The following is a 288,358-nucleotide window of genomic DNA, read 5'->3' as shown; positions in this document are numbered from 1 at the left end:
CTCTGACGCTCTAATCCAAAATTTAACACAGAACTGTCATTTAACCAGAAGATCACAACTAAATTCCGTTTATTTAAATTGTTGCATTTTTGAGTGATTTACTGCGAAACTACAAACCAATCAACAGCCAATCCTTTTCATGAATTTAATTCCAAATTTGACAAGGATCTAGAATTTAGATTCTAAAATGTGTAACAAATTCATTTATCTAAATGGTTGCTTTTTTCAGTTTTGCTTCGACATGCATGCGAAAGTACAGACAGATAAACGATTCATTTTTCGACAGATTTATTTCTGTATTTGATTAAGACCTATACTTTTAACTCAAACAATGTTTGCACACTTTCATTTATCCAAGCTGCTGTGTTTTTGAGCTATCGGCTCTAGATGCATGCAAAAGGACAAACATAGCGGACGATCGACACCCCATCGAAATACCTTCGAAATTTTATACAGATCTACGATTAAAATGTTTAATACGTCTCTCCAAATTGCATCTTTCTAGCATCTAAATATTTTGTAGTGATCGCGTTCATTTATTTGTACTCGGATAGCCAGCCAAAGAGACAGTCCGTCAATGACTGTGGTTCAAGAGGACGAGGTGCATCACAAATGGCAATGCTTTTAAAAGGAATGTCATCCTAAACCAACGAAATGAACTGAATTCGCATGTGCATATTTTAAAATTATAAAAGTATTATACTTTTCTTTCGAATTTTAACTACTCATTTAGATTCCATGAACGGCAGAAACTGAAAGTTTTATCTGAACATAGCAAAACCCGTCTATTGAATGATATCAACTTTCCTCATTTTCTTTCGCAGTGCGCACAAAATAGGGCTCTTTCGTTTTCATTTCAACCTATGACTAAAGAGACATTCTTTTTAAACCCTTTACTTTTCTTTTACTGTGAAGCGTCACCTGACTGTTAATAGACGCATTTTTTATGCACCTACGGCTGCTTATACCGTACGTGTAATCATAGAATCTTTATTTGAAAAATTTTGAATGATATAATGAGATGTTGTGTTAAGAAAACAGTAAAATATGTTATTGCAGTCGAGAATATACAAATGTTAGAACTTTTCGCTCCCCTCATGAAGACAGAAGACTCAATGACAAAATGTCATCTTGACAAGCACGAAACAAATTAAATAAAGATATTTCCAACAATGTTATCAGGTACCTTTTCTTCATTTCGTTGTTCCATTTAAAAGTGTGCTTCATTCATAACCTTTCAAAAAATATTGGAATGATATTTTGTTCATTTAATAGCTTTTTAATTATTTCTTAGCATGAAGTGCGTTTTTTAAATCATTGCTGTGAATCTTCAAACGAGTCTTTAACAAGTTAGTGGAAAATAATGTTTTACTCAAACTTTGTGTTTATTGATAGATGATTTATTAAGTTTTCTGAATACAGAGGCCTATACACACCTAACTTACGCAATATGGAATTAACAGATTTTTTTCAAAACGAAAGATTAAATGAAATGAAAATACTGAAAGAACTGATTAACTATTACTTTCAATTGCATAACAATTTCAAAAAAAAAGCTAGGAGGAAATGGGTGCATGATATTGGGACATGATACCATTCAGGTCAATTTGCATCCATTCAGGTCAATTTGCATCACAATGCCGTATTGTTCACGTCCACGGACATGCCAAGCTCTAGAATTCTAATGATTACGAGTCTTCAGAAGAAAACGTGCCTGGTTGTCCAAAAGCGCCACTCACCCTTTGCACTCCTGAATGACATAACATACCTTATTAGGACAGATACATGCGAGTTCAAGGATTTCTTTTGATGCTTAGAAATCTCAGAAGTAGTTGCATGTTATAATTCCCAAAATTTAATGAGAAAGTTTTTGCTTTCTCATTGCTGATAATCATCCAACAAGGATGTGAAAGCGATGCATCCTCCACAATGGAGTCCGACTGGGAACAGAAGTGAAAAAGGTTAAATTTTGTTACTGGAAATAAGTTTATGGTGGATCATGAATTCAAACATTCTTCCTATTCTAATGAAGGAAATCTGAAGATAACTTTCAGAAAACAATACTGTGTAAGTCGGAGTAAGTATTTAATCCTGAATGGATTAAACTTTATAATTAAGCACACCCTGTTTCTAATGTCATGTTTATTTTTCAATTGAGTTGGAACCACTTCTTTCTTTCACATAAATAATGGATATATTTCAGCGAAAAATGGCAACCGCTTACAAAATAGCAATTCAGAATGTTTTTCGCCAAACTGCGACATTAAAGCAATAGTGAAGACGTATCTTCTAAGAAGCATTCTCATCGCCTGACAAGATAAACAGTTTCGGGGAAATCTATTGAAAGAGAAGGGAGGCCTCATGGTTGGCTTTCACCAAGGATTTGTCATATATGCAGTTACGTCATGCTCATTGTTTTGTTCAAACATCATCGAGTTGGCTAGTAGCGAATATTGTAAGTAAGTGTTATTATTATTATCCTACTAGACATGAAATTTCGGCCATAATAATCTTCATGCATTTCAAAATACAGTAGGATCTTTCTGAGTCGACATCAAAATAATGGTACCTTTCAAGTTCTAAGTTTAAATTCGAAATTTATATTACTGAAAATCGCTTTTAAAAACTTATAGTGAATAATGAAAGCAAAATTAATTTTGATTTTATAGTCTTTAAATTTATAACTGCTTTTTATAAATATTATGGAATTATAATATAATGAAACCAAATCTCTAAATTTTTTAAATCACTGCATGATGATTGTACACTTTCGTAATTAAAATTTAATGAATCGACTAACCGATAATGAAGCATTCAAAAATATTAAAACGGCGTACATTCCCGCGTATGACCGATCCATTGGCAGCGAACCTCACGGTTGTGAGTTCTGCGGCGAAAAGTTCAGACAAATGTGCAAAGCCCATCAAGAATTGGGTGGGAAAAGTGACAACTAAATACTTTTTTTTATGAATATGAAGCGAGTCAGATTGAATAAAACTGCATGAATATGCGACGGAGATATGGACCATTCTGCATCCTTCGCACACATTATTTTAATGACTCTCTTCCTGGGAACGAATAAGAATGTACACAATGATGTTGACGATGGATGGTTGAAACTCACAAAACCTTGTTTATCTGTACCATGTTATGAATATATAAAATTCCGGAGACTACCTTGTAAAAATCAGTCAGGTACTCGAATGATATGTATTGGAATTGGAAGTGCGTCATTTTAATGTGATATGGTAATTTTAAAATTTTGTTTGATTTTTAAATGTAACGTGATTCAACCTTAAACAATCGATTCGATTTTTAATATTATTTATTTTGTCACTGATAGATCTAGAAACACGACATGCGGAAACGGAGGCTTCAAGTTTAACAGAAGGCGACATGATAAGGTGAGCTTTAGAAATCGTTATTATTTTGACCACTAAATACGTTTTCTGGCATGAATGATGTTTATTTGAAACAATTTGTTGGCATAACTACATATTTGATCGAATGTCAAGGAACAGAAATCAGTTATGATGTTTTTTCGGAACAGTAACAGATGCATTTCCATATAAGAGCTAGTTGATTCTGAAGTCTTATTGCCAGGCGGTGATCTCTATATGCTCGGATCATTTACTAAACATTTCTAGTCATTATTCGTTTCGGATGGAAGAAGTGAGACAACGTTTAATTTACTGTTCTTTATCATGTCACTACTTCATGTGTAAAGCAATAACTTGTATAATAATGATTGAATAAACTTGTTTTCCATCGGATGTATCGCCAAAACTCCACGAAATTATTTCAAATAATTAATTTTATCGGGTAAAACCCTAATTCAGCCAATTAATATTAATAATCTCGCAGGCAATGTACCAAAATCCGCCGAAACGTGTCACTCACTGAGAAGAATGGCCCCGAAACAAAAAAGACAAACAAGAATTTCCAGAGATAATGTGACGAAAAGAATCAAGAAGTTAAACTTTAAAATAGTTAGTGGGCAAAACTTTAATATAAATTTTATTTTCTTCTATCATTTATTTTTGCCTTGTAATTAATTCGTTTAATTGGAGCAGCCATTTAATGGATCTAGAGCAAATTCAGCCGAATCGGCTGCAGTGCATGAATAAATCTCACGTGTTCAAACATGTCAGATCTTCATTCGGTTTGGATTTCTGCCAGCCGTCATTATTGGGGATGCCGGAACGTGAGTTAATGAATGTTTCCGGATTTTGGTCGGCTGGCGTCTCAAGACAAGTTGAGATGTTTCGGGATTATGACCACTTTGGAGAAATTTAGAATAATTTTATTGACTAGGGTTCGCGATCTGCCACGGAACTTGCAGTTCACGGTGGAGAGGGTTCCGAGCACAGACAGGAGGCTTCGGCTTGAATTGTTTTCGGAAAACTGAAATCGCGCTCCCGGCAACGGAGCGGAAAAGGTTCCCCTTGAAATCCCAGCGGAATGCCATTTTTGATCCCCATCAGATTCGATTTGCATTGAGACATCTCTTCCATCTGGAGGGCACTGGTTTGTTTGTAAATTAAACTAGTCTCGTTTCCTTCGATTAAAATATGACACCAAGAATAAATCCAGGATTTGATTTCCTTTATCTCTCAATAACCGGTGGTAAGTTGATTGAAAAGTAAGGATAAATCTATTAGAATACAGGAAATTAAAGAGTCACATTCCTTGTATATGGGCCAGATGTCTACAGTTTAATGTTCTCACATTTTTAAACGGTTCTATTCAGCGTGTATAAGGGTCCTATTCATGTCCTTTTCAAAGAAAAGGAGAGAGATCTCGGAAGAAAATGAAAAGACTATGCAGTCTTTTCTGTCAGGCTCACAAATATCAAAAGGAAAAAAAAGTGGTATTTCGAGTAATGATTGGAAAAACAAAGCAGATGGATAAAAATGCATAAATACATTTAATTGTTACACAATGAAAATCCGAAATACTGAATAGATATTTTTTTCTAATTTTGCTCACAAGCTCCATGACAAAAGAAAGATTTTTGAGACAATAACCTTAATAATTATTTTTATGTATATATAGGTGAATCTTATTTTTTTCTTCGGTTTTGTCAATAATATTGATTGATAATATTATATATATTTTAAATCACCCTATTTCTTTGCTTCCGAATCGGCCTTTGTAATGTTTCATTAAATTATTCTTTAATCACCTATTGAACTAGATCTGTCGGTTGGTTCGTTCTTTTTTAAAAGAAAAAGTCTCGGCCTAAACTTTTATTGCTAAATATATTTAAATATGTATATGTAAATATTTTTTTATGTATTGCAACAATCTTGGATTAAATAAATCAGTATTATGGAACAAAGTAGCCTTAAATCTTTAAAAAAATTATCAATGGTACTGATCATAGAATGTTAAAATAACTCTATATTGGAAGTAACTGACTTCATCTGGAACAAAGCAACTGTTGTATATATGTTTCAAAGGAATAAAAACAGAAACAATAAAAAAATATCAAACTGAACAGAAAAATATTTGCTTGGACTCATTGTTTTCGCTAGTAATTCCGTTTTGGCACTAAGTTTTGTATTTCACGTTATTTTCTAATATACATACTACAGAAGAAAATAGTAAAATTTCTTGAGCTTTACCTTCCTATGGAACATTTTCTCGTATGAGCAAGTAGAGCCACCTTTTCAGTCTCGATACGACGAAAAATAGTAAACTAATATTTTGTTTCTGATATATTTGTAGGTGCTGTACTATAAATACAGGAGTGGCCAAAATTGTGGATACTTTTGAAAATTTTTATGTTTTCTAACTTTGTATGCTTGTAGAAAATGTAACGTTTCAGAAAATATACAAACTATCACATATCATTTTAAAGAGAATTTACTGCTGATTTCAATACAAAAAGCAAAATTCAAATATTAGTAGTACAAAAAAAATGGCAATAATTATACATTAAATGCTGATGACTGCAGTGAGTTATCAGTATTTAGAAGGGTAGCCTTTATTTTTTATTACAGCTTCATACTGATGCCTTATTGAGCTGACGAGAGTTTTAAGCTCTTTTTTCGTTATTGCATGATGCCAGGAAATAATCATAGCCTCAATTAATTCTCTTTTATTTGATGAACGTACAAGAGTTTTCAAACAGTGCCGTAAGTTCCCAATAATTTTGAGGTCAGGACTATTTCCTGGCCATGATAACAATTCAATGCTCTTTGTAATAAACCACTCTTTGTTGCTGTGTGGCAAGGGGTTGAATCCTGCTGATAAATAAATGATGAGTTGTTGGAAAATCGATCACTGATGGAAGGTATAAGTTTTGGCTCTAGAATAGTGTCAATGTATTTTCTTGCATGTAATGTCCCATCGATAACATGAAGGAGACCAATATCGTCTGCTGACATGCATGACCAAATCATAAAATTAACTGAGCTCTTCATAGTTTCCTGAATGCAGTCAGGATGTGCCTCTTCGCCTATTCTATCCTTTCCCTATTTTCGCTACCAAATAACAATATGTTTATTTCATCACTCCATATAATTTGTGACCACTGATCATCTGTCCAATTAATGCGTTCCTTTGCCCACTGTAATCTTTTTATACGCTGCTATGAATTGAGATCAGGATTTTTTGGCTCAATTCTATCTCTTAGTTCAACATCTAATAAACTTCTCCTGGTTGTTCTTGAACTGACATAAATACCAGCATCATTCAATTCACTTCTGGTGGCCGCTGATGACATTCTTCTGTCTTGGAGACATAGTCTTTTTATTTTTCTGTTATCAACAGATGTGATGCACCTTCTTCAGCCATTTCCTGCTTTGTTTTTTTTTTATTGAATTTGTCTCTTGATATCGTAAACAAAATTTTCGGACTTCAGATGTAGTCACTGAACCACCCATCTGTCTGGCAATTTCAGCATAGGAAAGACCACATTCATGTAACACAATAATTTTAATTTTCTTTTTAGGTGCCCAATATATTCTTTTATTTGATGTCATTGGGTCTTCACTAAATATTAGAAATATTTACAAAAATTCAAACTATATATTAAAAAATTTAACGAAACTTTTAACTTGCAATTTAATTACATAAAAAAACAGTCTTCCTCCTACAAAGAAATGCACAATAATTTGTCCCAACTTTAAACATGATGTCAGCTTCTGCTAGTAGTAATTGACATTTGAGTGGTTCCCAGAACAAGAACAATGATTTGTCAGGAAAGTTAGAAATTATAATCCACTTCATCACTGTGTTTGATATTCAGATTAAAGTAGTAATAACTTTTTTTTATATTGCAAATATTTGAATTTTGCTTTTTGTATTGAAATCAGAATTAAATTCTGTTTAAAATGATTGTAAGAGTTCGTATATTTTCGGAAACGTTACATTTTCTATAAGCATACAAAGTTAGAAAACAAAAATTTTCAAAAGTATCCACAATTTTGGCCACCCCTGTAAATGAAAGAATTGGCAAAGGGAAGCACGTATCTTTTATTTTCTACTAGCCGTCTATGGCGATCAGCTGGTTCACCAGGAATTTTGATTGTTTACTTTCAATTAAATCTGTAATACAAAACTTAATATTCATGATTCTCTCAAGAAAATATTTATCAAATTATTGAGATAAGATTAAAAAGATTTTTTTTGAAAATTTTTAAATGGTTAACTCATTTTTGTGTAATTACATTTTCAAAAGTTATTGCGGAAAATCGCCAAAATTTTTAATTGGAATTCTAATTTTTTTTTTTTTTTTTTAGAATTGTTCTGAAGTGCACAGTAAATATTAGTTTGTTCCGGAAGTGTTCAGCGATGCTTAAAGGAAGATTGTATTTCAATATCGCAATGGATAGATACAACAGCTTTGGGCAGAATCACATGCAGAGTTTCTGATTATCCTTTTTCCGCTTCACAATTACATCGATTTCAGATAACTATTCATAAATTTCTGAAGAAATTATCTTTGCAGTTAAATGCAGCTTTTATTATGCAACTACGACAGTATGGAACTTGACATATGTTAATAAAAAAATAAATTGAAAAAAACACTGTTGCTTTAGACTCGATAATCTGATACATCGGAACTTGATAATAGACATCTGCTGACGAAATTTAATTAATCCCCACTTAACTAAAAACCAGTGAAAGTAGTTAAAAAGATTCTACAAAATATCTTTAACTAATTTTGCGAACAAATTCAAAATATATCCACGCAGTCTGACAGATAGCGAGGGCATAATGATGGGTTAAAAATAATAACTTATATGGTGGAAACTTAACTTCAGGCAGTTCATAAAAATTATGATCAAATTGAAGTTCTTAATTAAATTAAAAAATAGAATTTTGCGTTTGATATTTTATTTTTCAAAAAATATGCATTATAAATAGTAAACATGAAAATATTTGCTTCTCATGCAAGGCCTCGTATATCCATGGAGTTGAGATATAAATGGAAGGAATTAGTCGCTTGTTTCTTGTCAAAACGCGTACCCAACATGAAGCACGTGACTTGGGGTGAATCTGAGAGTAAGAATACCTTTTTAGGCGCCATATCGCAAATCTTGGCGTACTCAAAAATGTCGCGCAATCTTTTGCTTCCCAACATTGGGTCCGGTCGGCATAACATTTACTGAAAAAGTCTTTTTCTTTTCGTTACTTGTTTTGAGATTATCACTCTTTGAAAACTAAACACACTGGTTTTGAAAATAATAGTTTCTTTTTCATAATTTCTGTAGCTGAGTTTGTTGATTTAAATCATACTTACTTTTCTTTTGCATTAATTAAAAGTGATTATTTTACTTTTTAAGTAAACATTTTAATTCCTTTATTTTCCTACAAATGTCTTTTAATTTTATATTGCATGTTCAGATACTTTCTATTATTCTCTAAGATTATAAAAGTCACTTAAGTCTTTTTAGATTTTTAATGTAAATTTTTCTTTTGATGGATCATCCATCGTTAAAGAAAATTTTCCTATATGGCCGTACCATGCTTTTCAAAAGTACCGTACAAAAATTGCTTTGCAAACTTTGGAGATTGATTATAGTGTAAATAAGGTAAACTGGAGTAATATTTTGACAATTCTTTAGCATAACAACTCAAACTGCTGTTTACACACATTTATAATATTTCAAATTTTCAGTTTTAAAAGTTTCAATTCTGATGTATGATTTTGCCAGTCATTTTGCTTCTCATTAATGCAGAAACAAATATAAATCATTTTTGGAATCTTAAATGTGTTGTTTTCAATACAAAATAAAAAAGAAATTCGAAACACGAGGCGGCGAGTTGCTTCTTTGGGCGATTTGCTTTCCAAAACTCTTCGCGTTAACCTTTTTAAAATTGGTTTTTATAATCATATAACGTTGGCCACGCTTTTTAGTATTGTTCCATACTTTACATCTTTGTTGCACTTTTTCACGACTCGCATTTTTGCACTTTTAGACATTTGAATTCTGTAGACATTCCATATTTCGATTTTATTTTGAATGGATACAAATATTTTAATTCCATGAGAGTGGCGCAGCTTAGCCAAAAATGGCTTTTGTGCCATAAAACACAAACAAACCCAAGCTCTATTTTTAATTCATTTTTAAATATATATATACTAAGATTATTTTACAACTAATTAAAGTTTCGCATTATTTTCCTCTTTAAATCATTCTATCCCTTTTTCTCTCTCATTTCCCTCGCTTATATAATATCTGTTCAATTATAAGCTATCCAGTTTTGATAATTACCACATGATTGATTTTAAACTAGATAACTGAGTATGCATGTTTCTCAAGTTCCAGTCATAAGGCTTGCCTAGCCAACGGTTTTAAAGGACAAACCCTATTTTGCTGAAGATCCATTGACACCGTGGCCCGAAAGCATCTGGCCACTTCCTTCATTGCAATCATTTTCATCCTTAAATTATCGCAATGGATATGAATATTCTACAAAATGCTCACCATGTGATTATGTCATCCTTCTTCGTGCTCGTTATTTCATCCTTTATAATTGTTATTATAGATTGCTTGTGTATTTATCAGATATTGCCACTAATGCAATGTTACAAGTTTCAAGATTTACTTCTGATGTGGCCCTCGAATAGCTTCAGAACCGGAAACTTAAATCTAACAAATCAAGTATTAAATTCATGTTTTGATCGAACTTTACTGAAACAGGGTTAAAGTTTCTGTTGTATTCATCATCAAGATTGTATTATTCATGTGCATTTTTTGAGAACTGACACCACTTTTCTCGGATGCAAAGAGAAAATATTCCAAGTTTTGATAAATTGCTACGTATAAGACCTTAGGTTGCAAAAATTGTTTTGCAACCCGCTCGATCTGTTAACAAGACGACTCAAAAATTGCGAAAAACCAGAAGATAAAAGTAGTCTTTGCATAAAAATTTTATATTTTTGGTTAGATTTTGAACAAAATCCATTTACGGAAGACTTCCTTGTATTATTCATGTGGATTTAAGTACGATAATTCAAAGACGCAACAATACATATATCTAAAATTTTACCATTTGAATTTCAGATTTCAATTCAGATTTTTCAATTTTGAATCAACTTTAATCGTATACAAGTGAATGCAATAAATACTAAGATGCAATAAGCTACATAAATGAAATTCGTTATGTGGTGTTGCCACCAATATTGTAAGATCTATATTTGGTCGTCTTTGGTGAAGCGAAAGGCCTTTTGATAATTGTGTGTTGCTTTGCAGTAGTTGAAAGTAAGAAATAAGTAGTATCAAGTAATTTGGTCACAAGTTCTCTATAATTGCAGTGTTCTGGAAGGTATTTTGATAATTGTGGTAAAATTCAATGAATATAATACAGCTTGATTTTAAAATTACATTCTTATATTTACGACATATTTATGATTTTTTTTGAGAAACACAGCTTTAATGAACGCTTAACTACGCTTAAAGTTTTAAAAGTGTGGTTTTAAAGTATACAAAAGTCGTTAAAAAATAAACATAATTTGCGCATTGCAAGAGTACAATAATTAAAAAAAAGTTCGAAAACTCCAAACGATATTCTTAGGATTCTTTTTGCCGCGAGATTAGTTAAAATACCAAACAATAAATAAGCTGAATAAATCTGAAAATGTTGCGTCATTAAAACGTCGAAGAGCATGAATATGCCTGTTTTGTCTTCTTCACTGCACTGTGAAACATAACACAAAACGTGTTATAATACAAAGTACTAGAGGGAAGAATGCTCTCTGTAGTTTGTTTTGCCCAACAGCATTTCCTGACATGCTACGAGTGGTAACTTACAAAGTTTTCATCTAATATTCATTTTTCTTTCGACCTTTATATTTTATTTTCTAACTTGGAGACTTTTATTTATTTTTTCATCAAAAGGTAGCAAAAAAAAAGAATCGAAGTTAATTTCCATATTTCCTGATTGCCTTCGCCTGCGAAGGGAGCATTTATTATCAATTATTGTTGCTTTATCATTCGAAAGAACAAAACGAGAAAAAACTCTCGACAACTTTTACACTCCAATACATTACAAACACCTGTGATAATTCCATAATATATCAAACTGTTTCTCTTTTTCACGTTATGAAGTTTGCCATCTAAAAGTTGAGTTACGACCAGCTATTCGATTTTTCTCACTGAAAGAATGAAAATAAACGCAACGGATATAAATTATAAGAAGAATGATGAGTTTTTCTACGAAAAACTGCCCGAGAACTTTTGTGGGGGAAAAAAACTAAGTTTCTATAATCGATAAATTTCTAAATTTAGTATTAAATCTCTTGACCCCCCCCCCTTAAAGAATAAGTTTTAATTAATGTACCTCAAAAAATAAGTATAGGTATAAGTATTAGATGCATAATAAATTTTTTAAATTTATTTTTGATTAGACCATAAACTTTTTAAACCTTATATTGTTCTCAAGTAAGAGAAAAAAAGCTCAAAAGATAGTTTTTTTAATTACTTTTATTTAATATTTTCTATGTATGTAATGAAAAAAAATCATAGCCTATTTTTCATTAAATTGTAAAAACATGAAATTTTCTACATTTGTGTGCTTACGATGACAGTCAAATCTTAAACTTATTGATAGATAATTATCTATGAATAGATTAATTTTAATACGTTTTGATTCCATATGAAGGAGGTCATCCATTGACGATATATTGATTGTGAAATTCAACAGCATTTATACCAATGAATAATGAAATTTATTAAAGGATAAAATGTAAAAATAACTCTTAACAAACACGGGTTTCTTTATTTATCGAGAAGTAGAAAAGAACTTTTAAATCAAGAGTTCAAAATTGAAAATTAAAATTAAAATCGCTAAAAACAATATGAAAAAAAAAAAATCATAAGCTACATAATATAAGCAACCATAAAAAAATCGCAGAAAGTAGAAAATGATCCAATTTAAACAGCTGATGTTTAAATATTTTTGTTGTTGTTGTACAAAAAGTAATGGTTGAATCATTTTGTACCCATACTCACCGGTTTTGATTTTGAAAGAAAAACAACAATTTATATTTCGTCCGATAAGGGAAATAACGTTTCGGTGCTGTATACGCTTGTGTAAGAGTGTGTGTGCGCCTACCATCTGATCAATGGGTACCAAATTTGATTACTTGGTGAGATGGAAATATGCACCCCAGTACTTTTTTTTAAAATTTTAATTAAGAATTGAGCAAAATGTTCGTATTTTTTTTCTCAATAACTCTTTGCAACATTATTAGGCAAAACTGATTTTACTTCATTTTAAAATTTAAAAGAAAAATAAATAGCATTACTTTAATAGTCGTGCGATTTTTTCCAGTTTTTTGGGAGGTGTGTGTGTGTGTGGGGGGGGTGTCAATGTTTTTTAAGAAAAGTATTTGCCATATTTCGAACAATAGATTACATTGTTGCTCTGAACTACAAACCATTTCCATTGTTTAATCAAATATTTCATCGCATCAATTTCTTACATTGCGGAAGACTGAAGAAAGATTCTATCTAAAATCTGTGTGGTCTCACATGAAGAATAAGAAATTGAAGTTACAATAACATGAAAGTTAGAAAATAGATGAACCGGATATTTACCTTTTTTACAGTACTATGATTCTTACTGGATTTATGACTAGGATTGATCTGTTTTATGAAGGTTCATGTACCCGATGAACAGAATGTACGCAAGACCATTAAAAAATCACGGCTTTGATGTTTGATTGTTTAATGGAATCATGAGCATGAAGTTATATCTAAACAATATAAAGGAAATTAAACATTACATCTCCTTCATACCAGCTGATAGCCACAGGAAACTTGTAAGTAAACAAGATGACTGTGTGAGTTTGTGTCTGTCCGAATTCGTGCCCACTATCCATCTGCCTTAGAGTATCAAACTTCGTATTTATATGGACGGTGGGAAAATGTACATCTGAGCCATATAAAAAAAATTAATTGAAATTTTAATAATCAATTAAATTAAGGTGAAACTTAGAATTTTTTTCAATGTAATTTTTGAAAACATTATAGCATAAAAATGATTTTTATATTATCTGAAATGCATGGCATAAAATTCCTTATTAGTAATGCCAATAATTCCTCAATAATTTTTTTTACCATATTTTACAGCGATCATTATCTTCCATTGTTGAAAAAAAGTTGAAATTTTCTTCACTGTTGCTAGCTACATAGTAATATATATATATATATATATATATATATATATATATATATATATATATATATATATATATATATATATATATATATATATATATATATATATATATATATATATATTTGTGATCAAGTTAAGAAGATTCCGCTTAGTTTTCTATGTTGAAAGCTTTCGATAAAAGATTTGGTTTTTGACAAAAGCTTTGGAATTTTGTTGTAGCTAAAATTATGTCGTTGTTGCTTATGGAACTTGTCATAGACAAGCCCTTAACGGAATCAGCGATTTTAAGCCGGGTTTTAGCGTCCCTTGTTTCAGTAGCGCCCTCTAGGGCCAAGAGTACATCTTAGCTACTCATGCGTCATAGACCTTTTCACAGGTCGTAATTTAGACCTGAATCAGAGAACGATCACCTCTGATCAAGTACCCAAAGTGGTATAGTCTCGATTTGGTGGACATTGTGGCTACGACAAATTTATACGTGTACCAATCACCATGAACACGGACGGTCTTCGAACTCGCAACCCAAGGGATGCGAATCCAACGCCCTACCAACCAGGCTATCCTGGCCAGTTAAAATTGTGGTTTAACTTTAAAATCCTTCAATGATGTAAAATTTTTAAGGGCACTCATTTTTAACTCTGCTGTTCCTGTAATGCAACTGGAATACATAAAGACATTCACAGAAAATTAGAAAACTGCATAACACAATGAACAGAACGGTGTAAGATTTCTAGAAGAGTAAGCTATTAAAAACTTAAAATTAAAAATGTTTTGTTGAAGAAACTATTAAAAGACCAAGATACTTAACCCTTTAAAGGGCCATTTTTTTCTAGTCATATTATGTTAAAATATTTTTAGGCTTGAAATTAGAATAAGAAAAGGGATTCATTTAGCTTATTAGATAAATTTAATTTGATTCATTAATTAATTTGGTTAATTAATAATTAAGTAACAAATCAAGACACATCCTTTTTTGTGAAATAAAGAACTAAAGCATCTAAATTTCTGTCTTTCTAAAAAAACTTGTCAGAACTTATGCCAACCTACATTAATTCATACAAACATTGATAAATTTGGTGAGAAGCATACTTCCCACGGCCCTAGAAAGAGTTAAAATATTTAATAGAATTTTTTAGCAATCATTAATCCTGTCGAGACAGCTGATCGTCCATGTGCGGCTTGTACCATGAAACAATTTCTTATTCAACTACCATTTTAATGATTGTGAAAATAACTCTGCTGGATCGTCAAATTTTTCTTGTCAGAAAGCAGTATTCCTTCTGCTGCGCTCAAGGCATTTTAACTAGTTAAAGGTCTGCGCTCTTAGTATTGCAAACATTTTGAAAAAGAATGGAATTTTCGCTCTAATACTCGAAAGGTGCCGTAAATCAAGTGGAATGCACAAAGCTGGAGAAATAGCGAAAAAACAACAGATGCACATGATGGCAGTTATGCATATGCAATAAACCGAGAGTTAGATATTCCTTATTCAATAGTGGGGAAAGTCCTGGACAATGTTTTGGGGCCGCGGTGAAGCTCGAGTTTGAGCACCATCTGAAGTTACTTCCTTACTATATGAGTTTGAAATTATTTTAGAGACCTTGACAAAAGACACATCCGACCACATAGGAAATTTGAAAAATTTGCTAAAAATTACATACAAATGTGTTGTTCCTAACGAATCTAAGAATAGGTGGTTTACTTAGTTTAGTAATTTACTTGCCGGCGTCCTGGCATAGGGGTAGCGCGTCATCTCCGTGATTTGGGCGTCCTGGGTTCGAGCATGGTTGTTCTTTCTGTGAGATGTGTGAATGTGCCCCTCTGTAAAAAGGGGCTATGCAAACGAATGTGATGCGTGAGTAACTAAGACGTACGCTTGGCCCTAGTTGGCGCTACTAAAAACAAGAGACACACCCTCGGCTTAAAATCGCTGTCTATGGCAAGTGCCATTTGAAGCAACAACAATTTACTTATTTATTGTTTACTCAAGAAGCCATGATATTCCAACAAAGAAATCAGGTTAGAAAGCTATTTTTTCTTGTTTAGTTACGAATTAATTTGAAGATTTCGTAAAGAAAACTTTTTTTAATAATTTCCGCAATGAAACTGAAATGATAAATCATAATATAAACTGCAGTATCAATCGAAACAAATTCGTTTATTATTTTGATCTTGTATTTGAGAACATTAACCAATTATTTCGCAGCAGTAATAGGAGAGCATTCCTAGAGAGGCCGGTGTGAGAGTGGAAGTAACCTACTCTACATTAAGAATTAAATGAAATGAAACTGAGGAAGCATTCACACCAGTCTATGAAAGGAAAAACTCAACAACTCTTGACTTACCACAGCTCTATGATAAAAAATGAACTACTCATGAACATAATTCCGCCCAAATATTCATTCTTATTTAAAGAAAACGAGACCAGTCATTATGAAGAAAATCGTTGTCTTCAAAGAATCCATTTTAAATTCCGAGTCGAAAATGTTAGGGACATAGATAAGATTTTTTTCGGGGGGGGGGGCACAGTTGAGGATCACAGAAAAGTAACTCAATAACCAAGGGAACAACCACGCCAATATTTTTTCATTTCTAACTCTGCAAGAAACTAGCAAAAATAGCCGTTAAAGGTCTTCCAATCTATATTCTCTGTAAACAAATAAAAGACAAACCGAAAAAATATTTTCGATTGACAGAGAAAACTTAAATGAATGGAAGAGCAAAACTTTGATTATTTTTCATTTCTCACCTTTAAAAAAAAGTGATGTCAATGCTCTACTTTTAAAGATCGTAAGAATAGAAAATTTTGTTAGAAGTCGCCAGCGCTGTCATTTCGTTATGCCTGGCAACGCAACCAAAAGATGTAAATCTGAAGCCAAATGGATCATCAGTACAGGTTCTCGCAGCATTAGAGATTGTGAACATAAAAAAAGAAAACTTTGCAGCTATAGAGGATGTCCTGAATGCACAAAGTTCGAAAATTCAAATAAATAAAAACTTTGTATCCTTCCTATAATAAAAGAAAAAAACAAATCAAATCTTTAAAAAAACGAGATTGGCCTAGTTAGTATGGTACCAACAAAGACAGTTCTCAGAAGCGCATATTTCGAAATATCCCAGTTAAGAAATATTTCAGATTTTCTAGAAAGAAATCCAAAACTTCTTCGCAGGTATAAATGGATTTGGCAGACCACTCTATTGCCCTCAGGTGCTGTTCAAGAATCTCTTCATCCTTATGGAAGTCCTCAGACGAAATGAGATAAATAAACTTTGGCAATCGGTCTTTTTCGGTCATGTTTCTGAGATTTGCTCTTCCATTGTAAACTAAAACTGCTAATAAAGTATAGTAAGCTAGAAATTCTCTTTATGAAATTATTACATCTGTTGATGAAATTTTAGTTAATGATTTTAGTCATATATTTTTGCAGTGTCCAAATCTTTCATTATAATTTGTTATTTGTAATTATAATCCTAATTTTGATATTGTTAAGTCACTTTTTAACAGCATTTGAATAAGCAGGGATTCAAAATGACCGGGACAACGACCATATTTATTTCAATGACTTTATACTTTTCAATCTAAAGAACAGTTTTTTTCGAATTGTCTAATAAATGACACCTTTATTACGGAATTCAAATTCCTTTATTGATTATTATTAATCAAGTTCTGAAAATATAAAAATAATGTATTTCATTAAATATACGAAATGAAATGTGTAAAAATGTTCACATTCTGAGTTTATAAATATTGAATATATTATGCCAGATAATGTTTTAAATTGCGTTTTTCGAATTCCAGGTCTGAAACGCAAGGAATCATCCAAAATCTTCCGGCATTTAAAACGCTTTCCCTTTCTATTATACTTCGTAAGCGAGAAAGTTAAAACACCAGCGGAATCGGCTGCAGGAAGGTAAGTAATGTCCTCATTTGTCAGGAATTACAAGCATCCAACCGCTTCCCAGAGATAATTCATGCATTTCGATCCCCGTGAAACTTTCAACATATCTCTCTCCGCCGATCTGTTTTACTGTTTACTTAACAGACGATATTCTAATGAATACATTTAATTCGAATCTCCCGTCCCGCATTCGTCGGGCGAGAGTGGATAAAAGCGGAGAAGAAGGTAACATCATGCCGAAAGAATTGGTAATCAAAGCCGCATAATCAAACGCGAGGCACTTAATAGTTAAGTAGGGGGAAAGTGATGAAGTTACATGTGTTAATGCAGTTGACTTTCAGCATTCTGGTAAAAGGCAGGGAAATGGAGAACCCAAACATGCTGATTCGATTCAATTATGCAAATGCAGTCTGCATTCCACCGTCTCTTGTTGCAGCCGCAGAACATGCTAATGGGCGCATCGATTTTAATGGATCCATAATAAATGCTTCGTCGGCCGACGTTTAGCCCCGCAGATTAATAGCGCCGGAGACAGTTACGTAATCGCATTAGGCGACAGGCAAGAAGCTCGAGCCGGATTAGGCAGAGGAGCCTTCCATCGCAGAGGGATGAAAGGCTCGGCCAGGTAACATCAGCAGTCGTCGGGGTTGTAACTGAAAACATTTTAAAATATATGAGAAGAGTTAGAGTTAAAACAACCCATCAGCAATATTCTCTCCCTCAATATTTTTATAAACGTGTCTCGCTTTCTGCTTGGGGTATAGTGGGAAAAAAATCTGAACTTTTAATTTGGGCCTCTTCTTTGACCAGTTTGATCCAAAAATTGATAGAAAATCTACAGCAGTGGTGACAAGACCGTATACAAGCATTTCATTTAATTGACTTGCTGCATATGCATGAAGAGAGTCATAGATTTCGCCCAAACCTTGACACATTATACGGATTCTGGTGCGCTAAACTAAATTTGCGCTTCAAGTTTATTTTGCAATTTTGAATTAAGTTGGATTTGGACGGGGGGAGGGTAGACTTCCCACAGATGGATTCTGTTGAAAATTTTCAATCCAGATGTAAAGATAGCATATCGTTATCCATATAACAACTCCTTCTGCTTTTAAATTGTGGTGTTCATGGATAAAACCAAAGAAAAAAAAAACAAATCTTTTTTTAGAACTAAATTAATTTAAATTCTCCAAAATCTCGAAGTCGAATATTTGAACTATCATAATATTTTCTCTTCTTGTACGGAAAAAAAAAGTAAGCTTCTTTAAGTTTTCAAATTTAGTTTTGCATCCCCTGATAATGGCACCCATGGCAATTGGCCTTCTTTTAAACCGTATCTATGCGTTGAATTAAACGGATGATCTTTGGAATTGCGTATTTTCAACTCATGGTGAAGCAAAATGGTCTAAGCGAACAAAAGCCGATCCTAATCAGAAATTGATGAGAAATTTATCCAAATTTTCTTCTTGGATTGACTAACCCTCGAAAATAAACCTACTAAGGCACAGAAGACATAATAAATTGTAGTTTTTTTATATTAAAAAATAATTCTAACAACATATATCAACGTGCAAAAGCTATGCATTGTACAAAATAATGGAAATACCTGTGTTTAAAAGTAACCTGTAAGAATACGCTACGTAAGCATTAAAATATAATCCTAGCTATAAGTTTTTTTTTTAATATAAAATATCATGGTAGTATGATGTAACTATATTATGGTAGTATGAGGTAACATTACAAAGAAAACTTAAAAAAGGCATTTTGTAAGCTCGTATTTCAAAGAGGCCAAATTGTAGGCTGGCTGGAACAACTGTGATTGAAACATTCCAGTTTTTAGATGTTTCTTAAGGTATATTGTCGGTAAGCTGAACAGACATCAAAGAGCCCCGGAAAACCACAATAGAGGAGAAAATATGCCAGACTCAAAGCCGGTCGTCGGAAACGCGGCTTTTGGTGGACACCTTCACAAGCGTATTATCATGATTATCTCCTTTCAACTATCTTTCTTGGTATGGGAAGCCTTGCCATTGTTTTCTTCTGGCACACTCATAACACGGAAAGGAAGAATCAGTGGGAAGAAATTTAGAGAAATTTTTAATCACAAGGTATAATACAAATTGCTATGATGCCGATTTTGTTTCCTGAATGATAATGCTCCTATTCAAGAAGCTAGGTGTGTTCATTCATTGTTTAATGATTATAAGGATGAAGTGAAACACCTACCTAGAACCACATCTCAATATTGCTGCATTGAAAAGAGGCAGTCAACTCTCCATGACCGAATGGTCATAGCACTAATATCTTAATCAAGAGATCGGAAATTCGAATCCCGTTGGAGACAATGCGATTCATAGTTTGTGTAAATATTTAATTCCTTGATTTTATGTTTTCCTTTATTTCATGTTCCAGAAGATTTCTTTAGTTTACCAGATAAGTGTTCTGGACTCATCTTACTGTCTCCAGAAAAGTATTCTGTAACTTTCCCTGCTAATATAAAAGCAGAAGATCTGTCAGTCACTGTGTTCTCAGTTCAGAGTTGAGTTAATAAATTAGTTTAGCTCTATTTCTTGTGTGTGTCATTGAGTTCCACACTAAAGTACCTACGTGACAATATAATCGAACCATTATGACCTATTTTAAAGCTTTTAATTTAGAATTGATATATTTCGTCGGCATCTCTCTCCGAACATTTAAGCCCTCAGGGGCATATCTTCTTTAGGTGTGACGGGCCTCACGACCCCGAGGTTCCCTAGTGATCTGGGATCTCCCCCCTCCCCCCCAGTCCGCTGCTGTCTGCTTTGTTTATTCCTTCCCTCGACGGCAAGCGAGGGAGCTCTCAATGAGAAGCTGTCACCCCTCTGTTTGCTTCTTGATTCTCATGGACAGCCAAAAACACCACGCGTTGGCCGTGCGTGGCAACCCATTAGAAGGGCGGTGCACTGTGATCCTCTGTGTATCAATCGGCCGGTAGCTAGCCATCTGACTGGTTATTCTGCTAGGGATCAAGCTAAGGAGTTATTTCTTGAGCTTGACGTTAAGGGTGGTTACTGTCCCCGGGGCATATAGGTTCCGGCTAGTACTAAGGTAAGCGCCGAGGCTCGGAATGACCAGAGCCAGTGGCTGCCTTCCCCTGTTGGGCTCCATGGTGGACGGTGCCGTCGGGCCTGAATTTCTCTCTATATCACATAGACTCCTCTAAGAAATCTGCCTTTAGTGGGCATTTCAATTTGTCACCAAAGTTCACCATTTTGATTCCTTTTTTGTCTTAAAGTGTGTGTCAAAAAAAAAAAAAAAATGAAACATTTAACAACATCTCTCCTTTTCTGGCACAAAAAGTTATTACAGTAACTGTAGAAAAATGCGTTCAGGTGATTTGCTGGTGGAAGTCTGTTCTAAAAAGCAATCACAGCAAATCATTAAAATAAAAACACTGGCTACATTTCCTGTGACAGTCTGTCCTCACATTTCCTTAAACTATACTAAGGGAGTAATTACATGCGGGAGGGGAGATCGTTCAATGTTTCTCTTGAGGAAATAGCAAAAGAACTTAAACCCCAAGGAGTAATGCATGTACGTCAAATCAACATTAGACGGGATGGTCAAATTCAATCAACAAAACACTATATTCTAATCTTAGATAGTACCAAATTAACTGAATTCATATAAGCAGGATAAATAAAACTACCTGTTAGACAATATATACCTAATCCGTTGGGACCCTAAGCTGAGCTCGCTGTGCTGAAAGAGGCCACGAAAGCCAGCAGTGCAACGCAGAAGAAAAATGCGTGAACTGAGGTGGGAATCATGGTTCTTTTCTTCAATCCGCTGGCAACTCGAAAAGCAAATTACAACCATTAATATAAAAGAGAATATATCTTTTCCTGAAGCCAGACGAAAAATTTTAGCATTAACACCAAAACCTGGTTTTAAGTTATGCATCCGCTGTGTGACTCTTTTTTGTGAAAACTTCTCTTGCCCAAACTGTACAAAAAAAAAAAAAAAAGACATCAAAACAAAATCCCAGGAAAAACTGTCCGATTTCGACACTGAGACTTCCCTGACTAGTACTCCTGACAATAGTAAAACTGCCACACTTAAACCAAAACAGACACCAAATAAATCCCTCAGGTTAAAGCTCTCGAAAAGTGGCCTGGTAAAGCTCCTGAAAAGTGGCCTGGTAGCTAAAGATCTTTCTAGCAAACTTAAAAAAACAACTTTAAGCAGTTCTGTTGCTCTGGGACTTGCGAATAAAGGTGCCACTCATAAGGTTTTAACGTCCATTTTTGGTGGCGCACCAAAAAGTCACAAAATTATCTCACATCATCCGTCTGAGGAGGAGGATGAATTTAAAATGAAGTGCGATGTGACACCACTTCCGAACACTGTCCCCACATCTTCCATTGCAAAAAAGAATTTCTTAATGGGTACCTTCCTCTTGGAATTTTCGTGGCATTCGGTACAAATTGAATGACATGAAGACCATTATCAACAAATTTCATCCTGCATGCATTGGTATTCAAGAAACATTCCCATTAAATTGCGTGGTTATAGCTGTGTTCGGAAAGATACAGACACACGATCTCACAGTTCTGGAAGTGTCTGTATCTTCACTTAAAATCAATATCCGAATTCATCTCTAAATTTACATACCTCTCTACAGGCTGTGGCTGTGCAAGTTCACATACGAACCTATGTGATTTATGTTTTTGTCACAGTCTGCTGCATTTACTTACCGACTCATAATGTCATCCATCAAGATCTAGACAATCTAGGGGACCAGCTTCTTTCGTCTTTTATTATACGTGGCGATTTAAATGGACATAGTACTTTGTGGGGTTCGAATAGTACAAACTCTCGTGGGAGACATATTGAGTAGTTTATTGCCAATAACTGTCTCAGTTTACTGAACAACGAAAAGAAAACATACTTACACGAATCCACACGTAGCTTCCATACACTTGATCTGGCCATATGTTCTCCTGAGCTTCTGACACTGCTAACCTTTGCAGTGAGCAGAAATCTTTATAATAGTGATCATCCTCTATTATTGTCTCCCATGCTGATAGCGGCGATGTGACTCATTGTCCTCCACGTTTCCTATTCCAGCGGGCAGACTGGGGTGCTTTCATGCAATCCGCATATGTCACAGAGACTATGATCAGTACTTGCGACATCACAGAAGCAGTGCAACATGTCGTTGTACTGCTTCATAAGTGCCTCATATGCCACCATCCCGAAGACTTCAACAAATATAAGAAAATTTCGTAGACCATGGCGGAACGAAGCATACCTCGAAAATCATAAGAATCAAAAACGACTTTGGAATATTTTTAGAAGACACCCGAGAACAAAAAGTCTAGTTGCTTTTAAGCGTGCCAAAGCCCTTGCTCGTCGCATTCACCGACGTAGTCAGAGGGAAACTTGGATTAAATTCGTGTCATTCATCACATTCTCCACTTTCAGTAAACATTTATGGAAAAAAGTAAAGGCTGCTAATGGGATATATAGTGAAGCCTCCATTCCTGTTTTAAATACAGGAAATAGGGCTCATTCCATCCCATCCCATTAGATGTTGCCAATATTCTCGGCCAAGCATTCGCAAAAGTGTCCGCAATAGATTCTTATAGTCCTACGTTTCTGGCAATTAAGAGTCGCGTGGAACGGTTGCCTTTGCGCTGTAATTACCGATGTGCTTTTCCATATAACTTGAATTCAAGATGTCTGAACTGGAAACAGCCTTATCTAAAGCCCATGATACAAGCCTGGGCCAGATGGAATCACATATAATATGTTCCGCCATTTGAATGTAACTTCTCTTTCGAATCTGTTACTATTATATAACATATTATGGATTGAACAGAAATAACCTTCACAATGGCGCGAAGCTATTGTGATCCCAATCCCAAAACCTGGTAAGGAAGCGTCCAACGATTTGAACTACCGACCAATTGCTTTGACGAATTGTTTGCGCAAAACCTTTGAGAGAATGGTCAATGCACGTCTCCTACATGAATTGCTGAAAAGATAATGCATCCCCCCCCCCGTTGCAGAGTGGTTTCCATAGAGGTAGATTTACTTTTGATAACCTCGTCTTACTGGAAACCCAGATACGCAACACATTTGTTAGAAGGAATCACCTTGTCTCCATATTTTTCGACATTGAGAAGGCATACGACCAGGCATGGCCTATGGCATACTTTCGACACTTTATAACTTTGGTTTTAGGATAAACATGCCCATACTTTTACAGAACTTTTTATCGCATTGGACTTTTAGAGTTCGTGTAGGCAACTTTTATTCTGATACTTTTATGCAAGCTGAGGGAGTTCCGCAAGGAAGTGTCCTCAATATTGCACTTTTTATTGCTCATATTAGTCAAATTTTAACTAATTTATCTTCATCTGTTCAGGGATCACTTTATGTAACATCTTGCGGGATCGCTTGAACAGATCGGGCATCTCTGCTCCACATTTACGAAGTAGTCATCCTCTCTCGCATTGATTACGGGTGTAGGTGTATCTTTCCTGCGACGCTTGGACACTATTCACCATTCAACATTAAGGATCTGTTCCGGAGCGTTTCGTACTTTTCCCATTGAGGGCCTCTACACTATTTGCTACCAGCTACCTCTTGATTTAAGGCGAAAAACATTTTCTGCCTCTTATTATTTCTGCACAAAATCTTTGTCCAATTATCCCATTTCTAATATAACGCTACCAGTTAGTCTTCGCAGGCTATATAATGCCCGTCCCTCTCACATTCTTCCTTTAGTAAGAGAGCGAAAGTACTTTTGCATGACTAGGGCCTTTTAAACGCTATCATTAAGACTGTAGATTTATTTTGTTTTCCTCTCTGGGGCGTCCCACGATTTTTTTAATATGAATCCTTTCACAGGATTTGATAAATCTTCAAATGATCCAGTTATTTTTAAACACCTGTTTTTGCATCATCGCGATCGGCATTCTTCTTTTTTACCAATTTTTACGAATGGTTCAAAATCAGAAGGAAATGTCGGTTGTGAGATAATTCTTCCTTTTGATATACTCAAAAGGAAGAATCAGAAGGAAAGGTTCAAAATCAGAAGGAAATGTCGGTTGTGAGATAATTCTTCCTTTTGATATACTGAGCTATCGTTTACACAATTGCTGTTCAGTATTTACTGCTAAGTTTACTGTAATTTTCTATGCTCTTCAGAAAATTTCGACTTCTCCTCAACGTAACTTCATCATTTATACCGATAATATGAGTGCTTTGGAGACACTTCCGCACCACAGCAATCGGATGTATCCAATTGCGATTAGAATTCTATTCACTTTGCGTCTCCTGCAAAATCATAGTTTTTATGTAATTTTTAGTTGATCCCGAGTCCTATAGTCATTTATGGGAATGAAAAGGCTGATTCATCCGCAAAATCTACAAATTCTTTTTTTCTTTTTTGTCCGAAGGCCTTCTATTAATGTCACATTAAGAGATTTTTCGCTAAACATATTCGTTCAGCATGGCAATTGGCATGGGATCTGCAGATCCTGAATAAACTTCTTTCCGTCAAGCCCAATATTGGTTTGTGACCCTATACGAGAGGTTGATGTCAAATTGACTCGTCTCCGTATAGGACACACCCGCTATCACCTTCATCCAATTTTTGTGAAAGGATACCAATGTGTCCCACTTGTCATATTTTAATGTCGTGATTTTAATGTTCATCATCGTAACTTTTTCTACTCGTCTTCTCTTAACTTGCAAAACCTGGTGGGTGAAAAATACCACCCAAATATTTTTAAAAGCTATTGGTTTCATCAACTGCATTTAACACCTTTTTCGCCTGTTTTTCCTTTTGTATTAAAAGCGTCTTCTTTACACGATTATTTTGCATTTACTTTAATCATTGTCTAACTTAAAAATAGTTTAATATTTGTATCGACACATTTTATATGGTTTTAACTAATAACACTTGCTTTCAAAATCGTGTTATTTTAAGCCTGCTCCGATTTTACCGTATTAGTGGAGCAGTGGAGCCAGTTATGGCTCTTGCGCCAGAAAACCAAAACCCAACCCGGAACTTACACAATCGCAACATTTTTCTAAACACTATTCAGCACTTGTATCATTCGATTCCCAACTGCATCCAAGCTATATTACAAATGTTGCCCAATGCCTTATTAATAAAGTTTCTTCTATTTGTTTCTGGTGTTTTCTTTATTTTGATAACCACCTGTATATTGAATTCCTTACAATGTCTCAACAAAGAATGAAGATGAAAAGATAAACCCATTCATTTTCGTCTTTCTTCTTCTTCTTTTTTTTTTTTTAATGAAATAAACAATTTTTTCTGACAAAAGATAATTCGCATTTAGATATTCTTATTGTTTTTCTTCATTGGAAATTGGTAAATAAGATTCACCAAACCACAAAAAGCTTATATTTACTGGTTCCTCCCTCAAAATTGTGATCAGAACAGAACGGCATTGAACATCAATTATATGTAGAAGGAATTATACCCTAGGTAATCCACTTTAAAGTATAGCGTTCCAAGAAAGTCTTCTGACTTTAAAATCTTAACCAAAACAAAAGAATCAGTTTTTGCTTCAGATTCAGAGCTTTTGTGGCACTCATGCCTCTAAATGGAAGGATCAGTACTCAAGTACTTTATTATCAAAATTATTCGGATATTTTCGGATTTGCATTTCTTTAAAGAATTTCTTCAACGAACTGCCTTTGATCATGCAAAAAATATGCTTGAATTCGCATTTAATAATTAATATTCAATCACAGGGTATTTAAGGAAGAAGCCAAAAATTGAGAATCTGGACTCGCCCAATTTCACAGAAACCAGATAATAATCCGCATTTATCAATGGCTTTGATGCACTCAATACTTTCATGTCTTTATAGAAACTGTATATGAGAAAATATGTTTTTAATTTTCCACATTATTTTTTGTTCCTGACGGGCAGAGTTCTCTACCAAGTTAATTTATAAAATGATAATAAGTACGCATTGCATCGTTTAAAAACTTCAAGAAAACAATTTGAAAAATCGAGGAAACATGAGTATTGTAGTAAATAATTGCAGTTGCATATTGAGAAGCATAGCGTATTTTTTTCATAATTTCATATAGATAGCAGTTATATAAATATACCAGTTGAATACCATTATGATTTTTAAAAAAGTACCGGAATTATAATAAGTTGATTTTCAACGGCATTCTAAGAGATAAGAGACTTTCCATAAATCTATATTTTTAAATCTTTAATCTTGTAAATAGTTGTTTTGTGCAAAGGCTCAAAATATGCTAAATATTTAAGCATACTTATGAGAACGTAATTTCAGTTGCAGTTAATTAGGCATTATAAATAACAGAACAGACATTTTTCACATTACTTACTGCTTCAAGCATTTTTCTCTGTATTTACTTCTGAAATAACTACCATTTATCTTGCCTTTAAATATGTATAAAATAAGGATTTCAAAAAACTCTTGAAATTCTCTACCAGCTGTCACCAACTCATACCCACTCATTTTTAAAATTTAATTCCTATACCATATTCTACACCAGAAATGGCTTTAATATTTTATTCTCTTGAATTCCTTGCCATGTTGGTATCAAGGGAAATGAGAATGCCGGAGCTGCTGCAAAATATGCACTTGAACTTCTTACGCAGCCTCTTCCTTTTGCTAAAGTGCAGACAACATTCGGTTTTTCAAAATTAAAATGTACTGAATTTATGTAGAGAAAATAAATTGTACAATGTAAAGCCTTTGATTACACCACGAATTTCCTCTCTAAGCCGCAGATATGATGTTAAACCTAACCCGGTTAAGCAGTGGTCATTCAGTACTTACCACAAGCATTTACTTTTCACACAACCTTCCCCAATGTGCAGTCGTTGACGGAAAATTTTAACTATAAGTCATTTTTTTAACAGGTTGTTAGACCTGATTTCACTGATATTCAAACAGTTTAGTTTCGACATTTGTGATTTGCCCATTTTTAATGAGACAAAAATCACATATCAACATCTTTGTTTTAAAACAAAAAATAATTTTAAATCATTAATACATTATTTTTTTGCTTCTATCCATTTCTAGTTTTATCCATTGTACTTGTTGCTTTATTATTTCTTATACTTTGAACTTGTTTTTTTAGAATATAAGAACAACTGTTGACTGAACCTTAAGCTTCGGTGCAGTGTATTTTACAAAAGGATCTTGCGCCAGAATATTACCCTCATCATCATCACATTACTTACAGAAACATTAGTATTGTATGGTATCAAGATCCGGATTCTCACCAAGTCAGTTTAATTCCCGAGATAATAGGAACATCGAATTCAACATAGACAACGGCGCTCCATATTAGTGGCAAGGCTTTTAGTATTTTTATTTTACAAGAATAGAATGCATTTCCAGTAGAAATATTTCAAAAACGAGAGGGCAAATCCTATTGTAGCAAAAGTTTGCTCCGCTTCATATGAGCAACTGATGAATCTGCAGGGTGTCTGGATTTTTTAAAAATTATACAGTGTATGCCAAATGACATACAAAGCGACATCACGGCAAATCCATAGACGGGTTCGGTTCAAAATCTGCAATGGATTTAATACTAAAATTGTGCACCAAATTTTATCTACATAACTCTGTTTTGTGATTATATGATTCTCTAGATTCAGAGAGAGAAACAAATTTTCTGAGAGGAGTTTCCTTTCAAAATTTGATAGCTATCTATGGATTAGACGAAATTCGGTATGTGATCTTTACACCTATCTATAGTTTAGAGAATTTTTAAGTTATCGTATTCAGGGCTCATCCCTAAAACTGTATTTTAAGATGATCTGGAACATGGAAATTCTTCAATATCTCGAGAGAGAATTTTTTTTAAAAACCATTGCAATATTTTCTATTTCGTATATGAGAAAGAAAAAACTACAATTTGTAGAAGATTTCTTTTCATTTAACTTCAGTCAAGAGCAACATGATGGGGGATCGATTCCCACAACAAAAGTAATATTGCTTAACACCTAATATAATACATAACTGTTGTGCTCAAGATCTCAATAGATTATATATATATACAGGGTGTTTCATAAATGATGGGAGTAACTTTAAGGGGTGATAGTAGACATCAAGACGAGTAATAGTAAATAGGAAACCAAGTGTCCCAAACGTCTTCCGAAGGAGATAGGCGCCATCAAAGTTTAGGGCCCTAAATTTCAAATGATGATAAAAAACGGAAAAATGGATCGATTCATTTGCGGTTTTCGCTAAAATCATTCTTTAAATTAGTATTTTCTTAAAAAATTTTTTTGTTTAGGATAAAGTTTAAAAAATGCCGATAGAGGGCGCTCTAGACTTTGGAGTACCGAACAACTACTTTTTACCAGGATTTTTTTTTATTTTGTTAAATGTTTACTAAAGCTTAGACTTTAACTTAAATTTTGAGCGCAAAATTGAACCCATCGGGAGCGGTTAAGTGGCGCAAATTTAACCGCGTTCAGGGGGTTAAATTTTAAACACTTGTATCTAATGAGCAAAATAATAAATGATGAAGCAAACTTTAATAGGTGATAGTAAAACACCAAAACAAACAACATTCATCAAATAAATCATAGTCGTAATTTTAACCCGAAGGTGATAAAGGGCGCTGAAAGAGATTCCGTTTTAAGAGACAAAAAAGAAAACAAAGAACATTTACGTTATAAAAAAAAGTTTAATTATAAATTATTACAATAGCTGTTCGAAACACTGACCATTAGAGGCGATGCATGCGGTACGGCGAAGAAGGGATTCACGAACCCTCTGAAACACGCCAGGAGTATCGCGCACCTCCCCTGCAGCGGAAGAAAGTCTGGCAACGAGTTCTTCTGCAGATTCGATAGGAGTCTCATACATAAGACTCTTCAGATGCCCCCACAAAAAGAAATCCAGGCATGAAAGATCGGGCGATCGCGCTGGCCAAGGGACAGGACCACCTCGCCCAATCCATTGATTTGAAAAGGTTGCGTTTAGATAATTTCGTAACTCTGGCGCATAATGAGCTGGTGCTCCATCCTGCTGCAACCACATTACTCGCCGGATACGAGGGGGAACATCTGTCATCATTTCTGGCAGCCACTGTTGCAGAAAGTGAAGATATTTTTTTCCATCCAGGCGTTCTGGCAGAAGATAAGATCCAAGTAGATGGTCATTAGAGACAAGCGTTTAAAATTTAACCCCCTGAACGCGGTTAAATTTGCGCCACTTAACCGCTCCCGATGGTTTCAATTTTGTGCTCAAAATTTAAGTTAAAGTCTAAGCTTTAGTAAACATTCAACAAAAATAAAAAAATACTGGTAAAAAGTAGTTGTTCGGTACTGCAAAGTCTAGAGCGCCCTCTATCGGCATTTTTTAAACTTTGTCTTAAAAAAAAATTTTTTTTAAAGAAAATACTAATTTAAAGAATGATTTTAGCGAAAACCGCAAATGAATCGACCCATTTTTCCGTTTTTTATCATCATTTGAAATTTAGGGCCCTAAACATTGATGGCGCCTATCTCCTTCGGAAGACGTTTGGGACACTTGGTTTCCTATTTACTATTACTCGTCTTGATGTGTACTATCACCCCTTAAAGTTACTCCCATCATTTATGAAACACCTGTATACACACACAAACAGGTGGTTATCAAAATAATGGAAACATTCTGTGAATAAAAGTGACATTTTTGAATGTGCTTCGTAAGCATTAAAATATAATAGCCACCAGTTGTTTTTTTTTTATAAATAGCAATGTATATATTCTGGTAGTATGTGTTAGTTTTATTAAAGTTCTGTAATTCATGGATTTTTTTCAAAAGCGTAAATGTCGGACCTCTCAGATATTCAGATGCCAAATTGTAGGGGCCCCGTCTAGCTGGAGCAAGTGTGACCATCTCAAATTTTAAGCATTTATGGAGGTACGGTGTTTTAAGTCCTGACATCATACGCACAGCACGGCAAATTAAAATAGTAGGCGGAAAGAGAAGCTCAATGAAAAGAGACCGATGGGTATTGAAGCGGATTGTAATTAGGGATTGCAATACCGGACCAAAATTTCAATACCGGTATTCGGTATTTTTTAAATCTTAATACCGGAATACCGGTTTTAATACCCGTATTAGAAATTTTAGGAAAAGAAAGAAAACACAGGTGTTTCTTTGTTTTATTTGCCAGTTTTGTTAGAGTGTAAATATCACAAAAATAATTCGTAATTTATAAATTATAACAGTATATAATCACAAAAAAATAAAGAAACATCTTATTTATTTAAATCACAAAAAAAGTATAAATATCACTATTCAGTCTGTGGTACTATTACAAATTTTTGAAATGTGATCTTAAAAAACATAATGCATCAATTGTACCGTCATTAAGGCTGAAAAGTAATTTTGTGTAAAAATTACCAGCTGTCGAAAACGCTCTTTCGGAATCTACGCTAGTTGGTGGTACTGTTAGCAATGCGCGATGTACTTTTTCCAAGTATTTACCTCTAAACCCCTCATCTTCAAATAAATCGATTTCCCGTCGGATGGTTTTGGATATAACTGATTTCTGTATTGTATTTTTGGTTCGTTGAAATTTTATTTGTCGCTAATTCTAATTTTTGTTCAAGAGACAATTCCTTTTCACTATCGACAGCAATGACATCATAATCTTCGATAATTGAACCGAATTCTTCCGAATGTGGATAGGTTTGTAATTGTAGGTAAACAATTTTAAGAAAATTTACTCTAAACTTAATCAGATTTGAATTGGTTATTTTCTTTTCTTCTTTTTCATTTTTAAAATCATTATAATTATGTAAATACCATAAGACATTTTCTATTTCGGTATGCCTTTCTTCTGTGAGATTTTTCAATGTAATATATAATTCTTCAGACAGTGATGTGTGCTGTTCTTTCAGTGACTGCAACATGAAATTTATTGTTGCATTAGCTGTTAATAAATTAAAATCTCTCCGACATAATGCCTCAACAGTCAGTTTTATTGGAAGTAGAGCTGATACAGTTCTGGATATTAAGTCGAATTCACTATCTGAAAAATTAATTTGCAGGTTTAAGTCGATTATTGCTTTTTGGATTGGATTTCCTACTTTCAAAAATCGTTCCATCATTAGGAGTAAACTGTTCCAACGTGTTTTAGAATCTAATATTAACATATATTCTGTTTTATTTTCAGTTAGTATATATTTTAGTAATATATCCTTTTTATAGGGGAACGTTTAAATATCTTAACAATTTTTCGAACTTTATAAATTATAATAAGCAATTCTTGATAGGTTAATATTTCATCCTCATTAGCAATATCTTCTTCAACAATTACATTGTCATTATCTTCATTGTCAATACCACTCTCACTCTTACTCTTTTCAAAGTTGGAATCCGAAATTTCTATATCCACAGTATTTGGATTCTTCTGTTCTTTATTTTTTCGGTATAACAAATCTATTACTCCTAATTGAATTCCATGTGCATATCACAACTGCTGATTTGCACCAATCAACTTTCCAACTTTTTTCATAATTGTCGCCCCATCAGTCGTTATGGATACAATATTTTCTTTCAGGGATAATCCATGTTTCGCTAATTTAGATTTAAGCAGTTAATTAAGCCATTAATTAGCTAATTAATTTCGCCCGTTATGGAGACATAAAAACAAAAACGTATACTATTTTGCTATGTTCGCGATACCTGAACATATAGTGGAGACAATTTAAAAAATTTCTAGTAAATACCGAAAAACCGGTATTTAAACTTGTGAATACCGGTATTACGAAATTGTACAAATGGCTCAAAATACCGGTATTCGGTATCCCGGTATTGCAATCCCTAATTGTAATGTCTAAAAAGCGCACTGCAGCAAAAGTGACTGAAGAGTTCAATGCCCATCTAGATATTCCAGTGTCAGTGATTGCAGTTAGAAGTCACCTTCATAAACAGAGCATTTATAGCAGAGCAGCAATTCCCAAGCCATTTCTAATAGATGTTAATAGTACACGTCGTCTACAGTGGTGTCGTACTCACAAAACCTGGTCGATTAATAAGTGGAAGAAAGTGATATGGTCTGACGAATCGTGTTTCACGCTTTTCCCTACAACAGGACGGGCGCACGTTTGGAGGACACCTGCACAAGTATATGATCGTGATTTTCTCCTTCCAACTGTCGAGCATGGAGGTGGATCTGTAAGGATATGGGCAGCCATTTCGTGGTTTTCTGCTGGACGAATCGTAAGTCTTTCACTGGGAGGATCACGGGGAGAAGTATAGAAAAATACCTGACCAGGCCCATTCCATCCTATGATGCAACAATTCCTGCAAAAGAATGAATTTTCCAGGATGATAATGCACCTATCCATGGAGCGATATCTATCCACTCATGGTTTGATGAACATGAGGATGAAGTTAAACATCTGCCTTGGTCAGTACAGTCACCCGACCTCAATATAATTGAACTGTTACTTTAGAGCGTTCAATACGGAATCTACCATATCGCTCCCGGAACTTTCACAATATCTTCAGGAAGAATGGTACAATATTCCACTAAACACTATTCAACACTTGCATGAATCGATTCCTAGGCGAATTCACGCTACATTTCATGCCAAAGACGGTCCTACATCATACTAATAAAGGATTTTAAGAAATTTAAATGTTAAGAAAGAAATTAAGGTGAAGAAATCTAAGGTGTTTCCATTAATTTGATAACCACCTGTATATATATATATTGAAATTAATTATTACATATGCAATATTTGATTTCATTGAATTCATAAATAATTTAACATATTAATTTTTAAAAAACAATTTTTGGAAATACACTTTTACTATGTCCTGAAAAACAGTTTGAAATTTTTTTTCCACTTTTTAATCTTTTGTTTATAATTCCTTAATAAATATTGAATAATATAATTTAATGCCAAAATAACCCTCTCAAACTCACTACCAAATGATACCATTCGTAAAGAATCAAAGTTTAACTAAATTAATAATTATAACATTGTAATCCTAAAAATATTACATCAGTGTGTTGTCATCCAGAACAAACAAATATTAAAACTTTAAAACTTCTGCAAGTTAGGAAGTGTGTCAACATGATTTCAAAATTTAATCTTTGAAATTCTGAAACAAGTCTCTATAAAAAGGGGGGGGGGGAACCGAAGCAGAAATAAAACGATTCAAACATTTTTAAATATTTTATTCACTTTTCAAAATTCTAAAAAATATGATTCATTCACAATGTCACAACTTTTACCAGAACATAAAATGCAATATTTCACTCAGCACGCAAAACAAATGTGAATAAAACAAAATGAAAGAAAGCATGATGCTAAGATTACAACAAACATTACGGTGGCAGATCCCCTTTACACCGGCAAATTAGACAGAAACGGAAATGGAAGATTGGGACATTCCTTAAACAAAATAATAGCTTTTACAAACACATCTCATTTCCTAACATTGGGAAAGAAATTAAGCAGAAGACTATGGATTTATTTAACAGTAGTGTTGCTCAAACAACACTATAGGCGAACTTTTAAAGCGATAACTTGCAAAGTTTACCTTTCAAAAAATAAAACAAATGCAAATGAACGGCAACTGATAAGGGTTGGTGAAAATGATAGGGATAGTATCATGTTCTCAAGTCAAAGCAGAATTATGAAATAAGTACATAAAAGTAAATTTAATTTGTACTCTATTACAGTGACATTTAAAGTCAAATAAAAAGGCAATGAACAATAAGAGAAGAAATTCTTTCAGTTAAATCTGTGGTTTATATAAAAATTACAAACTTTTAATTCATAAACTGAATGATGGATGGGAAAGTCTTACGCCAGTTGAGTGTTAAACAAATAGCAAATTAAATCTTTATTTATTTCAAAAAGGTATTAAATTTTTATAAAAATATTGCTTCCCTTCCAAGAAATTTTGCTTTATTCACTGAAGCAATAACAAAAATCATAAATTCAACACATAACATCAAATAAAGCGAGATCGTAATGATAAAGATTTAATATTTAACTACGTGGTCCAAACTTTTAATACATAAATTAACAAAAGAAAAAATAACAAGACATAAGAATTACAAAATTTTTCAGATAGTTCACAGACCAAAGGAAAGATGCAAAAGCCTTGAAAGACTTTAAGCATATCAGTGAATCTAAATATAATAAAAATAATAATCATAAAAAACTAAGCAATGCTCAAACAAGTTCTGAAATTTTAAACGCCCTAATACAACGACCAGTACCAATTACAACACATACGCATGTAAAAAAGAAAGATTGATTCAAACAGTAATACGCATGGAAGAAGCAATTTTGTAGCGAAACAGGTGATTTATTTATTACTGGAGAAATTTTTAATGAAAGCAAGCCAGTATAGAAAAAAATATATCTTTTACACTTTTTTTAACAATGACAAACCCAGAGATTAAATATCTTTTAGCTGAGACGCTAGACAACATTAGGAACATAGAAGCGCTTGATATGTTCAAAAAGAAAGAAAAAGTTACAATGGAACACTGGTTTTATTCAAGACAAGCAACTGGCTTGTAATGTGAAAACAGCTTGTATCACAATAAATTATCTTCACATAAAAAAGTTAATATTTGGCATGTAAAAATAGAGCCTTCCATACTTTATTTAAAAACTAGTTTCACGTACCAAAGTGTTAGACTTAAGAAGATGGTAGAGAGGTCAAGGAATAATTCGCCCAATTCTTAGGTTTAAGACATAATGGTTGTTGAAGTTACCACCACGAACTACGTCTAGAGCAATACCGTATTCTTAAGTCTAACCATATCAAAATTGTCTTAGACAGCAACAGGTCTCTCCTGTCACACATTCTTGAAAATTAAAACAACAATTAAAAGTTTCGATTGACTTTAGAATAGATAAATAATAGCAATACAAATTTCTTAACGACATATCAGCATATTTAAATAAAAAGAGAATTTCGAACAGAATTAAATGAAACGATCCGTAAAGTTTTAGTAACGTTCCGAAATCAATTTACAGATGATTAGAATAAGAATGAAGCTTTCAACTGATGCTAATAAAAATAATTTAGAGGAAAATAAAGAATTTGTTTCAAAAATTCTCTCATGTATCCACACTTTGCGACAACCTAATCTGACAGTGAAGGCAATACAAGCTAGAGATTTCATAGTTAATAGATTAAATTTCAATACACAAATTTGGCAATCCAGAAAAAAGTTGAATACATTTAAACGGTTTGTGAAATGTTCAGCATCGTTTTCTTAATTCTCATTAATAATGAGACTTAAGAAAGACTTATTCTCATTAATATTTCATTCCAACGGAACCGCATCGTCTTCTTAAGTTTCATTAATTAAAGTAATAGCCGATGCCAAATTAGTGTAGCAAAGTGTAGTTACTTATAATGCATAAAAATGGATAATAAATCAGATTTAGTTGATAGGCGAAATTATAAAAAAAAGAAAAGAAACAAAATTAGCATAAAAAAGACAGTCTAACTTCACATATAAAACTGAAGGCAGTGAAGCACTGCTCTGTCCAAGACAAAAGGGAAAAAGTACTATCTAAAGCAGGTTTCTGCTGTCCGATACATTCAAGAACTGAACTTCATGCATGCAAATGAAGCATCTTTTTCAATTCACTCATCAAATGCCAGTCTGTCTCATCCAGCTCATCACGATAATATTCTTTGCACACTTCGATGGATTGGCGAGTCACACGGCTTATGAGGTAATCTTCGTTATCGAAATGGGTGCCGTATACTTTCGGAAGATCGCCGTCTTTGGCTTCAACGGTGATGCGGGCCTGCTGCCCCTCTTTGGCACAAGCGACGTAATCTCCATCGATTTCGATCACAGAGACGCTGCCCAATTCAAGATTGCTTTTCGTGGAAACGCAGAGTGGAGTGTACTGCCTCAAACTACCGGCTTCCACCAGCACGTCCAAAATAAGAGGGCAATCAGATTCCCCCGCATCACCAGACAAGACTTTAAGGATGCACGGAAAAACGGCCTGGTGCCTCGCCTCGTCTCGTTTTTTATCGAATTCTTCTCTGTATTTCACAAACATGTCGAAAAGATGGTAGATAATATTTGCCGAGAAGATCTTAACTCCCAGAGAATCGGCAAGTTCTTGGGCGTCCCTATCGATTTTCACATCGAAAGCGAGAATAGTCGCGTACAGCTTGTCATGCTCCAGCATGATGGAAGCTTTCATGACATCCCTTTTGACGACAGGTCCTACTTTGACGCCGACATAAGGAATGGATGCACTGGCTAGGTAGTCTAAAAGAGCTTCCAAAGAACCAAGAGTCGAAGCAAGGACATACACACCGCGCTCTGAAGTCTTGATATTGTTGACGGTTTGGTTCAATAATTCTGCCACTTCAGATTTAAGATGCTCTATCTCACTTTGATTCTTAGCGACAAAAAGAGGCATACCAGCAATTGTTTTATCGAGATCTTTTCCTATGAGTTTGACTCCTTGAGCTCCTTCAACAGTTTTGTACTCTAAGTAAGGGTTTTTAACCCTCAATTCTTTGAGAGGACGGGGCATCAAAAGAGAACGTATTTGAGTAACGATGGGTCCTTCATGCCCAACGAGTACAATTGTGTCGCCTTCTTGGAGATGCCCGTTGACTAGAATGACGTCAATCGTGGTCCCTAACCCTGAAATGGCTTTTACTTCCAAAACAGTTGCCTGCAACTCCTGGGAGAAAGTTAAGCGCTTACGCATGAATGACTGAGTAAGTTGCGTAATCAAGCTCAAAAGGTTTCCCATTCCATCTCCAGTAATGGCAGAAGTCGGGATCATTGAAACAAATGTTCGAGGATCTGGATTCTCATAAAATAAAGCAGCATTTAAACACTGTTGTGCAAATTGAAGTACAGTATCCTGGCAACGCTTTTTGAACTCCAGTAGAGTAGTTATGTTTTGTTTATTAATTACATTTTCAATATCCTCATCTTTGCCGCTTTTCCACCCATAAATCCTATCTATTTTATTTAATGCAACCACAAAGGGAATTTTGCTGTTCTTCAGAAGATTAATAGATTCTAAGGTTTGAGGTTCCAAGCCATGCATGATATCTACCACTAAAATCGCCATATCACAGACAGACGTTCCTCTAGAACGTAAATTACGAAACGATTCATGACCAGGAGTGTCTATCACAAGCAAACCAGGCACTTTCAATTGAAACGAAGCAAAATTTTTCACCATTTTACATTTTTCTTTCAAAGCGTCTTGGGGTATCATAGTTGCTCCAATCTGCTGCGTGATTCCCCCAGCTTCAGAATCCTGAACATGAGTTTTACGAATGAAATCCAGAATTTTAGTTTTCCCAGTGTCAACATGCCCCAACACACAAATTACCGGTGATCTCAACTTAACTGAGTTCTCTTTTTCTTCAGAAGTGGAGATGATGTGGGTATCGCTTTTAGGCTTTACAAGATTCGATTTTTCAAAGGAATCTTTGAATCCGGTAGCAGATATATCCTTTGACTTAAGCAAAGCGTGCATAGCTGCATGATGGTCTTCATCTATAGCATCGGATTCTTCGGAACAGCTGAAGTGACCAGCATCGGATTCAGTGGTCATACCTTCGGTCGCCCGAAAATCGTTGATATCCCAGGATTCCTTCGAATCAAAGCTACTAGGTAAATCTGAAAGACTCTCCTTACCAGATTCTTGAGAAGAGAGAGATTCTGATTTATGTCTTTCCGATTTACTAACAATACCTGAATCAGACCGGCTCGAATCCAATCTCTTCCGATTTGTTTTGTCCATCGACAAACCTCCCGGCCTCTTTTCGCCTAATTGAGGTACATCAACACCTTGTTGTCGAAAGGCCTCGAGAGTAGCTGCTAGACGAGCTCTGGATTGTTTCTGAGATTTTGACAAAAGCCGTCCTTCCGCTTTAAGCCTTTCGCGCTTCTGTTTCTCTTTCAACTTCTTTTTCTCCTTTTTTTCTTGCTCTAATCTCTGCCTTTCCAGGGCCTGTTTTTCGGCCTCTTCGGCAAGTTTTCGCTGAATTTCATCTTCCTGCTTACGCCTTTCCTCCTCTTCTTTGGCCTTCATCAAGGCATCATGAATAGCTGCAAGTTGTTTCTTACTTGGACGTTTTCTGTCCTTCTTTTCACTGTCTTTCTCCTTCAACTCGTGCTCATCATTACTGGCTGCATGAACTTCAGAAAAGTCGGAAGATGAACTGTTTGTCAGTACTTTTGCAGCCTTTTGGGACACCGAAGTACTATCACTCTTCTGCTTATCACGGGCTTTTTTTTCCTTTTTCTTTTTAATGCTGTTTTTCTCGGTATGGCACTCTACTCTGGAAATTTCAGATGCATTTACATCTTCATTTCCGAGTGAGGAATTTTCTGGTGCATTCGCATCGACACTAGCAATCTCATCAATCTTCAGGGATAAAGATAGATCTTTTTCTTCACATTTAAGTGTTTCTGAAAATTCATTTTCTTTGGATAATACGTTTTGATTTAAGTCACAGGAGTTCGTTTCTTTTTCAGCAGTTTTAAAACTATCTTCTGGATGAGGCCATTCAAAATTGAAAACGCTTTCAGAATTCTCGTCATTGGTTTCTCTTCCTTTTTCTACTGCTCCACCATTCATGCATAATTGCTGCAAACCATTACAAATCTCAGGTAGATAATCACCGCCGCCATGTTCATTTTCTTTGCACGATGTAAAGTTCTTTGCTATATCATCCGTTCTACAATTGTCTTCAGAGGCATATTCTTGCGATTTTACACCCCAAAATCCTGAATGGCAACCGATGGCATCTTTCGCATCAGTGAAACGACTGGAACTTGTTCTCGATCTGGGTACAAAATCCCTCTCTTCGTGATCATCGGGAGATTTCTTTGAATGATGCCTTTTCTTTTGCACGACTTGAAAATCATCAGAAGTCAGAAATTCGACTGGAGCATTCGGATCAGTAGTAGCATGGTCTTCGGATTCAACGTTAGTCTGATTCACCACCTGCTTGACCTTCCTATTCTTTCCCATTGGAAATTTCTCTCATGAGTGGCACACCTGCAGAGAAATGAAAATGAAATAAATATATATGAATATAGAATGAAATTGCTATATGACATAGTTTATACGCTAAAGAAATTCAAACTATTCAATTGATTCCCGTCTCACTTTGCTCAAATACTATATGTTTCAAATTTGGTAACTATAGGTTAAGCAGTCTGGTCTGAAAGGCCAACAAACATAGACATGTAACATTCATCTTTATTATTATTATTATAGAATAGACACATTTGATGACTAGCTGGTTCACCTAGAATAATACTTTCTAAAATTTTCAATGAAATATTTTATGTCATTAGATATGTTAGATATATTATAGATTAGATACTTCCTTCAGTAAAATATTTTTAAATTTCAAATTTTGACAGTCAAATAACTTGTACTACTATTAAACCTTACACAATTTTGCACCATGTACTATGTATTTCTCTAATTTTCAGTCATCTCCCGTAAAATTTGAACTTTAAATAAATAAATTTCCATTAACAAGAGAACTTTTTTTGCTGAAACTAAATATGACTTTTTAAAAGTGTAAGTACAGAAGATAGAATCGTTCAACATTAAATCTTATGTGAGCTACAGATCTTTTTTTTTTTTTTTTTTTTAAATAATTTATACAATACCTCAAAGAATTATTTCATACATTTTCTCTGGTTCATCGTGAAATTATGTTTTTAGCATTACTTTCAAAAGTATTTAATGACGTAAATAATATTTTATTCAATACAATGTACTTCCGAAAAAAATTGTGAAATCTAAATTTTTTTCATAATTTGACATAAGAATTATAATTCAAAACAATTAATTATCGGACTTTTTTGTTTTCAAAATTTCATTCTAATTGTTTCTTTGCTATCACAGCATACTCTTTACACGGCTTCTTGGATACCCTTTAAAAATCTAATTCCATTAATCTTTTTTAATCAATGAATCTTTTTTTTTTTTTTCGTCTACCCTACTTATATGCAGACTGTATCACGTTCCGCTATTTTCTGAACTGACCGTTCATGAGTCGCAGAGGCCCCGTATCGGCACGTCCCTGTTTTACGAGGAGGGTTATGAATTTTTTACTTTCTGCCTACGAGCACGTCTCCTTTTTATGCGAGTTTAATAAATAAGGAATCAAACACGAGACGCGCCATATTTATATGAGCGTAACCATTAAGAGAAAACAGCGACTCTGGTAAATATCCACAACATCCTTTGGGTATGAAAAAAACATTCCTGAGATTTACAGCCAATGGCGGTATTTAGTTCGGTTAGTTATTTTATCTTTATCTAGTCGTTCGCATCGCGTTTTCTGAAACGCTGCAAGAAATATATTTATTTACACTCGGAATTTTTACGTTTATTTGCTTTTCAGAGAGTCAATTTTTAGCTAAAACTACAAGGAAAAGAAATGGAAACAGCATTAATCATAATGAAAAGGTAATTATGTGTGTTTAAAATTTACAATTAACACGGGGTGCTCGTTATATATCATAGTATGCAAGCGTCAAAGAAAAAAAAAGATATTTATTAACGCATTTTACGGTGTACTTTAAAACACATTACGGCTAATTCCATTTAAATAAATAAACAAATAAATTTTATATATTTACGAGCTAAATTAAATTTATGCACATAAGATAAACTTGGTTTTTCTTCATTTAACGAACTTAACTTATTTGCGCTTAAAACTACTCTCGATAGTAAAACATCTTTTATTTTTTCAAAGCCATTACCGTTAAATTTGCACCAAAAAACTGCTGAAAACTACAGCATTCAGTCATTCCCCGTTCCATCAAAAAATCTACTTCACTTCAACAATCTTCTGTCTAACTCAGAATCGAAACATTCTAATCAGTCGCCTCGCTTCCGGCTCGGCTTTACACGATCCACGTACACTCTAAAATGCAATGAGGGATCAGCACCCCGCTACAAATGCACATGTGCACAGCACTTGCTTTTGGCTCAGCGGTCGAATGAAGAGAACGATTTTTCAAACAACATATTGCGTCCAACTCGGATATACAGGTTTCCCTCACAACATATTACCATTTACATAACCAGCAAATACTGGGTGGAGAGATCAGTGATCAGTATTCCTCTCGTGCTTCAAGGAGGAAGCAGTGTTGTTTCGGGAAATAAATTCGCCAAGAATAAAAACACATAAACAAATCATGAAAAAAATATTTTTTTAGAAAAGATGAGAGCAAATCAGAACTTGCATATATATGCCTTAAAATTTTAAAACCCTACCATATTAATATCTTTTATTTCAATGCAATCCAATAATAATGCATCATAAAAAAATTGGGACAAGAATCTAATTTACTTTCTGAAGAATTACATATTTTCTATCCAACCTATTTTATCACTAATAAACTAAACCAACATAAAAAAAAAAAATCTAAATTATGACACTTCTCTAAAAAGCAATCATCGTTAAAAACTTTAGCAATAACTACCCAACTAAACTCCGCCATTTCGAACTTAGAATTTCTAGCATATAGCTTTTCATCCAATCGTTAGAATAGCAAAATGAAGCGTTCTCTTTCAAACATTCGATTTGTAAAGGAACGACTGAATAAACAATATTATACATTGCATTTTACAAATTTTCCTATTTAAGACTTTCTGCACATGTTTGGCATTCCTTTGTACATATAGCCGTAAGTCTGAATTTGTGTGTGGGGGGGAGGGGATAGGGAATAAAAAATATTACTGTAACAATTGAGGTACAAATCTGAACTTTTCCGCATTGTCCATCGCACATATACACAGCAACAAATACGCATTAAAAACCAGTAATAACTCATGTTTAACATGCACAGTCGTACATTTTCACAATATGAATGAATTCACATTCAATGAAGTTCAATCGAATTTTCAAGAGAAGTATCAAAATGCAGCAATTTTTATAGGTCCAACCAGTAACTGGAGACGGAAGTCAAGATGATTCCGCGCTGTTCATTAGCTGATTATCACGGGGTATTTTGTCTTTGAATACAATCATCTCCTCGGTATCCTCAATTTGTTCTTTCAGCAGTATGTTGGCAAAATTCTAAATATGAACACATGCGTATAATCTTCTTTTTCAAAGTTTTAATTGTTATTTATTTAGTCATTCACTCTATGTTTCTGAAACTGCTTTTAATTTCAATAATGCAAAAAGGATAAAGAAATATTCTTAAAATAACATTTTAAAATATTGTATTCTTTATTTTTATCTAAAAGTTATTAACATTAGTGTCATTCCGTAATATTTAAATGTAGTAAATACTCATTAAACGATTGTTTAGATTTTTCTTATAACATTTTTTTCAACATTTAATATTATAACATTTTGACATTTTTAATATTAATATTTTTGGTAATTACATGATTTTCAGAATGTATTGTGATTTCAAAATAAATTCCAAAGCTGCTTACAAAAGACAAAAAAGAAAAATAATAATGGAGTTATTTTGATTCCATGTCTCTAGTCGCGTGAGAAAATCCATGTCTCCATTGACGGGTTGGCTTTCAAGTTTGCACTCGGACATGTTACTAGATACGGATGGGAGGGCGAAGTGGAAGATAGAAAAGAGTATTTACAATAAGCAAAATATTACACATGCCACCGCAAGCTTATGCTAAAAACAGCTTTTAAAAAAGACATATGATATGCTAAAAGAGTGCATATTAAATTTAAAAGTATAAAAATATGAAACAAAATTAGCAACAATTTAAAAACAGCATTTAAAGGCAAATTAATCTGCATACAAATTAAAAGGGTGTATTCCAGTAATAAAAACAGAATTTAAAAAAAATAAAACATGTTCCAAATGAACATCGAAAAACTGATCAAAAATGGAAGGATATCTATATGAAAACGGGACTAGGTATCACTAAAAATAAATTTTTCTTAATTTTAAGACGGTGCAAAAATAATTTTTGTATAATGACATACGTTCCGAAGATATGATGGAAAGTAGAATAGTTACCTCTTCTTGATGTTAAGAAATAAGTGCACCAAATGTTGTCCGAATCGTTTTTAGGAGTAAACAGACAAATAGCTTTCATTTAAAAATACATAAATTATCCTCATTTTTAAAATTTTGTTCTCAGATTTTAGGCTCGCTAAGAAATTTTCTGTAGTGGAAAAACTTTTGAAACAAGTATCTAATAATACTGGAACTTTCATTTATTTAATTTCTTTCGATTCGCTTTCTTCCCTTCACAAACCATGCAGTAGAAACAATGAGGTTTGTTAATTCGTGTATGGAAGATCAATATATCTATGCCAAGTTAAAAAGGCAGTCCTTTGCCATTTTTTTCGAAAAGGACAAACCGTTTATTCCTGCATTTGTCCTAAAGACTAGTAGCTACTCTTCCTTGCCAAATGTCTTCCTATATCAAAATAAATAAAATATAATAATTGTGAAGAATCTATGGTATCAGCAGCATCAGAGGTCCACTTGCGTCTTAAGACGGTTGTCTTGCAGGGGACAACAAAACGAATACGCCAAATGGTGGAATGGTACGGCACACAAAGATCATTGATCTTCAAGAGAAATGCTGATTGTAGGTACAGCGAATATTATTAGGGTGCCACTCATTGACACAAATAAGATCATTCTAACATCACTTCCCATAAAACCTGGTCTAAAGAACAATTCGCTGAGGCACTCAATAAAGTTGGCGATTGCTTCCAAAATATTTCTAAAATGTTTCTTGGGATTAGCAATGAAAATCTAAGAGAAAGGAATTTTGAAGGCCCTCAAATTTGCAAATTAATTAACGATTAAAATCTTTTCAACATATAAGGCTACTTTTCGGTCTCCGGCTTGATCAAATTTCATAATAATTATTAAGAATGTTTTCAGTAACCACAAAGCAAAGAGCTATGAAGAATCTACGCAAGATATATTTAAAAGTTGAGATAAGTTAGGGACTAATATGAGCACAAAAGTGCATTTCCGACTTAATTACTTGATCAAATTTTCAGAAGATCTGGGTCATAATAGAGAGGAGTAAGAACCGAGGTTCCACCACGATATCAAAGTAATGGAAGCAGTATCCAGGTTGACAGAACACACATACGGTGGGAAACTATCGTTGGAACTTCCAACGCGAAACATCCATTGCACATAAAAAAGAAGTGATTTTCAATGAATTAATTGATCCTATTTATTTTTCATTTTATTGGACTCAATGCAACATCGCCTTGTATGTTTAGCATATCATTTAATTGTTTTAGAATATCGCTCATTGCTACTGGTCGCATTTGATTTATTGATATTTATTTCTTTATCTCACTCATTAATATTGCCTAAATTTTTTTTAAACTTCCATTTAACATAGATTTTAAGTGATTTCTGTTCTGACTGCCATCTGTTTATTTTATCAGTTACTCTTTAAGATGTCAGTTCATCGCATTGATTTAATAATATAATTGATTTGCATTTGTTACAGTTACAATGTGATTTGTGTGCTGCACACATATTGTTGCTGAAATACAATTTTCACTTTATCTCGAAAATTTACAGCCTAACTAACAAAAACACAGCCAGATTTGGAACCAGTATCAAAAAATTTCCTTAAAATCCGTGAAATATTATTGGCAATACAATCTTAATTGAGCAATGATGTTATAAGCATTTTCTTAAAACAATCACCAAATGGACATTTAAACTTGTTGGAGCATTCTACTTGCGATGAGCACAAAAAAGGAAAATCCAGGTTCAATTTCTTTGCAGAATCGAATATATATATATATATATTTTTAGAATAGTACATTTTTCCGTAGAGTGCGGCAAAATTTCGCAACAAAATCAGCGTTCAGACCTGACATTGAAAAAAAAAAATCTATCTGTCTAGATCGTTGCGTTTTAAAGTTTACAGAACTTGCATACAAAAGAAGAAAAAAAAAAAAAAATAAAAAATAAAAAAAAAAAATATCGAAAAACTGATTTTTTTTTTTTTTTTTACTTAAGAAGATTTTAAAGGGAAAGATTCATGAAAACCTCGAGGTCTTTTTTTGACAATCAAAATTATTATTTTGTATACTTTGTATGTGATAATGTAAAAAGTAGTGTTTTCACATTCTATAATCGCAAATTCACTTTATTCTGTCTCCTCCCCCCCATCTTTCATTTATTTTGGCCGGTGTTCTCCCCAAGCTATTTCATTTCTCGTCCGATTCCAAACGCCGGCGAGGTAAGACTCGAAATATTCCCCACTCCAACCAAAAATGTACCCGAAACGAAAAGGGCATTCGGGGAAAAGAGATTGAGAACCCTTTACATTTACACGCCTCTTGCTGATTTATTTCTTTTTCCCATCCGGTTGATAGCTGCAGTGAAGCACTTCTCCCGAAAGGAAACCTATTTTGAGAAGTCGGAAGGGAGGAGCTGTCGAATATTCTGTTACCTCCTCTTCACTTTACATCAGTAAATAGCTATCTGAATAAAGAGGGGGGGGGGGGGATTTAAGAGTAGAAATGATAGCGATGAAATCGTAAGGAAGATATGGGGCACAAACAGTCTTCCTGTAAAATTTATAAGAACCACAAAATTATTTTGAGGATAAAGGAATTCACATATTCCCCACTTGACTTTTTTCTCTCAAGACTTCAAATTATCTAGAATACCAGAATAGTAGATGAAGAAAAAGACAGGAGGAAAATGAATGATACATATTTACTGTGATAGTAAAAAATTCTGTAAAATGTCTTCGCAAAGGATGAAATGGCAGCTGATATACATAAACAGGTCATTTTATGATCATTAAAAAAATTCAACCTCGATTTTTCACTCATTTCCGCGGTTTGATCTTCCCTGAATCCGAAAGGATTCGCTTATCTATCGGCGTGTCTGTGAATATAACTCAACAATGCAATAAGCTAGATTGATGTGCAGTTTTTAAACCGAAATAAATTGCAATCCAATTTGAATGAAATTCATCAGCGAAAAGATTTTTTGTCAGTCCGAGACTGAACGAGATAACTCTCTAGACGCAATCACTTAGATGAATTAAATTAAACTTTGAAATAAATATTAAAATGTAGAATATATTCTCATGTGTATCAGAAGCAATCTCTTACATAAATGAAATTTGGTATGCACCATAGTTATACTTATCAAATGCTGAGTTCCGTCAATCTAAATAAAGGCGTCCGCAATACATAAGCCGTTTTTAAGAAGCACAAAAACTGCCCCATTGTCTTAATATATCAAAAAGCACATTCCCAAAGATTTAAAAAAAAAATGATTTGAAAGCATGATCGAAGACCCAAAATATAGGTCTGCAATCATACTGATATCCAAGTTTTAATGATCTAGCTTGTTGTTGTTTTGAGCTATTCTGCTTTCTGTACTTTGACGGACAGATTGTCAGAAACATTTACAGATTATGTTAAAAATATGATAAAAAGTTCGGCGTAAAGACTATTCGCCGAATTTCTTCCCGCTAGCCTAACTTTTTAATTATCATATTTACAGATTGCCTTTATTCCATGCACGAGCTTTTTCGATCATTGCAGGGCAGGACGCACTGGTTGAAGCAATTAAGCTAGAAGACGTGGGGATTCATCAAAATCTCGAGACCATATTCTTACATTTGCTAACTTTCTCTCGGTATATTTCAGTATGAAAAGCAAAAAAGTTGAATTTTCGTCTATAATTTAGATCTAAATCTTAATGGAGGATTCCTCATTAAAGTCCGAAATAGTCACGTCAGAACTTTCCTCAGTCACTACACAGTTTGCCACCGCGAGTAACTCTTGAGGGTTAGGCATCATTTTTGTTAGAACTAAAGGGGGGGGGGGAGAAATCCAGCATATAAAACTGCTTCATCGAAATTCCCAGAGGAAAAAATGGGGCATGTCTAATGTCCGAAACTCATCTTAGCAGAGAAGAAGAATTCCCATTTTTGAGCAAGCATCTGAGTCCATTTTTCCTTCCCACTCACTCTGGGAATCCCTTGACACAAGAATGTCTTCAGATGAGAGAAGAGCCCTCCTTTACCAACCAGGATCCATTTTCTAGAGTTGAATGGTGACATTAGGCGATAATGGCCATTTCGAACGTTACCTTCTCTTTATACCTCTATTCCGGTTTAACATCCCCCCCCCCCAAAAAAAAAACTTTTCGAAAGTGATCAATATTACAAAAAAAAAAAAAAAAAAGAAAAAAAAAAGAAAAGGGAGGCAAAAATTCACGGGGTTTGGAACAACATAATCTTTCCAATTGCAGCTCTGAACTTCCATTTAGAGAAATAATAATAATAATAACGCCCTCAAAATCAGCTGAAAATAGTACGATCCGTATTCACTTAAGACAGCAAAGAGCGAGAGCATTCTTCAGTCATATGCCAGCACAACGTGACGCGTTGAATGCATTAAAATATGAGGACGTCTTTTCTTTCACTACATGTGACCAAAATATGACAGAAATCTACAGTTTAAAGATCAGACTTTATACCAAATTTCGTGAATTTAGCTTATTGTTTTTGAGTAACAGTCTACTCCACGAACGGAGAGATTGTCAACAGTCCTTTCAAAGACCGACTTTGATTAAGCATAACAAGGTTGGTGATAAAATTATATGCTAAATATAAAGTTTCCTAGCTAGCTTCATTTTTACTTCCTCGTATGCGTAGCATAGAGAAAATATAGTAACCGTCAAAAAATTCGAACTCGAGATTTTGACGAAACTTCACGTTTTAGACTTCCCTGCGTTCGAAAAACACATTTTTGGAAAATGTCTGCGACAAAGGTAACAAAAATGCTTTGAGCTAGGCGGTTGAAACTCGGTATGCGGTCTTGACACCAAATTTGCAGATTTCTATCACATTTTGAGTAAAATCAGTTCAAAGGAAATCCAACTGTTCAAATATAAGTTAATACGAAAAAAAGAAGAGAGCTAGATATAAAATTCGGTACACATATTTAAAATCTATCTAGTAGACACCTATCCACTTTTGAACCACGTCCAACAACTGCTTGGCTGTCTGTCGGTCTATACTTTCAGAAACAAATAAATGCGATGTTTGAAAAACGCAAAGATTTAAATATATCAAATTTGGTATGGGATTTTCTGACTATAAGTGTAGTTTTCTGTCAAAATTTTGTTTCAATCGGTTGAAAAAAACACACAACACAAATTCAAATTTTGGATACTATTAACGCATACCAGGGATGAATCGCCAAGGATAACACGATAGATTCAGTAAAAATGGTAAATTCACGGCAAAAGTTAATATTTCGTAAATATTGTACGCCCATGCCATGTAGTTTTCTCTGGCATTACAAGAGAAGGTGCGAGAAAGTTTTGGGAAGACCACTCTCGCTGCTTTGTGCTGGTCATGCACACATTCTCACACAGATTTCGTTAAAAATCGAGAGAAATCTACAATTCTGAAATTAAAATTACTATTAAGCTTCTGTGTAAAATAGTGTTCGGAAGCTTACTGGTCGATTGCGCCCTATTTTGTTTGAAGGGGCAGTACAAATAGCTATTTCCATTTTATATGCATATATTCATATAAAGTCTTTCCCTTTATGTTTGTTGATACTGCACAGAGTTTGATTCACTCAATAGAACGCAAATGATGTACACTATATTAAAAGGGGAGTGGATTCGAAAATCTAACAATTTACATTTACGATCATTGCAATTTTAGCAAAAATGTTAAGTGTGTGTGCATTCAATATTCTAAGGACTCTATGCTATATTCAGCGTTTATTTTTCATTATAATGTTCATGAAGTATATAAAAAAATTCTGAGAATTACAAAATATTATAATAAGCGTTAAAGGCTAAAATTCCAAAAAGGAAATCTATGATTACTTCGATTTTTATATAAGCCTCTTGTTTTCTGCAAAATATTAAATTGCAACATAAACGCAACAATCCCTAACATCCAACGATGGAGACAAAAATAGAAGAAAACACGATAATATTCTACTTAGATGAAACGAAGGACAGAATTCTGACAGAGAAAAAAAAAAAAGACATATCTTCCGAAATAAAATAAAACTCTAACGTAAAACGTTCTAAACTTGTAAGACGGAATTTTTCAGAATAAGCGCGTCAAAATTTCTGAATAAAATAGATGGAAATAAAAATGTGCAAGAGAAGGGAAAAAACGAGTTAATTTAGTTTAAAACAAACTCGAAGAACGCCAACTCGCGTGACGCAAAATTAATTTCACTGGTTCTGAAAAGCAATCCGGTCACGGCACCGGTCGCAAAATAGGAGGGGAGGGAGCACAAGAAGCATTCTCCTGAAAAACACTCGAAGCGATGAAAAGTTGAATGAAGACGAGTGAAATAAAAGAACAAGAGACGGAAGTAGTTATTAAAGTTCGGATGGGAAAAATTGGGGAGGCGTTCCATTTTCTCCCGAAGTGACATCTCCGAAGTGAGAAATTGTTTTTTGCGGAATGGCAACGGACTCAAAGAAAAGGCATCAGAAAATAAAGAAAAAAGAACGCGAAGCGATTGAAAAGGATAAAAAGTATAAGGCCAGTCATTAAATTTATAGCGAAACGTAAAATTATGAAATGACAAAAATTGAAATTAAAATAGCGAAAATTAAATGTTTTTAACAAATTCGTAGCTGCGTCTGTATCTTGGTTCCTTCAACTTTATATACGCACGTGGAAAATATGTAGACATAAAATACAAACACTATTGTTTTTATCAACATCTCTGGAAAAATGAATTTTTCTGTGTACTATCAAATATTATATCTAAGCACTACTAGAAAATTTGACAAGCATATACTGAGGGCAAAAAAAAAAAAAAAAAAAAAAAAAATACGGTAGGAAGTTTCATATTAAAATGCTCAAAATATTATTCCAATGCGCGATATTATTAATTTTGAAATGGAATAAAATTCGCATTTCACATTATTTAAAATGTATGGCCCCTTGAAGCCATTATCTCCACGACCACTCGTGTACGAAATATGGATAATTAGAGCGGGACTACAAAAACAAATAAATGATCTCTAACATCCATTTTTTGCAGCCCGCATAAATCTCAAAATGGATTGTAACCTTAGTTTCCGTTCATTGACACTGCGTCGGGGAAAACAATGCTAAGTGTTCAGAAGGAGCACCGTTATCGCTTGAAATCTGAATTGAAACTTCGGAAATTCGTGTACAATTTGCTTATTAGCTGTAGCAACAAGCGTTCCGAACGCAATTTTTCTTCCAGTTGAAACGAATTAAACAGAAGGATGACAGATACCAACATCTTAACGAACCTGCCAACTTTCTGAAAAGTTATGCACGCTTAATGGATGCAAAAAGGTCAAACCAACAATATTACAGTGTTGTAGTAACTCAGCGTCAACGAATTCGGCATAATCACCCGATCTTTAGGAAAACAAATGATGAACTCTTCACCAGGATTCACAGTTTAGTGCATGTCAAAACGGTTTCGGTTAAAAGCTGGATCTATTCACCTGATTTCTATGGTTAAAATGAATTAGATCCGACACTGTAGACAAAGTAAAAGTTAATGTAGGTGTAAGAGGTTTCAAGAAATGATTAGAATCATAGCTTCAAATAGGGGAGGGGAGCCAAGGAAAGGGTAGCATTGAAGTGATAATATAAAAATAGTGGAAAATCAGACATGATTATTTTCAAGTGATACTTCAACCTATCTTGCGTAGCCCGCTGTAGAAAATCGATAGTACATGCAGCGTCTCTTCTTTTCGAGTAATTGTTTCAAAAATTCTATTTACATCCACAACTACGTTTTCCAGACCACATGCTAAATTTCACTTACGTAGATTGCGAAGTTTCTGTGTTATCCCGTTTACACGCGCACAAACTGGCCGCGAGATTGGCAGATTTGATAAACAAGTACAAATCTAGTGATAAAATTACATTTGAAATTTTATCTCTCAAGATAGTAAAGTTCTTAAACCATCATGGTTCATATGAACGCGACAGACATCTAAAATGTGGATGAAAACTATCATTTTTGTGAAGAGAAATCATTACCAATTTTAATTCACTGGATTTCTAAATTATTGTTCATAAATAGACATAACTGCAAAAGAAAAAAAAATGTTTAATTTAAGATGTGGAGATTTATAAAAAAATCTCAAGATCAAATCTTTGACGGTTATTATAAATTCTATTTCTATACTTCGTAGCAGTAAAGAAGTAAAACGAACTCTGCCACAAACCGAAACGAAACAACTTTTCAGAGTATACTAGATTTTTCTGCGTATAGTTACGCTCCATGATAAGACTATTTTTTCGATTAAAAAAAACAACACCCACATACGAATCCGATCTTGAACACTAACTCGATAAGCGAACACGGAACAAAATTTCACATTTCGCCAACGCGCAGTAAATGTCTCCCGTCATTAACAAAACAGGCCTCTATAAAATAAACATGGGGGCCAAGGAGCCAGTGCAAGGCAGCTTTAAAAAATACGATGGCCGATATAAAAGTACGGACTGCAGTCCATAAAACGCGCATAAAAGTAACGCACTCGGGCACAGAAAAACCGGTGTTATTGGATTAAATCGGAGGAGGGCGCACCTTTAAAAAGTTCCAGAAAATTCCTGCACAGGAGAACGCTCGTAAAATGGAGGCTCACGAGCTTTTTATACCCTTTACCTTTTCCCCATATAACTATCGGGAATTTTGTAATGCATTATGCGCCACTAAAACGAATCGCATAACCATACCAGGCGGAGGGCCGCAATCAGGCCAGGTGCTAACTAAGGTCATCAAAATTATGGATGATGAGCACGTAAAGAATTTGGCGGGGTCATCGTAGAAATAGAAAGCCGAGACTTGATTCAACTATTGCGTCACTGATAAAATAGGATCAATTATTTTTAAAGGATCCTTTTTCAAACATACAATGTTCTGCCAAGATGGATAAGACTGGCCACATAATCATCTGGAGTGGAAGGGCAGTGTGAACGATGATGGTCAAAAGTTCAAAATTGCGAATGAATATTAAGATGCAAATAGAGGAGGATTAAAAAGCAGTAACAAAGTTTCAAAGCGGGCCATTTTTAACCGATCGAGAAACAGGAAGCAACACATTCGAATATCGCTATGTTTTGATAGGATTGTCGTCGCAACAGCAAAGGGATGCTATCTAGGTAAATGCATCCATACATTTAAATGAATCATTTTCACAAACTCGTACACTTCAAACACTTACCTACTCATATCGACTTCAAATATCTACCCAAGACATAGAAAAACAAGAAAACATAATTTGGAACTATGTCTGTCTGTCTATGAAAACACTTATTCAAAACCGGAACGAGCTGGTAGGAAGAAATTTCATTTGAAGAATTTACATTAAAATTTTAGAAAGGTATCACATTTTAAACAAATTTCATGCACCTTCCTATCCAAATGAAGTGAAGTCTCGAATTTGTGGCACATGGGTGCAAGGTTAGAAACTTGATTGCCCCAATGAACTATCGTGTAAGTGAACCATGATGTTTGTTAAATATGACATCAAGAACCATATACTTATTCGTTGATGTGGTGAAACAGTATATGAAAATCAGGCTTAGGTGTCATCCTCATCTTTCGATCATTGCTCAAAATTATGAGATTTATTCCCAACGGTTCAGAGCATCAAAAAGAAAAATTAATGTCTATATCGTTTTGTACACATGTGAACGCGATAACTTAAAAGTACCAAAGGCTAAAAAGCTCAAACTTAGCATAGGATTTTATCATTAAATAAATTATGTTTCAAAATGAGGACAAAATGCGTTCATGCTTTAGAATTCTGTCGCTCTGTATGATACTTCAACCGAAAATTAAAATAATTATTTGAAGAATATACAAATATACATAATGCTTTAAATTTAGATTTATGTTGCATTTCAACACACAAAAGCAATGCACAATATATATGATATCTTAAAAACTAAAAGTCTGAACGAAAGAAGAAAGTCTTAAAACGTAGTAATAGAAGACAACCATTTTTATACCTTTAATATTTAATATTTTAAACAATTTATGCATTATAACTTTTAATTGATATAGTTCTATAAAAAACACAGCAATCGTATCAACAAATTAAATAACAGCAATTAGAATTTTTTTTTAAATTATACTTTCAAAACAATTTTAATATATAAGAAATTTTAAAAAATAAACAATATATAATACTTTGCATACGATAATCATACAGTTAAAATTGAAATGAAATTCATATATAAAGAGTTCAAATTTTAAAAAATGACACATTTCATATTTTTTGTTTGATTTAATGCATTGTACATAAATCTAGTGAACTAAGTGCCTTAAAGAAATGATTCACAGATCCCCAGTGAAAGAGAGCATAAGGTAGGTATAAACGCCGTCAGTTAACAAAAATATTTTATAAATAAATGTTTTATAATTGTTAATTTTAAAGTCGAAATCGCCACAATAAACTCATTTTATTACAACCGATCATACATGTTAATAGGAAATTCAAGGGATCAAAGAATCATTTCGAAATGGCCCAACTCCACTATAACAGAGTAGAATATAAATACACTGCACACACGCGAAATAAAATAAGTTTTAACGGAGTAAGTTCCACCGTGACAACATAACCATTTTCTATGAAAATTTTATTCCAATCCTTACCAGCGACCTACTTTGGATATTCTCAAAGTACAAAGTTGCAGTAACTCGAAAGAGCTTTTGTGTAGATAAAATACAGAAAAATGCTAATCTATGCAAATATTTTTTTAATTTCAGATACAAGAATATGCCTTCTTTTCCGAAAACTTTCAAATAAAAAGTTAAAGAATACCATCATAAGAAAAGCGGAGTCGGGGAAACTTAAAATGTTAGCAATTAAATCCAAAAAAGCTGCAACAGTTAATTATAATTCAAGTTATTAAGAATGTAACGGATACCATTGACATAAGAAAAAAAATTTATGGGAATTAAAATAACTTGAAGGATTATAATTCGAAACCTGAGACTGTTTTAAAACAATCAGCAACTAATGATAATCAGCAATCGATTTAAAAAAAGATTACATAAAAAAAAAAAAAAGTAAGAATGTTACATTTTAAATCCAAACTAAGGTAAGTGAAAATTTAAATAACCTTATCATTTAAAAGGATTAAATAAATAATAATTTGCATCTCTAAAAGTTAAAAAAAAATCATTACCAAAGAAAATTTATAAGGATGAAAATAGTGGAGACAATCTGAAAAGCGTTCAAAAGGTGAAAACATACGTGTTCGTTAAAAACTTAAACTCACAGTTTTGATACATTGTATCTATCATCTACTCCTAGCACAATATTCAGTTTTCTTCGCTCCAAGGCATGGTGTGCCATCTAGTGAGTCCAGTGCAAAATAAATGGTTTCCCCACAAAGATCTAGAAATTGCTACAGCCTTGGATTGAACATTAAAACATTTATACAATAATTAAAAATTGATTCAATTTAAAATTTACAACCGATGCCGAAAAGCAATAGCAAATTACAAACATTTTGTGACAAAAATAAACTTCAAGGTCTTCGTGTGAACCGTGATTTAATTCTACCGAAATCATTTTATGTTCAGCGTTGCTCATAAATGGTGCAATACGCACATAAATGTCGATTTCATTTTAATATATTTTTAAAGACAAATAAATAAATTACAGGCAGTAGAATGCAATCGATTTTATTCAAATCTCGATCCTATTCCACTAAAATTGATAAGAAAAATATAAAAATATTGAAGAAAAGAAATTTTTAACAAATATTCAAACATTTAGATATTTTAACAATAAGTTAAGAGAATATTCATGGGACTTGAAAGAAGAAAAAAATAATTCAAATAAAAAAATAATCCATTCAATAATTCGAAGAAGCCACAGTCCATTGCAACTGAAAGCGAAAGAAAATAAATATTTTGTTCTGCATTGTAGCAAATGAAACGATAAGTATATAGGAACACATGCAGGAAATTTATTTATTCGAAATGTTTAGAAATGCATTTCAAGGGGGACAAAAATGCGTGCATATCTTTGAGATATCCTTTGTATTGAAAGAACTTAAAAGGGACATTACGCAACCCAACAGGAGTGTTATCTCATCCACTTTCTCTTACATAAGAGTGGGCGTCTTGTGTTAAACTTAGCAGAATAGTGAAGAAAATATATTTGGCAACCTACCCTTTGAGCAAAGAGGTCCAAAACTGAAACTGATTAAAATGTCAACGTCAAAATCAAAAACCACATTTCGTTCACCATTCTGAATTATCTCATTCAATTATGAACGAATAGACACACCGATGAGTTCAAAGTTCGACATAAACCTACCATCTGGGTGATAAAGCAACTTCATCTATCTACTTATTGCCTGCTTTCACATAGGGAAGGTCCTGCGCTTTCGCGCACACACCTGTGGGGTTTTATTTGACCAAAAGAGGATGATATAGCAGATGTTTATTTTTCTATTAAACAATACGTATAGAGAGACATTAACAGTTTCGAATCGACGTAAAATAGAACAAGAACAAAATGAAAATCTGCATCGGAGTACAATAATTGAAAGAAAAACGCGCTAAAATACAGTAGAAAAGTAATCTTTTTATTCACTGTGTATCGTGCTTTTGGGGAGCAAAATCGTCCCAATGTGATAGACACAGGATTCTGAAAAAGAACAGCAATTGCATTCTTGTCACGTTCACATGCATGGGGATGGACCCTTTTCCCAAACGGATTTCGTACAAAATTTGATTTTTAAAAAATCCACACGTTTGGTGTTAACACTTTGTTGACCGGCAATTTCATACAAAAATTTATTTTGTTGACCGGCCATTTCGCACAAAAATGTATGCATGGCACCCGCTATTTGATATAGAAAATATCTCATGTCACCGGGGCAAAAAATGTAATTGAATAAAATTCGAAGTGATTTTCAAAACATTTTATTTGCACAAAACAATAGTAAAACTAATAATAACAATAACAATAATAATAATAATAACTAATAATTTTTTTTTGTATGGTAAAAATATATCAAAGTGCAAAGACGAGTTATCTCGTCACCGGTCAACAACGTTCGGGCATGAAAAGACGAGTTATCTCGTCACCGGTCAACAACGTTCGGGCATGAAAAGACGAGTTATCTCGTCATCGGTCAACAAAGTATTAAGAGCGCCTGTTCAATTTCATCGATCCAATAAGTTGCGTATTTTGAATGATCGCGTTGACTAATCGGCCGACATCATTTCAAAGAAAGAAAAATTTGACTGCCATTTACAATATTTTATAATTCTAGGGAATAAATATATAAAAAGGACACTTTTTAAAATAAAAAAAAATCATTTTGGCACAAAAACAATGCCAACTACAACAGGCAAAAGAGAAATGAATAATACTGCTTGCAGATACCGTCAAAGCGCGTTCACCTTCTCAGTGACACGAAAACAACTTTCTATGGCCATGACCCAATACATTTCGACGTCCTTTTCAGTTTACTTCATCATCTTGAGGTTGCTTCTTATGCGGCAGAGAGTTTTTGAAACAGAACAAAGTTAAGTTTCTAATGAGAGAGTCCATTCGCACAGACGCCTTAAAATCCCTTAAACATTAAGTTACAAAAATAAAAGCTATGAAATTTAGAATCAAATTATTATTGCATATTTGTGATCTCGTCCACTTGCTTCATTCCTACAAAATACAGCCTGAGTAAAAACTTTAAGGCCAGTAAAAATTTTTGAGAAAATGGAAACATATAAACTGAAGAATTAAAATATCATTTGATTAATAATTATTAAGCTTAAATAAAAGTAAAAAAAAGTAGAAAAATTAATTTGCAAATATTTTATTATTAGAAAATATTACAGAACACACAGATGAATATTTGGGCCTGAGTAAAAACTTTAAGGCCAACATGGAAAATAACATATAAGAAAAAAAATTACAAATACTTAGAAGGTTGTGTAGGAGCCATTTCTTCGAATTACTTCAAATATTCTTGTTTTCATGGATGAAACGAGTTTTTGACAAAGGGTGGGGTCGGTTTTATACCATTCATCTTCGATAGTAGATTTCAGCTCTGTTATTGATGTAAAATGTCTCCCATTTGCATAAACTCTTCTTGCTAGGTCACCCTAAAGGTTCTCGATTGGGTTGAGGTCAGGTTATCTAGCTGCTATTTCACAGTTTCAACATTGTTGACTTGGAACCAATTTTTTGTGCTGTTACTCGAATGGATTGATGCATTTGTCTTGCTGATATTTCCAATTTTCTCCAGCAAGACATTCAGCATTTGGCAAAAGATGATTTGTTAGGACATTTTGGTATCCTTGTGAATTCATTCTACCTGAAACGAATGCAATTGAGCCCACACCATTGTAAGCAAAACAGCCGCAAGTCATGACAGACCCTCCACCTAATTGGCGTTTGGAGAATATTTCTTTTTCCTTTCTTATATCATGCCAGTAGAAATTCCAGCCATCTGGTCCATCCAAATTCCATTTTTTTTTTTCCGTCAGAAAAAGTAATTTCTATCCATTTGTTGTGCCAGGTCATGACTTTCTGGCCAAAGTTCAAACGCTCTATTTGTGTCTCTGCAGTAACTGAGGCTTAGTCAATTTTGCTGTATAAGTGAACCTTCCAGACCTTCTAATTGTGTTATAAATCGTTTTTTGACAAACTTTTAAACCTGTTCAGTTTCCTGGTTGAGTACTTTCCAGTAGATGCAAGTTGGCAAACTCTTCTTTCATCACGCGGGGACAAAGCTTTAGGTCTTCCCCCAGTATTCTTTTTACCATAATTGTCTTTCAATTTAAAAAATTTGTTGACTACAGTCTTTGACCTTCCTATCTTTATCACAATAGCACGACTACTCATTCCTGTTGAAGACAAAGCTTCGATCTGTCCTCTTTCACGATCAGTTAACTTCCTACCCTTCGCCATCTTCACAAAGATCACCAATACTTCGAAGAAACGTAAGACAAATATGAAAATTGCAGCGTTGTCACAAGCTAGTAGTTGCAATGGTAATTACACGATTATATTATATTTATTTTTAAAAAATGACTGGTGGCCTTAACGTTTTTACTCAGGCAGAAATACTAACTTTTTAAATAACCACATGTTTCTCATAATTATGTATTTACAAATTATGTTTATGGCATTTATTTTTTATCAATGAACTTTAATAATTAATATTATTTGAATCCCTTTTATTTCATTTTACATTTTCTCAAAATTTTTTACTGGCCTTAAAGTTTTTACTCAGGCTGTATTAGTATTTCGTCGACACCATTTCTTCACCCATCTCATAGGAGGGTACACCGCTTTGGAATGTCTATTCATTTCGATTCAATTATAATCCCACAGTGATTAAAGTAACTCATCATAAATGAAGCATTAAAGAGCAAGTAAGCGAAAATTTACTTTAGAATAAATGTATTTACTGTATCAATATATTTCGTTAACCATGGCTTTAACAAAGGAAAACTGTGATTAACTAGCTATGCTAGACTGAGTTTCACTGAAACATTCAAAATGACTATTGCAAATTATATAATATATATAATTCGGAGGGAAATTTTTAGGCAGTAAAACTATTATCATTAAAAACGTAGTATTTTAAGATGGCGCAGTAAACATTTTTGTGAGATAATATTTTCCGAAGATCTTACGGGCTAATGCCAAAATCTTACCTCAGCTTAATGTTTTTGATTTATAATAAACTTTGAAAAAGATGGCAGTGATATTCCTTTCGTTTACAGGAGCACACATGCCAAATGTCATCATGATTAAACAAAGAGATATATGCTAACATCGCTTCATTTTGTGTTTAAATAATACAAGACAGAGAGAGAAAGACTAGTAATATCTTGGAGGAAAAAAATCGGCGTACTATCGGATTGATATATTTGATTTAATAAAAAATTTATTTTGCATCACAAGTTGCGTTTCTTAAAGAAAAATAGATGCTGTGAGTCACTGTGGCATGTAGAGCAACTTTCGACACACCAACAGGTGCATAAAAAACAACGTGCCTGAAAGTCATCATGTTATTCGAAGTAGTAAATTTCAGAAATTTCGAAGACAGCAGTAAAGAAATCAGAAATTCAGTAAGCTGAGAAATACAAAACTTGCTTTCATATTGATGGGAAATAAATTGTACTATGACGCAAATTAATTTAACAGAAGAAGCATCTTTTGCACACTTTGTTTAAATCGATTTGTATCACTCTTTAGAGAAGGGATTTTTCACTTTATTTTTTAAGTAGCTAATTTTAAAACTTCGTACACTAATGAAATTCTTCATTTTAATAATATCAGATAATCATTTAATAGGTTAATTGAAATTAAATTTCGTTCCAAACAAACGGCTCCTAAAGAAATGAAAAAACTTCATTTCAAGATTTCATAATATTTACAAGAATAATGCATAGCAAATGAAAGATTGAAAATAAAAAAATAATTAAGATAACAAAATTTCTACTTTTCTATTCACAAATAAAAACGTTCCTTTATATAATTTCATTCTTTTATGTGCATAAAAAGATGAAATATGGTAATTGATTTTTTCATTTACTTCTTCAAGTGCTAGAAAGGCTGAAAGTTTGTAAACTTGTGTATTTCAGACGGCACTGCTAAAATATTTTAAGAACTTAATTGTTGGCAAATCAGTGAAATTAATTAGCTGTTGAAAAATATAAATAATTTTTTAAAGCTTCTATTTTTAGCATATTAATAAAATATATCTCTAAAAACGTCCTTTATTTGATTTGTTAAAAACTTATTCAATTTATTAAACGAGAATTCAACATGAAAAATTTAACAAAATCATTTGGCTAAAAGAAAATTCAAAATATATTTCAATAAATGTTTCTTGATAGGAAATTTATTCTAATTTTGTTTGGGAAATAACTGTATTTGATATCAAAATGTTATTTTTTGTTTCAATGTCAAAAATTTCGATTTTTTTTTTTCAAACTACACTAAGTAAAATAAGTAATAATACGTATGAAACATCACATTTAAAAAAATTCCCCACTGGAAAAATTTCGATGGCAAATATAACAAAGTCAACAGATATCCCAACTTTTCACCACTCTAAAAAAAGAGCCAATAAAAGTAAAGAAATGTATTCGTTTATAAATGTAATATTAAATATACATTTATTTGATCATGAAAATAACAAACGTGCAAATAACAAATTCGCTTTCTTATATTCTAATGAAAGGTGGAAATAGAAAAGAAAAAAACTGAGGATGCATTTTTGGTGCAAGATTCATAAAATGTTTGAAAACATTTTTTTTTTTTTTTTATGAGTACATAATTTTCCTTAATGCCATAGAGGAAAACTTTTTTTACTTTAATTCTTTGTCAAATATGAATATAATTGTAGAAGATTACTAAATATATAAGTAACAATTAAATACACCATACTTTCCAAATAATCCATTATTCCTCTGAATTGCATCTATTGCTTAAAAAATTGAAATGAGCTAACATGAGAATTATGTACTAATAGCCTGGATTTTTGAAAAAAAGTTTCATTAATCTTTTTTCCCATGTTTAAAAAAGGGAGAAGATATTCAAAATATGCATGAGTATGCTTCAGCTGAAAGAACGTTTGCAAGCAAACATGCTTGTAAAAATACAAAGCAAATGAAATGTTTCATAAAAATACAATTATTACCTTCTTTATTTACAATTATTAGAAAGAAGAGATATCCCTCTAGAAAGGGAAAATTCTTTGCACATCATATGACTAAACTATCTTAATATTTCTGGTGGGAAAAATGCATAAATAGTAACGTATGCAATGTATATCAAATGTACAAACAGACGAGCATATGCATAGTTATTATTTCAAATAATATTCAATTCCAATTTTGACATTTTAAAATCCCTTAGATTCTCATATTAGTGATGAAAAGAAGTAATTTAATATGTATATGATCCATGTATAATGTAAACATGATATGCATATATCAAAGCTAACTCATGCATTTTCAAATTTTATAACCAAGCAGTACCATATTATTCAAATAAAATTTAATTAATTGATTAATTGATACTTAAGCTAAAAAAAACATCAAAATATAATCTTCTCATAGAAAACGTGAATAATTAGAAGATGTAAAAATAGAGTATTTCAGGTGGTGAGTTGAAAACCAATTACAAAATTCCATTTTTACAAATATAAAACTAATCGCATTAAATAAAAGTTTTTCAATCATTTTTTTTTCTTTTAAAAATAATTATTATATTGAATGTGATTGTCCGTTAAATTTTAAAATGAAAATCTAACTTTTTGAATAATAAAAACTTAGTATTTTGAAGTTTACTTTAATATAGCATAATCATGAATTTGTGATCCAAGTACTACAATTATTTACATAATTGTAATTAATCACCCAATAAAAAAAGTAAATGATGTTTACATTAATTTTTATTTTTCCTACAAAGAAAAAAATGTAATACTTATCAAAAAATTGATTTTCAAAAATTCAGTAATCTCCCCAAGATCAGATAAATAAAAATACAAAGAAAACTGCCTAAAAGCTTTATAACTCTGGGAAGCCCATCAATTTTTGGGGAGAGGACAAGGGAGTGCATTTTGAGATAAATTTAATTTACAAGCATTATACACTTGAATCTGTTCAATTGAAATCAAGTATTCTTTAAATTTAGGAATATTATCCCAATAGAATTCCCAATTATTGCTTGCAAATTTCACATCACATTTTTTAATATAATTTTAACAAGATGGGTTGCTTTATAATTTAAAAGTTGTCCAATCATGTAATAAAAATGCATTTAGTTTTGTAATAAAAAGGTTTTTTTTTCTTTTCTTTTTTTGCTATTTGGTTTTAAATTACTTTACAATTCAATTTTTTTTTTTAATTGATGAAATACTGAAATAAATTTTCTTGAAAATAAATCAGAAATCAAATCATTCAGTACATTTGAATTCACAATTTAAAACAGTTTATATATAGACCAAAATTAAAATCAATAAAAAAAAATTATTTTGGATATTAGAAAGAGCGAAAATCAACTCCATGGTTTGTATTGCATAAGGATGCCCTAGAGGATTTAATTTGGAACAGATCTCCTTGAGTCTGAAAAATATATTTTTAGAATTCTGACTCTGTTTTACATGCAAGAAGAATGAAATTTAGTATGTGATTTTTACACTATAATAGCACTCTCTATCAAAAGCAAGTCTCTACTTCCATATGCATGAGTATATGAAAATTCAAAAATACAATGAGTTGGATTCATGAAATTTGGCATATTTCTTTTCCAGAACAGTACATATGGGCAGAATTTTGGTAAAAATATATACTACAAATTACATAGGCAGATATAGATTCACTCACTATCATTTTAACTATTTGTGGATATGTAATACAATAACTCAAAAGTATAACATAAATGTATGAATTTTAATTATGATTAGCATTATTATTGCATATAACTGTCATCTTTTGGACAAATCAATTCATGGAAAGCAATACAGTTCCAAAAGATTCAGGTGATTCTAGTTTGCAACTGAGAAAGACTAAGTATAAAATGCTACATATTTTGGAATAATGCAAAAAAGTTCAAAAAATATCAATGCCTATTTTAAATGAATTAACCAAATTTCTACACAAGATTTATTCATAATTATATTTATACCAAACTTATACTATATACCTACACTTACTTATACCAAATATATATTCAGAGAAAACTAATAATAAACATTCAAGTAATTTTTCAATAGCAAAATAATGAAAATTTATACTTTAAGCAAAATGATAAATATGAGGATGATAGTGCATTACACAAAGCTGTGTGTGTGTATGAATAGGTATAATAATTAAATTTTTTACACTAAGCTTAAACACTTCTAAGTATATTAGTAAATTCAAAAATTTAAAGTATTTTTAAAAATTCATCTCAGTAGACTTACATTCAAAGTCACTTAATTTTTGTCATATTAAAAAACTTCATGTATCTAAATACAAGTAATAATTCATAAAAAGTTCGTTTAAAATTCTAAACTACAGAAGAAAAAAAATCTCCACATTTCATTCACAATTACCATGAAGCACCAGGAAGGATTTACTGAGTGTCCTTGTTAAATAGAGAATTTTTTATGCACTAAATGCCACACATTAAAGTTTCCATATACAGAAAATATTGTTTGATCTTCAATGTTACCATTCCTACTGACTGCATATATTACAGATATTTCATTTTATTTATTTTCATTCTTTTCATTTCAAATTTATTTTATTCAGATTATTTATTTCATTTCAAATCATTTTATTTATTTGGTTCTAAGTTGTTATCCATAGTATACTTCAGTAAATTTTACATCATTTTCAATAATTATGGAAAATTAAAATTAAAAGCTGATAGAAAGCTAAGATGGGTCTTGGTGAAGATTTCATGACAAAATTAAATAGTTACTTCTTGATTAATAATAAGAAGTGAGAAAAAAATAACTACAGTTCTAAATATATATATATATATATATTTAAACAATTTTAATATTTAATATTTTTATTCTTAATTTAATCTTATATTTTAAATTTTTATCTCAATTTGAATATACAGTGAGCATGTATCGTTGCAACACAATATATTTTATGCTGAGCAATGCTCAGTATATCAATGGCCATCAAATAAAATAATTTCTTCTAACAACTCTGAAATCCTTCTTTATAGATTTAGTTTTTTTTTGTGTGTGTGTGTGTGTATGAATGATAAGCCAAATAAAATGAAGTATTTGTAATTTTTAAAAGCACACATAATAAAGATTGCATATCTCCCCCCCCCCTTCTTTTAATTACAAATTGTAAATACATATGCAATAATAATAATAATATAATCATACCAGCAAAATATAATGCTTATATATAAAAAGAAGAAGCTCTGTTTTCAGTTAAAACAGATTACATTAAATAAAATAATACCTTCAGTTTTGAATTTTTAATATTTTACAATATTTATACCAAACAATTTTCATTAATTTTGACAACATTATTCAATCTCACAAAATGTTTGCACAAAATTTAAATTTTATACGCAAGTTATTATTTGAATTTAAAGCCAAAAATGTGCTTTATTATTATTATTCCTTTAGTAAAACTTTCAGCACTGCAAGCTTGAATGTTTATTCTCTTAAAAGCAAAATGCATCATTAAGAGTTAGTGGCTTCAACTGGACCTTAACTAATAGAATCATATGCATTTTTTTTCATTTAATTTTTACTATACTTATTAAACATATTTACATAAAAAAAAAACTCGATATGCAAAATAATTTAATTTGAAAACATCATTACTTTCAAAGATAGCAAAAATAATTATAAAAATCAAATTAAAAGATTTGATCAAATGCATAATTCCAAAATAGTTCTTCTACCTCCAAAATTTTGAATCAGAGGCACATAGAGAGATCCAAATTATTAAAGAAGTAAAAGAGACAATTGTTTAAAGATACCTTTGAAAACGATTTTTATTTTCAGTGTTCATTTGATTCATAAAAGCTATTTCTTGAGTTTAAACAAATTAAAATAAAGTTTTGTTTAGATGTTAGAACATTATGATACAGATTTTTTTTCTTCATTTTTTTTTCATATTAAAAAGTAATTTAATTTTTTTTATTAGCTGACTACTTTATAAATCAACACTGGCAGACTTAGCATTAGGAAATTTTAAATTACATATATATATATATATATATATATATAGAATTTTTAAACTTGAAATTTATTTCATCTCAGAAGGCTTAATTAATGTACAAGAAGCGAGGACGAAACTAGCGTCTGTTCACAAACGATACAAGAGCAGAGGAGCGAAAGGGACAAATATTTTTCTTTTGGTGGTTTTATGTTATGAGATTCTGGCAGGGATTTCTTTACACGTGTTAATTCTGGTTAAGGAATTTAAGTATCTCTTAAAAGAATTTGTTTAGCTTGACAGATTTTTATCTCTTTACTTGACGCATGTGAAAGTGCTGATTAAAGCAGTTTTGCAGAGCTCATGTAGCATTAATTAAATAAAAGAGGTGGAACTGGAGCAGGAAATAAGAGAACATTTTAGATTTAAATTAATATGGGTTAAATTAAGATAAAAATTTGGAAATTAATGAAGATTTAAATTAGATTAAGAGATGTCATCACACACACTTACATACACATATTAAAATTGTCATATGATATACCTTTTTAATGACGTTTTAAAATTAAAAGTTTATTTTATAGCCACAATATTTGTTCAGAATTTCTATTCAAGTCTGGAAAAAAAAAAATCCCTGCATTTTCCTTGTACATATATGCAATATAAGAGGAAATATGTTAACAGCACTTCATGTTAGTTATAATGGAATAACAATATCCTACAGTTTTAATGAGTGGACAAAGCAAGATTCTTCAATAAATGTGGATTTAAACAACATGCTATTTTTAAAACAGTAAAACTTTTTGTATATATATTCAAATATTTTCGTAGAATTCTTCACAAACATAAAAAAACTCTGCTAGAAAGCCTCTCTTTTTCTGTTTTAGTAATTCAACTAGAAATCAAGTAACTTGCAATCATTATTCCAATATTGGTATTTTTTCTTAATCTTTCTAAATCTTAGGAACATATATGCAATATATACAAGCTCTATCAAAAATAAGTATCTCATGTTTTTGCTTCTTTGATAATGTTTCTTTTGACAATGTTTTTCATAAACCGTTTAATAAAACTGAAAACATTTTGATATAAGAAATGACCATTGTTTTTTATGTCTGAATTTTTTAAAGAAATGGCTAAAGAATATTAGCAGCATAAAAGAAGTTAATTTTAGTCAGAATCTATTTATTCTAATAACCATTTATACTTTATCACTTGTGGCAGATCAAAAAAAAAAAAAAAAAAAAAAATTAAATCTATGTATTTCTTAATGTAGTCAAAAACTTTTAGAGTACTTTCACAAACACTGATGTTTTCTACCCAGAAGAAAGAAAAAAATTTCAATGAAAATTCAGAAAAACCAGCAACTTCAGGAAATTGGCATGTCTAGCTGGACCATTTTTAAATATTCTATACATTGCTCTAAGAATACTATCTTCTTTTTATTCAGTATATACTGAAATCCACATGCAAATTATATCTAAAATTTTAATCATTTTCAATGCAAGTTCTTTGACATATCTTACATTTGGTCCATTCATATTTATTTGTAAAATTGAATTTACTACCTTAAAGATTCTCAAACACAAAGCAGTAGTATGTCTAATGGAAGCAGTGTTATACCTTAAAAATACTGAATTCCAATATCTTGAGGAGATTATATTGGATGACTCACACCAATATCTTACAATAAGATACATTTAGTATTTTTGTGAAATGCAATTCTGAGCTTTGCCAAAGCTTATTACAAATTTTTTATTGCTACAAGATTTCTTAAAAGATTGTTGAAAAAATGGAATTAATCTGTAACAAATAATGTACGACATTTTTATACTATCTAAAGAACATTTTTTGGCTATTTCGCTATAAGTGAACATATGTGAAAATATTTCCGTCATTGGCATTAAAGGACAAAGTGATACAACAAGTTTTAATGCCCTTAAAAGTTCAAATGGCTATTCTTGAACTAAAAGGCTTATTTTCGACATCGAATTCAATATTTTTAGACTTGAAATGTCATCTCCTGTATTCCATTCAAATGAAAAGTCTAATATCAATGATGACTTTTTTTTAACTGGTATGCAATTTTATATGCCTTGCTCTAATGAAATGACTAATAAGTGTCTATTTTCCCATACTACTTAAACCAATTATCCTCTTATAAAATGAATTGTACGCAGCAATTGGATTTTGTGAAACTTCTCTAACCCATTCAGCAAAATCAAGATTGATATTTTTATCCATCCAATACATGTTAAAAAAGCATGCTGAGCAACACATTGTTTAAAAAAATTTTCTAATCTACTTCGATTACAGTTTCTCAAATACGAAACAAACTATTCAATAAACAATGTGAACAACTAAACATCACAGCAATGCTTCTGCAAATTGAACGTTGCTATTCTCACTACAGAAAGTTATTGTATTTTCTCACACAGTTAAAGTAGTTTCGCATATTCATTAGCTGAAATCTGGGATTCTCATGGAACAAGAACAACTGTCTTTGATATTGAAATTAGACTGATCTATGCAGAAAAAGAAAAAAAAAAAAAAGAAAAAAAAAGGAGCAAGTAGAAAATTGGCGAGTTTACACAAATGTTTCAGTTTTAATGCCATAGCCATGATTGCTGTTCTTGTAATATTCAGAGATCAGCATTTTTTAGATTAAAAATAAAAAAGAACTTAAAATTCCCAGTTTTTATGGAAATATTCAATTTTTCTTGTTTTTTAGATGATTTTTAAATTTTCTGTATTTTTCTGGTTCTCCTGGTGCCAGCAACCTGTTTTTTACTTGAAAATTGCTTACATAGAGATTAAATTAAAATTTCAAAAAATAAACTGGCTTCAAAAAAGTAATCCTACAGATCCGTACAGGCTTGTTAAGATCTTGTCATGTAGGAAAAATATACTGGCTGTTACAATCATTGAAAGCATATAATCTGAGTCATTTTGTAATTCCGCAAAACAACCAAAGAAAAGCACTGAAGTCAGTTTTGCTTAAAATATATCATTTGATATTTCTAAATGATTTTATTTTAATTAAATATCCTTGTAGTTTATTAATGCTTCATTAGATTCTTTTATTGCAATGTTTATACATAATATTTAAGTAACAAAGACTTTTCCACCAAATCAACACTAAATTTGAAAGTCCAACATTTCTACTTAAATCCAACATTTATCCTAAAGTGAGAAATTAATAGTTGTTTGTCTAAGATTGACAATAATAATAATAATTTTCTTTTGTGTTTGTGGATCTTGGGGGGGGGCATTCCATCTGGAAAGAACTGTTAATAAGTAAATATATAAATAATGATTTCAAATACATTTTGAAAAAAGTTTTCCTTTCTTTTTTAAATTGCAATTAATATACAATACCAACAATTAAATGTATGCTCAATAATTGGTTCAATTACATTTATAAACAACATACTAAATTTTACTTATGGCAATATTTACACAAATAAAAACAACAGAACCGATAAAAAAAAGCATTACAAACTGGTACTTAATACATTTTAACATATATAGTAAAACATAATACTGAAATTACACTTTTGTTTTAAAGAAACACTTTTAAATTTTATAAAGTAAAAAAAAAAAAAAAATTCTTTGTAATCAAAATCGAATCCTTTCTAAAATTTAAAACTGAATAACAATAATAATATAAATAACATAGAAGAAACACTGCATTTTACTGCAAAATTAATTTTACTTTCTAGGTGAAATCTGAGTTAAAATATAGTTAAGTACTCATATTATAATAAATATAGAACCATTTTTTTACATACATTTTACCAATTAGCTCAAAGTTAAAAAAATTATATAATATTCCATTCTTCTTAAGAACTACATATGAATAATGACCAGAATATAATTTTTATGAAATATATTCTCTAAAATAATGCTAATAAATACCAAAATTAAATAATGCAAGTAGTATATAATTTAATGACAACTGTAAATACAATGTATAAACATAAGATTTTAAAATAAGTATCAAGGCAATTTTAGTGTAAAACGGAAAACCGTTGCATCATTTTTCTATGTTTAAAATTTAAGAGCTGACATATTCCTACGTCGCAAAAAATACACAATATAAACAACTGGGTTTTCTATAAAAAATACTCCAGACAACATTTCTAATTTCAAACAGTGATTTGAAAGAAATTTTAATATCTTTAATATGGTGGTTATTGAAGATGAATGTTCACTCAGTTCCCATGATGATTTAATACACGCTAAAAAGAAAGTAAAATCTAATATCAATTTTGTGAAACTTACCCTTATATTTGCAAAGTTATTCCACAGATTAATTATTAGAACGCAGTAATATCTCAACAAATTACAGACAACAGCGATAAGTTTTTAGATCCGCAACGTCTAGGTTCAAAAACTAAAATAAATAAAACACAGTTGGCAAAAACACACTTTTGGCAAACACGAACACGTATTCTGAATTCCGGGGTCACTCAGTAAACTGAGATTATATTGTATCTAATGTAGATAAAATTTTCAAAATATAAAAGAATTAATTAAAGATGCACAGTAATTGTCTAATAATGGATAAATTAATTCTGGGAGTCTTGAGATTTCAGTCTAAAGGAGCAACTAAAGGAAATGTAAAATATATTATTGCATTTCATACGAAAGGTTTTTAGATAAATTTAATATAATATAGCAATGTATTTTATGAAATTATTTCATTTCAATTAAATTATTTTACATTTAAAAAAATCGTTAGTTTCGTTTTCGATCTTCGGTATTTAACAAGATGCAAAATGAAACTGGAAAATAGTTCGAAAAACATTGGCAACGCTACTAAGCTGTTGTTTTGTTGTGTATGTATGTAATGGATAACAGTGGACAAGCGAAAGTTATGGGGTGATGATTGTCATGCAAACATGATTGTGAAAGCCATGAGAAAAAGAGAAAGATTGCAATTTATATTTTTGAATTATCCTTCTCATTTAATGAAAAATTATGAATACATTTTCTTTACGAAGAAGTTTAATTCATTATTTAAGCACTCACTAAATCAACCATAATATAATGCTTCACAGGAAAATAGAAATTTTCTTTGCTTTTGAGCGTGAATATAAATCAGTTTTCAAGAACTTGATGTATTTTATTAAATTTATGCTTCGTAGCATCCCTCCATAATATTTGGGTAAGGAACTGTTGTTTTCCTGTCTTCCAGATGCATGTTTGAATAATTTCCTTTTTTTACTTAAAAATGTACTTATATTTAGCTTTATTTAAGGCAAAATCATATGTTTTTTTTTTAAAGCAAAATAAGTGTTGTATTTTTGATATTCAAGAGAATGCATTATAATTACATTGACAATACACATTTACTTTATAAATATTTTTCAATCCCTCCTTGGGGACTGTCCACTTTATTTTTTATTCATTTTAATTACCCATTAATAAAATTTTTAAAAATACATTAGAAAATGATAATTTATATTTTATAAAGATGATCGGATTCTATACTCTACATTTTTTTACATTATGTTTATTTTTCTGATAAATTATAATTGTTTTTATTATTTGAAAAAAAAACAGTAAATTAAAAAAAAAATTTACTACCATGAAAAAATTTTCTAAGTTGATATGTACTTTCTTCATTATATCCGAGTCTGGCAACTTCTATATTTTCTAATTCCTTCATAAAAATTTTAAAAATAGAAAGATTTTTTTCGGTTATTTCATTATTTAATTCGCAATAATTATATTCTGCTAGTTGATAAACCTGACATCAAACAAGATAAAAAAATTTTATGTCTTTTATTAATGAAAAATTAATAATTAATCAATCTAAAAAATATTCATTGCAGCCTTCCTTTTACTTCAATAATAATGAGATAATATGATATTGCCATAATTAAAAAAATTAAATTGCATACTTAAATTGTAAACCAAATGCCAGTATATGGAAATATAAATGCATTTTTAAGTGTATATATTTTATTTTTAATGTAATAACATTTTTATTCAAAACATTATAATACTGTTATTAACTGCTTTTTTTATTTTTAATGAAATTATTTTTAAATTTCAGTGTATTTAAAATTGTATGAAACAGTTTTCCAAAACTTATTTTTTATAGTAAGTTACTATTTTTAAAAGAATAATTTATAAAGAATAGAAAAAAAATTTACAAAGTTATTCCAGTGGCAATGAAAAGGCAAATAATTAAAAATAATATAAAATATTTACTATTTCTCTTGTAAAGCAAAATACTGACGGTAAAGATAAAATAATCTTCTCTATTCATGAAAACTTTATTTATAATAAATTAATGATTTATTAAATGTATTGTTATGAAATTTATCATAAGCTCTTCCTTCTGCTCTGGAATATTTATGGGCAGAAATCTGAAGAAAATCTATATAAATTTCCAATTTCTATAGCATAGAAACTTCATGTATATTCTCTTTTATTAATGTTGACATTCAAAATGATACATTATCACCAGGGTGCGTAGCATCATGAAAAGTGTCCAAATTTGAAAATCATTTTTAAGCACCTTAAATGTGCTTTATTTTTAATAAATGTCCTTAAAATGTGCTTAATTTTATCGAGAAGTGCAAAGAAAACTTTTTGAAGTGTGCCAACAAGCATTAAAATAAAACTAAATGTCTTTTTCTCACACTCCTCTTTCTTCAACAATGTGCATTGTTGTTTATTGAAATATTGGGAACTTTATCCCAAAGGGGCAATAGAAAATGCGTACTATGTCATATTTTTTTGACTTCGAAAAATGTTTGTTGTTCAGTAGAATACAAAGACGATGAAGAATTGCTTTAGTTATGCCTAATAACTGTATGCTTAACCTTTTTATGTATTATTAAAGAAAAATACACAGATTTGTACAACAGGCAGAAAATATGAATACAGCATGATGAATTTGGTGCCCCCAGAAGATCTAAAAACGCTTACAATGACGCCTTTTAGTTCGTTACACATTTGATCGTTGTTCTCGTTAATATTTCATTTTGGAGCAATGTCTTGTATAACTTATTAAAAGGATTTGCCATACAATGCTAATTGAATTCTTACTCATTGCATTAGTTATTGCGTAAAATCCAAATATGATGAGATTTTAACTTGAAGCCACAGATTTCCAATGATTGTGATTTATTGGACCAATCTTGAAAAGTTTAGTTCTTGTATGCATAAAGAAATCTACTGGATCTGGTACTTAAAATTTCAAAAAAGAATTTACAAGAAAAAAGATTTTCAGAATTTTTATTCTTTAAGGTTTGACAATTTTTACTTTTCCTCTTTTTGTAACTCATACATATATATTGTTTCCCAATGAAATCTCTCTACTCTTAGAGGTTTGTCATGATTGACAAATCATTGAAGTTAGAAAAGTGAAATGTGGCAGAAAGCTCCTTCTGTGATATTTGAAATGCACTATGAATGTATTTTTTGAAATTTTAATTAGAAGTTTAATTAAAAAATAAAAATTTATTTCTGCCTAATTATCAAAACATATTATTGAATAAAAAAATATTTTTACACCATTTTAAAGATTTAAAAAGATTGTTTGAATTCTAATTTCGTTTGAATGAATACTTTTCTTTCTTACTTTCTTTCTTTTTTTTAGTTTTAATAATTTTTGGAATTTTAATCTTAAACTCAGTTTATAACAATGATTTTTTTAAAAATAAAATTCAAAATAATGTCATTTCTTCATTGAATTGTTGAGTCACGTTAAACGTGCTATGATTTAAAAAGAAAGGCCTTTTATTACTTTTCAAATTCAATTCAAAATTTTCAAATAAAATTCAAAACTTTAAAGCAATACATTGAATAAGGTTCTTCACTTGATAAGTGTTGTGAAATTTTAAGGCAGTGCAGCATTTAGTGTTACACTAGCTTCAAAAATTACTATTTAAAAAAAATGCATTTACTGTCATTTTTTAAAATTTTCATTATATTTGTAACTGCAGAGCTGTTTTTTTTTTTATCTTCGTGAATTTGTTTCTATTATTTATGAAAAATAAGAAATGCAAAATCATTTTCATTTCTTCCTAAAATATATAATTACCTCTTTCTTATTTCTTAAAGTTAAAATACTAAAATTTTATTTATTTTTGCATAGAGGTTAAAAAGCAGGTTTTTCTTAAATTTTCAAAATATGAAACCTTTAAAAAAGTCTTTACTAAACATCAGAAATAAGAAGTGATAAAACAATTTTTTATTATTAGTTGCTATTAAATTTCTATTATTGTTTCTACTATTTCTATTATTTTATTAGTGTTTTTCTATTAAAAAATTTCATCTGAAAATTCATTTAAAACATTGCAGTGTTATATCTAGGTAGCCTTCCTTTAGCTCTTAGCTTTATAAAGCAGCAAATAAAATGTTTTAAACTGCTAAATATGGTGAGTTAGAGCAGGAGGAAATTTTAATTTACATCCCAACCATACCAAACTTCATTTGTTGCAGTATGTATAAAAATCAAATTCAAAATTTTCAGTCATGCTATGCATCTTTATTAATGCCAATGTAAATTCAGAAATGATGTATCTATCCAAATTAACTGATAATTTGTTAATTAAAAAAATGTTGAAAAAGAAGCCTGATTTTTATTGTTAATCTTATATAAAAATAAAAAATTTAACTGATTGATTAAATCTGATTTAATTTTTTGTTAATGATAAAACTATGATCATTTTTGTTTTTGTCAAAACCAAATATATTTTACATTAGACGCTTCTGCAGTATTGCACAAATAATTATAAAAATTACTATGTTATTGCAGAAATAACTTAAAATTTCAAAAATATGCATTTAAAATTAATTAAAAAAATTTCAATAAAAACAAAACTTTATTATAAGACGGAAAATATCCTATGCTTAGAAAGTAAGCAGGCTTGTGTATGCATGGATGTAAAAAAGTGCCTAATTTTTTTGGGTAAGGAGCGTAAAAAGTACTTAAAAAGGCTTAATTTTTGAAACATTTTCTCACTACGCACCCTGATCACTCTAAGAAATGTGTAACTTTCTTATGATAATATACTTGGTAATTTTAAGATATCTTTTCATTTTGTTTTCTAAAATGTAAAATTGCATGTATTTTAATTTATAATTATCAATATGATTTCAAGTATTTTTCACTTAATTGTGACTAACAGATTAAAAAGCATAAATGATGGGCCTTGCATGCAGCAATTTCTATAGCATAAATATATTCAAGCATATATTCATTATCCTGAGAATCTCTTTTCAGGCATTAAAGAAGCTCCATAAGCTTTAGATAAGATAAATTTTATGATTTTTTGATTAATTTACATTAAATAACATTACATTTGATTAATTAACATTAAATAACATTACATTTGATTAATTAACATTAAATAACTTAATGAATATTAATCAAGTGATTATTGATAAGATGTGAATAATCACTTACATTAAATTTTATAGTTTATTTTATCATTCAGCTGCTAACTATTATTAAGTAGACAATTATTAAACAATATTTATTTACTTAAAAGATATTACAAAAAAGGCAAGCTATGTTCGAACAGATCATATTATTTGAAAGAAAAGAAGTAATAGGAATGTTATAGTTAAATATAAACAGATTATGTTTATGAGCACACTTTGAAAAGTAAGTTGAAACAACTTTTAAATCTTTTGAAAGTTAAAATAGGTTTCATTTACTGGAAACATTTTAATTACATTAATCATTTCCTGAAATGGGGGGCGGGGAATCTGATTGGTGAAAATGGCTGATTCTGCTCACCCACTCCTCTGTTTGCTTAAAATAAAAACCTTGAAAAATTTTAAAATCCAATGCAGTTTGGGAAAAAAAAAAATGCAAAGTAAATGAAATTTATACTTAAGTGGTTATTTAGATAAGTAAAAGTGAAAATTCATAAATAGTTCATTTGCAGAAGAAATCCTAACTACTAAATAGATTTTCTTCAAATTTTACTTTTAAATACTATAAAGGTTTAAAAAAAAGATTTAGTGTCGATTCATTAAATATCTATTTTTGTTAGTTAAAAACTATATTTCTAAATAAAGAAACTATTTCATCTTTACTGTCCCCATCCCTGTTGAATGAAAATATTATTTATTTTAAACCAATGGGATTAGCTTCTCCAAAGCTTTCTTGCATTCTCTCTAGTAAAGATGTTATCTGCCACTTTTGAAGGCCATGAGTAAGGTTGAGAATGCCCTACAAGCTATCGACATACACTAGTTATGAGATATTAACCTTTAGTGTGAATTTATCATTTCTTCTTAATCTTGAGTGTGATGCTTTGCAAGATTTTTGTGGATTTATTTTTGGATTGTAGTTAATAGTATTCAAAATTCGAATTTGTGTTGTAGATGCATTTTCCCCGACCCATTGAAAGCACAATGTGAAAAGAACTTGTAGTCAGAAAATCTTGTGTCAGATTTGATATATTTAAGTTGCAGTATTTTTAAATCATCACATTTACATGCTTCTGAAAGTACAGGCTTGCAGATATTCAACCTCTTATTAGAATTAGCTCTGCAATAGAAGTGTTAATCTTATCCACCCAGCTCTCTTTGTTTCATAATTATTCTATTAAGTGATATTCAAACAGCTGAATGGATTTTCTGTGAATAAATTTTGCTCAAAATGCAACAGAATGCAAATTTGGTGTAAAAACCGTGTACAAGATTTGAAACATCTAGTCCAAAGCATTTTTAAGTCATCTTTGTCACAGACAGACATTTTTTTAAAATGTATTCTTCAAACTCACGAAGGTCTAAAACATAGGGATTAGTCAAAATCTGGAGTTTGAATTTTTCGATAATTAGAATACTTTATCTATGCTTTATATACAAGAAAATAAAGTTGCATTTATTTTTATATATATATTGATATTCTGTGAAGTGTTAATATTAAGTATACTTTTATTTTCTTTGATATAATACTTACACCATATAATTATCACCAATTGTTAGCTATATGATATTTGTTACCTTTTTTTATAACTGCTTCAAATTTTGCTCTGAGGTTATTTTAATGGAGATTTCATAATAATTAATTCAGTGGTATATTTTTTGTAAATAAAAGACAAGAAAATATTTTCATCTCAAATAACAAAAGTTAGTACTTAGCTTATAATGGAAGAAGAATCTAGAAAAATGTTTTTTCTTCTTGCTAGTGATGTACAAAGTTATTTTGTATTTGACAAAGCCTTTCTCATTTGAAATATCAAGATAAAATAAGAAGATTTATAAACTAATAAATTTTAATTCTTATACTACTTTCAGGCCCATTCTCTGAGACTCGAGTGGCTGCTTGAAGGTTTTTTTTTTTTTCATGCTTCCCTATATAATTTTAGAATACATAAGATGTATATGTGCAAAACTTTATTTATTGATGCTAGACAAAATAAAGAGCAATATTTGCAATACACAAAACAAGCAATAAAAACTAAAACCCAATATTCTAAAAAATATATTAGTTTTAGAGTTACGCAAAATATACAGAAAGAAAAACAATAAAAACAAAATCACTAACTTTCATAAAAATAAAAATATTTATTATTAAACGTACACAAAATAAACAAGAGGTATTAGCAGTACAACAAAATAAGCAATAAAAAAAATATACAGAATATGAACCTAGTTTGGTGCTCTTAAATTTTGCTGCTTACATGCGCAGCATTCGCTACTACCCATCAGTAGGGTGAAACAAAAATGGCCTTTTTTTTTTTTTTTAATTTTTTTTTTTAGATTTAGTTTGGTAATAGTGCGGGAAAGTTTAGGTTTAATAAGAATATTAAAAAGTTTTGTTGCAATATTACGTTATCTCGTGATGCCGCAAAGGGCTTGAAACCTGTAAAAAAATTTAAGGAATGGAAATTTTTAAAAAGGGCCTTTGAAAATTTTTCTGTGATTTTACTTTGGTAATAGTGCGGAAAAATTGCCTTTTAGGTTCAAAAACGTATTTAAAAATTTGGTTGCAATATTACATTATCTTACAGTGCCGCAAAGAAAAAATTGTGAAAAAAATTGAAAAAAAAAAATGTAAATTGTTAAAGTCTTTTAAAAAATTTTCTTAGATTTTAGTTTGACAATAGTGGTGAAAAAGTAGCTCTTAGGTTCAAAAAGAATTTTAAAAAAATCTTGGTTGCAAAACAAGAATATTTCAAGATGTCTAAAAGACCTGAAAGGTTGTAAAAAATTTGAAAAATTATAGACTTTGAAAAAAAATTTATGAATTTTTCGTGCATATAATGTTACAAAAGATTATTTTAAATACATATATAAGCGTTACAATTGAAAAAATTATTAATTACAAAGTATAATAATAAAAAAAATATTTTTTATGTCCAATTTTGCGTTTTTTACTTCTGTATCCTTAATGATTACACATGTTACAGCTGCAAAGTGTTTGTTTCTACTTCACTGCCACATGAAACAGTTTTTTTAATTACATTTTAGCAAATTTACACGTGAGTCAATTTTTGCTTTTATGTATCCTTCTCTTGCGATTGAACCACAGACATTTTGGGCCGATTCGGCCGCCAGTCTCACAGCTCTTTCCACTGCCTGCATGTGACAACGAAGCCAGAGAAAGTCGATAACCGAGTCCCCTATACTATTTGGTTCAGCTTCAGATGCCTTCTGTATAAAGTTTTAACTTAATATTAAACCGCACAGGATCTTGATAGTTTTATCGCTTCTTATCTATTTGATGGATCTGGTTGGCTTGCCTCTTTTTGTAAAGAACACTGTTGTTCTTCAGCGTTGTCAGTTCTTTTTTCTTTCTTGCTTCTTTCTTCCACAAAGCACTTGTGGTAGCAATATCAATATTACATATAACCATTTTCCTGTTGTTCCTGTATTGATCGTTTAGAACCTTTTATTACATAACTGGCATTTTTTTTTATACAAATCAGCAATATCAAATAAACGTCTAGCTTCTTCTCTAAATTCTTAGGTTGAAATTAAATTTATTTGTACATTTTTTGCTTTTATACTTTAATAAATTCCTGTATTTAGCATGATAAGCTTTTATCATTTGTGAAATTCTTTTGCTAGAAGCAACGGGGAAAGAAGCTCTTGACCCATATTCTGTTATGTTATGAGAACTAAAGTGTCACATATTTCGCTTACAGAAGGATCCTTCTCCGAAGCGATTTTGATGTTATGTCTAATATAACTGTAGTACTAAATTCGTCAGTAGTGTATTCAATTTCAAACAAATCATTAAATTTCCCCAAAATAGAACACTCCGATATTTGTCTTGTCTTTACTAATTTAGACTGAGCCATTTTTAATCACAGCAAAGCACAAACTAACAAATCAATTACGTTAATCACTTACACAATAGACGGAGGGGAGACGCCTACTCAACTGAATTCGGTAGAGCTTACTGATTTGAAATCAGCTTTGTTCTTGTCACCGGACACGGACAAATCTCCGCCTTACCTCAATAACAACCGCTCATGGCTCAATGCCATGCCAGTGCAATAGTAAAACTGTTTTTATACTTTTAATGTCTAATGAAAGGTTTTTATTTCATAATCGAAGCACGCAAAAATTCTTAAAAAGTTGTAAAAAGTGTATTTTTATGAAATTTTAACGGCCTTGCGGCACCTCAAGATGTACTCCAATATTTTTCATATTTATAATTTATTTTATCAACACTAAAAGACAACTTTTCCGCGCTATTACAAGTTAAAAATCAAAAGTTAACTATTTCGTAAAAATACTTTAAAATGTAGCAAAAATTTTAATTTTAGGAAACTTTAACGTCCTTGCGGCACCTCAAGATCTACTCCAATATTTTTCATGTTTATAATTTATTTTATCTACACCAAAAGGCAACTTTTCCGCGCTATTAAAAATCAAAAAATGATTTTTTCGTTCCATCATACCTATCAGTAATGCATCTGATTACTTCTTATTGTGATAATTTTTGTCGGTAATAATAAGCACCAGCAGAAACATTTTAACTTTTTTACATCAGATGAAGAAGAAATTATACCTCTATTATTCCATATCATTTTGAAAGTCTCGCTGTTATGATATAGCATATAAATAATAATTTGATATGCCAATTGTTATTTTAAATAAAATAAAAAGTTTTTTTCAATTCCTAATTTTGCTTTTTCGCTTTCCCTCTCTTTTACTTGTTATTTTAAATTGTACGTGCATTAATTTTAGTTTGTTTTATTCTTAGAAATGAAAAACATTCATATTCATAAAATTGACGTTCATATTCTGAAATGAATTTTTCAAGTTTGGAAGTCAGAGTGATTGAGATCCATTGACATAATCCTGTTTAAAAGCGAACATCAGAAATATATGGCGTTTTTTTTTTTTTTTTTTTTTTTCATTATAAAAATATATGGGAGCACTAGCACATCAATAAGCATTAAAACTAATTGCACATAAATAGTCATTAAACTAATGAGCCATTTTATACAAAAGAATATGAAAATTTAGCGAACGGGTGAAGGGAAATATTTTGTTAATGTGTCAAGAAGTCAAATCTAACTTTATTGTGCTATAATAATCTTGTTGAGTTAAAAGTTACTGATTGTTTTGTTATATTAACGTCCCGCTTTGGAGAACACTAGGCCCGTTTCCGAAGGGATCTTTTACTAATTTTGAATTACGAGGGTGACACTGGAATTGGTTCCTACCCACCCTCCCTCTTTCCTCCATACCCAACTAGATGGAAAAAATTTGGATCCGACAGATTTAAAATGAACCAGAGATCCATTTACAAAGCAGAAGCAGGTACAATAAACTTCTGGCTCCGAAGTCAGGACTTTACCAGCAAGCCACTGCGGCTTGCAAATTAAGAATTAGTGGTTATAGTAAAACTGTATAAATGTATAGAAATTGTAATGTAATGTTACATGGTTAAAAACGTTCGAAATTGTAAAAATATTTGAGCTATTAACGTTTTGAATTGGATATGAATAATTTCCTGAAAAAAAGAATTACTAAACAAAGTTTTAAAACAGGAGCTTTTAGTAAAATATTTGTATGGTATCAGTTTAGATGTGTGTGTGTGCTTTATTTATTATGTGCAAGATATAACCCACTAATCATTGTGTATTTATTTGGCCTTTTTGTGATTGCAATTTAAAAAAGTCAATTTTTATTTAAAAATTACAATGATTAAATATTTTACAAACTATTATATCTTATAATGTATCATTTTACTATCCAATATAAAAAAGGGTATTGCAAATGTGTAGCAAACAATGTTGCAGACCAATTCAATCAGCTTTTCGTATTTCTTTTAGTTAAAAAATCTAATTAATTAATCCGTCTGTTTGTAATCACAGTATTTCAAAAATACAAAGGCTTAGCTGGGGAAATTTGATGTCAATTTGCCTTAACTTCGGATATTAAACTAAAGTTCGTTTCAGTATTCTGAGACGATCACTTTTCGATGATTCTATCTCATTAAGGGTTCATTTCCGGAAGCTTCGCCATTCTTTGACCTTGATCATCGTCCTATTAGATACTTTTTCGTTCAATTTTTTTTTTTTCACGTATATATGAGTATCGTGTCGTTTCTGACTGTAGAAAATATTCAATAATTACCATGGATATAATATGAGAGAGCACTTTAATTGCGAATATTTACATAAAGAAATTTTTTTGAAAGCATATTTACATCGAAAAAACGAAATCTGAATGAATTACAGCATGTGGAGTTGAGTTGCAACTGGTATGATACTTACATAATCTCCCACCTTGCAATTTTATGGAGTACCTGAAATTGCGTCTATTGGGAATTTTAATACGTCGACCAGCTTTAGTGACAACATCAGGAGCTACTTTGGTTATATAATCATAGTCTTCACTGGAATCTTGATCTGAAACACCTGGAGTTGCAGGAAGTTGAGTGTTTGTATTTTTGTCCTTTTGCTGAGCAATGAATGGTAATTTTCCAGAACTATTGATTTCCAAGGAATAAAATCTCTGGAATGATTTCACTTTCCCCCCTTGAGCTGTTCTTAATTTGACGACTCTTTAATGTCCATTTGCTTCAGAGAGGACTCCAGTTACAATTCCTAATGGCAATGAAGACATTATTCATCAGTTTCAAGGAGAATTATGTCTCCAACATTCAAAGATTCCTCTCGGTTGTGACCTTTATGCACTAACATTGCTAAGTATTCATTTCGAAATCCCATTCTGAAACTATGCCGTTGTTTTTGAATAAAACGTAATCTTCTATTTAGGCTTTTACTGCCAATTTCGTCTAAATCATTTGTTTCACCTCTAAAAATGCCTTTCAAGAAACAAGCAGGTGTCAATGGCCTTAGACCTTCTGAATTATCTTAAGTTTATGTGAGTGGCCTGGAATTTATTGTAGCTTCACAATAACAAATAAGAGTTTCCAATTCTTCCTATTCAATACTCTTTCGGTCTAAAATTATCCTTAGCATTTCTTTTAGCTTGCGAATCATCCACACCCACCATGCAGCAGTTGGAGGGTTGAAACTCCATTTAATTTTCTTGATAGTGGAAACGACATGATCTTCGCCTTGAATCAACGAAGTTTGTGCCGTTGTCAGTGTAGATAATGTTAACTCCTAGCAAAAAAATCTTCTTAAAGCCATTATAAAGGTTTCTGTGGACAAGGAATTGACTAACTCAAGATGAACAGCCCTATATATAGCACAGGTAAAAAGGACAATCCATGTCTTTTCTCCAGAACGCAAAAACAATGGGCCTGCCAAATCAATCCCTGTGACTTCAAATGTTGCAGCAACTTTTATTCTATTTTTAGGAAGAGGTGCTAAAGGTGGCTCCGTAAGTTTGCTTTAAATCTTGTACAAGTAATACAATGAGAGATTACTTGTTTTTCTATTTTATTGACAGAAATAATCAATAATTTTCCCTCAAATTGGAAATGAGAGTTCGAAGTCCGGCATGCTGAAACTTATAATGTTTCTATTGTATCAATCGACGAAGGATTCATGGTTACTCGGCAACAATATTAGGCACTTAAAATTCTCATCTTCATCTCCCAGAACGCAAAAAATGAGCTTAATTCTAACTTTAAGAACGTCGGTATCATCTTTGAAAGTTTGTATATTTTTCAATGCTTTCATTTTGCATCCTGCAAAACTTTCCGTTTGAATTAACTTTAGCAAACAGTTTTCATCTGATTGGACTTCGTAAAGTAAATAAAATAAAGTAAATTGTCAGTCAAGTTAACTGATTCATGCTCCACATTACTGACTATTGTTTTCCTTTTCTCTGATTCAACTGAATTTTCATCAATAATTTGTTTCTTATTCAAAGACCAGAATTCTTGTGACTTTGATAATCATTCTGAACTTTCCCATCAATTGCTCTTCAATAAAATCTTTGCATCACAACCTGTGGAAGGAAGGTCTGCCGGATTCATACGACCGGGTACGAAATGTCAATAATCAGAGTTGGTATTTTTTCTTATTTCTGTTACCCTGTTTCTTTCGAATGTATTCCAAGAACTATTCCGTTTAATCCAAGTAAGACCAAGTTAAGACAAGTGATCAATTCCTCTCGTCTTAAAAAATCTTTCCACCATAAAAACTTAAAATAATCTCTATCCTTTGGGTTCAAGTTGATTTATAAAAAGGCATTTTTAATATTTGATGTTGTTCCAATAGCATTTTTACGAATTTGCATTATCAATTTTGGCACCAATTCTAATGAATTTGGATCCTTTTCTAAGCAATTATTCAAGCAATTTCCTTTAGAGTCTTTTGCTGAGGCATCGAAAACTGGGCGAATCTTTGTAGTTGTATTTCTAGTCTTTATTACAGGATGATGAGGTAAATAGTGTCCTTTATTCTTATCTTTATTTACAATTTCGATAATTCACTCTCGAATCCACTCATTAACAAAGTCATCATATTAGCTGAAATGTCCTGATCGAATACGATTTTTTGTAGTTGACATCAAACGCTTAGTGGCTAAATTTTTGTTGATTTCTAACTCTGGATATTGACTTTTCCACGGTTAACATACTTCATATCTCTTGTCTTCATTTCTTTTAATAGTTTTACGGAAAAATTCAACTGTTTCTTCATCGGCTACCTACCTTGACGTAATTTCTACAGGATTTTGTGTACCGATTGCATCTAGATTCCATAATTCCGTCAAATCTAAATTGGTAGCATAAATAATATTCTCCAAAGATTTTGACTGTTCGTTTGTTTTCCTTGAAATGTCCATCCGAGTTTTGTTTTTGTAAGGCTACTAAATTTTTATCAGTATTTTCAATTGATCCTGTCAGTAATGTACCAAGATAATCTGCGCCTATTAATAAACCTTTTTCAGGAATGTCTTGCGCTGTATCACTTAATTCTTTATTTTTTCTCTTCAAAATGGGAACATTTCAGGATTACTTACACAAGGAATAGCACCACGTATTTTCTTTTAATCTAAAACGAAATGTTGTGCCGGAAATTCGAACACAAGCTTTGCAATGTAATATTATAAACATTATGGGACTTGTGTTTAGTTTCACTGCCCCCATTAAGTTCATGACTTAACATTTCTTGATTTACTGGTTCCATTCCCAGTTTATCCACAATATTTTTTTTTTATGAAAGATCTCTGAGCAGCGGTATCGAATAGTTCTCAGATAATTAAATATCTGTCTTTATTGATGATTTTTACCAATACCGTTAACAATAATGTAGATAAATTCCTTGGTGACAAGAAAATCTTGGCATCTGATTCAGGCGATGGATTTTGTTTTGTGTCATTTATATTTGGACACATAATACTATGATGTTTTTTCTTGAATATAATACACTTCAAAAATGTCCTATAAATCTTCGAATTAAGACTTGGTTACAAACAAATAAAGCACCCACCTTTCTTCTTTAATATTTATCTTTCTTCTTCCAGTGACATATCAGGAGCTTTAAAGCATTCTGTTGTATTATGAAATGACTTAGTACAAAATATGCATTACTTTTTATTTTTATCAGCTTTTTCTTTTCACTATATACAATGCAAACTGCCGAAGGAATTTTATCTTTCTTCTTTGTTTAATTCTTTGTAACTCTTGATCCTTCGCAAAACCAGATCGAGTAAGTTGTAATCTCTCATCACTTTCGACTTCCGATCGAAGAAATTCTAACAAGTTTCCCAAAATATTCGACTTGTCTTTATTTTCAATGCTGCTACGTGTTCGTTCCCTCTCATATGAGATCTTCTGGAAGAGCTGGCTCTACTAATGGATACAGCATTGCTTCGTACTTTTCAGATGTCACTCCTAATGTATCAAATGCTTTTAACTAGGTTTCTGATTTATCACACAGAGCACGTAAGTTAAATTTTCTGCATTCTTTGCTTGCATTAAAACAAGATTCAAAAGTTCACGAACATAAATTTGGATCAACAACTCACCTTTAGCAAAACGCGATTTCAATTGTTCAGTGGCTTTATTATTATTTGCGCCCTACGGCGGAAATTTTCTACTAAATCTCTTGCCGATGAACCACTTTCTGTCGCTTGCAAAAGATATTGAAATTTATCATCCGAATCAATACTATCATCGTGAATTTTTTTAATTGTCCCCAGAATCCGAGCCAGTTTTTTTATATCGCAGTCAAAACGTTTTAATTCAAACATGGGAAGGCGAAGGATTTCGTTTTGTTTCATTTAATACATCAGAAGTATCACTATTTTCTTTTTTCGTTGCTAAAATAAAATGAACTTTCGTTTTCATAACAATACACTGATGGCGATAATTTTCCGTTAAATCAATGTCATTGGAAAATTCTTCTTCAATATTTTCCATTTCGGACCATATTACTCTAATTTTTTTCATCTAATTCAAATAACTTTTCAGCTTTATCATTTAAAATATTAAATACCAGTATCAATTCAATCTTACTTGCCGGTTCCATTTTCACATCATTTTCAATTTCTTTCAGCGAATTCTTAAATAATCGCCTGAATTGTGTTCTCTCCCGTTTTAGATAATCCATAATGCTGTCGCGGACGCCAATTTGTAAGAAATCTTCCATAATTACCATGGATGTGATACGAGAGAACACTTTAAATGCAAATATTTACATAAATAATTTCAAAAGCATATTTACTTCAAGAAAACGAAATCTGAATAAATTACACCATGTTGCAACTGGTATGATGCTTACACTGCCGTATTATTTTAATGCAGTCCGCGAGTAATCCCAGTTTATTTTATTGTTAAATATAAACATCTCCTCCTTTCATCCTTCCTCTCACCCCTATTTTGACTTTAAACACATCCTAAAGCATGCGCAAAAGCGCGAAGGGTTTTAGAATCCGTTGTCAAACAATAGGCATTGCGTTAAGTTGCGTTCAAATGTCATTCAAAAAGTCCTGAAACTAAAACTCAAAAATCCTAATGAATGTGGTGGAAAAACCTAATTATCACTCTAGTAAGTATAAAAAGAGTATTTGATGGCCTTCAATTCTCAACCATCGGATCAGCAATAAACAACCTCACTGAAAAATTCATGTATTAAAATATTTTATCAAGTAGGAATATTATTTAGGCCTAACGAGGCTGATTTATTTGGAAACAAATGAAGAAATGTCAGAGGTGTGTGCGGTTGGCTAATCTTCTGAAATCTCATATCGAAAGATATCCAGCAGTTCAGCTGACCAGAAAACGTACATCTACAAATCTTTACAGATGGTTGTGTCTTTGTAATTATAAAACATATGTAAGGCTCTGCAAACAAGCCAAATAAGAATTCAATAAATGTGTAGCAAAAATCAAATCTATCGAAAAAAGTAGTTTTGGAAAATTACGATTTCTACTAAAGATGAAATGAAATAACAGAACAATAGTGAGGGAAAGGATAATTCTGTAATTTGGTGTAACAACAAACGATAAATTTTAATTGCACACTTGATGGAAGAAAACATCAAAACATTAAGCAAGAATCTCTAGTAAATAACGAGTGAAAATTGTGTTCTAATAATAATACTCTGTAATAATAGAAAATTGAATCTATAAAATGGTCATTGAAAGAACGCTTCCCCATGGACCAATAGTATAAGCATGAAATATCACTGTGAGGCTGTGAGAGAAGCTGTCCTCAGTGCAATTGGAATTAATTCTCAATGTCAAGCAAGTTTATCACACCACTCCAATAAATTGTCACAGGAATACCTCCTCTTGTTCTAACTGCGTATTAAGAAGCTCTTTGCTATAAGAAAATAAAATTAAAACAACTAATAATACAATCAGAAACCTCATATTAGCCTGAAAAATGTTTTAAAAAAACATCAAAGATCAGGCAATATATTCAGTCCTTCTCAATTTAGAAAATCAAGTAAGTCTTGATAAAGATCAAAAAATTCTAAACAAGAAATGCCACTTTCACAAGCAGATTAAAGACGGACAGAAGAACTGATGACAGCATTTTATGATATGAATGAGGAAAGAAATAAATATGATATAGAATGGATGAAAAAAATTTCGAAACGAAACATGTAGCTCTTATTGAAATAATCCGTCACTGTAATCAAAGTCTGACCCGACAGCTATTCCGACCTTCGAGCTTATCATAACCCTCTCGCTCATCTTCTTATGGCATTACAAATTCAAAAACAATTATACCAGAATAAATATATCATTTAGATTGGATAAATGCACATGGTGGCCACCTAACTAATGAGCATGCAAATGCTCTTGCAAAATGAGTAACAAAAGAAAATATATCTGTAGATATGAAATTATCTCTTAGCCAACTAAAACATTCAATAGCCAAAATTAAAAAAAGAAATGGCAAGCACAAAAGTAGATTGATATATTTCATAATCCTGAAAACTTCTTTCAGAAATGACAAAAGGAACAAGAAAGAAGCATTGCTTTTCGCAGGTTCCCATATATCTTTAACATTTAGCTTAAGAAACACAGAACTAGTGCAGTTTTGTAGAGCAACAAAAAGGTTGGCAACTCCATGACTTTTACAAATCAAGACAATGAAAATAGGGATTCTAGGAAATAACTTCTCCAGGAAAAGACAAAATTCTCTTGAATTTCATAATGAACAGGGACCCGCTTTGAAATTTGCCACCAATAGCTGCAAAAATTTGAATTCATAAACGTTACATTTATATACGCTAATTTTCATATATTCCTTATTTAATTTCTCTCTTTCTCCCTACGTTTCATCTATATAATTTGTTTTTGATCGACAAACTGTATATAGTTTTTTTATTTTTCATTCACTGTCTTTGGCAACCAGCTAATTTGCCCAAATATTGATAATGATTAATATAAAATCTCTTATGCATAACTTGTTCATGAGTCACAGTATTTTTTTTTTTTTTTAGTATTAAATTGTGACTAAAGTAAAGTTGTGTATTTCAGGCCAGATTGACAAAGTTTGTAGCTCTAGATCAAATAACGATATCATTTGGAAAGGTGTGTGTGTGTGTGCGTGCGTGCGTTCGTGTGTGTGCGTGCGTGCGTACGTTTGTGTGTGTGTGTGTGTGTGTGTGTGCGTGCGTGCGTGCGTGCGTGTGTGCGTGCGTGTGTGTGTGTGTGTGTGTGTGTGTGTGTGTGTGTGTGTGTGTGTGTGTGTGTGTGTGTGTGTGTGTTAAGAGGAAAGCTTGAAAATTCATACTAGATATTTTTTTTTGTCAGAGCTTTAAAACACTTTTTGTTAAGACATGAAAATCAAAAGGCTGCTACTTTAAACATATTACGTTCATCCCCAAAATATAACATGTTATATTCTGGAGCTTATGCGACTTCTTATTTTCTCCTCTCACTTCCCAATAAACATTTTCCAGTCTTAAAGTATAATACGAAAGCAAAATTCAGAAATAAATTAGTTACTAGAAATAAATAGGAAATCTGTTCCATTCTTTTTGAAAAATGAGTCTGAAGTTCCTGTATTTAATAGAAGTCATGAAGCAGCAATACAGTTTGAAAGTTGGTGCCAAAGACCTGTGGAAATGCTAGGGAAGTCGAAACTTTGGACCCAGATCAGGCAGAAAAGCGAATGACAACCGGAAGTTTCGCTGGAGGATTCGATTCAGTTGTAAATGGTTTACAGAGTTCGAAGCAAATTTTATATATATATTAATTTACTATTCAGAAAAAAACTTTCTTAAGATTTTTATCGAAGTTGATTGCATTTAAATCACTCACTACGTGTAACCGTGACATTTTAATGTGTACTGTGTATGGAAAGCTACATTTTTTTTTTTTTTTTTGCTATTTACTTTTATTTCATTTTTTTTTTTCGATTATTTTGAATCAATTAAAATTCCCATGTTAAGTTAGACCGCCTCGCCCCCCCCCGAATGTCAAACTTTTCGTTCAGTCCCACCTGTCAGGATATTCAGGATATCAATATATATATGTAAAATATCAGAGAGCTGTTGTTTTAAAAATAATATTGATATTAAGTATTATTTTTGCATGTAGATACTTTTTATTTTATTTATGCATTTTTATTTCATTTTTTACTTTGATACTTTAGAACAAAATAGTTAGGCTGTTAGAGTGAGACTAATTAAAAATTTAATAACGGAAATGATACATTCAAAAATTTATAAAAAACAGTTTATTTATTATACACAACAGATTATCTTTTGTAAAAAAAATTTCAATGATGTATAAATAAAGCAGGTTGTTTATTATTTCCAATGGAATGCAGATGTAAGCACAAAAACTATATATTGTATAAGTAACAAAACCTTTGTAACAGTTGCCTTTTCACTTTTAAAATGCATTCTGTTTTTACAGGAAGTATGCTATGATGAGTCATGTTACTTATTTTTGCTGTGGGATGAGAGTGGCTGCCTGCGTGTTCAAGTATATTTCTGCTCCTTCTAACCACATGTAATCCTATGCATTGCTTTGTTTATCCAGTCAGATGGGTAAGAAAAAGAAATGGAATCGACCCCTCTGTGATAACACTAACCAGTGCTTCCCTCAGGGGGAGTTCTGTATTAATGTAGAACACCCGGATTCCAATAACTTTCAGACTTTCGAGCCACGTCTAGGAGTGACAGTGCCCAACTGGTCAAGACCTTCTATACAGTCTCAGCTGCGGTGCGAAATATGCGAGCGCGTATTCCAGTATCCTAGTCAACTGCGCGATCATATGCTAATTCATACTCGTGTGCGGCGATTTGTTTGTCAAGTATGTGGAATGAAGTTTATGAAAGAGCATCATCTTAAAGCTCATCAAGCTACTCATAGCTCGGTGAAGCCTTTCGCTTGTCCCATATGTGGACGCACATTTACATTAAAAGCAAACATGGAAAGACATACATACATACATAACACAGAACGACGTTTCACTTGCGATCAGTGTGGGAAAAAGTTCTCTCAGCCACAAACATTAAAAATGCACATGATTTCACACTCTGATGTGAAGCCATTTGCCTGCAACATCTGCGGGAAAGGTTTGTCCAGGGCACATAATCTCAGAGCGCACATGGCGATCCATCGGAATAACAAACCTTTCAAATGCCATCTTTGTAATAGCTCTTTCACACTGAAAGGAAACATGCAAAGGCATCTTAAAGAAAAACATGGTGTGACGGAAGCCGAGATACCTCAACATCAAGAACCGGCCCCAAGTTTGTCCAGCGAAAGTTTCATCTTGTCACTAGATCCAGCCGATGCAGTAGGTTCGCCTACAGGATCCAGAATTAGTGAGGAGGACATGTCTCAGAACTGTAACCACAACCAAGCTGCTGATCTACCTCAAAACAATAAACGCAGGAAAAATCCCCCCAAAAGAGTGAAATGCGAAACTCCAAACAGCGAACATGAGAACATTAGTAAAAGTTCACCCAGTGATCAGGATCACCATCGCCAACCAGAATACCAGGGTGTTCCAGTGTCAACTGTGAACAATGTGATGCCCGCTCCAAATAATTTCCAGCAAGTTCAGTCAAACACACTAGTGCCAGTGAACAACTCTTTTCCTTCCAGTTCACAGTTACAGCTGTGTAATCCTCCTCTAAATGTGGGAAATCCGTCAGATCATAAACCATTTACTCCATGTGCTTTGCCTTTACAAGCGAGTTTAGGGCATTCCAGCTTTGGACCTGTGTCAGTGGCTAGTTTCTTGCCCAGGCCTCCTGGGTTCTATGCAGACAGTGGCATGCTGACAGTTCCGCCAAATCCATTCCCAAATGAAAATGTAGAATCCAAGCTTCAGACGATTCATTCAGCTATTGATGATTTAGCGGGTAAACTATCTTCTCCACATGAGAAGGTTATGGCGATACATGAAGCTCTGGACGAACTCATACATTTGCGTCCAGAAAATCCAGCAAATAACTTTAGATGTGTCAAAAATGAAAGAATGGGAAATTAAACGATTTTTTAGGGGAAAGATTATAGTTTTTATTAATTTTCTTGTTGATGCCTGCTATTAACAAAACATTCCAAAATGACACCTTTATTTTCGGGACTAAGTAAAAATGCTGTTAAATAATAAAAATTTCCTTGTGACTTTATCCAGTTGCTTGTTTTATATTTAAATTTTCAATCTTACCCATCTTAATATTAAAAATACCTGTTACAGCAAATGGATCATAATAATTTCATTGCTCTCTACATAGATATTCAAACTCCAAGCATATTTTTATAAATCATTTTAAATCATTCCAGTTCAATCTTTAAAATCTAATAAGCTGAAAATGGTTTTCATTATGTAAAACTTCTATTTTAATTTTTTTTTTTTTTTTTTTTTTTTATGAAATAAGTAAACTTTGATAATTGTATTTTTTAATTATTTGTATACATTTTGACAATTATTGCACCGTTTGGATACTAAGAATTTTTTTTAAAGTTTACTTTGAAAATCTATTTCATTCTGTACTTTCTCTCTTTTGTTTTTAAATACCATCACTACTACAAAATACATTAAACTAAAATTATTTTAGAGTAAAAGAATTAAGTAGATTAAAAGTTAGTTGACATATTTGATTATATATATTTTTAAATGGATGAATTTTTTATTATATTTATACTTTTCATATTGTGCATTAAACTAAACTATATACTTTATATTCAATATTATGTTTCATAAATTTTGCAAATATATATTAGTCGCATTAAAATAAATATATTAATATATTAGATGAGTTAATTTTTTTAATGAAATTAAATTTTTTTTCAATGAAAAATTTAATTATTACCAAATTTTCAGATGAATTAATTACATTTAGTTGGCAGCTTTGATTAAAAACTATTTTCAATTCCCATGTGTATAATGTATTAAAAATTGAAATAACAAACACTGTTATATATATATATATATCTTTATGTTTGAAATTGCAGCTGTTATGTAATATTTGATAATTCTTCTGGGGAATTTTTTATGAGTGTAATCAATTCAAAAATTATCAATTTTATATTTTTCAGTCCAAATGAAACAATTTTACGCTTTTAAAAATGAATTTTTAAGACATTGTTGTTTGTATATGCTATGATTGAATTTAATAATTATTTATAAAGTTTTCTTTTGGAATTACTTTTTTATTTCTTTTTCTTTTTATATTAGTTACTATTTTATTAAAATGAATGTTCTTGACTATTATAGAAAATTGTTTCATATAATTTGCTCAAAAAAATCTAAGTCATATTTTTATTTCCTATGTGATAGGTTTGATGTGTGATGTCCATATTTCCTGAATAACAACATGTATCTGATTAAAACAAGGCAGTCTATGCAAATAATAGTTTTGTATTAAGAAACTAGAAATAATATTATAGAATACATAAATATTACTTCTTAGATACACTGTATCTGTCTGATTTGCCTTATTGCAAATCTTAAAAAAGAGCAAATTTAGTAAAACTGGTTGATAATTTTCCATGCACATTTCAGTATATGTACGAGAGGTGATTGCAAATTTAACTTAAAATGAATATATATACAGATTTCCTAACTAAAAACAACAAATTAGATTGACATATTCGATTTTGTTTATCTATATAAATGAAGCACTTAAAAATTTTTTTATTTGAATAAATTATGGCAAATGTAAGAGCAAAGTAAACAATGAAAACTGATGGAAATATTATCATAGATTATCAAACAAACAAAAACTGCTTTTGAAAGAAATTATCAACTACTTATAGCAATTTAAAATCCAAATTAAAGTATCAAAATTAAAGTAAAGAAATATACAACTTCCATTATCAGATATATTTAATTATCATGCTTAGTATTCAATTTCAAAACCATAATTTTCCACACATTTTGAAATAAATTAGAAATGTCTAAATTTTCTGAAAACCAGATTTCTAATTTCATACAGGAAAAAATGGTGAATCTGACAGTTGCAATTGAATGGAAGGAGCATTTATTAAAAAGTGCATGTTGCAATTCAGGAATTATGATAGCTGTCTTAAATAATACAAAAATCATGTTCTTGTACTATGTTGCTCAGTGTATAGAGCAGTGTTTCGAAGAAACGGTGCTCAGCAGATAAATGCATTGTGACAACTTGATATTCATATTCATTTATCAGCAACCTGTACAAATGAATGTAACGTTTTTATGTGTCTGCATGGTTATGATAGTCATATTAAAGAGAAACAAACTGGATATTTTTCTCGACTATTTTAATTTCGGAAATTTGTCATTTGAAAGCCTTTGATCAATATTTAAGAATACTAAACTGAAGTTAAATGGTTTGAGAATCATATTTTGCTACTTCTTGCATAAATAATTTGTTAATAGTGTTCTAAATTATATTTGGTTCCTGAGTAACAAAAGGTTTGACTAGATCTTTTAATGTTATTAACTATTTTTTATTGAAAAGATAAAAATGTAGTATAAGACTTATAAAATACATTTTAATGGTATAAAGTTGGTATTATCAACTTACTAAAATATTTCTAAACGAGCAGCTAAGTCTATTGCAAATCTTGTCTAGTAATCAGTATAATTCTCAATAACTCTCTTCAGCAAGACTCTGTTTTAAGTACAAATTCAATTTATCAAACATTAATTATTAAATGGAGATATTGTTCTAATCAAGTATTTTTAATCAAGTAGTAGTACAAACATCATCAAAAGCGTTTTTTCCTACCTTGTTTATCACATGTATTTGGTTTCCCAGATAAATTTAGCATAAAGAACTAACTACAAGAACCAATGTTATTTTACAGCCAACATTCAGGGTATATAGTGAGAAACTGCTGCAAAAAATAAGTACTTTTAAACACCTAGGCCAAAAAAATTAAGAATCTTTGTATAAGTATGCATATGTAAATTATACATTTTCTAAGCGTAAGATTTTTTTTTTCTGTTTTATAATAATGCACAGTTTTTACTCAAAAATTTTTTAATTAATTTTAAATGCCTATTCTTTACATTTTAATATTTATTTCTGTATTTGCACAACGTCTTCTGTTGAGAAATTTTGGATTTGGCAAAAACATAGAAATGATCATACAAATGAAGCGGGGGGGGGGAACTATCAATAGCCAAAAATTAAGTTAACTTTTAAAATTAATAAGTTTCCATATTCTTTTAAATAGACATTGATTTCTGAAATTGTCAATAGTTATTAGCACAGCATGACCAAAAATTTTGTATTTGATTTTTATATAAGCAACAACAAATAAGATTCAACATGGCTTGCATGGAAAAAGTAAATTTCTTCCTGCACCAACTTTTAATTATTTTATTTGCAGTCATAAAGCGAAGAGCTAAAGCATTCCTATGTTTATCATCATATGACTGCAAAAATGTTATGAAATTGATGATAGAAGAATGCCATGTTCTAAATGAGTTTTTTTTTATCGTTTTTAATAGAAAATAATAGCAGCTTTCACAAATAATCAGACTAAAAAGAAATTTCTTATCGCCTCTCACTTCTAAGGTTTAGTAAAGGCCTTTTTTGAACACTTAACGTCCCTGTTGTTGTTTCTAATGGTACTTGTCATAAACAAGCCCACTGACTTTAGAAGTCAGTGATTTTAAGCCAAGGGGGCGTCTCTTGTTTTTCAGTAGCGCCATCTAGGGCCAAGTGTACGACTTAGCTACATACACGTAACAACCCTTTTTACGGGGCGGACTTCATTTATGCATTTCATTCACTCATCCACAGATCGTAATTTAGAACTCAATCAGAGAACGATCATCCCTGATCCAGTACCCCCAGTGGTATTACTCTCGACAGGGAGAACTTTGTGACCACAACATATTTATACGTGCGCCAGCCACCATACACACGAGGAGTCTTCGGCCGGTGGGGTTTGAACTCGCAACCCAAGGGACGCGAATCCAACGCCCTACTAGCCAGGCTATCCCTAACGTTCCTAAAATTTAATGAAAACCTACTTTTTAACCTATTAGTAAAAATTCTTAGTTAAAAAAAATTACAGAAGAAATTTTTATATATTTTACGAAGAAATGGAAATGCTTTAACAAGTCCTAGTTTTCATAAATAATGGAAACAGCCCCCCCCCCAAATCAGTTCTGTAAGAAATAAAATCAGCGGGGGGCGTCTCCCCAAAAATTTCTGGCATACTGACAAAAAATCCATTGTATGGCATTGGCATACATAGCTACGAAATATCAACCTCTGAAGTGATTTTAGAATTTTTACTGGATCTGTCGTGTACTCTTTGACGAGTGTTTTGATGATTAATCTCTGGTATGCGATTAATAGTATTCGAAAATCGAGTTTGCATTTTAGATACGTCTTTCCAAACCGATTGAAACAAAACATTGATCCAAAACTATATTTGCAGTCACGAAATCCCATATCAAATTTGATCTTTTTAAGTCACTGCGTTTTTGAGCTATCGCGTTTGCCTGTTTCTGAAAGTACATATGGTGAGCTCTTCGAATTTGGCTCAAAATTTGACAGATGTCTATGTTGTAGATGTTAAATCTGTGTGCCGAATTTTATCCATCTAGCTCTCTTCGTTTTGTGGTTATCGTGCTAACTTATATTCGAACAGTCGGATGGACAAAAAAATTTCCTCTGAACGGATGTTGCTGAAAATTTTATCGAAATCTGCAAGTTCGGTGTGAAGACCAAATTTCATCCATCTAGTTCAAATTGTTTTTGTGTTACTTTTGACAAAGACAGACATTTTCCGAATTCCGAGGTTTGAAACACGGAGACTCGTCAAAATCTCGAGTTCGAAATTTTTGACGAATGCAATTCTCTTCCTTCTCTAAATTTTATATATGAGAGAGTAAAAATGCCAATTGAAGTATCTTTTGGATAAAGCATTTCTTGAAACCAGCCCGTGACAATATACCACAATGCTTCAAAATTTAATAAAACTCACCAAAGAATTTTATTCAGTGAACTGCTTTAATTTTTTTAAAAGTTTAAATAAAAGCAAAGAAAGCATTTATTTCCCCTTTTATTACAACTTTAACAGCTTCAAAATAATGTGATTTAATGATTCGAAAAATCATTGATATTATTTTGAATTTCATTATGACAATAATCATTGTTAACGGTCCAAAACTGATTTCTCAAAAATTATTAAAACTAAAGAAAGCAATGCATACATTCAAAGAAAATCGTTGAAAAGCCTTTTTTTTTTTTTTTTAACTTTTAATACAGTGTTAAAATAATTTATGTGCTATAGTATGCTTTGATGTTATGATGAAAACACGTTAAAATTCTGTGTTTATTTTTTAATTAGACTCTGAATTAAAAGTTTGAGAAATCCGTTCTTAATGCCCCAAAAATAACTTCCAAAATTTTTATGCTCATAACTTCATGCCTTTATGTTGGACGTTGCTCAGGAAAAAACCTTTATAATTAAGAGAGGTTTGATTGGGGAAACAAATTCTATAAAAAATATTAAAATAAAAAAAAAATCGTTATAAAATTATAGAAAACCTGAAAAATAATTATTATAAAAATTGGAAAACTTTTTTTTTTTATTTCTTTAAAAATTTTAAATGCTAGATCCAGCAGCCCCCCCCCCCGAGTCAAAACAAATTTGGCGAGATTGGTCCAATAAATAAATTTTTCTAAATGGATGGGAGCATTCAAAAAATACCACGAAAGATGACCATTGAAAATTAAAGGCTTCAAGTTAAAAGTTCATCAGACTAGATTTTACTCGATTGACTGACATAATTACATACCGCAATCAATGACAATTTCATGTAGTATAGTTGAATACCTGTAAAGCCTTTAATATATCAAAGAGAATAATTATCGAATACATTTCTGTTTTTAGAGCAGCTTTTACCATGGTGCTGTGGCGGATTTCCGCACAAGCGTTGGAGGCGGTGGCCTCGTGACTTGATATCTGGGGGGCTCAAAATCTATATCGTAATGCTGCATCGGCAGCAATTTTTTTTCATTGAAGATTTGTTCAGAATTTTCCCCCCCTTTTACTCAGAAGAAGAAGAAGAAGAAGAAAAAAAAAAAAAAAAAAAAAAAAAAGGAAAGAAACTGAATTAAAAGGAAAAGAGTAAACCAAACATAGAAAAACTAAAAATAAATAATTTCAAAAGTGGTGGTGATATTCAAGAAATTTCTCAGATATAAAAAATTATAAGATCTTGAAAAAAACCCGAAATATTAAAGCCATTTGTTCCAAATAAATTGCAATAATATTAACAAAATCATATTACTTTAATACTTTTATTAACTGTGGGAGATATGACATACCGGGACGTGGGATGATCTAAATGCTTTCTATTTTTTTTTTTTTTTCAGGAGCAAAGAAGACATTGTGTTTTATTTATTTGATTTACAAGGATAGTATAATGTCTTGATCCAGACTGATCAAATAACGAAGCAAAATTTCCAGACAATTCTTTATTTTACAGCCCTATATATATAAAAGAACAACTTGTTCTAATCTTGGTTAAATGAATAGTTATTTACACCTGTAGTAGGAAACACAACAGTCGAAGTCGAAGGTTTATCTTGAAACTCGGTTCTCCATCAATACGGAGAAACAATACCGCAGGGAACTACCAGGTTGTTAGTCAACCCGACCACTCCAGGGGTAGATCTCGGACTCCGAACTCGTTTGCGTAGTCCAACAGTCTGCCTGCAATTCGTTTCTTCTCCTCTCCCTAAAAAAAAAAAAAAAAAAAAAAATCTCCGCACTTTATTTTGGCGACAATCTCCGCCTTTTAATTTACATTAGTCATTTTAGCTCTCTTTCGGCCGATCGGGGTTCAGCAATATGCTCCCTTAGCGGCGCCAGCCGGCCGTGGGAAGTTCCTTTTAATGATGCACCTTTCATAACTGATTATTCTGGAACACGGAGTTATCATAGTCCTTTCACAATGAGAAACATTTAGCATCCAGATGTTTGGACACCCCTTTCTCTTTGAAGGTAATCTCAATATCTCTTGGACGAGGAATTCCCACATGTGGTCTTTCACTGTAGTCGCTAATGCACAGATGCGAGACCACCCAGGTGAAAAGATCCACCATCTGGCTATCTCGAGGAGTTTAGTAATTAACAGCGACGACACAGCTGACTGTAAATGTCTTATCAGTACTGGGAAACGGGGAATGTTACAGTAGTGTACTCAAATGTGTTATAATTAAAATGAACTTTCTGTCAAATTTCAGAATATTTCTCTCATGATTTATTTCAAATTTGTTTGCACATCCATGAGATCCATTTTTCGTTGGCTAACCGATTCACAAAACATTTCTCAGCTAACATAAGATAAAGGAAGGGAAAAAATGCCCCGTTTTACAAGAAATGTCAATGCCATTCCCTGCACCGACAAAAGGGTGTGACATTGACCTCACTTTTGACATAAGGCGGAGGGAATGATATTATTTTGTAGATACTTTTGTTTATTTCCGTTTACTGTCGTCTACATTTCCATTAATGTATTTTATTCTAGCGAGATTTTCTTTTTGCTGACTTTTTGAAGATGCCAGCTTCTATACACATTTTTCAAGTATCGAAACAAACAAATGCCGTCTTTTTAGAATTAAAAATATAGTTTTTCTCAGCTATCATAATTATTTATTCAGTGCCATTTTTTAATGATTTAAAGAGAATTCATTCTATAGTTTTGTAAATGTTTTAATTTTTTAAAAAAAATGGTCGTATTGATAACAAAAAAAATAATAAAGAATGGAAAGATAATTTTAATTTTATTGCTTGCCATTTTCTTATTTTTAAATAAAAGAAAACATTTTTGATTTCTTATTTTAAAAATTTCCATAATAAATAAAGAATATATAACTATTTAAATTTACCCAGTTGAAATTTTCTGAAAACATACTTAAAAAAAATGAAGCGTTATTCTTAGGATTTATTTCCAACATAGGAAAAAAAGCAATTAAAAATACACTTCACTTCAGTTTTTATTAAAGTGAACTCAGTTATAGGAATGCTAACATTTATTAAAACCGAAGAATTGATAATTAGTCACTGATTTAACCTCTTCTCTGCTGTGCTTTTTTCTTTAATTCGTTAGTTTCCCCCCTCCCCTCTTTCATGTCAGATTATGAAATTTTTTACTTCCTCTTTTTTTCCTCAAATGCTATTTAGATTCGGGGCGGGGGAGGATTTGACATGTATTTATCTAATCGAATTACATATTAATTCTGGAAATTTTGAAGTATTAGTATCTTCAAATGCATGTTGTGTATCACATGTTACGAATTACGCATTTACATTTACAATATTCAAATCATAAATTGTTTCAGGAAATTTAAGAACTGTCAGTCTTATGATTTAACGCGAACACTTCATTCCTCGAACAAAACAAACAAATAAAAAACTTGTGTTTTTTTTTATCTGTTTTTTTATGTCGTTGAAAGTATGCTTTTTATTTTTGCTGGTTTTAAATATTTTGGAAACCATGCCGAATGTTTCAGAAAAACCACATCTTTAAATACGAAGGCTAAGTATTTTTTTAAAATTATATATTTAATCATTCTGTACTAAAAGTTTAATGCTTTATTATAATTACTTTTTTAATTTTAATTCAATGTTATATAACTCTAGAAAAAATATCTAGTTCCGACTCTCTTGTGTGTTTGTCCTTCTAAGTAAACCTGTGCACACTTGGCGAATAAAATCTTTTTAATAATATTCAGAAGCATTGACAGTAAACATTTTTTTAAAACTCTTTTATTGAAAAATATTTAAGTTACTCAATAATATTTAAATAATTTTTAGCGATAATAAATTTAATAATATATTTAAAATATTATTTAAATTAGTACTAGTAATTTAATTATTTTTAACTTGCACTTTTACTAAAAATGAACAAGGTGCAACTGCGATTTCCCGAACATCAAATAGAAAGGTGGGGGGGGGGGGAAATATTTAAATAAGCAATTTTCCTTCAACCAGATAATATTTTCTCTAAGTATTATTTTTAAAAAATTTTAGAAGAGAAAATTTTATATATTTTCTTCTTTAATTATTATCTGGATTGTTAATAGAAAATACCACTCAATCCTTCGGTCAAAGGATGTAGATACTTTTATACATATTCAAAGTTTGGAAAGAATGTAAATAATAATATTTTCACCTAACAGTTACTTTATGCCATTTTATCCATTTATGTTAATATTTTTTTATATAAAAATGGTGCACTTTTTTTATTTGATATATACATATAATGTAGAAATTGCTAGAAAGTAAGCGCAAAGTTAAAATTAAAAGTTTAATTCTTATTACTTTCTCGTTATAAATAGAATTTACCTAGAAGGGGGCCTCAAAATAATTTAGCGCCTGTGACCTCATGTAAAAATCCGATACTGCCATGCTCGATAATCTTTTTGATGCACCAAATTTATCCTACCTTTTCTTATTTTCCGTTGATCGGATAAATCTGCATATTCTCCTTTAAAAAAACACATAAAAGTCTAACGATAACTTACCAGGCATAACTTAAATAAATTCTTCGACATCTAAAACATTGAAAATTGAAGTTCGGAGTTTTTCTATTCGCAATAAGTATGGCACAGTACGCAATTCGTATTCGTTTGCAATTCCTCTTCCAGATAACTATACCAGTATTTTAATAAATGGCAATGCACATTGTTGAAGAAAATGGGGACAAGAAAAGAAAATGAATCACTAAGCATTATCTTAATATATGCTGGAACCCTTGGATTCCTTTTTCGAATTCTCCCCTTTGGTTGATTTTCTTTTTTTATACATTCGGTAAACAAGCCTTTACGACCATGATTTTGAACTATCATATTCAACTTATATGGGAACAAAACAAAGCGAAAAACTTTCTTAGCTCTTCACAAGAAAATCAAGCACTTTTTAAAGACCTTTTCTGAAAATTAAGTGCTTTCAAGGTACTTAAAAGTGGTCTTCAAATTTAAATACTTTTCATGATGATGACAAAGGCAATTGAAGTACAAAAGTAAAAAGATCATTTTGAACCCATACCAATTTTCAAATAAGAAATTCTTCGACTTCTATTGTAGTAACACAGGGTCGTACATTTTACGATTTGTAGAATAATGAAGGAAGGCATCTATGTCTGATATGGAAATCTTTCTTCCACACCCAAATTCGATACACAGTTTTGGTATTAAAAAGGGCCAAATTTTATTAATCTATTGTGTTTGAAATTTATCACATGCATGCAAATGACAAGTGGCAAACCATTAGATGGATTTGGCTCAAAATTTGAAACATTTTAATATTCTAGTGATAAAACTATTTGTAAAATTTCATCATTGTAGTTAGTTATGTTTCTAAGTTACCATATACACATTCTAATGGACAACCTTCAGCAGACAAAATTTGGAAGAGACTTCATCCACTTAGCCCATCTTTGAGTTATGTTCTTGGACAGATATTATTTCATAATTGATTTTTATCAACTCAGAGACATTTGACTTTTTTTTAAAAAATTATTGCCATACATTATTTTTGTATACGAGACAGCAAAACCATAAGTAGCCTCATTTACTTTTATGTAACAATATATATAAATTGTGAATATCTGAAATCCAATTTTTTAAAATTTTAGCTGATTATTGAATGCTTATTAAATTAAAATTAGATCATTCACCTTCAAATTAGGTATTTTGATGTGGATTAAAAGCCAAACAATTATGTGCCTCCCTCTTAACTGTTTTATTTCCTTTACTATCTAATAAAATGACACCTATTTTGGGAATGCTTTCTTATTTGGATTCAAATGAAAATCCATTGAATACTTGACTTATCTATGTATTCGAAGTAATTATAGTATTGGATTATAATCGTTATGAATGGTTTATTTTTGGCTTACAACTATCAAAATTCGCTAAATCGATGCACGAATGGCATACGGGCAAAACAGTTAAGGGGTTAAAGGTATATTAATATCTGCTTTAAAGAACCAATCCACGCTTTTTCTGTAATACAACAAACTGAAACAAGCATTTAATTTGATAATTATCTTACTCAAATGCCAAGAAAAATTCTTGTATTACCTCCTCCCCTCCCCTCAGACTACTCATGCCACCCCCACCCCCAAAATGAAATAAAGTCAATCTAGATTCAGTTAATGAATAGAAATTTAGGATTTTCTAACTTGCAAGACAATATGTAGTATTTGTCATTTGTCCACTGCATACTAAACAAAATGGTTTAGAGAAAACATGTTATTAGTCATACAATTAAGCAATAATAGTTTCTGTCGAATATTGAAGGTGGAATGAAAAACTGTAATGGGGGCTATCATTAATAAAAATACTTCCTTTTAACTCACATTTGATAATTCGGGAACACCTAAACTTAACAGTTCCATTCGGATTGACAAGCCTGCTGCTCATAAGCCAGCACACTATATTCATTCAAATCTAATACATAAAAATGATTTTCTTGTTTGTTCGTCTTTTATGTGCTGCCATACCGTTTATCCGATTGTGATAAAACTTTGCCAATTTATTGCTTGCATTTGCATGAAAGTTATAGACATAGTTTCAGCATTTATTTTGAACACAATGAAATTTAGAAACAAATCATTTCTATGTTCATCCAACTGGAATAAAACTTTAGCAATTTACTGCTTACACTTGTACACAGGTTATAGGCATAGTACATTAATTATATTATGTCTATTATATAAAAATGAATTTTTGTTTTTATCTGCTGCCATACCATTGGCAGCAATAAAACTTTGCCAACTGATTGCATGCACTTCTGTGAAAGTCATAGGCACAGTATAATTATTAGCATTTATTTTGAACACAATGAAATTTGCAAACATATCGTTTCATAAGTTTCTATGATTTAACAATATTTTAAAATTGACAAAAGACAAACAGTAAATGGCACATGTCATTTGGAGTTAATTGCACATATATCAAATAAAATAAAATAAATCAATTATTATCACTGAATGTGAGAAATGAAATCGAAAATATTTAGTGAAAGTGCTATTTCTTTTTTCTTTTCTTCAATAAATAGTCATCAACACAACATGTATTCATTCAGCATATTTTGGCTGTGGAGAACCACACATATTATTCAGTTTATTTCACACATACGAAATAGAATTATTGTCGATGCCGAGCAAGGTAAACCACATATAATGGAAATTTTCCAGTGCAAACAATAATTTTTCTATTCAGTAAATTGACAAATGATATGTCAGTTATACAAGCATATATTGTGTTAATTGCTTCATCAAAAAATAAACCTCCCAAATGCTCATCATTTAGTAGATCTATCAGCACAGCACATAGAAATAAGCAAATTTGAGCTCCTCAAACAAACAAGAAACAACAAGCAAGCAATGAAGCAGATTGTTTACAAATTGCAAATTCACTTGCTTAGGAATCTCAAGATCAACATGCAGCAAGAAGTGAAAGATATTTAAGTACAACCCGATCACGCATATTCAAATTAAAACACCAACATGCAATAAGAATCGAGACAACTATTCTTAAAGGAAAGTCAAAAGGAAGATGTCCTCATTCCACACATTCCCACTGATAGGCCTTTTGGTTTCTCATTCACTTGCATTCTCTGTGACTATTGTGTCCTCAACAAGGCGCAAAGTCAATCAGTTCAAGTGTGTGGATTGAACCTAGAAAATCCATGTTTTTCGCATGGCCAGTTGAGTCGAACAACCAAGAAATGTAATTGCTTTTGCTGAAGACGGAAAAACAAAAAACACTGTCTACACTAAAGCACTTCAATAATAAAGTTAAAATAAATAAATATTATTTATACTTCTCCTTTATATATCATTAAATTTCAATAAATGTATTCATTGTCAATAAGAAAACATAATTCTATCATTCCTAATTAAATAGGATAGCTATTTCAAACGATATTTCCAAAATTATTTATCCTGCGGCAGCATAATGCCAGGTACCAGCTAGTGGGTTTTAAAAATTGTATGCAAAACATAGATTCAATATGTGTACATATAATTTCTAAACATAATGTGAAAAATACAAGTTGAAAATACATTATATTTTGAAATTCATTTTTGTGGTTTTAAGTTGAGAAAGAAATATTAGTAATTGATTTCAACTATTTTATAATTTAGAAGAGTGCAGAAATAATTCAGTATTTACATACATACTTTATTCAACACTTTTAGAATTTACATTTCTTTTTTTATTATTATTTTGAGCTTTCATTTTAATAAAAATATCCATTATTTCAAAACCTCTGTTTGTACCAAAAGAATTTAAATTAGCAGTATTACTAAGTTACAAAAACATTTCTTTCCAAAGAATTTTCTAGTCAAATTTATCATTTCTAAAAATGTAAGTTCAGAATAGTTATGATATGAATAATTAAAAATAATACCAAAGCAATGAACACTTCAAGAAAGTTTAATGATGCCAAGTGAATTTTTTTAAATACTTAATAGACTTGCAAGTTCCTTAACAGTGAAAAAGTCTACCCCCCCCCCACACAATTTTAGCTTTGAAAAAAATATTGAAAATTGAGAAACTTTTCTTTAGTCTTGAGGGCTACATAGTGAAAGTATCTATACAGTTACATAACCGTAACATGAAACAAAGCTCTTTAAGAATGTGTCCCTAGCATTTTATCAATCCTGTCGCCCTTTAGTTACATTAGTGATGTTTAATGAACATAGAGCAATTAGCATCCAATAAAAACATTTCATTGATAGTAAAAACTTTTTTAAAAAATGAAGAAAATACTGAAAATGCTAATTTTATTTTTGAATATATTTATTACATAAAAATGAAAACACATACTTAATACACATTGGAAATCAACATACAGACAAGAAATATTCTTTAAGAAAATACTATCTGTGCCGCCTTCTATCTGGAGATCTGTTTCGATGTCCACGTTTTCTAGAATAAAAGGCAAAAATATAAAAAGCAAATCAATTTTTTTAAGTTATTATTACAAGGAAAAAAAAATTAATTGTTTTCGGATATCAATCTATACTCAATAAAATGGAAAACATCAATAATGTTTTTTTAAAACGTGATTTTTACAGCAGAATTTAAACAGCAGAACTAGGTTAATTCCGAACTAAAAGGACTATATTAATTTGATTTATTCAAAAATTCAAATTTAAAAAAATAATTACATCTAGAGGAGGAAAAAACTTTTAAATTAAAAATAGTTTCAAAAATGTATTTTGTATTTAACAATGTTAAGATATAAAATAATAATTATTATATAGGAAAAAATAATAATTTATATTTATTATTTAAAAAATAAAACACTTTGAATACAACAATTATCGAATAACACCTCAAAATAAATTAAAATTTAATTGTGACTGACTGCATTGCCATATGAATTAAAGCAAATACAATATATACATATTTAACTAACAATTCAAAATTAAACTTTTCCTCCCTTGCAATTTTTAGTTTTGATTTCAAATTGAGAAAAATAAATTTGAATTTAAATGATATTTCAAAATAATAGGAAATCAAAAGAATTAGAAAAAGAATCTGAATTATCCAAATTGCACTGTATAATTGAAAATATTAAATATGCATGATTTTCTGAGTGATAAAAGCTGTTAAGTACTTTAAATTTACAAAAGTTATTAAGTTACATGTTGAAAACAGATCTTTTAATTGTTAAACAAAATTTCTGATATAAATCAATCTACTGGAATAGCTTACATAGACAGCAAAATACACCTTAAGGACAATTCAAAATAATTTCATTCTTGAAATTATAAATTTAAATCTGGAATTAAGATCCAAGAGAGTTAATAAAATAAAAATAAGTGTAATGGCACAAGCGTTTATACTTAGAAAAGACACATAGCTAAAACAAAACGCAGCATTCAGACTTCTCTTAAAATTATCTCTTCAAAATCAAAGCAAAACCACAAACATCCTACTCCCTCTGTTACAACACGCTCTCTTGCGAGAACCAGAGTTTAGTGAAGTGTAGTTGCTCATTTGAATTTTAAAAATAATGTTTAAGAACATTAGAAAAGAAGATTTACTGAATGAAATTGGAGAAGAACTTGTGTAGCAGAGGGAGAAGGATGTGTGCTTTAGCTTTGATTTTGAATTTTAGTTATGTGTCTTTTTTAAGAAGTATAAACACTCGTGTCATTACAATAGGTACATGAAGAGGATGTACACGCCTAGGTTCAACTATTTTATCCTCATCATACTCTCACATGAGAATAACAAAATAATCAGACATGTATTGAGGAAGAGAAATATGATAGTAGGGGAAAGTTATCTTAAGTTTTGGTATTTTACTACATTTCAAAATTTTTCTTTGTCTAAAAAAGCTTTTTTAAATGATCTTTCATTGATTTTTCAAAAAAAATTTCTAAACAATTAGATCAATAAAAATATTTTTTTTCTTACTTCACAGTTAATTCATGTGCTTTTAACATTAAATTAATAGAAATTTATGCTCTAAACGAAGACAGAGGATTAAGCCAGGTTCTTTAGTACATAACAGAAAATCAAAACTTTGCTGATAAAGAATCAACTTGTGCAATCAATACAACTTTCCACAACACTAATATTAAAAGGTTTCACTCACCAGTTCAATGATACATAATACTGTATGAATATATATATACATACTTTAATGTCTGCATATTAAAGTTCATAAGTCTTTCTATAAAGTGCACTCATTTAGATTTCTATTTTTCATTTTAAGATTGGATGATGGGAAATAAAGACATTTTAGTCATTTTAAGGCATTATTTCTTATTAGGTCTGAAGCTGCTTGTAGACTTCATACTGCCAAAGGACATGACTGGTTTAGATAGCTTAAAACTAATTCAAATGAAAGGAGTCAAAGAACACAGAAGTGGTAGAAAACAACTGTAAAACTTGAAACTAAAGCTGCTGTAAAAAAAAAATCTACGATTTTTATTTATTTTGAAAAGTCAATGATAAATTATATACTTATAAAGAAAAGCAAATAATAGTTTTAAATAAAATATTTTCACCATTGATGTGCAAATGCATGATTAATTTCATATTTACTACTTCTAAATGCTTAAAGGAATAACATTAAGAACACCTGTTATTTATATTAAAAATGTTAAAACTTGCATCTAAGAATGGGTTTTGATGTCACAATGCAAGTGCCTTTACCATTAGCCACATCATAGCGATTAACAGATTCTAATTCTACATAAACTACTAAAAGGCACCAAGTTTGCAAACATATTCACATATAGTCAAAACAATATTCATTACAAGATGTTAATTCCATAAAAATTGTCTTTACTTTTGACCGTGCTTTGCAAAATGAAAAGTAAACACAAGAAAAAGGTACAAATTAAGAAATCTTATTTATATTAAAATAAATGAACTAGAAATAGTAAGACATTATTTTGTATTACTTTGTTAAAGTTGTAATCCCTAAAACATTTTTATTCTGCTAAGCATTGAAAATTTCAATTCTCTTCTTTCTTTTCCACTACAATCAAACCTTGCTTTACGAGCGAGCCCCTTGCATAACAAGCAAAACAAAATGTAAAAAAGTGATTTGCTTAACAAGCAATATTTCACAAAACAATTAGCGAGGGGACTTCATGAATGTCACATACCAGATTGGCTGGTATCAGTCTGCATAGAGTACTTGTTTGAAGAAAGCCTGTGTTGTTGTTGTTTCTAATGGCACTTGTCTTAGACAAGCCCGCTGACAAAGTCAGAATGAAGAAAGCCTTCATATCTACATAGAAAAATTTTGATCTGATAGCAATAGACTGTGTGGGTTTGAGCAAGTATTTACCTTAATTAATGAGATTTAGTCTGGCCAAGATTATGGGGTGGATGAATCTACTGGCTGTTGTAGAACTTCCAAAAAACTCATGAAACTACATTCTGGATTGCAGCAAAAAGTTCTGGATGAGATTTGATCAGAAACAGAAGAAATAAAAAACAAAACTAATCAACAACCTTCCAGTGAAATAAAGAGATTTTGAAAGAATGGGAAATTACTGCATCACATGGTGAGAAACATCACTTGATTAGATAGTAGCTATGCACACTACAAATTCATTTGACAATATTGTGCCTTATTTCCTCCTTATTTTGAAGCACAGACAAAGAAATATTTTTTTTTAACAATTTTCTTATTAAAAAAAAACATGTATTATCTATACTTATATATAAAGCTCAATGTGTGTGTGTTGGCCCTCTACAGAAAAGATGATTTGACCTACAGCTACCAAATTTGGTATGTGCATACCTTGGAGGTCGGGAATGTGCACCTAGGGTCCCTTTTTTTGAAATTTTAATTATTAATTAAAAACTAACTTTCCTACCAAAATAATCTTTTCATTTTCCCCACTGCCAAATGAGTAAGGCTTCAGTTTTTTCCCCCCCAACAGGAATGAGGCTAGGGCTAACATTTTTCGACCGATTATTTCAAACGATTCTGTTTATTTTCTTAATGTTTTATGCATTTAAAATTAAACATTGTTAATTAATCGATCTTTCAGATTCATTCTGAAGTGCTTTTGAATTAAAATAAAACAGATTAAAAAAAATTAAAAATTTCTAATCTACATAGCGTTACCCCAACTGGCGTAGAAAAATTCATGCATTTGCGTTACCGTAACTGGTGTTGAAAATTCACGCATGCGCATTGTATTCTGATTATTTACATTTGAACGGAAGCGGACTCGATTTAAATTATTTTTAGGTTAGTTGTATACTTTTGTAATTAAATTGTATTTATGTTAGTTTAAGTTCATAGTTTTTTTTAAACCTGTTTTCGACCGATTATTTTAAACGATTCTGTTTATTTTCTTAGTGTTTGATGCATTTAAAATTAAACATTGTTAATTAACATACCTGCTCAAGATGAATCCGAAAAAATTTTGTTGACAAATTCTTGAGATATTATATAAATTAAGAAAGATATTCTTTAGTGCCCATAAGGTTTAAATGCTCAGTGACTCTGTTTTCAGTAATCATATTACAAAAAAAAAAAAAAAAAAAAAAGCTTTGTTTTAGTAAAAAATATTATTATATTAATTGCAGATTAATCATTTCCACTTTAATTTTAAAAATAAATTCTACGGGAGCTAACAGAACATTGGAGAGATACAGATAACGTTATGACTGAAGGCCTTTATAATATTCTGAGTGAATTGAAATTTGAAGTTTTTAAATATTTTAATGAAGAAGCTATTAAAGTAGGAATTACATAAAATAGTTAATTATTAAAATTTTAACGAGCATTAAGATTGGCGAACCGGCTGATCGCCAAAGGCAGCTAGTAAATAATAAATTATGTAATTCTAAATTTGTTTGAATATTTTTTTTTTTCTTCCCAGGATGGAAGGCATTATCATATTTTACATAGATTCTTATTGAAAAAGTTATTTTGCTTAATGATTATTTCACATTATGAGCATTATTTGGGAATGAATTATAAGTTCCAATGTAGTTAGTTAGCAGATTTCTGCAATTTCCATTTTTGATTTTAAATCAGAAAAGTTTTCTTTGTCTTATGCTTGTTTGATGTTTAGCTATGCTTCTTATGACTTTCACTATTTTGAGATTACTAAATGTTATATATCCATTTTTTAAATATATTTAAAGGGTGTTTTTGTGCTTATATAAGTTTATTTTTTTAGTTGAAAATTCTCAATTCCACAACATTTTTTTATTCAATTCAGTTGAAATCAAATGTTTTGAAACATGTTTCTTCACAAAATTTTTTCAACTTCAATTCTAACAACAACTAAGATCAAAATAGGAATCTTAATTACTTCACACAATTTTTTATAAGACTTGACCATTTCAAATTTTGATGAAAATATGTCAATTCAATTTTTGGATACTTCAAACTCTTCAACTCTCACCAATTTCCAAGTGTAACAGTAATTACAAAATGCATTCAGAGTACATAATTGAGGGAAGATGTTAATTTCACATTTAATTTCCACTTTTTTTAGAAAATTGTTTATTACACTGCCATCTAAAATTATAGAATAATATTTTTTTCAATTTCCAGATGGAAAAAAAATGGATGCAAAGTTTTGGTCATTTTTTAAATACACAAAGGAAAATCAAGAAATTCTTAGGGATCTCGAGTACATCAAAATAAAATTCCAGGATTTTTCATGCACCACGGAAAGAGATCAAGAGAAAAATCTAACCATTAACACCCAAAAATTAGCAGAAAATCTTGAAAACCTCAAAAGCACCAGAATTTAAACATAACATATGCTGTAAAAAACATATAAGAAATTTCAGGAATTTCTTTATAAAATTTTTTATACATAATCCTACATGTTGTTACATAGCATGAAAAATGCTGTAAAATGACCTCTCCCAACTCTATAATTCAAGTAGGAAAGTTTTTGGATAAATTTTTGAAACTTTACATAGCTGTAATTCAAAACCTTAACATATTTAGTATTTTTCCAAGTCTATATAAATAGTACATTTTATAAAAATATCAGATGGGGGAGGTAAATTTTGCTTTAAAAGTGTGTTGATTTGGTCTAGAGCAACTCAGCTGATTATATCAAAGTCAAAACAAAAACAGTATAATTATGATCAGAATTTGGTGGAAATCTGAACAGATCATTTAGTTCAAGATTCTACCAGACAGAAGGTTTGTCTACCTTTCATTCCAATGAAACCAAACATAAAAACCAGCAGAATGGCATTATCAAAGAATCATTCAGATGGAATAAAAAGATATCAAGAAACCATCACTTTTCACTAAAAATATACTATTACGAAAAAACCATTTGATGAATTTAGAGTGAGAAGTCCAAGATGGATGACATTATTTTATTTCTGAAGAAAGCATGAAAACACAAATATCAAAACAAAGTTGAAGCCATATTAAAGCCTACAGAAAGACAGTACTCGCAGAAATAAACAATGCATTTGCAGATGTGGCTTTAAAAAAATCCAAAAAATTATTTTGATATAAATTAATTATATATATAAAAAAATCATGACAAAGTAGGATTAATTTCATACTTAATGTTTAAGTTGCACTTCAAGCGTTTAGAATTCAGAAATAGTAAGAAAGCAACTTTCAAACATGTAAAGACAAATGTTTAATATTTCATACATTTTGTTTGAACACAATACACAAAATTATTTCATATAAACTTACTTCTTTGTGGGGCCTTTTACAAAGGCCCAATCGACACTGATTTGTTGACCAAGCATATTTGTGCCGTTCAGGTTCTCCAGTGCAGATAAAGCTTCTTTATATGTTTCATATTCAACCAGAGCGTAACCCTATAGAATAAAAAATACAGATTTTGTATAGATTTTTTGGGGGGGAGGGGGCTGATTTTACATTTTCAACATTTTTTAAAATCCATCATAAAAAGCACCCATTCAAACCAGCAAATGTCTACTTTCATTCAATTGTTTTTGCAAATTAAACATTTTTATCTGAAAAACATGTGGCGAGTTAGGACCAAGAGAATGTCCAAGACCATAGCTAGATCATAAGCAAGAAGATTTGACAGTTCAAAATATTTTTAATTTAAATATATATTCCTGTTATACTATTTTTTGGTTTTGACAATTGTTGAAATTTTATTTTCTTATTTTATATAAAACAAAAATGATTTGATGTCTGTAGCTCAGAGATGAGATGGTAAATAATTTCTTTATGTTTGGTTAACGAGTTTTGTCTGTATCACACCATCTTTATTACAATTGGCTGACTGGTAATCCAATTGTCCATGATTTGACTATATACTGATTATCATCAGTATCTTCTATTTTTGAAAAAATAATTCCGTAGATGCTAATGGCAATCAACAAAGCAAATTAATTTCATCTATTACATTGAAAAGATGATAGAGAAAGAAAACAACACAGATAATATTAAAATACAGTATTAAATGAAGAAAAATTTACTTGAAAGAATAAAGAGAAAGAAAATTATCACAAATAATACTGGAGTGAAATTTATTTTTTATTTCAATTGCAGCAAGTTAGTGATATTTTAACCAGGATACAAATGATGAATCTTGTTTGACCAGTTTCTACTGATCAAGTAAGATTAATTGCTTGTTCATAAAAGATTCAGCATAATAGACTATAGCAAACAAGTAAAATGCCAACCTTTTTTTACTGACATTAGTATCTACAAAATTATTTTTGGGACAAATCAAACTGCAGTGGACTAACTGAGGAAACTGACTGCATGTCAAAAGTAAGATTGTAAAAAGTGCTTGGAGTTGTGAAGACACTTGAATTATGTCACTACAAACAGCTGTTAAATTTCCCACATTTTGGGATAAATGATTATAAGCTCTTTTTCATGTAGCTTCAGAATTGGAGTTAAGGCTATTATTCTTTGAACTGCAATAAGCATTTGAAATAAATTTTAGTTCTAAAGGTTTTTTTTTTTTTTTTTTGCTTGTTTAAATACACAAATAGGTATATACAACATTGCATCTTTTCCATATACCTAAAAAGGTACTACCACTGCCAACTTTCACACTTTTGTGCACCAATTCCAGATTTCTATGGACTTCATCAACATGATGGAATTCAATGAAGTGCACTATGGGTTCAACCTAACTAATTTAGAAACCATTATATTTTGAATAGCAGTTCAACTTGGTGGTTGCTATGAACAGAAGTCAAACCTCTATCAAATGCAAAATTAAGAGTAACTGAACAAAATTCAGTATTGCCCCTCTTTCCTGCCAATTTGCTATGCGCTTCTGAGCTGATACTCAAAAATAGCTAGAACATGAGATAGTAAGCATTTCATCCAAATGTTCTCTGAAAAAGCTTCATACATGTGGTTCTCAATCAAATCATGCCTTTGGCTAAACAGTAATGATGAGATTCATCACTTAAAGCTAAACCTTAAATTAAAATTTCTAATGTTACAGTTATATAGTTTGTGGATATTTATAGCAATGCAAAATTGGGATTCTTAACTTATCCCCACCCCCACCTCAAGAAAATATTTTTAAGCATTAAATTATGATAGACATTAAAGTTTCATTATTTTAATAGCCCTATGCCTGCTTGTTCATTATATTCATGAACTATCGAAATAAGTTCAAACCCTAATCGATAACATCCTATAACGTCAGAGAGCTAAAAAAAAATATTAAACATCATTTTCATATACTGAATTTCAGATAAATTTCAATTATACAAAACCCTACTCTCTCTCTCACACACACACTTTTTTTTTTTTTTTTTTTTTTTTTGCAAATATATTAACCAATACTAGAATATTAGTGATTATTAGATAAGACTTTTAGCCAACCAATCATATCTCAGAATTGTTTGTCAAATTTAGTCACGAAAAATGCATTATAAAATTTACAGTTGCTGGAGCGCTTAAGAATGAAACGATTTATTTTCTTCCACTGGGTTCTCCCCTATCCATACTGTTTACCAATATGACAAACAGAAATGAACAGTAATTTTACTAAGAGAAAAAAAAATTCATTTATAAATACAAAATGAAATCTCTGCATGAAAATAAAAAGAATTCTTCAATGATGCCAAAACTGCATTGACTTATAGCTCACCAAATATAATAAAACTAATCACTGGCACGCTGGCTCAGTGCTTGATTTGTAAAATAGAGAAAAAAGTGGAAAATTGGCTCTTATCATTTTTTTTCTTTATTGCATAAAAAGAGAAATGTTTTGGAGGTATAGATTTCAGAAAAAGATAGTATGAATGAATTTTTTAAATTTTTGTGGCAAACAGATTCATATACATCAAACCATATAAGAAAAATGCTGCCTGAATCTTTTTTTTTTTTTAAATTTGCAAGATGCATGTGTACCTTTAATGTACCAACAAATTAATTTCTTGTGTTTAATATAATTTTAAAATTATAGAACATTTTGTTGAATGTATGGAGAATTTTAAACAATCACAAAATTAAAAAAAATATGTTAAAAGACAATATTAGCAATAATGTCCATTTCATGTCGTCCATAGCATCCATTTATATGAAAAATTTAGTAATCCATGTTCATAATATTTAAAAATAACAAAATAAAATGTTTTACGGAAATAATAGCAATAACATCCGATACTTCATATTTGAAAAAAATGATCTCCAAGAAGGGGGAGGGGGAATAATTATTGTAAAGTATTTAATTAATTAAAATAAATTGCTTTGGAATTATAATAATGAGTCAATATTTTACAACCAATTTTGAATACCTAAAATTCATATTTTTGCTCTTGTAATATCTCATGATCGTTTTGACATTCAAAGGCAGAAAAAAGAAGGGGGGGGGGGGGTATAGCTCCATATATATCTTTTTAGGTAAAAGAGACCCATTAAAGCTTATAATCATAACAGTGAGAGGAGCTGGGCTTTACTTAGGCTGCTTTTCACATAATGTGCAAAACCATTTTCTTTAATTATGTGGATAACTTGCCATTCTGAAAAAAAGGACGCAGAAACTTTTAGCGAAAATATTATATATTTTTACATATATGTAATAAATTAGATATGATTTTTAATCTTTCTCTTTCATAGTATGTTTTAGACTATTAGTAAAAGTTTGATTTTCATTAGTTGCCAAAGATGTTTCATTCTACTTATGAAAATATACCAGCAAATTATCATGTTTAATAAAAATTAACGTTTATAAAAAATTTTCCAATTTTATAATAAATTTCCCTGATTTTTCTACATTTTCTGGAATTTCCTGATGATTCCTGGTTTTCCTAGTCGGCTGGCCACCCAGAATATTTTCCAGAATTATTCTAGAAAAATACAGAAATTCTACAAATTTTTTTAAAAATGAAATATAATTAAATATTTTTAAAAAAATCACTCCAAAATATATATTTCTAGTCTAAAGTATATTTATATCAAATTTGGTGACTTAATTCAAAACATTATTTCAGCCAACAAATAATTTTCTTTAATGTAATTGGGAAAAATATTAAAACAGGAATGAAATAAAGAAAGAAAAAATAGTTGAGAATTTGAAATTAATTACCTTTAAAAAGCCAGTTCGCCTGTCTAGATTCAGGTGAATATTTTTTATATCTCCATGCTCAGAGAATTTTTCATAAATATCATCTTCCTGGGCTTCTTCGTGAACTCCAGTGATGAACAAAATCCATCCTTCAATTGCTAAAATATAAATATGTTATTTAATTTTATTACAATTATTTCGTATCATATAAATATAATTAATACAAAATATGCTGATTTTTAAATATACATCTGAATATTAAACTATATTCCTGAAAGATGAATAATGAAGATTCAAAATAAAGTGAATTACTTTATTATTTGATGATTAAATTTTATTGACTTCATTTTTACTTAAAGGATATTTAAAAGAAGCATCATTGTCAGGTTTTGTATTTAACAGAAAGGCCATGAAAAGCTTACAATATATTTCTGCATGCTTATCAATTGTAGAAATAAAGGAAAATGCAAACAAAAATAGCATGCTATTTTTAATAGGTAAGCTAATATTTTAAAATTAAAAAACATAATTTTTTGGAATCACAAGGTTGTTAATTTTTTTTAACAGTTAAATATAAATCCCATCCCTGAATGATTGTACAACAGTAAAATGACTTTTTCTATCCCAAATTAATTATTACTAGGCACTATTTATACATTTGATAGTGAGCAATAACACAAAGATTTAAAATATTTCTATCTTGATTTAAAAGGAATTTTTGTTGAATATGGAATCCTGTACAAGGTGAGATACACCTGTAATAATTTTTAAATCTGAATCATTATATATACAAAATATCTCAAAAATATAAAAATAAATTTATAATTCAAACAGTTAAGATTTAAAGGAATAATAATTGTAAACTACTCTTAAACAGAGACATCAATGGAAGTCAATTTGCTTTGGCACTCTTCATGTATTAGAGAGGAAATTTTTGATATTTCTATTCAAACAAGAACTGGTTTATTGAAGAGGAAGAAACCCCAAAAATCTTTAAAAGATTGTTTGGGTTAACTAATAAAAGTTTTGAAAAATAATTTATCTATAATTTCAAAAACATAATATTAAATAATAATTTTTAAAAACTTACATCGTTGTGGCCCTGGTTCATCAGTACCATCATGATCCATTGCTTCATAGTCTTGGAGTTCTTCACGAGCTGTACCATCTATGATATTTGTTTATTTGTTATTTAACCATAAAGGAAATAGTGACAGACTAATCCCCCCCCCAAAAAAATAGAAGAAGTTTATATTTCCCTATATATTCAATCTAGGAATACTTCCAAATACAAAGCTTCATCAAATGAAGCAGATAATTTTACAAATATACCTTAGCTTCTTCTGTAGAGAGTGATAATAATGATACAAGCTACAAAATGAAATAAACTATTTATTACAAAATAATAAATTTCTTCAATAAATTACAAAAATTAAAATTTTATACAGCTTCTTAGCAAAGAAGTGAATAAAATGCTTCTCTTATATTCTACTCACAAAGTTTCACGTTTCTATCTATGAAATTTGAAGAGATATGCTACTACACTTTTTTATTTTGAAACATCACTACAAAATTGTTACATTCAGAGTGCTGTATACAACTTACTTATAAAAATTAGTTATTCATTGGGAACTTATCAATTTTAATGGCAACAAAAAAGGGCCAAGAAATTTTCTGTCAATTTAGCAAATTTCAATTGTCAAACTATATAGCATGCGACTCTAGCGTGATTTGATATATGTTTATGCACATATTTATTATATATATATATGCACTTGTAAAAATTTCTTGGAGCTTTTTAGTTACTAATAAAATTAACAAATACCAATCATTGAAATTTCATCAAAATAATCTGAGCAATTACTGCCATTACTTATTAAAATTACTTCCTGTTTATTTATTAGATTTTTACTTGTATTATAATGATTAAAAGTTCAAAATAAATCTTTGCTATCACTTTTACCTTGGGAATTGATGTTTTCTTTCTACTACATTCATTTTTAGAGGAAGTTTTTCATAACATGAATTTCAGGATAACTCAACCATTTTTTTTTTTTTTTTTGTATGATCTTTAAAACACCCAAATTCTACTACATGTAAAATTACATTGTCTTCTTTAGTTTTTTAATAGTTTAATTTAAAGGGCAAAGTTTTAATATCTATTTTCTTTATTTATAACAATATATTTTCAATTAAATTATAAAAATTTTGCTTTTCCTTTTAAAATTTTACCTTTTGCAGTAAAAGTTTAAAAAAAATTATATAAATATTAACATTTTCTCAATAACAACATAAGAATAATTATCTCAGAATTCTGATTACTTTTAAAATCTGCATGAAGTACATTTTTGTAACTGAAATCATTAAAAGCTATTACAAAATTGTATAAGTCTTCTTTTATTATTATTAAATGTTATCAATGAAACTCATATAACACTACAAAATAATCTGAGCAATGGTTATTATTTCAAAATTTAAAAAATAAAGCTTACCTCCTCCAAATCCTCTGCCTTTGCGTTTTTTTACTTTGTCTTTAAGCTTCTGCACACTTTCTAATGAAAGAAATCAAAGTAATCAGCAAGTAGCATAATTTCTTACTTTAATTCCATAAGCAATATTCTACAATATTACCCTGCTTTTATACTTTTCAAAAACTTTTTGAAATTGTTTGTCTTTATTTCATAATTCCTCATCTTCATACAATGTATTTAAATGGAATTCTTATAACTTTTTTTCACTTAATTTTATGATTCCCTTAATATTTTAGCATATCATTGATGCAAGAAATAGAAGGAAAATTAATGAAATTTTTAAAAAGAAATTGATAGTGTCAAGGTTCACATTCCTTCTTTTCATATCTGTTCTTTTTTATTTTCTTCAAAATTTTTATTTTAAATGTCTAATGAAGCTTCTAGGTACCTGTTCCTGTAAGCAAAGTATGAGTTGTAAAAAAAAAAAAAAATGAAATACTTAAGGTTTTGTATGCATGATTTAGCCTACAACATTTGTATTATTTGAAAAATGCAAATTCTTTATAGTCAATGTGCCAGCAATGCAACACACTTCCTGCATCCACATTTAGCAAAACTAGGAGATGCTTTTAACCAGAAAAAAATTATACACATGTATTAACTGCATACAAATGAAATCACCAAAGATTTTATGGCCATCAGCAAATGATTGTCAAAGGTGTCACGCTAATCTTAACTAAAATTGGATGAAATTTGCGAAACAGCATGCGATTAAGCCTAAAGTACACCAATGTCAAGTAAATAATTCAAAACACCATTGACATACAGTGAATACATAAGTACCAAAAATTCTACTTTTAAGTTGTAGCTGGTGCAATGCAAGGTCTGTTAAATTTTTCTATTTCAAAGAATTCAATGGAATTCTTAAAGAGAATTCAAAGGAGATGGAACAATTATTACTCGTAATGATTCAAACGATTTTCGAAGGTCCTGTCAAAGATATGATTTCAAACCACGAGGTATTAACAATGAAAGGTCCATTTATTTAGTATTTCAATTCTGAATTGTGTATAAAATTTGTCATTCGCTTCACATCATTTATACAAATATCGACAGATATATTGATTATACATAAAATTTCATTAATTAAAAAGTTATCGAATCAAAAAAGATATCAACAATCCTTAACAGACTAAATATATATTTACTAACATAAAAGTAATTATTTTACACTTACGATCGCCTTCTTCATCGACCTGAAATTCCTCTCCTCCATCATCAATATCCAAAACATCCGACATATTTACTAAAGTTTTTCAATAAAATATTACACAGATTTTACCGCTTATTTCAATAAATTTAACAGTAGAAAAAAAATTAACGATAGTAAAAGTTGAAGTTAAGCTCTCAGTAGTAATGCCATTCTGTAACATTTTCTTTCTAATTGATTAGAGCAACAAGGAATATGTGGCTTCCTCTTTCCAGCCTCAGTTATAAATGTCTACCTCTAATTCGTTACGTGCATGAGATTGAAATCCCGTTCTTAAGAAAAATTATCTACATTTTGGTCATTTAAAAGTCAAACAAATGAAGTTATATGTAAAGAAAAAATTCAATTGTGCAAGATATTTCGAATATCATATAGAAACTTGTTTTCATTATTAACTGTGACTTTCACTCTATGTCAAAAAGCGGCTGTGATTTTGTATGTTTTGATTTTTTATTATCGTGGGTTTGGAAATTAATAAGTGAACGATTTTTGCTCAGTCAGCTATCGAATTGTTTAAAAAAAAACTAAAATAACAATGGCTGGTACTATATTAGAAAATTTAAGCGGTCGAAAATTAGCTTATCTTGTAAGCGGTCTTCTGATTTGTCAAGTGGTGTGTTTTCTTGTTGGTGGTTTGATTGGTAAGTATAATATCATTAGTTTTTATGTGGAGATAGTACAGATGAAATTCTATGTCATTTCTTGTTTTACTCTATTTATAATGTTCCTTTTAATTTTAATGTTTTAAATGGTAATCATTTTGTGAAGTTGTCATTTTCTTGCCACTACGCCAAAGTCATATTACGAGATTTACAACATGACAATTGCTCTTACTTTAAAATTGGATTTTATTTGTATAAATTACTGTGTCAGTCCTTCAACCTATGAGATTTGTGCATGATAAATGTTACAAGATATTAGAAGCATTTGATATTTTGTTATTATTTATTTGTTTTTCCACAATATAAAGGCTTTAAAAAAATAATTTCTATTTTTGAAAGGCTTTTAAAGTATAATTTCGTCGATTTTCAAATAGTTAAGTATTTATTTTGTATTGTTCAAGAAAATTGGCTTCAAATTGGTGTTACAAATTGATGAAGAATTGTCTTTATTTACTGAAAATAGAGCACATGAAAGAAGATTAATGTGATTATATATTAATATAATTTAATTCTTTTCTAATTAAAATAGTTTAATTTAAAATAGTAATGTCTAATAGTTAATAGTAAAATAGTAATGTCTAATTCTTTGAAATTTCTGAGATATAATCCATCACTAACATTAATTTTGATGTTTTTGTATGAGTATTGAGTAAAAGATAAAGCTTTAGCAAACTGTGGAAAATAATACAAGCACTTAAAATCCTTTCTCATGGCCAAGCTGTTATGGAGAAATGTTTTTCTTGTAACAAAAAAGTTGGAAGCCTAACAAAAAAAAAAAAAAAAAAAATTATAACTCAATAAAAAATATAACTGATTACTTGAAAAAATTCAGAATCCCTTGAAATCACAAAGAAACTAAGATTTTTTCTAGCAGGTTTAAGATAAAAATATTTGGCTTTATAAAAATATTTAGAAGATCAGAAAGAAAAATTTATTCAGCACAAGATAGAAAATGCTTTTTTGGTTATTTAAATGAACTTAAAAAGAGAGAAATAGGTGCTTACAAAATGTAATAGAAAAATTTGAAAAAAAAGTTATGAAAAATTAACAGAGAAAGCTGATTTGATAAATGATATAAAATATGTCTATCAACAGTTTTCGCTGCTCAGCAAAAGAGTGAACGTCAGAAAGCATTGAGGAGAGCTAAATACAATGTATGAAGAGTTTAAACAACATTAATCCCTCCGCCTCTTCTTACATTTGTATTTTCAAATATGAAAAAACTTTTCTCTCTTGAAAAAAATTGTAATTTTTGTTCTCTAGTGCTTTTATGAAGAGTACAGTTGTAATAAAAACATGAATAATGCTCATTTTCTTGAAAATTTATTAATTTGAAATGTGAAATTACATATTTTTCTTCACATTGTTATTTCTTTAATAATTTATAAAGGCAAACTTGAAATGTTATTATCTAAATGGAAATTTCATCTTCAACTATTTTTTTTGTAGCAAACTTATTAAATTGTTATATCACATCATTATACTCCAAATTGGTAAGAGTTGCTTTCAAAAATAACCTCTGAAAAACCTTAAATTTTTATACATGAAAAGAGAAGAAGGGGAATCTTGTTATAATTAATGTAACACATTTGCAGTTTCTTGCACTCTGAAAAAAAAAATGCACAATTTAAGCACATTCTTGCTTTGTTTCTTCTATTGTAGGCTTTAATTTTGATTTTTAGGTACACAATGTATTTAGTATTAACCGATATCTATGTTTTTTTTAACTATTATTATTACTTTTTTTTTACTAGTTCAAATCGAAAGATTAGCTGAAAGGATTTCTCTTTGTAGTTTTGAATCTGAGAGATTGTCTGGAAATGGATAGTAGTTTTAGTTTTTCTGTAATAACTTCTGTGTTTGTAAAAATTGGAAGTCCTTTGATGATTTAATTATGGACTTTGAAGATTAATTTTGTATGTCTGAGAGGGGACATATTAAGTTTTTCAAAGTTTGGCATTTTCAGAGGAGATAAAAAAATTATAATGTTGTTGCAAAAGTGGTTAAGTATCTGGAAAATTGCAGCATGTTTCTTGCAGGACACTATTGTAGTCTTCAGACAATTTTAAGTTAATCACAGGAAACTGGTTTTGCAGGTTGATATTGCTTTGGAATTAGTAGAAATCTTTTTCTTGGTAGCTATTTCCATTAGGACGGGGTTAAATTCTTCAACAATCATAGGAATATCAAAATTGAAGAGTTCAGGGATTGTTAGCATAAGGTTTTCAGGGATAAGATTGAAGGTTCAGGAGTATTTACGAAGTCTTCTGAGCTGTTGGAACTAGTTTTGGAGAGAGAGGGAGCATTGTTTATTGTGACAGCCCTGGTGTTTGGGATTTCTTACAAAATAAGGGCCAGTTTTAATTAACCTTGTAAATTCTTTTGCAACATTAATTCATCTGGAAAGGCTATTGAATAAGTTGGATTTTGATTTGCTGGTGTGATTAGGTGGTTCTCTATCAAAGGGATATCATTTCTTCCATTGATGATGGTAGTGAAGAATAACAAAATATAAATTTTTAAAAAGGTTAAGGTAGGGATAAAACACCCAATTGCTGGTTATTTTTATACATGATGAATTAATAACATCTTCAGAATGCAAGATGTTGTCATAGAGAGATTTAAAAAAAATTGTTGTTGTTGTTTCTAATCCCAAGTGGTATAGCTGCACTATACCACCTCCATGAAACCAAATATCTCTAAAAAGAATTGATTTCTAAAAAAAATTTGATAGGAGCATATAGGGTTAGCCTGGGTGTAACCAAGCGTTCTAGAATGACTGCAAAAATGGAAATTTCTCTACCTTGCATTTATATGTTGTTTTTTTTTTAAACATTCTTTTAATATTATATTTTTGCTTACATATGTAAATGATGTGCACTAAGTTTTTAAATTGTTGCATATAAAAATATTCTGATTCTAATTTTGTTTTATTGCTTATTAATTTTCTTGGGTTTTCATGTAGCTCCTGCTCCATCCAATGTAGAAACTATCTTAGCTACTAAATGTCAAATGGATCGTCCTATTGGGATTGATGAATTTGATGATGTATGGCACATCCCCAGAGGAAAAGGAAAAAGCAGTATCAATTGCAAGGTTGTAAATGACATCAACCTTGATAGTCCAGATGTCATTAATGATCCAAATATTACACCTAATCATTTGAGCTTTGCATTTCAAGCCCCACTTCCTAAGGATGGGATGATTCTGGATTATTCAAGATGGATGGGTACACTTAATGCTATCTTGGAACTAGAGATTTTATTTAAGAAGGAGAATCCCATGGGTAAAGCATTAATTATATGCATGTTTATTTATTTATTTTTTTGGTGGTTTGTAAGAAACAGATAAATCAGAATATATGGTAAAAATTGTATTTATATATATATATAATCAAATTATGTAGGTGCAATGTTAAAATATGGAGAAAAGTGTTATAAACTATTTTTTTCACTTCACAGTTTATGGTAATTGCTCAGAATACATCCACCAACAGAATATAAACTTTGGAAGCATCAATGAAATAGCTAGCATACATTTTTAGACAGATTTTGTTGATGACCATATCGCATGTATATTCATTGAAGCTATATGTTTAAAAAAATACTTGGTACTTTTAAAATCAGACTGTGCCCACTTTTCACACTGTCGAGCATATATGGAGAGTATAAGTGGCTGCAATTTTGAGATGCAAAGAAAGTAGAAACATTTGCTATCAGTAGTACAAATAAATGATTTATGTTTACTTTCATGTTGTTTTCTTGCATTTGTTCCCAAATGGATCACTTGCATCCATGCATTGTTATCCACTTCTAATTTGCTCTAAGCAAAATTTACTTTGGAATTTTATATAATGATATATAAATAGCATTCATTACACAATTTAACATCTATTGTAATATCTTCAAAACGAAGCATTTTAAAATCAAGGGAGAAAAACGCAGTACTAAACTTCAAATTAATATACATTATACATTTGGCTTATTAAAAATAATGCATTTTATGCAGTTCAACAATTTGTAAATAGATATTTAATCTTGTTTTCCTTTAATATATGCACAATAAAATTAATCCTGCATATCAAATACAATTATTATTTTGTTATTTAATAATCTAGACATAAGTTTGTCATTTTAAGAGACATATTTGATGTTAGGTTATTTCTCATACCTTTACCTTTTCAATTTATATTTTATCCTCCTCCCTCTTTCAAACAAAATATTTTTAAACAATATCTCAGATTTGAATTTCTGATATCCTTCCCTAGGAAACAAATTTAATAAAGAACCAAATTTGCAAAATTTAAATTTTTTTTAAGTAGCAATTTCTTTTATAACACTTATAGTAGAATTATTGAAAAACATTTATCAGTTATTTGTCATATGTTACTATATGCATGCTATAGAGAAATTGCAATATATTTGTCAGTTATTCATGGTATACTACTATATGTATGCAATAGAGATGTATGATTTTTCTTTGTAAAGATTTTATTGCATTTTAATCTTTTTTTATATATTTAAAACTTTGCTTCATAATTTGAATGCTATTTTAGCTAAAAAGCCAGTCATTACTTTTGAAGTAAAACTTGGCTCAAGAAATAAATGGGATCCTTATGATAAATGGACTCTTATTGCTAATTCTACTGAAACTAGGGACCTGAATTGTGTCATTGATGAAGAAAAGGTAATAATTACGATATTTTGTTAATGAATTTAAACTTGCATATTCTGCATATATTTTTTTCTAAGACAGTGAAAGTTATTTTGAAAATAGAAAGAAAAAAAAGTATTGATATCTAGTCAAAAATGAAAATACCACTTTTAGTAATGGGCACTTTAAAATGAAATACTTTATCATTGAAAGTGCATCACACAAATGGAATCTTGTGTGTTCTAGTTATGCTTTTATACAATTTTGAATCTTCTATCTTTTTGTACTTAAATTATGCTTGCAATATTTACAGTTTTAATGCCTTATTCTAATTATAAGATTTTTTTTTTTTTTTTTTTTTAGAAAATTGATGGTTACCATTATGATTGTGATGTTTTACCTCTTTTTGAGCTGGGAAGTGTTCACTATGACTACTACCTTATTAATATAAGAGTCCCAATAGACTTCACTGGCAAGACTCCATTGAATGAAGGGATTGGTCACATTGATGGCATGTGGCTTGTGGTTAGTGAAAAGTTTAGGAAATTCATATTTACTTTAGAAATTATTTGCTCATAAATGTAATTAAGCCTAGTCAAATCTAAATAAATTTAAGTGTTACAGAGCATACATTAATATTATATAGCATCTGTATTCGGAAGCATTCATGCCTATCATCCATCCTCACTTTTCAAATGTAAAGAAATTTTTTACATTCTATTTGCGTGTTTATACAAAAAAAAAGTGAATAAATCTATTTTGAGAATGCTTCTAATATGCAGGAATTCATTGATAATTTTACTGATTAATTGTTTAATGCAATTTTTCCTTTTAAGAAACAATTTTGTGACTCATGGTAAAAATGGCCTTCTGTATTAATTGGTGCATTCAGATTGTAAGAAAATTTGCATTGCCCTTAATTAGCCAAATTTAAGTTTTTAGATTATTCATAAAATGCATGATTCACATTTTCATTTGGATTTTATTTTCTCTTTGTTTTAACTTTTGTTTGAAATCTTTATTGAAGAAAAACTGTTTGTGTTGTAATCATTAAATTCACTAAAATGTATAATTTTAAGTCTGTATATGCATTATTCATTTAGAAATAGATCATGATGTATTAAATGTAGAATATAATGTATAAAATTTTAGAATAAGAAATTTATGATAATTCTGCTTTTTCTTTACTTGTTAATTAAGAATATCAGTTTCATGGTCTACAAACATACAAGTTAAATTCTGAGTATTAATTATAAACGGGAAGGTTAACTTCAAAATTTTCGAAACATTTATAAATAATAAGCCTTATTTAGGTAAAACTGCATAATATCAACTGTATACATAAATTAAGTCTTAGAACTAAATTTGAAATAAAATTTGGTATTTTGGAATATGTGGGTATTGACTTTGCTTTCTTTGAGTACTTTAATAAATATACATTTGTTATTTAATGTATAAATTCTAAATAATGAAAATAAAAACAAATTTCAATGCACATGGTGTGTTAGGCAAAAATTTGACATCTAATTTTGGAAAAACTAGAAAATTTCACATGTGAAAGTGATTAATATTTACGCCTATATATCTTGAAAAATCTTTTTTTTTTTTTTTTGACAGACTACATAAGTTTGTGTGTGTGTGTCCATTTTAAATAAAATATTGCAAGTTGATCCATTTCAAGGAAGCTTAGTTATATTATATCTGCACATTATACAGCTGTGTTTGTAAAAAAAAAAAAAAAAAAAAGAATGCAATGGTAACTGTCAAAACCAGCAGAAAAAAAGATAATGACCATATATATAATGATTTCTCACAAATTCCTTCCCTTAATATTTATTTTTTCATTTTTTAATTTCTTCATTTTATTTCAATTTCCTGTTAACATTTAAAATATCTAACAACATTTTTGTACACATTATATTATTTTTATTTTTATTTCAGCTTATTCATCAGAATGGTGGTTTTACTAAAGTGTGGGTGTCTTTGAAAACTATTTTCTTTCCTGTGGTTTTGCTGACACTGATCTGGTACTGGAAGCGTATTAATTTGCTATGCAGAGCTCCTATTTTAGTTGAAAAGTATGATGTTTCATTTTCCAACAATTTTATGATGTATAGTATGTTTTTAGGACACAATTTATTGATTTAATTTTTATCATTGTCATAATAATAATTAATTGAATTTTTTACAAGAATAATCTATATCTTTAATCATATTTGATATAGAATTGAAGAACTAAATATTGATTTTATGATTTTTGATAATAATTTATGAAATAAACTGTCAAATCTCATTTTGAAGTATAAAGCAGATTTATAACTGTAGACAATTTAACTGTGCTTTATTGCTACATTATCATTAGTATATGTTTGTGTTTTTCATGGCACACATTCAATATTTTATTGTGATTTTTTTTGAAAAAATTTTTAATGTAAAATATTGAAGTAAATCTTTGTTTTTCTTCAGAATGCTACTTGGTCTTGGAATAGCTTTGAGTGTCTTGAATTGTAAGTTTTTGTTTGTTCTGATGTATTTATTTATAGTTATTGTTAAATTGACGTTGCTCTGATTGATCTGTTATCTGATCAATTAGAATAAAGCTACTCACCTCTGATACCTAGAATAATATTAAACTGAGGAAGATGTGGTACTGTTTTTGTTTATAAAGTTTTAAGTTTTGGATTAGTAATCTGTGACTTAATATGATTTTAGTGAATATACACAATCCATTCTCTATTCAATAATACCTATTTTGATGGAGTCTTATTTTGTACTTTGCTGTAAACATGTTGTTTGTAGTCTTCAAAAGTATATATGTCGCATTGTAGACAGATACTTTTATATGTATGAATGAATGTATTGAATGAATCTTAGTATTTTATGCATTTGCTGTTGCTAGGCTTTTTGAAATTCCTTTTAAAATTTTGTGTTATCACATTTCCCCATAGTTTTGATGCTTGAAACTGAAAGTTGGAGGAAGGAATGTTCACATTTTATCATAAGTCCTCTTCCAAGGCCCTCTCCGGTGGTAGATTCGGTTGATTTTTATTAATCAAATAATTTCTTTTCTTAATTTAAATAAACTTTTTGGGAAATATCCAAGAATTTATTTATTTATTAGCATTTCTATATTTTTAAGAAAATATAATCATGAAAAAAATTTTTAGTATTGATCATACAAACAATTATACCAATTGCAAAACTAATTTAAAACATAAACAATTAAAATGCCAGATTATAGTTGAAGGATGTATTTTTAGGAAGAAGTGCAGTTTATTTTAAGAATCAAATGAAAGACAGTTAGGAAAACATGAACTTGTCATTTGTAATACTCTTTTCCCATTTTCAGATCACTAATTATCTAAAATATAAACTTACAGTAATATTTAATTAATTGCATCGATATCAGTGCTGCTGCCAAATTACATAATTTGGCAAAAGCTTTTAAGGATAAGTATATCTTGTTTTTTGTTAGTTTTAAATAAATCAGCCTATTGAATGATAGAATCCAATGTATGTTATGTTATTTGCTGTTTCTTTCATTTATAGGCCCTCTTGAATATTTAACCTTATGGATCGACATGCCTTTCATGATATTGTTGAGTGACATCCGGCAAGGCATTTTCTATGCATCTTTGCTCAGCTTTTGGTTAATTTTCTGTGGAGAGCACCTTATGGTTAGTTACATTTTGTCTTTTATTTACTAAAGTCAATGATAGTTGATGTTGACAGTACATTTTTTGTGATATTCGAGTTTTGATTTTTGTTAACCCGGCACAAGCTAAGAATCCGTTCAGGAGCATACGCCGGAAAACAAACCTCATTCCTTCCTTCCTTGACAGTACATTGAAAACTGAATACTCCATTACTAATAAATTATAAGATTCATGATATATTACTGTTAAATGAATTCTTTGAAATGAAACAATCTTCATCTTCAAAGAAATAATTGATTCAGAACTCAATATAGAAAATGTTAAGGGCAGTAGAAAACATGAAAATCAAAGAATCGCAAATGAATGTATGACCATAAACCCCACTCTAACCAGCTGGTGGATAAACAAAGATGCAAAGTGATGGATGAAGAAATTCTTTATTTAGCAGTACTTTACACTGAGACTGTAAGTGTTCAGATTAAGTTACACAATAAAGTGTCTGTGGTTCAACAGCTATTTGTTTCATGATGGTAGCACATTGATTGAGAGACCTTTTTAAAAATTCACAGTTTTTTCCAAATTTTTGCTGTAAGAACTTTTAATATGGTGAAATAACTATAAACATTTTCATCTCTTTATCAAATTGTGTATGGATTCATGATTCAAAACTGAACAACAATGTTGAAGTTACGTTGATTGTTGTTGGTTGAAATTACAAGTCAACAATAATCACCAAAATAAGTATGCTTGAATAAGCTTTATTACAGTTGGCCACACAGATGTAAAGACACTGTTTCTGAAGACAATATTATATGGGGAAAAGAAGTATGACATGTGAGAAAATGAAAATTATGCAGTATTGAATGCAATTCCTTTCTTGCTTTAAAAAGTGTACTAGATTCTCCAATCCTGCATTAATTTTCTATTGAATAAAACTATACATCTATATGTTTGAGAGTATTTGTGGAGTGGTGAAAAGAAGTGAATTAGTCTCAAAATCATTCATTGAACAAATATTCTAAAGAAATTAATAATGAAATTATTAATTCATTTCTCAATTTATGAGTCTACTGCTGTTTTATGGTGCATAGTGTTGTTTATTATAGCAGTATGAGAAAACCATATCAGATCATTTTAATATTTTGAAGAAACTTGATGAATTTCTTGCTATAATTGTAATGTTTCGTGGTTGAATTCTATAAGAATAATTAGAGTTGTCAGCATTGAAAATTTTAAAACATTAAATTCATAATGAGTAATTTTTGAACATCATGAATTAGTATTTGTAGTAGACTGAGTTCTATTCTCTATATTCTGATTTTCTAAACAATTGATCAAAAATAAAGATAATGCTACAACACTAGTAAATATTGTTGGCCAATAAATCAAAAGTGGATCTTTTTTTTTTTTTAATATTTTGATTGTGTTGATTCTGTCTTTAATATTGTTTGGATTGACAGATATAATAGAAATTTCATAACTTGGATTTCAGAAAAGGGGTAATATTGTGTAAAAAAATTAATAAATCTTGTATAGCAAATAATAATTTATTCTGTTGATGTTATTAAGAACTTAAAGAGTGCATTGAAATGATAAAGAATTAATTATTTTTATGAAGTTTAAACTTTTGATCACATGAATAATTGCTTCATTAGCTGATAAGATAAGTTGGTATGAAAAATACTAGAATGATACTCCAGCCTGTGGTTTTTGTTTCAATTTCTTATATGTTTTATAACAGATTTGAATCTGATAAATTAACCTTAGAAATTAGATCTGATAAATAACCATTAATAATTTGTTCTTGACTAATATTAGATCTGAAATAATTTATCTGAATGATTTTTTTCTCCATATGTGATCAATGGTTGGCAATACAAAATAATTTCCAGTGAATTATTTTTAAATAAATATTACATTATTTTCATCCCTGAAAAGCAAAACATGACAAAGAATTTAACTTTCCTTCATATTTATTTAATGAAAACAAGGGGGCTTCGACCCCTGCTTGCTTTTGCTCTCTAACCTCAATGTTGTCTGATATTGTATGCAATATTTGACAGTTCCAGTTAGCAAGTTTAACTCCACTGGCCATTCTTTCAGTGTTGGAAGCTTAGTCTTTCCATGATGAGAGCATACATTTTCTTATTTAAAATTTAAAGTCCCGCAATGAGAACTTTATTTGTGTGTATCTAAATATTGAATAATCAATCTGTCACACTTTACCACCAACTTAGCAGCTTTTCATTTCAAATTGCTTGATACTTGCTCATTTTTTCTTCGTCTGATATTTATGGAAGCTCCATTATAATTTTAAAAAAACAATGCTGGGTTAACACTTGTATTGCATAGATATTGAGATGATTGTAAGCCAAGAGATAAAAATTTTTTGTTACTTTTAAAAGATAAATAAACCAAAAGGCTGTTCATTAGTGTTGCCACAAATGGTGAGTTTAAAAGTAGATTAACAAATAATGTTTTTTTTTTAATTCATTTGCTTTTAACTCTTTTGCAATGGGCATGTCATATATGCATCATCTACAATTGTCTGTCACAGTCGAGCATACCACCTGTGCATTACTAGAGGTTGAAATCTGGGGACAGGTGATGTATATGTGCCTGACCTTCAGTTATCTCATATTCTGCCTCACTTTGGTATTTTATTCATCGGTTGTTGTTGGAAGGTAGTAACCTTAATGTAAATAAAAAGAGCTGGATTCTTTAACTTTCCACGGGAAAAAATAAAATTCTCGTATTTCTAGTCTGACTCTGAATTTTATTTATTTTGTTATTATTATTATTTTGGTATTATGTTATTATTATTATTATGCAGGTTCTGTTTGGGTGTTTATTGCATTTAGTGTAACATTCAGATGCATTATGCATAATTCCTTTTTAATTTTGGAATACCTTGAATTCAATTTGTTATGGTAAGAAAATATTATTTTTTAAGAGGGAGAAAGTTTCGAATTATGAATAAGGCAATTATTGGCACAGGTTCTTGGTCTAAAGAATTAGAAATCAGGATTTTGAGTGATTCTGATATGGCTATTTTATCAGAATCTGAGATCACGCATGCCAGCCTTCTACTTATTTTGTATTGTATTTTTGAATTTTTTTATAATCATTTTAAAGTTTATTAGTGCATTTTGTCGATTAAAACTTCTGAATAATTTCAATAGGCATTTTGAAAATTATTTCACAATGTAAAAGTTTTTCTAAATATATTTTAATGTAAATTAAAAGGAAAAAGCTACTACATTCTAATTTTAACGTATATGATAAGCTGAACTAATAATCTAGATTGGTACTAAAAATTATGACGATAGGACTTAAACTTCCTGGATTTTTTTAAGCTTAGCTATGCAAAAACACTGCTCACATACACTCCGTCCCGAGCGAGTGTCTTGAATACAGTCATTCTGAAAGGATTAATTTGGTGTTAATTAAAGCTTTACTTTTCCTTTTTTGTCACCATTTCAGTATCAAGTGCAATATAAATACTTGCAATGGCATAATAATAATTTTCAATAATTATTTCAAACAATACTGACAAAATAAACCTCAAATGTCATGAGTCAAGTTATTCGCTATTTACCAATCACAAAGCAAATGAAATTCAATGCTGATGTATAATAGATAGATAAATATTTAATTGAATAAATAAATACAATCAAAATTATCTTATAAGTTTGCTTTTTAAGTTTTTGCAACATTTAAGATCACTTCAGTTAGTTTGTGAATATTATCAGATTATATTTATGGTAGGGGAATTATGAATCTTAAAAAATAAATAAGGGCACTTTCATTTAAGATTTGGGACTATATAGTTGGCACTAATAATATTTGCAGCTTAAAAAAATCCAAAGTATACAAATTTAATAAGCAAAAATAAAACTTGACAGTACTTTTTGGTTTTGTATGTGTTTGTTTAAAGACTTTTGAAGTTTAATTTTAAGCTTAAATTATCTTCTTTCTGTGTTGTGTATTTTTATGTTTAATTTTTTGAGAAAAATAAGTTAACTATTTATTTTTATCTTTCTGCTTCATGTTAATTAAGGAAGGTAGAAAGGTGAGAAAGATATTTATATATTCTTTTGATAATGTGTATTGTTTTTTGTGATTGTAATAACTGAAGTACTAGGAAGTATTATTATTATTTTTGGATTTAATGACAAAATTATTTAGTGACGAAGGCTCTCAAATTTTGATGAGCAATTTTCACAGTATATAAAAATCTATTTAAAAAAGTAAACCCTTTTTAGTGTTATGATATTGATTTGTTTTCTGTACTTTCAGCCAGTACTGATAGTATAGAATAATGAAGATACAATTGATTGATTAATAGTTGCTATTTTAGACAGTAATAGCTTAAATTTCTGAAATAATCTGGATCTAAAAGTTGTGTTATTAAAAGGCATTCGAAACTTTTTTTATTGATCTCATATTTAAATTTAATTTGTAATCACATTATATATACTTATTAATCATGAATTATAAATAGTATAATTTTTTTTAATTGTATTTAATTGTAATCAGATATGATTTCTTGAAATTGAAGTTTTAAACCTCCAATGTGTTTGGAGGTTTAAAACTTCAAACAGGAGTTTGGAATTAACTTTTTGCTTATAAAAATGCATAAGCCTTTTAAGATATAAAGTTTCTATGAAAAAAAAGAAGAAAGATATGATTTATTTATTTTTTTGGATGATTGTATAAAATCTCATAAAGGTGAATTTTTTGAGTCATTCTATGAAGATTTTGCTGTGTAATAAAATATTTATGTCTGGTGCTTTTATTTTTCAAATACATTATGAAAAATTATATTTTAGAATATTTTCTTTGCAAATAATTTATATAAGTATTTAGTTAGTGTTATCATTATAAACATTATTATATTGATTATCCTATTTTTAAACTAATTTTGAATTAAAAATAAAAGCTCATTTGTTTGTTCATTGAGTGATGTTTGATATCCTCAGAATGCTTTTATTCCAAAGATGAAGTTCAGCAATCGTTTTCTTGATTTTAAGTGTTTTGTTTGAAGAATTGTAGTGAGCAAGTATTTTGACACTTTGTATGAGTAATAATAGAAGTTCCAGATTGATTATCTGCTTAACTGTCTGTGCATCATTTCATCCCGTTTTTACATTATTAAATAACAATAAAACTATTCATAAATGTTATAATGCTTTTAAAAAATAGACAAATATGAATGGAATAGATAAATATTTCAAATATTATACATAAATTTTCATATGAATCAAAACAATAAAATGCTCCTAAAATAGAAAATTTTATTTAATTAAATAGTAGAAAAAAAATGAGTCATTAGGGGTTAAAATTTCTGTATCTGAATGTGTTGAACATTTCTATTAGAAGTGTAATTTTATATATTCTTATTTTATCAATAAAACTTACTTTCATTTTTAGGATGAAGTAGAACGTAACAGGCTGCGTAGTTATTGGCATTATCTCACAACTGTTGCATTGGGGTGTTTCTGCTTGTTTATTTTTGATATGTGTGAAAGGTAAGCTGATTTTTTTTTTTTTTTTTTCAATGGCCAAAACTCGGCTTTTAATGAATTGATGCTTAGAGAGGATAATGATGATTGTGAACCTCTTTGTAAAATTCAAAATCATTTTTCATTTTTTGAAATGAATAGAGCCGTTCTGACTTTTTCAATTTTTCTCTAGAGCAAGATTGAAATCCTGCAGCTCAAGAACTTTTTTATTGGTCCAAAATTTAACTGTGCTATTATTTAGTAAGAAAACTTGTGGCTGTAAAAATCTTTCTTAAGTTGAAATTAATTTTTTAATACTAATAAAATGTCCTCCCCTCCCCCTTTGTTCAGTGTGAAAAATATATACATTGAGGTAACAAAAGTCATGGGTTGTCTCCTAGGTAATGTGTTGGACCTTCTTTTTCTGCAGCAACTTGGTGTGTCATGGTTTCAAGTTGATGGAATCTCCTGCAGAAATATTGAGCCATGCTCTCTCTAGAGAGTCCTTAATTTTGAAAGTGTTACAAGTGCAGAATTTTGTATGAAATGACTTTTTAATTAGGTTCCAAAGATATTCTATGGGATCTAAGCGATCAGACGATCTAAGTGGTCAAATCATTTTCTGGAATTGTCCACAATGCTCTTCAAACTTATTGCAAAAATTTATGGCCCTGTGACATATTGCACTGTCATTCATGCATTATTGTTTGAGTGTATGAAGTCTGTAAATGGCATACACTACCTGACATACATACATGCAGTATGATGGCATACATACCTGAATGCCATCAATTTTCAGTTACTGATAGATTCAGTTGTGATCAATAGTTCAACCCTACCTTCAGCTTTAACTAACTAAAATCCAATAAATTAGTCCAACTGATATGGTCACAAGCCCAGGAGAGGTGCTGCGATGCCGTGATGTTAGTAAAGGTACTCAAGTCAATCTTCTGCTACTACAACCCATTAAAGCCAAATTTTTCTGTACTGTTGTAACAGACATGTCCATCATACATCCCACGTGGATTCCTGCAGTGATGTCATGCAGTATTGTTTTTTTATGAACACTGACAATTCTGTGCAAATGTTGCTGGTCTCGGTTATTAAGTGCAGGCAATCACCCACTACATTATCCATGGTGGGAGATTGTGCATAAAAATAGGTAGACTTAACACTGTGGGTGTCAGAATGTTGGATTCCCTAAGGATTTCTGAAATAGAATGTCCCATGCATCTAACTCCAACTATCATCCCATGTTCAAAATGTATTAATTCCTGTTGTGTGTCTTTAAGCATGTCAAAAACCTTTCATATGAATCACTTAAATACAAATGAAAGTCCTTCCAATGCATTGCTTATTTATACATTTTGTATGCAATACTACTGCTGTCTGTATATTTGCATATAGCTTTTTCATTTTTTTTTTTTTTTTTTTTTTTGTCATGTGTGCATGTGTGTTGAATATTCTGTTGTAAAGTTTGTATTATATTTATATTTTTCAGAGGTGTACAGTTGAAGAACCCATTCTTCAGTATTTGGACATCAACTATTGGATCAAAACTCTCGGTATCCTTTTCTTTGTTTGCACTTATAAACAATACAGTATTTTATAACATTTTAAGGATCAAGGCAAAATAAGCTCTGTATTCTCATGAGTGAATATTAGTTTGAGCATTTCTTCTTCAACCTCCAAGACTAGATTTTAAAAAATTTTAATTCAATTTTTTCAAAGCAAATTTTAATACAGGTATAATCATATAAAAATTATTTAAAAATCATTTTAAATAAAATTGTTTAAAGAAAACAGCTGTTGACTTGAATTAATCACCCAATTGTATAAATAATTGGATCTCATTGATTGGTAAGTAAATATGAAAAGCAAGGAAAAAAAATAGTAAGAATAACATTTTGAATTTTAAAGGATTTAAAAAATTTCTATAATATATTCACATGCAGTTAACTGGAGGCATAAAAGTAGATTGCTTTTAAAATATTGGGGGGAGGGGGGGCACTAAACACATTGAACTTCTGAAAGTTGCTGATGCTCTTACCTATTTTTCCTGTTTGATAATGTTTCTTATAAATAATAAGTTTTTTTTTTTTTTTTTTTACATTCTTTCAACTTTTTTTGATAGGAATTCAAAATTGTTTTGTAAATTAATTTACTTGTTAGTTTTATTATCAATAATTTAATTACCTATTTCCCCACAGAAATTAATTTTGTTTTAACATTATAAGGAATATATCTAATTTCATTTTCTTTAATTCAACTTATCTTAATTTTTTTTTTCTGTATAACTCTTTCTTGCTTATATTATATGATAGGTAATTGAAAATAACTTCAAAGATTTGTAATATAAAAATTTCACTTTTATTAATTCATTTATAGAAAAGCCTACATTTATTCAAAGGAAAGATTTTTATTGATACAAAAAGATATAGTATTTACATTAGGTACCGATTATAAGACTATCAATAATATTATTTCAGTCACAGTTTTTTTTTTATTTAACTTTTTGTGCAGAATCTCTTTTTTAATTGTTTTGTTTATATACTTTCTTATGTATAATTTTTGCCCCTTGCATGTTATGAAATAAATTATTGCAGTTGTATTGAATTGTCATAACACTGTTTAAAATTAGAATTGATTGCTGTTTTTATTTATCAATAAGAAAGAAAGAGTTAAATTTATTCTTCCATGCTCATTTGTTCCGCATTTGTTTTTAGAATATTTTGAAAGTATTCATAACATATGTCTAGTAAAATTGCAGAAGTAAATCTTAGTATGATATTTTCATAATAGAATGGGAATTCCATATTTCATGTAATGAATTAGTGTGTATTTCTGATTCATTTATCTTCGTTATTTATGAACTTTAAAACTTTCTTTTTGTGTCAATTTTTTTTTTAATCTTATTTGACTTGTCAAAGTATCTTTATCATTTCTTGTTTTATATATATTAAAATAATTATTTTTAGTATTTTCACCAAATAAAATTTGTTTTTAATTTTGAGCTGAAATTTGGTTCATCTGGATGATTAATAATCAATGTCATGATTTTGGGGTTGTAAAATCAGATTTCCTTAACATGAAATATAGTTGGGTTTTATAATACTTGCTGGAATATCTGCTTGCACATATTTCATTTTTCTTTGTTATATGGTATTTAAAGTATTCAGAAACATAGGTTTCAAAAGAAACACATTACCAAGTATGAGTAGTGCCAGAAGAATGTACTATGAGGTAAGCATTCTCATAATCCTTCTGAAATTTGGGTGATTTTGAATGTGGCAGTCGGGTTATATTATAATTTCTACTTACAGGGTATAATTTATCGTTTCAAATTCTTGATGATGGCAACAGTTCTATGTGCTGCTCTGACTGTAATTTCATTTGTCATTGGTCAGGTATGAAATTTTTATTTGCTTATAACATTTATATTGGCCACTATACTTTTTGTAATTTTTATGGCAAATTTATGTAAAACCCATTTCCCATGTTTGCATCAGGATTCTGCTATATACTAAAATCATATATATATATATATATATATTATTTATTAAATACTATTAGTTATTACTAGTGAGAAAGGGCAATTTATTGCAGCTGATAGTAATTTTGTGAAGCATTTTTAATTCTTTGATAAGTTTTTCTTTTCTAAAATGTCAAAAATGATTTTTTTTCTTTCTTATTTCTAACTAAAAGAAATTTTTTTATGAAATAGGGTTTAATCCATTTATTTCCAAATTTACAGATTACCAAAAAAATTCTCTAATCTGTAATATTATGTTGTGCTTAAATGTCTGGAATAAAGATATCTAAAAGTAATTTCTAATTCTGAGTAGATATCACTCGATTATTATAAATTTGGCTCATGTTCAGAAAAACTCTTAGCTGGTAAATTAAGTTCATTTTGTGCATCATCAATAATAAATTTTTTCTAAAAATTAGTTGACAATTCATTGTTAGAGGTAATTTCGCTACTCTTTTCATTATTGTATAAATCAGAATAATTTTTCTGTATGTATACTCTTTACTGATGTTAATTTTTAGTTTTTTTCTCAATAGCTGCTCTAGTTTATATTCAGTTGTGGAAATAAGTGCTATTGACGCTATAAGAAATTTAAACTGTAAATATTCTCAAAATATATGTGAATTTTTTAATTAGGTGAGTGAAGGACAGTGGAAATGGGACAAAGATATCCATTTGCAAATAGAATACACATCAGCTTTCTATACTGGTGTTTATGGAATGTGGAATCTATATACTATAGCATTGCTGGCATTGTATGCACCATCTCACAAGTATTATCCAGCTCAGTCAGGTAGGTTTTGAATTCAGATTGAAAGGAACTAAGTATATCTTTTTAGATTCATATAGATTATGTAACAAGATTTCAAACAATAAGTGGATAATTTTGTATTAAAAAAATGTATAATTTTTAAAGATGAAATGTATAAAATATAAATAAGTAAATAAAAAATGTGTAATTTATAAAGAAGAAAGTATTTATGAAATTATGTTGCACATTTTTATTTAGGCTGAACAGAAGAAAAAAAAATGGTATTCATCTGAATTTAATGTCTTTTGTATTAAAATTGAAAATCCATATCATTAAAAACTAATTTTTGATTTCTGAAATGTTGAGCAGGTAAAAAAGTAATGAAATGAATGACAGGAAAAAAATTGGAAAAGCCAGTGTTAGAAAGAGTTTCAAAGCCAAATGCATTTTTTGATTCTTAAAATCATTAACATGTATTTAATGAAAGGGCTTGCAATTCAGATCAATATTTATTGTTATTTTTATCTGTTTGATCATAAAGTAGTGCCTTGTAAACTTTTCAAGCTTGCTATTTTGCAGTAATTAGATCTGATGGCTTTAGTACCTGATTAGTTTATAGTTTCCAAATATAATTAAACAGTTAATTGAAAATCCAATGGTATTCCATTAGAGTTGGATAAATTTTGAAAAAAATGCTAAATGTAGCATTTATGATAAGGCCTGCTTAAGAAAATTCTTTAAAAAGTGATAGATTCAAATCTTTACATATATATATATATATTTATGTTCAGATAATTTTTATTGATAAATAATTTCTTTATTTAGATGCCATCTCCTCCACTCAAGAAGAAATCGAATTTAGTCGCCTCACAACTTCTGAACCATCACCATCAGATCCAACTGAAATCTCGAGCCTCACTGGCCTGACAAAAAAGGCTGCTTTTGATTAATATAAAATTTTGAAGAAAGCAATCATTACATGCCATTAAACTTGTCAGTATTTACATGCCATTTATTTTTGTCTTCACTGACAATTTCAGCTCATTTTTCTTGTTGCATATGATTTTTATATAGTGGAACTATTGGAGGAGTATTCTAAAATTCTACCATTGTTTTTGTATTTATTTTCCAGTATAGTCGTTAGTTTTTAATTTTTGGTCAGATGCTCGGAATACTGGTTTGCTTATCATTTTTACTTATAAATGTGTTACACAAAAGTAATGTGTTTTTGTCTAATATGTTGATTAAGATATTTGTTTAAATTTTTTCAGAGGCATATTCAAATAATTGATAATAATCTATCTATTCAGTAATATCAATTATTAATCAATAATAATAGTATGTGATTAAAATTATTCTTGTTATTCATATGGCAAATATTTTTAAATACAGACACTGATGTATTGTATTTTTGTGATCTTAATTTTAATATGTTTTGCTTCTTATACATTATCCTTTTTTTTTAATCTGTGTAATTCATGATTTTGACTAAAAGTCAAATAAAAATTATTATTGGATATATAAATTAAAATCTTATTCGATTTCTAAGAATTACTTTTTGCATTTATTTATTTATAAAATTGAATTATATATTAAGTTACAAAATTATGAAATTTCGGCATACTATTTCTGTAGTAATTTATGATAATTATCATTTTTTAAAGGATTATGGGTTTTTTCCCCCACAAATTTTATATAATATAATTTTAAAAATTAAGTTTTAGTGTAAGAGCATTTTATTCAGTATAATTTGCATTTCCGACTTTTTACTTACAATCAAAACTTTTACTTTACTTTTATACATTTACTTTTATAAGTCATTATATAAAATAATATTTCTTGCCATTGTATGAATATTAAACAAATGTATGGTGCCTCATTTTAGTAATATATAAATGGCTTATTTGAAGTACTTAAAACAACTTTAGAAGTAAATATTAATTTTATTTGTTTTTGCTTGGAGTTATTTTTCCTTTTCTAATTACATGCTGTAATTAATGTATATAATAGGGGGGGGGGAATTCAGATTGAATATTAAATTTGATAGTGTTGGTGAAACTCAAGAAAATCCTTGGCTGGTTTATAATAGTAATTAAAGAAATTCATTAGATTTTTCTTTCTTTTTTATTGTGATCTCTATGCTGTTGATTCTAAATCTGTTATGTAATCATTAATGATCCCTAATTTTTTTCTAAAAAATTTTTTTCTTTCATTGGGGAAGTTTTTTTTTTTTTTTTTTTTTTTACCTTTAAATATAAAATTATTATAAAAACACAGTGTTTTGCAAACCTTTTTTTATTAAATTTGTACTTAATTTTCTTTAAAACTTCATTTAACTCTATAACTGCCATTCAGGTAAACTGCACCAGTGTATCTTTCAAGAATATAAAAGTGCATCATTTGTATAAACTACTTTGTAAAATTATGCAGCCCTATTTATCTTGTAAATGAACAAATTTAATATGCTAGGATAAGCATTCTTCGAATTATGTATTCTTATGGTAGAAAAGTGAACTGATTTTTGAAATGTGGACATGAAAACTTTAGTAAAGAGTTATGTGCTTAGGAACTGTTTAACTCATTTTTGGATAGATTCTATCCTCAGAAATCAAAATATTGGGGTTTTTTTCCTTGTAATAATAATTATATATAATAACAAAATGTTACAAAACAGGATTAATTAATGTACAAATCAAAGAATGTTGCTGTGTTAGTGAAATTTGCACAACTTTCCACAAAATAAAATCAGTTATTTATATACATTATATTTCACAAACTATATAACATACCATATGATTTTACTTAAAGAAAATTACTATAAGAGATAATTATATTCTCTACTGATATGTACCCATAATCAAACTGATCATTGAAGTTATAAATTTATACAGAAGTTCCAATTTTTATGTAATAGCACTGATTGTGCTTTTAACATTTTTTTTAAAGCCTTTTTTTACTTGCAGAATAGGTGGCCATTTTAAATGAATCTTTCACATACTGCAAAATTCTTTTATTCTTTTATATATATATATATATATTTGCAGCTCTTTTGTAATGGCAGCATAGATATATTATTCAATGTCATGTATGTAATTCATGAGAAGTATCAAATTACATATAAATATCATCATAAAACGCACAAAGTTTTTGATGTTATGTAATGAATGTTTTTGTAGGTGCTATCCTTTGTAGGGAATTACTCCTGTTCTATTTTATCATTTCTGTCCCATTTTATTACTTATATACATTTTAGGGGACCATATTGGTGCATTTAAATATTTCTTACTTTATCTATCACTATTTGTGGAATGTTTCGTCTGTTAGTAACATGGTAAACTCTTCTTGTGCTTTTATGGCATATAGTATTATATTGTCAGTTGAAATTGCACATATCTCATTACATGTAACTTTCCTAAACAGCTGAATATATTCTTTTTTCAATAATGGAGTGGATTCATATAACAATGATATTACTTGATAGATGTAATTACTCTCGTCATCTAAATATGCATAATCATAGTGGAAATGCACACTATACGGCAGTGTTCATTTTCGCTGTGTTCTTTTCAAAACATTGTTTCTCCAAGCATTAGTGTATATATTTTCTGATTATTTTGCAAAAGTAATAATATAAATAAAAAGTGATGTTAATAAGTTGAGTAAATTAACAACTGGAGATTTTTTTTTTTTTTTTTTTTTGTATTAGAACTTTGATAATTTTACATTATGACAACAGAGAATAATTAAACAATTATTTCGGTAGAAAAACAAACCAGTTAAAATAGATTAACATTCTTTCTATCAGTAATTACCTGATACAATGTGGATTCTAAATTTGAATTGAAATGTTGTATTTTAGATATAAACATGAGCATGAATCAACTCCATTGTTTTTGAAGTGCTGCATTTAAAAATGACATTTATTTGTTTGTACTTCAAAAGAATAAATGCATTAACTTATTATATATACTTGAATTTAATTTTTTCAAATAAATATTACTCTGTGAATGTATTAATGTTAATTTCTCTTCATTCTAATTCAGAATTGTTGTTATCTGTTATTCATTATTATTTTTGGCAAAAAAATAATGGCATATTTAAAAAATTTTATTTTTATTTTTAATTTGATTGGAGATACAATTTCTGCTTTGAAACTCAATTTTTGTAAGTTTTATGCCTTGTATTTTAAATTCATCATCATTATTATAATTTGAAAATAAAATGTCTGTTTATTTTGTGATTTTTATAATATACTTATTGTCATATTTTTATTATTTTTAAAAAGTATTTTTGAGAATAGAATATTGCTTATATCTCCAAGTCTTCCTACAACTTCAGATTCCTTTTGCATTTAAACTCAGTTATAATGTGTTGTAATAACAGTCTTTGTTAATTTTTAAACATTTTTTCCATACATGTTTTTTAACTACCTTATTAGGTGGTACTTTAATTTGACATTGTTTGTTCAAAATTTCAATAATGATTTTTAGAATTTGGAAAATATCAAACATGCTTCTGTCATCTTTAATATCTAAAATCAATACCATAGCTAGAAGTTCTGGTATTTGCTACAAATGAAGTAATGCTTCTTTTTTTCTGTATTTTAATGATTTTCCTTTTACTGCTTTTGAGTTTAAATGGTCTTCTGTTGTGAATTTTTATCCAGAAATTTTTATTTGTTTAATTCGACAAAAAAATTGTTGCATTGGTTAGTGGAATATCAAAACATTTGGAACCTCATAAAAAAACCTAAAGCTGCATGCATCACTTGACTAAAATTATTGCAATAAATATTTTCATTTTCAGATTTTTAAAAAAAAATTATGTTATTAGATATATGAGCCTGGTATGTATAATTAGAATATGAGCACTCTTAAGTTTGTTTTAATAATATAATTTATTTTTCCAATTATTTACTTTTAAAAAAATTTGAAATTACAACTATTTAATTAAAAATAATGGTACTAAATGTGAATTTATTTTAACTATCTATCGGAAAATTAGTTTGATATGTGAATTTTACCAAACCTGCAATTTTATGCTTAAAATACTTTTACTTTGTTATTATTGAAATGCTCAAAACACCCATTCAAACAAAATGCGATGATCGCCCAAAACACGAATATCTCTGCAAAATTTTTCTTATATTTTTATTAAATGTGTTGAATATCCAAAGTTTGTGTTTTGTTCTTTACAGGAATTCACCCTCAAGAAAAGAAGAGCCAAACCCATTTCATTGTACAAACCTTCCTAATAGCTATTAATTTAGAAGAATTGCTTTTTGTGTATCAAGCATTTAAAAATATGAGCTGCCATTACAATTTTTGAATATTCTAAAAAATCTCTTATTTTTGAAAGAGGAACTGCCGGGTTTCATTATTTTGAGGTGTTGAGTCTCCTAGGTTCACAGGAATTCGAAGATTAAAAGTCTAGGCAAAATCTTACTCTATCAAATTTTCTCTTTAATGTATAGAATCTCATGCTTTTTTTTTTTTTTCTATTATACTGATGTAACAGTACAAATTTTGAATTGACAAACATTTCATCTGTTTGACATATATATATATATATATATATTACTGTTTTGCTTTGTTTTTAGAATTTCAAGATGAATTCTTTAGAGACCAGTGAAAACTTCATTAACTAATAAAGTGCTTAAATTTTGCAAATGTTTTGAAAGAATTAAAATATGTCTTTTACAGTAAAATAAATAATTAAAAAAAATTTGAAATGAACAATTAAAGTCATAAATTGATTTCTTCTGAAGCTAATTTGGAAAATATAAAGAACCTGAATATTGAAATATGTATACACTTTAGCTTGAATGCTGTGCACTATCTAAATACAGCAAAATTATTAAAATATTCATATTTTTTAGCTGTAATATTTTAATTTCTCATTTCCCTATTTAATTTAGTTTTTTTTTTTTTGTGAAACAATTGTGTTATTATTTTCAATTAAAAAAATTAAAAACATTGAATTAATTCCCGTATTTTTAAATGTAATTTTTTATATCTATGATCATAAAATTATTTTCTCTTTTTAACAATGGATTTTTTTAAATTTTATGGAATTAATAATTTTGATATTTCAAGATTTATTTTTTTTTAACTATAATATATAAGAAAGATGACCAGGCTTAGAATTCAGATTCTAAATCTGATTTTATAGAATATTAAAACTGAAAAAGACAAATTAAATACTTGTAATTAACTTTCATGCATGACTAATGAGTTGAAAGTATAATTGAAAATTTTAAATATATTATTTACTGTGTTCTTTATATAATTTAGGGTTATCCTTATATGTCTGTGATTTCTTACTTAGTTGAATGTCACTTATTATTAAATAGTTTGAATGTGTCCTTGTTATGGTTGTAATCAATGCAGCTAATCCACTTTTGCAAGTCTTCCTAATTTCATGAATCATTTTTTTTTTTTCTTGTTGCCAAATGTTTATGCCCAAATGTGCCAGTATTTTTGCTCTGTTATTTTCAATGTTTATTGTTGGTTTTGGTGAATTTTGCTTTTGTTTATTTTTTACTACTTTTCAAATTTCATTTTATGAGTTTATTCCTAGAAATGACTTCTTGAATCTCAAGAAAACTACTAATGCTATGGATAATCATTTTTGTGCTTTTTTTTTACATTAGAATGATTTATGGCCATACCTTAGATAGTCTTGTTGTTATTACTTACATTAATGTATTTGTAAAATAGTTTTCAACTTAAGACAAAGAAAAAAATGTAATACTGTAGTAAAAATAAAGTTTTTTTCTTTAAAAAACTTTTTTTGTTTCTTTAATTTTTTTTATAAATATTTAAATTAAGGACTTGAAACTTTCAGCAAATGAAATGTTGCATGTAAAAATTTCTTAATAATGGTAAGCATTTTTTGATGTCAATTCAGTTAGTATGTGGTTAATATAACTTCTTTCTGGATCTGGTGCGAATAATTCTTTAGCTATTATAAGCAAAACATCAGAAAAGATTTTTTTTATGTATCTTTATTTTTTTTTATACAGAATGTACATATATTTATTGCTGTAGTGTACCAGCTGACTGGTTGAGGTATGAATATAACTTCTCTCACTCATATAATGTTTATACAAATACAAAATTTCTATACAACTCTCTTGCATATGGTCATCATAAATGTATTTTCACAGTTTTCATAATAGTAAACATGAGCATAGGCAGTCATGTATTTGCGGAATGCACACATATTGGGGGTGAGATAGGAATTCATTTCTGTTTAAGAGTTGAATATAGGTGATGTGTTTTTCAATATCCTTGATGGCCATCTGCAAACTTTAACAGAAATTCTCTTCATCTGTGTATAATCCATATTTAATGAAATACCAATTCACAATGGCACAACAAAGTTTCGTGAAGGATAACATAACTACTGATATGCATAAATGACAATGGCAAGTGAGGCACGATATCGACAACGAACTTTTGAAGTAAGCGCTAGAATGATTCACCATCTGAAACATAAGAGCTTTGCATGGTGTGGTTTTATAAATTCGTATATCATTAAATATATTGCACATGTTATATATTCTATTCATTTTTGCTTCATTTTCTGACAACCCTGCCTCTCCCTCCCGTCATTCGATCTCATAATCTACTGTTGGAATGATTTCTTTCAGTAAACTCGATTGACCATTCAAGTTTGTGAACGATTTTTTTGGGACATCCTATATTTATAAAAGCTATGTCACAGACTAGTTTATGAGATTATAAATTGAAGTGGTGGTTATAATCTTTTTTTTGGAATGTTACATTAGATATATTGACCTCAATTATTATGAATTCACAATTGTATGATAACCGTCATTTTGCATGCCGTGCAATTGCTTGTTTTCCCGCATGTAAATGCAAGATAAATATGAATCAAAGTTTAAATAAGCACAGTGCATTTAACATACCATGGCAAGTTTGAACCGACCTCAAGAATTATCTATTAGAAATTTCTTCCTCCCCCCCCCCCCAAATTAAACATTTCAGTTTAACTTTTTTATATCAAATGTTTTGCGTGGTACCTCTGTTACTGATAGTCAGATTTTCTCTGGTGCGAATGGAGATGACTAACATATTAAATTAAACTGTGCGATAAAAGCATCCGCGAGGTTTCGAAATAACCGGGGAATTTTGCAACGAAATAATTTTCAAATTTGATTAATCCATAATGACATCAGTTGCAACGGTACATTTGTGGCGAAGACGAATTTCCGTTGGAAAGTCATATCATATGTTTCTAGAATGTTGAAAATTGTATATATATGTATTTGCACATATTTCTTTTCTACTTAGTTAAGAGTTTTGGCAATGTTGCTCTCCCCTCTACAGAAAGTTGAATCGATCCTCGCGTTAATAATTATTTGACAACATTTTGAAAGCTATAATATTCAACATATACTGAACGTACAACTTTGCAATATTTATATATCATGACCATCTTGTAGTCACTGCCTGACAATTTGATTTTTCATTTTGCATGCAATACTTTTCCACCCTCTTTTGAAATATATCACATGTAAAGAAAATCTTCCAGATTGTCTGTAAAACTTTGATTCAGAGAGCTTCGAGAATTGTTTGAAAAAAAAATATCGTCGATTGTGATTTCATGCTTCAGATTGTAAGTACAGGGAAAGGAAGAACATTTCACTGCACTTCTGTCGGCAGAAGTTTTCCTTCTTCTTGAAGCCTGAAACAGAAATGAGAAGGAAAAAAATTGTATTCGCAGTAATATTGCACGTGTAGATATGGTAGTTTAGGAAACTAAAAATCATCCTGGGAGAAATTGAGACTCTAATATAAGTTCTGGCCCAAAGAAGGATTGGAAACATAATTTGGATTGAAGAAATATACAAGTAACCAAAAATATAAACAATATGAAATTAAAACCTATTATTGAAACAATCTAAAACTAAAATTATTTCTGAAACGAAACTAAATTATTTCGGAATCGAAACTAAAAAGTAAAAAACACCACATTGTATTTGGACAGCGCAAATGCAGTTACTACTAAAACACAGATGAATCTAGACAATTAGTAATAAAAAACAAGTTAAAAGGGAAAAAAAAATAAAATAAGAATCCGGTCTGAAGACTTTCTCAAGGGTCACCCTCAGGCAAGGATTCAAAATAAGTAATTTTTTTCTGTGAGGAATCGAATTTTTGTCCAACAGTATTGACCCCCCGTGACCCGAAAATCCCCTGAAATTAAGGCCTAAGAGATACACCCTTTTTACAGAAAAGAAACAAAAAAATAAATTAAAAGAATATGACCATCAATAAGCAAAAATACAATAACATGAAATAAACTAAATAGTAGCTCTCATAACCAATTCTGAAAACAAAAAGGAAAGCACATATCAGCAGCAGGTAAAAAAAATTTTTGAAAAAGGGGACCCATCGTGTTTATTCTTGTTTCCTGCGCCCTAAACTGTTTCTGCTAACGCCATTCAAGGTAAAAGTAATTGGAGGGTCTCAACGCCATCTATTGAGTTAGTTAATACGCTACGGAAAGTCTATTTTTTTAGGCAAAGAATTAAACCCAAATCATATCTTTTTTTTTTATTAAAATACTAATATTGCAGTAGTTTCTGGGAAATTCATTATTAGTTAAATTTTTAATGAGATTATTTGTTACTTCAATATAGGAAATTTTGTTATTACACACTCTTTTAATCCTGTTGAATTGTGAGAAAATTACATTTTTGGAAATTTTGAAAATTTTAAATCCAGAAACGTAGCTTCAAGTTGATTTTTATTTGCTTCTGTTTGAATTAAATCTTTTGGATAGCAATTAGTCACAATATTGGTACTATCAAAGTTTATCAAAAGTAAGTCATCAATATACCTCCAACCGTTTATTAAATTATATTTAATTATTTTTTTTTCTCATAGTAATGTAAGAAAATATTGGCAAAAGCACTTGAGGAAGCTGTTCCCATTGGAATGCCCTTTACTTGTTCATAAAAATTAATCCCATTAAAAACGTAATTTTCGGTAATGTTAAAATTACATAATTCTTGCCAATTATTTTTGGTAATAACACCTTCATTTAAATATTCGTCATATATAAAAGTACAGACATGCATTAATTTTTCATGAGGCAGCTTGGAGTATAAATTTTCGAAATCCTAAGTATTAAGTTTATTAATGTTGTTATCTTTAAGAAAATCCAAAACGTTTTTGTTACTATTGATTGTAAAGTTATATTCTTCTTTGATTTTGTCCAGAATCATTTTTAAGTATTTAAAGAAATGTTTTCCCGTATAGTAATTATAACAGCCAGTGCTACAAGTCACAAATCTGAATTTTAATGATTTTTTATGAAATGTAACTGTTAGGAACAAATAAGGATAGTTTAAAAAGCAAGTCTTAATTTCGGTTTTTTCTTGCGAAAGCTAGCATTCTTTTATCTAATTCCTTTCTCTCCGTGTTCTTTAAAATATAAGTTGTATTAGAGTTATATTCATTAATTAATAGTTCTTTATAATAATATTTACAAATTAAACAGAAATTATATGCTGATTTATCTATTACTGTAATAACAAATTTTTCTTTTAAATTTTTTCTTTCTTTTTTTAATGTTTTGCTAAAATAAATCTCGCGTTCTTTAGATCTGTCACTATCTATATTCATTTTTGTTTTAATTTCCACTAAAATTCTCACTTTTCATTCTCCGAAACCTTCCGCAGGCCAATGGTATTTTCTAGATAATTTAGAAATAAAAATATCCAAATCTTTTCCAATAGAAATTAAGATTTTATTATGGTTTATTTTCTCTCTTAATCTAAATTTAGTTCCTCTTTCCATTAACTCTCTTAAAGAGCTGGATGCAATGATTTTTAAATTACCTGTAATAATAGGACCTTTATCCACATCTATAAAATCTTTAAAGCTTTCTTTGTTACAGTTACAATCTGTTTTATTTATTTTATCTAAATCTTTGATATAGTAATTATAATTACAAATTTGTTTCCTTAAAGTTAATGTATAACTAAACACTATTGAAACAGTTACTTTATCCGATAAAGGAAAAAATATATTATTATTATGTACAATATTAGGTAATTTTAGTTTTACGAAGTTAATATTCAAAAATTTTATCACACAGAATTCTTTGTTTACATTATTTTTATTATTAAATAGTAAATCATTTTTTCCAATATTAAGCTTACATTTAATTAGATCAAGAATTATACATTTAGTGTACGAATTTTTAAACTTTAAATCCTCCAATTTATTATTTATTAACCATTTCATTTTATTATTTCTAAGACCAAAAATATATTTCCTAATTTTGCGAATGTTTTCACTATTATGTTTCAAATTACAATAATTCGGAAATTCCTCAAAAATAATTTGAAAATTGCCACCTTCCCCTTTACCTCTTTTAAATCTTTTACTGTATTTTTCTTTATTTAGAAAATCTTTAAATATATTAAATTTTTAATAAATGCAGTTATTGTTTAAATCTCCGTAACCTTCCCCATTTAATTTACTATTAAGTTCATAAGGAAATAAAGTTTTTAAGTTACAAATAAAAATATTTTCTAGGTCTAATCTCTTGTTTAAGTGATTACCATTGTCTTCTAGAATGTAGGTATTAATATTATTAAAGTTATGGTTTTGAAAGTGTTCTAGTTCAAAGTCAGTAGTCTTATTTTTTATAAAGATTTTAATATCAGATCTATGGTTATTAATTGTTAAATTGAGTTCAGTGTTAGTTTGGTAAAGTCACAGCTTTCTCAAGTGCTTTAGCCAATATTTTCCTTCATTATTACGAGAAAAAAATAATTTAATATAATTTAATAAACGGTTGGAGGTATATTGATGACTTACTTTTGATAAACTTTCATAATACCAATATTTTGACTAATTTCTATCCAAAAGATTTAATTCTAACAGAAGCAAATAAAAATTAACTTGAAGCTACCGTTCTGGATTTAAAAATCGAAATCGCTAATGATGAAACAATAGTTGGCATCTACGATAAAAGAGATGAATAGAACTTAGCGATGAAAGAGATGAATAGAAAATAACGAAACTGTGAAATTATCATTCTAATCTAAAGTCTAAAATTTTCAAAAATTTAATTTTCTCACAATTCAACAGGATTAAAAGAGTGTGTAATAACAAAATTTCCTATATTGAAGTAACAAATAATCTCATTAAAAATTTAACTAATAATGAATTTCCTAGAAACTACTGCAATATTAGTATTTTTATTTAAAAAAGAAAGATATGATCTGGGTTTAATTCTTTGCCTAAAAAATTAGACTTTCCGTAGCGTATTAACTAACTCAATAGATGGCGTTGAGACCCTCCAATTATTTTTACCTTGAATGGCGTTAGCAGAAACAGTTTAGTGCACAGGAAACAAGAATAAACACGATGGGTCCCCTTTTTCAAAAAATTTTTTTACCTGCTGCTGATATGTGCTTTCCTTTTTGTTTTCAGAATTGGTTATGAGAGTTACTATTTAGTTTATTTCATGTTATTGTATTTTTGCTTATTGGTGGTCGTATTTCTTTAATTTATTGTTTTGTTTCTTTTCTGTAAAAATGGTGTATCCTTTAGGTCTTCATTTTAGGGGATTTTCGGGTCACGGGGGGTCAATACTGTTGGACAAAAATTCAATTCCTCACAGAAAAAAATCCCTTATTTTGAATCTTTGCCTGAGGGTGAGAAAGTCTCCAGGCCGGATTCTTATTTTATTTGGTTTAATTTGGATTCTATTTTTCCTTTTGACTTGGTTTTTATAACTAATTATATGTATATAATGTAAAACATATTTTTAAGCAGTTTCGTGGCCGAAGAGAGAGACACTTTGAATTTCTAAACTTCGCTTTATTCCATCACGGGAGACGTAATTTATGTGCAAGAAGCGAGGACGTCGTTCACAAGCGATACGAGAGCGAAAGGAGATATGTGTCCCCAATGATTTGATACCGAGAGATCCTGACAGGGATTTCTTTGCACATGTTGTTTTAGGTCAGGGGAATGCAGGTGTCTTTTAAAAGAATTTGTTTAGCTTGGTAGATATTTATCCCTTCACTTGGAGCATGTGAAGTACTGATTAAAGCAGTTTTACAGAGCTCAAGGATCATTAATTGAGTAAAAGAGGTGGAAATGGATCAGGAAATAAAGAGAACATTTTAGAATAAAATTAATATGGGCTAAATTAAGATAAAAATTTGGAAATTAATTAGGATTTTATTTAGATTCAGAGATATCATTACATATAACAGGCGGTTTCCAGATTTTTTGTAGGTAAGAATATCAATATGCGAAATCATTTCAAAGATTATTTTGGTTTTATCCAATTCATTAAATATTTAAAAAATAAATAAATTCAATCGTTTTTTTAATCACTTATGAATACTCCGTTACAGTTTTCATTTGTCTGTATGCCAGGAGTTTTTGAAATTTGTTTGTTCATTGATGAGGTCATAAGTAGAACCCTTTGAACCCTTTTTATTTTTAAATGTTTACGATTATATTTTTGAGAAAAAAATCTTCTGATAAAAAAAGGAAATAATTTGTGAATTAAAGACTAAATCTAGCTAAGACGTTTCTAAATTGATACACTTTCAAAGAATTCAAATATGTAATCCGCGAATTTCTTTAAAATTGAATAATTTCTCATAGTAGTACAACTTTCATGAATATAATTATCCGTCAGGAAACCAGTTGGTGTTGGTTTCTCTCTTTAACGATGAAACAATTTACCACACCCTGAAAAATAAGGATGCATTAATAAATTAAGTGAGGCGTTGTGATTCCAAGAAACAGTTTATCAGCGGATCATCGTTTTTCATGAAAACAGGACTCGTACAATCTGACAAAGGGCCTGAGAACCATTTATACACTTTAAACTGTTTAAACCTATCAAACTTGTCAGCACAAATTAATTGTAAAAAATAACACTTCAGTCAGAGATTTTTACGCTAAACAAAATTTATCAATAGATCGGAAATAGGCTGTTTAGAATGGCCTCCTCGAAAATGGAATCAGGAAAAATTGTTGTTTATCATTTATTAATTTCACTTCAAACGAGTCAAATATGTCTTTCCAAATGGCAAAAGTACATCAAAAGTAGCTTTTGTAATGACTATCGATCAATCTCAGAGAAAGTGCTAAATTATTATTGTGAAATGCTATATTTACTCAAGGATAATCCAAACTTCCTTTTTTAAAGAGTCAGTCATTATAACTATATTTTTGTATCAGTTGTCAATGATGGCAAAAAAAAAAAAAAAATACAAGATAATCGCATGGGCAATAAATATTATAAATTAAAGGATATTGTAAATGACTGTTTTTACTATTTTGTATACACATTTCGTTGAGTATTTAATTTCTACAACCCAACACAAGAAAAATTTTTTTTTTTTTTTCCTCGGAAGGAAGACTAGGAAAGTTTAAATTAGCGAAATTTTCTGAAGTGTTTGCTGCTTACATTCATTCATCACATAAAATCAGTAATATCACTGTCAGTGAGAATAGGTCCCCCCCCCCCCAGACCATCTTTAATTTCAAAATCAGTTCACCTCTATCGACAAATGGCTTAGAATCTGTATCCGATGATAATTAGGATTGGCCGTATGGAAAAAAAAACTATGAGATGTATCAGTACACTAGCTTAATATAAATTATTGGTATACAATGTAAATGCTATCGATGTATTGAGTGGAATTTAATCTTCATTGCCAATAATCGGGGTTGTTACTATTCATGGCATTTGTCATAGACAAGCCCGCTAACGAAATCATCAACTTTAAGCCGAGGTTTTAGCTCCTCTTGTTTCGGTAGCGCCATCTCGGGACAGGAGTGCGTTTTAGCTATTCTTGCATCACAGCCCTTTTCACGGGGCGGACTTCATTCACTCATCCACTGATCGTAATTTAAATCTGAAAACGATCGCCTCTGATCCAATACACCAAGTGGTATTGTCCCGACTTGGAGGACTTTGGGGGCTGTGACAGAATTATGCGTGAACTAGTCACCATGTACACGGAGGCTCTAAGGCCGGTGGGGCTCGAACTGACAACCCAAGGGATGCGAATCCAGGGTTATACCAACCAGGCTATCCCGGCCTCCAATAATCGTTATTCTGAATCGAACCTAGAAACCTATATGAATCGAACCAAGAAATTTCATCTTAATAAAAAGAAAGGCAATTACTCTGGTAGTCGATAAGGGCTGTTGACCACATCAAAAGGTACAGGTCGATAAGTCTTCCTGGGTGAATAAGGTTGAACGAAAGCCACTTGGAAAGATGGGACGGTCGTTGGAGTTCGGTACCCGAATTCCTTATTGGCTGGAACCCCATTCTTGGAATGGTTCTTGGCGCTAGAAGAATCAGAATACGAATAGGAAGATGTGGAAGACGACTCAGAACAGGTGGAAGGGCTGCTCTCTCGGTGGCTGTAAGAAGAATCCCGACTGTCGTCTCCACCCCTTTTGAAGAAAAATAAAAATTTGGGAGTTTTAATTTTAAAATTCGAAATTTTAAAAAATTTTGCTAATCTTTGGGTTTTTTTTATTTATATTACTAAGAGTTGAGTGAATAAACTGCAGTTGTAAATAGTATTATTGTTGTGCTTTAGATATATTGATGTAATGTTTTGAATCAATAGGAAGACTATTTTGAGATAGACCACGTCGTTATGAACTTAGTCAAATGATCAGGATGACGCTCCATTGTCCATATCATCATCTCACCTTCATGAGAAGTCATATTTCTTGTATACTAGACCCGTTTGGACAGTGGGTCTTTGTCGAAGTTGATACCGAAGTGAGGCCTCAGCTTATTAATAAAGTATTTCTAATTTGATAAATGTATTTAAAAAGATTTTTTTTTCTTAATGTTTTTTGGTAATCCGAAAAGTTTCATTTACTTATCACCTTAGAAAAATAAGGACTAATTTGAACTTGTTTAAATTAAACGAATTCTCTTTTGGATTGATTAAAATTTTTATCATCTCCATTGCTAAATGGAACAGAGCAAGCATTGTAGATCAAGTCATAACACAACAAATGATTGATTGAATAAATTAATCTTATACTATCTCTAGAGTAGAATAGGTGTATAATATAACGTAAAGATCACATTTTTACAGCTTGATTAAGAAAAGAATACGAAAATAAATTTCGAAAGTCAATACTTTCTTAATTTATTTATCACCTACAAGTTATATATAAATATGTATAATTATCACAATACATTAAACGAAATAATTAATCTTGTTCAATTTGTTGTGGAACCTTATCGAATAAAAACACGATTACCTAAAACAACTAATGCAACAAAAGCAGGAAACGATAATTCTAAGAATAACTCAAAGTATATCCAAATAAATTTGCTAAAGTTATTAATTTAAAATGTACATTCGATATATAAATAGTAAAAAAAAGGGAAGTGCTTCTAAAATCTAAGGTTTAAAAATCAGGCTTATCTTAACTGCAAATTAATTAAATTTTTAACCTGCTATTATTGAATTGCAGATCTGCTTAGCTTTCAACTGTGTAAAAAAAATCTACTTAAAAGCAAATAATTTTTACTTTTACTTTTCATGAAAATGTCTTAAAACTGAAACAGATATTAAAATCTATTTCTAAGTAGAATTAAGAATTGATTTAAATAATGTTAAATAAATCGTTATAAAAGTTTTAAAAAATTAATCTTTATATCTCATGCAGCGAGGCAGAAGAAGTAATTATATTAATCTGTAATATCTAACTGTAACTATACTGACATCCTATAATGAAGAAGCTTTTAACAGTATACATCTGCAGTTATAATAAGATTATTATCTGATTGAACAACTACAAAAGTCTGTTTGATTTCTAAATCGAGCGTCTATTTCAAATTACTATTTAATCCTAAACAAAAGTTTTCTAATTGTATGTTGTTTTTATAATATTCTTTTTTTTTTTCACTTTATCCCAGTAGGCGATAAATTAAAAAAAAATAGTATTGTCAAGCGATTCGAATTCATATTGGAAATTTGAAATTCTTAGCTCAGGGTTCTTTGTATCTCAACAAAGAGAAATAACAAAACGTTAAAACATCCATCCCGTAGGTTGGTTACTTAAAAGTTAGTTACCTATTTTACGTAACCAATTATAAAGATTGAGGGGGGGGGGAGGTCCTTCAGGAAGGAAGGAATAAGAAAAGAAATAAACTGTCAGCTTTAGAATTTTTGAGATATCCTCAAGGGAAAAAGACTAAATATTAATAACGTCTTCATAAAGAATTCTGAAAGCGCGCCAAAAGTTCCGAGATATTACAAACAAGCAAAACAGAAAAAACCGAATTAATAAATGAGGACAAAGCTTATTTCAAGAAGAGATGCCTCTTAAAACGTGAAAGAATTCTTATAAAATTATTCGAAAGAAACACTGTAGACTGCGATGGTCGTTGGTAAAATCTTTGCTTTGGAACCGGAGAGCTTCAGATTTGAAGGACCAACTCCATCGAATGTAAAAAGGTTTGTTGAAAGTTAAATTCCTCCAGGCCAGGTGATATGAGTGCCGTCCTCCTCGCCATTTGATTACAGCTCAAAATTGTGAGGTCTGTCTCAAAATAGCCCTCACGTTACTTCAAAGCGGGGCATAAACGTTACTGACCTGAATCACAGAAAAATGAATAACTTACTGAGCTTGCTTGAGGTGTCTCTCCTCTTTTCTGACGATGTCCATGAGCTGCTTGTAGATGTTGGTCTTCCTCCTCTCTTTCTTCTGCGGGGCTGGTGTAGGAGAAGAGCTAACGTCCCCATCGTTCGCCTGGTCCGAAGTTGTCAGACGCCCATCCGGACTGTTGCTGGACTCTTTCTTCAGACCATCCAAGCCCAACTTCTGCTGTTTCTGCAACCACGTGTCCACCACTCCATTGCTCTGCACCCACGCACCGGAGTCGGGGGAGCTCATGACGGAAGATAGAGACAGCCGACCTGAAAATAAAAATAAGTCTCGAGTGCAAACTATTTGAGATGAGTTCATAATTTTTTTTGAGGAGGAGGGGGAGGGGGGAATAGGATTTGTCTGAAGAGATTGGATTACCCGAATTTCATCCAAGGGGATTCAAGATGTGGAGACGTCTAACCGGAACCAAGAAGTAACAGTCGGGACTTTCCCGTCTGATTGGTCGTCTGTTTGATTTATTGCAGACAATTATCACGATGTCTGTCAATTTACTTTAATCATATTAAAAGGATTACGAAATGTCACTAAGATTATCCACTAAGAGAGAATAAATATATTCTGTGTTCAGAAAAAAAAAAATCTTTCAAACGAGAATGCATCAGAAAATAAATTATAAAGATTTGAATAAGTTAGATTTTTTTTTGAATATGAATTAATTTAAAGATACCAGGGCATTTCAAAACTACTAAGAAAAATCAAACTAATTGAGGATCTTTCCTTACACGTTAAAACAAATAATCTAAAATAGGTTTTTATCCCCTCTAATCCATGACGTCTAATCACTTGACGCAACTTCCAAAATATTAAAATAAAGTTGTCTGCCCAAATTTCAAGTTAAACAAGTTACAAAAAAAAAAAAAAAAAAAAAACGGAAAAGCAATTACGAAAATTAGTCAAAATTTTGTGTTAATACAGATACCATTCTGGATTGTTGCATAATTCCATTAAGAAGTTGTTTACAATGTTATTGAAAGTCAGATAATCACTTTAACAATTCTCCCCTATATGAAAGAGCTCATAAACTTCAAATTTCTCTGGTCAAATTGTGGCTATCAAAATCATTGTTCATCTCCATTTGTAAGAACAATTTTAAACTTACCTTTAGCCGAAGGGTGCATGTTTGTCTTCATTACGGAATCCTCAAGCAGAGCGGGTGAGCTTTGCCAGTGACTCAAATGAGAAGAATCTGTCGCAGTGGGTCCTTGTCCAAATCGAAACTGCTTCAGGCCCAACTCAGACACAGTTGTTGTTCTGTCAGGATTGAAAAACGGAGATTGGGAATCTTCTCTGGATTTGGGCTCTGTGAAGTACGCCTCATCATCGAAGTCATCTTCGCCATCCGACTGAAGTTGCTTCATCCTTTGAAGCTGCTGCCTGATGGAAATCTTCTCTTTGTTCCTCCTTTTCCTCACCTCATCTTCTAACATCTTTGCCAGCTCAAGATCTCGTCTCCGACTCAGATCGAAATCGGAAGCAGTGTCCCTCTTCTTTGAGTTTTTGAGTCCAAAGTTTTGCCTTGAAGCATCTGCGATGGCATCGAAACGTCTTCTCATGTCATAAACTCTACCTCTGGTTGGAGGAGAGCATTCTTCGTCTTTCACAAACCCCCCTTTATCAGGGTTATACATAATCTGGCCATCAGTTGAATAAAACGAGAAATTCGAATTTCCAGAATCAGATGATTTCATTTGTTTTCTCATGTGATTCGCTTTCGATACTAATATATCACCCAGAAAATCCCCAAAATGATTTTGTACCATGAGTTCGTACTTTTTCTTATCGGATAGCATTAGATCCGAAGAATATTGCTTCCCTCTTTTTTGAAGTCCGTACTGTCCAAAAGTCCAGTTAGAATCTGAAACGGTAATGTCTTCTTCGCTTAGATATTTGTTTCGTTTGCTTAGAAATCGTTTGAAATTGTGACCCGGACAGTTGTCATATGTGGGGTCATTTCGCTTCGGAATCTTTTTCTTACTAATTTTCGTACTGTCTTTCAAGAAAGAAGGTTGAGTGGAATTGGCTTTTATTTCTGAACCAATCGGCCTCATATTCGAAAACATAACACTTGGAAGAGAGAATCGGGTCGAAATCTCCTCCAAACCTGGTCTCATTCGGGGCACAATGGCTTCCTCACTGTCCTCGCTGCTGACGTCCGAGTCGTCTAGCAAATCTTGTCTCGGCGTCCAGTGACTGTCACTCATGCTGCTGTGTTTGAAACCGTCTGCACCAAAGCGGTCGTACCTGTCATAGTCCATATCCGACTTTCTCCGAGATCGGTCATTCATTCCGTTTCGCTGCTGCAGATTCTGCTTGTAAGCAGAAAAAGATTCTGGACCGTCGTCGCTTGTGGAATGATTGCTGCTTCCCATGCCATCCGATCCGAGTGCCTGCCATGCTTCTGAAGGAGAAAATTTTGGCACCTCCGGAGGCTTCCTTGGTAAAACAGGTCTTAATCTAAAATAAGAATAAATAAATAAATTGCATCCTGAACTTTTCTTTTGGAATGACGTTATAGTAACAAATCAAAAGAGAAATGGACAAACGCTTAGGATGAGATATTCAGAAAATTGTAACGTCATTCGAAAAAAAAAATTTCAAATATTTCATGACTTTTTATAATAATATTTGGTTAAATATAAAGAATATCATAATTTATAAAAAGGAAATAATTCCGCATTTGTTTACATTTTCATTTGATGCAACTTTTAAAAATGTCTAAAGGTTAATAAACACTTTAATTTAAAATTGTTTATTTCGAACTCGCATTACAGCAAAGTTATCTATGGTACAAGATAACTAGATGAGAAAACTCGTGGAATAAGTGAGATTAGTTCAAGTGTGATTTAATATATATATATATATATATATATATATATATATATATATATATTAGGAACATTTGATGACATAAGATGATTTTTTTTTAAATAGCAAATCTGCAAACTCTCCATTAGATGAAAATTCGCCTATTTCGTATCTAGAAGATTAAATAAGACTTATTATTATTATAATTGAGAGATGCATCCTTTTTATACAAATCTAAGATTCTATGGCCTTTTCTAAAAGTAACAATTTAGTTTTTTTTTTAACTATTCGACACAGTTTTGATGATTTTACTACATTAATATATTTTTCATTCTATATTATCTATATTAATATATTATTCAATCTGTATTATCTGCATTAATATATTATTCAGCTTATATTAAAATACTTTTTAGTCTTCCATCATTACAGTTAGTACTGTAACAGTATCTGTAATAGCAAATTCGCACATCGGGATACCCCCCCCCCCGCCCTCTCACTCCAAGACCTTGGATTCCGGGCATTTTGCTAGTCCAGTCAACCTACATTTACGCTATTGCTCTGAGCCTCGTATGGGAATCTGAGTTGCCCTTCTCTAAAAGATATATTGGAAAACAATTAATGCCTTTCATTTTTTTTTCCCTGAGCCATTAACCAAACATATTGAATGAATTTTTGCATTCAAAAACGACATTCATAAGATTTTGATACAAAATGTCTCATTAAATAAAACTCATTTATTTTAAGCACAACATTTGTTACCTAATAAATGAACGAAAACTTAAACATTAACATACATTATGTCTAGGGATTGCAATACCGGTATACCGGGATACCGAATATCGGTATTTTGAGCCATTTGTACAATTTCGTAATACCGGTATTCACAAGTTTAAATACCGGTTTTTCGGTATTTACTAGAAATTTTTAAAATTGTCTCCACTATATGTTCAGGTATCGCGAACATAGCAAAATAGTATACGTTTTTGTTTTTATGTCTCCCTAACGGGCGAAATGAATTAGTCAATTAATGGCTTAAATCTAAATTAGCGAAACATGGATTATCCCTGAAAGAAAATATTGTATCCATAACAACTGATGGGGCAAAAAATATGAAAAAAGTTGGAAAGTTGATTGGTGCAAATCAGCAGTTGTGCTATGCACATGGAATTCAATTAAGAGTAATAGATGTATTATACCAAAAAAATAAAGAACAGAAGAATCCAAATACTGTGGATATAGAAATTTCGTATTCCAACTGTGAAGAGAGTAAGAGTGAGAGTGATATTGACAATGAAGATAATGACAATGTAATTGTTGAAGATATTGCTAATGAGGATGAAATATTAACCTATCAAGAATTGCTTCCTATAATTTATATTCGAAAAATTGTTAAGATATTTAAACGTTCTCCTATAAAAAGGATATATTACTATAATATATACTAACTGAAAATAAAACAGAATATATGTTAATATTAGATTCTAAAACACGTTGGAACAGTTTACTCCTAATGATGGAACGATTTTTGAAACTGAGAAATCCAATCCAAAAAGCAATAATCGACTTAAACCTGTAAATTAATTTTTCATATAGTGAATTCGACTTAATATCCAGAACTATATCAGCTCTACTTCCAATAAAACTGACTATTGAGGCATTATGTCGGAGAGATTCTAATTTTTAACAGCTAATGCAACAATAAATTTCATGTTGCAGTCACTGAAAGAACAGTACACATCACTATCTGAAGAATTATATATTACATTGAAAAATCGCACAGAAGAAAGGCATACCGAAATAGAAAATGTCTTACGTATTTACATAATTATAATGATTTTAAAAATGAAAAAGAAGAAAAGAAAATAACCAATTCAAATCTGATTAAGTTTAGAGTAAATTTTCTTAAAATTTTTTACCCACAAACCTATCCACATTCAGAAGAATTTGGTTCAATTATCGAAGATTATGATGTCACTACTGTCGATAGTGAAAAGGAATGGTAGTGGGACAGATGCGTAAAACCATTTGCGTACGGATCATAAAACTGTTAATCAGTTGTCTCGTTTACAATGCGGTTGTGTTACTTACTGATAAGGGCCAGTTCTAGAAGAGGTTACAACATCTTAAACGTTATCTAAAAGTGTCATATTTGGCGAGAGTTAGCCTGATGTTTGACACAATTTCGAATACTTAACGATACGTTCATTAATATAATTTCATGCGTTTTAATACTATAGGAGTAATTTCCACTTTGCTTTTTATGAAAGATGGATTGCTTTGCCATGTATTTATTTAAAAATGTAAGATAAAAACATTGAGGAATGATATTTCTACTCATATAAATAGTGTACCCTCTTCAAAATAATAATCATTTTTTCTAGATTTCAGATATAAATGCATTACTTTACATCAATATAACGTTTTGCATTAAACGAAAAAGTTTGCGTTTCATTAATTTTTGATTTATTTCTTCTTCATTCGTTTATTTAATTCAATAATTTCGAACATTAAAATATGTTATTTAAATATAGGCACTTAAAAAAGTTGTTTCTTAAATTTAAAGTATAATTAAATGAGGTTAGTGGTATTGGAATGATTTGTAAAGAGGGAAAACTTGCAAAAGAAATTCTTGAAATTCCGTAAGTAGTAAGAAAAGCTTCCAATTACGGATGTTAAGTTTTCACGCTATATCAATTTTAAAAAAATCAGTTTCCAGAGTAGAAAGCCATTACAAATTTAAAATTTTCTGTTTGTCATCGTAGATATAATTTAAATATTGTTACATTTTTTTAAAAATCTGTACTCTGATAAAGATAAATTATTTGTTCATTGTATGACTTTGCGTTTTGTATATGAAATATTGTAAGTATACGGTGTATAAAATAAGCAACTTACTAAATCAGAAGTATATTAATATTTTGCTAACTGATCATTTGTATCTGCGAAAATTTGTAGGAGATATTAGCTGAATTCAAATTTAATTTTCTTCTAGTTGCACTATTTATTAAACCATAATACAAATCTACTGTTAAAAAATAAAATAGAATTAAGAAAAATGATTTTTACATTAATAAATGTAGTATATGTTCTTCAGTAACTTTAATTTTATTGAAGATCGTTCTTATATTTACAATAAATCATTAAAAATAGTTTTGAATGAAGTTCTGGTAATACACTCTTCAACAATATACATCTACACCTTAATTAAAATGTTTACTGATTAGCTATGCGTTTTATCCATATTTTAATCAATATAATTATTTCTTATTTCAGAAGAATTTATAGCTGTTTTAAACCTTCCAGGGGCCCTGAGATAATGCAAATCTCAAAGCAATTTTTCTCTCCAAATTTTTTAATTGATTTTAATTTAATTTTTATTCAGCAATTTTAAGTAGTAAATTTTGAAAACTGAAGTCGTAATATTATGTCCCTTTCTAAAAAGTCCATTTCAATATTGTACAAATAAAAAAAGTGCACAGTCAAAACGTAAAATTAATTTTAAGCAAAATATCGAAAACAAAAGACAACTTTATATAACACTCTAAACAATATTGTAAAAGGAGGAAATATGAAATATATTTTTTTAAACTGTAAAGATCCAATTTTTTAGAATTATAAAACAGCATAACGAATAACTTGTAAATGGTAATTAGGAATATAACTAGAATAAAATTCTAAAATTAATTTAATAAATACTTGATTATGACTTGAATAAATTGACTGCAGGGCCGTCTGTCATAAATGAAAGTATAAAACTAAATACCTTTCTACAACTACTAAAAATTATCAAGAGCTGAGGGTAGTTTTCTTTGTTGCTTTTTTTAACTAATCACTCTTTGTTAAGATTTGTCATTTAATCAGACTCGTCATATCTAAATACTTTTTCATCCAATTAGAATATTATGTTAACTTACCTGCATATGCATTTTGCGATTAATATTTATCATAAGTATTCTTTATAAGCTTCTTATGCATTCTACTTTCAAAATTTACATCATCAATGGAAAAATAAGAGAATACAGCGTTTAAAAATTATCTAAATTTGTAACAATATCACAAAAGATAAAAGAAATCACACTAAGAATATTTTAAAATAATATTCAATACATTGCGATATTATAAAAATCAAATAAATAGTAAATTCGGGAAAAGTTTAAAAAATGCTTTCTTACGTATTATTATTCCATTTTCAGTTGTAATGTTCCATTAAAATATCCCGAATTTTCTTTTTAATTCATAAAATAAAATAAGGACTGATTTAGGAACTTAAATAACAAAATACCTGATAACATACGCGCGCGCATACACACACACACACACACACACAAAGGAGGGGGGAGGGGAGGGAATGGAAAAAATTGAATTTAAACACGGAAGCATATACTTTAAATTTCACAGGTATTTCCAAAATTTCGTTTAAAATTATTTAAAAATTAGTGTGGAATATTCAGACTTTAATCTAGAAGTTTTAATTAACAAAATAAGATTTTCTTCCAAGAATAAAAGTGAATGTATATATATGCGTCTATCAATCTATTTAAAATATCAACCACTGGATGTAGATATACTAAATTTAACACACGTATGTTTGGGAGAAAGAAATGTGCAATTCTGTGCATTTAAAAATATTAATACAAAAAATAATGTTATCTCTAATGTAAATTATCTTAAAATTTTTTAAACAACATTCATTTTATTGGTTTATCAGTACTTGCGTATTTTTATTCTGTAAAAAGAATACAGATCTTAGATAGCATGTATGTTTTATAGTTAAGATCTTCCGTTTATATTTACGTATGAAAAGATAAAGTTTTCATATAAACGAGAAAACTAGATTTTTAAATATAAGATAAAATGTATTTTTATAACTATATCAGGCTTCTTAAGTTATTTATTTCATGTGTATATGAATTATTTATTTGATTACCAGATTTATCAAAAGTTTTGAACAAATTTAATTTCAAATAGTAGCAAATTTATCAACTGTTAAATTCTCTTATTGACTTGTGTGTTATTAATTAGCTGAAATGCACATTTAAATAATCCACTTATCTTAAAACAATTGGAATCGCTTGTGATGGTAATAGTTCAGTTCAGATGTTCCTGTTCCAGATTTTCTTTTAAACTTTATTTATTTTCATTTGAGAACTATATTTAGCATACTTTGACTGTGAATGAATAATGCAGAGAATGGATATGATTTGGAAGTAAAAACTATTTTTTTCTGTAAATTTTTAGAAAGTTATCAAAGTTATCAAATAATTCTCTTATTTTTTGATAAATTAAAATTCTAATTAAAAATTCAAAAAAATCACTTTCCTACCCTCCAAAATATATATTTGCCAGATTTGATAGGCAGACGGCCTGGTGTGTACAGAGCCAGCATATACACATAGAGACAAAAGTTTTTTCCCTGTGTTTAAGCATCAAAATTTAGTTAAAATACCAATACATTTTCTCGCCAAATACTCTTGCCAACAGATAACATATATTTTAGCAAACCTAGACTAATTACTCCCTACCCCCTTTTTTCAAAGAGCTACGCGTGATTTATTGGCTTTTTTATGAGCTGTACGCATCTGTCATACAGCCAAAAGGAATTGTCTCTTGAACAAAAATTAGAATTAGCGATAAATAAAAGAATTCAACGAACCGAAATACAATGCAGAAATCAGCTATATCCAAAACCATCCGACCAGAAATCGATTTGTTTGAAGATGAGGGATTTAGAGGTAAATACTTGGAAAAAGTATATCGCGCATTGCTAACAGTACCACCAACTAGCGTAGATGCCGAAAGAGCGTTTTCGACAGCTGGTAATTTTTACACAAAATTACTTTTCAGGCTTAATGACAGTACAATTATGTTTTTTAAGATCACATTTCAAAAATTTGTAATAGTATCACAGACTGAATAGTGATATTTACACTTTTTTTGTGATTTAAATAAATAAGATATTTCTTTACTTTTTTGTAATTATATACTGTTATAATTTATAAGTTACAAATTATTTTATGTGATATTTACACTCTCTAACAAAACTGGCAAATAAAACAAAAAAAAAACACCTGTGTTTTCTAAAATTTCTAATACCGGTATTAAAACCGGTATCCCGGTATTAAGATTTAAAAAATACCGAATACCGGTATTGAAATTTTGGTCCGGTATTGCAATCCCTAATTATGCCTCTTTAATGATAATAATTTTTTAGCATTCTATCTGTTTGTTTGTCTGTTCAATACAAATTTTGCAATCGATTTTAAATTAACTTCTCGATGAATGAGAGAAACTTTCGACATAGCTCAGAACTGGATGATATTATATTAACTGACTTTCTTATCTGTTCGGTATGAATTTTGTTAGTTGGTATAACTTATAAAAATGTTAGTTTAAAATCGGTTGCAAAATTTCTCACACACAAGACTGAAAAGTAAAAAATAAGAATGTAATTAAAGAATATTAATACATCACATTTTCGAAACCGATTAACTAAAAAGTATAAAATATTGCTCCTCATTATTTTATACTTCTTAAGAAGATATAGTTTCTTTAAGAAGATATAGAGGAATTATTTTTTCTGCATAGTGATGTCAAAAGCAATTTTTCTCTGAAGTGACAAGAACTTATTCAGAATTTCAAAACAAATTATTTTAAATATGTTTCAACATTATCGTAAAATTAAATATGATCTCAAATTTTCAGATCTAAATAAAATTTATAGCTATTGCTGGCGGGAAAAAAAGCTTACCTTTTTTTATTGTTTTTGGGGATAGAAGGCAAACAATTTTTTTTCCAAACAAAAAGTCACAAAACTTATTCTTGAAAGTTGTGAAAATGTAAAATAAAATAATAATAATAATTACTGATATGAAAATTTAAGGAACGTGTGACCGATATTCCGTCATATACTTAATACTTTTGTATGACAAAAAAAAAAAAAAAAAATCCTTTAAAGCATTTGCTATTTTTTATAAATTTTCATTTGCCATCTCTTTTGGAGTATGTTGAGAACCTTGATTTAGAAAGTGCTGGTTACATGCATGGTTTAAGTATGCTTTATTATAACGCATATTTAAACCATGCATACAAAATTTCAAATGTTACCTGACATCGATGGCAGAGTCTCCATCCTGCTTGTGGAATACGCTCCTTGACAAGTGGTCCCATTCCTTCTCGGCCTTTTGCTGCTGCGTGGGGGTGCTGTTCCCGCTTGGCAGTCTGAAGCGACGCCTGCCGGGGGAAAACCTCTGCAACGAAGGCACTATCTCGTCGACAGCCGTCTTTTCATTGGACTTCCGCTCTTCAGAGTCTTTTCCAACACAATCCGATTTCAGGAAACCTTCGGAATGTGTCGTCTCAACAGGTTTTTCTGTAGGCTTGGGAACGGGTTTGAAAGCCCCAGGATCTGAGAAGTAAAATTTTGGCGGCGAATTCATCTCTTTGGGTTTGGAATCAGAATCTGGAGAGTTCGATGCCTTTTTTTCTTTTTCTTCATGGGAGGACACATGCTGACGACTTTCGGCGATCTTTTTAGTGACAGCTTGGATCTCTTTCTGAAAAGGATCTGGTCTCTGGGGGAGGTAGGAAGGTATTTTGTTTTGATTGTCCGATAATTTTTTACTGTCGAACACAGTGGTTCTGGAGGCTGGACGTTCGTCTTCTTCGTCTATTCGAATATCTCCTGTGCTTCTACAGTTTCTCCATTTTTCCAAAGGATGAATCTGTTAAAAAAAGTTGTGAAAAATAAAATGAAAGAAACTTTTGGTTTTTTATTAAAAAGAAGTCATGCCGAATTTTTCCAAAATAAATTTATGGTAATGAGAATACCTAATTGATTAAATTGCATGCAATCATTTTGATTCCAAACATTTATTTGACAATTTTTTTTTGTTGTTGTTATTTCCCGAGTTTAAAATTCTTTCTTTTAATTACGGGCTTATATTTTAAACTTCTTCGGAAAAATAATAATATTTTTCGCTGTACTGTAATGCTGTTGAGGAAAGAATTTCGCTTGTTAATTTGTTAGGAATGCTTTGTAAAAATTTACATTTTGTTGTGGATTTTTTTGCACTTATCAGCTGAGTTACAGCTTTTAGATAAGACTGGATATTTTGCGAAAACATATCTGGAAAAGCTTCCTCCTTGTATATCAGGATTAAAGATATTCCTCGAAAATGTTTTAATCTAAAGGAAGGTGAGATTTGAAGAGCCCCGCAATCAGCCTAATTTGATTCCTGATTTTTATGCGTTTTTCACCTTCTGTAATAAAGGCGGCAATTTCATTCCTTTGTTCTAAATTCTTTGCGATTGTTTTTGTTGGTTCGATTTTCATTCTGTGATAAATTTGTTGAAATTCTTAGATTTTATCTTCTGACCAGTTAATTTTGGCTGGACATTTTTAACCAATCAGCTATGTCAATTTTTGTCATGCTTTTGAATTTAAAAAGTTGTATCCGGAATTTTGAAGGAAACAATAAGATAAAACAATAACGAATTTTTTTGGGGTGGGGGGATATTGGACTGTTCCTTCAATTTAAAAAAGATGATGAAATAACGGCAGTTAAATTGATGACTCGAAAACCCACCAGAGCTCTGGAAATTTTTGGTAAAGAGAAGCCGCGGTGAGGATTATTATTATTTATATATTTGAGAATTTTTCTTTAACTTGGAAACTCTTCCGAAATGTGGTGTACCTGCCTCCTGGTGCATCATTATATTCCAAACAGGATTCCACTGAAGGAAAATTCAATCCCCACTTCTATGAAGCCAGTCCTCGCTTCTACTTGTGACAACTGCGTGCTACTTATATCAGACTTCTGTATCCAAAATAATAATCTGACCTCGTATTGCACCCGAGGACTCGCTTCTTTTTCAATGCTACATCCCTTCCTAATTGCTGTGGTATTCCCAACGCCCCTTTATTCTACGTTTATGATGAGCGCATGTGCCAGCCTATCATGTGACTCCTTTGACGATCCGTGCGCTTAGTCTTCTGAGAGCAAATACCTTGTATCTTATTATTTGCTTTATCTAATCAAATAATAAATAATTTCCTTCTCTTTTGATGAAATAGCCATTATTATAAAGGATTTTTTTTTGAGTATTTAAGAGATTTTATAAGATTTATTTCATTCAGATTTGAAGTGAATATGATTTTTTAGCATTGAAGGTTAATTGATTTGTACACTAATTATCGTATAAAGAAATTAAAAATCCTTTCTATTAAAATAATAAATATTTTATACATGAGATTCATTTGGGTAAGTTTCCTTAAGTAATTTGAAAGAAGTTATTTATAACGTGAGAGTTTATTAATACATTTGAATCCTGATAACTGAAAGTGTTATATTTTATATTTGTGACTTTAATTTAGAGGTTTTTACATTTCTCATGTGATCTTAATAAAAAAATATGTTGAATATTTAGATTTTAGTGTAAAGAAGGTAGCTTAAATATGGCAAAATATGAAATCCTAGTAAATAGTTTGAAATAACTTTTAATTATATTATACACTAGCTGCTCTGATGACCAGTTAGTCCGCCAAAATTACTAGTGGCTACAATTTTCAACTAAATACTTTATGAAACTTTTTATTATTGTATTAAAGTATTTTTAAGTTTCAAATTTTGATAGTCATACAGCTCGTACTATTTTGTAACCTCACACGGTTTCTTTAATTTCTGAATTTTCCCAATTTATTGTCATCTCCATTAAAATCTGAACTTTAATTTCAAAAGGAAATTATTAAATTCAAGACCTTTTGGTTAAAACCAAACATGTTTTAAAAATATGAGTACAGAAAATAGAATTGTCTAGTATTGTAATGCAAAATTCTTTCTCCATTGTTAAAAGTTAAAGAAATATTCTGTTTAATATCTTTGTTGTTTACAGGATGAATGAAGAAAATGACGTTACAATGCCTTTAAATTTAGAAGACAGATGAACCGGACATAATAGCTCTATGATATCACGCTCTCCATGAGAAGAGTTCATAAGCACAATGAATAAAATATGAATAAGGTCATTAAAATAACTCGACTTTAATGTCTGACAATTTGAATAAAAAACATGGACATGAACTTTCATCTAAAGGAATTAACTGAAATTAAATATAAGCAATAACTTCGGTGAAAAAAAAAGACTAATCTGAAATAAATCAGAAAAATAAAGATTTATCAATCCATCAACATATATGCCCCATCTCAAACTGCTTACGAAATGATTCAGCAAATATTATCAGACATTCTCAGTGGTAGGAATGTTTGCTCGAAATCAAATATCCGATCAGTATCTAGAGCTCGATAAGTAAAGAGAGTTCGATCAGATTTAGACATTTTAGATTCTAATCTAAAATATTCTAACATTTCTATATTTAAGATTCTAATTTAAAAAATGCACATTTTCACTCGCTAAAGTATTACATATCAAATTTGGTAGATTAAGGTTAAACAGTGAGGCTTGCAAAGAGCCATCAAACTGAACACACACAAAATACACGCACACATTTATCTTCTTTATATAAGAGATAAAAAAAAAGAAAGAGAGAAACAGGGCCATCAGAGATGTATTCATAATTTGCCTTTCGGCTTTCGGCATTCTATAGAACTCATAGGTATTCTACACACTACAGATTTGTATGTAAGGACGAACTCGATAATACAGATAACCAGTTTTCACACTTTTAGGTAATGTACCTGAACTTTAGAATAACGTAATATAAGATGCTGCTTTGATTATCTCTTTGCACTGTAATTTCCTTTGAAATTAATCATGCCTGGATACTTGGGCATCCCATTATTTCATTTTCAGATGAATGCAACAATTCATACTCAAAGAGTCGATGTGGTTAGTATTCAGACTTTCATGCGGAATGACAGAGCTCAGAAAATCAAGCAATTCCTTATGTAAGAGAAAATATTTGGTTTGTTTGGAAGTTAAAATCATAATAAGGAAATTTATAGATTTGTGTTTCTTAACTGTAGACATGATCAAATAGCGAATAGAATCGATGCAACAATTCTCCAGTTTATACTCCCACATCAGAAGAAGATTCATTGAAAGATTTCAATCAAACAATAAAAGGGTTTGGATTTCGATGGCACCATCCACCACAGAGCTAAACAAGGAAAGGCAGATATCAGCTCTAAACATTACCAGGCTCGGCACTTTCTATGGTGCAAATCAGGACTTAAACCATACGGACGAAATCACCTCCAAGAATGTAAGCAACTTTTAAAGTCAAATCCCAGAGATTGACCTTTTCTCTTGATCTTTAGCAGCATAATCAGGAAAGCGGCCAATCTACCAACTGCAACGGGGATTACCGTGAACGGGCAATGCTTAGAATTTTTATTGTAGACGAAATAAACAAGTCATCAATAATCTCTCTTGGAGAGCTTTCACTTGCCGTCGAAGGATAAAAAAGGAGACAAAAAGAAGAGGGTAAGCTTGAAGCAGAAATAAAATTCTGAGTATCTGGTGACGGGGCACCAGTACTTATCACAAAAAAGTGAGTCCTAGAGATATCGTAGGTTCTTAGGAATCAGAAAGATGAGAAGGAAAATATAAAACGATTTGAACTTCTGAGCCAAAACATTGTAATATGATAATATTTCGTTCTTTATTCAATTTTCTTTGTATTATTCTTAAAGATTTAATTTTAATTATAACTATGATAATGTGCTCACAAAGATTTACTTTATAACTTCAGGATATGTAAAACACACAGTAATTAAAATAATAAAATTAGTCTTTATAATACACTTACATCTTTAAAAATATTTTTTAAAAAAAACTAGAGAAAAGTTTGCATGTAAAGTAGATGCAGTTGATATTCCAGAAAAAGCTTTTTTTTTTTTTTTTTAATTTTAAATTGGCATAAAAATGCAATATTATATTACGAAGTTATTTGAGGAAAAACAATAGCGTTTCCTCATTTTTAATTAGATGACTAATTAAAATCTAGACAACACTTTTTTACTTCTTTCTTACTAACTAAGATGCAACTATATACAAAAATTGGTAAAGTTAAATCCACACTCTGGCCTGAGCGATTCTCGTATTTTGAATTTTCCAACTTATAAATATTATTTTGTTAAAGCAATGAAAACTGTTTGAACATATTATAGAATAGAATTTGTTTCATTGAAATAATTTGTATTTATATAAGAATGAAAATGGTTGTTACTAAGGAAGAGTCAAAGACAAATACATGTATTAAACTTACGTTCTTTTCGTATGTAGTCTTATTGTATTGACTCTCCACCGCCCTTGTGACTAGCTGCGACCTTGTCTTCTCTGATGTCTGTGTTTCGGATTTGGAAGCAGATGGGGGAGTACCGATCTTGGTCCTGGTAGTCACAGAATTAGGCATCGGTGGAGGTGGGGGCGGGTGGATAACTATGGCTGGTGGTTGTGGGGCCCTTGGCTTCGATATGCATTTACAAGCCAGTTCATTCGTACTCTTCCTATCGTCGTAGTTGGTGACCTGAGGTCGCCTGGAGTAATTGTTCCCAGGTGGTGGAGGATCAGGTGCTCGAGTTTTCTTTTTATACTTCAGTTTACTGGCTCTGATGGCAGCTCCCCCATTGCAGCTCCTTCTACTGGTGTAGGCTTCTTGAAACTCCTCGTGACTGCATCCATCTCCTGACCCGGGCCGACGAGCGATGTTCGGGTCGCTGTGAAACAGTCGGTGGTTCCGCAGATTAAGGTGATGATAGCAATTGTTCTCCTTCTCTATCATCTCGGAGCGTCTTCGCAGTATGCCCATCATCTCACTGTCGGCATGGTCCTCCTTACCCCCGCTGTCCCTTCGCTGACCGCGGATAGTGCCGGCGGTTTGGAGGATGCTCCCGTTATCAGTGCTGCGCAGTCGTTGTCCGGCGACGGGTTTTGGCAAGACTCTATTTTGGGGGTGGGCGTACTTGGGGATGCCTCTATGATCATGTTGATAACCATTCCGTGATGGGAAATCTGATGATTGGAATCTTGGAGATCCGAGGACGATGGAGTGTGAGCTCCCGTTCCCCATTTCAACATCCGATTCTATGGGCTCAGACGACGAGGTCTTCGCAAATGCTCGAAATTCAGAACATGTTTCTGAAAGAACAAAAAAATAATTTAATTTCTAATCTTTTAATTATTTATTTGGATAATCTCGTATGAAAATATAAAATTACCTTCTAGAGGTTTCAAGTTCTCAAATATTTAAGACGCAAAACTTCTGAAAGAAGAAGTTGACACGTTTTATTTAAATGTATTAATAAACGTGTCTTTATTGTTACAGTACTTAAAAACAATTCAAGTATAATTAGATTATGCCATAAAAACATTTATAATCCATTTTGAAGTAAATATTTCGAAACGTTTTTACTTTTTTCGAACATAAAGTATATAAAAAATTGTTTAATCGCCAAAAAATTCGATTTCGTTATTTTCAAAAACATTCATGAGGCCGATCTCCCAAAATCTAAAAAAAGAGAAGAAAAAAATGAATTCTGCCTTTTTATTTTCAGTAACTGACAAATACAAATAGTTACAGTCATGAAATTTGGTTTGTAGCATTTAAGAATCTCGCTGCGAAATTCTTTAAAATCACTATTTAGATGCAATGTTTTCAAATAAGTTCAATTACTTTTCAAAGAAAGTGAACTGATACTATGTGTTACTCGATAATAATATTGTTACGAAATTTCCGGGGCTCGTTTGGATAGTGGAAGTTATATGGTGTGAAGAACGCTCAATCACCAGGCGGCAGTAGAAAATAAAACAACGACGTTTATTTACACGAAGACACACAGGACAGCACAAAGACGACAACTATATACAGCACAGAAGACGATTATCTTCAGCCGAGACGTGCAGCATACAACAGCATACACAGCAGCATACAAAACAGCATAAACAGCAGCATACAAAACAGCATAAATAGCAGCATACAACAGATTCTACTGCAGACAGTAGCACACAGCTTAGTTCAGCACTAGCGTCACTCCGTCGCTGCTCCGCTTATCTCTGGAAGGCCAGTTCTTTACCGTCGGTTCCGACTACGACCACCCTGGCAGCCGCGGCCGCCTCCTTTTATTGGTCTCAGGGCGCGGGGCTAGAAGCCTCTCAACCAATCAGGAACGTTCGAGGCGTAACTCGGTTCCTATTGGACGGTCGGGAAAATTCTCGATGTTTCGGGTATAATCTATTTTGGCGCCAAACTCGCCAATTTTGTCGCCAAGCTCTGGGGCCTCCCATGGAACCAACTATGCTGGAAAGCCGCATCACAGATTCGTAACATTGTCCCCCTCCTAAGGACTGCACGTCCCGGGCTGGCGTCCCAACAACTGGCGTAGGCTTCCGAATGATGTGATGATGTTGATGTGTTTGGCGACTTCCGCACTTTCGAAGATGGCATCATTCACTAATTTGGCGATGACTAACGATCCATCCGAACCTTCTCAATGCTTTTGACACGGACCTCTTCGTCGTTTCGGATTGTACACCCAGACTCGATTTCTCTTCTTAAAATGCAATGCGTCCCATGGAGCGAAACGCTGGATCGTAGTAGAGGCCTCCGGAATGAATTCTTGCCAGGCTGGTCAGTTGGTCACTTTAAACTTCTTCCATCGAACCAGCCGTATATTAGAATGATCCAGCAGTGCCTTCTGAGGTCCACTCGAATGCCAGGTATTCGCCTTCGTTGCCAAAGCTTCCGAGGGAATATCTCCGCCTATTCCCGGCTCATTCTCGACACTTGAGAATTGTCCGCAGCTCTCCATACTGGATCTTCTGAAGAGGACATCTGCCTTTACGGAAAGGGCTCTTCTGCAACGACACAACTTGACCGGATACACAGGAGATTCCTTCGTACCTACTTGCATGACACTCCTTGGAGAATCCACAGCAAAGCCGAATTCTTGGAGGAAATCAAGACCGTGACAACAAGGATCAGCGATTCCAGCCACGTAGTCTTCTTCCGTGTCACTATGCCAGGAGATACCAAGAGGCTTGCAGAGAGGTATTCTCTTCAATCTTTGGGACGAATCCAATCCAAGCAGGGTCGCATCAACTCTTGCATCCATAGGCATCGAGCACGGGTCGCCACCAACAGACACGTCCGAAGAAAGTCCATCTTCCCCATCCTCAAGCGCCTGCACTTTCGGTTCCACTTCAGGGGACTCATTCGGAGAAGACCGTTTCAGTTCCGCAATTATTTGACATTCTCCCTGTTCGCTCTTCTCCTCATTAAACTTCGGTTCATCCTCCAGATGGCTAAGCTCCTTTTCGTTGACACCGGTCTCCATTCGATCTTCAGTCTTTTCTTTTTCCACTTGGCTCTCGCTGCTTCCTCCAATTTCTTCCGTAAAGGCTTTCATTCCTTCCGTGAATATTTTCATGTCTTGCAAAAGTTTCTCTTGTCCGGTTTCCATTTCTTGCAAAAGTTTATCTTGCCCTTGCTTCATCTCATCCATAGATTTCATCATCTCAGCCAACAGAGCCAGTAACTGACCATTACCGCTATCAGCCATTTTTGCTTGGGATCTCGTCAGCACCATACACTATTAACCACTATCCCACTTCTGACACCACACAGCACACAGGACAACACAAAGACGACAACTATATACAGCACAGAAGACGATTATATTCAGCCGAGACGTGCAGCATACAACAGCAGCATGCAACAGATTCTACTGCAGACAGTAGCACACAGCTTAGTTCAGCACTAGCTTCACTCCGTCGCTGCTCCGCTTATCTCAGGAAGGCCAGTTCTTTACCGTCGGTTCCGACTACGACCACACTGGCAGCCGCGGCCGCCTCAGGAACGTTCGAGGCGTAACTCGGTTCCTACTGGATGGATCGGGAAAATTCTCGATGTTTCGGGTATAATCTATTTTGGCGCCAAACTTGCCAAATTCGTCGCCAAATGGTCGCCAAGCTCTGGGACCTCCCATGGAACCAACTATGCTGGAAAGCCGCATCACAGATTCGTAACAATATAATATAATATAATAAAAGTCTGTAATTCGTAAAAATAAACACTCTAAACTGCGAAAAACGCGGGATGCAACAGAAAATGTACTAAACGCCAACCCGCGGAAATAGCGGGATACGCATCTGGAGGGTTAAATGAAAATGGCAGATTTTTAATTTTAGACGAGATACATCAGCATAAAATTTGTCTGTTTTTTCGCCCATGCTTATGGGGGCACGATAACTCAAAGACGTAAATAGTTAGATTAATGAAATTCAGTGGCTTCATCATTTTAATTGCAGGCGTCCAACGCACTGAATCAATAGAAAAAAAAGGTATCTATATTTGTTTTCAAACAGTATTACGAAACACGAAACGCGCTATTTTGAGCAGGTACGAAGTCCTCAGGTTTTCGCTTTTGGAAATGAACACACAATCTTTAAACCAATGAGCGAATTCATGTAGCCCGGACTATTTTGAATTATTTCTTCTACCTTTCTCATGCGAGCTGTGATTTCTGTTTTTCGCTCATTGTCGAATGACACTCGGGATTATATTTTAAAAATAATGTTTTGCTTAATATCTTCACTAAAAACCATGCTTTCAGGGGATAAAAAGCATTCTATTTGCATAACAGATGGAAGGAAACTTCTGCTATTTTTTAAAAAAATTTACTGCGCAGGAGTCGTGTTCATAACAGATATTTCGGATAATTAGAGAAGTGACAACCTGCCTTCGTTTACTTCCATGGAGTAGAAATTAAAAGAAATAACGGAGGACTTCGCATAGGGTTGGAACGTGTCTGAGAAACACCTCCTCGATATGCAACTCTTTTCTTGCGATGCGCCCTCCCAGAAAACAGTAGTGCAGCAGATGCGTCGGAATCCTTCATTCATCATGGCATTCACTGGTGGCAATTTCACGGAATTCATTTTAATGTTTAGGCGTTCTCATTCAGAAAATTTCTATTATTGCATGAAAATTGATGAAAGAAATGTGGTTCGTTTGCACATTGTTAGAGTTTAGGTTTTACCATTTGGGATTTCCTAGGGTAACTGCAACAATGAAATGGAACTGTCATTCGTTTTTTGAACTCTCCCCTCACAATAAATCTTGAAATTCAATAGAGATTTAGCAGTGAATGTACATATTAAGTATATACTAATAAAAAAATAATGAATATTTCTGACTTTTTTTAGCCATTGTTTCTGCTACTGCTTTCAGTATTTCGTTAAATGAATTTTACCGTTTCACATACGAAGTGTGTAGAAAGTATTGCAATCGTCAAAAAATTCGAACTCGAGATTTCGGCAAATCTCCACGTTTCAGACATCTCTGAATTCGAAAAACACATTTTTGTAAAATGTCTGTCTGTAAGACATTTTACAAAACTTTGAGCTAGACAGATGAAATTTAGCATATGGTCTTTAAACCAAATTTGTAAATTTCTTTCAAATTTTGAGCAAAATCCGTTAAGAGGAAATCTGTCTGTCCGGTTGTTTCGAATGTAAGTTCATATGATAATTACAAAATAAAGAGAGCTAGATGACTAAGATTCGGTACATAGATTTAACACTTATAGTGAAGGCGCCAAACAAATCTTGGGTCATGGAGGGTTGAATGTCTGTCGGTCTGAATCTTCAGAAGCATATGAACGCTATAATTCAAAGACTTAAATATATCAAATTTGATAAGCGGTTTCGTGTTCTGCATCTGTTTTGGGTCTCAATCGGCCTAAGGACAAATTACAACGCTTCTAAAGCACAAATTCAATTTTCGAATAATATTAACTGCGTTCCAAGAGTTAACGGGGAAAAAATCCCTTCCCCAAGGAGCACACGATAGATTTAGTAAGAATGCTAAATTCGAACCAAAGATTTAGATTTGTAATGTACGCCAACGCTATAAAAAGGTACTGTCAGCCTCGCCCTAGCTCCGCAATTTTTTGCTGGGACTGGGAAACTAATGCCCTTATTAGCGAGTATGCGAGAGAGTTTTCGAGAGAACACTGCCACTAGTTACTTTATTTTACTTTAGATTTCTGTGATTGCTTTATGCTAGGTTGTGTGTGTCAGCATACAGGTATGCATTAGTATTGGACATATAAAAGTTTCTTTGCCTAGGAACGCCAAATATCCCAAGCTGTCACAAATTCGATAGTCTCAAATATCGAACAAATCAAAATTTAAAGCAATAATAATTAAGGTATCGAAATAATATATATTCAAATTCAGTTTGGCTTAATTAAATACCATTTTAATTGAATATTACAAAATATTAGATAGAAATTTCAATTAGAAAATCACAAAATTATGTCAAATAAATTTGGACGAATTGTAATGAAAGTTTAAAAAATTTGCTTTATTAAAAACCTTATTTTGTATAAATTTAAATACCATATTTACAGGAACCCTTTTTGAGTGATGCTACGAAGGTATTAAATCAAGAATCGATTATCGGTATAAATTTTAAGATTCATTGATTATAATTTGTAATTAGTGTTGACACTAATTACACACTTGCTTTATTTTATCACCAAGAGCTATCTTTAGGAACATGTCATCAAAATTAAAAGGCAGGCAATGGTCATCCCCTCTATAATTCTCAGAACAGTCATAAATATCATGAAAGGACTCAACTCACATTCATTTGATGCCCGACAAATGCATCACGCCATTTGGATTTTACAATCCATTGCACCTCTTGAAGCAGCGTCACAACCCATCACTGGAAAACGTGATGATTGCCGGTCGCTAGATCTTTAAAATTGCGCTTACCATTTATTTGGCTGTGAGCCGCTTTTATTTGATTCCAAAACCGTATTCATTGATACTTGAAATAGGGTCACAAGGGTGATGAATTTATGTTTACAAGTAAGCGGAAATAATTTTTAAAATGTTAAATTTAAGCTGGAAACAAAAGAATATGGACAAATTGAATAAATTAATTTTATTAATGTAGCAAAAAATAAATATTAATCGGATAATTTCCTATTTTTTAGTCTTTAATCTGTAGCACATTATTATAAATAGTAAGAAATCTTAATGTTCTTTTTTCTTTTTCTGATTTGCAATTAAGTAATGTCATACGGAATCAAAATTTATTTATATCTAGAAATAATTGCAAATCGTCTTATATATATATATATATATATATATATATATATATATATATATATATATATATATATATATATATATATATATATATATAATTGAAGATTTCTAAAAATTGCAGATTTTCTAATGGAATCTAAAGGAATGGCATTCTGCTAAAATATTTTTTAAAGATTAACGACAGAAAAATTATCTTGATTCCTTTTCATTATTCATTTTCATATGAGTAAAATGAATTTTCATGATGGTATAAGATTTGATAATATTTATCAAAATTTTTAGACAAATTCAAATTCGAGTCTGTTTAGTACTGAAAATCAAATATTTTACGTTTAAAAATAGCAAGCTATGGGTTTCTTGTACTAAATTTAATAAATTGTATCCTAATACCAATTTCATTTAAAAATTAAAAAAATATATATCAGGTTTAAATGTGTTATCCAAATATTCCTGATTGCAAAGCTAAGAAAACATTTAAAAATATCTTTCATAACTTCAACATCTAGATATATTTGTTGTATCGATGTCTCTTTTTAATGGCAACAAATTTTATAAATTTCAATTGCGAAATATGTTTCTATTGTTAAACTGCTTAATTTTATGCAAAAATTTTGTTTGGATAAATTAGTTTATTATTTTTTAATTAGTTTTATTGAATTTCTTCTTGTTATTGTTTATAGAAACGAATTAAGTCAAATGAAGGACGAAATATTACTTTTAACTATGCATATGAAGAACATAGAAAAAAAATTAACTATTATAAAAAAAAAATCGAAAATTTCATAATTATTCGAAAATTTGAAGGATTATGTTCAAGTATTAAGATAATAAATTGCAAAGTAAATTAAATGAAACAAATAAAATGAAGATTACTCCATCCATTCCTTTCGCAAAAAGATAAGCTGCAAAAGTTTTCTATTGAAAAATGAAACGACCACAGAAAGTTTAAAAAACAGGTTATTTTCATTATTATTTTCTTATAGATTATTATTTGAATTCTTAAGTGTGAAATTCAAACATACCGTCCCGATCTCTTGTCCGCACATCGATTCGAGGACACAATATCCAATTGCTGGTGTCGAATACGACTTCCATTATCCGACTGAAACTGTTCAGAAAATTTCGAAAAATCCTCTTTGCTCCATTTAGCTTAATACAGAAGAGACTTGCACACAAGAAGCATTGAAAAGAGGCTTACATTTCTCATTTTTGCAGGTAACATATTAATAATATAGAATGAGATTGCCGTGTTACCTGCACGACCCACTGGCTCGTAAGAAGAAACATTTTTTTCTCTCGTTCCTCTGAACTTTTGATATTTTTTTTTCTTTCGCCACGCGTTACCCTTACCTCCACCCACCCAGATGGCCCTACTTGTTTTTCCTCGCTAGCCCAGAGGATATCTAGAAGTTTCACATCGGTACAAATTCCAGCACGAAGCTTTCACCAAATAAAATTTAAAAAATAAGTCTATGGACCATTTCTGTTTTGTTTTCCATTGAGCATTTCTAGATCAACCAAGTAATATAAGGAAATGTGTGGTTCAAAAGAAATAAGTTAATATTTGAAACCACCGTATTCGACAGATTGGATGTCGAGGTGCAAATATTCTGCATATGAGAAATTGAATGAAATATTTTATATGTAATGCAAGAGAGGAGCATATTTTATATGCTTGGCGAAACAATTAAACCTACCTTAGAACGAATAAATATTATAAAAAGTAAGCAAAATCACAATTATTTTTCTAGCTTTCATTTCTTTTTTCATGATCTATATTAAATGGTTATTCTCATTTTTTTTTTAAATTTTGAAAAAAATGCGTTCGAATTAAACAGGGGTTAAGAGCGAAATTCTTAATTGTTTTTTTCTGCTTGGTGATTTTTTTTCCGGATTGGTGGCAATTGCACGCATCGCATTGTCATGATTAGTTAACATTTATTTCTAATACAAGCAACTATATATAACAATTATTTCTTCTTTTTGGGCATGCGTGTCTGTGTGGGGGAGGGGGTATGGACTGTAAATATTTATAGAAAATGAATTAGCGGATTTTAATCCAGGAGTTATTAAATTTTTCAACATAATTTTTCATTGAGATCGTATGTTTCTTGTATACCAATAATAATTACATAATTAGTAGTGAAATGCTTAAAAAGGATGTTTGTCATATCTTTATTGGCGATTTAAGAAAAAAAAATTAGAAAATTTCCAAAAATTAATCTGTTTAAATTAGATCTGTTGTAATTTATCTGATTTAAACTAATATATTAATATTCATTCATAATGCAAAATTTTGCATTGCGTGAAACTTAGTATTCGTTAAAACGCGGCCCTAACCGGAAATGCCATAATAACTAAGGATAATAAAATAGCCATCAGCCTTCGAAATGATATAACTTCAAAATGTTAATTGCACTCTAAAATGCTGGCTGGAAAAATAGGAACCAGGGATTCCATTTTTATGTTCATACTTTAGCTTTGTACAACGTGATGCATCAGTTGTAACATACTCATGTTAAGCATCAACAGAAAAGAAGAAATCTGTTGTTCTAGAAACTAATTGATTTGACACTGCTCCTTTTTTCAGGTTTCTAGATATTAATTGCGGATCTGCGATTTCTTCTTTCGGGGAAAACGTGTCGCCATGCTGAAAGGACTTCAGATTCGATTACCAATACTTTTATGAACGGAGAGAAAGACACGCTTCCGACTTCTCTGGGAAGAACAGAGATGCAAGCGGTGCAACGAAGGAATATTAGTAACAATTCAAAAAATAAGTTAACAAGTTTTATTATTAATATTATTATTATATTTCTAATTTCCTTCCATGATCAGTTAGTTAAATGAATGCAAAAAATCTCAGCAAAAATATTTATGTTTAATTTTGTTCTCATCTTTTCTTCAGCAAAGGTTTTCTAAATTTCAGATTCTGATACATGCGTAACTTGTTTGCTATGCACTTATTAATTCTTCGGATCGTTTCCCCCCCCCAAAAAAAAAAAATTTGAGCTTACATCTCATACAGGGAATGATTAAAGGTCAGTCACATCAAAAATTTGTTTGTTTGATCGAAACACACTCGTAACAAATTATTTGTACGAATTGAATATATTTCGTAATTCTTGTTATATATTTTAAATAATTTTTGTCAACAAAATATTTTGTGCACTATGAAAAGAAAGTAAAATTCCGAACTTAAACAGCGATAACATGTTACAGAAATATAATACATAATATAATACATTTCAGAATAGAGCAGTAGTACTTAAAATTGTACAAAACATTAAAACAATTATTAAATTTTTATTTTATCTCATTCCCACAAAACATGTTTCCAGTCTAAAAAGAACTAAAAATAATAAAACTAAGCCTGAGAAAAAGACTAATTCTTCGTGCAAAAACATACCTCTATACTTTGATTATCAATAATGGAAAAAAATCCTAGAATAAAATATTTGTAATAACAATAGAAATCATTTGAATTCGTTAAATAAAACGCATTGTTGTAAAATTTACATAAAATATATTAAAATTAGAGAAAAAATTGGAAAGCAGTTAAATTGGTGTAAGAATTAATATATATATATATATATATATATATATATATATATATAATTCTCGTATTGTGAAAAAAAATACTTTTTCGTGATACATTTTTGATAATGTCAAGAAAAACTCTTAAATTTCTACCAATTTTTAATTAATATAAAATTTAAAAAATAGCTCAAAATGCACAGTCCCATCCTTCAAATTTTGTAGAATTAAAAAGCCCTGTAGAGTGATAAAAGTTTTGATATTTTTTAAATCCTTCTTTATGGAGTACACATTTCGTTTATTATATTTATTTCATTGAGTCATCGTGACCTCGCGAAGGCTTTTTGAAAGGTTTCTGAACAGCTCACAGGAGTCAAATCTCTTTCCCCTAGATTTCAAACCACATAGAAGTAATAATACTGTGATCATTGTTAAAATGCTCCAGAAAATTCGAGCAAGAATCGTGAAATGAGCTTCTCGAATAAAACGCCAAGATTATTGAAATAAAAGATGGCCTTTTCTTTAGAATAAGTTTAAGTTGCAACACCAAGGAGGTCATTGCAGCAAATTTCGGGTTTTCTCTTTGTCTCAAAAAAAAATCGTTTGAACCATGGCTTTGTGTAGTTAAAGAGGATATATCTGAAACTCTGCTAAGATAATAAAGATACGTAACAGCTTATTTATTGACTAATGGTCAAACAGACTGGGTACGTGAAACTATTGGTACGCTACTCAACAAGAACCTTTTCTTTTCGGCCGTCAGAAAATAAAAACGGAAAGAGAACGGTATCGCATCTTTTCATAAATTAGAAAGAACGGCATCTCGAGGCTTTGTGGGCGATTTCTCATCCACTTTTATTTGTGCGCTTCCATTCAAGAGATTCTTTGTCTCTGGCTGACCTCGTCCTTTGATGCATCAAAAAAGACCTTCGTGAAAGAGACTTCAATTAAGATTCGTAGTTTCTTCACGCTTGTGCGCCTGCCGCCTAGGTAGACTAGTTGCTAATGCCATGGCTCCTTAGACTATGGATTCAGACAAGTAAAATGATAAGGGATCAGATAAAACTATTCTGGGACGACGCAGTATACCTTTTCTTAAAACTGGAAAAACAGATGATGAATGCATTTTGAATTTAAAAGTTACCTAAAAGATAATTAAAATTAAATTGCTGTTTTAATAATTTGTTACTCCAATTTCTAATTTATTGAGGAAAAAAATAAAAAAAAAAGCCTTTACAACATTATCTTTCAATAGAATATAAGATATCCTAAAATTATATTTAAAGAAGTTTTATATACAGGGAAATAAAGATGTACACTATTAGATGTTTTTTTTAAAAAAAACATTCGATATGAAAATTGTCAACATTTTATTTTTTTATATATACAAAATGTATGTCCGCTTTTAATATGTGACCCTTAGTTGAAAATCATCAAAAATTCGAGAAGATCGGTTGTGGCAAAATGTCACCTTCACCCAAAATATGTTACATCATTCGTAAACTATTTGCCTTCAAAATTTCAATTTATGCAATCTCAGATTTATTTGGAAACAGATTTACAGAAATAAATTCGATAAATCAGGCAACAGTTTACATTATTTACTTCGGTGAGTCAATATTAAAATGAAAATCACATTATCAAAGGCCTGATGCTATACAACGGTAACTTCTTTTTTTAAAAATTGATATTTTGTTTATTGAATATAAAGTTCTTTTTAATTAAATTCGCTCATATAAGAAATGCGCAGGAAGAAAGCACTAAAATAATCAAAAAAAACTCTAAATCACTATTTTGTCGACTTTAGAGACCTTCCCGAATTTGAAAAGCATATTTTTGGAATCATTCTACCCGTCTGGGAACAGGATAACTCAAAAGAGCTTTGAGCTATACGGATGAAATTTGGTGTATGGTTTCTAACTCAAATTTATAGACTTTTATCAAATTTTGAATGCGATGCATTCAGGATAAGTCTATCCGTCTATGTGTCCAATTATGAGTTAACACAATATATTTAGAGTGAAGAGAGCTGGATGAATAACATTTGGTGCACAGATTAACATCAAAAGTGTGCTCTTTACAAGCATGTAAACGCGATAACTCAAAGATGTCATAACTTAAATATGTGAAATTTAGTATGTTGACTTTGAAATTTCCAAATGCAATTTTGTATCAGATTTTGATTTTAACTGATATGGAAAAACACGTCCGAAGTGCATATGCGATTTTCTAGTACTTTTCTGTTGATCACATCCTTGCGATTAATCGCCAAAAAACTCCAAAATCCAAACTGTGATAAGCTCTTTCGTAAATATTATTCGCAAGAGACACATTCACATAATACACTAGGACATGTATTACAGAGAATGATAAAAAGCTTCATTAAGACCACGTCTGCTGATCTAAGAATATGAAGATTTTTCCAGACATACTGTGTGAGGGATGTCAAGAATTTTCGATTAATTAAATTTTATACTACATAAATAAGAATCTAAAATGTGTGTACTATTTTAAAAGCATTTTCCTATTAAGAATCAATGCATGGAATGAACATTTAAAAATAGCATTATTCAATTATATTCGTAAATGGAACTTCCATTTCAAAATTAAATATAAATATATTCTTCATTGTAGTAAACTGTATGTGACAATATATAGTAACAATTATAAAGATTTATTATTGACTAGTCACTTATAGCAACCAGCCGGTTTGCCGTTTTAATGGTCGCTAGAATTGTCAATTGGATATTTTATGTAGTTTGGTCTTAATGACTTCATCAAAATATTTTTAAGCTTCAAATGTTTCTAACTCCTACATATATTACTCATTCTACTTTAGAAATTTTACGTCCCTCTCCTCATTTTACTATGCATTTCCTTTATTTTCTATCAGCTTCCCTATAATTTGAACTTTAATTTGAAACGGAAATAATTCAGCTTCAAGTCAATTTTTTGCTGAAACCAAACCATGTGAATATAGGGAGTGTAATTGTTTAGCAATGAAGTGTTATATGTATTACAGATAGTTTTATATTTTGTGCAATATCTCCAAGAATTATTCAATAAAAAATTTCTAATTCATTATTCAGTTTTTAGATTTAATTTCAAAAGGATTTAAATGATGTAAATAATAATATTTTGCATTTGTTTTCCGGTAAATAAATTTACTTCTGTAAAAAAGTAGAAAATCTAAATTTTATACATTGCTTTGGTACAAAGGAATCATATGTAATAAAATATTCTTGACTTCTAGCTTTTAAATAAAAAATCAATCTTAATCTTCTGCAACAAAATCTGATAAAATCGTAAAGCACGAATATTGCTATTTTAGGCAACTGAAAAAAAAGTTTGAGAAACTCCAAACGCTGCTCTTCTTCGAGACTGTCGATAAAGGGGTCTAAAATCGAGTGTTTTATAAAATAGTTTGTTTGTTTGTTTCTTATGGCACTTGCCACTGACAAGCCCGCTGTTACGAAGACAGCGATTTAAGCCTGAGGGGGACGTCTCTTATTTTTTATAGCAGCGCCAACTAGGGCCAAGAGTACGACTTTGCTACTCACGCATCACTCATTCGCTTGCACAACCCCTTTTTACAGGAGGGCACATTCACACATCTCACAGATAGAACAACAGAAGAACAACCATGCCCAAACCGGGACTCGAACCCGGGACGCCCAGATCACGGGGAAGACGTGCTACCCCTATGCCAGGACGCCGGCTTATAAAATAGTAATATTCAAATGTTATTCACCTCTCAGTTTTAATCGCAAAAGTGTGGACGTTTTTTTTGCAATTTAAAATAATAATATCTCAAGATTTTTTTACTAAGTATGATGATATGATATTATTATATGCAATCAAACTCCATTTCCGTTAACTTCACGTATAATTTAGGTTCAATTTTCAGCCGAGTCCTACATTTATTTTGTAACTAGCTACCTTTAGTGATCAGTTGATTCGCCGGGATGAATGGTTATTGAAATTTTCAATTGTTTCTACAGAAAAATATTTTTAAAATTCAAATTTCGATAGACATATAACTCACATTATTTCAAAAACCTTGCACAGTTCTGTTCATTGCATTTCCTTAATTCTTTGTCTACAACTTTATACATCCAATTACATCACAAAAAAACACACAATATTTTAAACTAGAGGCAATTAAATTTTTTCCACCATGGCCTGATTCTGAACTTAGATCTTAATTTTAAATATAATAAAATAGCAAAAAAAAAAATTATCAAAAGCATGCATTATCCTGAAACCTACTCATATCTCGAAATCTGCATACCTTGATCACTATGACGGGGGAAAAAAAAAAGCAGGATGAAATATTAGTAGCGAACGATTTAAGTTTTCTTTTAACAATAAAATATCTTGCTGCAAAAATGCTTAACTATTTAAAAAAAATTTAATAAAAAAAACGAAAGAAAAATTATACGGAAGAAAAATTTGACATCATTGAAAAGATATTTTTCAAATTTAAATTGCTGTAAAATTCTTTTTTGTACTGTAATAATTTTAAAACTATGTTGCGGAAAAACACCAAAATTTTGTTTCATTTATGAATAAAATTAGAATCAAAACTTTAAATAATGCCTCCAAGTTGCACGTTGTCATCGTCTAAAGTATGCCTGTGGCAAGTTTAGCTGGGCCTGTAGAGTGCCAAAATACTCACCTGCCCGCGCAAGTCTATATTAATCTTTATTTCATCTTTATTATAAGTAAAAATTAACAGCAGGGCTGGGAATTTAGTTACACTATATTATATGTTGAAATGCACTAAAAATTTCATTATTTTAACGGATACATACAGGATGCCCCATACATTAGGGGAAACTTCAAAAATTCGCTATGAAACAAGTAATGCTTGGGGAAAAAAAAGACTAAAAACGAAAAGAACTTAATAATATATATTAAAACAAAATGCAAAATAAGATATTATTTTATATTCATTTTAATATTCTCTGTAAAATGTGCACCTCCCAAAGTAATGTAATGTGCCATAAGTCGAAAGCCCCTGCTTTAGTGAATGCCATCTCGATTTCGTTGAGCGAATCAAGAATACTTATGTCAGAATTAAAAGTATTTCCCGTGCAAGTTCGTAAACAAAATATACTATTATGAAAATAAAACTAATTTCGTTTGCTAGCATAGAGACTAAAATAATCAAAAAAAAAAAAAAAAATGAAAAATCCGAGATTTTTTATAGTACCAGCTTCCAATAAGAAAATGAATTAAACATTCTGCAGATTTTCATGTAGCAAATTAATATTGATATCAATTACTAAAATAGATTTTTATTAAATTTCAAATACCCATCAACAAATATTTTGCCATACTTACTAATTTAATGTTATTTTAAATCTGAAATTTTTCAAGTTTTCTCCCATTTTATGCTAAACTGATAAGTGCCGGCATTTTGTTGAAAACTAAATTATGTAATTTTATGAAAGGATGTAAGACTGTTCCGTACCACATGATCAAGTATAAAATGAGAACTCATCGAGGATTGTACAGCTTGTCAGTATTAACTAAACAGCATTGGTTTTAAAAATTTTACTGTACTTTGAAAAATGGCCCATACAAAATAAGATTCTTAAAATGGTACTGCTTCAAAAAGCAATTCATTTTACAAGGTTTTCCTATATATTATGAAATGGATTAAATTTTTATCATCTTATGAAAAGAAAACGGATATTTTATCCGAGATTCAGTAAGAGTCAACGTGATTTAATGAAGTCTATTTTTAATATGGTCAGGAACCGGTGTTATAGAAATGGAGTGTCTGCAGCACAATTCTAATACCATGAGATTAACTTTGGAGACGTCTTTTTTACTGTTGAACAGGTGGTTGAAGAAACAAAGGGAGAAAGGGGTCGTAAAGCAAAATCTTGTCAGTGAGTTTAGTACATGAAACGGCAAACTCTTTATCAGTGAATTTAGTTCATGAAACGGAGGTTTTGGATAAACTGCCTATCACAGATTTAATGAATTCACAATAACACAACACAATCAAATAAATAGCACAATTACGAGTCTTAAACAGCAAGGTAAATGCGATGACAAATGAGATGCAATATCCACAAGCACTTCGAACACATGAAATAAGTGTGCAAAGTGCTTGCTTTTTGAAACTATGCACGCTACGCATATTATCGTTCATCAATTAGACTGCTATGATATTGAAAATCTGCAATCAATTAAACCTGTATTGTACACGTCATCTGTAGCATCTTTCAATTTCACTTAATAAAGAACCCTTTTGTTATCGTTTCCGATCCCACGCTCTATTACAAAATGATTACTCTACCCTGTTTTCAACATGATTTTAAAATGTTATCATTATATTTGATTTGTTAATGCAAGTCGATTCTTCGAAAAATTCTGAAACAGCTTCTGTTCACTCTATGATGAAACAGAACTATGAAAGCATATTCTGTTATCTAAAGCGTATCTACTGTAGACCGAATAGTTCCATAAAATCTACAACTCTGCATAAAATGGCCTCTAAAATGAGATCCCAGAAAAACAATGCTGCTTTTACCTCAGGGAAATCTCCCTTCAATAAAGTGTGCCACGACGCATCTCAAAGCCGATATTTTCCCAAGCTGGTTGTGATCTAATCAGAGGCGATCCGGCAAGTGTCAAAGTGAATAACGACTCACTTACGCGAACACGAAGCGGTCTTTTGTTTATCGAAGGTTCATTACAGCCGCACAAAGCAACGGCCTCGGCTGTTATGTCATTGTGCGAGGAGCTTCTTTTTTGTTTAAAGGCCCTTGGCGTGTTACGCTGGTTAGAACGACCTTCATTTGTTTCGGCGGTGGGAATGGACTGCTGTCATTGAGGGGTGGGGTCAAGCCTATCTCGTAGGCTACCCCTGTATCTAGATGCATATCTGTTTTGTTAAAGGAGGGTCGATGAGTCAGGTAGATAGTAATTCCTGGGATGACCTGCTGAAGTTGTACACGTGTATTGCTTGAAGTAAATTGATAGAGTCTATCTATCAGTCTACCAACTTCTAAAAGTAACGTTCCTTTCTACGCACAAGTCGAAAATTTACAACAGTTTTTTTTTTTTTTTAAGTAACTGTTAAATAATAACGATTTAATGATTTTTTAAAGAAATTCATATCACTATCTTTAATTGTCAGCAACAGAAAACTTTCTTCGATACTAATATTTTCTGAATGTTCGAACAATCTTCTATCTTCCTTGACTTTGTAATTTATTTTTTGAAACGCTTATGGAATTTTTCATATCTTTTCCATGACTTTAGGTAATTCTGGTGTTCCTTATATGCATAGTGGTATAAAAAGTGTAAATGGCATGGTATTATTAGTATTACTGTATGATATATGGCATTATTTCTTTTTTAATTCTTCATTATTTTTTACTTTAATAAGAGAAATAAATGCACCAAAATTTTGTCTTCAAATGTCTTGCAGGACAGGTGCCCGTATCCTTGTATCTTCCCTCGTCGCTACAACACTACATTCGCATGCAGCCAGTGGAGTGGGCCAGGCGGTGCCTTGCTACCGGGGCCCTCAAGCTGAGGAGTGGCCACCTGACCATCAAGCAAGCCAAATTTGCGATAATTTCTCTCACCTTTAAGATATAAATGTAAAACGTTGCAATGCAACTATAATCATGGCAACTCAGTTGATAGCAATTTCGAACTTGTAAGGAATCCCCCTAAATCCTTTCTGTTGTTTGTATAGTGTTGCCAACTTTACTTATTGAAAAATTTATATTATTTTCAATTTTTTCATTTTTCTTTAAATTGTTACTTTACTATTATAAACTGTTATTCTTAATTAATTGAATTTCTGAACATAACATTAAATTAAACATAACAAGAATTTGACTTTTGTATACTTATACAAAAAAATTCATTCTATTTAACGAAAAAGAAAAAAAAAGTTTTTAAATACCTCTCTTTTTTACTTGAGAAATGCCATTTTTTTATTTTCTAGTACATTATAGAATAGGCATACTCCCTCCATCTTTTGATTATCTTGAACGTCAATCGATATTTGTATCGCCACTGGGACATTCTCGACTTTTTATAAAATACTCGTTGGGGTTTCCCACGGACGTAGAGTAGCATTATATTTCTCCTTCCTGCAAGTTCAACGTCTGCAAGTAATCGAGCACTTATGAATTGTACTGTATAAATAGTTTTCAATCGTTATTTCACCCATTGCTTTATCTTGTACCATTAGCCTTTGGAGCCATCTGATTCGCTTGGAATGGTGGCTAGGAATAATTTTAGTTTTTATGTACATTTTTTTTTTTAAATCTTGCCGATTTCATCGGCAATTTTTTTTAAATTTCAAATTGAGATACAAATTTATCTAAAGTTATTTTAACTACCTTACACTTGTTCTACTTTTTGAGTGTATGATTTTTTATTGCGTCAGGTATCAAATTCTCATAAAAATCATAGCTGATTGTTTTCGTGACATTTAGATGCACGTTGTCTTCAGCGGAATCCACCTACAGGCAACTTTCCTATTTCCCATGTGTTGTTAGTCCCGCCATTAAATTTGCGTTGACGCATTTGATGAATAACATGTGAGTACGGATATTAATATGTCAGCTAAAATGGCTGGTTAAAAAAGCAATGAATAGCAAATATAATCATTCAGCGTAACAGATTTGTTTTCTAATATATTTAATATCTTATAGGGCAAAAGCTACAATTTTTGCAAAAACTGTAATGAAATGAAATCTGAAATCAAAGTTCTCTAGGACATCGCAGAAAAATATGAAAAATAAATAAATAATAAATAAACAGAAGTTTCATTCCTTGTTTTCTAAGAAAGGACGAAAACTCGTGATAAATATTTAATAAAATAATGACAATAATCTGAATTCAATTGTAACAGTTGAAATGACAAGTTATGTAACGAAATATTTTTAAAATATTATCAAAAGCAGAAAAAATATTGTACGGCAATGAAGCGAGTGTCATTAAAAGTACAATTTTTCTTTTAAATTTTTAAATGTACTTGAAATCATTTTTATGCTGCTCGGAAGTTATCTCCAAGAAATGCTTAAAGTTCTTTTCATTTTTATTTGCTAGAAATTTTAAAAACCCAGTCCGATATGAACATATGCAAAAGCATAAGTATGTTTGTACCAAATTAAATAACTCAAAATCAAACGATCTGTGGCCAATAGTCTCACATTCGCCTTTATTATTATAATAAGCGATGCATCCTTCTGACAACTGAGCAACCTTGTAGTGATTTTAATTGTAAGCCGGTTATACAATAAATTATGACTTGCTATCAAAAAAAATTCCATTCCTTTCTTTTTGTGTTAATGACCTTTTTTTTTTTTTTTTTTTTTTATCTTTGTTTATTTTATGATTAATAACTTGTATAGCTACACCAATTTTTTTAAAAATCCTGTCTATAGCTTATATTTTTATTATCAAACATCAAAATGACTTGATTACAAAATAATAATTACTATTTCAATATATAAATGTCGTCGGCACCAGCAGCGGCGAATCCAAAAAAAAGTCGCCCTCGCAGTGAGCATCGCTCGAAACGGGGCGAGCATTTAAACTTCACGCCAGCCCCAAGATAAAAATCTATGTTACGGCGAAGGTCACTCGCGTCTGAATTCCTGTTTTCGAACGATCCTCTCTTCTTTTTTCACATTATTATTCGTTCTACGCATCCTTCCGGCAGCAGACTTTTATTTATTTATTATTATTTTTTTTTTTCAGAACAGTAACCAAGCCGTTTGTTTGTTACATTTTGAGCGAGACTTTGAAGGAATCCACCCTTTACCACACCTCACCTGTTGCACGCAATCCCGCCACAAAGAGGCGATGGGAAGAGACCAAGGACGCTTCTTCACATCCTCATAAAAGGCAGGATTATATACTTATTACTGCCGCTACCTGATAAATGTTGTCCACCTGTGAGACGAAATTTTTATTACGAGTTAAAATTTGTTTATTTGAAAACCTTTTGAAATAAATACATGTGCATAATTTAATATCAGGATAACTTTTTCTTGCTGTCTGTAGTTTTACTTTTCAAATAAATTTAATAAAACAGTCTGTTTTTTAAATTTTTATCAATGTTCTTAGATTAGTTTATAATTCTTATGTTTTAATTTTCCTTCATTTATAATTCCCAATTATAAATATTACGAAATCATGAAATCACTTTTTTTCTCAAATTCATCACCAGATGACGTCATTTAGGAATTCATAATTTAATGATAACTGATTAAATGATAAGTGAGTTCCGAAAGTATTAAAATAATTCCAAATATATGTAAGCATGCAGCAAAATGCCGGGTCCTTTCGAAGTATCATTTACAAAGGCATAATTGAGGCGTCTGTAAAAAGAAAAAACTTGCCTGATAACCCATTATTTTAAGTAAAAAAATTATTGGGTTATCAGACAAGTTGTGGTGTTGTTTTTTTTCCTCGTATATTTGAGACATTCGTACAGCAGAAGAGAAACGTGGAATTAAATAATATCGTCTATACAAATGCAAAATATCGCATTCTGGCGTCTTATTCTAGAGGCCATTCAATAGTGTAGAGTATATTGATATTTTCTAAGTGTATTTTATCGATTGATTTCATTTTTATCATTTATTTATTTATTTTGATTCTGTTCAATCTTCTTAAAATGCATCAGAAAATAATATTTATCATTTTAACTCGATTAAAAATCAGCAACTCCATATTTCGCATATTATATATGTATATATGAGCTAAACTAAAAGCATCAAATTTTGTTTGTAGTCTTTAATTTTTGAGATCTCAATGACGTTTTGAACGAAATTTGTTCAGAGTTCACACTGTCTGTTCGGCCTAATACAAGTGAATTTAGTAAAATTAGGTTAATGTCCATATCAAATTCGGAACCGAACCCCACAAGCGGAAGAACCGAGGACTTCGATAAAATTAACATTCAAAAATGTTTGCAATCTTGTGGGTAAAATTTTGGCTCTGCGTCAAGTTTTAGTTACAATCGCTCACAATAAAAAAAAGGGGGTGGGGGGTATCTAAAAATACACATTTGTTTTTCGCTACTTGTGCATTAACCGTCACCAAATATCGCACACTAATAAGCATCATCGCAACTATTGTTCATCAATGGCATGCGTTTGATGCACACGTCCCGATTTTTCTTATTATATTAAGAAACCATTCTCATGTGCGGGGCCATGGGAATAAAAACTTGACTAGCCTATACAAGGAGTTTGCTTTTAAACCTAATTTAGGAAACAGTTTCATCAAAGAACGCCGATGTTCATACAGTGGAACTTTGTTGATTCGAATTGGCAGGGATCACAAAAATATCGGTTTTTCCAAGATTTCAAATGAAAAAAAAAAAAAAAATGTATACAAAAATGAGTAGAGTAAGGAAAAAAATGGCAGTTTTAAAACTCAAAAAGCAACAGTGATTACTTTAACTATAGAACAGTTTCTATAAATAATGCATAATTTATAAAGAAATTGGAAATAACTTAGATAAATAAAATGATTATTTACTTTTTAAATAGTTTTAAAAATAATAATTTCAAAAATAAATAAATTATATTCAAACACAAATCATTCTATGTTGAAATCAAAGAGTAAACAATAAAATTTCAAAATAAACAGAAAATTTTACTTCCTATATTATCAAAATTCTTAAAAACACGAGAAGTTTCTCACGGATCTTTTATTACAATATGTTGTGCAATAATAAATCTCTTGCGTGAATATATAAAAACAAATTTTAAAGAAACCTTGAAAAATGATTCCTTTCGTGTCATTGAGAACAAATTAACTTCTTCGAACAAAACGATGAGTCTGAATCGCGCATCGAATGACTGAATTTTTAATTAAAAATCTACACTTAATTGAAAATATGAAGTAATTTTAAACAAGTAAATAGTAACAAAAATGAATTAAAAATGCTTCAGTATCTCAAATTGCCTTATGCTATTATAGAAAAATAATAATAAATGTCTCAAATAGGATGTGTCATCCAATTAGGAAATTAAGTAAATTCATAGGTCAAGGGGTTAAACAAGCGAAAACAATTCAGAAATAAAAACATTTTTCTTTATAATGCTTTTGACTTGGATTGACTCAATAGATTCAAATTAAAAACGATATTTTAATAATACTGTATTAACACATTGCGTACGGGCCACGAGATTTCACTGTTTTAGCAGGTCGAACGTTGTGACCGGGTCACAAGATATCTCGTTTTCATGTTCTTTTGGCTCAGTCGATGCATAACCAAACAAAGACAAATATTTGCCACATTAAGTACCTTAAAGAAATCTGTAAGACACAGACCTGGGACAGCACAGTTTTGGGCAAACTTGTACGTTCTAAAATCATCATAACTTTGTTATTTATGAAGCAATAACAGACGGGAGCACGTTGAGCGCACAGAGTGCCGTACGCAATGTGTTAATAAGAAATTTATGGCAACAGTAAGAAAAAAAAAATAAAACAAAAACAGAATGACTCGAAAATTCAAATGAACCATTCTCATCTGTAAAAGAATGGCACAAGTAATCGCTCTTAGTGAACGAAAAAAATATGTGGCATCAGTATAATCTATCAAAACTCCGTAACAAATTTCTGGCCTTTTAAGAATTCATTTTTATTTATGCCATACAAATGAAACAATGGATTTTGGACAATTCGACGCAATGGGACCAGTTAAAGTAAAAAATGACGTTGTAACAAATGAAAAGCTTTGAGGTACCTTTCGCAAATTGTCGATGCGTTTCGGCCCACATCAAACATTTTCTTTTTGGTAACAATGGCGGGAAAAAGCGATGGATATTGTTCGCCAACGGCTAATGATAATGATTTACGAAGTGGGGACCACACGAGGAATGGACACCAAACAAATGGAAATCGTGAGTTCGGATGACCCTCACACGTACGACAAACGATATTCACCTACTATGCAAACGATGCGGAACAAGACGGGAGATAGTCAAGCCACAACAAACTGATCATTGCCTTCTAATCAGATGCACTTTCCATAAGTTTTCGGGAAAAAAAATTCTTTTTTGATTGAACTGTGGATTTCAACAATCGCAGAGGACAGTTTTTGTTCGTGACCTCAGCTATGAACGAAAAATAATTTTGCGACTCAACGGTGCATATAAATAACAATCAAAGAGAGTGTTCTCCGCTAGACTTTCTAGTGCATTGATGAAATATGGCGCGTTTTGTTCCTCAGAATATAGTGAAAGGAACTTTACCGATTTACTGATAGAGTGAACGATCGGTAATCGGTATTTACCGGTATTTCTGTATTTACCGATATACCGAACTTTACCGATATAATGATGCAATTTTACCGATGAGAACGGAAATTTGATACTGCTTTATGGTAGGAATGATCCAAGCATGGAATTTGATTCATATATGGTAGCCACCTTGCAAACTAACTTTCATTTATATATGCAGGGATTTAAAAAAATATATAATCATATTTACATACACGAAGATGTACAGATCTCGTACAAAAGCTTTCTAATATTTTTATTTTTTCGTATATGAAATTCACTAATCGATAATAAATTTGTTCTTGTTGTTATTTACAGCACTTTTCAAGCCCGCTGACGAACTGCCAGCGATTTCAGCCGATTGTGTAGTGGCTTCTGAGGGAAAAGCCCCTGAGTACCTGAGGGCAGAAGTCTGACTTCTAGTTCATATGAAGATGACACTCACACACTTGCTTGTACAACCCCTTTTTACAGGGGGACTCTTTCACACGCTTCACAGATAGTACACAGGTTAAAGGAACAACCCTGCCCGAAACAGGACTCGAACCCGGGACGCCCAGATCACGGGGTAGACCCGCTACCCCTAGACCAAGCTAAATCCATCTCCTTTTTAGATTTTTACAATTTTGACACCAACATTTTTCTTCTCCCGTAGGTCCAATATATTCAAAATTGGATGCTTATTGTCTTTCTATTTTACTACACTAATATACTTTATTATAATGTAGACAGATATTCTTTCTTTTCTTACTAAAGCTTCACTATCTAGTAAAAGACAGTTCTGAAGTCGGTCTGTATCGAATTTTGGACTAGTTTAATCAAAGACAAGGTGTCCAAAAAGCATACCTTTTTTTCTTGCTTTACTATAAAGTACAAAACACGCCATTTTGAATAAGAAACATTACAAGAAAATGGATGAGCATCAGTGGAAATAGTTTTATTTTTAAAGTTCGGTCATAGTAGCCCTTGCCGCTAGCCAGATGAGACGAAGAAAGTGTGGCGAGATTCCGTTGAGCAATTATCCGCTCCTTGTCAGAGGGCATTTCACCAGGAAGCTTGTGTTCCCGCTTGGTTGCCGGAGCGTCCTCAACCGATGTCAAACTATGGCGTGATGAAAGTCGTCAAAAACATTGCTCTCCAATCAATTCCTGGAATATTTTTTTAATTCTTGTAAATGTAGGGTGTCACTTATACAGGTTCGGCTGCATAGTTGACATTATATAATATGACGAGGTTGGGTAGTTGGCGATGCGTTATTAACAATGGGTCAAATAGGCAAAGAAGCACATTTTTCTCAGCAGCAATAACATTTTGAATGTCGTGGCACAATGTGAACTATAGAAATGTAGCACACCGCTATAAAAAATATAGTTCCTCATGAAGGGATAACTCTACAAGTTAGTAACTGATCGCCTGATTCTGTATGTATATGGATCAACCCTTCCGACAGTTGGGGAACTCTCTGGTAGGACAAATAGTAAACTATGCCATCAATATATTTCGATTCCACAGCATAAAAAAGAAAAGAAAATCGGCTTCATTTCTATTTTTTATGCGCAAATTACATTTTATTTTCTTCTGTTAATTGTGAATTGTTAATTAAAGTTGAAGTGGGAAAGGTAAAACTTTCAGCATCTCAAAACAGCCCTCAGATTGAAATATAATTTTTTTTTTCAAATTTGACGAATTATCGCCTTATTATAATTTTATATAGTACTACGTGTCCGTTTATGGGTGCATTTGTTTAGAACTTAGGAACCGAAAAGTGACTTTCAATTATTTTTTTACATAAACAAGTTAAAAAGCAGAAAAATCATTGATAAGCTGTCATCGGTTATAATATTTAGTAACCTCTTTCGTCCTCCTCGCTCTATTCCTTATGGAATTTCAAACATAAATGGTGAAGGAAGTGACATTTTCTGTTTCATATGGCTCTGTTTAAAGAGAATCTCCTTCCTTTTACAGTTTGCCTACAAATATAATTCCCTTGGACTTATTACAAATTTTAATTTTTCCTTTTTTAAAGTCATTTTGATTTTTTTTTTTTTTTCATGGCATGCTTCTTGCATTTCAAACTTGATAAGCCTTTTACTAGCTTCCTTTCACCTCTGACGCATATTACCAAAGAAAGGATGAATATTCACTATCGGAGACCACACATTTCAATCTGTCGCCGATGACTTTAAAATAGTGGACAGACCTGTTTTGCTTTTAGCAGACATAGAGAAGTCTTTGAAATTAATTTCAGCCGATTTTTTTCATTGGGTCTTATATTTTTTAGTTCCTCAGACACTCAGTCATTTCCTCAAACACCTGTAGCAGTTTTGACCGAAGCAGAAAAGGCTTTCTCCGTCCCACATTTGAAGCTTCATTCATTCGATTTGAGGAGTTCATCGAACAGATCTCTTTCTGTCGAAGGTCACGGTCTCCTGGTTTAAGCGATCATGACATCTGAGCGTCTTTTCTTCAGCCTCTGAAGGTTGCTGAACCACCCTCACGCGACCATCGAGTGGAATGTCCCGTTGCACGCCCACTGTGCGCCTCACCCGAAACGCTCGTGAACAAAACATAATAAATAAAACGAGCTCATTTGCAATCTAGGTACGTCCTAGAGAGACTGCACATTTCATTCATCAATGCAGTCTTTACTGTTCATTAAGCAAGTGCAGAAGGAAATAGTTGTGGTTCTTATTCCACTTTGTCTGGCTCGACAAATCAATATCACTTTTTAAGTAGATGTTGCATATCATTTAAGATTCTATAGCGGTTACTAAAGGAAAATTGTATGCAAAATGGATATTCTAAATGGATATTCTTACTATATCCCTTTTATTCACCTTGACAGCTGTTATTAAAGGTATGAATGCAGTGTTGGGAACTTTTGAGGATCCCGCCTAAGCGGAGCAGAAAACACGTACGCAATTCGATCCTAAACGAAGTGTACAAAAAGAAAGGAATGCCTGGAATAATATCTATTAATACGATAACTATAAAAGTGTCTTGAGCTACTACTTTTGATGATATGTGTTTTTAACACCAAAATGGTAGATTTGTCCTAAAATTTTAAAACGAAATTTTTTGACTGTCCGCATGGATAGATACGGCAGAATAACCCAAGAGAAAAGAAGAAGAAGAAAGTAAAGAAGAAGTCGTATGAAATTTCATAGTCTCATCAACAATAAACATGCTTCCCATATTGGACCCAATCCATCAAGGGTTTGATTTTTTTGTCGGTCAGAATTTGTGTATAAGTGCATACGAAAAATCATAAATGAAACAAGCAAGTTAAATATAATTAGAAATGTAGCGTTGACGAGAAATTGTGTATGCACTCTTATTAAAAATGTCGATTTATGTCAAATCTTCAATTGAGTTGGGCTCAATAAAAACACATAAAATGCATTCTATGTCTTCTTCAGCATATTACATATCACAAAATGAGTCATATTACGTGAATATACGAGAAAGTAAGTGCAATTGGGTCGTTAAGGGTTTACAGAAAATCAGTTTCATTTATTGATTTAATATACAATTACTTACTTTCTTAATTTACATTACTTTTCCAAAATCTCTAAAATTGGCTTTTCTTTTAGATAAATATTTTCAGTATTTACAAGAAGTCGTTTATTATTATTATTTTGAATTTGCAAAACCCATCTATTATATAAATGGATAATCTATTTTAAAATATTTCTATCAAATAAATCATGGATTGTATCGCAATGTTAAAGATGCTTGTTACAGAAGAATTGTGATTTTCTCTCATTTTGAAAATTGTGATGAAAATTGCATTATAAAAATATAAAGCGGTTTGCTATTTAACGTTCATAGTTTAATCATTAAATAACGGCAAAATATACAATGACTAAAAATATGTAACGCTAAATATATTTCAGAGATATGCAACATAAAGAAATATTTTAAACAACTAGATCGATAAAGATTATATAACTTGCTATATAAACATCAAAGATCTCATTTTTAAAAAAAACCCAGCAGGGATGGTCTCTTTAAAGCTTTCTCTCGTAATCTTTGATTAGGCTGACGCTGTATTTTAGATGCGTTTTAACTCTTCCGACTGAAACCAGAATTTGACACAGAACTACGACTGCAGTCACAAAATCACACATCAGATTTCATCTATTAAAGACACTGAGTTTTTCAGTCATTGCTTATGAAAGCACAAATTAACAGACGTTCAATCCCTTGTTGAATTTCCCTCAAAACTCGATAGCTGTCTGCACAATAGGCGATCCATCTGTGTATCTCATTTTATCCATCTAGCTCACTTCGTTTTATACTTATTCGGGTTAATTTATATTCGAATAGCGAACAGACACATTTCCTCTAAAAAGATGTTGCTCAAAATTTGACAGATATCTTCAAATTTGTGTAAAGACCTTATACTAAATTTTCATCCATCTTGTTCAAAGTGTCTTTGAGTTATCTTTATCACAGACATACGGACATTTTCCAAAAATGTGTTCAAATTCAAGAAGGTGGAAATTCATCAAAACCTCGGGTTCGAATTTTTTGACGATTGCAATACTTTTGTCTATGCTTCGTATATGAGAAAGGGAAATCTAGGTTACAGAGATTATTTTCATTAGCCTGACGCAATAAGAGGCATCCGTTGGACACAGGATGACTTAGATATCAAAAATTAATATAACAATTTCTCCAGCATGTCGCACTAATTATCACATTTCAGGGATAAAAGTTTTTCATAACTTTCTAACTTAAACAAAGGAGTCATTACAATACATTCACACTGTACATTCCCAGCGATTTTGCGTAAGTTGTTGGTTCGACAAACAGAATAAAAAAAAGGACAGATAAATCAAAATTTTATAAATTCTCTTTTTATACCCATCCAAATTACTAATTATACCCTTTTACATCAAATCCCCCTGACCCCGATTTTCTGTCTTCTTAATGTCAGTAAGCTATAAATACTTGTCATGTAAGTAGCAAAAATGAGTTGTAAGAGAAGGAAGTCAATGATTAAAAGTATTATACGTATTTTTAAGCTCAATTTGATGATTTAACTTAATAGCAAGAAATATAAAGTTATGTACACCTACAATATGAATATGTGTAATTAAAAAAACGTGAACGTAGAATGCAAGATTAATTCCTTTAAAATTTATTTAAACTTATTTTGTTGTTCAATGATAAAGAATTACACTAATGTGAAGAAATGAGTTTAAGATAAATGAGTCAAACGTGACACTTTTTAGTTACTGAAAAAGTCAATACATTGACAAAGTAAATAATTTACCTCTGATTACTTTTTTAAAATGAGATCGAAGTATATTGAAGCTGCATCACTATGATTGACTAGTTGAAAATCTGTTGTACTTTTAGAATGAGAAAAGTTGAGATTTCCATTTGTATAAAAATATTTATAGCAACTAAATAAATCTCATAATTTTTCTTTCAAACCGAAAAAAAGATACTTGTTTTAGATGCACTATAGAAACGGTATAAAAAGAACAAAAATACTTTTTTACTTGATCAGAACATGACGTATTAGATCTCTGAGAATAAAGACAAGAGATAAAGATAAATTTTTAACTATCAGATGAAGTAGATGTTCTTTGTATCAAACAGATGAACAAAAAAGAATATATTTGCAATGATATGCCCTTTTCTTTTAAAAATCGTAATTGCTAAGAAACAATCAATATCTATGATCTAGTTCGAAATGGAAAAAGGTATACAATATACTTTATGTATGAGATACTGCTTTCATCAGTATTGCTTATAAAGGTTTGTCTTATTTAATTTCAAACTGTTTGAAAACAAAGCCTCACCAGAACAATAGGAAAAAATCTTTTCTCAAAATAATATGTTAACAAGACTAGCGAGTTTCCGGGTGTCGGCTTATTCTCGATATATTTATAATTTGTTTTTAATATTTTGGAGCACCTAAAAAACATATTTATTTTGAAAATTGAAAATTTTAGAAATTTTAATATTCAAAAAAATTAGAAAGAATGGCAGAAATAAATTTGAACAATGAATTGGATTATGTTCATTAATTAATTTAAACATTGTGGGAAGTTAATTTGAACTTTTTTTTTTCTTTCCCGTCAACAAAACTGTTTTCCTTGGGCACAAATTGGAAATAGATTAGTACATTGCAGAATCCTCAAATCTTAAAATCATAAATTCAGCCTTTAAAAATTCTATGAAATAGTTTGCTTAAACTTTCCTATAAATAAATCTTCTCAGTACCGAATAAAAATAAATCGTTAGCAGTCCAAAGAAATGAATAACCAAGTTGTTCACTAGAAACTGTACGATTTCAAGTCACTTACCCTTGTATTTGGACGCCAGATGTCATGTTACCTCGCGTGGAAGGGTGGCAAGATGAGTAGGAGGAGGTGATGCCACCGAAATCGAACGCGCTACTGCATCCGAAGTTAGTTACGGATGTCGCAAGGTCAAGCAGGTGTTTTCCCGTCCCCATCCTCGAGCCACAAGGATCGGGGTCGTAAATTCCGCTCGTTTTCGCCGGAGATGGAGTTCCAGTGGCCCACTTGGACGGAATGAGTAGTATTGTAACCTCATTCTGGTATTCCCACCCTCCTCCTCGCAAGAAGACTGGAGAGTGAATCGGCAAGTTTCGGCGTATTAATTCTGAAATGGGGACGGTTAATGATTCGGCACCTTTGGATCAGGAAATCCGCAGAGGATTTTTGGAAAATGGATGCTGGAAGATAAATCATCCAGACAGAATTTTGTTTCACATATAGTTATTTGCAGATCTCTTACAACCGGTCATCTCCTACTGCTTGAAGTGACACCTTTAACCCTTTGATTACACATTTATTTGAAACAACTTTTATATTTGAAGCCCGTTTAATTTTTTGAACTTGTGAAGGCAGTAGCTTTTACGTAAGAATTCATTTATTTCTTATTATTCAGAATACATACTGCTACATGATATTGAGATAATTTAAGCTAATTAGAATTTTTAAAAAATGGAAACATAAATTCAAACAAATGCGGAACGCTCTTATACGTCAAATGTACCCAAAGGGTTAAAAAGTAAAATATATATACTTATGCTCTAAAGCCAATCTGATATGCATTGGCTCGTTACAATGCATTTTAAATGGCTAAAAAAATGCGAGAAAAAAGGCAAGATTCACAAGTCAAGAAGCTCAACTATTGGAGCCGTGTTAAATACCTTTTTAATTTACATTTAATTAAAGGATATTCAATTAAAGAACAGTCAAAGAAAGTCCAGAGAAATGTATGTTGGGAAAACACTTTACAGGAAATTTCTTCTCTTCAAAATTCCGTGACGAATTTTACTTCTTTGTGACCCACCATTGTTCGAGATCAAAATGTTTTCATGTTTTAAAAAATTGTGTAATGCTTTTAAAGTAAAATATACTTTTACATCATTTCATCATCAATACAAGCATTTATTAATTATTTATAATTTATTTTTAATTAAAATTGCGCGAACAAATGAAAGATTTACCAACAATGCAATATAAATTTATTTAGTCTTTCCTCGAAATCTAAGGAAAAAACTCATTTAGAAATATTTTTTTATTAATTTAATGGCATTGGAAAAAATCACAGAATTCAGCAACATTGATAAAATAACTCTCATTTCTTACCATCAAAGAATACATTAAAAAATATTATAGAGACACAAAAATAAATACAACTATTATTGCAAATACAATAAACTCAATAATTTCATTTCGATGGTTTTATCAAATCAAAAATTTTAAAATTGGTATTGAAACGCAAAGAAATCAGATAGTAACAGCCGTTAAGTATCCTTTCCGCCTCGTTTATCAAGATAATTCTGATATTCTCAGTTTGGCCTTTTCTTTTTTATTTGTTATTATATTTTACAATAACGCATCCTATAGTTTTTAATAAGGAGGTTTCCTGCAAAAAAATAAGTACGTAACTTAGATATAAAAAGTTTAAATTAATTATGCTCGATTTCCAAGCCAAAGTTAAGTAAAAGTTTACAGTTATTTTTATTGTTTCGGTGAAATATCTATCAAACAAACGAAGGGACGGGCTGTGAAAACAAGATTTTTTAAATTAGCGCATGAAACAAGTCCCTGCTTCGAAACGAGAGACTAAAAAGAAATGAGATGAAACAAAATAGGAATAAAAAGAACTTTTTAGAAGATCACGACAGTTGTAAATATTTATGAGATTTCCTCGAACGGAGCTTTTTCATGAACAATCGGTGCCGCCTCTCTGCGATTTTCCTAATTACGGTTCAGAATCTAGATCAGTAGAAATTTCATCCTCACAACAAGTGTCCACTCGTGTCGCCTCAAGGATGAAATGGACTGGAATTTTCGGACGATTATCCGGATGGATGAAGAATCGAAAATGAGAATGTTTCCAGCCAGTGGTAACTTGTTCAGGCCTAGTATCCAATTCCATTAGGAACGTCGATAATTTGCGAAAGTTGTTTAAGAGGGAGAACAAGAATGAGCAGGTTATTAAATTCTATTTAACGCAAGACTTACTTCAAGGTCCAATTCGATATCATTTAATCATGCTCTAGAGGGCATCTCAAAAGCAAGACTGAATGTTTCATAAAGTTTTTGTGAGGATGATAATATTTAGGAAGATTGTTAGTCATTTTAATTTCACAACACTCGCTTCAGATAAGTTATAAAAAAATATCATCACCGCAATCCTTATTAATTGAGCACATTGTCAAAGAAAATACAGCCTGAGTTCATTTTCTTGTAATGAATTTCATTTATATTTTTACTGAATATTTAAAAAACTATTTTAGGAGAAAGAGTAAACTTCTGCATTTGTTAATCTCATGTTAGTGCTCTAATTTGTTAATCTTTATGTTTTTAAAAGTTTCTTTAACATAGATACGAAAAAAGAGAAGGCATTTTCATACTAAAAGACAAAAACAATTCATCGTTTTTTTATTATTATTTATATCTGTTAAATTAACCGACAAATTGTAAGCACAGAAATCCGCTGTTCCTTAAGTCACAATTGTATGAATAGGTCTCCTACTGCAAATAAATGATAATAATAAACGTTTTCGTGTCAACTTCTGACCTTTTTCGGTCATTTTGTGGATCAACCACGGAATTCTTTTATTCGCTGACCGATTTAGTTCATAAGCGAGACTTCAATGTAAACAGTTTTTTCCTGTTTGGTTGAAGTTAATTCAATCATCTCATACGTCTAGAGCAAATTTTATGATTTTCTTGAATTTCCACTTGATTCAATGAGCTTTCATACCTATTTCAAACACATTTTGAGAAAATTATTTTCTTGATTAATTTTAAATGACGGGCAACACTCATTCATTTTTGTATGTATCATCTATTCGATCTAGAGAAATTATTTCACAACGAAGTTAATAAATTCGTCAGTAGATGTGAAAGAAATAAAATTCTGCATCTGAAAAGTGGAATAAATTGTGTAATAAACTAATGATGATAATCAATCATTTTCGTCAAAAATCACTACAAACGAATTGTCATGTCAAAAACATCGAACACAAATGTTTTCCTTTCATTTTCGATTCAGTCTTCTTTTATTTTGCACCGATGGGATAAATAAAATAAAAAAAGTTAATCATTAGAAAAGTTAATCATAAATAAACATTAAAATACGATAAATTATTTTATTTAAAAGGCCTAAAAATTATTATCATTGATTATGTTTGCAGATATAAATAATAACAAATTTCTCTCTCTCACTCTCTGTATATATATATGTGTGTGTGTGTGTGTGTTACTGTAAATGTAATAAACTGTTGATATGTAATTTTTTTTTATGTACATGTATGTGTATGTATGCGTTATTTTATGGTGAATTTTAATAATCTATTAACAGATTTAGTTAATAAGCTCTGAAAATATCTAAAAAATTTGCGTCAGAATAGTGTTTTAGCCCATCAAGAAGTGCAAAATTGGTTATTGTTGTTCCATCACCACAAACTGTGTGTGGAAAATAAGTCAACTTAAATGAAATGCATATTTAAAAAACTGTTACGTTTTCAAACCTGATTTAATTAGAAAGCTGTCATTGATTTTTTTTTCTCGGCATTGATTCGAGATAGATAGGCATTATGATATAAACAATTTTATCCCACCAAAGTCTATCCCTGAATTATAAAAATAAATGCACCTTTTTTAAAAAATTAATTTGCACTGTGCATCAATTATTTCAATAGCTATTACTCTACATTTCTTTATTGTTATAAGGGATAATAAACGCATGTAATAGCTATTTTCAAATTTATCTCAAGATATCCGAAAAAATCAACAAACGAAAAATTTATCCTCTTAGCGTAATGAATTCTTTAATCATCTTTGTTTTATATATTATGCTGCCATAATTTCATTGAAGAGTAAAATCAGTACTACTCGAATTGCTAAAGACTTTTATTTTTTTAATCAATTTTTTGTCGAGCATTCGATTCTTCGTGAAGCATTAAATGTTTCAAATAACTTAGAAAAAGCTTTCGATCCCACTGAGCTCCCTTAGGAATATTTGTTCTTCTTCTTAAAGGGAAACAATGGACTCAAGAGATTAGAAAAATAATCAGTTTGCCGAATTACATTTGATCCGTTCAAAGGCATTTCACTCTAATACTTGTAATGTCTTGATCCTGACTGATCGCATAAGAGAGTAGCGTAACAAAACAGTTCTTTTATTTACAGACTTATATATGAACACAGAAACAACTTGTTCTCATCTAGGTTAATGTTTTTAACAAAATTCACACAACAGTTGAAGTTTGTCATGAAATAATTCCTCCGTCAATTCGGAGAATAAACATAAAAGAAAAACTCTAACAAGCTTTTAGCTAAAACGGCTAATCCAGGAGGGCCGCTTCAGAAATCCACCGATCTTTATCGGGTGGATACTAACACAGAAACCCGAAACACACGGAGCTTCTCACAAAATCAGGAACATTTTCTTCGAACACCATTGTCTCTCTGAACTTCTCCTTCCATGCCTCTCACTGCTCTCTTCTTTTCTCTTTTTTTTTCAAACAAAAAACCCGCATTTTATTTCCTTCAAATCTCCACCTCTGACTTTCCCATTGGTGAACTTGAGTTCCTTATCACTCAATGGCTGCTCAGCAATGCTTCCTCAATGATCTCCAGTCGATTGTGGGAATGTCTGTTAATGATCCATCTTTGCAGCTGACTCTTCCCTAACACATGTTAATTATAATCAATTCACAGCTAACACCAGCTAAAGTCCATCTGACTTCGACACTTACGACTGCGGTTGCTGGTGATGGATCGTTTCTTGAAGATTTGAGGAATCCCTTCATAAAGGAAATAAGCTTAACACCTGGGTGTTTTCATGTTCATCTCCCTTAAAGATATGATGGATCTATTTGAAACGACGAGACACCCACCTATAACTCTTTATCTGAATATAACAAATAACTAGACACAATGAATCTACCAGTGAAAAGATCCCCATAAGGATGTCCGTAGGCACTTAACTATGTGTGGGAAAACGGGTGACGTTACATCTAGCTGAAATGCCAATTACCATATGAGGAAAATGGGGAAACGTTACATACTTTACAAGGACCATCTGATTTAAATATACAAAAAAAAAAAGAAAAAAGAAAGAAAGAAACTTAAACTGATTGATTGATTATGAAAAATTCGTAAAGCATGCAACATAACATTTGAAATAAAATAGCTTTTAAAAAGAAATGTTTCCAAAAATTAAAAATAATAATGTAATTCATAACAATGCAAATATGTATTTAATATTGATTTATTTGTATTAAATAATTAACAATCGTTAAAATGACACAGTTCAAATTTAAAATTTGAACTGTATCATTTTTTACATCTGAATATTGGAAGTGGTATCAGTTTTTAAATGCAAAGCTAAGATACAAAGATCTACGTAACCATTTTCTATTATATAAGTACAATTCCGAAGTTAAAAAAAATATATTTCCAAATATTCTAAACTAAATTTAGATTAGCTCTTTTCTTGATTTGGTGGAATTGAATTTGGGCGGAGGAGTTATCACTTTCAATCATGGACGGACCTCGTGGAAGCCATCTCCCTCCGGTCGATTACTAACTAGATAAATCGCGTAAGGGCTCGACCGGACGCCACAAAAGGGTCCTAGAGAGGAACTAGAGCGAGAATTCCGAAAGGTCACCCGTGTTGTGGCCGCTTGACACCGACCCCGGTAAAAGTGAAATCTGATAGCGCATCCATATCGCCATTCCTTCCTATAGACGAACGATGGAAAAATAAGATGGCCATTGTTTGAGCAGAAGACACGCGCTTGCACAATCTTCCTTTGTGCGAAGAATTCAAATGAATTGCCGTTTTGCCGTATCGATTCCGAATTCAAAGGATTCGTTTTGCATTCATTGTTTTATCTGCGTTATCTGTTGCAGACGCACGCAGTTAGTCATCGCTGCCATGTGACGGCGATTATTCCATTTTTTAAAATACGTTACGTAATGCTAGTTGAAATTAGGAAGAGTATTCTGCGGCGGATTTTGCCACTCTAGGCAGGGCCATAAGGCCAGCTACACAGCCGTATTTTTAATAATTTTTTCCTTTCATTTTTAACTTAATGTCGGTATTATTTGTTTTAATAGCAATGTGGAAATATTTTTATCGATTATGATTTCACGGTATCCACATTCCTATTCTCTAATATTTAAGCAGGAGCTCGATGTTCGAATATGCTATCATGATTAAGTGAGCTAATAAAACATGTAAGGATCTTGCTCATTATATTAGATAAATCGTTGTATTATTTTAATATTTTACAATTCATATATTTATATATTTTATTTTCAATTTATGCCAAAAGAATCTTTTCAATCGATCTGCCTCTCTCAATGACCCCCAAAGTAGTACCTATCCGCCTCTGAACATTTTTAATACAGGATTGCCATACTGGTTTTCCGTGAGGTCAAATTCAGGAAATGTGTTCTTTCAAAGCTTCTGGTTTTAGAAATATTCATTTGGTCTCAATGAATGGTGCATACGCAATCTATATCGATTTGTTACAAGAATAATAACTTTTTCCAAATGGCACATTAAGAACTTGGTCTTATTTTTGTCATTTTGATCTGTCTACTCTAAAAATATATAAAATATTATACATATATAATATCTTTATATCAAATATAATACCCAAAATCCTCTTAACGTCTGCAACTTTATTTTTGATTAAAATCCGTTGAATCAAAGAATTTTTAAATCGTGCACATCTTGAAATATTACTGACAACACCAGACGATTTTTGAATGCTCATTTTTTTCCATTAGATATTAATAATTTCAAGGATTGATATAAAATTTAAATAAACGTTGTGGTAGCAATTCGGAGGTAAACAAACAGAATAATTTAAACTTTTTGCAATATTTCCTTTCAATAGCAGATCGAATTTCCATATTTAAAAAAAAATAATCATATATGTATATGAAAACATAATTTTTATTAATAATGTTAACTATTTAATGAATGTTATAAAACCTTCATTAAAATTACCTTTATGCTCCATTTGAGCACAATTTGAAGATAAAATTGGGATTCATATTACAGTCAAACTTTGCATGAATTTTTACTTTTATTTATATAGTTTATCAACATAGATGATGAATTTCCTCGGTAATAAATTAGGTTAGTTAAATTACGAATGTAAAAATGTGTAAAAAAAATCCTAGGCATTATATTTTAAATAGTATATTATATATATATATATATATATATATATATATATATATATATATATATATATATATATATATATATATATATATATATATATATATATATATATTGTAAAATTGTCTACGTAAATAAATAAAAAGTAGTTTCCTTTTTATGAAATTTAAATTTAATTTGTGAGTTTTGTGGTTAGTTGAAGTTAAATTAAAATGTCCGGGTACGTTAAGGTGTCACTTTAAAGAGATTAATAATGGGAATCGCAAAGGAAACAACAACAACAAAAAAAAAAAAAAAAAGTCGAAATTCCTTCATAGACCAGCAATCAAAAAATGAAAAATAAATCTCTATTTTTAACAAGTGGGATTCTACTTTTTTGTTGTTGACTGAAAATATCTGCCTGGCATCGATTTAATGAGCAGAAAAATGACAAAAATCACCTTCATTAAAACCAGCGGAAGTAGTCTGTCTTCCACTTCCCCTTATAACACAATGCAATGCATTTTAAGCTTCGCATTCAATTCAGAGAAGCCCTTTAGTATTTTGGAGACGTGTCTTTCGTCCGACTTAAAATTGAATTCTGATATAAGTTGTTGTTAGCAAGAACACGTGCCATATTTTAATTATTCGCGAGGATGGCTGACAGACGAACTTTTCATTGGCATATTTTCTCTAAAATTGGAGTGAAACCTGCCATTTCGTGATGAAGAAAACATATGAAACTGCATCTCTTTAGTTCGCTTCACGTATGAGTGTATTCAAATAGAGAAAGGTTTCCAGATATAGTTATGAAAACTTCAAAGATTCATCAAAAACTGAAGTCAAAGTCAAATTTTTTGACAGTTGCATTTTTTTCTTTTTTTTTTTTGTATATTTATTGTAAGAGAAGTATATTTATTGTTCAACTTTGCTACTAGTTTTGTGATCGAAATCTACATAGCTATTATATGATAACTATTTCAGTAGCTATTCGCTGATTTTCTGTCTTCGGAGGCCTTTTAAAAGATAATCGGTTGGCAGTTGGCAAAAAAAAGGGCCAGGAGACTGCATTGCTGTTAAATGATGTGTTTCCTCGCGTCTTAGGAATGATCAATGAATTAGAAAGATTTCACTTCCAATGCGATGTTTCACTACATGCAAAAAAGTTATTGGTTTTTAGAACAGGATTTTGTCCTAGATTATCAATCATTGGTGGAAATCACTCATCCAACAGTAAAATCTGCATTCGGAAATCATCAAATAATAATTTTCTAATGGTATCAATTTAAACCCAAAATATAAGAGCATCGGGAGAAAATATGAAATGGGTTAGAAAAAGAGTGGTTCAGACTTTAGATGTAAATAATTCTATTCCGGTGTCTCTTTTGATGACGAGAACAGTCGAACCTATTCCGAGAGAGCAGAAGGACCAGGATGTAGAAAACAAGCAGACCAAGAAAGTCACATGAAAGGAAGCAACTGAAACTTAGCACATTTTCATAAATCTTTGCGGGCAACGTTTATTCCATTTCATCGCATGGTGCTATGAAGCTTTCAATGTACATAGGTTGAATTTTTAACACTCTGAGTGAAAACCTTGTAATCAATGTTTTTTGTAACATTATAGATGATGAGACTGGGATTTGCGAAAAGGTCTTTATCGAATAAGGAGAATCATGTTAAACATCTCCCAAATTTTATGAATGATTACACAAATATCCGCCATAATGGATTAGAATCTCTCTTCAAATAAAGTCCAACAAAAAAAACCCCTTTTTTTTCTCTCTCTCTCTCTCTTTTGGACAAAGAGGCAAGCTATTCCTAGAATATTATGTAATGGATGGGCCAAAATAATCCTTTTTTTAATGCACAGGATGTCGCAACAGTTCTGTGACAAAGATCCCACCTACTATCGGGAGACCAGATCAATGCATTCGAAAATGTTCCATGTAAAAAGCTCCCGTTGCGCCATTCCACATCTGATATCATTCTGTGGCATGTTACTATTTCTGCCAACAGCATGGAAGGCATCCTCCCCTAACCACTTCCGGAAATTGTTGCCAATTGCCGAGTGTTTAACGGGCTTTCAACTTACAGGACGAGGGCGTGTCTGCGCCTTTCGAACATCCCCTCTCTCTGTGGCTGACGGTTGAGTCTCACGTGATTCCACGAAAAGCCTTTCAAATCGAACGCTACAAAGCGATGCTGTTATTCCTAGAGTTTAGGTAAACTGTAAGTAAACAAGACATTCCTCCGCGGCCGTAATCACGTAAATATACACCTAAGTAATAAAATTTTGGATAAGGGCTACCTAACAGCTGGTCATTTGCCAGTTCAGCTTCTTAACAATTGAGTCCCTGGTATAAATCTTGCCGGGTATGTTTTAATCATGAACAAACACGATAAAAAAAAAATGGAAACTTTTTGTGTTTGTCAATGTTTTGGGGTTGAACAATTAAACTTCAAAAGTATTATTCAATTCCTCAATACTTAATACTTTTTTACTTAAGGAAATATTTTGAAGGCTTCATCAGAGATGGAAGTCTTCCAAACTTTACAACAGGTAGAAAGCAGATTTTTTCCCTCATTTGAAACTGATTTTTGTCCCTATTATTTTTTCTTAATTTTCCAATAGAAAATGACTTCCATATTCCTTGTTGGTTGCAAAACAATTCATTCTGGGTTTTTTTAGAAAATTTAAGTGGTACTTATTAAGCGAATACTTGCTAGCTTTTTCCTCAGTTAGTTAGTTATATTATGATCAAAATGTTTATGAATGATAGATATTATGTCAATATTTTTATTAGAAATATTTCTTTATATAGAAATAGAAATATTTGTAAAAATAGGAGTGAAAAGTCAAAGTTCTCCAAGTAGTCTAAAATATTTTCTTTTTTCATAATCAACCATACTACCAAAAAATACATAAAAGATCAAAATTAATTATTCAGAACACTCAGCCTACTAGAGCAAGACTCTTCATTAAGTTTATTATCCTCCCACTTAATATATACTGACTGTTGGTCAAAATTAAAATTGTATTTGGTTTCATTGTAAGATTCTAAGCTACAAAACAATTTTATTTTTAATTAAAATGAGAATATCAATTGCTCCAACCCATTTTTAAAGCTCCGAGTTATTCAGAACACGATAAATGGTACGAAACAATTTTTAAAAACCTTGAAATTTATTCATTTCCATAAGTTTTTATAAAATAAAATAGTAATCAATGAAATACTGCGAGTAGCAACTCTCAGGCAAAAATGAATAAAATAATTTCAATTATACTATCCGTAATATTTTCATTCAGTAAGAATGCCAAAACTAAAAAAAAAAAAAAAAAAAACTCATCTTTTTCCAGACATGCAAGTTTTCTAAAAAAAAATTTAATGGCTGCCAAATTCCCATTAGCTGTAAAGCAGCTGTGACTGAAGAAAATTCACGGAAAAATTTGGATTTCTCATAGCGAACGAACTATTCAAGAATTTCTTTATTATTTAAACAGATTCATCGAATCAGATTGCTATGTGTTAGAAGAAAATGGTGATGCCAGTTTTGATGAATCATCATCAAATCCCCTTTCATCCCCCATCATCAATCACCCTTTTTTTTTTTTTTTTTTTTAGATGTTCTGAAATTGTAAATTGAAAAGGTTTTCTAAACTTCCTCCTAATTGAGGAATTTTTAGGCTGATGCATCCAGCCGCAGGTCATTTCCGGCTCTGCGACAGCACGGAATAAATATTTGGGTTTTTATGTAGGTCGCTCTTGCAGATTTTTATGCCAGCGGGATGTCCGAGCACAGGGAGCATTATTTTTTCCAAAGTTTCAGCTTGGAGCGTTTTTCGTGGAGACGACACAATCCCCAAAAGTGCGCATAATTCGGGAACCCAAAGATGAAAATAATACTGACTATAAGGTTCCGGATTTTTCGATTTTTCTGAATCTATAATAATAATAATAACGATGAATGTATGTGTATGGTGGGGGTGTAATGTAGCAGGCCTCCAAACGGTGCACCCTGGTTAACAGCAATCTGCTACGGCTTTACCTCTATTCTCGTGTCTCTGACACTGTAAAGTTCTGAAATATTGGAAGGCTAGAGATCTAATGACGTCATAGCCAATCTTCTGGGTATTTGTAATAAATAAATGTATGCATGTTAGGGCTCTACAGACTAGATCATTTGACCTACAGCTATACGACTTTCACATGGCTTTGGAGGGTGGAAATGTGCAAATTGGAGCAATTTTTTAAATGTTAATCAAAATGTTTATTAATTAAAGATTAGACGAAATTTCCGTGAAAACTTCCGAAAATATTATTGCAGAAAAGTAAATTTTACTCGGTTTCAACATTTAAAAAAATTAGCTTTTTGATAATACCAATTTAGTTGTCGCGCGAATTTTCCTCAATTTTTGGCAATTTTTTTAAAAAAATAATTTTTTTGCTTGATTTTCAAAAATGGATTACATTGTTACCCTGAAATTCAAACCGTTTTCATTGTATCATCAACTATCCGACAGCGTGGTTTTCTTCCATTGTTGAAAACTAAGGAAGAAGGATTCCTTTTAATATTTGCTTAGTTTCCGAGACGGATAAAAAAAATGGAAGGTACAATACCATAAAATTAGAAAATAGATACACCGCATTCGCTTTTTAACAGTGCTCTGATGTTATTGGGACTGGTCTCTCTTAGAAAGGTTCATGCACACGATAAACAGAGACAATTGCAGCAACACGGCTTTACAGTCGAACAATGTGGCGGAATCATGAACAAGAAGAAAAACGATTTATCTGAAATCAAATATAACTAGCATTCCCGAAGTTGGTCACTTGAAGGGATAATAAATAAAGATAAACTTGTCTTATTACGAATTTGCTCCGTTATTCGTATTTTCAATTTTCTATTAACCCTCCAGAAAGTTTAGTTCACCTTTAGATCATTGTATTGCATCTTGAGGATATAAAATCTATTCTATGATAATGTTTACTTTTCATTTTATAACAATTGATAATAAAGATTCAAGATTTTCCTTCATTTTATACAATTGATACAGGTTATTAAAAAAACTCAAAAACAATGTAACATATAAAAACAGCTCAAGTATGCAGATTTCATGATTTATATATTTGATATTTTGAATTGCGGAGAGTAGGAATAATATTAAAAGATCGTCTGCAATTCCAGTTTATTTTATTTAACTCAAATTCAAGATTAAGATTAATGAAATAAATTTTGCATTCCTTCATTCTCTTTTACTGAATATCGCGCCATTCCTCAATGATTGCAAATAAATAATTTCACGAGGTCCTCAATTGATTCGAAGATTTCGCAGCTGAACAATGTTTTTTATAACTAAATGTAATAAAACATTTCTCAGTTTTTCAAACAATTTAGCACATGAAATGCAAATCGTATTGTTTGTTTTGAATTTTTATTTCAGAGTTTATTGTATTCACAATGCTCTAATTTTATTTCTTTATTCAAATTGCCCACTACTGAAATTAAATCAAAATTTTTAAAGCTCTTTTAATATAATTATTCATTATTTTATTTATTAAAACTGCTTATTGCTTTTCTACTAATCTCGAATTATGTTTTTAAAACCGTGCAATATTGTAAGTCCAATCCCAAAGCATTCCAACAACTCGGATAATTAAAATAAACAAATATGTAGATCCAAAAATGTTTTCGAATTCGTGTGTTCTGTAATGCCCCGGTTTTCATTTGATTTAAATAATTCGTGTTAAAAATTAATGTTAATTAGATTTAGTTTCTAAAAATTTTATCTCCTGAAAAGTTCTCCATTTAAATAATTTCTTTGCATAAAATGCAACTCCTTAATGTATCCAAATGATTATAATAGCATGACTGACAACAGCAAAAGAAATAACGAGATACTTATTTGCTCTATACTCGGTTTTTGCGCATTTTTATTTAACTTGACTTCTTTCATTTTATAAAGATGTCGATTGGCAGTCAGTTCTTTTCTCACTTCATGATGTAATAGGATTCTACAATTGTTTCCTTTACTGAGCTCTCTGTAACTAAAATAATTTACAGAACTTATTTACCAAGTAATCAATTAATTAATTTTGACTCGTATCATTGGAATCATTTGGTAATTCATAACATTCATCCTAATGAATTAAAAATTAAAGACTAAAATGAAGAATATAATTGAATTTTTTAAAAATGTAAATAAAAATTCAATACGTTATTAAAAACGTGCATTTAAGGAGCTACTTTAATCAGATTTCTGGATTTATTTTGAAATTAAAATTCAGAAAGTTAACTAAATTAATAGAGCGTTTCGCATCCCACATCAGAAAATCAATCTACTTAAGAATATTCTGGAGTGATTTGGTCGCTAGCTTCGAGTAGAGGGTAAAGGATACTAGTTGTAAAACTGGACAAAAAAAAAAATAAAAGAAGTAAATTACTAAAATCCTTCCTGCCGGTAAGATGGAAGACAAAGCAGGGTTCCTTTTATTGGGAGAAACTTTCTGTAGGTTTTTAAGAAGCTATGCAGACAGAAGAAACTGTAAGAGTGAGAGTTCTCCAACAAGGATTCAAATGTTCGATGGAAATGCTTATAAAATGAGTCGAAGCGAGTGGTTTCAAGTCACTTTCATGTTAATAACTTCTAAGCAATTGCAGTTATTTAAAATCTTTCAACACAAAAGCTGTTCATTACGATGAAGAGTTAAGTGATCTGATACCACACTATTTCCATTTCTGTGGGAGGTGTGGGAAATCGCAAAAGCCTGTGTCACTCAGAAGTGCTCTCTTATGTTTGATTTTAAAAAGTGAGTAAAGGAGAAAATTATGATTTATGATAAAATGTATAATAGTTTTGAGAGCACAAAAGTAGTGAGAAATTTTTTGAACTCTCAGAATTATGATATATATGTAATAAAGTCAAATTATTTGTATTTATTAATTTAGTTTTTTTGTTAATCACTTAAATTCAAATTCAAAAAATACTTTCGATTTCCGAGTTGTGAACACTTTTGGTTCTTCCCGTATTTTTCAAGACCCGTGACTTCAGCTGTTTAACATTGAGATGTCAGGTCAGTCTAAAAGAAAATTTACACCCCTAATCATATGAAAATTCCAAGCCTGAAAAAAAAAATGCTGGCCGAGTTTTCAATAGGAAAAGTCCTTTCTCGAAAGAATAAATGTTCCGAACGAGCTCCCACATTCTCTTTTCTGTCCTTTTCATCGATGCACTACTCAAGCTTCTGGTCATGACTGCTCACAATAAAAGTTAAAATAATCTAAATGATGAAAATGTGTTTAGTTTTCAAAATAATTTTTTCTTTCTTACAATTTTTTTGCACTTAGAATCAAAAGAAAAGCCTTTCATTTCCTTTAATAAAATTTTAAATGCTTAAATCGAAAGGGTCGTTAATTTAAACAATCCGAGACAACAAGGAAGCGTATTTTTACTCAGAACATCATGTTATACGAGGACTGCGATGGCTTATGGATTCATGACTAGATGTTTCCAAATTCCATACCCAATTTCATTAAAGATCCATAGAATATGTGAGTCTGGAGCACGTTAGATCTGGCGTTCTAGGCCAAACGTATTCCCATTAGTATGGTTTGGAATTTTGGGGAAGTGGTGCAGCTCATGTACCGTCCTTGTCATCTGACTGGGGTGAAAAAATAATGAGGTCCGTCCCACAATAGCCCTTCTATTGCTTCCAAAAAGGAATATTAATATAATTTTGAAAAAAAAACTGCTTTACACGTAAACTTAGTTGATATTCCGATTCTTTTCTAATTAATTCTGCACTGTTTTGCGTCTTTCAACATTTCTTATCCACTTTATCATCTAGTTTTCATTATCTTTTCGACTCAAAGGCAGCGCTTTCTGAAGATCGGAGGATGAATGCCGATCTTCTAATTATGCCCAAAAGGGAAATGTGCCTCGTTAATCAGCTCAACAAAAGCAGAACTTTCTGGAATTGTAGGTCACTACCGCACCAACAAAAAGCGACTTCTTTGTGTGCAGAAGAAAAGGGGATGTTCTGAAGAGCATCGATCTTTTTCAATAGAAATTGTTTGAGTAGAATAGCCGATATTCGGCAAAACAGCTGTCAGCGATGACGTAGGGTTTGAAAGCTAGGATGACTGGCGATCTGCCTCATAAGTTCCAAAACGAGAAGTGAATCCGCAGTTGCATTCAGAATCTTCTCGTATCCATTCACAGTATGTTCATTTTATTGTAAAGGGAACTAAGTAGTCTCTTTTCTTACACCAATATGAAGCAGAGATCTATAATTTTGATATAACAATGAAATATATTAAATGAATCCAAATAAGACATAACATACGGTTTTATGTTCAGGTAAAATGTGAAATGGAAAAAGAAATATTTGTTACTGTAAAATTCAATATTTATTTCCTCTTCGAAAATCCGGAAACTTGAGAAAGGTTACATCGCTGGTTAAGCGATGATATCATCACTAAGCACACAGGTCAACATCATATTACAGGCTTGCGTCTGAGTTAAATCTCCAGACAGATGGACGCTCATGTGAAACCCGTCAAATATACAGCGCGTATTAATATTTGGAAAAGTGTAAGACAACGTATTGCATGCCCTTTCGAATACGCACGACAGTGAAGTTCCATCGCTAGGTGCAACACTTTATTTTTAAGATAAATCTTCGATCTCAATCAAATTTGCCAACCTCATTCGGAGATGAAATACCATTTACAAGCCTTTTAGATGAGAAGTTTAGATACGTTTATGCAAGATATGAGCTTCGTAAAACAATGAAGATTATTATCTAGGAAACCGAAAAGAGAACGGGAAAACCTATCTTGTTTCATAATATTTAAAGATTCTTAAACAGAAAGGAAGAAAACAATAGCGCCAGACGTTGCCAGAGTCATTAGCTTTGTATCATCGAGGAAGACATGTTGTTATAGACCCTTTAGTATCTTTTCATACTAAAATAAAATAGGGATTCGTCATTGAAGCATACCTTCACTGGAAGAGAATTTTATAGTTCAGGGCTGATAAATGATCTAAATGCGAATTTAAAGTTTGTTTGGTTAACGAAACAGATGGCTTCATCCAGATTGCATTTGTACGTCACTACAGGTGCACTAACTTTTATTCCCCTAAATACTGCCTTTACACATATCTGCCAATCACAAAATTTCATTAAATAATGTGGACAATTACATGAAAATACTTTGGCGTTCTGTGAAGGCTAATAGTAAAAAAGAGAAGAAAAAAATGTATGCATCCACCATAGTGCTAAAGTGTGAGCCCGTAAGTTTTCTTACATCCATCTCTGCATACAAAGAATTTCACATATCTGTCTACAACATTGTTTATGGTTACACTTAGACAGACTTACCGCCCATTTAGAGGAGAACATTTATTTTAAAAATAATTTTCGTGAAACATTTATTATCCTTGCAAGTTGCAACGAAAGTCTGGTATGTGTAAAAATGGCATAAGTCAATACATTCGTCTCAGCAAATTTTTTTAATAGATGCATGAAATTTCATAAGTGTATAGAGGGATCTAAAGAAAATATTTTACGAAGAGATACTTTTTCTCCGCAGGATTCTGTATAAAAATTTAACATTTCAATTTATAATTTTTTTTCTAAGGAATATATATATATATATAATTGAAATCTCCTATAACAAATTTCAGTTTATCATACGAAAAATATTTATTTTGCAGTGTAAGTTTTGATTGTTCATGTGTTGGGTTTTTAAACCCTAATGGGTCACATGGCATGCATTGATGAATGGGACCATCCGAAGTATATTGAGAAAAAGTAAACTGCTATAATCTTACAGCAGAAGTTATTTCAATAATGTTATTAGAAATGAAAGTAGATAGTGGGTGCTCAAAATTTAAACTCAAGCGTAGTGAATTTGGAATGCTTGCTGATATTTTTCCCATGTTTCCGATTGAAAACCAATTATTCAGTAAGCTTCGATGATACATGATCTTTATATTTAAATCTGGCCAATTTTTTTGGACATCAAAAATTCAATTCTTAAAGCAACGCCATTTTCTCACATATAAGTTATAGAAGGGAAAGGTTCTGATTCAAAGCCGAAACGTAAAAGTTGTGAAATCATAAAATTTCTTTATTTTTTCGTTTCCTAAGTTTCAGTTTAAAACTATTTCAAGCTCCTATTGGATGGAATCCTACCTCGATTTCTGATTCTGTTTTTTATTATTATTATTATTATTCAATCATTTCTTATTTATTCGTCTTTTCATTAACTGTTACAGAAAATTCAAATATTTTAATTTTTTTAGTTTCATATTTTTGTTCAGCTTTCGCTGTTTTTATTCACCTTCACGCCTTTGTCTGCATTTCAGTACAACTTCTGGTTTTCATTTTTTCCGCTTCTTCAGTTGATAACTTTTTAAGGCCAAGATCTTTATATTGTCACAAAGAAAATATAATTTAAGAAAAAAATTGGGTTTATTTTAAAATTTGAAAAAGAAACCAAAAAAGACGAACCCTTCATTATTTCGTTTCAAAGAAAAAAGTAATTTGCAGCCAACAGAACGAATGCACGAACAGTTTCTGAAATCATTTTGGGGCTAATCATTTTTATATAACGTTTCCAACAAATGTTTAAGTTCTTTTATTTATTAAACTCATTTTCTTATTAAATTTTGGTCCACTTGCATGTCATTATTTTCAAAATAAAATGATTATTCTAAAAGCTTATTATTTTAATGCGGTCATTTTAATTGCGGTTATTTGTTTCTGGCCAGTTTTTTTCGGTGTCAGAAACCTTCTTCCTGAAGCAACACAATATGAACACAAGACAAAGAAAATAATCCAGAATTATTTTTGTGGATGGGTCGGCCCATCTATAAAAAGAAAAGATCAAGAGGCATAAAATTCGGTGTGGTTTTCTAAAAAATCACCCTTTTCTACTATCTTTTGGAGAAAAAACTTCACTTTCATCCGATTTTAAAGCAACAATAATATGATAAGCTACAGATATGTGACATTTAGAATATGATTTTCTCATCAATCTATGAAAAATTTCGAATAAAATCTCCCAACAGTTAATCGTCTGGGTATCAGTAAAAAGTGTATTTAGTTTAGTTTAGAGTTATTAACGTTCCGTTTTAAGGCAACACTAAGGTGATTTTGGGACGGACCTCGTCATTTTGAACCCCCTGTCAGATGATGAGGACGACACCTAAGCTAGCAGATAGGAAGTCTAGCAGCGCCGTTTGGTACTGGTACTGGGATTCCAGCCCCTATTACTACTCTCCTTAACAAGTAATAGGGCCTTCACAGATATAACAACGGCAACGAGTTCGAAAAGACTTGATAAGGTTAGACGTCCCGAAAGAGTCATGGTGTGTTTGATTGGAACGGACATTCTGATAGTACGCTTAACCACGGAGTCAGGTGAGGGTTCTGGTAACGAAAGTGATAACTTGAAAATGCAACATTTTAGATGCATTAAATTTATTATATCTTAAAACCAAATTATAATGAATTTCCTTAGCAATAAGTAAAAAAGAAGGCTTTCAAAATTCAAGTTTATTCGGTTCTGCAACGTACTGTGTGAGAAAATCGAGGGAACCCGCCCTTTGTTTCATGTGGCAACCAGTTATTTTTCAATTCGGGGCGGATGAGCGTTTGCGTATCATGCTCCCGAACGTGTGAGTTAGAAGGTATGAATATTCAAAATGATGCAATCGAAATATTGATTAGCATCCGACAACAGAATATTGCAGGAAGCTCGTTTTCGCGATAAATGACGCCGTTGCCACGCTTCCGAAAGGAAAAAAAAAAAAAAAAAAAAATTGAAAGTGCCGGGTCAGTAGCCGAGCTAGGATCCACGCCTTCGTATCTTCCTAGTCACTTTTTTTCCTACATCGATGGCAATTATTCTGAATTCGATTGTATTCTTTTCTCGCAGATGCTGCATCAGCCATTCAGAATAATAATAATAAAATTGCTGCGTGTGATTTGAGTAATTGGAAGACCTGGAGGAAAGGGCGTTCCATACCATTGATTCCAGCCTGGATGCCAACAATGGAACGAATAATAAAATTTCACTTGTTCTTTATTTCTACGGCTTTTTTCGGTTAGAATTCTGTTTGGATACTGAAGACACAATGCGGATGACGAAGAAGGAAAAAATGGCAATAGCGTGAAGTCTTAAAAGACTTTTTAGAATTCCAAGAAAGGGACAATTCCCTATGCTATTCCATAAGTTATAATTATCCCTATATAGGATAAATTAGAACTATTTGCGTATGCGGATATTTTATTCGACTGGTTAAAATTTCGTTGAAATAATTGTTCACGCAATTGCAAGAGTAGATATGATCCTTATAAATGATGCATTTAAATAGTAATTGCGGATTGTGTATATTTATAAACTTGATCTCGAAATAGAACTTCATTAGCAGGAATCGTTAGTGAAAGAGCGTATTTCTTAAAAAAGCATCTGCTACATGCTATCCATGTTAAGGCGAATTTCAAAAAATTCTGTCTTTTTTTTTTATGTTTATTTGTTTGTTTCTTTTTTTTTTTTTTTTTTTTTTTTTTTTTGAATTCTACACAATACTTAAAAAATCGAAACAAAATTTATGGGTTCCTATGATAAATTGAATTTATCTAAATGTGCATGTAAAATTTTAGAGATGTATCTGTATTTTTTTTTATTGATTAAGTTATTTTTTGAGGGATGACAGAAGAGAAAGCAATGTTGCCTCGTTCACTTTTCAGATCATATGCTCTTAATGATAAAAAATGAATTATTACAATTTTCTACCGCCTTCAAACGCGTATGGTTAAACTGTAATGAAGTAAGTCATTAGGCTTTGTCTACATGCCATTTTCCTAATAAGAATGAAAGTTTTAAATGAGAGGTTTTCCGATTTTCCTTCATTAACAATTTTCGACACACTAAAGCTTCTAAAACAATTAAATGAGGATGTTTCTATTTTTATGTACAGTTTTAATTTATCTGCAGAAGCATGCACTTCATCTGCTCTGAGATATGTATTTATTTTTTAAGTTGTTATGATTAATATTTTTGAAATATGGATCATTCTTGGCTTTGTCTTTATTTATTCATTAAAGAGGAATAATATTTTGATTCCATTACATTTTTGCAATTTTTTTATTTGAAACAATTAAAAATGAATTAATTCACATTTTGTAAAAGTGGTAGGTAAATTAGATGAATTTTATATCATAGTATTGATGAATGAAAATTATAAATTCATTTTTCTCCATGTTGTGTTTTTGCTTATATACTATTATTTGAAAGCCAAAGGCCTTTTTGAAAATGAAAGAAGCTGTGTGTAATTTTTTGTGAATGTTCTAAACTATATGCTTTATAAAACTTGCTATAGATTTTTTTTTTAAGTTCAAAGTCAAAATGAATGCATTTTTCTGAATTTTTATTGTAATTCACAATAAAAAAGCTATAACATCATCAAGGTGGGTTTGCACTCAACCAGTCATAAAATTCCAGTAAGTCACGCATATGCAGAAGGAAAATTGCGCATGGCCAGGAAGAGCGGAATAGCAAATTCTTGTCCCAACGAAAAAAGTTCTTGATATTCTATGTTTCTGCGCATGTGTGTTTTTACTGGATGGATTGTAGCCGGCTGAATGTAAACACTACTTAAATCTCATTAGCAGGAGGAAATCCATAGCAAGTTTTATGTAGAAAATCAGTAGCTATCTGAGAAGATATTTTGTAAAAAAATCCACATTTTTAAAAAAGCCTTAAAAGTTTTTTAAAAAAACTCAAATTCCTTAAAAAGATTAAATTTTACAAAAATTTTAGAAATAATTCAAAATTTTTTGTGGAGAAAAGTTATATTCTACATAAAATACAATAAAAACATGATTCCAAACATTACAATTTCAAAAAAATTGCTTAAATAGTACCGTTGTTTCAAAAATCCCACAAAAGCCATTCTTAGGACGAATAATAATACTTTGCTAGATAAATAAATTTCCTCAATATTTATATTATATACAAAAATTTAAAAAACGATTCTTTCAAAATTTCTATGCAGGTAGAATTATTATGTTTTTACTATTTGTTTTTACAGGACATTGAGTGTTCTGCCGATTTCCTCCACAGATATTTCAAATATTTGCACTTTTTTTGCAGAACTTTTAATGAATAGGTAACTTTTTCCCCCTTGGAAGGTGTAGCGCTTTGGCCATGTTATCTTGTGAACAAGTTTTTTTATTGCTTCAGTGCCAGTGAGAGAAGAAAGCTGGCAAATGGGATTTGCAACTCAAACGAAGTGGAAATAGTGAGGAATGAGAAAATTTTCTTTTCTCTTCCAATTATTCAAATTAGGCGAATTATCACCTCGTCAAAACGAACAACTTTTGCTCTAGAAATTTTGGAATAGCCGCCATGCATTAAAAAGATAAAAGTCTCGATCGGTCTTCATTGACTTTTGTTCTCCCTCAACGGTGGCCTGGTGCTACGGTCTCGGTTTCGGAACCGGAGGGCCTCTGGTTCAAGACACGATTACACTGAAGAACCGACATGTAAGCGGGTCTGGTGCACATTAAATCCGTCGGGGCCAAACGTCCTGCCGCTGGTGGTGCCAGTTCAGGTGTCGTCCTTGCCGTTTGACCGCGGTTCAAAACGACGAGGTCCGTCCCAAAATAGCCCTAGCGTTACTTTAAAACAGGACGTTAATAAAATTAAGCTAAAGTCATTCTTTACAGATACCCAGATGATTAATTCCTTGGAAGATTTTATTCGAAATTTTTCATAGATTAATGAGAAAATCATATTCTAAATGTCACATATCTGTAGCTTATCATGTTATTGAGTTGCTTTAAAATCGGATGAAAGTGAATGCTTTTTGTCCAAAAGTTAGCTGAAAATTATGAAAACTAAACCTCAACAGGTGACACTTCATTGAAAGGCTTTGGAAATCGCATTCTCTTTTTTAACTCGGTAGCTTTAATCTTTTTGAAAATAAAGGTGAAAATATTGTTTGGCTAGTGAAATTTCTTTGCCTGTCCCTTAATGTTAAAAATGGGTAGATATTTCAAATTAAGCGAGTTATTCCTTCATCATAACGTACAGCCTTCTATAGTTGTCATCCTTAGAAGAAAGAGGCTGACAGCCCTCCCTCCACCTTAGATAGAAGAGAATCTGTCAACGTTCGCCTCATGAAAGTTTCTTTCCTTTCTTTCTTTTTTACATGCATTAATGTGCGCACGAATTCAAAACTGGCCATTTTCAGGTCTGTTTAGAAAAATGGAAACATTGACTTTATCCATGCCATTGGTTATGGATGTCAAATAGCCTCGAAATCTTTGAAAAGAAATGCATCTGTGAAAGAAGATGCAGCTATACAAGGCACTAAAAATGTAGAAAAATCTCCGATTGTCTACAAAGTGAAGTCGGAATCTAGTTCTATTTTTGATATGCATTTTGTGATCGAAATTTAAAACATAAATCTCTCTCTCTTTTTCTTTTTTTTTTTTTTTTTCATCTTTACGGACTAATGTACACAAAAAATGTTCAAATAGAAATTCAAGAATACGAATGCATACAAATCTCACTAATCATAGCAAATTATTTAGTTTACATTCTCTGACTTTATATAACAAATGTTTTCATGACAGGACAAATTTTAAATTAAAGGTAAAGTGAAGAATATCGCTGCAGAATGATTTTGCTATCATGGGACACACTTTAAGAAAAGAAGAAGAACAAATTGTTTGCCCAAAATATGGGCAGTGTCCGATCAAGATGAGAGACAAACAAAATTTTTCGCATTTATGTTTAATAGAAAATCAATAAGTATCAATGAACCTATTCAATCAAATAATCATTTGGATATGAGGTCAGAGCTCTGAAGGGAAGATGAGCTCCTTTTCAATTAATAAGATTGATTGAAAACGAGCAATTGAATGTATAAATCTCGTATAATCATACTGATATTGCAAACAAGGTTTTCATATTATTATTACTTAAATATAATAATAAAATAAAATAATAATTGAAACGAGCCCAAATAATTAAAGGTATCTGAAATCAAATATTAAAGAATGTTTAAAATCAAATTTGGACTGTTCTCACAAGTACAGAAACAAACTGATTTATAGTTATTAATGTATTTTTTTTTTGTGAAATAAATACATAGTTATCTAAAATAAAATTATCACTTTTTTTGGGGGGGAAACCCCTCCATTATTAGTAGCAAATTTTTTGAAGTGAAAATTAACATCTTTAAACATTTATTTGAAAAGTAGATGGAAATATTTCTCTGCGCAAATATTTTTTTAAGTAACAGTTATTATTTTTCAGCTCCTCAAACTAATAGAATTATTTTAAAAGTAAGAATAATTGTGAGAAATATTCGTGTGTCGAAAAAATCATGCGAATAGCATTTCAATTATTAAATTTTTTTCCAAAAGTTAAAGGAATAAACCAGCTCAGACGGTATAGCTGTAAGGACGACGTCTGAGGATCAGACGTCGTCCTGATCCTCAGATTATTGTCGAAAACAGCCTTCGTCTATTTCCAATACACAGCATTTAACCGACAAAATGTACCAGGTAACAACGTATGGCAGAGAAAAAAACAAGTATTAATCACGAATACTGCCCCCTTTTGTTCACGATTATTTATTATTTTGCAGGCCAAAGAAAACAAATGAACTGATGAATGCACAATAGCAGGAGTCCAGTGAGAGTCGGATACTATGCCAGAAAAAGTGCGTTTCATCTGAACATTCGACTGAGGTTGAAAAGGAGTATAGCAAAAGAAATCATCCATTTGCAACTGAAACCGGCAGTAAAGATTTATTTAAAAAAAAAAACATTTTTAACAGTTTCAATAAATAATTCGTAATCAATCAATAAACAGCAATTAATAATAATAGTAAATTTATTCAACATTTTTATAATTTTCTTAAAACATAAAAAATAATTTTAATAAATACACTGCAATTTTAGAAAAGCAAAATATAACATTTTAAAAGGGGTCGTTTGATTGAATATATTGTACTGCAGAGACTTTATGTACTATTCAGAATTTATTATTCACTAAAAGGAATTAACTAAAAAAATCTTTTTAGAAATAAAAATAATTTATAGATTTTTTTTTTTTTTTTTTTTTTTTTACGGTTTTGACTCCCAACTAACTAAATTAAATTAGAATCAAATGCCACTTTATTTTGGCACCGTCTCTGAGCAGAGAAGAGTTCAGATTCAAATGTTTCGTACTTGCCAAGTGCCTCTACATAAGAAATGAATTTAATCTGTAAGGGAGGATGAATATATGATTATTTTCATGATACATGATACACAACACATCGTTTCGTACACAAAATTTTACGGTCATCGAGCAAAATCGAGAACCGTATGAATAAATAATCAAAAGAAACAAAATGAAATTCATTCGTAAAGCCGAGAGTAGTTCACAAAAGCGAATTCGTTGTCTACATGAACAAATCGCAGATCTTCCAATTGAAGGAACTGTTCATTATACTTTAATGATGTGCGCACCAACAGGAGAATGCGATCATTAAAAGAGAGGCACGGGGGTTAACGTTCCAAGGTCATCTACCCGATTTTTATTCTTTTGGGAATCACACTGTTCCTGTTTGGTGACTTGAGATGTGTTTTCCTCTCATTTTATTGAATAAATTTAATTTTTTCAAAATTTATAATTCATCTGTTTGATATTTGTAATACAGTTGCATTTATTCTTTGATTTTCAAAGGCTCAGTGGCTGCCATTTTCAGATGAACTAAAAATTTGGCATCCTCACCTTTATAGTCATAATGGTTTGCAGAAAATGTTTGTAAATGCTAATTGTGTAACCATTATAATATAGCAACGTTTCACTTCCACCAGTTGCAGCATCTAATAAACATTCATGTCAGATCATGATGAACCATTCTCTATCATTTTGTTCCACTATTTACTGCATTACAATTCGAATTTTTTTTTCTTCTTTTTTTGTTTTTCTTTAAACGCACATTTTATTCTCATTACGATTTATTATTATAGTAATAAAGGGGAAAACTTTTAAAACCGGGTGGTCATATAATCGAAAACATTGCAACTGGGGAGATGCATTGCGACCATTTAATACACCATTTAGACCATTTAGCTAAGCTAACAGAAGATTAATAAAAACTTAGACGGAAAGCTTATGTTTCAAATAATCAGTAGAGTCATTTTTTAAATTCTTTATTTGAAGCAGCAAAAGAATGAAATGAAATGTATGACCTTTATATTTCGAGATAGGTTTTCACAGTTCCGGTCGAAAGTGAATGTTTGAATTTCTCCAAAATCACGACTGTTGAAAATTCTTTTTTTTTTTTTTTTCCTTTAACTATATCTAATGTTTCGAGATAATGTTACTTGAAAGAAATTCCCTTATTTCGAAACATTTCCTTGTTTTTTAGAATCATTTTTTAAAACTTAAATAAAGCTAACAATTTTCCCTTTTATAAACCTATAAAGACAAAAGGGAATTTCATTTTACGATATTTATTTGAAAACCCATTCCCCACTTATGCGTTATTTTTATTAATTTTATTTTATTATAACTTTAAACAAACAATTCTTATATATATATATATGTTTCGTGTATCCCGGAAAAAGTTCTAACGATTTGGATCAAATATTATATTTAGATAAGACTTTAATTTTCGAGTTTATCTGTTTAGGTGTCTTCCCTCAAAAAACCCGATTTTACACACACACAAAATTATGACTAACTATTAAAATAAATATATTCACTTCCGCTCCGAAGTGCGGGCAGTGCAGTGTAGTGGTCAAAACAACATGAATGTCGCGTATGTTGGTCCTTGGTCCGAGTCGCGCTTTTTGCATTTTTTTTTTTTTTTTACCTATGTATTTATATTTCATATTTTTGCTTTTTAAGTTTATCTATATAGGTATCTTTCCTGAAAAAAAAAAGAAACGCGATTTTACACTATGAAACAAAAGGCAAAAAAAAAAAAAAAATATAACTATTAGTGCCTGTTTCTATCTGCTCTCATGCTGACAATGTCACAAGGACTCGGACTCGATTTCAAAATGGTAAAATGGAGTGTAAGTTCAAAATAAAGTAGAATAGATGAACTGTGAAATGAATACTGTCCTATAGCGGATTGTTTCGAATAACTTGTTAATTTAAGTGCATTCATGATTTTTTTTCTTTAAATGATCCGTTCATAGGAAGGTAAGATTGAGAAATATTCATATGCAATCAGTATGTGATTCGATCCAAATATTTTCCCAGAAAAAACACGATTTTACACAAAAAAATGCCGAGCGAGCTGGGTTTTTCAGATATTTTGATTTTTAAATGATGTATCTTTGCTCAGCATAAATAAGTTTTAAAAAATCCTTTCATTTGAGAACTCGATTTTTTATTAATATTTTTTTTAAGTTTCATGTTTACAGCATTTATACTCTGAAGTACGAAAATTTATTGAAACTTTTTAAATGGATTCTTCAAAAATGTATAGATTTTATTATCAGTGTATATTCTATGAAGTGAAAAAAAGTCCATATGAGTTTTTAAAAAATAATCTGCAAATTAAAAAATATTAAAAATTGCAAATTTTAAAAAAATTTAATATTAAAATTTGCAAATTTTAAAAAATAATCTGCAAATTAAATAAATTTTAATTAAACTCTTTAAAATAATAAAGCACGATGGGCACAGTTAGTATTCATTTTAATTCATTCATTTAATTAATTTTTGATTCAGTTTGTATAAATAAAAAGCAAAAATTCACAAATAATTTGTATGCTATAAAAATTCTAAATACTGAAGATTTTTATTCATTTTTGATCGCAAATATTGTGACGCATGAGTAAAGTTTTAGTGAGCTTTTAACTGGATAATTAACTTTTAACTTGTTAAAAACTATGTTTGTATGTACAGAAAAGACTATTTTTGTCTTTAATGCCAACATTATTATAGAATAGAAACATATTACATTATTTACATCGTTTCATTATTTATTTACTCATTTTTTCTTTCGAGTTGTCATTTCAAATATTCTGTTCAATTGAATGGCATCTTATAAAAACTAATACTAACTTTTTTGTATTCTAAGAAAATTTGCTTTTCGCAATATTTAAAATTCGAATGACGAGGCCAATATTCTAATTTTATAATTTAATAAATGAAGACATGACTTTGAGTTATATAATTTATATGTAAGTATTTTTAGATTAAAACTATACATTTTTATTATTATTTATATATTATTATGCGCATATTTTAATACACATTGGCATACCGTCGAGTGCTGATATTAAACATACTTTTACTTCCTGCCATATAACGTTTGCACTTCGTAAGCGTCAACAGCTGATTTGATATGTAATATCTCTAACCTTAATTGCGTCATAAATTTTGTCCACATTTACTACAGCATAACGGAGGTTTAATGGCGGCTTCTTGATAATTAATGGACTAGTGAATTTTTTTTTTTCATTTAGAGGCGCATTAGCAAATACTGAATATCATATATAAATGATGAAAACCTAGCAAACGCACTCTAAGGAAGCTGCACTTTCTGGTACTTTCATTGAAATTGAAATCAAAAGACAACCGTACCTGAATTTCCGCTGCCCATCATGTCAGTCCACACAGGTGCAAAACTAGCAATCATTTTTGGAAGCTAATTTGATATTTTATTCCTGCATGTGAGAAGTGTAAGTGTAAAATTGGATGTTATTCCACGTGACAAGGCGTGCTGAAAAGCATGAATCACTCGAATTCCTGTCGTGTGCACGGAATTTCCAGTTGCTGAAAGTCAGATTCTTCAGCTGTGCAAACGTGGCGTTCGGTCCACAACAAAGAGAAGTTGTTCCAAAAGCATTTACACTTCTGCATCACCTTCTCGAAGCGCAATCAGCTATGCGTCTGATTTCATCCCGCAGTCAGTGAGGCGGGAAAGAGGTGGAATAAGTGATTAACCTTCGGAAAAAATTGGACGAAAAAAAATCGAATATGTTCAAATCGTTGTTGTACGCGTATATTTTCAGTTGATGCAGAACCAATAAATATATTAAAAAAAATAACGAAATCGAAATCTATTTTGATAAAAGTTAATTAGCTATGTTTATCTTTTTTTATTACTATTTTTTTTATTAGATTTGTAAAACATTTTCATTTTAAGTAGTAGATTTAATGCAAATGTTCGTCCATTAAATCGACAATTGTATATATGCATATTATAAAGAAAAAATGAATACAACTTTGGCAATTTTAGGAGGGGATATGCATTAACGCAATTTTCATTCAAGGTGACTCTTTAAATAAAACTTCTGTATTTGCAATTCATAATACTAGAAATTTTTCACTTGAAGGAGTTTTGACGCCAAATAAAGTCCATATCCAAAAAACTGAAAGAAGTGTTCTTTGGAAATTGTTTGAATTATAGTGGAAATGAAATTAATTCTCGCCCTGCTGTTACTCTGGCTTTCACTCCTTCAGTTATTAACATAATGATATTTAAGAGCAGTCAGAAAAAAAACACAAAATTTTATATTCCTATGTTAAAAATCTTCATAAACAAAAAAAAAAGCAAAAAGTTGTAAATAAGAATAATTTGACTTAACTCAACTCTGGACAAGGTCGACTAAGTGTCTTGAAATATCAGCGGCTTTCTGAACATCAAAAAGCATCGTAAATACCACGGTCAGGCAGGCTGTAACCAAAAGCGAGAAGGCAAAGGATTAAGATGATCTAATTCTCGGCCTAAAACGAGTGTATTTGAAAAACGCGACCCATCCAGTAAATAGTAAATAGCAACGGGAATGGAGTGGAATTTTTGGAATTCGTCTCATTCAGGGAGAAATTCGAGCTTTCTCATCAGAATTCCGTCGAATTTAAATAAAATTTATAATTTTACATAAATAGGATAAACAAGAAAAAAATAGTTTATATTAATGTTATTTCTTCATAAAAAAAGAATTTTAATAGGGAAATATAAAAATGGAGACTAAAAAATACGAATGGTGCAAAAATTTTACGCGGTTCATTACGAATATGAGGTATTTTTCCGAAGAATATTTCAAGGGTTCATGTGAAAAATTCTGAAACGAGTTCAAGTTTGAAACAATCATATATAACATATCGACTTATATATACGAAAGTATTAACCATTTACTTTCAGTCCTTTATTTTGGAAACTTTTCAACTTCCTGAGATCAGATGTCAACTCCAAGCACAAAAGCCGTACGTAAATACTTGTTTCGTCGCGGATTGAATCTGACCTACAGCTTACACGAATGAAAGACTAAGTTGATAAATTTTGGGGATGCAGAGCTCTTCCGCTTACATATGTAGAGCAAAGAATAAATTTATGTCTAGAAGTAACCCAAGTATTTGTATATTCTTGTATCCTCGGTACGTTTAATTTGGATTTGGGCTAAAGTGGGCATATTTCTTATTCTGCAGGGTAATTATAAATAAATTCCCCCCTATAAACAGCATCATAGAACGCTAACAGGTGGACGGATTGTAACGAAATTTGGTATATAGACTATACACGAAATACACTCACGGAATTTTGAAGAAAAAAAATGTTTTTTGTTCCAAAATGTCCACCAGAGGACGCTTTTCCGGAAAAAACATTAATTTTTACATAATAAACGACCTAAACGGAATGCAGAAACATTTATTGACTAGTTTCTGATCACCTTGTTATCGCACCACACTAAGTAAAAGTAAGGAAAAAATAACAGTATGCTGTTTGAGAGAGAGAGAGAGAGAGAGAAAAAAAAAACAGTTCAGTTTGCAAAAACAAGAACAGATTAGGAAATAGAAGAAGAGGAGCAGTTGTTAATTGTGTCCAGGGTGATGTATTGAAACGTGCTCGATGTGACCATCCTCATTCACCTGCAAAATTTCATGTGGACGGGCAGTGCGTTCAACAGCAAGTCTTAACTGATCAGTTGTGATGCTTCGCACATGAAGCGTTATGGAGTTCCTTAAGTCATTCAACGTCGCAACTGCATATCATTATCATTACATCCGGAAACATCGACATAAAACATGACAACGACTTCAAACGTTTAATATCCTAACCTGTTTTGCATAAAGCTTCCTCTTCTTCGCAAGCGTGTAAATCTCGATATTGTTTTCCCTAGAATTCACAACGTTTCCCGGTTTTACATTTTATTACTCCTAATTCTTATTCTGGATTGTTAATATTGTTTCTGTATTCCATTTTGGTCATTTATTGTGTCAAAATTAATGTTTTTCCAGAAAAGACGTCCTCTGGTGGACATTTTGGAACTAATTTTTCTTTTTTTTCGATATTCCGTGAGCACATCTCGTGTACAGTCTACATACCAAATTCCATTGCAATCCGTTTGTATTGTCGGATGCTGTTTATAGGAGAAGTTTAATTATAACCACCCTGTACTTAAAAGGAGGCAATCGCATCACTTCAGTCTCAGGTTTTCGTCTTCATGAAGCCACCATGAACTAATTCTATATTATGAAGTAGCTGATGGTTCTTTGACCACTTTTTTTCACGGATTACTTGAAAATAGTTATGTTATTATTGTGAATGAACGGATTCAGGCATTTGAGAATCACAGATTCGTACACTTTACTGAGAAAACTAAGTATTGAGATTGGGCAATCATTTTAAAATAATTTCCAAGTCAGAATTTTGTAAAAGGAGCAGCTGCAGCCATTTTCGAGTATTTGTTGATTTAGAAATTTTACAGCAAAATATTCACATAGTATATTAAATTGAGCACAACTCTAGAGGAGAAATGTTTTCAAATGCGATTCGTGTGCTGATCCAATGGAGATGACTTCTTCGGTTTAAACGTTTCGATAAATTATAAAACTACAGTAAATTTTTGCATATAGAATTGAAAATGTTTCCAATCATCATCTGCACATCTCAGCATAGTAGGAGACAACGTCATAAAAATATTCCTCTCTGTAGTATAACTGTGACGTTTTGGAAAACGACTTAGTAGAAAAGATTTCTAGTGAAATATAATTTCCAATCAATTTCAGGAAATATAGTTATAGTTACGTGTTAAATCTTGCAATCGTGGGTTCAAATACTATTTGCAAATATTCATTTTTTGGGAGAGATTTTTCTTCCTTTTTTTCTTAGATATTTTTGATAAATATGGAATCGTTAGCTTACCGTATGCTAAGTCCGGTAAGCAACTTGACAACAAACTCCCGTGAGTGTGGGGTGCTTGAATTTTAAAGATTAAGAAATGCTTGCTGGCTTTGGTACAGTTAGAAACTCGAATAATATGAAAGCGTTTTTAATTTCGAAATTAAAACTAAACTCTTTCTACGCTGTGTCCAAAAAACCTTTGAATAAATCCAGTAATGCTTACATTTGCTCTGCTTCCATTTCAGAAGTATTTCGTTCAAAATATACCCTACGAGGAGCATCACCAAAGAGCAATACTGCAGCTGGTAGAAGATATAATTGCTATTTAAATTAATTTTTAAAAGTAATTTTATTTAATTAGGTATTATCATTTATAAATGTGGAATTTTGCAATCCATTTTCTTTCTCATTTCTCGTCGGGTGAAAGTTTCGAAATTTTGTGTATTTCAATATTTTCAATGATAATAAAAAAGTTTTAATATTATACTAATTTAATATAATTTAACTAATTATAAGTTAATCGATTCAGTAAATTTTGATTCCATATCGAGAAGAAGGCCGCGGTGGCCTGGGGTTAAGATCTCGGCTTCGGAACGGGAGGGCTTCTGGTTCGAGACCCGATTCCGCAGAAGCATTTCCCGATTACCCAAACCGTCATGTAAGTGGGTCTGATGCGCGTCAAATCCGTCGGGCCAGCTGGTGTGGTGCGGAAGCTTGGTGAAGGGGGTGCTAGCTCAGGTGTCGTTCTAGTCATCTTACCGCGACTCAAAATGACGAGGTCCATTCCGAAATAGCCCTAGTGTTGCTTTAAAAGGGACGTTAATATAACTAAACATATCGAGAAGACATCTTGTTGAGAATTTGAGAACAAATTAATTGAAAATTCCGTGTTATTTATAATAATTATATGTTAAAAAATTTAGTCTTATAACTGCACCAATAAAAATGCGTTTTATTTTATATTACTGATTCCAAATTATATCCACTTCCACAAAAAGTTAAAGTGATATGCGTCCCCCCCCCTTTTTTTAACATCCTTGTTAGCTTTTGAGTTTGATGTGCTTGCTTCATGTTATTGCAAAGAACTGATAAGCGCTATGCTTAAGTCTTTTCTTCGGTTTTATTTCCTTTTCGTAAAGTATCAGATTCTCATTGTAAACTCCGCCCACTCTTTTGTCTTTCGAATTCCAGATGCCGGTTTCGGAAATCCGGAAACTTTCTTCGGGACGAAAGTAAAACGCTGTCTAATCCGATAATAACACACTGAGAGACGAAAAAAAAAAAAAAAAAAAAAAGAGTGAAATCTGATCGTTTAGACCAATTTTCGCTGGAGAAATCATGCGCTTGGAATACATTCCAAATGGTCAAGTGTCATAATTATTGCTTCATTCTGTTGCACTATAATTCGAAGAATAAAAAAGGCTGTTTTACGTATGTGAACTGCTATTTACTCCACCTTTTGGCTATTTCTGGTCCTTAATGCGCTTCTGACGAAACGACAATAAAAATTCGACTTTCCGAATTCGAGTTCAAAAAAATAATACAATTTATGCGTTAAGTTGTATTTATATGTTTTTAAATTCATTTTTATGTAAAATGTATAATTTATATTGTTTCAAATAACTGGGAGACTTAAAAATTGTTCGTCGCAATTAATATTCTCATTCTAATTAAAAATAAAGATACAGACAATAATAAGAGGATTTAATGTGTTATAAAATAACATTTGCTCTAAAAATACATTTTTTGACCAGATTGTTGGTTTTCCGACGAATTAAAAAATTAAGTATATTTTACTTTCACACACGGCTCTGACAATCATTGATTTGAAAAATGATAAAAAAAAAATATCTTTGCAATGTTAGAATTATTTTTTATATTGGGAACACATCAAATTTCATTTTCAAAAACTGTAACATAAGTAGCTGAGGCTTTAGTAAAAAAATTATTAATAATTGATTCAATAATTAATTTTTTTATTAGTTAAAGCCATGAAAATATTGTCATACAGATCAATGCCAGGAAATGACTGACCAACACAGAATCGCCTCATGCCCATGCAAAAACCGAATGTTTCTTTCCTTTTTCAAGCGTAATAAAGCTGCCACTCACGCGCGTCTGCTGACAAAGGTCTTCCCGTACACAGCCTTGGCGAGAGCTCGTTTCTGCCACTGAGTAAAAGAGACCGAATGAGTGAGGAAAAAACAGCATACAAACGAGGAATGTCCCTTTGCTTTCTTTTTGAGCTCATCCTTTGTAGGTATCTAGGTATCTGAAGGCCACGAAAGCAATTGTGATAGCGGACGAAATGGCTTTCAGAGAGAACTCGTAAAACGCGAGATTGGATGTTGTTTGAGCTAAAGCCTTGCAAGTGCCCCGGCTTAAAGATGTACGCCACGGAATCCGGCTGGTGTTAGTCATGATTCTGAATCTGAATGATGGAGAGAGTTACAAGATTAAATGCAAATATACGTAAAGTAGGTTTAGGCTATGAGATATTCTGAAGTCAGATTTAATTCAACTTTTTGAATGTGTTTTTATTTGGTATATCATTTCTCACTGCTTGCAACGATAGAGTTTAGTAGTCGATTTGAAATAGACTTTCTGATGAGACAGAATATTGAAATGTTGTACAGTTTTATATTCTCCACGATAATATACTGTTTTAATATTTTGTAAACATTGATATCAATTAATAATAATTCTCCTTAAATTTCGTTCTGGGTAGCCACCTGTAGTGAATAGGAGGAAAATCGATTTCAAGATTCCAAATTAAAACCCTAAAAGTAGAAAATTATAAAAAAAACTGCCTTGTAGTACACTGAAAGTATGTATTTGTAAATTCTTATTCGTTCTAGAGAGCTACTGTTTACTTCTGCTTCGTAAGAAGAGAAATAAAATGCATGTTTCAACAACGAGTTGATGGATTTAGTCTGAAGTTTGATCAGACGATACATTTTATCCTTAATTCTAGTTTATTAAATTACATTTCTTATCCCTGGCTCTCTGCCGTTTTGAGTTGTTACAGCGTCAACGTGCAAACAAATGGCTAGACTTCTTTCAGAGATGCTTTATTTAATAATTGATAGATATTTAGCATCTTGTTAAATTTTTGAGACGTTATATTCACAGACATTCAAAAATGTCTTATACGGACTGAGGGAGATCTTATCGGCGCTAAACTATCACAGTCGAATTTCTCAATATTTAAAGCACAAAGTAAAAAAAAAAAAAAAAAAAAGGCTAATTGTCCAAGTAAAGGCAGAAAGTCTCTAAATGAGAGGGGATTTAATTCAAGTACGGCTAAGAAAGTCTCGAAATAGTCAACAATAACGTAGAAATTTAGAAGAAATTAATTTAATACACATCGCAAGAATAATAACTATATCAAAATTTTCCTCTTCACAATGTAGGCGAATAATATCATACCTGGAGTCCAAAATTATCATTTCGATAATATCCGTAATTTTGATTAGCTTCTCACAGTTCATCTTATACACCATGTTTTGTAAATGTCTCTCTTTTCTTTCAGAAATCACTCACTATTGCCAAGTATTTATGTAAATAAGATCACAGAATAGATTCAAGATTTGGAGGAAAACTTATTTGCAGGTTAGAAGTTTATCTCTTAAGAACAAGCGTGACATTTTAGAAATACATTTGACATGGGCGTTCCGATGCCTAGCAAACCGGCAACTAACTATGGCACTGGAAGCGTGAAGAAGAAATAAATGTTTAATGGGATCCCCTCTCCCATTATCTTGAAAAACATCATTAGACATGTGAGATATATTGAACCCTTCCTACATATATAAACACACACATAGACATTAATCATATTCATTTTACTATCAGACGGAACTTAGAATCTCCATACCGTTGGAGATTCTAACTTACTTGAATTCGAACAGCTTGCTGAAAACTTTCCAAATTTTTCAAAGGCGCAGAAGATTTTTCTGAAATTTTTACTGGTGGGAAAACAGTTTTCTAATTTTAAATTTATAAAAACGAATATGCAATCCACTATGCCTCAGGAGCGACTTATCAGTCAAGTCAGTTGAAAGAGCAATGATATAGGAAAGAAAGATAATGTGAATTTATGGATATAAAAACGCATGAAGAATTAATTTTTGAAAATATAAGATTTAAAAAATATTTTGTTTACGAGAATAGGCCATATTGTTGCCCTGCGTCCTGATCATTCGGTAAAGCAAGACTTACTTCGGTATTTGGTTAACTCAAAGTGGTTAATTCAAAAAGCCACTATACAAATTTTATTCGTTTAAACATTGAAATGATGAAAAAGTTGATCTGTTAATTACAACAATAAGATAAATTTTACCTTGAAATTGTCAATAAAGATTTAGTTTTAACAAATTAACAATAAGAAATTTATTTCCATCAATAATGTTGTTACCTTCACTATAATTAGCATTTTTTATAAACTCAATCATTTTAATAAGCAATCAATATATCTCATTTGAAAGGCAACAAATATATAATTATACGAAATAATAATCAGTAAACCACCAGCGTTTTGAAAATGGGAAATATTTTTCACTGTTTTCTTTTATTAAATTCATAGTCCAAGGATGATGCCTTTATAGGCGAATTAAGAGCCTTCAAAAATTATTAAAACTTAAAAATTATTATTATTAACAAGCGAAAACAATTAAAAATAAGTTTTGCACAGTTTTTAAAGATTTTTATTTGATTTCGCATTTCTGATGCTTATTAGATTGGAATTTTGTCTCACTTTTTTATGCACTAAAACTCTGAAATTTTACAGCTATTTTATCCTAATGACAATAATAAATTTGGAGCTCTTAATTGTCAATTAATACAAAAAAATGTTCTAAAATCGATTTCAAACACTATTCTGTTTGTTTCATTAATGAAAAAAATTAAAAACAAAATTGTTGATCGGAAATCTCGCAAAAGGTAGCGAAACCATAAGAAATTCGGCTCACTCATTAAAAATTAAAACGCATTACAAACGGAATTCAATTCGCAGTTTATTTGCAGCCCGCTAATATCCGGACTTTGCGGCTACAGTTTGTTATCCATACTTTTGATCAAAAAGGATTAAAAGTAAAAAATTAAAAATATTATTAGAAAATAAGAATTAAAATACTTATCTTTAGAATAAATAAATTAATGGTTCGAATAAAAACATTTAATGTCCTAGTAGAAAATTATGTGCGAATTAGAATATTTATTTTTAGAAATCCAGAATATTAGAAGAAAATAATTTTCTTCGCAATGAAATTTTATAAAGCTGCTTAGAATCTGCACGAAAGCTTAAACATTGCTGGCCGATTTGATATAGTGATTTGTATAGAGCGCCAGCCAGATCGCTTTTCATCTCTATCTATATCTAAAGCTGAATGTGTGTGTGTGTGTGTGTGTGTGTGTGTGTGTGTGTGTGTGTGTGTGTGTGTGTGTGTGTGTGTGTGTGTGTGTGTGTGTGTGTGTGTGTGTGTGTGTGTGTGTGTGTGTGTGTGTGTGTGTGTGTGTGTGTTGAAGCTCTACAAAAATGTCTAAATAAAATAAATAATCACATTTTACGCAGTTTGAAAATAAATGTTCTGGTAAATTAGTATTTTTAAATTTTTTGCTGCTTTTTGAATCATATTTAATAAAATATTATTGAGACACTAATATTTTTTATAAAAAAAAAGTTCCGCTCTTTCGCAATTAAAGTGTTGAGGTATGAAAATTTAAATTCCTCTATTCTACTTCTGTAAAAACTCGCGATTTTAAGCCTCTCTACAGAACATCTTGAAAAAAAATATCCAATCAGCGCTTGCACTTCCCCGAAACTAATTGTCTAAAATGAATATATTGATGATTGGTGCCCTAAAATAATGACATTCTAAGCTTTATCATTCGATCAAACTAGATCGCAGAAAATTTAACATTAGATCGTCAAAATAATGTTGGTTAATATGATTTATAGGATCGTAGGGCTGTATAAAATTTAAACATCACAATTGTTTTCAGAAGTGCATCCATTGATTGAAATAAAATAAAATAGGATTTATTGCACTTAAATCTTTTTGAAGGTAGAACTGAATTTTATGTTGAATTAGAAAAGTTTTTATAAAATAACTTTTTGATATATTTCATAAATTATTTTTTTTTTTAATTTTTACATCTGTAGTTATTTTTTTTTAAAAATATGCTTGGTTCCAGCAAAAAACGTTTTCATATGTATTGAAGTTTTATCCCTTCCATTTCGAATTCAAACAACAGCTCACGGCAAATAAGAGATATATATAGTACAAAAAACAAAATATTGGAAGGCTTCTATAATAATATGAGTTATATAACTATCAAAATTTGAAGCTTTGAAATATTTTGCTTGAAGAAATACCGCTGTTAAGAGACCAAGGTACATAAATATTTAATTGAAAATTTTAAAGAGAATTTCTCATGGCTGACTAGCTAGTCGCGAAAGGTGATTAGTTCCCGAATAAAGCTAATATACTTAATAATAAAGTTAATATAAAATAATAAAGCTAATATAAAGCCACGATTAGTAACTCAATAAATAAAAACTAAAAACTAGAAATAAGAAATATAAATAAAAAAAATAATGAAAAAAAAAACTTTTATCAATGCAACAAAAAAAAAATATATCAAAAATCTAAAGCTCAAAATTAAAACCGCAAAAATTTGAGGCTTTGTAAAAAAGCGAAGGAATCTACAAAACAACAATAAATATAATAAAAAAAAATCCCTTACATTCATATTTATAATATGTATTAAAATTAAAATGTGCTATAAATGTGATTATGATTTCAGTTTATTTAAAATTTTATGCTGCTTTTTCTTGACATACAAAGTTTTGATTTTAAAAGTTGTTTTTCCATTTTAATGCATTAATGAAAGCGTTTTTAAATTCATATTTATTACTTTTTATTTTAAACTCGAATCAATCATAACAATTTCTACTTTTAGATGTTAACAAGAATGTGGATATTTAATCGAATATTCTAATAAGGAACTCCAAGGACAGAGAGAAAAATTCGAATAGCCAATGATTTCAACTAAAAAGCGCTTGAATTATTTAAGCTCCATTATGTTAAATTTATATTTTTATTCATTTTAATATGTTATTCTGATTTCCCTTAATGATGGAAGTTTAAATATATTTCTTAGTTTTAATGATTTCAACAGATTTTGAAATTGGTGATTCGATAGTATTTCCAGTAAATATTATCAATACAAGGGGCAAAGAGACATTTCACAGAATTGAAAGCGAAGCGATGAATTAAAACGAAGCATTTTTCACATTTCTTCAACTTCGCATAAAAGCCAATCATTGCTACACCAACAACACCAAACTTCCTGATTTTTCATTCATTTTCACAAAAACATAAAAAGTAATTCTGAAATATTTCCTTATTTTGACTTGCCACAAGAGATCTATAAAAGGAAAAGACGCTTATGAAGCTCTTCCCTGATATTCACGGAGTTTTATTTAAGTTTGAGAAAATTAGCAAAAAAAAAAAAAAACTTTAACATTGAATGAATGAAAAAACAAATTTCAATTTTAAGATAATTTTTATTTCATTAACTCAAACATGGGCTAATTCATTACTGTGCCGGATTCTGACCTAATCCATCGTATAGTCTAGCGTCCATAGCGGTGATGAGAACGGATATATACACAAAAGGACTTTTTCCTATATATATAGAGAGAATGATATGTTTATTTATATATTAAGTGCTTGTGTATTGATATTGTATTGCCATTTATGAAAAGCTGTGCCACCTGTTTTTCTAATTAGCTTGTAAAAATGTATCTGCATGTTTTATTGCAGATACATTTTTAGAAGCTAATTAGAGTCGTAAGTCGTATTTTGTCGAGATTGCTTTAAGCGATTATTGAAGCATCGAAAGGTTTTTCAGAACATTTTCTTAGACAAATATTTTATCCATACTTTTCTCAAATAATGATATGAAAGTAAGTCTTCTGTGTGATAGTAATACTATTTATTATCGAAATATTTACATATATATTAAGACACACACAAAAGTATTCAAATTTCATCAAATGTATCGCGTATTTATCAAGTCCTTCAATGATTTCGAAAGTAAAAAAAGTTTGTATAAAATATGAAATAATCCATTCATGAGACTTGCGTAATTTAAGGAAAGTGACAGAGAACACACAGGACGATTATATAATCTTTCTCTGATAACAAAACTTTAGCGTACGTAACCGTTGAAAACAAAAATGTATAAATTTTTATCTTTGTTCGCCCGCATTCTAAAAGATTCTTCTTCTTTTTTTTTTTTTTTTAAATCACCGAAAAGACATCGGAACTAGACACGTTCGTTCGATGATAATAAAGAACAGACATAGAAGACATCGTCCATATGTGTTCAAAATTTAATTTCAAGTGAAATTTCGCCGATGAGGGTAAAAGCGCATTATGGTCCCACGTAACCAAATGGGTCATTTCTGTTCAAAGAATATTTAGAATTCTTTACGAAAATTCTTTAGATAAGAGTTAGCTTGTGGCACCATACTGCGGGGAATAGGTACCTCATTTCGATAAAGGCGGGAAACAAAAAATAAGGTATTAAAATTAAAAAAAAAAATTATCACATTTTGCTTTTTCAAATTCATACGAAAAGTGAAATCCGAAAGTCTACTGGATATCAATCTGAAATATCTTTTATTATCATCGGTCAGATAGAGAGGCTAGACCATATATATAAAGAGCAGTGAAAATTGAGACTCGAAGGTTAAAGCAATAAAATAATCACCATCTCTCATAGTGTGTGCTTGTTTCACGCATTATGAGAATTATGAGAATGCAGAAAGCTCCACGCAACTTCAAACATGTGATTCCTTCCTTCAAAAATTTAACAAGACACGATTAAAAATATCGTATATATGATCTCCCATTCGAAAAGGTAGATGTCATAATAATTAATTATTTAATCATAAATGAATGCGAAACAATTTCACCTCTATTTTTACTTGTTTAGGCGTGAAATAATTGCTACAATAACGAAATAAATAGTAAAATCAAAAATGAACCCAACAAATAATAAGGGCCGCAGCATCCTGGTGGTAAAGTCTCACCTTCGAGAGCGCAGTATTCTAAATATTAACACTATACCTTCAAAGAATCACCATGTAAATGAATCTGTTACATGCTAAACCCATCCATAAATAAATTTCCTTCCACTCAATGGTGTAGAGATTTGAAGAGTTCAGGTGTTTTTGTCATCTAATCGATGTTCCATGTTACAAAGGCTGCCCCCAGCCTTAATACTGATGCAAAATGGGACATTAATTTAAATATACTAAGATAACTCTCAAGCTTATCAAAGCCCTTAACATTATTTGAAAATCTTGAGGAATATTAAAAAAAAAAAAAAAAAAAAAAAAAACGAACAACTTATCAAGGAGAACAGGGGTAAATCCCTAAGCTAGATGCCAAAACCAGAGAGCCATTTGTGCCCTGTAGTATGGTGGCTCCTGAAGGGGGGGGGATTCCCGTGCAGATGGATTGGAAAGAATGGACTCATCGCCTCTTTTAAACCGACGACCTGTGCCAGCCTTGAGTCTGACCATTTTGCCCTCTTTCCCCTCTCTTGTGGTTTTCTGGGGTTCTTTGATGTCTGTTCATTTTACCGACAATTTGTGGGCAACTCCGGATCGACGTCCACAGGCTGGGGCAATAAGTCAGTAGGCATATTTATGACCAAATCCGTAAGGCCACAAGTCGTCGGAACGCGGCTTCATGTGACCCCTCTCAATGTTTCTTCCAGATCATACGAATAAAAGAATTTTCGTTGCTTCATTTTGTGATACTGAAAGCTAGGATAACAAAAGCTGTGTCTAGTGCTCTTTAATAAATATTAGTGAGTTCGAAGTCTCCCGTATACAGAGGGAAAACACAAGGAAATTTACTCAAATAATCAGTCTATTACAAAAATAAGCATGTTACTAAGTATTCACTTTTGCAAAATTAAATATTTGTAATAAGGAAAGGCCCTACGCTCATCCTGTCGTTGAGTATCTCAAGATTAATTAGGTGGTTGCTCGACTACCTAAAAGTTATGCATTGCTAGGAGCTATAAGTATTTTCACCCTAGCTCATTGTAAGGAAAAAGAATTCACATTAAAGCTGTGAACCCACTACGAAGATGTTATCTCTTTGATAGTGTCATTAAAGGCGGGTAATTAAGGATTTCACTACACTTAATTACACCGCTGTTCATTTCGTTGGGTCACTTTCCACTGCAGAAGTCCGATGAGCTGCCCATTGTCACACCGTCGCTAATGAGTTGATTGGTAGTGGGCTGGAATGCCTAACAATGCACTCTCGGGTCCTTAAACGCACTCGTTACGCGCTTCGGCGCACACGCGTTGTCTCGCGATCGATGACACGCAGAGATCCCGATTTGTCCTGCTGATCTACAGATACGGTTCGAAAATAATCAAAGGGCCTCGAATGGTATAAGAAGCAGAAGGAAGAAGAAGAAAAATTTCGCAATGGTACAGAGCGAAACCCCACTCGACCCATGCATTGCCTCATTGCAATTACATTGAATTTAAATTTAAATTTAGCTTATAACTGTATATATATTAAAGAATTCAATTATTGTGAAGAAGTCCTTTTTCTCATAATGATGGTTTTTAATACAATTCGGGAGAGCAAGATACAGAAAAAAATAAAATAGTAAAAAGAATGATTCTATTAATTATAGATATGGAAAAAGGATCCGTACGCAACAATACCGCAAAGAATTTTTTTAATGAAATAAAAGTTTGAATTAGTTCGGAGTTGCTGTAAATTATTGCAAACATGTCAGGGTATTAGTCAAAATTCTCGCATACAGTAAAAGCATGTAGAAAAAAAGCAGAAATTTGAGTGGTTCAGATTTGCAACAACAATTAAGAGTCGATGAATCTTCTCTTAACTGTTGGAAAATTTCCGAATGTGTAGAGAGAAATGTAAAAGATATTTTCTTTGAACTTCAAAGAGCTGGAGTACTTTCTGGAAAATTCCGAATGAATTCGTAGAAGATATAAGGTACGTTTAGAAGGAACATGGATAATAGTAAAATAGTGCAATAGTAAAATTGTTTTTATATTTCTATTCATATTATATTGCCTATTGAAAACTTTTTATTTCATAATGAAGACACGCAAAAGTCTTTGAAAAAGTTCCAAAATGTGGGTTTTTATGAAATTTTCAGGTCCTTGCGGCACCTCAAGATGTTCTCCAATATTTTTCATATTTTTAATTTATCTTATCTACACCAAAAGGCAACTTTCCATGCTATTACAAATTAAAAATCAAAAATTGGTTTTTTCGTTCCATCTTACTATACAGTTCTCACAGTACAAGCTCAGGGACAAAAATATCTAATGCCCTTAACATTTCTTCCAAACATTCCCTTTCCTGAATCGGTTCGTGCCAAAGAAATCCCTGTCTCGGTAAAAGCGTTGATGGAAAAACTTCTCACCCTTTCTCCCTTGTTTCCTATTGTGAAAAGAAACATTTCACCGGCGAGCCAGTTTATTAACTATCCTCTTATAACCTAAATATAGTATCTCTTTTTGACTATGTTCATAAAACTATTTCCTATCAATTTAAATCAAACACAAGATCACGGTGCATTAATTAAGGCTTTCATGGGTCCATACAAAATCTAGTTCATTTTTTTATTATTTTCTATTCAATTCATTTTTCTATTTTTCTATTTCATATAAAATATATTTCATTTTCACCATGAATCTACAGATTTGAAAGTTTTGCTACCAAATTCGATATATTGTTTTATAAAAACCCGTAGCATGAAATGCAAGATTGGAAAACTATTTTGCTTTATCAAAAAGCGTCCTTATAATAAATTTTCATATTTATTCTTTCCTTTAGAAAAAATGCTCTTCGTTCTCTTTTTTTTAATTCACAGTTTTCGGCCGGTCTCGTGGAGCTCCAAATTTGAGCTAAGAAATAGGGGAACAATTAAGAATTGCGGAAGCCTGAAAAAAAACGAACTCATTATGAAACTCTCATTCTTCCATGTCCCAATTAACTATTTTATCAATAAATTGCATTTAAATTCGCATATATATTAATTATTATAAACCTTCTAAAATAAACAAAATGATAAATGTGTCATACCGGTTAAATGGATTAATAACATATAAAAATACAGTTTAAGCACTTTGAATAAGATCTTTTTTCCTTCTTTATTTAAATTATATTATTGAAACGCTGTAGATGTCACTCTAGAATTAAATTACGAAATTTAGAGATTATTTTGCTCATTCATTGACAGAGATCAAATATTGCCTTTGTCTTTGGTTAGGAAATCTTATTTCAATATTGAAATAAACCTGATCAAGGATTTATTTATTAAATCAAGACTACGAATTTCTGTAGATCACTATAGAATATAAGAAATGAACTTAGCTATAAGGATATTGGATTAAAAGGATGACTTTAGAGAAGGGATCTTTTTTAAACGAAAAAAAAAATCAAAGTTGAAAATTGTATTTTTCACAAATAGAATATTTATTTCATTATCTAAAAAAAAAATTATTTCTTTTTCTCCATAATTTTTTTCACGTTCTTAATAATTTTATGAACTGATTACAGTGCATTTACTTTTCATATAATGACCTCACTTTTTTTTTTTTTAACTCTACTTCAGATCTTTCACTTTGTGTTCATCCATCCATTGCCAACAAGTAATTAGAAATCTATATCCAACTATTCCTGTCTACAAAACAAATAGATGAGAAAACCAGTTATTGGTGAGCAATGCAAATCCTGCTGCGATTTCTCTTCCATCGAGATTACTTAAAGTTTCGAAAAAAAAAATGAATAACGAATAATCAAAAAAATAAGCATTCCGTTCTCCCCTCCCTGCTTGGCTTACTTTCATGGAATTCATTAATCGAAAATGACTCTTTCGACACTGATGTCTCTGTAATCTTGATCCACTGGCGGGGGAGGAGCAGAGCGATTTCTCGGAGGAGAGTGTTGCCGTTTTCGGTTCCATTGACCCGGAAACACGAAATGGTGTGTTTGCCGAGAGGGCTGTTAGGCCGAGGCACTGCGCGCACGTAAGGCGACACTGGGAACGAAAGAGGCTCGTCCACAGTGGCGGCGTTCCGAAGTAGGTGAGGTTTATGGGTAGATGGAAAAGCCTGTTAACGGGTCGGCTGTTGGATCGAACATCTGTCGACGCGCACACATAATTCAGAGAAAGAGAAATAGAAGCCGAGTAGAAATCATAAATTAAGTTGTATTGTTGCGGGGTAATTCGGGAAGTCACGTTCGCATCGGTTGAAAAGAAACAACGTTTTGTGATGTAGTTGCAGTGTTCTTGGTGTTTTATGCGAGAAACTAGAGAGCGTTATCCATCGAAATTATATGTGTGTGTGTGTGTGTGGTGATATTTTAAAATCTAATTTAAACTTAATTAATTTCCTAATTGTTAGTTTAATTCTAAAATGTTCTCTTATTTCCTGATCGAATTGCACCGTTTTTTTATTTAATTGATGAGCCAGAAGCTCAGAAGAAACGTTGTATCTTGGTTATAAAACAAACTGCAAATGGATTTGTTTTTAAATACAGTTGATTAGCTTAATTTGATTATATTAGATTTAAGCTTCTGCCTGACATAGATATCTTGAAAAAAATTTATAAAAGAACACAATAACTGTAAAATTAGTTTTACTATAATAATTTTTAATGCGCCAAATAAATGTGTTAGAAACCTACTAATTTAGAAATATAAAGAAAAACATTTAGTAACACATCTGAAAACCCACTCATTTTTACCTTATCAATGCTGCTTTCTAAAACATATTTGATCGAGCCTATGCTATTTTTTTTTTCTTTTCGAAAATCTAATTTTGAAAGAAATAACGTGTAACATAGATTTAAAAAAAAAAAAACTTTCAATAAAACTACTTATAATCTCTAAACTGAACATTTAAAATACAAATATAAATTAAGAATTATAAAGTATCCTAATGAGAAAAGATAATTTAGATTCAATTCAAATTTTTTTTTTTGTTTTACAATTTTGCTATCTTTTAAATCATTTCTGTTTAGATAATGCAAAATAATGTTATAATTCTTTCTTTACAATATTATCTCCTTTTTCGACGATATCTATTACTTCGATCTTTGGCTCCGCACTTCTTGCACAATAAATTTCACACCCTTGCATTACTTTCCGAACTTCTCTTCATCTGCAACTAATTGCGCATAGAAACATTGCATTGTTTGTTTTTTATGCCGGCGTCAACGATCGTTCGTTCATTTCTGTCTCTAGCTTGATGGACTCAAATAAAGCCTTCTCCTCGTTTACTTTACACTTGGTGGAATGTGAGAACAGGAGTTTTAATGTGTAGCTTCTGTGTTAGCAAACAATTTGACATTATCAGATCCAGCTTCATTTAATAGTTCATTAAAACTATCGTATTATTTTAAATAAGCGCGCATACTTTTTGTGTATACGATACCAATAATATATTTGTTGCACAGTGCCATGTTCAACCATTTCCCTGTTTACTCTAAGGATATCTTGAAGGTATTCAATTCTGTTAAATTCTACTTTCTGTATTTTCTGTATTCGCCCTCCCTTTTGTGTTTTTGAGCTGTTTGTATAGATCACATGGAGAGAAAGGCACATTTACTTTCAAAAATATGCTTTACAGGTCAGTCAGAAATATGGAGTGCGTCCAAACGTCGAGGTAGAATCTTTTGTTGATATCAGTGCTTTCTATCTATATTCTTTGTATACGAAAAGTGGTCTGGATTCAAAGGATCAGGCAAAAATTCTCCGCGCACTTGGGTTTGTTGCACGGTAATTCTGTCACGAAGCAGAAACGACCTGCGCATGTCCGTGGACTGTTTTATTGGCCTCCATTTCTGATTCAGTTTCATAAATTCAGCTTGTAAGCTTTAGAAAGAGGAGAACAAATCAACGCAAACTTCGAGAATTAGCTTTATAAGTAAAAAGATATTTTAGTGAGTCTTTCTATATTTTAATATTTTGTAAGTTTATTCTGTCTTTATAGAGCATGACATTTCTACGTTAGCATCAAGATTTCATTCGTTAAATTCATTTCCATTTAAACTAATCAGGTTTCACAATAAATCCCTGAAAGTATTTGTGCGTGCTTTTTGCTTGAGAACTGATGCATTTTACAACCTATACCATTCATTTTGCCGTGATAAAGAATTTATTCTTATTTGTAAAAAACACTTTATGACTGAAATTATTCAGACGGATTGAAAGTTCAGTTAGGTACATTCTGTGTTGAAATACAACACCCTGGAAGTAAATGTCGGTCGTTTCATAATGATCGTGAATTTGAAATGGAATTTAAAAAAAAGCAAAATAAATGACAAAATAAAACGATCGAAATAAAGAAGATGAGACGTAAATATTTCAAAATATTTTCTCCTTCTTTGAGATGAAAAAGCAAACTCACGACTGCAGGAGTAGATAGATATCGAGAAGTGAAAGAACAATCAGTGTTAGAACGTATTAGCAAACACCAGGAGCAAATCCTATTTGTGTAAAAATTGGAAACAAAGGAAGCATATCCGGTAGAACACTTTTTAAGAAGAAATAATCTATTCATCTGTATCTGAAATTAAAATTTTGTTTCCGATTTAACTTTTTTTAAATTTTTTTTTGTAATATTTTCTTTAAAAGCGAAAATGGATAATGCTCGAAAAAATTGTCGTTTTGATTTTGAAATATTTTGAATAACAAAAAGATTTCTTCACGTAAGGACTTTTTAAAGACACATATATTGAAAAGAAATATTTGTTTTAAAACATAGCATTTCGAATAGTTTTTATTTTAAGAACTCGATAAATGCAATTTCAATACAATCATAATATTAAGCACAAGCAATAAAATATCATCTGAAAATTCTGCAATTGTTAAAAATGAAGTGTTTTAATTTCATAGCCTCATCCGAGATTAAAAAATATCATTGTTGAACAGCCAGTGAATTGCCATGCTTAGTTCAGAGCATTTATTTCAAACACAAATATATGAAGCACATTTTGCGTGTATGTATGTATTGAATGAATGTACAATTTATACAATTTTTGTTTTGAAAATCTTTCCTGAGAAACAAATTTAAATCAATGATAAATAAAACTGACGGACTGATGCAAGTCGAAATTTCATAAATAATTTGTAACTTAGGGAAATCCTAAACTATTCTGTAAATTTTTTTCAAATTTTGAATATAAATACTAAAAAATACCAAAAAGGTTGGGGAAGAGATTTGTGGAAATTCTTACGATATTGAAATTTTTTATTAATTAAAAACAATTTTATTAACTAAAACTTTTTGTAGATAAGAAAAATTATTTTATCTGTAGTGTTAATGTTTGTTCCAACTGAGGGAAAATATTAGGTACGTTGAATTATTCTGTTTATTTTCTTTCAAGCTGCTATTATCACTTTTAATACAATTTTATATTGTTTAAAAAATTAATAACCTATAGAAATTTATTTTCATTTTTTAAAGTTGAAGACAGTAGAGTATATTATGTTTATAATAATTTAAATAAAATCATTTTTATTGTAAAAATGACTACACATAAAAGTATTTTCAGTCGGAGCAACATCGAGAATATCAGCTCGTAAATAAGATCGAACAGTTTTCTATGTCTTTAGAAAGATGTGAAAAAATGCATCGATTACAAAAGAAGTGTTTTTAACGAAACTTGAAACTATGCTGAGGTGAATTATCATTTTTAAAGGACAATAGAAATTATACATATAATGCTCATTCATAGATGAGCGAATACGACAAGAAATTGGAATAAAGAATATTTGGGTCTAAAAAATGAATACAGCAAAAAGAAATCGATTATTTTGAAACTCACGTAAAGATGGCAGTAAATATTTATTTTTGATATTCAATGTCTTTAATAAATAATACATAATTACTGAATAAACAATAAATATTTTTAATAAATTAATTAACAATTTTAATTTTGAAACAATATGTTTAATAAGTATTATATGATAAAACGTCAAAATATTTCAATTGACATTTAAAAGCTTTTTAAAACTTGAGACTTTCTTATTGCTGTTTTGATTGAATATTTTCCCGGGTAGTAAAAGACGTCGATTGAAAGAGACATCAAAAAATAATTCACTTACAGCCCCGGAAAATCGAACTAATGAGAGCCAAAGAAGCAATTTCTTATTGCTTTCAGTTTCGACTCCAAATGAACCGTCATCCATTCGGATTGGAACATTCGGTTGATAAGAAAGTCCGAGGATGGAGGACAGAAGTGGAGTCAACCCTTTTGGCACTCGGAAAAGTCATTCGATGCAAAATTATGCAGCTAACACAAGGACTTGCTTATGACCGTGAAAAAAATATTTATTATAGTTTTAAGTTGAATTTTACCGAAAAATTAATGTACGTCTTCTTACCGTTCTTTAGGTATTTGTTAAATATCAAAATTAAAAATTTACTTAAAGAATAAATGAATACAACATCAAAATGATGCACCGTTTTGAATGGTGAGTGAGAGGCACCATCCGAGTGCAAAAGGTTAAAAATATTCGAATTTATTTCCTCAGATCCGTATTCTATTAGCTAAAATCTTCTTTTGTAATCAGTTTTTATCATTTACATTTATTTTTTCAAAAGTAATTAAACTAAGAAATGGAGAGAAATTTTGCCAGGTGGCTTCATTCCAGTTTAAATATAGGGAAAACTAAAATTTTTTGTAAAAATATTTACACTTACACTGCATCAAAGAGATTTGGTGTTATTAAAAATCGGGAAGAAAGACGTGACTTTGAGCTGTACGATTCATGCGATGCAAATTGCGCAAACGTTTGTCTTCCACTTTTTATATTCTGAAAGGCATGACATAGTCGATAGTGGGCAGCAGTACCCTGATGGTAAGGTCTCGGCTTCAGATCCGGTAGGCTTCAGGTTCGAGACCCGATTCCCCCCGAAGAACAGTCGTGTAAGCGGGCGGGTCTGGTGCACGTTCAATCCATCGGGGCCAAACGTCCTCCCGCTGGTGTAGTGTGGAAATTTGGAGACGGGGTACCATCTCAGGTGTCGTCCTCGTCATCTCATCATGGTTCAAAACGACGAGGTCTATCCCAAAGTAGCCCTCGGGTTGCTTTGAAACGAGACGTTAATATAACTAAACTAAACTTGACTATAGATTCGTTAGAACTTTTGCGGATTAGTTTCTTTTATGTATGAATATTTCAAATAGGTTTTGAGATTTTAACTAAGAAAAAATCTTGCTTATCTCTTCCTAATTGCATTCTTTATAACTTCGCTATGCAATTAATAGAGACGAAAATGGGTCATTTCAATGAAAGTAACGTCATATTGCAAAGAAGAAGAAGATTGATTTTAGAAATAATATGGAAAAATATTAGATTCAGACTACGTACTTTTTTAATATAAAAAAATGGCACTTATTTTTTTTAAATTAAAAATCGATTTATTCAAAAGGTTTTTCCCCAAAAGCTACAGCATTTGTCCATTTTTTGGGCAACAAATGAGTATGGTTATTTCAATGCAATCGAACTATCAAGCCAATTTTGATATCTGCGTGGAAATTGAACCTCTCTCCAAAAGGATGTCCTGCATGGTGAAAAATAAATAATGGTTAGAAGGAACAACATCTGGTGAATAGAGCAAGTAAGGCAGCATATCCCAGTGAAATGATTTTAAAGTTTCTTTTACTACTTTACATTCTGTCAACATATGAACGAGTATTGTCGAATTGAAATTTAACTTTGCCATGTCTTTTGCTATATTCTGAATGTTTTCCTCTTTAATGATATGTTCAAATGAATCAGCAATTGCTTTCATTGCATACTATGGATGGTATTATCACCTATTGCTTCCAGTTCCGCAGCGTGGATTTTTTTTATGGGTTACCATACTTTCTGTCATGTGTATAGAAACCCTCATTTTTAGATCACCGAAGTTGCATTCGATGGGAATAGGATATGGTTCTGATGAAGTTTTCTCTGCTATGAAATGAAGTAACTTTCTCTAAATGCCGTTTGTTTGACACAAAAACCTGACATATTTTCTAAGATAAAAAAATATATATATTTAAATACTAACCAAAGATCGCGCACTCATTTTTAAGGATATTTCAAGATAAAAGGGTATTTAAAGAGCCGTTTCTTTGTAAAACTACCTTCCTTCTTTATTTTTAGGCAAGCTGTGCAACCAAAGTCATCTATTCAAATGGGCAGAGTCCTATTTATACACTCAACAAATCGAAACAAGCGATCGAAATTCTTCAAATCAATAAAGGAAACTTCCCTATGGCGCTCGATTCCTTCGATGAAGGCTCCTGAAGAAGCCCCAGATAAGACCACACCCCGCTTCAAACTAATTTACTTCACAATTTAAATGATATTTAATTTATTCGAATAAAACTTATTCCGTAATGAATGCCATTTTTCTAGGACCGAGGAAGGATTAAATATATCATTCGTTAAATATTTATTACCCAACATCTTATTTATAAAGGCTTCAGCATTCAATATTTACCAAATGAAAATACCAATCAGATAATTCCTAAAATGAATACATTTGGAAACGAAATATCAACAAAAACTTGAAATGAATTTATCAGAACAAAAAAAAAATGAATTTGATAATTATATATTTCTAGTTAACCGAACAATCAGTGCATTTCTAGTTAACTTTTGATACTATCTTGCAAAAAATTCTTTTCTGTCATTACCATCTGAAACACGATTCAGTTCAAAGTCGAAAAGAAAGAAGCTGCCAATAATAGTTTATCGAGGATTCCAACTGCCTTTCAAGTGGCTTTACCGTGGTTTTTGTATTCAGCACTGAATCCTCTAATCTCGCAAATGAATAATATGGGTGGATAATTTTTCGTAAATATCCACTGAAACGAACGTAATGTATGTAAAGAGTCATATTTTAAAATAAAAGTGCGTAACAACATACTCGGTTGGCTGACTTATCAGATTGGAGCATTTAACCCATCTCTCGCCTTGAACTTTAGGAGGAAAGGAGGCATTACAGGAGATTCCTGTATCTTTCTTTTAATTACGAACCGCAAACGAGCAATAAGGTATTAAGATAAGGAATCGATGGCAGGATAGATGGGAAACATTTCTTACTTTGGCGGCTTCACGCTATGCTACTGGTCTGAATTTGTAGCGACTGCGTAAAGCAAACAAGATATTTTAATGCAATGATGATAGTACCACATAATGACTCGGGGATGGATGCTTGGTTAATATCTTTCTAAAATTTCTCTCCGGCAGCATGCAGGTTAAAAAGCAGCAGGAGCTCTTTTTGCTTTCCCGCGTATGAAATGCACAGGGAGAAGTTTCGTAATAATGTCAAAACGCAACCTCCAAATTTGGATAAATCAAATACTACACGCTTTAGATTTCCTTCAATGCGAAAGATTACAAATTTGGAGTCTTTAACTGCTGTCATGAGGAAAAAAATGCATAAGCAGACAAAATTTGTCTCGGCATCAAAATTGTAGATTGGGACCCAATTTTTGCAAAAAAATAAACTTGTCAACAGAAATGATGTCTGCTCTTCCGTCATTGTATGCGAAAGCGTGCGAAACTTCGCATGAAGATTTAGGGTAGGATCAGATCAAATTTTGGGTTGAATCCGCCATTTTGTTCACTATATGTCGCAATGATTATTCATATCTGCATGAGCACACTGGATTCCCATTCTTTATTTCCTCTCTCATTTCTGAACTTTGTTTTTCAAGCACTCACTCCTGACATATAACCGAACAATCTCTATTTCTGACTGAGTTAAACATAAGAGATTTGATTGGGAGTAAATGCATCCAATATACCTGGCTAACCGAATGGGCGTCAGAAACGGCTCGTATGCACATAAAACGTGTTCTTTCCACAAATCATGTGCTCGTGATAGGTTTTAAATATTTAATCGTTGTGTTTTCGGCATTTCACTTTCAGTATCACCTAGAAGGCACTCGGCATTTCATAATGTTTCTCCTCCACAAACTTGGGGAGACACAGCTTTTATTTTCTTTCTAATGTCTTATGTCCAGCATTTTTCGACAGGATGAACATTGATTTCGCGTCTCCTGATCTGCCCACAGGGCTCTAGAAGAATGATTTTTAAGAAGTGAATTTTTATGTCAAAATTATTAATCCGTGTCAAATTTCGGAAAAGCGGCTACCAGGAAAAAGCACTGTTCAAAAGTGTAAATTCTATGAATTTTGAAAAGAAGCATCGCTACATTGTGCAAGAACATGAGAATGTCGAAGGGAAAGCACTCCAATAAGCTTCGGAGAGTTTCATTTGATTAATATAAAGGAATTATGCATAAAAAAGACCATCCTTTTTAGAGTCAAAATTTCTATTTTCGCGGCTGTTGGAATTCAGCTTAAGTAGTATATCTATGGGGAAAAAATCATATTCAGGGGGGAAATAATTTAAATAGGAACTTTAAAAAAAGATAATAAAAATTAAGAGCATCCTTTAATAGTTGATTGCTTTTATTTTTAAATTTTTATAACTAATATTTTATTTTACTATTTTGCTGCTGCAGTACAATTTGTTACACTTGGTTTCACGGCATTGCTATTATAAACTTATAGGAGGGTAGGGTACACAGACACGAAATCGCAGTGCAATGCTGAGTCGGAAACGCTTACCAGACACGTGCGCGGGACTTCCGAGCGTTAGCTATTTCAGCATTCCATAGAAAGATTTAATTATTATAACTAATAACCTCAAAATTCCACTCGAGAGCGGCGAGTGATAATAACTAATGACGTAGTAAGAACGTCACAGTTGAACATCAGCAGATGAATAGTTCATCAACAGAAGAAAAAAATTCACTCTTCCGTTTAAATATATCTATATTTCGATCGATGATGTTATTAAAACTTTATTTTTTTTTAATTACAAGAAAATATTTAAATCTTTTTTGAGCGTTTTTTTTTTGGGGGGGGATGGAAAAATATGAGTGAAGTGAATCTCTCCATTCAGGATTTTTAATATTGTAAAAAGTATGGTGAGTTTTGAATCGACTGTTCACAATATGGTGTGTTCTAAATTGTTTTTCACAACTTTAATATCACCTATGCATTTTGAATCTACTAACCGCAATTCCGATGTTACGTTTTTAATTAATAACCAGGTTTTATTCCATGTGGACAGCTGTGTCGTCATTGATTCTAGTCATTGAATCTTGTTATGGAAGGCTGAAGGAATCCTGCGCATAGACAGTGTCATCTGCCGTGTTCAGCAAACCTTTCCGACTCAGCAATGCTGCGTGAATTTTAGGCACCCTACCCTCTAAGATATTTTATATTCCCTTGTATATGCAACATAATATTGTAACATACTAACTGCACAAATGTCTGGAAGTTCACAACATTTATTTTTCTTATTAAGACACAAATTCTATTCATTTCATTTTTAATTCATAAAAGTAAGTATATATTAGTATATTACAATTTTTCTGAATGGTTGTGAATCTTTACAAAAAATCTGCTATTTGCATACTAGTTGATGTATCCGGCATGTCTCAGGATTCCCAAGTCTTCATTACGATGGCAAATTCAAAGCAAATGAATAAAATGTTTCCAAATATCTGTCTATAGATCAAACAAAGATTGAATTTAACGAACATCGAAAGGACGTCATTAATAAATAAACAGTTTTTGTCTTCAATCAAATTTATTTTTGAGAATGGTTTGATTTTTTTCGTTCATCTGATTCTTTATCATCTCTTTTACCTTTTTAAATAATATCGAGCAGAAACACAAAGTATTTTAAAGTAATAATGAGGTAATTGTTATGTCATTTGAAATAGCTTAAAAAGAATTCTTCCTTTTCGTTAGGAATAAGCAAAAAAGTTTCTAAAAGGGCGACTAGGTGGGTGCCACTGACTGCTCGAACCGCGTAGTGTCGGCGCGATTTTGTGGATGCGTCTCTTATTCACGAAATTCTTTCCACAATAAACGGGATTTGGGGAGGCAGCCGGACAATGGATTGTGACGCAAGGCGACGGCTGGAAATCCAATCCGTTCCGCCCTACAAACGCCTCTCAACAGGTGGTCACGCACCGCTGTCCCATGCAAATTCTCGGGTTAATTAATAAAGGTTTAAGTATTCGATGCTCCAATTATATGGGCCATAAAATCTTGGCAGTGGTGCCCGTCTATCTCGAAAAATGGGTTCGGTTTGTTGGATGTTACGAACTTGTCATCTTCGACAAGAATGCTAGCTTCTTCATTTCACTTTCACATAACCACTCCATTTCACATTTTTAATCCAGGGTTTATAAATATTTAAAAAATGAATTTAATGTAAATTCATTTTTCTTGCTTTCATTTCTACATTCATCAATTATAAAACTTAAATCTTTACTTTTTCTCTTAATGAAAGGGAAAATGAAATGGGATCCTTTTCCTTTTGTCATTGGGAATCTTAAATGGTTCTTCATCCTTTTAAGCTTTATAAAAGCACATTAGGACTCGGCGGTGACGATTCGAATCCTCAATATATTTAAAGGATGAAGTGCCTTTTCTGCTTTTAAAGATCAATCCATGCATCTCTGTCTATGGATGTAATATCTCTGCATTTATTTTTTAATATAGGTAACTACAGCGGATTATTTTTTTTAATTTCTTGTGGAAGTAATTTTTTAGTCATTTTTTTTTCTCCTCATATAGGGTAGCTTAGAAATATGTCCTAGGCCTGGGTTACTGAATGCTACTATTTGTTGAAGCCACTGTGTAAAGGTAATGTAGTAATGTATTTAAAATAAGCCCCAAAGAGAATGAAAGCTATGCATTATATAAACAAAAAAAGCTTTAATTATAATAAAATGATGAGATTTTTATTTTGCTTAATAAGCCTTCATCGAAGAAATGTGCCAGACTTCCTGGGGGGAGGGGGGGGGGAGTTTAGGGAATCTTCCACTTAATCAATGGAGCACACGGCCTTCTTGCTCTTCTGTACATAGAGTAGAATCCCTCCAGCAGACGGCATCGAATTAACCAACAACATCGGAATAACAGCATTTTTGAAGCTATCAAATGAAATCCGAAATCTAAGATTTAACTTTAACTACTAGGATGCAGAGGTCAAACTCACGGCCCCATGCAACCCATTTTAAATATCTTTGTGTACCAGATATTCAAAAATGTTTTTAAAAACTTATGTGTTATTGTTAAAATGATTTTAAAAAATTTCTTGACTTACTTTTTAAAATTATTAATAGCAAAACACAACTTTAATCAATGGCCGTTTGTATTCATATTTCATCGAAGCACCATTTCCATAATAAACGGCAGCAAAGGTTTAAAGATTTTAAATCCTTGAAAGTAAATTTTTCTTCGATTCTTTCCGTAGATACAAAATCAGCATTTAAACAAGTGTAAATCGAGATAATTAAGATCCATTAGTGCTTAGATTGAAAGAAAAAATGTATGTGACTGCAATTGTTATTCTGTGACAGATTTCAGTTTCAGTCGACTGGGAAAAAATGAGCCTAAATCACACATTCGATTTTTAGACTAGTAACTACATGCCAAGGACAAATCGGCAGAATATATATATTGGAATTTTACCTACCTGTCTGCGATTACAAAAACTCTCAAGTACGAAAAAATGGAATTTCATAAGCGAATTTCACGCCAGAAATGTAGGTTGGCATTAAAATTGTGGCCTGATCCATCATCATATTGATAATTAGCTAATCTTTCTTTTGGTTCTCTGACTCAGAAAGGAGACTAATTCGTAGATTTTGGTATACATCACATTTATGGATAAATGTGCATTGAGATGATAAGTTCAAATAGTATCATTTTACCTTTCGTCATATCTGAACTACTCTGTGATGTAGCTCGTGGAGATAAGCAATGGATTTCAAAATTAAATCGCTGTAATGCATTTTTCATGCATTCTCTAAGCATTAATATGAAAGGCTAATGCATTTCATTCTTTTGTCGAAGATTGACCAAAGAATGACTTTTGAAAACAATTCCTGTCTTATTATTAACAACAATAAAAAGTACAAAAATATTAAAAAGAAAACAGATATTCGAACTCAATGTTGCTTGATGGAAAATTTTGTTTTCGCAGTTATTATTTTCTATTTCTTCGATGCACACAATTCTGCTATTCTCTACAAATTTTTAAATCAAAATATCAATTGCATCAAGTAATTTTTAAATGTAATTGTATGAAAAATAAAAGACTCGAGTATAACATTTTTCACGAGCCGATAAAAACAGATTATTTCTTATACGTTATTAATTATTTGTGAAGTACGAAGTTCAATCAAACATTGCAAGTGGCAACTCGGAAGGAACTAATTTAAATTGATCTGAGATTCTTTCACCCAGTTCAGCATTCAGATAAATTCTAGGAATTCCCTAAATCCCAAATTATTCGTAGTATGTGGCAAAAAAAAATTTGAAAGCGTTTCAATCATTAGTTTTAGATTTTTTATGGTATCGGTATGATAAGGTTTATGATAATACAACAAAAATATATTCAAAAATCAAAGTTATTTTCTTAAAAAATGCAACTGATTTGAAACTTGTTTTCTGTTCATCATTTAAAAAACTTTGATATTTCAATTTTCGCATCTCTTTAATAATGCATCAGAATGTGAATAATAACTTTGAACAATTGTCTATTATCAAACAAAATATTTTTTAAAAATCTTTATTTAAAAAAAAGAAGAACAATGAATAGTTTCGGCATTCAGATAAAACAAAAACAAGAAAAGATATCTGCGTTCGCAGAAGGTTTATGCTTCCTTTGTTTTTCAAGGGCCATCGAAGAGTGTAGGATCGTCATTGGAATTTTGTTTACTGTAGCCAACCCAAAGAAAGAAACACGAGGTAAAGATTTGTTGCATTCCATAGATTTTTAGGAAGATTTATCACAAAAAAAAACCCGATACTACAAAATGCACGCATGAGAGTGAATGCCACTTTTATCAAAAATATAGCGTCTTCACTGATTTAGAGAGAAGTAATAAAATGCATAGAATCTTGCAAATCGTATACAGTGACATTTAACAAAGAAATAAAAGGAAACATCAATTGAGACAGACACACGAACGATACACATAAATCAAACACAATACAATTGCGATATGTTTTATTAAGCCATGTTATCTGGAGAAGGATTTTGCAAGAACGCCGAGTGCGTGTGAGAGTTTTAGAGCTTGTGATTTTAACAATTCTAATTTTCATATTCTTATGCAATAATTAAAGTTTAGGCAAAAAAATTATTAATTTTTCTATATTAAATGCAGTTGATAAATGTAGTCGATTTACACAAGTCTCATTTCGAAACCTAGCAAAGCTCACGTCAAGAGAAACGACTTTTTAGTAACTCTCGAAATCGAAATATTTTTAATTCAATTCAGCATTTTTATGCGTATTAAATATTTATGTAATTTCAAAAAACAAAATTCCAAAAATTCTGTCATTTGCAATTTGCATTGAAACGCATTTTCACAGTTTCATATACTAAGTAGGCAAAGAGATCAATAAAAATGTCATAGAGATTTCGATAGTTACATCTTATATATTCAATATATATAATATTTAATATCCGAAAAATCCGCTTTTGCAATTGTGTCTCTGAAAATGAAAAATGGACGAATAAAATTTATTTTGTGGCATTTACACCAAAATTATAAATTTCTATGAACTTGTAGACAAAACCCGCCGAGGAAAACTGTCTGTCCGTCCGTGTACGTTCAAATTTAAGAACTCACCATCGCTTGATAGATGACATTTGGAGAAGAAATTGGAACTGAAGATAAGTATCAAATTTTGGAATACATTTATTTAAAGGGTGAATCTTGCTCTTTACTTCGAGCGTGAATTCAATAATTTTATAACTTAAATAAATGAGAGCGAATACTTCTGATTTAATAAGGAAGATTATAAATTCTAAGATTCTGAAAAAGATTCTAAGATTCAAAAAATACCGGCTTAGTACATATTGTGAAAAAAAATGTAAAAATACCTATTGTGTATTTAAAAATAATAAAAACTGGCTAATGGATAAAACTTGTTGTATGGTTTTAACAGCAAAATAATAGATTAAATCAGATTTTGAACGAAAACCGCTCTCAGGGAATCATTATTCTCTTTTATAGAAGAAAATAATGATTCACAGAGAATTATTTTTTCTCTTCTTTTATAAGAGAATATTATGAATCAAAAACTTAATGAACTAGATACGTGAAATTTAGCTCATAATTTTATAACAAATTTTAGATCTTCGCTTGGGTTTAAATCAGATCTGCTACAAACTTGATTACCTGTCATTTAGTTTTTAAATGTAGATATGATCACAATAAATCAAAAACGCAACAATCTAGAGTAACGAACATTAATATAGGATTTTTACATTTCATTTGCAAATTTTTATCGTTCATTTTTTTTATTATTATTATTATTATTATTTTTTTTTTTTTGCGCAAAATCAAAAACATAATACAAAAAAAAAAATAGTATTCAAAATTCTTTCTATATTTGCTTTTAGCAATGGAAGAAAATCACGCCACTAAATATTAGAAGGAACAATGAAATGGATTGAATTTCCTTCCGACAATGGAAAGTATTGTTGGAAACATTGCAAAAAAATTTATTCTTTTAAAAATTGGAAAAATGCAGGAAATAAATTGCACAAACACTAAATGAATGTCATTAAAAAGACCTTTGTACTTCAAAATGACGTAAAAATCATTTTTATGCAATAATAGTATTTTGGAAGTTAAAGCGCAAGATAAAACGGATAAAATCTCTCTTAGTTTCTAATTAATAAAATTTTTTTAAGAAATCGCACCGAAGTGCTCATTCCTATTCTCCAGAGAACATTTGTACCCAATTTAGAAGTTCAAGGTGAGATGGTATGGCCTGTGGAGTTCTAACAGACACATGCAAACCTTTTCTGTTCTTACTGGTAGAGATTCCTGCACCTTTATCGCTCCTGGAAGACAAATCGGAATGCGCATCTCGACAAGCTCCTTCCTTCCGCCAACAAAGGATATCTTCTTGTTGGTATTGTTTCCAAATCCTGATCATCCCCAAATGTTGTTTGGATTTGCATGGTCACGCCTCACTCACCGGCCATGCTCTACTTGGTAAAGGCAGCCAAATAAAAATAAATCCAACAGGTATCGAAGGGTATTTAAAGGGTATCAGAGGTAATGCTCTGTGAAATAAAAACTTTCACAGAAATGAACACCGGAAGAAATCAAATTTGGAGATGACGAAAGAAGAGTCGATTCGATCATTCCTCTCCTTCGTACAGTTTATTTCGCTTTTGCTCCACTACAAGAAAACATCTCAAAACACTGTGTGTTGGAGGGGGGGTGATTCTTCCCTTTATTTTCTTTTTGCGTTAACAAAAATAGCACATTTTGTACTTCCTTTAGAAAACAGAATGTGTTTTGAAAGTCTTCCTTTTGTCCTATTGATAAAGATAAGACAACGTAATACATTTATCTTGGAAATTATATTTTTGGATTATAATGTTCGAATACCCGCGAATAGACAGAGTGAACTCCACCCCACCCCACCCCACCCCATATCCCGTTTTCGAGGTCAATATAATACTGAATAGATGAATAACTACGAAACAGAGAAGAAGGCTGTTTTTCCTTGATCAATTTGAATCGGGGACTGACACAGAACAAAAATTCTGATGATGAATTCAATTCCTTAGATTTTTGAGTTATAGTATTCCCATGCACACGGATGGACAGACTTCCCATGGATGGATTCCGTCTAAAATTTGATAGAAATTTACAGTTTTAATGTGTAAACTGCTCGTTGAATTCTAGTTGTATGGATCATTCCGTTTCTGATTTACTATGATGTCGTCTTCGTCCACAAACAGAGCGACAGACAGACATATTTCCGAAAATGTGTTTTCCACACCCGAGGAAATGTAAGCTAATGTCTGGAGGATGAATTCGTCAACGATTATAGTTTCTTGTTCTTGAATTCTCTGTGCAAGAGAAATTAAAATACTTTGAATAAATAGCGAATCACAGCACAATGAGAATGCTTCAAATACAAGAAACAATCGGTCATGGGTGGATTCACTCATTCATAATTTTCGGAAGTCTGAATATGAAAAATGAAGTTTCAAGCACAAATAAAGGAAATGAATCACTCCATGTTTGCTTTTCAGTTTCTCAGAAACTAATAAGTCAAAGAATGCCACGAAATCTCACCGGGTAGAACAATTAAAAACAGATGCCAAAAAACGGGTCAGACCGAAACTTTCCCCGATTTCCAAATGCCAACTGGTGTACATCTTTCCATTCACTTACAAAAATGCGAAGCGTCATTGCTTTTTCCTTTCTTTTTCAAATTCTTCCTCGAAAATGCTGAAACGAAATCTGCGAAATCAAAGATATTTAGGATGTTAGAGGCAATAGAGGAAGCCATGCGCGATCTCTCTGAATAGTGTTTCAAACGATATTTAATCCTCTAGATCGAGCATTTTGGAATAGAGTTAGATTTTTATCAAATTTCAAGAAATGTTCTCATGCAATAATGCGTTTTTATCTATCTCCTGATATATCAAAAAGGCAACCCATTTTTCTATTTGTTGACTCAAAATATTCACTAAGTCTGAAAAATAATAGCCAAAGACAACAGGAAGGAATTTTTATGTAAAACCTTGACTTAAAGCATTGGTAAATATATATATTTTTTAATTTAAGTCATTTCATTGTTTCTATAAAATATAATTCTATTGGAACAATGTCATCATTTTATACTCCTCTTTCTTGTTGCAGATACGCTTTTGTAATGAGAGAAATGTGTATTCTCTACATTCCAAATGTTCGCCTCATTCGGCGGGTTTTTTAAATTAAATTAAATTTTTTTTTATTTGAAGAAGGGAAAGAGAAAATAATGTAATGATAAAAATTGGACTTCGTCTTTTCAGGGAATCTGCACATTGCAGATCTCTCTGGGTCCAGATGTGAGCTCTAAAATCTCATTTTGCACTGGGTGATAAATTTCTTTCATTTGGTACGCGGCATATACATTCAAATTGTAGATTTCGATGAAGTGAAACACTGAAATATGGCGGCTTATCACACAGAAAGTCTGGGGACTTGACACGCAGGGTCTGTGTGCTATGCCTCCTAGAACAAGTAAATGCGATAATTAAATATCATTATTTGACAGATGAAATTCGAAACATAGAATAATCACTAGAATTAAAGATACATATGAAATTTTGGAACTTGAATGTTTTCAATCTATTTATTGCTTACGAGAACACGGCAACCAACTCAAAAATATATAGTCTGTTTTTCAATGGGTCAAAGACAAGAGGTTTAAAGTGCATGCTCGCTGCTCTACGAAACATAAAATACATCCTCTGATGTAAGTATATGTCCTCTGAGAGTAGAAAGGAGAACATTCCCAATGAAGGTGATAAAAAGTGTTGGCTAAAAACTTATTAATCATAAAATAAAAATAAGATATGTAAAAAAAATTTGCAACTAAGCAAAAAATTATTTTTTCAAAAGAGCTGTTTCTACTTTGATTGGTTTGAAGTATGGACAAAATGTTTCAAACGTTTAAATTCCGTTTCTCAATTTATAAACATAAAGAAAGGAACCATTATGATTGGTTGCTGTTTCACTTGATTGCTTACGTCAATGGCTTTAACGAAATCATCAGGTTCTATAGAATTCGATCAAAGAACTTTTCATTAGAGATAGCATTATAGAATATTTTAAACTTAAACATATTATTATTTCTTAAATATTTCACTGATTAGAATTTCTAAAAGTGTTAAATTATGAATTGTTTATTTTTGTTATCAAATTATAAATGTTTTAAAATTATACATATTATGTTTCTTTAATATTTGATTGATTTAAATTTCTAAAAATGTTAATTATAAATAATTTGATTTCTATTGCAGACGTTCATAGGATACGAAATTTGTAGAGCCGAAAAAGTGTGAAGTCCACTTTATCGATAAACAGGCAGTTTAGATTATTATATTAAAATATTAATAAAATAAAACATAATATATACACGCTCCTAAAATAATGAAATCACAAAATATCATCGCGTATTTTACAATCATAGATTTTACATGTATATCTAAAAAAAAAAAAAAAAAATGCTATTTTTTGAAATTTTGTTTTCCAAACTTTTATATTCTTATTATAATTCCTCGGCCTTCAAAAATGACTTTTACTCAGAATGAGGATAATTTTACTCTAGTTCTATGACCATTAAATGTTAATTAAACAAAGTATTTTTTTGCCTACAAATTATATATATATATCAAAAAATAATAAATATTTTTTAAAAATTGATTTATCAATTTATTAAAAACGGAATATTATTTATTTATCAAAAATTTGGAGCTCAAAACAAAAGTTTTAAAATTTGAGGAGCAGACAGAAAAGCTTAAAGCAAATTTAAAAAGTTATAACCACATTTATAATGTATTTTAATTTTTATATTAAGAAAGTCTTTTTTTGTGGGGGGTGGGGTGTCTGGCTCTTGTGACGTCCACTGTAGATTTCTGTTTTCAATCACCTCACGCTCTTACGATGTAACTTTTTCAAGAGATTCTTTTTAAAGAAGTATTTATATTTATCACTTTCTGATTTCTAATCACCTCTTTTTTTTATGATATTCATTTTGGTTGAAAATAAGACACCCGAGCATTATTCAGGATCAGAACGTTGGGCCTGCAACGACAACATAAACCATTTTACCAAATCGACAAGTTCTCATCCATATTTTAAACACTCATATAAAATTTCATCATGAAGAAAATTAACTTTTGCTTCCATTCCTGATTTCTTAGAACAAATATTCAAATTTGTACGATCCATATGCTTATTTTTTTACACACTATTAGTAAATAATCTATTTCGCTTTAGCAATATTCCGATTCTAAAAATAAATATTTTATCTTTTTATAATATTCCAGATTCCTTAGTTTATTTTTATTTATTTATTTATGCCAATTGATAGTTTTTTACCAAAATAAAAGGCGAAATCAAAACCTCAAAAGCGAAAGATATTTTATAAAAACATTCTTAGTAAACTGAAATTTGAATTGCGTTTATAACACACTTTAATAATTTTAAATGAGTATCCACATATATCTATTTTATAATATCACTTTGTCTTGATTTCGTCCTAATATGAATTGACTTTCGATTAAAAAAATATAAAAAAATTCCTACTTTTTGCTGCATTAAAAATAAGACATTTAATTTTTTTAATTTTTATTATTTTCTGCTTTTTTTATTTTTAAAAGTATTTCCCATTTCATGATTTCAAATATCATGAAATCTAAATAGTAATATTTCTCAAACTGAATTCCAGGAGTTCATTACCTAATGGATCATCAGTTTATATCTAAATTAATATATTAATTGGTAATTAAAGGCTCCGATATTATTAAAATATTCTTTTATTATCGTAAACCAATATCGTTCCACGATTCCAGGATTCTAGTACGCAAGAAAGTGGGTGAAAAATCGATTACAAAATTCAATTTTTACATATATAAAACCACGCGAAATTATATAAAATCATTTTAAAACGTACTTTGTAAACTTTCACACAAATTCCATTAATAATCATTTTTCTTTAGTGAGAAATTTCTATCCGCATTCCATAAAAAGATAATTTTGAAAAAGGAAAAAAAAAATACTACATTTTTATTCCGTTTACAATTTTCCCATTTTTCAATGTTCTTTAGGCAGAAATTTGCATTCATTTGAAATTCTTGTTTCGCATTTTTTAATCTGGAGCCACCAGATGTGAAATGTGAAACTATTAAACAAATAATAAAAGACGCTTTCTTCAATAACCTCGCACCGTATCATCAAACCTCATTTTGAAATTCAGAAAATGAGCCTTTCAACAACATCGATTTTATTTCCGCATATCATTTTTCTCTCTTGTAAACAAATGTTTCGGCATGATTTGAAACAATACTTTCCATTGTTTTAATGACTGAATTTATACGCACACTCTCTGCGTCGATATTAAAAATATTTTACTGAGCACAAAAAAATGTTCGATTAAAAATATTTTATCGAAAACATACGCTATAATTAAGAGGTTTCATTTACTTATTTTTTATTTAAAAATGATGTAATGGCAAAAGACCAAGTCTAAACTATTATTCTGCTGATTGTTTCAAAGAAAGTACTTGAAACCTTTTTTTAGAAAGAATGGAGATAAGTTTATTTTAATTGAGTATATTAAAATATCTTAGATATTTAACGAGAGCAATAACGGATGTATTTTGAAATTAACAATACCGTTATTAAAAAGTGTTACAATTTCTAAAAACCAATAGTCATTTTATTAAGAATTTTTGAAATAACTGATCGAATGAAATATATGAAAGAAAAAGTACAATGTTAACTCGAGCTGATAAAAGCAATGAGCAATAGTTTCACGATTGGCATAGTTGCTATTGATTTATCTCATGTCACCACATGACATAAAAACAGGGCATATACTAATATCTTTGCTACAGGGCTGCCATTTAAAACGTCTCTTCAAACATAATGGAGTGTCACTCAAGAATTAAAAATTCTTTTTCCAGATTTCAGGAGATGAGCACTTGGGAACTGCGTTCTCTGTCGATATTTACGAAAACAAAGCAGTTGATGATTTGTCTGAATTGCTTGGCAAATTTCAAAACAGGAAATTTCGCAACGGAAAGGAGACTTTTTATAACAAAGGTAAGCACAATGTATGGAAGAAAACAATGATCATATTTCTAAATGGAGTGTGTTTTGTATTTAATGTTCTGCACCAAATGTTATTCAATGTTTTAAAAGAAGAAAAATAAAGAATCTGGAATGAAGGAAAATAGAAGCGTAAAACATCGCTTACCGTATACGAAAAACAGAATTATTTGTTTTATATAAACTTGAATGGCTTATTTCCATCAGTCCAGTTCATTTGTTGTTTTAATATCCTTCATTGTTTGAGCATTTAACTTTTTAAAAAAACTTAAATTTGGTCAGAAAATTAAACTTGTTTGAGAAGTGAGACTACAACACTGAATACGACCTAATTTGGCATTTCAACTGGAAAGTTTTGCAGTTGCATTTCGTATGTGTTTAAAAGAATGTATAACTAATTATCAAAGTCGAGTGTGAATTTAGAGAGAAAAAGTAGATAGGACAAATAAAGCAGGAAATAAATTAAAAATATTCGCAATCAACTGAAAGCAAATATAGTTAAATTCAACTTTTTACTTTTGCTGAAACACTGAATGAAATTTCTAGATTCTAAATATATTTTCAAATATTAAAGACAATTCATCACAATATGCTAATTTATATATATATGACTGGCATGCAATTTTATTACTATAATAAAAAAAAGTCTAATTCGTGAAACAGCATATCACTTAATGTATAAATTTCAAGATGATAACGAAATTCTATGCTTTATTCTCGTGGCATTAGCAAGTTTATACCGGCGTAAATGCTAAATCTTTCATTTTCATTATGATGATAAAGTAATGTGAATGCTGTGGCATATCAATGTCATGAATCCAATTCTATATAGATTCAATATTTTGGAATCATTTCTCCCTTTTCATAATGACTGACTATTGGTTAAATATTTTCGTTTTGTTTTCACCTTTCTTTGCTTTTTAAATATTTTCGTTAAATGATATATTGTGATAACATTTTCATGGCATCTGCATTCAGTACATTTTATAAATATAATGTCCATTTACTGCTTTTAAACGGATTAAAGAAGAACTTTTCTTGCCCGTTTTGTTCAGAATTATCCGATTACTTTAGCCATGCACTTACAACGTAGTAAGTTCTACCTAAATACATGGCTTCTGAAAAGTTATATATATATATATATATATATATATATATATATATATATATAACAGTCACGTTTATTTAATTATGGCGACACATGAATAGATTTAGCATGATTTCAAAATGAAAAGTTTCTGCATAGAGTACTGCTTTGTTACCCGAAAATAACAAAACACTATAAAATTATACATTGAAAAAAAAACTAAATCTTAAAATAAGCGGATCAAAAGGAAAGCAACAAGATTTAAACTAAAAATAGTCATAAACATTCAATATATAACAGTTTGATAATGAACAAAATATCCTCCATGAGCTCAGTTATTCTTATTTATTTATTAAAATTACACTGTTAAACTAGAAGTAATTTTAATAAATGAAATGGTAATAATTATCGTTAAAAATAATAATATATTGAATCCAATAACTTCAAAAGAAAAATTTCGAAATAAACAGCACGCACGCTTCACCATTTCGCATTAGCATATTCATTACTTTTTAAGTGAATTCTTTTTTGATTGATTGCATCACAGTCAAATGAACGAATGACTTCATAATTTCTTCATTTACAATCCCCGAGGATTCAAAATATAGACGCATTTAAACTAACAAAAGCAATTCAAAAATAAACACAACTTTTTTTTTCAATTTTAAGTATTAGCACCTAATTAACAAAAATAAAGCAGAATTACTGAAAAAAAAAATGTAGTATTTCGTTAATAGGCAATTCAAGGTAAGCGAAAAAAATTCGAAATATCTTCGAATTAAAATCAAATCAGCCAAATTATGAGGTCCTAAAACCAAAACCAAAACAATTCTATTGTTACAACAAAATGTCTCGGAGGCTGTAATTTGTATAATCCTACAGAATTCTTTCCAAAGAGGATTTTTAAAGATAGTGTTTGATATAGAAGTAGCAAATAAACTCACCTGGATGATTTTCAGTACAAATCCAAAAAGAAAAAAAAAGAACTGAACAAAGCTTTTGAAAAAATGACGCTCAATCCCACCGGAAAAAGCAGGCGAACGCACTCGCGGCGTCCGTACACGTAAAAGTAGCCGAACGACTGTCGGAAAACAGCTGGACGGCAGGATTGTTTCTCTCGCTACCTGGATGACCTGAGCGACTGTTTGCCAATGAGAAGTCAGACAGCCAATTGCTTCAAGTCCTCACCAGGGGTCGCTTTTCTCTACTCGCAAAAATCGACAGAGGCACCGACTGAGAACTGAAGCTTTGTTGAGAGGCAATGATAGATTGTGCATTACAGTCGTGGGCTTAACGTAACTTACTTTACATTGAGCAATGATGCTTCACGGCATAATTTAACAAATAATAATTATTAGATTTTTTTTTTATTAAATCTAAATAGGTTTTGACAAAGAAATTACTGTTAAGCAGATACTAATTGTAATTAAAACTCGAATTTCAAAATATATTTTCTTGCTTATATTTCTTATTGTCCTTTTTCTCCTTAATAATATATGTATGTAATTATGTTGACAAGGCCGTCTCAACAAATTTGAGCACTTTGGGCAAGAGTAATTTGGCGCCCTATTAAAACTGCAAAAAGAAATTTGAGATTCTGGGGAAAATTGAGATAGAAATAACTTGTAATTATAAAAACAATTTAGAAGCAAAAATCATTTGGTTTTTGATTAAAGTCTTGTGATTATGCAAATCAGAGCCTTTTCAAAATAGGATTTCGTAAACCAACTTACTACTCTGCTAAAAGGAAAAATTTATCACGATATTAAAAATAGAGGCAGAAGTTCGTCGATGGGCGGGGTGCAAGCACAATTTCTCTAATTTGGCTTCAAAATAACTCAGAATAATTAATTTTGCATTTAATTAAAGAAAATTATTATTTAGCTTTTATCGTTCAGATGCTGACATTTCTCTCATTGCTGAAAATTTGCAAAGTATTTTGAAAAGGAAAAAAAAAAAAAGACTCAATTTCTTTTATTGGTCATCAAAAGATTGTCAATGTTTGAGTCTATTTTTATGAGACCTTTGATGTCTAATTCTAGAAAAAGTATGGTTATATTTCATTCTAAACTCTAGCATATAGATAAAAACATAGGTTGAAACAATGATTACATAAATTTGTTGTAGCATAATCAATAAAATATTTAATCAAAAAATAACGAGTAATACGTTTTTAACTACTTTGAATTTAGTTCAAATTTGACACAGTTCTTAATCTTTTGGATCTTTTTTTTAATACTTATAAAACGTTTCAGTTACAACAAAAATAAATTAATCTAACAGAACTACAGTAATTTATAAATGCCTAATATTGGATAATGATAACATAAGCAAATTAGTACTACGATTAAATCTAAAAATAGTTCGTTTTTGTTCATTTTCTTGAAAGTAAACAATGCTTCTATAACGAAAGGAATTAATGTATAAGGCACAATCGACGCAAGGGGAAGCACGGAAAAATAAATATATTAAGTCATAATTCCAATTCAAAAGAAAGAAAAAAGATCCTTTACCTTTGACAGATACCGTGAAGAATTTTTGAGCTCCCTTCGTTTCAAGCTAGAACTTTTAATTTCTCATGGATTCTTTCTTGTCTTCACACCCACTTCTAAAAGCTTTGTTTTACTAATTCGGAATGCTTCACACTCGTGTGTCTTTTAGCGTAATCGGCGTCAAAGCATGCTTGGGAAAAAAGAATACATTCAACTTTGTATCGATTGCGCAGGAATGATATGGCATGCTAAATGAACAAATGCATGCTTTCATCGTGGAGGCCATAAAAGCATACATTTATAGTGGAGGCTATATTCAAAAAAATCCCCCCCCCGAAAAAAACTTTATAGAAAACCAGAATAATTAATAAAAAAAATATTCGATGTTTTAGCCAAAAGTCGATTTTTTTCATAGCGTAGTCACCTATCTGAAATAATTTTTAAATAAGGGTTGCAATAAGGAGCAAGAATTCAGATGTTTCTAATCAGAGGCACTCAACTGACTATTATTCGGAAATGAATAAATACAGAATACGAAACAAATACGATAATGTTTGTTAAGAAGGCTGGAGAAAATATTTTGTAAATTTATATACAAATTGATTTTTTTATGTAATGCTTATAAAAGTGTGAAAAATATACAAACATTAAATTTTCCATGTTAAGTCTAAATATATATATAAATGTGTATATTTAAACTTAAAAAATTAATACATTTTATTCAAAAACAGTTAAATCTTTAATATAAACTCCCCTATCTTGACTCTTTGGTACGTGTTCTTATAGTTAAGGGCTTTTTCCCTCGAATTTATTTCAAGTTAATACCCCCCCCCCACACACACACGAATGAGTGTTTTTCCGTCAGTTGCATGCACTGGTTTTTCTAAACAATAATGCATATAACAGTGAATCTGACTCGCACATCGAATTACTAAATTTTTAATTTTAAGTGAAAGTATTAAGTAACTGAAAATGTAAAAATCACTTAAAAATACCTCAATAACTGCGATACCATTTTATTATTCAGGGAATTAAAATAGTAATAACTGTCCAAAATATAAAGTGTCATCTAATTAGGTAGTTAAATAAATTCGTATGTAAAGGTGTTAATATTATATGTAAATATACTTGAATAACTATTTTATTCATCATTTTATCAAAAACTTTTATCTAAAAAATTTTTTTAAAATTTAGAAATTTCTCCGGTTGCAAAGTTATAATACTGAAGGTAAAATTTGAAAAATTTTGATGCTAATTTATTTAGAAAGGTTTAATGCATACTTGATAAGCTCTTTTGATGTTGTTAAAATGCTGCCGTATCACAAATATTTATACTTTGTCGTCGACTGCAATCGCTAATATTTCATTCATGAAATAATTGTAGCCTAATGAATTGATGATGGTGATGTCGTGTCCACTTTACAGCGGAAGAGAGGAGCAGTAGCTTCTGAGGGTAAGGACTCCTGAGTACCAGAGGGTAGAAGTCTGACCTAGCTCATATGAAGATGACACGCACAAATTAGCTTGCACGACCCCTTTTTTAGAGAGGGGTTCTTTCACACACCTCACAGATAGAACACAGGGTAAAGAGCAACCACGCCCGAACCAGGACTGGAACCCGGGATGCCCATATCGTGGAGAAGACGAGCTACCCCTAGGACAGGACGCCAGCAGCCTAATTAATTAGATTGCGAAAAACAGATATTTTACTGTTAAATAAACTTAATTTATAATTAATGCAATTTACTTAGTTTGCAGATTTATGGGTGAATTCACATAATTTGGTTAAGCAACTCTTCTTAGCATTGCATATTGTATAAGAGAATCGAGAGAAAAGAAAATTTTATTAAATGAAATTTAACTGTTAACCAGATTTTAGTCAGAGAATTCTCATAGTGAACTAAGTGAAACGAACTTACAAATTCATTACCAAGGAAGCAGCAACTGGATGAATAAAATGACAATTCTTTTTTGAACTATTCATTGTCCTATTCCTGTATAATAAAATAAAGCTTTCACTTCCCTAACAATTCTATTGACAAGTGATCGAAATAGTGGATGCAAACAATTTCTTCTTCATAAACGATGATACCATCTTATCCGAAATACAAAGAACAAGCGACATCTTATTCAATTACTATTTTAAATAAGAACTAGTTACGACATTTGAATTGGATGTCCGAAAACCCACGAAATTTACATCCATCGCAGTGAGTTCTGAGTCGGCCGACTCTTACAAAAATACGATGTCTTATTCACCGGCTACCTTGTCGGTCATACTGCCAAAAGTAGTGCAAATTATAAGCTGAATGAATCAGATGTTTGAAAATCTGCAAACCAAAAATTATCAGCAAAATGCGACATCTTATAGACTTGCCACCTTATCAATTATTTTCCCTAATGAAGTCAAACCGCTTAACCGTCATTTGCATATTTCGACTGTTTACAGTATATTAACTTTGAGATGTCTTTTAAATTATCAGATTCGTTCCAGCTCCCTGTAACCGTCTTGAGGAGAGTGAAAACGTTTGCTGACGAAACTCTCAATCTCTCAACGACGGGTGGGGGCAAACAGTTGCCGACAGGGGGCAATTGCTCCTTTTGCCCCCTGCTAACGCCGCCTCTGTCCCCTTCACATATTCCCTTTTTACATTATTGTATTCTGTGTAGTTGTTGCTTTGTTATTTTTTTTGTCCTGTATGTAAACTTAATCACCCCCCTCTTTTTTTTTTTTCTAAATAAATCTTTCCACGTATATCCATTCAACTAACAGGGAATCCTACAGATTCCAAATTCGGGGATACTCTGTGGTGAAAAGAAAAGAAAGAAGGGGAAAAAGTATGAGTGTCTTTGTTCTCCGTAACTCTTTCCTGCAAAAGTTCGCGTTAATTTCATGAGTATGCGAATAATGCAATTTTTTAGATGCGTGAAAATTGTGAATTCCTCCCAGTAGACTTGGTCCTTTAAATATCCCTTTTGCTAGAAGCGAAAGGAGTAAGATTAGGCGAGCGAGGAGGCCAAGTTGTAGAAAACAACGACCGATTATACCTTCTTCAATAAAAGGACTCACTGAAGAATTCACCTGTTCAAAAAAAAAATTTTTTTTTTAAAGCCAAAGATCTAAGTTGCTGTGAAACTATACTATACTGTAACTTTTGCAGAGAGCAATCACGCTTGATGGATTTTCTGTTACTCAGACATGGCAGTAGAGAGTATTCACTTGGTCATTTAAATGAAAGTGGGCCTCATCCGTCCACATAATATTCACAGCCAAGCGGCTTCGACTTCCATTCAAGCAAGGAACTGCCGCCCAAATGTTTCTAGGATTCCAGCATTATTGTAGGAGAACTCATGAAGATTATGGATTTATACAACAACCCAGAATTCGCCTCATCACTTTCAAACAATCGAACAGGGCACGCCAATAGCACAAGAAGTAGTTGATTGACTAGCAACATCATGTGGAGATTCTCTACGTCCGCCAAAGTCACATCTACTGCATTGTACCATGTATCTGCACTGTACCACCTACTGCACTGTTCTACTTGTTAAAATACCCGGCTACTCGGCTCTCAAATTTTATCAAACAGAGTGATGTGTGTCATTGTTCCATGGTATATCCTCACTGGCGTTCTTTTCATTTTGATAAAAAAGAAATTTCTCTAATAGAATTTTGTCCTTTAGCATCAGCATTATGCAACAACCAAATGAATACTGTCATCTGTGCATTACACGTCTTGCATATTAAATTAGGAATTAAATCCGTCAAAGCTTTGACTATCTATCGGTCTATCATAAGCATTAAACACGATAATTCAAAACCGCAATGACTTAAATACATGAAACTTGGTATGGCATCTTGTGACTTCAGATGTCGTTATGTATCAGATTTTAATCTCATATCAGTCAGAAAAAGAAAAAAAAAATACGCTTTCTGTTTTCTAGTACTTGTGTATTAACCGTGTCCTAGTGATTTATCACCAATGATAGCAGGCTAATTCACCCTTTCATAAATACTGTTCGCCAATGGCATGCGTTTAGTAACACATAAGTACATTTATTAGAGAATACGGGAGAAAGTTTAGGCGAGACCACTCTCCCTGATTCAGTTGAAAGTATATGTAATTCCTAAGTACAGACAGTTGTATATTTTAGAGACTGAAAGACAGCAATTAAAGAGACAAAGAACCTTACTCTTGAAAGATCCACATTTAATAGTCTATGATTTAAAAACTGGTTTTGGCAAATCTTGCAACTTTTTAAATTAATTTCGGTTTCAGTTACAGTTATGGAAAATGCCAATAGAACGAGGAATTATTTTTGCTTGTGTTCGAAAAGCATATTAGTATCAGATGGAATGAGTAGTACTCGAAAGAATCGCTAATATTGGATTAATAATTTCTAACATCGGAAATATTATTTTGCGAATAACTAATTACAATCTTATACCATTGCACAGACTTTTATATTTTTATCATAAAAAATAGCAATGCGCTTATTTATTCCTGTTCATTTTTCCAACAAGAGCATGATAAAACTTGCACATCTCAGTCATAATGCTACTTCTATGTCCCATTATGTTCACCTCTGTTAATGAACTAACAGCGGCCCGGGATAGCCGGCTAAGTAGGGCGGTGGATTTGCCTCCCATGAGTTGTGAGTTCGAACCCAGCCGGCCGAAGATTCTCCGTGTACATGGCGGCTGGTGCACGTTTAAATCTGTCGTAAACACAAAGTCATCTAAGTCGAGACATTACCATTGGGGGCACTGGATCAGAGGTCATCGTTCTCTGATTCAGGTCTAAATTGTTACAAATGATGATAATTATGATGAATGGTGGACGAGTGAATGAAATGTAGGAATGAAGTCTGCCTCGTGAAAAGGGCTGTGACGCATGAGTAGCTAAAGCTTACTTTTGGCCCTAAATGGCGCTACTGAAACAAGAGACGCAAAAAGACTTAAAATCACTAACTTCGTCAGCGGGCTTGTCTATGACAAATCCCATAAGCAACAACAACAATGTTTGTTTTTATATGTTTTTCAGTGCACTAGCTTACAGACAGAGGTATGAATTAAAAAAATGTTCGGGGTGAGATTTAATATAATAGTAGTACTCCTTCAAGATGTTCCAGACATAGCACTCGTTAAGAGATTAGCTTAGCATCCATGCAAGAAGAACTCGATCCTGGGGTAGCTTTATTTCATTATCTTTGAAAATTATTTCAAATTAAATTGATAACTTATAAATAATTTCATTTAATATCTTATTCATTCTCATGTAAAAATAAAAGTTCATTCGCTTAATATTTGAATTAGAATTTATTAATTATTTTTCAAGTTATCCTTATTATTAAACATAGTTATTTCATTTTTTATAATTAAAAATTAATATTTACTATATTTATTTTAATTTAAAACTATATTTTTAAACAGAAAAAATAATTATAAATTTAACTTTAATTGTGATAAATATTTCCTACAGTGACTCACATCAAAAAAAATTTTTTTTGTCAGTAATTCTAGGTATTTATTCTTCGTTTATATATCTTTCCTCGTCCATTTACATTGCTCTATGAGAAATTAAACCTGAGAGCCAGTGCAATACAATTATTTTTAATTCACAAGCCTTGATTACAGGCGATTGCACTTTTAAATCCCAGATTGGATGCTTCACTATACAATGATTCTATCTTGATTTCATTTTAATTATCCAATACATTAACATCATCTGTATTCATAAACATTTTCCTTCAGAAAACTTTAAATAAAACTAGATTATGTTGAATAAATTAAAGAATGATATAAAACTCTGCATTCGCAACAAAATCTGAGAAAAACTGGCACGTTTTCTCAGCGTTTCTAAAGCAACAGAACAAAGCAAATATTTTATTTTCCGATTGTGCAAAAATGATCTGAGGTATCAAGTTATTTTGTTTTCATTCATGTTTAATACTCTCAAAATCCGCGGCTTGATTGTAAACAGAATTGAACACGTAGCAACAAAGGCTGTTATTCCCTGAATGCCGGAAGATTGCAGTTAAAGGATGCCAAAAAAATTGTGAGCTTGAAATAAGACGTACGGGTGATTTTGGTTCACCGTTGATGTAAGCTTATGTGATAAAAGGAAATGGTACGTAATGTTTGGTTCGACAATTTTTGAATTCTTTTAAAGGTCCATTCGGTAAACGGAATATTTTGAGCACTTTATCAAGATGCGAGTGGCGTCATGCATTTCATCGGAACTATCACATAATGGGATGGTGGATAAGTTGAATTTGCGATAAGGATCATTTGCTTATTAGATGTGCTGTGGTTCGATTCTGTCTTCTATTTCGAGATGGGTTTGCGATGAGACAATAGTTGAGATGTTTCCACATGAATCTCTGCATTTGCTTCGATAATAGCTTCCGGTTGTAATTTGAATGCACCTTTCACATTTCCTTGCACCTTTTCACATAGATATTTTCTGTAGAAATCGAGTCTATAAATGTTGATTGATCCTTTACAAGAGAATCGGTTTCTTCGTTTCAAAGGAGTTCTGAATGAGGAACTAATAAAAAAAAATTTTTTTTAAGCTTAGGAATTTTTGAAATGAACTGTTGCATGACAAACGAAAGATGATATTTTGAGGCGAAGTTTTTAGGCCGAATGACTAGAAGTATCGATATCCTTGCAAGGAATGAATAGATCTTCAAATGTTTAACATATCAGCTAAGACTTTTGACTTGAAAATAGAATTTAATTAATGAATACGATAATAATTTTTTTGATAAACCTGCGATCGAGGGGATGGATTTCGAATCATCAATGGCTATGATTAAATGATTTGGAAATGGGATTCGGATGCCAGCTCAGTGAAGCTAGCTGCAATGACTGAAGCTGGAATTTCTAATTTCAAAAATTGAACTCGTCTACTGAAATGCTGAGGTTTTCACCTCTCGTCATATTCGATTTACTTTCGCCCGATTCGGTGCCTATAACTTTTGGCTTACAAAACAAAACACGTGTGAATATTGCCACTTGTTCCAATCAAAGCATATGAAAAAAAAAAAAAAAAATGCTGATAAAACCGGAAGACCTCGGAGCCCACCGCTCCTTGTGAACGCACCCAATAATACTTTTTTTTTTCGCAGGTGAAAAGAAAATGAAAATATAAAGAGCTATTTGGTTAAATTTATCCTCGGAATTATAAAATAATTTATACGCAATTGCGAAGTTGCGTGAAACAATCAAAGGTTGAATCCACTGCTTGTCCGACGCGCGCACTTTCTGCGTTCGCGCAGATGTGAATGTAATCCTTCAAAAACACAACAATTTAAATGAGCGAAATTTTAATTGGGGTGCTATCGCGATGATTACACATATATATCGAATTCTGGATTTCAGTTGGAGAGAAGAAATTGCCCAAAACGGATACTTGGCTTTCTTTATTACGCCTCGAAGCACGCGTGATATTATGTCATAGTACGAAAATGGGTGGACACCCTACCATCTAGTGGTCCTGATCTTGCTCCGTAATTTCCAAGCGTGCCTTTATTAAGGAGTATACGAGAAAGTCTAAGGAGGACCACCTTCTATTAACTCTTTCCAGTTTTTTCTTTTCCAAAATGAAGATAATTTAGGGCTCCAATGAGTCAAATAAAGTATAAATAGCTGTATTTTGCTAAAATAAAAACAAAAATTAACTATAAGCGCAATTTTTGAGGAGGGTCATATGTACTCCAGTGATCTTTTTAAATGGAACACGTGTCCCATTGGGGTTGAGGTGACCATATAAAATGCAGCGAGTCTCTAGTTTCTATTGCAAGAAAATTCTTACCAATTACATATCCAACATTATTCATGACATTTCTATGTATGATACATTGCAAAACAGATTTTGCAGACGCAACTTTAAGCCTGGCACATACAGTTTTCGTTCGGTTTTCTTTTTTACTAAGATGTAGTTAAAAATTTCACTAACTATTGAACAGAAAACTATTGGGGCATGCATTTCAATAAATTCCTCACTTACTTATCCCTTTGGATGATTTAAAAATATCAGCGGGACATACATGTCACGGTGCAGCCCAAAAGGTTAACATAAAATACCCACCTACATTATAACGATATTGTCCGCCATTCAGAATATCGAATAACATCGCGAAGAAATCATACAATATTGTGTGCTAATAGCTATGACGAATCATTAGAATATGCACAAAATGATTGGCAAATAACACATGTCTACCGAAATAAGCATTAATAACCTTAACTTGGTTTCAGAATTTTTAAATTCACTTTTATAGCTTTTCTTTTCTACGCCTGAGGGTTAGATTTCATACGATCCTGGAAGAAAGCAGAGACGTTCAACTCTGGAATATTAGTTGAAGCAAAGCGAAAGTAAGAGACGCATACTATTCGAATACCAAACAAAACACCCACACTTCAGAGGCTCCCAAACAAAGCATATGGAATCTATATCAAAAGAGAACGACTGCGTAGAAAGTTAGATTGTGACCTTTGAACTGTTGCGCTACAAAGTAGGAGCAATTTCCGTTTCTTTGTTCTACACAAACAATCAACAAGCTTTTGCACACTTTTTTGTCAATCGAGATGTTTCGTGATTGTTAAGATGGAATCTTATGGGGGATTTTTTGACTCATTTTCGTATGTGAAAGAAGCATTCTTGCAATTTTCGATGACAGCACACTGTTTTAATATTTTCGGAACTTATTTATCAATTAATCTATTAATATAATTATATATATTACATGAATGGCCATATCTGGTAAGAAATAAGAGAAAAAAATGATTTCAAGAGTCTGTTACATATATAGGTTGAAACCCTGTATATTAAATTAGAGCTATATGAAGAACTGGATACAGACGTAATAAGTCTTATGAAAACGTTTTGCGAAATCTGCCTGAATTCATAATATATTTATAATTTTCTATACTTTCACAATAAGGTCTTCCAATTTTCAGTTGAAAGCAATACATGTTTGCATTTGAACTGAAAATCATCACAAATTCACTTAGCTGAACTTAATAGATTTTTTTCCCTTTACGCATTATAGAGCCAATTCTTGCTAACAGGATGCATGTGAAATTATCGGATATTATACCGATAATATCCCGAAGTTATTATCGGATTAATAACTTCGGGAAGAGGAAAAGAAGTACTGTAACGGTACGAACGATCGGATCTTAAACTTGAAATTCCCTAGTTTTATTTCCCTAAAAATAAAGACAGAGAACTTTAAATTTAAGATCCAACGGTTTTTGAATAAAATGTATTCGTTTTTGAGTCTAAATGTATACATGCTCCTACGTGTAAATTTAGACGTAAAAGTACTTTTTAAATAGTTAATTTTTCATATTTTACTAAGCCATTACAAAAGAATAATTTTAGTACACACATGTATTTACAAAATATTTTCGCCTGTCACCTTAAAAAACAACAGCATCTACGTTTTCGATATTATTAGTGGTTTTGCAAACTCATTTGCATTAGATTCGCAATCCTTATTTAGGTAAGGGAGAGAAAAAAAATTGTGGTGAAAATTTTTTAAATTAATTATTCTGGATTCCTAAAAAGTGAATTTAGTTCCGACATTCATTTTATACTACATCCATTATAATGGCATACATTTCATTGAAAGTGAAATAACATCAAGACACAATCAACGTAAAGTTGAATGCGCTGTAAATAAGGAAAGCATTGATTATATATAAGGAATGCAAATAATTACATTGAAAGATAAACGAGTGAAAAGCATTCTAATTAGAACAAAATCGAGTAGCTTCGATCTTCTGTAGTGGGAGTAAAGAAAAAGAAAAATTATTTCATCAAAAGTTTTTCGACTTGAAGACGCGGCAAATAATATTTATTCTTCAGAATACTGGTGGCAAAGGTAAATGAATTCTTTTCTCTCTCTCTCTCTCTGAACTGGGACAGATTTATAAGAATAAGCATACGATTTCTTATTTCGTATTTTTTCTTATGTTGATAGAATCTTGGATATTAATTCTTTTCATATAATTATATTTTGTAGAAGCTTTCATCACTTTCAAGATAATTCGCTAATCAGGAAAACTTTTAGATAATTAATCTTTAACTGCTTGTAATTAAATGTAAAATTAATTATGTGCTATTTCGAAGCTGAATTAGGGAAATTATACTTGCCTCCTGCGTCGGAAAATTTCTATCGCCGTCTCTGTTTATGAAGAATAGAACAATCAGAATCCCGCGAAAGTTATAAAAAAAAAAATAACACTTTTTTTTTCTTCTTATTTTTGCATGCAAGTAACATCGAAAGAAATTTTCTGTTTTCATGTTCATTTCTCCCTGTTCGTGCCTCTCCTTATCAAACTTCGGTTCATCCTCCAGATCGCTAAGCTCCTTTTCACTGACACAGCTCTCCATTTGATCTTCGGCCGTTTCTCCCACTTGGCACTTGCCGTTTCCCTCAATTTTTTCTGTGACATCTGGGAAGTCTTTTTCCACTTGGACCTTGCTTTTTCCTTCAATTTCTTCTGTGACATCTGGAACGTCTTCTTCGATTTTATTACCTTGATCTTCTAAAGCTCCTTTCATTGACGAACGATCTTTCTTTAATTCTCGCTGCCCGGCTTTCATTTCTTTCGTAAAGGCTTTCATTTCTTCCGTAAAGGCTTTCATTTCTTGCAAAAGTTTATCTTGCCCAGCTCGACTATCTTCCAGCATTTTCCTTAATTCGTCTAACAAAACGCTCAGAACAAACTTTCCCGACATTTCCGCTCGAGATCTTGACAGCACAGCACACAATCAGCAGTCCTCAGTAGAGAACAACAACGACGTTTATTAAACACAAAGACACAGACGACGAATACAAAGACGACAACTATATGCAGCCGAGACGTACGCACAGGTCGGCACACTACAGCAAACAGTAGTCCACAAGTAATAATCGACCACAGCACACAAAGCGGCCAGACAGACTTCAGCAGGAGAGGGAATCCTCGGATCTTGTCTCACTGTCTCCTCGCTTTAGCTGTATCCAACTGCCGACTCACTACCACATGACTGGCTACTCCCCACACAACTTGATGCTGCTTCCACAATAGACAACAGGACTCGGTACACAGCCCAGTTCAGCAATAACTTGGCCTCCACACAACGCTGGCACTCCGCCGTTGCTTCGCTATCCTCTCAAAGACTCGTTACTTGTCTACGACTACGTTTCCGCTTCCGATCTGGTTCACTGCAGTTTGAGACTGCCGGCCTTTTATAGCTCCCGGGAGGCAGGCCGAGAATCTTCTAGGCCAATCAGGCGTATCTCGATTTCTAATGGACGGATCGTTAAAATTCTCGAAGTTTCCAGCATTATCTATTTTTTCACCAAAGGGTCGCCAAGTTTCACGCCAAGCACTGGGATCACTGGCTCGGCACCCGAGCAGCCTCCAATACAGATGATTGTAAACCAGTCTTTCCGATGATAGAAGTAACCGTGCTGAGAAGCAACTTTACAAGCTTGTAACACTATATATTAGCTGCTAAAGAAGCATACTTAATAGCCTTCCTTATATTACCTATCTTAAAATTTTTTTTATCAATAATGATATAGTGCATGAATTATTCTACTACAAGGAAATTATGGACTAAATTCCAAAAACACAATTGGTAGCAAACAAGGAAATAATATTTGTGAAACATTAAATATAACTTTTCATTCTTTTATCAATCAAATTATTATTTTACTGTGATATACCTTTAACTATTGTATAGTTTATGAATATCTTTTTCAGCCTTATTAATAAAATTAGTGCAAACTTGAAAAGTTTTGAATGTATTTAGACAGTATGAAAGTTATTTGTAAAATATACCTTATAATAAAACAATTATAATACAGTGAAGTTGTTAACACTGTAATAGTAAATATAACTAATAATTACAGTTTCAATAATCAATAACTACATTTCAGAAGGGGAAAAAAGGTAATTTTAAAAATATAAATTATAGTTTCAAGGATATTGTAACTTATTCTCAGAAGACAGAACCTATATGGAATCACAGGGATAATTAATATCTAAAATAATAAATAAACATTAAGAACACTGTTTCTTGAAAATTTTATAACTATTTAGTTATAATTTTTAACAATTCCAAATAATTACTTGTCTACAACTGAAATATATTAACAGAAAATTATTCATACAGTTTCATAATACAATTTATAAAAAATAGCAAATTATTTAAATAACAGAGATCAAATTTAATATTTAAGAAGGTAAACTTAAAATTGGAAGTAAAATTTCACTTGTGCAATAATAATTATTATAAATATTACTTATATGATTTTTCTAATTCCCAAATAACTGGTACCTCAATTTACCCCACCCCCCCTTTTCAGCATATTAAAGTATTTTTCTTAATTTGCTCTGAATCAGATTAAAAATTTTGATTTTGAAATTTTATAGCACATACACAACAACATAAATTTTAATTTTAAAAATATCTAGTAATGATGGCCTGCACTTTAATAAAATCTTTTATCTCAGAGGATGCAAAAAATCAAACATTTTGAATATTATAAAGCAAATAATCTTCTCCATTAATAAAAATGAGAATATTATGAAAATAAGATTTAAGAATAGTTTTTTGTACATTTATTTTTTACAAACAATATTTACATGCGAAAAGCAGAATCACAAACAACAAAGTTCATAACAATTTATACAAATACTTTTGAACACATTTAGGATGTCTTTTAAAATAATGTAAAGCTCTTAAATATAAGAATATAAAAATAAATTAGGGACCCTTCACAAGTTGTCATTCAAAGATCCTTATTCAATTCCATCTTTAATACTCAAAATAGTGATAAATTCTAGAAGATACATTTGGAGTTTAACATCAGCAGGTTTATTCGTAACAGAAAAACCAGGTACTCCAACTTTTTCCAAAGTAATTTGCTGATCACTGACCTATAAATTAAAAAATGTTAACATATTTCAAATAAAAAAATTACTGAAAATGAATTTTAAGCATTGCAGAATATAAATCAAAGCATCTAAAAACTTGAAGAAAAGCTTTTTTTTAAAACTTGTACAGATATTAACAGAATTTAAATTTATTTGTGGACTGGTTCAATAATCCAGATTTACTTCCTGGCCAGATTTAACTAGCCTTCTTGGCTCTAATCACTGAACTAATTATTTTATTCCCCTATCCTATTAAGTCGTGTCATACCTATGGATAATTTGATCCCTATAGCAAGAAAACAACAGGAACTCTAAATAGCTAGTTAAAATTACAGCCTTCAACAATGAAAGAAAATCATTCAATCAAATACTTAATGAAATAATGGAAATGATTTTTGGTTTTATTCACAACAATGAAAATATCATTGTGAAATACACTTTAAAATATTTTTTTAAAGTTGATTAAATCTAGACTAAAAAAAATCTATAATAATTTAATTCAATCTAGATTTAAAACAATGTAAACTATATTAATATCATTGAAAAGTTAATTTTTTGGACTTCAAAAGGTGTAAAAATAATTTTTGAGAGGGAATATTTTTAGAAGTTATCACAAGAAAATACCAAAGTCTAATTAAAAAAATAATTAAAATTTTAATTCAATTTTTTTGTGGAAAAAGTGCTCATTTCCACCCTCCAAGGTATACATGTGTCAAATTTCGTAGCTGTAGATGAAACAGTCTGGTTCAGGCCTGTGCAACACATGTCATCTTTATTATTAGTAGAGATATTTTACAACATAATATGAATACGCACAATTAAGCTTTCATCTACCAGCGCACACACAAGGCCCCCCCCCCATCTATTCTCTTTTGTTTAAAAAATTTCAAAATTTATGAAAGTTAAAACCTGTTATTTCCTACAGCTTTATGATGAAACTAGAAGAAGATTAAAACAGCAAAAATCAATAAAACAATGTATCTCAATTTTTACCAGAGTTTTGGGAGTCAAACTGACTTCCCATATGAAATACATAAAATGTTATGGCTATGACAACTTACAACCATGAGAAATTTAGAGATCTTCACAAAAGTAGTATGACTAATAGTGAAAACAATGATAGCTCAGACTCAAAAATTAATGAAACTCGGGAAAGTGATCATAATGCAAAATTGGAATAAAACATAGATTCTGAATACTCTAGAAAATCTCATCAAAAGACTTTTCTGCTCATGAAAAAAAGTTGTATGCTTAAGCTTCTTTCTGCAAAATTTTAAAATGTAAACTCTACATAAAATATAGATTTTCTTATTCTTTAAATATTTTTTACAGAGAAAAATATTCACTTTATGAAAACGGTGAAAAAGGAAATGAATACAGAAAAGAAGGGGAGGGGGGACAAATTCAATTTTAGTTTTTCTTATCAAATATTGCATGTGTCTTAAATGGAGCATATTTGCATTAAAAAATATTCATACCCTCTGTGCAGATTTTATTTTTATACTAACAGCCAATAAGATATGGAATAAGTACGAATGAATTTGAGATCAAAATGATCCTGTGCATGTGCTAATGTTCAGAAAATGGATGCATGTGCTAAAGGGTTAAAAAAAAGTTCAAATCAAGTATTAAAATACCTAATGGAAAAATAAGTAACATCACACAATAAAGAGATTTTTCTTAAAATTTCATGGAGATATTAGCTTAATAAGAATACACAGTTCACGGTTCATGTGACTAATGCAACAATTGGAAAGATTTTAACAAGCTATAATATGACAAATTATTCTAAAATAATCTCTGAGAAAAACCTTTTATCCTTATATTTTAATTAACATTAATCAGTATAACATATCTATACAGAAATTATTTTAAACAAAAATTATTTAAAAAATTAAATTTTTAGCATTATGACTAACTTAATTTAGTTAACATATAAAAAAATAGTTTAACTTCAAGACTAGGTTTTTCTGAATTTTTAAAATTAAAAAATCTGTAATTAATAACAATGATACATGGAAATGTTAAGTTTGAACAGCTTTTGACTTATTAATAATCGACAATAATCATTTATTGATATTTCATTATTTCAGTGGTGTGACTAATGTAACAATCTAATCTTCTGTAATAAAACATTTAAAAATGAAAAATGGTATATTCAATTTTAATACAAATGAAGCCCTTTCTTAAATTTTTATAGAGGGCATTAATGCCTTTTCTGGTTCCTTATTTAATGGATAATGGCAAATTTCCACCAAGTCTTGAGAAAAAAAATTTCTGGACCATTTGAACATCACATGCAAAAACCTTATTTTGCACATTTCTGACTTTACATTGTATGCTATTATTCACACTACATATTTTTTCCTTGGCCCTTTATAACGACACAAAGCAGTGCAGTTATGGTGCATTAGAAAACAGCAATGCTGTTCTTTATTGATTTTCAAATGTGCTGATACCCTATCTGATTAAATTATGATCTTTCTTTTCAAATTCAGGTTTATTTTTTAAATATCTTCAATTATTTGTTAACTGAACATTTGTTGCTACATACTCGCCATAACACTTGGCGCTATTCAAATGGGTACCAGCACATCAGATTCAACAGCTAATACATCACCACTCAACAGCCTTATCGTTCATCTCACCTCCAACTCACTGGAGGGAGAGTATTGTGGTGAAGCTTATAAGCCAGCTAACAGTTACGGGACACAAGTAATTACTTTTATCTTGTAGTCTTGTTACTTGGCTGCGAACCACAAGGTCCGCAGGTTCTATTCCACCCAAAGCCAACTTCCACAAGAATAAATCAGCTTGATTTAGATATTATGAATTGTAGAAGGCTGGTATACGACAACAGTAGCAACTTTAAAGGGAAATATAAAGATGTACAAATTAGAATAATTGCTCTATATCCTCTTGCAATTTATTGCCTTGCATATCACATACTTTTAATTTATTAATTTATGATGCCACTTCCAGCAGTATATATTGTAAATTCTTTTAGGATATTTCAATTTTTATATTGCTTTTTTTAAATTATACAAAAGAATGGGAAATTCTTTGGAAAATACTGATACTGATGGAAAAATACTGATAATACAGTGAATCCGAAACTAAAAGTCTGTGGAATTCAATACAAGGAATGGCCTTTATTGTATGTTTAATAGCATGGTTTAAAATATTGTTCAAAATTAACACTATCAATAAACTATTTCAAACAAAAACAATTGTTCCTGGTTGATTTAATTTAATTTAGTCGATAAAATTAAAACTGAAATAAAATTTAGCACATTTTTAGATGAAGCAAAAATGATAGCATGCAATTTGAGTATTTCAGAACATTTTTCTGAAAAAACTGTTCGAAAAAGAAAAAGATTATATTCTAAAATAGCAGAAGATTAAGATATAGAAAAATCAACTGAGGAATTTAAATGATATTTTTTAATACTGTAATTGATATTGTTATTGTACAGAGAGAAGATATATTTTAAAATATTTCAAATTAATTTATGTTATTCTAAATTAATTATTTCAACTATTAATTTAGAAAAACATAGATAAGAAAAATATTCCAAAAATTTTGTAAAGTTTTATAACAATGATGTTCATGAAAACTTAATCTAGGAAATTGGTTTACTATGGGATTCGATTTCGAATAAAATGGATATAAATAATGCGCAGGACATATTGTAATAAAAACTAAATTATTATTTCTAAATGTATTAACTGTGTTAAAACTTTTCTTTATATTGCGAGTTACTGCTGAGAGTGCTCTTTTAGTAAATTAAAATTAATTAAGAATGGTTTTCGATCAATCATGTGTGCAGAACGCTTAAATGCATTTGCTATATTAAACATCAAAAAAAAAAAAAAAAAAGAACAAAAACAAAATCATACATTATATATAAACATGCAATAGTAATATATGCTTAGTTGTAATTTTTTTTTTTTTTTTACATTTTACAAAAAAATTTAAAGTCTTGAATTATTTCTTGCACCCAGGCCCCTTTATAGAGAAGGTAGGCTTTTAGAATAAGTGATCTCTTCATTTAAAAATATTATGTACTAGTTCTAATGCTTCACAAGTGATAAAAATTGAAAAATTCATTTATTTATCAGGCTAATGTCAATATTTAAAGAGTGGATAAAAACACAGTCCATTTTTTAGTTCAGGAACTAGGTATTATATTTCTGTTACCTACAAAATTTTAAGCAAATCACTTGAGAAGTCTATAAACTAAAAGATTTTTGCTTTATACCTCTTTTTAGCCAAATAAATAAAATACTTTTTTTAAAAAAATTTTGTCATTTAACTAAGCATAATTTGGTTTCATACAAGTTTTTTCAGTGCAAAAATTCAAAAATATAGCTATTTTAAAACATTTTTTTTTAATCTCAAATATAGTTACATTTCTTAAAATAATTTAAAATTTTTAAAATTCCAATGCTGAATGACTTAACTAAAACCTTATAAAATTTATAAGCATGTTCCAATTCAACATGCAAGTTTTTTTTTTTTTTTTTTGTTGTTAATTGCAGTTGATATAAATTTTTATTTCAGGTTAGAGCTCAAAATTAGGTAAGATGACAGGTGCATAGTGTGAAGAATGGAACAGATGCAAGACTTCTAATATGGAGTAAATTAATATCAATCAAAATTAAAAATACTTTGCTGGTGGAAGTACGAATAAACCATCTTAATGAAATTTTTCATGCAAAATCTTGTCTAACCAAGTTGATCATAAACAACAATAATCATAGTAAAAATTAAGAGCATTTCCCAAGAGGAAAAACAATTCATTGCCTCATTTTGCAATATTTACTCTGTTTTTATCAGCTTTAAAATAATATAATATTAAAATTTTATTTATAAATATCATTTAAAGTACTGAAACTCTTATAGTAATTAGGAATGCAAACAGAATACGTTGCTTGTAAATGCCTGATATCAATACTATATTATGTGCTAACTGTCTACAAAACTACAAACATTTTCAAATATTCCTTATTCACAGTTATATATAAAAAAAATTATAGTTTTGAAAGACCTTTATTAAGATTCAAGCATTTAAATTAATATACTGTCATCAATTTAACCAATCTTCTTTTATTAACAATGTTTGCTCAGTATAAATTTTCAAAAATGACATTTTCTTTCGGCTAAGCAGAGACAAACTTTTATTTCGTTGCTGAATTTGCGATTGAAAAAAAGTTTCTAACCTAAGACCAAATGTTGTATTTTTAGAAGTATAAATGCATATAATCTGATAATTAAATAGACAGAATAAAATTCTTACTTAATTTGCATCTTATAATAAATTGGGAAAATAAATTCAAGTTAAATTTTAAGTTTTTATTAATTAGGTTCAATTTTTTGAAATAGGGGCATTTTTGGCACTAAGCTAAGAAATTCTGGTCTTTATGACACAATATAATTTAAACAAATTAAAAGTCAGTATACACAAGAAAATATTGTTTACTTAAAGAGGAAAATTTTAAATATAAAAAAAAATCACATGAAATATAAAATGAATTATAAACATATTGTGTCATAAAATTTATGCTTAGAAATTTTTGACAATTGAAGGTACACAAAGAATAATAACAAATAAAAAGAACAAGAAAAATCTTACCGTCTGATCCAATTCCATAATTATTTTCATATCTAAAAGATTCAGTTCATTCTCATTATGCTTGTCTGCAGCCTAGTATTAAAAAATAATTTGCTATCAGAAAAAGCTACAGTAACACAAACACCTATAAATAATCAATGCAAGAATTTTTGTTTGGAAGAATTAAACAAATATTCATATGATTTGTATTAAGAGTCTCAAAATCAATATCAAACCAATTTAGCAATAAGTATTCTCATTATGTATGAAATATAATGCATTTAATTGAAAAGGTCATAAAAATTTTAGATTTAAGATTTAGATTTTTAAAATAATTCCATACTTTAGACATGAGATGCATTGTTTGAATTTATTTTGTGTGACTGTTACATTTATCTTACTACATACTGATGACTTACAAAATTTTTAAATTTATTTGAAATTGTTTTAAATTTTTTTTATTACCACCTTTTAAATTTATTTACTTTTTAGTCACCTTTAACGACCACCTGAAGTATTGATTTAATTTCAATTCAATTCTTTAGAAATAGTATGTCTACAATTCCAACAAATTGTTAGTCATTAAAACTATATTACTTTAATTGTTTATGCCCTGTTCATTTTGTATAAGAAATTCTCTAATGGAAATCAATTTTGTGGTAGTGTAAATTGAGTTTTTTTATTGCCCTGTGAACTACACAGAATCTTTCTTTCTTAGTTTTCAATAATAAAGCGATAAAATAATGAAAACGATTTGAATTTTAAGGAGATAATGTAAAAAATTTAAAAAAAAAAAATTAAATTGTTAAAGTTTAGAGAGAATTTGCATGACTAAACTTTAAAATGAGGTAAAATTAATTTTTATGCTAAAATATTTTCAGAAGTTATTGAGGAACAACACCAAAATTCAGATTAGTTTTTTATTATTTAAAATTCTAATTAAAACTTCAAAAAAATTGCTCTGAGGAGTACATTTCCATTCTCTAAAGTATATATGTGTTAAATTTATTAGCTGTAGATCAAATGGCTTGATCTGTAAAACACCAACAAACAT

At 31.0% G+C, this 288,358-nt stretch overlaps 6 protein-coding genes across 10 annotated transcripts in view; 2 read left to right on the top strand and 4 right to left on the bottom strand.

The window, feature by feature from the left end:
- Nucleotides 1–33,729: 33,729 nt before the first annotated feature.
- Nucleotides 33,730–69,681, bottom strand: LOC129968692 (eukaryotic translation initiation factor 5B-like). Its single transcript, XM_056082851.1, has 2 exons — nt 69,512–69,681; nt 33,730–39,600 (listed from the first exon to the last, which is right to left on the bottom strand). Exon 2 carries the CDS (start codon nt 39,571–39,573, stop codon nt 36,157–36,159), a length of 3,417 nt encoding a protein of 1,138 aa, XP_055938826.1. The 5' UTR covers nt 39,574–39,600; nt 69,512–69,681; the 3' UTR covers nt 33,730–36,156.
- Nucleotides 69,682–70,082: 401 nt separating this feature from the next.
- On the top strand, nt 70,083–90,814 carry LOC129968610 (zinc finger protein 652-like). Its single transcript, XM_056082674.1, has 2 exons — nt 70,083–70,397; nt 88,977–90,814. The coding sequence occupies exon 2, from the start codon at nt 89,107–89,109 to the stop codon at nt 90,562–90,564; it is 1,458 nt and encodes a 485-aa protein (XP_055938649.1). The 5' UTR covers nt 70,083–70,397; nt 88,977–89,106; the 3' UTR covers nt 90,565–90,814.
- Nucleotides 90,815–104,317: 13,503 nt separating this feature from the next.
- On the bottom strand, nt 104,318–118,423 carry LOC129968611 (RNA-binding protein 8A-like). Its single transcript, XM_056082675.1, has 6 exons — nt 118,255–118,423; nt 117,039–117,098; nt 115,637–115,714; nt 114,568–114,704; nt 110,724–110,851; nt 104,318–104,479 (listed from the first exon to the last, which is right to left on the bottom strand). Exons 1-6 carry the CDS (start codon nt 118,316–118,318, stop codon nt 104,431–104,433), a joined length of 516 nt encoding a protein of 171 aa, XP_055938650.1. The 5' UTR covers nt 118,319–118,423; the 3' UTR covers nt 104,318–104,430.
- Nucleotides 118,424–118,716: 293 nt separating this feature from the next.
- Nucleotides 118,717–138,467, top strand: LOC129968754 (protein wntless-like). The gene is made up of 13 exons (XM_056082973.1): nt 118,717–118,928; nt 121,915–122,235; nt 123,505–123,635; nt 123,966–124,127; nt 125,544–125,680; nt 126,069–126,109; nt 127,152–127,279; nt 132,692–132,789; nt 134,264–134,327; nt 135,862–136,005; nt 136,086–136,169; nt 136,931–137,087; nt 137,871–138,467. The coding sequence occupies exons 1-13, from the start codon at nt 118,823–118,825 to the stop codon at nt 137,993–137,995; spliced, it is 1,698 nt and encodes a 565-aa protein (XP_055938948.1). The 5' UTR covers nt 118,717–118,822; the 3' UTR covers nt 137,996–138,467.
- Nucleotides 138,468–144,061: 5,594 nt separating this feature from the next.
- Nucleotides 144,062–267,369, bottom strand: LOC129969040 (uncharacterized). 5 transcript variants are annotated; one of them, XM_056083444.1, is made up of 8 exons: nt 267,196–267,369; nt 170,761–170,804; nt 169,809–170,680; nt 164,687–165,303; nt 155,874–157,228; nt 154,728–155,022; nt 152,252–152,527; nt 144,062–145,757 (listed from the first exon to the last, which is right to left on the bottom strand). In XM_056083444.1, the coding sequence occupies exons 3-8, from the start codon at nt 170,610–170,612 to the stop codon at nt 145,715–145,717; spliced, it is 3,390 nt and encodes a 1,129-aa protein (XP_055939419.1). In that variant the 5' UTR covers nt 170,613–170,680; nt 170,761–170,804; nt 267,196–267,369; the 3' UTR covers nt 144,062–145,714. The 5 variants fall into 5 exon arrangements, with proteins under 5 accessions (XP_055939419.1, XP_055939418.1, XP_055939417.1 ...); XM_056083443.1 differs by lacking the exon at nt 170,761–170,804; XM_056083442.1 differs by lacking the exons at nt 170,761–170,804; nt 267,196–267,369 and adding an exon at nt 227,800–227,918.
- Nucleotides 267,370–281,396: 14,027 nt separating this feature from the next.
- LOC129969524 (protein DGCR6-like) overlaps nt 281,397–288,358 on the bottom strand; it is a 10,734-nt gene continuing 3,772 nt past the window's right edge. The window contains exons 4-5 of the mRNA XM_056084132.1: nt 287,326–287,397; nt 281,397–281,692 (exon numbers count right to left, since the gene is read on the bottom strand). Coding sequence (XP_055940107.1) covers nt 281,555–281,692; nt 287,326–287,397 — 210 coding nt within the window. The 3' untranslated portion in view covers nt 281,397–281,554. The remainder of the gene's footprint in view (nt 281,693–287,325; nt 287,398–288,358) is intronic.

This window comes from Argiope bruennichi, chromosome 5, assembly GCF_947563725.1.
Source record: "Argiope bruennichi chromosome 5, qqArgBrue1.1, whole genome shotgun sequence".
Lineage (NCBI taxonomy): Eukaryota > Metazoa > Arthropoda > Arachnida > Araneae > Araneidae > Argiope > Argiope bruennichi.
The sequence above is the reverse complement of the archived record's forward strand: the minus strand, read 5'-3'. Positions and strand labels throughout refer to the sequence as shown.

Bases quoted from the DNA above. Each gene is read 5' to 3' on its own strand.
- LOC129968692 (XM_056082851.1), bottom strand. From the start codon at position 39,573: ATGGGAAAGAATAGGAAGGTCAAGCAGGTGGTGAATCAGACTAACGTT.
- LOC129968610 (XM_056082674.1), top strand. From the start codon at position 89,107: ATGGGTAAGAAAAAGAAATGGAATCGACCCCTCTGTGATAACACTAAC.
- LOC129968611 (XM_056082675.1), bottom strand. From the start codon at position 118,318: ATGTCGGATGTTTTGGATATTGATGATGGAGGAGAGGAATTTCAGGTC. The intron at 110,852-114,567 runs GTAATTAATTTC...TTTATTCTATAG, and splicing joins GGCGAACTGGCTTTTTAAAG to GGTTACGCTCTGGTTGAATA. The intron at 104,480-110,723 runs GTAAGTTTATAT...CTTTTATTCTAG, and splicing joins GTAAAAGGCCCCACAAAGAA to AAAACGTGGACATCGAAACA.
- LOC129968754 (XM_056082973.1), top strand. From the start codon at position 118,823: ATGGCTGGTACTATATTAGAAAATTTAAGCGGTCGAAAATTAGCTTAT. The intron at 125,681-126,068 runs GTATGATGTTTC...GTTTTTCTTCAG, and splicing joins GCTCCTATTTTAGTTGAAAA to AATGCTACTTGGTCTTGGAA. The intron at 127,280-132,691 runs GTTAGTTACATT...TTTCATTTTTAG, and splicing joins TCTGTGGAGAGCACCTTATG to GATGAAGTAGAACGTAACAG.
- LOC129969040 (XM_056083440.1), bottom strand. From the start codon at position 177,757: ATGGAAGTCGTATTCGACACCAGCAATTGGATATTGTGTCCTCGAATC. The intron at 155,023-155,873 runs GTAAGTTTAAAA...TTTTATTTTCAG, and splicing joins CATGCACCCTTCGGCTAAAG to GTCGGCTGTCTCTATCTTCC. The intron at 152,528-154,727 runs GTAAGTTATTCA...TTTCTTCAAAAG, and splicing joins AGACACCTCAAGCAAGCTCA to GGGTGGAGACGACAGTCGGG.